This window comes from Catharus ustulatus, chromosome 1 (genome assembly GCF_009819885.2).
Source record: "Catharus ustulatus isolate bCatUst1 chromosome 1, bCatUst1.pri.v2, whole genome shotgun sequence".
NCBI classification, from domain to species: Eukaryota; Metazoa; Chordata; class Aves; order Passeriformes; family Turdidae; genus Catharus; species Catharus ustulatus.
The window spans coordinates 103,150,037-103,438,394 of record NC_046221.1 but is presented as its reverse complement, the minus strand read 5'-3'; the positions used below and the strand labels follow the sequence as shown (position 1 = coordinate 103,438,394).

Below are 288,358 nucleotides of genomic sequence, written 5' to 3'. Positions count from 1 at the left end.
AAAGCATTGCCTTACAAGGCCACATCAAAGGTCCTCACAGCCCAGCATTCTGTCCCCAAGAGAAGCCCATAGGAAATGCCTTGGGAAGGATATAATTACAGGACAGAAAGTAGTTCTTTGCTCACTTGAAGCTATTTCATTCCTTTGATCATTATTACTGCCCTTTTCTGAACACTTTGAAGGTGCAATACTTTTCAGGTGATAAAAAATACAAGAATGACACAGAGTTTAATAGATATTAGTGAGTTGAAATGAAGACATAGGGTTGTTTTTATTATGATTATTTTTCTAATAATTTTTAATATCCTATCTGCTTCTAACTGCTACTGGACAAGGAATTTTTCAAAAACTATTACAATTCTTAGATCAGATTCTCAAATGGTTGGTTAAACTGCATCACTGCACAGGTGAAGTTAGGTTTTGGGATGGGAGTTCTCTTTACATCATTCCACACTCATCTACATTGACTTTCTTCTGCCATTTTGTCCCAAGCTAACTCAGGCAGACCTGGTACTCACAGTCTTACCCTCACTTCGAATACTTTACATTGTTAGGACACCTTTTCACCTTACTTTCCATATTATTTCCCAAATAATAGCTGAATATTCTGAAAAGTATAGGCTCAGTGCCAATCTCTCTTGGAAAATATGAACACTTCACTTTCAATCCAAGAATCTCCCATTTGTAGCTGTTAGTAGCTCCCACCAAGGCAACATTTCATTGCTTTACCTTCTTTCTTAAGATTAATCCATTCTTAAGTTTTATGCATAGAAGCAGAATTTTGGGTATTTAAAATACTTTCAGGACTGGCTGTAGACACAGCTGAAGTAACAAACTGTATTTGTCACCAGACCTAACTCACTTTTACTAAAGGCAAAAAACTGGAAGCACAGCAGGTGGTGGCTGCCATTACAGGCTGCTGAGACAATGCTATAACAGAACAGAAACTATATTTGGCTAGGAGCAAGTAGAATTGTCTCTCAGTGGCAGTATAATTTATACCGGGAATACATTGCTCTGAGATTTCTTCTGATTCATCTCTTAGAGGTCCCACTAGCAGCTGGATTAGATGATCCTTGCAGGTTTCCTGCAACAGAAATTATTCTATTCTATTCTATTCTATTCTATTCTATTCTATTCTATTCTATTCTATTCTATTCTATTCTATTCTATTCTATTCCATTCCATTCCATTCCATTCCATTCTATTCCATTCCATTCTATTCTATTCTACTTTTCCTTAATGGAAAATGTGTGGTGTGACCACACATTTTTGTGTCAATGCAGCAAACACTGAGGCCAAATTCTTTGGCAGAAAAATTTAATTTTACTCAACCTGACTATGTCCAAAGAGAAAAAAAGAAAAAAAGAAAGATTGACTCTGTGTTCAGTTTTGGCATTTGTACAAACTTGTCAGTCTAGACATCTCATGTCAGCCTTTAAAAAGACTAACAGTGTCTCTCAGTTTATCTAGACAGCTCAGTATTAGCACCACAAACTCCATTTCCTACTTGTGCTTCTGAAATTTCATTTCCCTTGACCAGAAATCCTTTTCTACAAGAGTACACATCTGAAAATAAAAGGCACAGGAAAAGTCAGAGTCCTTGGAGAATTCAGTTTGGCTCAAATACCAAATAATCTTTGGATCTTAAGATGGTTTAACTAAAAATTATTTTTCAGTCCTCCATGCAGAAAGGATTTTTTATTTCAGAGAGAAATACAGAGGGGTTTTTTTTGTCGTGTAATCTTCCAGAGCATCCAGACTCACCAGTAGCATAGTTTGTTAATGTCTAGCTTGCCTGTCAGTCTGTATCATACTCATCAGGAGCATCTGCTACCACACTGCACAGAGAGAGCTACAGATTTCATGAACAGGTGTTTATTCAATACTGAATTTATTTAAAAGTGTTCTGTTATCAATTGATATGCTTCCAGCAACACTAAGATGTTTCAGGAATAAAAACATCAGGCACCTAATGAGAATTCTGTCTATAACAGGTGAGAAGACAATGAAATAGGTCAAATCCACTCATTGGCAATACTGGTTAAAAAGTTTTCCTAGCAAATACCCAAACTCAAGGCAACAAAAGTTGGATCTGCTAATAACAATAACTCTTTGTTGCACAGTGTCTCAAGGTATCTCATACACCAAGAATGCCAACGTGAAATCTGAACCCCTTCAAGGGTGCAGGAGAACTACAGGAAGCCAAAACTATTATAATTAGCCTTTATGTAACACTCCTTACGACTGACAGTAATGAATATGCAAGAGGTGAATAATTGGATTAAATTTGCAGGTTAAATGACTCAAAATAAAAAGGAAAAAAAATAAATTATATAAATGAAATTTTGAGGCAGGTATCTTCAGAATCCCACATGCTTATGGCCCCCCTTTTTAAGAGAGTTATACATCCCTTGATCTGATGAAATAGTAATATGCATCTCACATAATACAATTACAAGAAAATGTGTGTTTGTTGCCAGGGTGATAAGAAAACTGCTTCTTTTTAGCACAGCAGGTCATGTTTATATGAATGACATGCAAAATATGTGGAACATTATTCCTTTTTTTACATACACTCTAGAGCTCAAACATAAACTATAAGAAATCTCCACCTTATATGGATCCATGCAAAAATCTGCAATCATGGTGATCCACAAAGATCTTGAATTAAAGGCAAGAATAATAATCTTCATGTATTTAAATTTCCTTTAATGTGTAAAACAACAGCCATTTTTTTCTGGAAAAAAGACTGATACCTGAGGCAATAAAAAAATACAGGGTTGCTACAACTGGTAGAATTTCATGGAATTCTTGAGCAATTTTTGTATGAAAATATGGATGCAAAGTCTGTAGTTACGGTAATTTCACCACTATAAGACACACCCTTTTGACTAAAATTTGGCGGAAGTGTGCCTTATAATCTGGATGCTCCTTATATATGGACAAAGTTTGGAAATTTGCCAACCCAGAAGCGCGAGCTGTGAGCCGAGCCAAGACCTGCGGGAGCTGTGGCCTTGTAGGGGGAGCTGTGAACCGCAGGAGCCGCGGCCACCGGGTGGGGGAAGCCGGGACCCGGCACGGCTGCCAGGAAGGGGGACGTGGCTCAGTTGCCGGCTGGGGGGAAGCCGCAATACGGCACAGCCACTGGCTGGGGGTACACCGGGACCCGCTGCAGTCACTGGGGGGGATGCCGGGACACGGGGCGGCTGCACGGTGGGAGCTGGGAGCAGGAGGGCACAGGAGGGCACCTGGGGCTGCATTTAAAGGCTACACCAATCTGTGTAAAATGTTTGAAAATTGAGCACCAGCCAGTAATTTGTTACTTTGTTGCACGCGGTGCAGCTCCTCGCTGCAAAAAAAAAGTGTGCCTTATAGTCCGGTGCATCTTATATAATGTACAAAGTTGCAAAATTTGCCGACTCACAGAGGTGCACCTTATAATCTGGTGCACTTTATAGTCATGAAATTACTGTAATTATAAGTGTAATGAATATCCATTCCAAAAATTCCAACAATATATTTGTAACAGAGAAAAGAAGAGCAAAGACGGAAATAATTTTAATATGCCCACTTTTTTGCATCTTCCTTTTTTTCTAACACTATTTCTTCTTCACCTTTTCTTTCCTTCATGTTCAATTCCTTATATAAATTTTCTCCCTGCCAGCCCAGAAGATATGCAGTAGCTGGCTTCCTTGAAGTGGGAATACTGTTCATAATTTATAATCCATTGGCACTGAAAGGCAGAGGGAGAAAGAGAAGAGGAAGAGAACAGATAAAGAGGGAGAGAGAGAGAGAACAGAAACACAAAAAAGTGAATGGTAGCCTGCAATAAAACCAGTCATTCTCAAGCTAAGGGAGAAAACACAAGCCATGAAATAATGATGGGTCTTGTAGCCCATTTGTTGACTTTTTGAAATAGGAGGTAGTAAGCACTAGCAGAATAATTTAAAATATAAATTGTAAATTGGGGCTTGAAGCAGAGGAGAGGATGGAGAAGAGAGAAGGGCTCAGGTGTGAACTGGTGGTACTGACAACTGACATGGGGACTGAGAATTACCCGAGCCACATCAGTGCAGCCAACTCCAAAATAAAATTCCTGTCAGCTTAATTTCATCTCCACCAGTGTCAGCACTGCACTCCCTCCAATATTACAGTACCCTTCTATCTCTTTTCTGATTGCTATTGCAGTTTATACCACAGGGAATAATGCCACATTATTTTTCACTTTGTGGATAATCACCTGTCTCTTTAAATCAACATCAGGTGTCAGCTCAGGACCTCCACAACTAAAAAACTTCTTACTAAGTTGGTGGAAAGACTCATACCCTAGTGCTTAATCAGTTTTTTTTTTTAGCAGCTGCTTTATGAAAGGAGCCTCACAGAAGATTCACATTTTCACCTGTTTTTCTTGTCCTGACACCACTGTTTTTTGTGTGGAAGCATGCTCCTCTGGCTCAATTTGCTTTACTAGGACACACTGCACTGGGGCTTTCACAGCTGTTCTTGACTTGCAAAACAAATACTTACAATGACAGCAGTGCCATATTTCTGTGGGGTTTTCTTTCCCACAGATGTATGAACAATTCTGTTTGGGATAATCCCAATATTTGGCTGAACATGTCTAATCAGAAACACAAAAAAACCCAAAAAAAGAAACAAAAACAGGTGAAAATCACATCACTCCATTTAAAAAAAAAAAAGTATTTACATGGTTATTATTTGTTCTAAGAAGAAGGAAAGCCTAGGAAGGTGTCAGCTGACCATTGAGGAAATACAAAATGAAGCTCTGTAGATGCAGCTAGGTAATTAGAGGGCAGACAGGAACCGAGTTCAGCTGGTTGGAGAGCATAATGTTTTGAGCCAAAACCAGCACAGAGAGCGTTGGTCTTCAGGCACTGCCCCTGCCTAAGGCAACTCAGTGAGACCCAGGAAATGGCCACAGCAGCAGTTCATCCAAGAAGACACATACTCATGCAAAGTGACTAACCAAGGTCAAAATGCTCATTTTCTCCAGGAAGGTAGACAGTGGAATCTCTAGATCTGTATTTCGTGTCCTTTTTCTATCCGATGTTACTGGTTGACAGGTGCTTTGCATATTAAATACTTCTAGTCAACCCAGATAGGTAAGAAAGGTGTAAGAGTGTGATTTCTGCCATTATTTCTTTAGAAATCACAGAACTTCATTGGGACAAAGAAAGAGAAGGAGAAAGAAAAGGGAATAAGGAACCAGACAAATTATTAAGAGCAGGTTCAGCAATCACTGTCTCCCTTTTGAATGGTTCATGATGAGCTGCACCTGTCCCATTTTTAGCTAAGAAGTATTTGAGATATCTGAGAAGATGAAAAGACTGATAATGAAGGCATAAAAAAAAAAAAAAAGAGGGGAATAATTTCTGCAGATATGAAACAGAGGAATTGGTGGCCGAGCTGTGAAAGCAGGGAACAGAAAGATTATAGGTTCAGATCAAGGGGTAGGAATCTGCAGATAGATAAGAGAACTGAGGATAAAAGACATATAATGAAGAAATGACAGAGGAAATAAGCTAAGTGGTAAGAAATGAGAAAGGAGTAGCAAAATGAGAAGATGATGTCACAACATGCCTTTGTTGGAGAGAAAAACATCTGTTCAGGTAATCAGAGCAGTTGTTGGCCACAGACATCCTGTTCTGCCAGGTGCTAGGATGGCTCCGAGGGGTCTGTGGTGACACAGAAGAGGCTCGTGAGGTTCAAAGTGTAACACTTAGAGAAAGCACACTAGATCCTGCTTCATCACAGGACAGATAAAACTAAATAGAGAAATCAACTCCGCTTTTTTAATGGGGAAACTATTGGCACCTTTTGTGGCATTTTTTCTTTGGGTCTTTTCTGTTTTCTTTAAGGACAAAAAGGGAAATTCACTTAATTTAATATGTTTACTGTTAGGACAAATTTTTGATGATTGATTTTGGTATTAAGAAAAAAAACAGTGCAACTTAAACAAGTAAACAAATGCTTAGAGAAAAATCCTTTACCTTAACCATGCTAACTTCATTCCAACACCTCCCCTGGTGTACAAAAACCCCCTACTTTTCACAGTCAAATTTGAAATCAAGAAGCTTTTTACATTCCTATGCATAGTTTGCTGTTGATTACAGGACTAAAATTGTTATCGATTAAAAGACTCATTAATTCCAACAATAAAGACTAAATTGAATGTTTTGCTGTATATAAGCAATAAATATCTATTGTTGCAGACCATAACATACCTCTGTCCTATGTTTAACCTGCCAATTAACTACAGTAATTATGATTGATTTCAACACCCACCGTTCCTCTACAATTAGAATTAATCCTTCTACTCTGTCCTCATTAGTGATTAACTTAGTGTGCTTGGAAATAATTCCCTTTTTGCTTACCTGTGTCTGCCTTGACAGTCAAGAAGAGAATTCCTTGTAACATTTTTTAAATGTGAAACTTCTGGCCACATAGGTCGGTTTTGGAGGTGTTGCTTTGGGGGATTTAAACACCATCATTGAATTCCCTTTGGCACAAACAGCCTCAAAAACATTTTAGACCTTTCACCCCTGCACTTATTTCTCAGAGTTTTAGGACTGAGATAATGAGAAAATAGTTTTTTGTAGGATATATATATAAGAAAAAAAATGTCAAACTACCCACTTTAATTTATACACTCACTAAATAATTGAAGAGGAGAAGGTAATACTAAACCTACCTACTCTGAGAAGAAGTGAGATGGTTTTGGATGCTTAACAAGAGCATGAGAACCTTTAAAAGAACAAAATGTTACCTAAGCAGGTGCCTTTATGTCAGTAGAAGTCCAGCTGCTGTGCTTTCCAAATTTCATGTGAAATGTTGAATTTCCTTGAATTAGTTCAGTTTCTCTCCTTTTATTTTTGATTTCCATGGGTGTTAACTTACAGCAAGAGAGGGCAGGGGTGAAAGGGAAGAGTGTGCACTACAATCATGATTTCTGAGGGAACATTTTAAAATGCTGTGTAGTGCATTTCAGTGCAATGTACATGCTTGTTTTATTATCCAGGAAAATAAGTCATCAGAATAGCAAGAGAAAGGTAGAAAAGCAAACAGACAAACAAGTTACAAACCTACTCCCTTCTATTGTGGGGCCCTGCTAGTATTTGGAAGAAATAGATTTATTTGAAAAACATGTTGATGAGCTTCCTTGGAAACAGACACCTGAGCTGAGAGGGAAGGGATTATACATAAAGCAGAGCAAAGGAGGTGAAGAAGAAGGATTAGCAGAACTGAGCGTAACCGAAGCCATTTACCCCTTACTGAATTTACTTTGAGCTGCTTAGGAGAGAAATGCTGTTGTGTTAACATTTGAGCCTCGAAGGGACAAGGTGGGCTTTTAAGCTGAAGTACTGTACAGATGCACTTAAAGGTTGTTTGCCAGTCAATTGCTGTTTAACCAGTTTGCTCCCTACATCACACACTGAATGTGAAAGAACTGACATATTGCCATGGAAAGGGCAAGCAAGCATTCTTTGGATAAAACCAACATAAAACATAACCTTGTCTATAGAAACATAATAGTGTTGTCTTTTGGTACCTAGCTTCTACTATTAGTAGTCCACTTGGTATCAGAATTACTCATTGATGCACTGTTTTGAAAAGGTATATTTACCCATACACAGAACACATAGTTAAAAAAAATTCTTTACAGTTTTATGATCTCCTGCTGACTAACAGTACAAGTCATCCTTATTTGCTAAATGACCAGGTTAGCTGCTAAATGACCAGCTGATGGAATAAGTTATAATTTTGTTTTAAAAGCTGACAAGCCACTGTTGCCCTTTAATTGTCTTAACACAAACAGCAGATGTTTTAATTACAAATTTCATAACAGCTGTCCTTCACCTTAGCTGCCCTACACTTGTTTAACTATCTCCAGCCACCAAGCAGTGAAATTCCTCACAGCCTCCACTGATCCCCTTATTCTTACCATTTCCTCCAATCCTTCAATTCTCCATTAAGAGTCACTTTGATTACCTTAAAATGAGTCCAGGTTCTCCATTTTTTAATGTAACAACTTATTTATAATAATATGCCACCTTTTGCATGAGTTAAAGCCTTTAATTTCTACTTAGAGCATGATTAACAAAACTAAACACATATTTTTCAGTGTTGATAAGAATGACAAAAAAAAAGACAAATAAGGAAGAGGGGAAAGGGATTTAGGTGGTTGTTTGTTTGTTTGTTTGTTTGGTTTTTGGTAGGGAAACACATTCTGTGCTGCATGTTTATAACCAAGACCTGATGAACAACAAAAGTGAAAAAAGATAAAAAAGTCATACACACATACAAAAACAGACTCACACCCAGTTTTAATAACAGCTGCCTCTGCTCCCATACATTGCTCCTGGCTGTTTTTTTAATGCACATTGACTGTCCATCTTAAATCATTCTTCATGAAGAAGAACTAATACAACTTCTTTTTATTTGTCATAGAAAGTATTGCAAAATTAAAATGGAAAGAGCATATGAAAGCTGCAGTGCTATTTTTAGAGAGCATTTGTGTTTTCAGCTACAATCTAGGTTTTGATTCCTCATCCTTTTGGCAGTAGGGAAATTTCTAACTCACTTCTCAGGCTTCATGGGCACCTGCATGCCTGGCTTTCACAAAGCATGGTGTATTTTAGAAATTTCAGCTGTTAAAAAAAAGTAACGCTACACAAAATAATATTGTTCTACATCTTTCCACTGAGGTGGCTTTGGTCCACTATGGCCAATTCTGGAAAATTTTAAAGATACAGTATTACTTTCAAACAGATCCGGAGAACTTTTTTATTATTGGTTTTTCAGCTCAGATTTTCAGCAGAAGCACATTTATTGGTAAGAATTGGTGCAATCAGATTTATGATGAAAACAAGAATCTAGATTTTCAAGGCATTTTCAATGCCTTTAAGATTATCAACTTGACAACCAAGAAACTAATTTTCACAATTCTCCCTTAAAAAAAAAATTCCTTAAAGTTGCTCTAAGGTATATAATCAACTATTTGGAACTCCACATGAGCTTGCAGAAATTCAAAATCCAAAAATTTGTAAGATATTACAAAATATTACATCTCAGCACTATTTTTTCCTTCTATGATATATATTTATACATATATATATACACAAATATACACACAAAATTATCTTTAATCATGGTATGAATATCCTCTAAGAATATGTATTCACAAAAAATAATTGTGATCTGCAAGGAACTCATGGAACATAGACTTTTCACTCTTTATTACAGTAAAAAAAATACGCTTATCATATTGTTTCTTGATTAACTCTTAAAATTAGTCTACATGAAACTATTAATGCATTTGTATTACTTATTTCTCTACGACTATTCTTATTCAGCACAGACAGAATATCTTAATTGCTTCCTAATATTTTTCTTATGATTTGTCCTATAAATCATATAAATAGAATAACAAATATTATTTACTACTGTTCTCCATTTGTATTTTATTTAACACAGTTCTTTAAAGAACAGTTTACATATAACTTTCATAGACACTTACTACAAAGAGACAAAAATTACATAAATCTCTTCTCTAGTGAATTATAATGTACAAATCCTTTTATTTTCTATTCATATTGGTTTGGGTTTTTGGTGGTTTTTTTGGAGGCTTGGACCTACCTACTTTGCATGAGATGGCTTCTGCTTCTTTCTGAAAATATCATAATTGTTAAACCAAGCACAAACATATCCACAAAATTCAGTAACTGCCAAAGTCTTGCCTCATTACAAAGGGCCATCCAGATGCCAAAGCACTGGAACAGAGTCTACTACAGGAAGCATCTGGCACTTTGGCAAAACAGGCTGGCAGATGGTTCTACATTTGCTTTTGTTACTTTTTTGCCTTTTTTTTTTTACTGCCATATCCTCTTTTTTTCTCTTGACAGAACTTCATTTTATAAAACTAACCTCTGTTTCAAAAACCATTCTATTCTATACAAATATTTCATTGCTTTCAAATAAGTACTAAAAATAAAAGAACGAATGAAACAAAAAATACTGTGATTCTGCATCTCTGTTGTAATTACAGTGAACTCACTCGTGTAGTATGCATTTACTTGTGTGCAGACATTGAACTCTGAATTCAGACATCATGTTGATTTTTTAAAACAGGTGATATATGTGTGTCTTCTTACTAACTATCTCACAATAAATTTGCATCTGAGAAGCATGAGTAAGGTTCGAAAATTGGAAAATTTTGCAAACTTCTGTTTTCATAACAATTAGCAAAAATACCCACTTCTATCTTGATTTTTAAAAATAAGCTTATTTATAGCTATGATGAACAACTCCACACCACTGAATTTAAACTTGTCCAGTGCTCTAGAGTGAAAATACTACACACTTCCGTTATTCATGTTCCTGAGCAAAAAGCTCAGGCCTTGCTACTGACTACAAAAAAACCTACAAAATATTGGATCTGGATTTGAAATCCAAAGCATCACAATGAATTTCTACCTTTTCCAAGGAAGAAACACCTAAGACAGACCCCAGGGAGGTAGGGAAGTCTGTTTAAGTGATTCCAGATCTATGTCTATATCTGAGATTTGCAAGAATCTTGAATGCCAACCAGTTACTAACAGTGTTTGGCATCTGCAGTGTGGTGTGACATTTACTTGTGGACACTGGTTCATCAAAAGTGATTTCATGATGCCTAAATACACAGCTTTACTGCTCGAAGTTATGTGTGCTACCAGCTATGTCACTAAATGTGTGTCTCTACTGCCACCTACCTGTGCCAGCACATTTGAGAAAACCTAAACAATGAAGGCAGCAATAAAAGAAATGCAGAGATCATCCAAAACTGCACAAAAAGGCATTGTTTTTCTACTTCCTGCCAGACAAAAAGGATCTGAATCTATCCATGTTATTGCCCAAACATAAAATTTTCTGCACTGGCTCACCCTAACTCTTCAGTGGTTTTCATCTCTTCATCTTATTTTCAGCAAAACCACAGCAGTATACATTGAAAAGATGAGTTACTTATGCATAGAATTCATTTACTTATACATATGATTAAAAGATGCTGTTAAAAAAATATAAAACAAAAATCAAAAACCTAAGTGCAATTAATGATGAATCAAGTGAAAGGAGTAGGCAATTCTTATCCTTTCTTGAAAACAGAAAGCTTGAAAGAACATAGCAAACTGTTATAGTAAGGGCAACACAGAGAAGGAAGCAACATTAGAAGATGAAGTAAAATTCGGGACACGATGCGGCACAAAAGTAGAGAAAAAAGGTGAGGAAGCCCTCAAACTTCAGAGGAGTTACTGCCCTGATAATGATAGGACTTGGATTCACTATAGGACTTATTCACTTTGACTCAAAAAGTCATTGCCAAGACACTAAGCACTGGAGCAGTGCAGTCTGAATCATGTGGTAAGGTCTACAAATACTATGTGGTCATTTACCAAGGTCGGTGTCAGTACATTATGTTTGCTCACTGTTTGCAGAATAGACATTTTGTTGCCTTCAGAATCTTAAATTGCTTTTGTACATTGATGAGCTCTGGGTCCTGAAAATTGAATTTGTTTGAGAGTTTTGCCACCACTGTCCAAACGTGGAGACTAATATACTGAGGCTTCTCTTAGTATTTTTCTTGTAAATAGCTGACCGAAAATATACTATGTCAAAGCACAGCAAGAACAACAGCTATAGTAACCACTATTTTTCCTTTACAAAGCTTTTTTTCCAGTGTCTCCATTTCAGTGGAGAACCAATTCAAACACTGTATACTAAAGAAAGAAGAAAAGATAAGAGAGAGAGCCATAACAGGTCCTGAGAACATTGCAAGTGTCTGCAGACTTTTCCATGTATGAGGCCCTGCAGTTTTGTCATTAGAGAGGCGCCACATTTGAAATAATATTCCTGTATTACTTCACATATTATAATAATGTTGACTGCAATTTACTTCCCAATGTACTTGCAATTGAAGTGTGAACGGCTCCTGGCAAATACATATGTTTGCTTGTGTGAGCTAAAGTTATGAGGCAGATTTTGTCTGAGAAGGTCCATGTGAGGCAGGGGAAGAAAACCCCTTGGTCTCACACCTGGAACATGTTGGCAGAGAATGCAAATGATACAGTCAGAACTGCGAGATTTTATTGTCACAAATTATTGACTGGGACAAAAATGACCTCCAGTAGCCAGGAGAGAGCTACTGCTTGGCAAGGAGCACCAGACAGGCACTGTAAGGGGCGTCGGAAAACAAACCAACCAACATGGACCTGAGACAGAGTTCTGTTGCTCAATGCAGAAACTCACCATCAGAATGAGGGTGGATAACCCCTGTGTGGAACTGAGTGTCTGCCAGACGTTATCCCCATGGACTGGAGACAGCCAGTAGCTCAGCCAAGTTGGATGAAGAGAAATAAAAGCAGCCTTTCCAAGACATCTTCTCAGAGCAAGGCCAGAGCTACCCCGTCTCCGTGGACATGTTGGGTTTGCGCGGCAAAGTTTTAGTAGTGGGAGTGGAGAGGTCTAAACATGTGGTTTCTGTGGGAAACTGGCAGAAACTTTCCCCATTCCCAAATGGACCAATGCCAACTGGCTCCAAGATGGGCCCACCACTTGGCAAGGTCAGTCAACATCCACAGTAGTGTCTCTGGGATAACATGGATAAGAAGGGGCAAAAAGATGCAGTGCAGCAATAATTGAGGCCAGAGAAGAGAAGAATCAGGATATGTGAGAGGAACAGCCCTGCAGGCACCAGGGTCAGTGGAGAAGGGGGGCAGGAGCTGCTCCAGTTGCCAGATCCCCTCCAGCCCATGGAGACCATGGTGAGGTGCCCCTGCAGCACAAGGAGGACAGTGGGGATGCGGAGATCCACTTGTAGCCCATGGATGACCCCCCACCAGAGCAGGTGGATGTCAGGAGGAGGCTGTAACCCCATGGGAAACCCAGACTGGAGAAGACATCTGGTAGGACCTTGGCTCTTGGAGAGAGGAGACCATGCTGGATCAGGTTTGGGGCAGGGCTTGTGACCCCATGGAGAATCCAGCTGTTCCTGAATGACTGCATCCCATGAAAGAGATCCCCACTGAGCAGTTCATGGAGGTAATTGTCTCATGGGAATGACCCCATGATGGAGAAGGAAAGGAAGGAGGGAGGAGGTGTTGAACTAACCAGAACCCCTACTCCCTTTTCCCCTGCACCATTCAGATATTCCAAGATTACAGCTGTAGCATGTCTGAGCCCAGTTTGCACAAGCTTCAAACTCCCTGAAGGGTTTTCAGAGAGATTGCAGAGGCAGGGTCTGCAAAAGAAGGACATTACAGACCATTCAGGGCAATTAGGACCTCCCCTGCCTCCAAAACACTGGCAGTTTGGATATTACCTTATATATTTAAAAGTAAGCATGGGGAGAGAGGTGGAAGACACAGGATGTGAGGAGCACAGTCAAGGTGAAGTAAACTGATTGCTGGGAGATCTTTGGGGTCATGTGGATTTCTGTACAATCAGGTGTCAGAGGACACCCTCTCTAGGCTGGCCATGGTTAGGGTACTTAGGATGTTGCAGTTTGGACAAAAAAAGCATTTTCCAGAATGAGTTTTTACTGACAACATCATTTGGAAAACACATATGGCGTTATAGACAAATGGAAGCAGCTAATTGTGCAGAGGTAAAAGGTAAACTAGCTATCTTATTATCTTCTTCTTAGCGGAAAAAAAACCCAAAAGCATAAAAAGAAAACAATTATGCCTCTGTGTTGTTTAAAAGCTCTCCTTTGAGAAATGAAATACAGCATAAAATTCATAAAGATTTATTTGGGATATGTCTATTGCTTGAGGTATTTCTGTAGTGTTACTTTCTATACTCCCGGATGGCCGAGTGTGGTACCCAGTAAAAGTCAGACATGATATTTGTGATTCTTATTTGTGGGCTACACTGTGTGGAAATCCCAGCCTCCAAAAGCATAATCCAAGACTTCCTGAGGAAAAGGTATATCTCTGTTCTCAGTACCTCACCTCAAGAGGTATGCCCCAGTTTCAGCAGGGACACTGCAAATGTGGCCATCAGTTGTTGCTGAACATGAAAATTAATCTCTAAGGGAAAAAGTCAAGTAACCCACAGTATCCTATGAGTCATATGCAGTATGATATATATCTCTAAAAATTCAGAAATTAAATGGCATACAATGTAAGATTTTTTAGACAAATGTAAACGGCCTCACCTTTAATACCCTACTATTAAAGCAACATACTTTTGAGGGTTGTGTGCCTCTAAAATAAAAAATCATTTGAGCATTTTACAAGGTTTGAAAGCCCTGTTAGCTTTGATTTCCAATTATTCTGTTAGGTGTGCCTTAGTTTCCACATCCCACTGAAGTATCTAGAAAGAACAGAATATTAATGGATCTAATATTACAATTTCTGGATTCTATATCAAATACCATATCAGCTTAAACAATAGTATTATTGAGTACAAATAAAAAGCTCTTGGTTATTGCTACATTATATAGTCAACAATCAGAAATTCCAAGCTGCAGAATTGAGTAAGACTCCCACAAACCACAGTATCATAAAAACACCGTGGTTAAATCACTATCATTGTAAAAAACACCTAGGTTAAATCAGCCATTTCAATTCCATTCTTAGCTACATTCCACCAAGACATTCCTTTCACACCAAATGTGCAGAAATCCCAGAACAGTGAACACTGCGACTGTCGTACTTTGAAAAACTCAACTAAACCTTGAATAACAATCTGAGCAGATGTTCTTGCTAATCCCACAGTATTTTACTGGTTTAAAGCTGCACAAGGCTAGAAATCTGTTGATTAAGGCCACTCTGAGTGCCCCCAGCAAGGCGGGGCAGAATCTTAACAGATGCACAATAACTCATCTGACCTCCTTATTACAAGAGATGCATGGGTAATACTGCAAGTGTATTGGAAAATGGAAGCATGGAATTCATTTCTCTAGCTGATGAATAGTGCCTTGCAGAAACTGTCAGCTGGCAGGAGCTATAGGAATGAGAGCCTGAAATGTCCTAAACAACACTGCAGATCTTCTGTCAGAACTGCACCACCACAAGAGACCCTAAAAAGACCCTCTTGTGGGATTTCTTTTAGTTCTAATTAAATGCTTTTGGAATACAAAACCAAAACTTTCATTACTTCTCTGAATCTTTTTTTTTTTAAATTATTTTCCCCATCTGCAACAATTTGTACATTTGTCCTATATTTGGCCAATCGTGCAATTTTTGGCTGAGGATGGTGTGGCAGCTGTGGCTAAAAACACAAGCTCCACTACTAACCTGCAGCATATAAAGTATACAGATATTTTAGAGTAAAGAGTGATGTATTATCACCTAACCCACTTTAATATAAGCCAATATGCAGCAAAAACTTCCCACCTAGTGTCAAGAGGAATGTACTCCCACTTTGTTGAACAGCTAGATGTAAATATATTCAGCATATATAAAGATGCTACAGATGGTAGGCAAACATCTGTCACAATGCCTTACCTACCCATTGTCCTAGCTCAACCATTCTTTTCCTTTCTGATCACATAGTAGCATTTGTCAGCATGAGAAGATAAAGTGCACAGAAGAAAAGGGCTGCAGAAGCAAATTTAATCTGTTTTTTCATCAGAGGAAAAGGAAATTTTAGGATCAGAATTATAGGAGGGAAGTTTCCACAGTTAAACTTTCCATAATTAAAAGTTTCCATAGTAAAAGCTGGATATTTATATGCTGACATTTGAAGGGTTCTGTCAGTTGCAGAACATAGGAAGCCTTTTTGATCTCGACCAAGAGCCTGCCTTATGTAAAAATCAGATCTACTTTTTCTCATTACTGGGCAAGCTGAAAGACCAAGTCCTGTGTGTTTACTAGGTGGAGATGCTTTTCAAAATTAACAACTCCATCTGGTTTGAATTATGAATTCAAAATTCATAATTTTCAAATTTATTCTTGAAATGAAACCACTTTATGGCACCACAAAATGCACACGTACAGACTGCAAGTGCAACTGTGTGCTGTGTGGTGTGTAGACTCCATTTCTCACAAACTGTAAGAGAGAAGCCAATTCCAGAGCTCCCAGCTGGGTCCCCACTCCCTCAGGCGACCTTGTTAGCAGCCTCCCTGCCGACTCAGTCCCACACTGCACACTCCCCAGTCCCTCTCCCTCTGTTAAACACCAGGTATCCTAATGAAACACGGATTGCCCGTCAGCAGGGAATGTGAAGCATTGCTTGTCTTCATTTTATGCTTTAAACACATCATTTGTTTTGTTGCTTTCCTTCCCCTTCCCAGTCATTACCTGCTGTCATGTCATCCTGTCTCAATTCTTCCCTGATGCTTTATGTTTCATTGCTTTTCTTTCACCTTCTCTCCATGCTCTGCTAAGCACCTTGGCTGCAGCCAGCTAGAGGAGATGCTCTCCCTTGTTTTGTAGCTTAAAAATCATCACGCCAAACCCTGTTCAGTTTCACTGGGTACATTTGGATTAATAAGCATTTGTTGTCTCCATGCCTTTTTTACTCCGTCACTGATTTAATGGAGAAAAAAAAGCTTTTTTGGGAAAAAAAACTACAGCAAATTACATAATTTTGTGGTATATCAAATCTACTTTACTCCATTAATTGTAAAATATATTGTCATATCATTTCACATCTGTACAAACTGTTCAGTGCGACTGTGCTTTAAAATCTACATTGGTCTCAGGTCGAAATGTCTGGAAAATCAGGAATGAACATGATAAATGTGGGAACTGCTTATGTGCTTAGATTTACGTGGAGAGCAAAAAATGAGACAACTTGCTTATCATATTTTTTCTCTCCACCATGCTTCCACCCTCACCTTCTCTTGGTATGACACTATACTCAAAGCAGGACATGCTGTAGGTTCTATTTCTCTGCATTTGTAAGATGATCTCTTGTTTGATGATTCAACTCAGCTGACAGTCTCAGTGGTATTTGCATTCCAAAACAGAAGACTTAATGTATGTCATGTCCATAAAATGGAAATATTTAGGGTGATGCTACACCCTGTAATTCCTGATGCTTATAAACTTGCCTGGGAAAGCTGTATTAACTCCAGCTATGCCTTTCTGGTGAAGCATGAAGGGGATTTTTGACATGGATTGTTTTATGTGTTGACAGGGAGTTCCCAGTGACTTAGATATCCAATCTTGACCTTAATAGTTTTTTGACCTAATTGTATAGGTAAAGTAGTAAAAAAAATGTAAGCGATATGGGTTTTTTCAGGTTTGCAGTAAAATGGTGTATATATGAAATACTTAGGCTATTTCAGATTCTTTCTCTTAAAATTCAGTTAGAGTAAGGAATTAATCTTGACAAAAATCATACAGGTTTGTGTGACTCAGGAATTATGGTGATTGATAGGTCCTTAACTTGACTGAAATTATCTTTTCTCACTGGAGTGTGAGTTCAATGCATGGCATATGCAGTGTTTCCAGTTGGTGAATGAATAAGTTTGTATCATTTTTCCAAGGAGTGCTGAGAGGACGCAGCATGACACAGTCAGCTATATGAGGAATTGATAAGGAAAAAATCATGCCTATTCAAGCAATCACAAACAATTGCTCCTGCAGTTGCAGTCAGGGGAAGAACCTAGAAAGCATTCATGGAAGGATATATTCCATTCACCTCATATTTTACCACAATGTGAAAGGGACAGCGAAACCAAGCACAGGAGTAGGACAGCCCAGCTGACTGGGCAGAGGCCTTCAGGAGTGTGCTGCTCAGGAGTGAACAAAATACTCTGCAGTACCATATCACTATGTGATACGTACACATATGTTTGTAGTGTATATACATTGTTTATAGTGTATATATAGTGCATATAGTGTTTATTTGGACTAGAACTGGGGGGGAAAGTGCGCTCTTAAAATTAACCTCTCAAATTTTCTTTATCTGCTTTGCTTTTATTTCAAAGTCATTTTGGAAAACATGAACAACATTTCTTTTGTGAGACGTGACGTCAAAAACTAGCTCCACTCATTTACATGTACTACTGAAGCACATATTCTTGGGATATTGGAGTCTCAGAATCAACTACTCAATGTCACCATTTCACTTGCATTTCCATGTAGATATACTTTTAAGAGCCAAGGACACAAAAAATAGTCTGCATATACAGTACTCAGTGAAGCTTTTTCAGAAGTAGGGAGGCTAGCCTACCTCTTAGAAGGCAGCTCCGGTTTCCTGTTACTCGAGTACAGGTCTGCCTGGAAAAGGAAGAATGTAAAGCATCAGTCACTTTATTCCTTGTTTTTTTGTTTTTTTTTTAATTCAAAATTGCATAAACATGTTTCAGCAGAATAGTTCATTTTGAGTAATTTTTATCTTACTGCTATATGTATTCTTCATATTTCTTAATTAAATAGCATTTTTCCTTTACTGGATGACTGCAGTTTTTGTTAACAGAGGAAGGACATTGGAAAGATTTGAAGACGGACAACACAGACATCTGGACTAAACTTTTAATGACAGGAACAGTCACAAACAAGTCCTTCTTAAAAACAGTGGGAATTAAAATTTGCTTGCACTGTTGGTTTCTTTTTCCTTCCTTCTGTATTTGTTTAAGGAAAATGACTGCAAATGTTATCCAAGTGACTCAGACTCACTCATTCAAATAAACATTTGCAAATACTTCCTGCTCTCACTTGCTCTATGCATTTAATTAGTGAAAGCATTCAGATTATTCTGACTACTTGCCTGAGCACAGAAAAACCAAGCATTTCTGAGGTACATTCTTTGATGGCTTTGTACATTCTATGCAGTAAAATGAGTATATAAGTTTACATACTCCTATTTGCAATGAACCCTCTTCTTTGTAAATCCTTGAGGGGGAGTACGGCTTTGTATTTCTTATTTTTGTAAAGAAATCTCCTGTACTGCTTGGGTAAAAACAACTAGACTCAGAGGAATGTTCAAATACATGTTATGGTGGTAAACACACCCTGTAGACTCTCCAAAGCACAGAGCAGGCACTACCAATAAAATGATCTTCATGAAGAGGGACTGTAACTAACTCCATAGGTATCCTGCAGGCAAAAAATAAAGCTCTAAGTTTGAATGAGAAGTTGTGTTGAAGTCACAGAAATCAAAAGAGTACAATTATTTGCCCTGCTAAGTTTAATTCTGTAGCATCTCCTCATGTATATATGTGTATTTACTAAAATCCATTTAGAGGTAAGCAATAGTGGGAACATTTTAGTAGCAACTATGTTCATCTAATTGCTTTCCCCTCCTTTTCCCATTTTTACTCATTACTACTGTGTAAATTATAAAACTTACACAGAATTTCTATAAATTATAAAGACCCTGACTATCGTGTTTAACTGGAGTAGCTTTACTCTGCAGTTTCATAACCAGTTTGATATGACATAAGCCAGCTCAATCATCAAAGAGTCATCCCATCACCCCCTCATTCCTGGGTGAATATTTCTCCACCCATGACTGCAGGCACATGAAGTCATATGGCCTTGCAATGAACCTCAGGGAAGTCATCTGAGATAATTAACCTGGGGAAAAAAAGGCTAACAGCAAAAAAATCAAACCAACCCCTATATTTAAATCTCCTTCTTCCAGTTGGGTGTTTTTAAAAGAACCTTCTTCAGCTGCCTGGTGGTATAGGGGTTTTTTTTTATTTTTACAGCACAAGGGACAACGTTTGGGTCAAGAAAATGCTGCCAAGAATTTCAGGTGCCACCTTATGCAGACCTAAACTAACATGAAATGATGTCATCATCAGTAATTCTGTGCACTCCAAAGAGCTATTAGCTAAAATGAATACAATGCTACTTAAAGCCAAATGAAAATAACCTCCTTAAAGAAAACCAATGAAATATGAAGTTTAAAAGTATTTCACATAGACTGCATGTCATGAAGAAATATTAAAATGCAATGCCAGCATATATATCTATGGCTTAAAAAAAAGAAGCAAGAAATCTGTGATTTTTTCATATATTAAAAAAAAATCATTAATTGTGTTATCACACAACCCAGCTTCTGTTTCCTGCATAAGTAAGAAGATAGATATCTTGCATCATCAAAATTCACCCTAGCATTTGCTATTTTTTCATGAAATAAAGCTGAAACTCACAGTGGATTAAAGTTCATAAAGCGAGATACTGACAAATGCAGGCATCTACATGTAGAGTTCTTAGGACTTTTGCTTGGAGGCACTGTAATTCTATATGTGCCCAGTTTGTTTCTTCAAACTGGCCAAACTTTGCATCTTGCATATCCCACTCTCCAAACAGTGTGAGCAGTAGATTTGTATCAAAGCCAGGTCAAGATCCACAAGCTAAACATTCTTTAACACACTTGGCACTGACAGCATTGATATTCCTACAAAGTGCAGCTACTGTTTCCTTTTATGGGGGAGGAGATGACGTTAGCTTTTGTATTCCACAGTTATAGCTCATCCTCACAGGAGAGGGAAATACCCTTAACTAGCAGAATGATACACCACTTCATCCTGGGCTATTTCGTGCAACATATCTAACATATCTTTCACTTCTCAGTTTGAATCTCTGCTGCTGAAGTGAGAAAAATGTGCAGGTTATGAAATTTCTGAGCTGTGGAGAAGCAATGAGAATGAGGAGCCAATTGTTTAAGGTATTAGCCTTATAGAGAGGAAGTGAAAATCCCTGTTTTCCTGTTTTCCTGTCTGCACTCCACAATTATCTTCTGTTGCTGCATTTTTCTGTTGGTTGGTTTTTGGTTTTTTTTTGGTGGGTTTGTTTTGGAGTTTGTTTTTTTTTTTTTTTTTTTTGTATTTTGCTTTTCTTAGACACTGATGTTACTGGGTAAAATATAGATGTGGTGCTTAGAATCAAATGCTCCCTCCACTTTAACATCTATACTGTAAAATTGTACTTTATCTCAGCCTGTCACATACAGCCCTCCATAATTTGTTCTTCTGATCCATACTCCCTGCTAGATAGTTCCAGAGTACTTTGGCATGGTGTGTTGGATGGGATAATTTTGAGACAGGCAATTTCCTTTGTTCACTGTGTTGGAATTTATGATATTTGTTGGTGTGTTTGGTTACATTTGGGGGATCAGCTCACTAAAACTTCAGCAATAAGGCAATCTGTCTATCTGGAATGGATCTGCCCTTTTTCTTTCTGGTTTCTGTATCTTTACATTGGGGGCCTAAAATGCAGGACCATACTAAGTAATAATAATGTTTACTAAACAATTCATAATAATAATCACTATTGATACAGCCATAACAATAGAAGTAGCAAATAATTCACAATTTAGAAGGCAAATTATTATAGAATAAAGCTATGAGAGAAGAGGAAACAAGGTTTATTTGAGAACTTCTACCTTTCAAGCAGATAACTTCTTCAGCAGAAAATGTTTTTTGATGATGTCAAGTATAAAATCAACTTTTTGTTTTTCCTCAAGTTCATTCTTTCAAAAGTTCTATTATATAATTTTTTTGCTTGAGACACATTTGCTCTCTCAATATTTATTATGAGTAAGGCTGTGATATTTATTCTTCACAGGCACACGTTAAGGTTGAAAATTTATTGGAGGCAGGAATGTTAATATCTCAATGCCAAGGCTCTGTGTTATCCCAATCTTCCAGGGATTTTGTCAGTAATTAGTACTCTTCTGTGTCAATAAATCATTTATATTTTCATTCTCAAACATAATTTCAGTCCAGAGAGAAACTGTAATAAATGCTTATTATGCACATGATATATTACTAATGAAGAAGATGATAAATTGCTAATGGAAAAAAAAAGATATTGTGAAAGACTTGCTGAAATATAGGTAATAAATTACTACTAGAATACTTAGAATACAATTTTCAGGTGATCCAACATTCTTATTAGATTTCATATGCCCTTCATACACACAGTGCTCATCCAGTAAAATGCTACAGTTTTCTTCCTCTTCCACTGAATCCAGCAGCACTTCAGACACTGATATCCGTAGGAGTCACATCATGCTGGGAATTAGTCAAGGAAGAAAAACATCTAACGTGATTTTATGCATCAGCAGGTTGTCCCATTGTCCCACACAATGTCAGGTCTGGAATAAAAGAAAATTATCCAAGGAATATTTAGCAAAATCAGTCCTAGAAGAAAATGGGAGGAATGAAAGTTCTGACTGGAGGTCAGCGTGCTTGTCAGGAGGCTTCTCAACAGAGGAAGGAAGCCAAAAGACAAGTGTGACGGCATTGCCAGCAGGACAGGGATCTCACCAGCATGGGATCTGCTCCCATGGCTCCTGAGCTGGAAGGGCAGAGCAGGGCCTGAGCCCTGAGCAGGGTCACAGCTACAGGATGGGCTGGCAGGGACATGGGAACGAGCTGGAGCTAGGCTGGGGTGGTGGCCAGGGTCAGGAATGAAGAGGCAGGAGGCTCAGGGATAGCTGCCACCCAGCTCAGGCAAGAACAAGGGCAAGAGCTGCAGCTTCAGAGCAGGTCAGGGTGAAGACAAAGAGCACCTCACCTCTCAGCAACTTGCACACAGCTCTGCTGCATGGCTGCATGGCTGCACCCCAGCCCACAACCAGCCCTACAAGTGGGTGGGTGGATAAGGGAAGATTTGCACATAGGAAGGCTTTGAAATGTTATGCTGTTCCTTCCTGGGGTTTTAATCACACAGTCATCAGCTATAGGATAACATTTCCAGAGTGAAACACCAGCTGCCAAAGCAATTACAAGTGGTCAGACAAGCAGAATCACCTCTCACATATATAAAATACAAATTCAAATTTCTTTTAATCTCAAAAAAGAGAATTATTCCCAGTGAACATGTCAAAGAAAGAGTTTGACATTCAGTTCAATAACCTTGGATATAAATAACACAAAATGGAGAAAGACTCACATTTAAATGGAAAATCCTTAATCCAGCAAATTTAAAGTCAAGGATTTTAACATTGATAGATGTTAGGTAAGGTTAAAACTTGGAGTACAAGCTCTGCATTCCCAGAAAGCTCAAGCAGATTTCCTCAACAGTAAATCAAGTATATTCAATACAAATCTTTACTCTTTTGAGAGTATGTATATTCTACCAGACATTGTAAAGTAGATGTCAAAAGTTCTTAATGAAAAGAGGATATTTTAGCATCATTATGTACTGATTTTAGACGATAGGAATGTCTACAAGAGGATGCCAATTAATTCCTTCCAAATAACTTACTTCAATGCTTTGATGAGGCTTAATTTTAAGGCTCTTCACATTCAAGCTCTAAATACTTCAATATTTTAGTGTTATCCCCCAAACTGTTTTTTTTAGACAAAAGCACATATTTTACCCCAAGTCACTTGAAGTATTGAATCAACACAGAGGATGTTTTCTATTTAGAGAAAATTAAAAATACTTACATTAGTGTCCTGGGGTGACTAAACCAGGACAATTAGTAAGTACGCTACATTACCTCTTTTTCTGTTCCATATTACTTTATTCATATTTTTTGTCATTAAAAATGTCACTTGTGTAATATTCCATATTGTTTTTAAACAAAACCAAGTAATTATTTTCTTCCAATCCAATATCACAAACCACCTAGTAGTCTTCCTTCTTTTAATATCTGAGACATATGGTTTAGAATTAAAATGCTCATATTTCACTCTCTCCATTATCTTTTGGATATAGCATTCACAGCTTATAACAAGGGACTCATTAAGCCATATGGTGAGTAGTAGTTTCACATCAGGTACGGTTCAATCAAATAATGAAACAGTTGCTCTGTTTTAAATGCACTTTTCAATCCCAATGAGACAGGTGAAGATAATGCTTACTTAAACATTATTCTACTTAAGTACACTTAAAATAGATTCATATCCTGACTTGTAGTAGCAACTCAAATCTAAATAGATGTCATTATCTTTTAATCAAACACAACATTGTGCCAAATAATGAAGTGGGGCTCAGATCTCTCATTAAAGAAGAGCTCCTTTTCTTTTTCAAAATAATAATAGGGGTTTATCAGCTGCAATTTACACTTCAGTAGTTCCTGACAAAACCCTTGTGCTCATATAAAAGCTTAGTAAAAGCATCTTAAAATTTGCAATCCAAATTGAGTTCGCCTCTTCAAGTTTTTTTATTGATGCAAAAAATTCTAGTTGTGTTAAATACAGGTTGTCAAATTTTGTCTCACTCCTACCTGAGCCCTAAGATGATAAACAATTCCCACTATATCCAACATGTATTGCTGAAAATTCCCATGTTCTTAGCTCTGAAGTGCTTTAAAATTAAATTATAACAAAAAAGTATACCCTCCTTTCCATTATCTGATTTTATATTACAAAAAAAAAATGAAATATTTGGTGTTTTTATTCCTATTTTCAGATGTTTTCTGTTTCACACAAAGAAAACCCCAGATAATTTCACAATTTAAAATACTCTCCACAATATTAAGAGGAGTTTTACTGTTTGGGAAATTCTCCACTGGAGATGTCAAAGAATTATTTATATTACAATGGAAACGATAATATTTTCACTTTTAAAGATTTATATATAAGAGATTTTAGATCTAGTATACCAATACATCTTTGTCTATACTTGCAAAAAGATCAGTGCCTTGGTCCTATTATAGCTTATTTTTAAACACAAGACCAAACTGAGTATAACTAAACTTTTTTAATAAAAACACAGTAAATAAATAATGAGTTTTAAAAGTTGCAGAAAAGTATCATCCATGCATTCATAAGTTGTTTTACCTTACTCTTATTAGTACTATTAACATTTATTTACAAGTAGTCTTAGTATTAGAAGTTGTTCTATCAAAATTTAAAAATTAAAAAAAAAAAAGGAAAAGTAAGTTAAAGCTACTTAACTGTTCTATGTAACCAAAATATCACAAATGTAAACTATTTAATACTTCCACCACTTCACCTTGAATAGAGATTTCCAAGTAATTTCAAGTTTGCTTGTTCTCCAGATATGGATCCTGCCTGTTGAGAATAGCTGTGTGTACTAATCCTTTAGTCATGGCAGCAGCAGGCCCCATGGAGCTGGGGGCATCTGTACCTGATTGAAATACTACTGCATTGACTGAAAGACTGCAGACTGCTACTGTGAGGAAATTTCATACACAATTAACATTTTTCTACTTAATTTTACCTACGCAGATGTAAATATATAGATTTTGATAGGCATATTTGTAACTATAAAAATTAGTTCATCTTCGAAGGCAGTACCCGGCACAACTTTTTTGAAAATATTTTTCTCTGCCAGCCTTCTAGAGCTCTATCAGCCAAGAAACAGAAGATAAAGATGGCATTTACAAGCAACTCAAGCAATTTTCATCTTTACAAATTAAATCTTCTTGTAGATAGCTACTTGCTAAAAAGCAGCACACAGGCCAAGTTTTAAAAGAAAGCAACTGAGATGAATGCATTTAGGACAGAAGAAGTTGAACCAGAAACTTCTACTGAGTAAACACTGCCTTTTCTACATAATCTCTGTAAAGACTAGTGTTTAGGAGTCTTCTCCTTCATTAATGCATTCATTCCCCTCTAAAATAAATGAGGAATATGATGCTATCTGGATGGCAAGTGTATTAGCAGTCCAGACAAGGAGCCAGGAAATGTTAGCAGATAGTTTGCCTTCAGCTTTCTGGAGACACCCAAGGAAAAAACATTTAGCAAAGGAGTAGGTGGAAAAATTTTATGTTATGGGGATTATGAACACCACTCAAAGTAATATTTATATCCATCCCTCTGGGAATCAGTTGAACAAAGCTAAACCTTTCTTTTAGTGTACAACCAGCATCAAGTGCCTGGAAAATTTATATCAAGATGTAGTTTCCTATCTGATTCTTTACTTACTGGAACTGAATTATGTCCTTTGTCTCCAGATATGCCCTTCCCAGACAGACAGAGAAAATTACTGCCTCCTCTGTAATGGGGAACAGAAAGACAGCACCCTCCTGTTACAGACAGGAAAAAAAAAGATTATATCATGGGAGAAACATAAGGAAAGCAAATCCTTTGAGATATTGATAATACACTTAACTGTGTCCTAGATTTTGGTCTAGACTGGAACTGTACTCACATTTGGCCTTAAAAATGAACATTAAAGCATAGCTTTAATACAAATGATGAAGGCTATTTATATACTTTGCAGATATATGCATGTTATATTTGTTCTGAGCACATCAAGGATTAGACCATTTAAAGGAATTTGGCCTGGAAATAACCTAGCTTCTGGACCTTGACTTGGCTTAAGGGTAACAAGAAGTATGCTGGAGTCAGTGCAGATCTCACTGGCTCAAAAGTTGATACACATTGGAACACAAATCTTGGCAACTCAAAACTTTAAGAAGAAACAGCAAGGCTCCTGCAGGGTTTGGATATCAACAGAAATAAGCAGCATCCCTCACAAAAACTTCAGAATTGCAGTTTTGGGCATTTAGCGTCTAAATTTTTCCTTCTATGAAATAACCCTTCTATGTCTTATTTCTGCCTGATCCATGGTCCTCAAATAAACTTCATACATAGAACATATAAGAACACACAAAGTTGCACTGCAAAGTTTTTATAAATCAGGTCTCAATGAATCCTGTTTATCATTCCTCCTGCATTGATACTGTCCTTGGCAAATGGCCTGAGTCAGTGATGCAGAGAAGTGCACTTTAGTATTCAGCTAATGTACAGTTGGGACCCCTAATGACTCATGCTATAATAAAATTGACTGAGATCACCTAAAGGAAAGGAACGATCATTACAAAAAACTCAGTATTCTCTGAGTCTTGTAATGCTTGTGCTCTGAAGACAGAATTCCCTGTTAGGTGCTCTGAAATGTCTAATGAAGGCTGTTGCAGCAATTTTGATGATATTTGCAATTGAGGAGTCTCTAGCTATTCTAATTGTTCCACCTGTTTGGAAAAGAGACGAAGGGCAAAAAAAGGTCAGAATGAAATTAACAGATAAGCAAAAATTAGAGATGAAGATGCTACATTTAGCTCAGTCAGAATTACAGAGTATTTCTACGTCAGGGTTAATAGCAAGTGTCTCAGTTCTCTACCAAGAAACTGCTGCAGATGATGGATTAGATTTACTGGTATATTTTAATAGATTGGAACAGCAAGGATTCCTGGTAATATTAATCCCAAAGACCAGCATTTTCTTATTTCTAATTAATCTAAAGCAAACTTGACATTTTGACATAGTTTTAATTTGGATATTCAGAAAGAGGAATCAGAGAAACAAGAAAAACAGAACAGATTTTCTAAAAGGAAATGGTGTATAGTGGTGACATTTGTTTACACCATGAAGATTTTCCCTACTTTACATGTAACTCCTGGTTTTCCAGATATTTAATTTTGCAGTTTTTTCAATCTGAATCACATGCAGAAGCGAATGCTCTTTATCCCAACCCTGCAGCAATGATAGAAGTCCTGCAATATGGAGAAAACATTAATGAAATTCCAATGTATAATGGGTAGTGAACATACAAAAAGGTACAGGTTGCTCAAATGAATAAAGCCATCTACTGAACACCATCAACAGCAACTTCTCTCAAGAGAGAAGAAAAAGCTATGATTACAGTAATTTCACAACCATAAGGCACACCGGACTATAAGGTGCACCACCAGGGTGTCAGCAAATTTTGCAACTTTGTAGACCAGATAAGGCGCACCGGACTATAGGGTGCAATTTTTTTTTGCAGCGAGGCTCCGCCCCCAGCTCCTCCCGCACAGTTGCTGGACAAGGCCCTGCCTCAACCCGGCAGCCATGGGCCCCCGGGCCCGCCTGTACCCAGCGCGGCCAGGGCATGCCCAACGTTGCTCCATGCCGCCTCACCGGGGCCGGGCGGTGGCCGCCGCCCCTCCGTGCCCCCTCTCCGGGGTCGGCCTATGCCTGCTGCCCCTCCGTGCCCCTTCCCCGGGGCCAGGCTATGCCTGCTGGGGCTCCTCCCCGCCTCCACGGAGTTGGGCTATGCCTGCCGCCCCCCTGTGCCCCCTCCCCAGCGTCGGGCTATGCCTGTCACCCCTCCGTGCCCTCTCCACGGCGCCGGGGCGTGCCTGTGGGGGGGCCGCCCCGCCTGCATGGGGCCAGGGCATGCCTGCTGCCACTCCACCCCGCCTCCACTTGGCAGCCGTGCCTCTGCCGGCTCCCCCTGCGGCTCACAGCTCTCACTTCTGGGTAGGCAGATTTCCGAACTTTGTCCATCATGTAAGGCGCACCAGACTATAAGGCGCACTTCCGGGTTTGAGAGAAAATTTTAGTCAAAAGGGTGCACCTTATAGTCGTGAAATTACTGTAGTTGAACAGTTAAACAGGTGTGGTTACTTAGAATATTACAAAATATAATTTAAAATCCAAATTAATATGGTAACAGATTAAATTATTTCTATAAACAAGTTACAGAATAGTAATGAGGGCTCAGCTGCTCGTATATGCTGTATTTGATCCTTAGATTGGGAATAGTTTCTGGTTTCAGCTCTGCACTGGTATCTTGTAGTAAACGTTTATTCTGATGCTACTCAGAATACAAAAGTTACTCAACAAAAATAAGCATAAAAGCACATTACACAACATACCTTGAAGTTAAAAGACAAAGAACAAAGAACATATAAAGGCATGGAAGAAATTCTCCCATCTAAGGCATTGAAGGAAAGAAAGAGCAGGGACACCGCTAAAGTATTTGAATAGGATTTCCTTCTACAAACAAAGAACTTTCCTTATAAAAACTCTACTGCAAATGCAGTATGAAGAAATCAACTTTTGAAAAGTCAGATATAATGGAAGTCTACAATAGATGACATAAAATTGCTGCATAACAAATAAATAAATCCTTGTTATCTTTTGTATTTTGAATATTTACATGTTTTCCTGCCCAGTGCATTTAATTGCTTTATTTTTATACAATTATTCATAGTATATATTCCAAAATATTTGGTTTTATTTTAACACTAAATAAAATTACTACAGCGTTTCCCTAATTTAATCTTCTTGTCTGATACAATATATAAAATTTAATTTACCTCTATAACTAATGCTTGATAGGAAATTTGTTCATTGAGTTGTACCTTTCAACATTTTCCTTGCAGGTAATGGAATATATAAAAATAAATCACATTTCACTCAAGCATTTTACGGTATGCTGTCAGCAAATGTCGAAAGAAACATAAGTCTAAAGCATTTAAAGTAAAACCATTAACTTGCAGCTGAATCATTGAAACTTCTCATTTAAAAAATTATTTGTAAGGTTCTAATGAATTGTTAGGGATAAGAACTGAAAATTACCACAGATTAGAGTCTTCCTCATCTCTAAAATAAATCTAACCTTATTTCAGTTGGATACAAAAACAAATTCCATTACTCCTAGTCCCATTTATACTTCTAAACCACAGAAAGGATAACTATAACAATGCATGAGCAAACACCTTCTTTCACCTTCATTGCCTAAGGAAAAATGTGAATATATTTCCCTCACTTAAAAAAAATCATGCCTGAACTGAGATTAAAATTAGAAATTTATTCCTGAACGCATAAATATGATAGTACTCTATTTAATTTCTGATGACTATAACTGTCATGCTTGAGTTGGCTTTTCATTGTCTAAAATAGACTTCTTTATGTATCACATCACATTACTGAATACTGTTAATCTTCAATATATTTAATACATTAGGCCAAAAAAAAAAATCAATTTCTTATGGGTTTTACTGCAATAAAGTATATTTGAGACAGTCATTTTGGTCTGACTTTGTCAGTTATGGAAGAAAAAAAAAACACAAACCAAGCCACCACAAAACAAACCAGAAATTTTGTGTAAATTTAAACCATGTCTCCTGACAAAGGAGCTACCTTATAAAACATAGGTTAGAACCTTCCATTCCTAAACATTTAAGAATGAGATAATTTAAATTCTGTTGTTTTGTGGACTTTTAGACGTTATTGGTTTGGGGGTTCTTTTTCTTTAGCTGTCCACATGTTGGTCATCTCCTCTGCCCCCCAATGACTGAGAGACTCTGCAATGCAGACTACAAACTACCTTCTGTTAGTGTCATGCTGTATGAGACAACAGCAGCCTCAATATAATTTCTTCAGTATTAGAATAATTTTGAACTTCAAGGATTTCTGTCTTCCCCTGTGGCTCTAGTTGAAATGAACTTACAGTAGTATCACGACAATAAGGCGCACCCTTTTGACTAAAATTTTCCCCCAAACCCAGAAGTGTGCCTTATAGTCCGGTGCACCTTATATGATGTACAAAGTTGTGACATTTGCCACCCCGGAAGTGTGAGCAGCAATGGGGGAGTGGTGCCATGGGAGCACCAAGTCGTGAGTGGGGGTGGGAGCGGGCGGCCACAGCCGGCAGGAGCTGCACGGGGAGGGAGGGAGCGAAGAGCCAGCCCCGGCACAGGGAGAGCGAGGAGCCGCCGGTTGCGGGGGGAGCGAAGAGCCACTGGGCGCCGCCAGCCACGAGGGGAGCAAAGCGCTGCCGGCCGCGGGGGGAGTGAAGAGCCGCTGGGCGCCGCTGGCCGTGAGGCGAGCGAAGAGCCGCCGGGCACCGCCAGCTGCGGGGGCAGCGAACAGTCACTGGGCACAGCTGGCTGTGAGGGGAGCAAAGTGCCGCCGGTTGTGGGAAAGCAGTGAGAAGCAGCACCACCGCCGCCGACCGCGGGGAAGGGGCGAGAAGTGGCAGTGCCGCTGAGCCGAGCGAGAGACAGGTGGTAGGGCAGCAGTGCCGCCGAGCCAAGCGAGGGACGGGCAGCAGGGCGGCGCTGCCGCCAAGCCGAGCAAGGGACGGGTAGCAGGCCCGTTCCGCGGAGCCGCGAGGGGGAACAGCATGGTGGCACAACGGAGCCGCGAGGGGGAATGACACAGTAGGAGTGCCGAGCCGAGTGAGGGACAGGCAGCACGGCAGGAGCGCCTAGCCGAGCAAGGGAACGGCACAGCAGGAGCGCCGAGATGAGCAAGGGAACAGCACGGCGGCTCCGTGGAGCCGCGAGGGGGAATGGCACCACGGCAGCATGGAGCTGCAAGGGGGAGGTGGCCCTGCAGCTGCGCCGAGCCGCGCCTGCCAGCACCGGGGGTGGGCGGGAGTGCCAGGGCCCACTGCATGGGGAGAGCGCCTGGGGTTGCCTTTGAAAGCCTATGCCGATCTGTTAAAAATGTTTCCAAATTGTGCACCTGCCAGTAAACTCCACGATCGCGGGTTTCCGTTACTAATTCGTTACTTTGTTGCGCACGGCATGGATCTTCACGGCAAAAAATAGTGCGCCCTATATTCCGGTGCGCCTTTTATGATCTACAAAGTTGCAAATTTTGCCTACTCCTGGGGGGTGTGCCTTATAGTCCGGTGCGCCTTGTGGTCGTGAAATTACTGTACTCCATTTTTCAAAAGCAATGCATATTTAGCATATATGGCAGGAAGAGTGCAAGTGGAGGTTGCACACACTCTGAACAGCTCTGGTGACCAAATCTTTGAAATTTTTGAAATATGCAGTCAGGCTCTTTCTCAGAAATTAGGAACATCAGAGAAGTCATGCCACTACTAGGAAAATTAATCAGAAATGTTATTTGAGAATTATGAAGCTACCATATACTATTAACACTTAAAAAAAAAATCACCTTTTTTTCTAAAGTAAATGCTGTTAGTATCTTTTCTATCTCTTCCCCTGTCACCCAAAGGTTTTTTCATTTTGGCATTTCTGTGGATTCAGAGTTTTATAGAGCAAAGGAAAAACTCATGCAACAAGTGGAAAAGTTTATTGAGAGCAAAGAGAATGCCTTCATTTTTCCTCTAAGAGCAAACTGAGTATTTCAGGTAAAGTAAGAAATCTATAGATTTCCCCTAACTTCAGATCTTACTCTGAAGCCTTGTTTTCAGACCTCAAGGAAAAGAACAGGAAATTTAAGAGAAATGGAGTGGAGGGAAGATTTCACAAACTAGTTCACTTGCAGAGATTTAGTCCTCACTTTTTAAGAACTATTAAAAAAAAAACAAAACAAAAGAAACAAAACCAATAAAAACAGTAGAATGACAGGTAGTTTTTAAATATCTATTTTTATTGTCATCCAGGCAAAGAAATTCTCAGCACATATCTAACACAGACTATTGAAACTGCATAAAAAAAACCCCAAGTCACTGAGTTATGATCACTCTATTACAATATCCAGGCAAATCTTTCTTCTATTGCACTCAGAATTACTATGCAGTTGATAGTGTTGGCATGTTCATAGGTACCATCTGACACCACACTTCTTCAAAATCCTCAGAAAGTTACTCAATCTCATCACATAAGGGAGCGAACTACAAAGATACTACTGAAATACTATTGCTACATGGCTGAAGATTCTGCAGCACCAGCAAACTTACCTTACTACAAAACCCCACTAACACTACTAAAATTAATGTACTACTAGAGGAAAATAATGGAGGGATGGGAGGTGTTGTCAGCAAATCCAAAATCCTTATGAGCAAATCCAAAATTCAGGGAGAGTTTTGAGATGACAATGTAATTCCAACCCCTAAAACACCTGGAGACAGTTGGCACTGGAATATTACCATCATCTGAAGAAGACACAGTACATTCCATTCACCTTCTTAACCTTTCAGCTGGGAGGGCTGGATGTTGGAAAGAAAGGTTAACATCGTACTTCATTTTCTAAGTTCAGGTCTAGTGATGGACGTTCTCTAGCTATATTCAATCAAAAAGGCATAGTTGTGGAATTAGAGTTTTTCCTAGTAACCTAAATGCATACAAGGTAAGTGAGAGAATTTTTGAAATATGCTATATGAAAAATAGTCAGTTGTGATAGCTAGTCAATATATTGTGTTAATTATTTATTGAATTTTGCAGATTTTCTAACCTGACCTTTGGATTCCTGATACTACGTCTGTTATTTACGAAGAGTAAAACTAAAATTATTATTTAAAAATGAAAAAAATAATAAAAAACCCTGATGCAGTTAAACTCATCAGCTGATTTGTAACGATTTAGTTGCTCTGCAACCTCCAGTTTTCAGTGTTACACAACTTGGGAAACGGAGTGCACACAGACCTGACCTGAGCCACAACAATGCTGGGGTTCAGGGTCCCAAAGTCTGTTAGGTGAGACTTAAGGCACATCTGCTGTCACCTCTGCAGCATCCCAAGGACAGCACATTTCATGCAGTGAGAGAGATTTGCTGCAAGTGCTGTAGCCCAGGGAGATCGAGAAATGTGCATTGCAAAAAATCAAGAGAAGAAGGAGTGAAAGCACATCATTTATAAAACAGCTTGACTGAGCAAGTAAGTCTGATTTACCTGCACCGTGCCACTATTGTCACATCGGCTCCGCAGGGAGCACATTCATTTGTCATTTCCACCGTGCCGCATCTCAAGACATACAAGTATTACATGGAACGCATCCCTCAGCAGTTGGCTCGCAGTCTGCTTTCTGGCACATCTCAAATCCATAGATAAATGCTCAGGAGCAGCACGCTGCTCTTCATCACCCTATTTCTAAACTCTTGTGAAGCATCTGCACATAGGCTTTATTTCATTGGCTTTAGGTTTTCCCATGTCACTCTCCGCTACAGATATTTGCGTTTGAAATAGGTGAGAGTGCTCCGCGTGGGACTCCAAGGCCGGCGGGACCCTGCCAGAGCCAGGGTACTGCCAGAGGGGCACGATCCGGAGCGAGTCAGGGCGGCATAGGCGGAGGGGGAGGGAGAGGCGGAGCGGGGCAGGGTGTTGTAGCCAGAGCGGGACAAGGTGAAGGAGGAGCGGTTCAAGGAGCTGTACGGAGGGCGTGTAAGCGTGCCGTAGGTGGCACGGGTGGAGGAGTAGCCCGAGCGCCCCTCGGGGCTCCACAAGGATCGGGAGGTGAGAGCCCACGTGGAGCCCAAGCGAGTGGTGGTGTCATAGGAAGGGGCCCACTGGGCGCCACACAGGGAGCGGGAGCCGGAGGTGCCCACAAGCTGGGAGACGGGGCGGGGGGTGGGCGTAGAGAGGGAGCGGGCCGTGGCACCTGCCAGGGGCCGCGGCGATGGGGAGCACGGCAGGCAGGCCGCGCCGGGGGACTCCGAGGGCTGGGCGGCGGGCGAGCTGGCAGGGCGGGCCACCAGCGAGGCGGAGCTGGGCGAGCACAGGGAGTGGGCGGCCGGGGGCCCCACCGGGCGGGGGGCCGGGGAGCACAGCGAGTGGGATGCCGGGGGTCCCACGGGACGGGCCGGGGAGCACAGGGAGTGGGATGCAGAGGCAGTGCCCACCTGCAGCACTGTTGGCGTGCCGCTACGGTCAGCGGCACGGGGCACTGGGGAGGCCACTGGCGAGCACATGCCGTGGGCTACGGCGGCACTCAGGGGTTGGGAGGGCAGGGTGGCCACTGGGCCACACGGAGGCTGGGTGGTGGGAGAGGGTGTGGAGCCGCAAACGACGTGTGAGATGGAGGCGCCGGGCACTGAAAGGGGAGTTGGAGGCTGCATGGGATTACCGATGGTGTGGACCACTGGAGAGCACATGGCGTAGGATGGCGGAGCAGACATAGGCACTGCCTGGGTTGCCCCATTGGGACTGGGGCCAGCCATGATGTGGGTCAGCAACGCACTCACCGCATTATTCGTGGGGACAGAGACAGAATAGGACATCGGCCCCCCTCCACCTCCTGAGGGGTGTGCGGGAGCAGGACCTGTCTCAAACACCACATGAGGCATGGGGGTGCAAACAGGGTTGGATGCTGGGGCTGGCATGGAGCTGTACATGGATGGAGGCACTGGAGCACACGTAGCAGGAGGTACAGTCTCGCATATGACACGGAAGCCAGGATCGCATCCCATCTCAAAACCAGGATTGATGCTTGGATTGAAGCCTTGGTTGCAGATGGTGTTGCATAAGGGATGGCCTGCAGGGAGGTACACAAAATCATACACAGGCTGCCCCCCTGCACTGCAGTTTGGGTTGCACACTGGAATACATATGTATTCACACATGGAGTTGAATGCGGGGTCTGCCACAGGGACAGGCGCAGAGCCGTTCATGGGGACAGAGCCATTCTCACAAGCTGGGAGTGACCCGTTCTGGCTGATGGGCAGGACACCGTTCTGGCCTGCGGAGCAGCACACTTCGGCTTTGGCACATCCCTTGCAGTAAGCGAACTTGTGGCACCCAAGGTTGGCCAGGAGCCGGTGGCTGCCAAGCCTGTAAGGTGTGAACTCCACGACGGTCCGTGCCTGTTGGTTGGATGCCAGCGTTCCCAAACTGAAGCAAGACAGAGAAAAGAATTAGGACTTAATCCTTGGCACTCAGAGACCTAAGTGCTACAAGAGGAGCGCACAAAATTAAGTTTGGTTTGTTACAACATATTTTGGAAACAAACTGTTATGACAACTTTGTTATTCTTGTCTTCTTCCAAAAAAAAAAAAACCCCAACATATTCTCTCTTGTGAAAAACATGGTAAATTAAGTACTTTTGTCCCAAGAGAAGATTTGGAAGATTTCCGTAGTCAATTCTGAAATTGGAATTGAAAATCATTTGTGGTAGTGACTTTTATTCTTAAAAAATATAGCACCCTTCTGCCTCAAAGGTGTATTTATTGCTTACCATTTCCAGCAGTTCGACAGGGCAGCTTTGTGAAATCCAGTTCATTACTATTCAGTGAGAACAATTCTTAACTTCTTGCCCTCAAAACTAGTCATACTTTTGTCAGTTCTCCTTGTCATGAAGAGAAGCAATGCATATTAATGAACAGCTACTTTTCCTAGAATGTTACAGCATCCTGGAAGTTTCCAGTTCCCTGTGATTAACGTGTTACGGGTTTAGAATGCTATTTCTCACTGTCATTCTCTAATTGTTCCTATATGTGGTTAGTGCCAGTTCATGAATATTTAGAGGAATTTTATTATAAATTCAATAGGATTGTAGGGGACAGGGGACCCAGTTAGTACTTCTTGTAAAGACAAGTGTGCAGACAGATATTTGATGCACCCACTTAAATTAAATCTTGAGAAAAATGAAGCAGCACCATTCCTTGCCAGCCTTAAATGATCATCAGTTCCAAGAGGAGTGAGGCTTTTAATGGAGTCTCAGAGTAACAAGAGGCAAAACATCCTGTTCATGTGCTAAATGCCAAAAATATCAGAACTACTGTCTCTCTCAAAACCTGTTCTGAACTTGCACACCCTAGTTAACCCCCGAAATTGTCCCCATTTCAAGAACTGATGAACTTACTCAATGGTCATTGGCTCTTTGAATAAACCACAGCCTTCTAATGTCATTACACAATTCTTCATATCTTCCTGGAGAGGATTACAGAAGGAGATCTCTGCAGTACATGGTACTTTCAGTCTGGGTTGACTCAGTAGCTAGTTAAAAAAGAAACAAACACATTTTATGTTTTTTAAGCCTTAAAAAATTGACAATAAGGTAAATGAATGGAAGGGAAAAAATTAAATTATAATTTATTTATTAAAATATTATTTATTTATTAATGCACATTTCTTTCTGACTTGCTTCTATGACCTTTATACATTGCTAAGTCAACTGTTCTACTTTAAAAATCACACCAATCTTACTAAATTAAAAACAAAAAGAAGCAATAAGATAAAATAAAAATGTAAAGTATTTCAAGTTTATTGGCATTGTACTTAGGAAGTGGCCAGTAAGAGTCCCCAGGTATGTTCCTTAGATCCCAAATTCCATAACTAAAGTTCCTTACCTTTACAATAACAGGTGGTCGGTTGACCACAATATCCCTGCTCACCATCAGAACTTCTCCACACTCTGGGTCTGAGACAACAACTACTTTCATAATGTTGTGATCGCAGAGATAAGATCCATATTGATTATATGATATACACACCGGAATTTTTTTCACTGTAAAACAAATTAATTTAATTTTTTTCAAATTTTTAATTAATATTCCCACTTTCCTTCTTCCTAAAGTTTAAACTCACACTTACAATAGGTTAATTAAATATTAAGTTATCATGGCATCTTTCAAAATAGACAGAATTTTTCCTGACTTAGGGTGATACATTGTTATCTTCAGCAGTTTCACAGTTTCAATTAATCTATCAGTGAACTTGCAAAAGTAGTTGATGATGATGATGATAATTATTAAGTAAAATTTTGAATCTTTCAGTGCAAGAATTCAAATATAGTCAAATTAAAGCCTCATAAAATAGGATTTCAATATCTGTATGAAATTTTGTCTCATAATGATGTAGTTTCATTAAAGGGATCTTGTTTCTTGCAGAAAAAAGATATTAACCATGGAAACAGGTGTTTATGTTCTGCTACACTTTTGCAGCTCCCAGCATATGGTATGTCTAGGTGCTCTAAGCAAGTATTTTACACTGGTTGATATCTTCTGGCCAAAGAAAACATTGCTTTTCTGACAGACAATTGCAGCTTTATCTTTATATTGAGTATAGAGTCCAGAATTGAAATTTTATTGAAATAATTTTTTAAACTATCATAAGAATCTCTAAACCTTGAGAAATTAAGGAAAGGCTACAATTTACCAGTCACCATACATGCAGTGTTGACATTGTGTTGTTTGTTGAGTGATCACCCTGAAGGGAATTCAACTGTCAATATTTAACACTGTACATATTTCACTGCCCACCACTATTAGGAAGTCTCCACAAATCCTAAAACACAACTATCTCCCCAAAACAACTCCCCAAGACAATTTCACCCTCTTACCTTCCCTTGGACCCAATGTGACATTCACACTGTCTTTCCAAAATTGATCCATTGGGAAACCACTGTAGGTTATAATTTGTGCACACAAATTAAACTTCAGGGTTTTGTTCTCATTACGCAAATTCTCAAGCAGCCAGTTCAGTTGGACATCTTCACCATACATTGGGCAGTTAGCCATCTTTAACCTCATGTTAATTCCAGAGTCGCTCAGAAATGGATTTTTCAGAGATGATAACTCTCTGTCAATATGACAGTTGGAAGCATTGCAATACCCTGGGTGAATTCTTCTGTAAGCCCGGTAATAGGCTTCTTTGTTTTTCACAGAACCTGTTGAAGAAGATATATGATAATGAATCTGCTGGAGGCGCAAGAACCCTATTATTATTCTACCCAAATAATAAAGATAATTAAAGTTATTGCTTCTTCTTCCTGGAACCCAAAGTAGTAGGTTGTTGCAGAACAAATGCACCAGATAATGAAATATGAGATACAGTAGACTAAATGCACAGAAGATAATAAACAACCGCATGGAAAAAGAAAATTAAAAACCTTATTTTACTTTCTAGTAGTTAAATATAAAAATGGTCATGTAAATCTCAAAATATATAGTTAGTACAAAACTCAAAATGTAACTCTTTAAAAGGATAAGGGTGAATATGAGATGGTACCATTCTCTCAAAAGATAAAATATGGCATTAAAACAAAGAAGTCATCAATTGTTTTCCAACTAACCAACCAAAAATAAACTAAAAAAACCCCACAGAGCTTGCAATTGTACAATGAGCTGTGATGTACTGTTCATTCCTTTATGCAATTTTGCTGGTTGAACTCCTCCTGTCCCATATACTGGAATATGAAAATCAGTAATCCATGGCCCAAAATAAGAACAGCAGAACATACTAATAATACATTAGTTAAATAGGCATATTTTCTGACAGACCTAGTACAAGAAGCAACAAGTAAGGTGTTAATCCTAGGTTTAGAAGAATTTGTGGGCTTTTTTAGATTATCTCGACTCCGCTAATATTTTAATCTACTTCAAAGGTGAGAGCAAAACATATACATACAAACAGTGTTATTTAAAGGGCTGGAACCCATGTCCTGTGGGGAGCAGCTAAGAATTTTGGCTTTGTCTAGTTTGGAGAAAAGCAGGCTGAGTAGTGACCTCACTGTTCTTCCTAGCTTCCTGGGAAGAAAAAGTAGAAAGGGAGGTACTGAGCTCTTTTTCCGGGTGTCCAGTGACAGGAAGCATGGGAGTGGTTCAAAGCTGTGCCAGGGAAGTTTTAGACTAGACATTAGGAATATTTTCTTTATTGTGAGGCCTGTCAAGCACTAGAAAAGGCTTCCTAGAGAGGTGGGTGATGGCCCATGGTTGTCAACCCCTTAAAAAGAGGTATTTAATAGTATATTTCAATTTTCACTCAGTCCTGACATGTGAGGCAGTTGGACAACAGGTAGGTCTTTGTAGGTTCTTCTGAGTGAAATATCCTATCCTATCCTATCCTATCCTATCCTATCCTATCCTATCCTATCCTATCCTATCCTATCCTATCCTATCCTATCCTATCCTATCCTATCCTATCCTATCCATTAGTATGTGCTTTGTTTGAATCATCTAAATATATTTAGAAGTTTTAAAATCAAGATCTTTGAAAAGAAAAGCATCTACCTTGTTCTCAAAAATAAAAAGACAATTTCAGATTGTTATGGACATTTAAACACAGGAGAGATTACTTTGATAGTTTTATATTATTAGCCTGTAAAATTTCCTCTAACCCCTTAAATATGTTTTCATCATACCTAGTTCATACTTGTAAGCTCCAGTGATGTCTTCAAATTGCTCACTGCCAACACTCTTGGTGATTAGACGTTGTCCACATGGCCATGTGTCACAGAAAACTTTTGTTCTTTTGGCATTGTTTTGGGAAAGCCAGCCAACATAGTTTGAATTTACTCGAGAAAACATATGATGACCATCATAATCCAAGTCCAGTTCTCCTTCCCTGATGCTTCGAACCCATGTAGGACCACTGCAAGCTGAACCTAAACCAGAGAACAAAAATGTTATAACGCATTGTAACCTGAGTAGTAGGGAAACTCAGCAACATAATCTGAGGAAAATTATTTCAACTATAGTAAAGTTACCTCTGCCTGTTTCCAGAGGTGTTGGATCCAGACACTGCCAGTCTCCGCAGCACTGGTTTATGTCTCTGCGAGCCATCCAAGATTCATTCCAGCAGTGGTATCGCCTGCAGAATGAAGGAATATACAATATAGGTGTCTCTTGGATTACCAAATTTAATGCTTATGACAGAAGAAAACCATGTTTGTGATAAATTTTTAATCAACTGAAGATTTTGTATGTCTTTTCACTGTTAATGATGTTTCTGACAGGAGTGGCTTTGTTTGCTTTATATCACTCAGACTGGAAATTTGTTTCAGAACCCCATATACCTGATTGCAAAACATGTTTCTTTTAGTTGATAACATATCAAGACAGTTTAAATTTAGCAGGAATTGAAAGATTTATAAGTATGAAGCAATCCATTACAAGGAACATCAGGAGGACAACACAGGTATCAAATAAGTAGTTGTGACTGAAGATAAAGTCCAAATTAGTGATCAATTTTCCCTAGCATTTTATAATCTGCTTTGCTCTTTTACAGCTACTAAGTTTGATGGCCTTATTTTTTTAGCTGAGAAGGATCAGTAGGCAACATGGATTCTCACAAGAGGTTTTGCCTTTTGCTTCTTTGAAAATCTACATTGAGTAGACTGCCTCTTTGTTTCATGGTTTTGAAATGCATTATTAGGAAACTGAAGAGCGTTAGCCCACTAAAGAAAGAGATACACTAAAGAGAGATACTGCTAAATTTATGCCAGTTTTCCTATCATGCAACTTTTTAAAAGGGCAAAAGAGCTTTGTATTTTTCTTATTTACCATAGCTTGTCTTTGCCACACAGGTTTTTACCAGTAGAATCAAAAATCTCATTGATACCAAGGGGATTCTCAATTGAGCAAGGAAAACAGAAACTTGTGACAACACGGCTTGGAATTCCCAAACACCTCATCACTGTAAGAAAAAATATGAATGAATCATTACAAATCACAATTAATCAGGCAAATCCTTCACTTATTTTATAAATAATTATATTCTAATTTGCAGTTATAGAAACACAATACATAGGAAGCAATATTTGGGATGCAGTATCTTCAAAATTATTTTTAATTCTTGAAGAGCAGTTTGGAAAAAAGTGGGAAAAGCCTAGAAGAAAGGAATGGTTTTTTACTCTTACATCTTAAAATAAAAAGAAAAAATCAACCACAAAACCAGATGTTTTAATTTCAGAAATCATTAACCTGATTCTGCATTAATAAAACACTTTTTTTTTTCAGTCAATAGTGTGGTACATTTAGATTCAACTACAGGACTTCAATTTAACTTTCTTCATTCAATGTAGAAGCATGTTCAGTAGATAAATGGTAAAGTTGAAACTCAGATCTTCTGTCTGTGGAGTTTAGTGCATTTATTATCTACTCTTTTGCATTAAGAGGAGAATATAACCTAATGCTTTGGTGTTTTGGAGGAGACATTACTGGAGATCTTCCTGTTCATAACTTAGTGTTTTTTCTCATCCTTCAGACACCACCCAAAGTGTAACTTTTTGCTCCACAATGAGGTTGTACTAGATGACCTTTAAAGGTCCCTTCCAGCCCCAACTATTCTATGATTCAGTGATGCTGCGCTAGCTCTGTGTTTTAATAAAAGTTTCAGTATTGAAAACTGCATAATATAAAGGTCACAGAGAAGATGCAACTACTTTTCTTGCTCTTCAGCCTGTACAGGAAGGCAAAAGGTTCATAATAAACACTGTATCAGAAGCATGAGAAAAATATTCCATTTCTTTTCAGTAAAATGCTTTTAAGCAAAATTCTTCAAGTAGTTTTTGGGGTCAGAGGTTTTTGATCCTTGTTTTCTCTCTTCTCTGTAAACTAGGTAAGGGCAAACTGAAATATCATACCTGTGCACATTACTGAAGCAAGAGATCCACAGTACCCATATCTGACCGGTCTGCATCTGCCACTGTACCATTGCTGTAGAATAGGGACACTTCCATTCCAGGAAAATGGCTTTGTTCCTTTCAGGTAGTCATTGTTTTCTGGAATCTTCATGATACTGTTAGTGGTATGGCTGCTTATCTAGATAGAGAAAAGAAAAACAACCATTACAAACAGCTGACTGTGTCTTCACGTTATAAACATGTCTCAAAATCATCAGAGATTAGTGCTACAAGTTTAATTTTCCTCTGAATCTGAGCACAGGAAGGATTTTCCCTGCTCGCCTGCTGTGTTAGATTACTGTGCAGTTCGTCCTTCTACAATATAATGAAGTGTGACCTGATCTTTTCAGAGGTCTCACATGCCCACAGATCTTACCATGTGATTCACCACCATGCTGACATGTACAGGGTCATTGCGCCAACAGTGGTCACGATCAGAGCCATGATGGTAACTTGCACCCATATCTAAGATCTTCAAGCAGATATCCAGAATCCCATCTTCAAACTGAGGAAAAAGAGAATAATATACGCATCATGGTATGCTGACATTACCTTTCTTGTCAATAATCCAGTCTTTTTCACTTATATGAGCTGCCCTCACTCCTCTCCTGCCTATTTTTTTTTCTCTTTTGTTAAATCAACTATAGTTCCTAGTGTTCTGCATGGTATTTCCTATCTACCTGAAGGAAAACCAAAGGCAAAACCATGTGATTTTTACTTATGTTTGACCAATGGAATAATTTTCCTTCAGAAGCACAATATTTGTTTCACCCGTTCCCAAAGCATTCAGCAATTTCCGTTATTTTACTAGATAAAACTTTGTTCTGGTTATTTGGGCTACAGTGAAATTCTCGGACATTTTGGTTTGTGTATGCACAGTCTGAACTGATCCTAAAAACCTTTGCACTACAAATAGAGCATACATTTCTGAAAAAAATACAGACAACACTTCATTTATCAGTAGATGGATGACATCCATTTCTGAACAGGTGTTAAAAACGTACCTGTCCAAAGTGCCATGGTCGAGAGGTTATGTGCTTGTGAACTCCTTCATACAGTATTCCGTGTTCATTCAGAACATATTCTTCTCTATGGGCCTGATTGTCCAAATATACAGGGTCATCTGGAAAAGATGAAGTGCATTCATTCAGACAAAATGTACCTCGATAGTACTTCTGTGCTTCTGCATCATTGTATCCTTTTTTCCTTTCCTACCAGTTTTTGATTTATTCTTCTAAGTGTGTTGAAAGTTGTGGGTTCTTTAACACTCACAGACAGTTCATTCCTACTTACAGTTAGATAATATCTTTATTAAGTCTCTCCCTGCTGTAGTACACATGAATGGAAGAGCTTGCAATTTATCTTCACACTAAGCTGTTTTACAAGTCAAACACTCAGCACATAGAGTTGTGTGTCTGATTTAGATCCTATCAGCACAGACAGTGTGAATATTTGTCATGTAATGATTTTGGCGAGGTCCTGCAGAGTCCAGAATTGCTTGCTACAAGAGCCAGATCTGCAGAATTTAATTTGTATTTGTACTATATGATTTTATGATGAAACACAATATTCACAAAATTACAAAATGGTTGAGGTTGGAAAGGGGCTCTGGAAGTGATCTGGTCCAACCTCCAGCCAGTTTCCCAGGCCACATCCAGATGGCTTTTGAATATCTCCAAGGAATGGAGACTCCAAAACCTCTCTGGGCAACCTGTGCTAGTGCCCAGTCACTCTCACAGTTAAAATGTGTTTCCTGATGAATGGAGGAAACCTCCCAGTGCTTTCTATCCTGTCAAGGCACTGTAAAAGTTGAGGGAAAAAATTATACCTCACCCCTACTACCACTAAGAAAACAAATCAAAACAATGGCTTGAGACAGTCTTGAACTTGGAGGGAAAAAAGTTAAAACAACAAAATTTAATCTCTCCTTGATTCTCATCGTTTATTCTACTGCATCCTTTACATAATAAATAATAAATGTCTTCAACAGTTTTACTCATCACTAGCTGTTTTTCATAAAACAATCTGATTGCTACTGGAGTTCTTACCTGCACACCAAGGGTTAAAAAGAACATAAAAATCTCCAAGACACCGCTGATACGTGTGACCACAAGATGTGATTTGCATATTGAGTATATAACGGCCAATGCAGACATTGGAGGGAGGAAACACGCTGATACTGATGCATTTTGGCTGATGAACTTTGTAGGAAGCACTCCAGCAGGTTTGATCCAGACATCTGCCCATTGGGAAGGTGCATTTTGTCTCATTTGATTCACAGGGTCTGAGGCCTTTTCAGGAAAATAAAAACCACTTTCATCAGACTACTAAACAAAGCACATGTAAAAGGCTAGTAATTTGCTTAGACATCATTTGCAAGGCGAAGCTCCCAAGGGTGGATTTCTTTTTCACTTGTCACTTCTCTAGCAGAGTGAGAAAACTTTACATATTAGAACAGCCTGATTTAGGGGAAGGTAGTCTTTTCACATGGAACATGACTAGGTTTTGGGAATATGAAGACTATGAAAGAAGTCTTCTGTAGACTATGGGAAGAATTATTAACCAGCAGAAGACTAGGAAAGACTACAGAGTGTTCAGGAATCACTACCTGTTTCCACGGTGAAGGCAGCCTGGTCCACGGAGTCATCCCATTCCCGATTTTGGAAACGAGCATAAAAGCTAAAGGCTTGCCCTCTCCTTATAATCTGTCTGTCAGTTCCAAAGAAATGGGTGTTGTGTATTTGACAGTTGGAAGGACAGTTCAAGTCGACTTCTCCCAGCTCAATAACTGCAGGACAGAGAAAGGAGCACAAAGAAAAAGCCCCATATAATTACGTTCCCAGCTTTGACTGTGGTTGAGATAAGGTGAAAGAAGAGACAATGATAAAAGACGATAACTCTTCCAAAATTCATTCAAGACGTTGTTCAAAATTCAGCAAGACTGAAATTGAGACATACATTCATGAAAGTTCCTTTACAAGTTCACCACTTTCCTAGCTTGCAGATAGGTCTAATTCTTTGATTTTAAAGCTGTTCTGCAAGTTTCACTTCTTTTATATAGTGTCTGATTGTACTAAGAATACCTGATGCTGAAGGACAATATTAATATCTCTAGTAGAAAAGTTAAATTTGCATTGTAATATTCTGTCCACACATGTTGTCCACAAATAGTTACAGTTTTGCACATGCTATCATTTGAGATGTTTGGGTTTGTTTCATAAAATAAATTAAAAATCAAATAGAATAAATAAAAAAACTGATAACATGTATGTGTTTAAATACTTAAGTGGTACTCTAAATGATTTATGAAAAAAAAAAGAGGTATAAATATCTACCCTAAGCTTTAAATAATTTTAAATATACATGCAAATGTCTCAGTCTGCACTCCCAAAGTCATAAAAAAGTTTGCAGATGTCTTTGAAAATTTTAATGGAAAAGGAAATACTCACAAATTGTGTAATTTTAAAATGCTGACAGTCTATTCCAGGTGCTATGATTAGCTTGACAAAAATCTTGGCTGATTCCCCCTTAGGCATCCTGCCTCCATATCAGTCATTTCATAGATGTAATTATGACACTGGTGCCAGAAGGATGGGTAGCAACATTCATCATTACTTATTTGCATACAACTTTTTATTTTCCAGAGTTCTTCACTCTAATTGAAGATGATGGGAGCCACAGATTCTCAGCAGTTTTGGAAATTGGGTTTACTGATGTACAAAGTCTTGTGTATTATAATTTTCAAGTGTTAAGTTTGGTCCTGCTAAGCCTAAAGAAAAATCTAACGATGCAACTTCTCTACGTGGGTACCTCATTGACTACAGAATTAAGATTTAAGGGAAAAGAATGTTTCCCACTCAGAACCAAGGGTGTATCCACACAAGGGAAGACTCATAGCTAAGCCCTTGGGACCAGGACATTTTTAAAACAAACCAGTGGAGTATTCCAGGATCACATCCTGGATAAAATAATAATTTAAATTACTTGGGGGTGGGGGGGGGGGGGGCGGGGAGGAGGGGGCAGGGATTGCAAGGAAGAGGGGTGGAATAGGTAGGGAAGAGGCAAAAAAAAAAAAAATCTGATTTTTTCCCTTGAATAAAAATAATCTTATTTTTCAACTAGCTATTTAAATTTGGTAATGCAGTGGTCATTCAGATCTTCAACAGAGATCACCAAAAAATGCAGAGCTGGGTGCTACCCACGATAAAAATACACACACAATCAACAATAACCAAAAAAATATAGACGTGCATTACATCATTATTGCTCATGAATACAACATACCTGCTGACAAGAAAGAGCAACAGAATTTAACTGAAAATCTCGTATCTTAATGACAGTTGTCAACCATATACAAAGTATTCTGGTCAAACTGAAAGTGCTTGTAACACACATGGCAAATTCCTGTGGTCAAGAACACTGAAAGAACCTGATCGTTGCCTGGTCTCTGGAGGTGTTTATAAACCAACACAACTACACTTCATCCACTCAGTAATCCAGCTGAACTGGAACATCAGGGAGCTGAGATACTATGTTTCCCAGGGAAGTTCTCTAAAGTCAGCCCACAGTTTGCTTATCAGATTAAGTATAGCAACTGGATCACAAAGGAGCTAATGATTGCTTTCTTAAGCACAGACAGCTTGGAAAAATATGAAAGACAATTCAGTTTCGCATTTCTTACTGGTTTTCTGCCGTTGGTAGAAACCTGACCATCAATACCAGTCTAAGGTTTTTCTCTATCAATTAATATTTTTCTTTCCTTCAAATACTTTAGGTATTCATTGGAAAATAATTACTTCTAGCACAAGAATACTGAAACCTAGCACTGTGACTTATGCTGGAAATAAAATTCATTCTTTTCCATGCTATTTCCTATTTTCAGAATTGGGTGTTTTTTCACTAAATCTTTTGCATAGCTCTCTTTTTCCTTCATAGTAGTTTTTTTCAAAAGTTGATTTTCCCCCTTTCTTACTAGTTCCACAAAGAACACCCAAACACGCAAGCAATCCCTACAGAAAATATATGCAATGTTTTAGGTCTGTACACATGATCATTTTATTATTTAATAATAATATCCTTTTTTAAGGGATATTAAAGTTTCAAGACACTCACCTTCCATTTTTCTTCTACATGTACTGGTATCTGAGGCACGGTACTGGAGGAGGTATCAGCTCCTCAGCAAGACGCGCTGCAAGGTCTGGCTGATCTCCTCTGCGAACCAACCTAATTTCCTCTCAGTAACACTTATATTCACAACTAAGAGGCCGTCACACATGTTGCATCAACAAAATACCAGTTTTAAAAGAGGCCCCACCCATGTGTCTACTGATGCTCATAAATGATTCATTTTAACTTCCAGCATTATTAGGGAGAGTCCTGCGGCTGAAGGGAGGGAAGAGATCTTGGTAACCTCACCTATAGCACAGTGCTGTCAGAGTCCCACAGCTTGCCCTGTCTCAAAAATACTTTAAAGCCAGGATGAATCTTAACACATTTCAGGGTAAGTCATTATTTGTAACCATACAAAGTTGCCATAAATACCAGCACCTACTGTTCCCTTCTGGCTAGACATCTTCAGACAGCTATGGAAAACAATAAGGAACACTAGACTAAAGCTGAATTTACACTCTCAGAATATAAGCAGTGGACATTTTTAGCATAATATAAGCAGAAAGTCCAGCTTTCAGAAAGTCTGCAGAGCACACTCTCCAAGGCAAGGTCAGAACAGAATGATCAGTTACAAACTTTTTCAACTAAATTGCGAAATATGCAGAGAGAATGCACTAAATTGAAGTTGACAATAAAATTTAACCTAAAAATTACATAAGTTGTTTATACTTTGTATGTACTTATTTCCTAGCACACAGTTTTGCAGCTTCTTGTCTTACTCCACCTCCTTTCCCCTGAAATTTTGAAAACCATTTCCAACAATATCTGTGAATAAAAACCGTGTTAATGCTTTAACACAAAATTTGTGCTATTTTATTTAAGTTCCAGGTATATTTAATAAAATAAAACAGAACAACCAAAACAGTGTTCTCTTTGCACTCAGTGATGAATACTGTAGCCTGCAAATAGCAGACATGGATTGAAATTTCTACTGGCAAAACCAGAATGAACATGTGGTACTAGTTTCCTCCTGTCCTTCTTATTCCCCTATACCAAGCTTTACTCCATAAGCTGTCTTTTGAATCCCTCAAAGTTACTCTTTGGATTGAAAAAAACCTAACCTTAAAATAAAACAAAAACTCTAGACAAACCAAGAAAAACTAAACACAAAAATAATCCATTGATATAGAAATATTCAGACACAATTACTGCAGTTCAGTGATTTGCATAACTGCCTGAATTCTTGACAGTGCTTTAAGGAATCACGAAATAAGAAAGTTTAACAAACAGTGAAATATCTTAGTAAGCATAACCTAACAGCTCAGGTATTGTGGAATAACTTCAGAGAAATTAAAGCAAAGAAAAAATGAGCATATCAACAGTGTTTTTGGAAGAGAGCAGTTAAAAAATTTGTTATGACTGATGCATATGAAAATGAATATGATTTTCAATGTGTTCATATTTTGAAAATTTTGAATGTTTGGCTAGTCAGTAGACAGACAAAAAAGTCTGAATCCTAAGTATTTCATTCACCTCATATATCTGTAAGATTTCTTTTTCTTAGTATTTGCCATTTAACTATTAAAATTCAACTCACTGAAAAATGAAAAATCAAATCCACCACTCTTTCATAAGAAATAATTTAGCAGGCATACACACATAATCAACGTTCAATCAGTGTGCAAAATGGGAATAGTAATGATCAAGTCAGCCACCAGAGACCTGCCTACAAGCAGGTGCACATACTAGCATCTAGAGAACAGAACAGAGAAGTACCAAAGTTGGTCACAGTTTCCAAGAATATATTCAAATCTCCTCAAGTACATCTAGTTCAATCTTCTGACTGAAATATCTTGGTAAATGAAAGCCTGTGACAAATAAAAGAAAACAAATAAGCATCAGTAAGTGGCTGCACCTGTGGGTTCAAAGAGACTTAATTAAGCGTTTAAAATAATAAAGACCTGAATCAGGAGAAGAACACTTTCTGTATGGATATGAGTCACTGGCTTTAGTAAGTACGCTTGCTTAGATCCTTGAAGCTGCTTTGGTGCCTATCTGTCTCTGCAGGATCATTATATAGATGCCCAGCCCCAAAGGAAAGCCTCCCAGATGCCCAAGTTCCTGCCTATCAGTGTCTGCAGAGCCATCCAATTGCTGCTGCCAGCTCACAGCTATCAAACTGGTTGGTCCTCTCACTCAAGCCCAAGCTTCATGCACCTAAAGTAAGAATCTTTAACAAGGCAGAAAATCATAGCATTCTGGCTCTCTTGGTGCACTCCGTCTGTTCTTACTCCCTTTGCCTACTAAGTCCTGCATCATATTCCTTGCATTTGGATCATTCATGCAACAGGGCCACCACCCAAAAAAAAAAAAAAGAGCCATGGGAAACTGAGCACAAACAGGAAACAGAGATATGGTTCAAAGAAAGGTTTTGCCTCTCAGCTTATGGCTTCTCTGATGTGTCCTGGCTGCTGACTTCCAAGGCAGATTGTTGACATCTGTCCAAAGTGTCTCCTCCTGGACAGAAACAGTTCCCCTCCCTGACTGACAATGAGGTTGCCAAGCTGAGGCTGATGATCCCTTGGTCCCAGCTGAGGCTGCTTTCCCCTCTGCCTCCATCTTTTTGCCTCACACTTTACTCATCATTCACACAAGCTGTCCTTGAAGTTACTTCAGTATCTTACACATCCAAAATTCTCAGACATGTACAAAGCAGATGATATGCCTGATACAAGCCTGAAAAGTCTTCAAGATGGCCTAATTGTGAAGATTTAGGCACTTTCAGAATTTAAGCCATTTAGGTTATTAAGTTTCTTTAATGACCTTGATGTTGGCCTTAGAACAGTAAGACTACACTTACATTTTACAGTAGGTTTGGTGTTCTTTTTTAATATTACTTTTGTTGCAATAGACTGACATGTGATGAGCATTTACAAAGTCAAGTGGTGGGATTGCTAAAGGTCCAAAACCTCCACACATTTCAATTGTCCATTAAGCCACCAGGAAAGGGTGAGGAGTGAACAACAGGGCATTGCAATCACAGAAAGAACACCTGTGAATGGCACTGATGCAGTTCCACTGATACAGCATCACTAATATATTTGGGAACAATAGGGACATCACAGTAATTAAGCCTCCAAGCAAGGAATCCTTTGAAGAAAAAGGTACACAAAATGACAGCTCAACAGGGGAAAAAGGAAGGAATCAGAAATTATGAGAACTGAGATTAAAGTGTTTTGGTGAAAGTGTCATCTACTGGAAAGCTGGGGTAACTGCAGTTGTTAAAAAGCACTTCAATTTATGCATGTTTCAACAAGCAGCCCTAAAGTTCATTTTTTGTACTTAGTCATATAATTGTGTTCCTTTGATCACTGAACCTGGAGTTGATCTTACAGCAATGACTGACAGCATAAAAAGATATCTGTCAAGAGAGTATATTTTAAATCATTAAGTGGCATCACCCTCTGCTCCTGAGAGTTCAGGAATATTCATGTCTAACAAGGGAAGGGGATAGGGAAGAAAAAGTCAGATGCCACAGGTTAACTCTGAAATAAGCACATTTGTTAGGAATCCACATCTGACATTCAGAAGCTTCATATTACAAGGGCTGCAGGCTGGCAAACTAACATGAAGTCTGTCACAGAACACACCCAGAGTTTCTTAAAATTCATAAATTAATTTGCAATGAAGTTACCTTTCATTAAAGAGTCTGAAAGCACTGGAAAGTACTCTGTTAAGTGTAAGCAAGCATTACAACATCATATTTAAAGATGAATTAGGACAAAGAAATGCTTCAAATGAAATCCTAAACCAGAAGTCTGTGTGTTTTGAGAAGTACATGGCAGCTTTGTCTTTCTAGAAGCTGGAGGAAATTAGTAGCATTAAATAATTATGGGTGGTTTCTGACACAACAAAACCACCAGTCTTCATACAAAGAAACCAAAAATCCTTCAAGGAAGCTCCATCCAAGCTGGACCATCACTTGGAGTTCTGATGGAGCTACTTGCTCTCATCTCAGCCTATTTACTGGGTTTCCATTAACTGTGTAAGCCACTATTCTGCTCCATGCAGTAGGATGTTTTTCCAATATCTCTGGATGAGGAACACACACCTATAATGTTGCAGTATGTGCAGAATTCAGAAAGGTCAATTACAGGACATGTACCTCATGACAGCAGGCAACATCATTTGTGCTTAAGGCATATTGTCAACATATTTAGAAAGGAACCTAGGTAAAATGCTAACCCATGTACCTTAATAACAGTAACAACAGTGACCAGGTTAACTGAATAAAATGTAACCATAAACATTACATAAGTTCCAATTAGTAGCTTATAATAAAAAGAAAAAAAAATTTTTTGTTTACCAAAACAAAGAAACAAAAAAGCCACCAAAAAAATCCCAAACAAAACAAACCAAACAACAACAAGAAAACACAAGAAAAAAAAGAGAAAAAAGAAATAAACAAAAAATACCCCAATGAAACAAAGGCCCCAACCTCTTTTCACAAACTGAAGATAGAATTTATAGCTGAGTAATTTGCCAGGTAACCTACTCTAAGTACTGTAAATTCACTTTCAAATGAGCTTGTTCTCAACTGTATTTAACAATGGAACTGGAATAAGCTAGCACTACTGTAAATTCAAACCTCAGCTCACTGAGCAGTAACTTTCCCACACAGAGAAACCTATAAACCACCCAGCCTGTGATTATAACCCACCAGTTTAACTGCCCCAACAATCCAGTAGATACCATGGATCTATTACCTGTACAGGCAACGCTAATTGGTAGAGACTCAGTCCGAGCAGTGGGAGTTGAAACAATAAAATGAGGTGAGACATTTACCAGGTTTGATCATAGAAGACTTGAGGCTTTCTGGAGGAATGCAATTTGGCTCCTATTCTGTTATTTAATTTAAAGCTTTAATTTTTAATGAAACTTGTTTGTTGTTTAAAAATATCCATTTTCTCCTCTTATGTTTTTTTTAGTAGATGCTAGATTTTAATCTTGTTATATGTAGGAATAGAGTTCAACATCTTGGGGCACAGGTCCAAAATACAGATCTCTATCCCAGCAAAAAAGCAAGTCTCAAGTACTGTTATTTGCAATATAAAGAACTCTTGATTTCAGGTGGGAACTATTTAATGCTAAAAACAGAGATGAGATTTTATTCTAACAAACTGTGTTCAACACCTAACTGATGTAACTTTCTCAAGATTTGTAAAATGTTTCTACTCATTGCTTATTTTGAACTCAAAAATATGCAGTTATCATCTGGTTTTATTTTAAGCAGTTGGGAGTGGAAGATACATAAGTTAAAATTAACAGGGAGAGACTTAAAATTCTTGCCCCTTTCATATCTCCATGGTAGATGTCTTACACATGTACACGATATGGTTTATAAAGATGACAGTAATGTGTATGAAGAGTAAGGAAGATACCTTGCACCAGAAATGCAGACCCCAATATTTATTGTTTTTTTAAACATACACCGTCACACTTTCTACAAAGAAAAATAGCATATTAAATCACTTGTAGGCTCTGGTGTCACTTTGGGATTTTCTCTGCTTGTTCAGGAATAATTAGCAGGTTTGGGCAGACAAACTAACACATTTGCTGGAATACCAATCAATGGCATTGCTCTAATGGTATTTACCTCAGCTTTCAGAGTCTTCCCAATAGAAGGAGATTAGCAATTGATTTTAGTGAAACACAGAGCTCTGTTTTCAGCAGTATAAATACAGCACAATACACAGAACAAAAAGTGTCAGAGGGGTAAGGAGCTGGAAGTGGTGGTTTAGATGGAGAAGGGCAGTAGCACAAACCAAGCAATAGCTATTGCTCCCTCTTAATTGAAAAATTTTGATGTATTTTTTTTTAAGCTGTGTTATAGGTTCCACTCCACTTCTGATTACTCATCTGACTCATACTCTGCTCCTGCAACAGATTTTTGCTTCTAGTTCATTACTTTGTCATAAGGGACAGACAGGTCGCCTCAACCACTAATGGCAATGTGTGAAACATAAATCAGGACTGGCATGAACACAGCTGATGTCTCTCAATATAAAGCAGCAAATACTTCCAGCTTCTGTACAAGCATGGCATACAAACATAATCTTGGAATGGTGCAGCAAATACTTCCAACTCTTTTACAAATCCAGTTGTACAGACACAAACACCAACACCTTTCTTTGAAGGCCCCTTTCTCCCTTTACTAGAAGTTTCTGAGTCAGTAGGCTTTCTTATACTGCAATAAGTGTTCTTGGCCTGCTTTGAGGTGTCTGCCTTTTGGCAAGAAGATCCTTGATGTCATATGTGGTGACACATGAGGTGTCATAAAGCACCTTAACATAGAGTGGCTACAATCAGATTTTTTAACATGATCATTTCATAGTATTTTATTTTTCTCTACAATACTTTCTGATACACTCCTAATTTTATATAGTTTTACTAAGCAAAATACCCATTAATATGTTCTATTAGACTATGTAAGTGCTACCATCTTTAAAATTGAAAGAAACAAGCAGTCTTACAAGATTATTTTAAGGAAGGTTTAAGATTAAGAAACTCCCTTAGCTTAATTTAGATTCAATATACATCTGTTATTCACTCAGCTGTTGTAATCATAGTGCCAATGTTTTGGCAAAACTTTGCATAGTTATTCTTGATTCAGCATTAATTTAGACCATCAAAAGACATTACAGAATCCACAGGAAGACAGCTGTTTTGGTTGTTTGGTTAGAGATTTTTAGCAAGATGCAGTATATAATGTTATTATGCTCACTGGACTGAATTTTAAGTAAGTTAATAAACTGTGTTAGACAAGTGTGTTAGTTACATCTTGCCATGCTTTGTTTGGTCCTGAAAATTGGCACAGACAGCTTGTTTCCTCAAGTTTTAATGAAATTTCTTCACGCATTGAAAAACATAGCATAGGACTGAATATGCACTCTTTTATACCAAGATGATCAGTAATTCAGAAATTATTGGCTATGCACTGTTCCCCTCTGTACACAGGCAACTTCTCCTAATGCATCTGGGCAAAATTTCATGATGATGAAAGTAGTGGAATGACAACTTAATTGCATCATAAAATAAGCAAGGACACCTACACACCCAGATATCACATACTTCAAGCAGCACTTTCCAGTTTTTCTAGTCAGCTTTTAAATATGTCTGCATTTTAAGGACGTACTAAAATGCTTTGGGCAAGTTTGCTACCTACAAGCATGGATTCTCTGCTTGCTGAAGTTACAGTAGCCATAACCTTGGTTTGCTGCATTTCAAACTAATACAGCTGCCTTCAGTAATGTCTTGGTCAAATTGTGAGCTCAGTTATGTTTTAAAGCTTTTCTTTAACAACAAGTTTCTCAGTTTCTCTACAAAGAAACTGAGAACTCACAAGTTCTATGGCAAATAATTTTGTTACACTAAGAAATCAATAAGAGTATCAAATCTATTTTTTGCTAGTTTCAAACACCACACATTAGACAGTGCCATCCTAACATCGCATACAATAATCTGAAATGAGTTCTTTTTCATAAGCGCACATCCAGCTGAGGAGTAATTACAGTGAAATGTGCTGTCATCTTTCCAAAGAATTGTAATTAGGGATATGAACCTGAATGTCTTGTGTGCTTATGGAAACATTTTTTCTTCCCGGCTAACGATCAGCCAAATAGTAAATCATTAAAAGGAAAATGACAAAGGGTGTGGGTAGTGACTGTCATCAGCCTTGTTCACCAGCCCCAAACTTTGTCATCTTCCTTTGGAAGAGAAAGCCGGATGATGCCAAAGTTCAAATTCTGTGCTTCTTTGGAGAAGAAAACAAGTATAGCTAATTAATCTTGTTATTTTTTATTGGCAACAAATCTCTTTCTCTTTACTGATCTGGGAAAACATCTTTGTATTATACAGACTTTGTATTATAGGGGGCAAAAGGAGTCAAAAACCATCTCACAGAAAATGTAGCAGTGTATCTATTACTACTACTACGATAATTTAAAACACCTAAGAACTCAGGCATATACCTCTCTGAAGCTATCTTGGAATAACCATCACCTTCCTCTTTCTAGTCAGACCAATTCTTACTGCTCATGTACTGATTGCCAGGAGGAATGGGAAAGACCTCCCAGGCTGCCTCACTGCTCCATTTTTCTGAGAACAAGAATCATTCCTGTTACATGCACCGGGCACAAAGTACCTAATGGACCTGAAATCTGGAGCTGGTTTTAGTTTGATGTCATGGTGTCAAATAAATATATAACAAAGTAACTATTACCAACTCTTGCTATTTTTTTTTAATTTTGCAAATAACACTACCAATTGCAGCTGGTACCTTCATTGCAGTTTTTTCAGTGATACACACCAGTGTGTTATATGAACAATGCACCAGTAACCGTAACATTTTCTTGGGACTTAACAGAACCAGACTCTAGAGATACAGGAAAAGCTGCTTTGAACCTAACAGTGTAGGCTCTTATCTTCCAAATTATCCTAACCCTAAAGTCCTTACAGCAAAGTTTCTCCACAATTTCAGTGAAAAATCATATTGTTAATCAAATAAGTACTTTTTTTTCTCTCTCTTTTAACTCAAGTATGGCAAACTCAGGTGAATTTCCCTCAATGGATGAACACATTCCAATGTAAATAATTTTTTTCACCTACTGTTAATTTTGCACTTGTTCAGAAAAAGAATTTTTGAACATAAGACACATCAGCACAGAAAAAAAACAAAAATTGTGAAGATAATAACAGCAAGCCAGGATTGACAGATTATTGTTTAATTGAAAAACACTTCCATCTTTTCCAATAGCCTGATCAATCTTTTATTGTCTTTTTTTTTTCCAAAAGGGTAAATGCCATCAGATCTATTTGAAACTATTCCCCTTGCAAGTATTTGTTTTTCTTCTGCCAAGCAATAATACATTCCAGGTATTGCATTTCTTAAGCCAATATATTGCATACAAACCACAGGCATGTTAAGACACAAAGAAACACATTGTATTTCATCAACCTCACCATGAAGAAGCCAGTTTGTACGTATTCCTGGAGCATTTTATTGTCCGCATTGAAGAAAGTCCCAAAGTGCAATGGCTGCTATTCATATTCATGATATAAAGTTTAAAACTGATAACTCTCCACAACAATATAATTTAAACACAACCCCAGTAAAGTATGATAAAAGATAGGACACAGGACAAGAACAATAATGGTTTAGGATATTATGCAAGATTTACAAACAATGTAGTTACAATCCGCATTAAGCACTACAAGCAAGCTAATAACACACAGCCTGTGTTTTAATCCCAGCACAATAACCAGAGATATATATTTTTTCAGATGTTTGGTGATGGACACACAAAAGTAATTATAGGGATATTCCCATTTAGCAGTGCGTAAGGAATGGCAAACACATTATAAAAGCCTCGTGCACAGAAGGAACAGGCTGGCAGCACCTCAGGAGCACGTCTATCTCACATTTGTCATTTACCACTGTCAACACATCACTCTTGCAGAACAGGTTACGCATTTGTCCTGAAACTCCACTGCTTTCATTATGACATCAAAGAGCTTCCAATCTAGAAAAACATCAGGGCTCATCTGGATCTCAGTGCTTGTTTGCCACTATGGCAGAATTTTTTGTTAGCTGTTTTTTAAATTGAATGTATATGTATTATAAATTGCATATTATATTCAGACACATGTACATTTTACCTGTCCTTTCTAATGCATGCTGTTTCCCAATTGTCTCCCTTTGTGTTAAAAATTCCAGTATATTTTCCACATTGAGAAACAGATTTATTAGATTATTAAAATAAGTAAATCCAACACATCCTTCAAAGTCTGCCTATACCCCTGACCAAAATATATTCATCTCATGGTTTTTCCCATAGATATTCAATTCGTATTTATGATCTGATGGAAATCATGAAAAAGTTATGAACCATACTCATTTGTTTATAAGTAATTTATACTTTATTTGTAACGCCATTTATAACCTGCTGAAAATTAGATAATTCTTTCCTGCACTTTAGTGTTTATTGATACAAATTTATCTTGTTGATCTGTCAATCCTTATTTATATAATGAATATCCTAATATAATATAATATCCTTATTTATATAATTAAAATTCTGTATTTAAATCTGTATCCTGCTACTGTACTAACCTTTCAAAAATATCTGTTCTAACAATCCATCAGTATTGGCTGACAAGTTTGGCTGTATCTGGCAAGTAAACTTTCTGAAATACTCAGCTTACAGTCTTTCATGTTCATTTGAAAAAATAAACAGAAATTCTTGAAGCAAAAAGTATGTAAAAATGGCATTAAAAATATCATTATTCCTTACTACATATAAAATAAACTTAATGAACTTTAAGACAAATTTAAGTAGATTAAGAATTTTATTTAAAAAAATAAAAGCTTTTCCATAAAACAGAAAAATGTGCATTATTACTTTGAAAAATGAGTACTTGCTATACTCTAAGTTGGAATATAACCTCTTTTTTCATTAAGAAACACTATAAAACACAGCTTAAAAGGTAATCTAGACACAACTGGAATAAAATGCCTTTATTTAAAATGTCATGATAAAATACAAACTATTTGTTGTATCAGTAGTGCAAATATATAAGCAAGTAAGGCATATATGGCACATTTTCGAATCATTTGATAACATATTTGTCCACAATTACAGTAATTTCATGATTATACGGTGCATCATTTTGACTAAAATTTTGGTCTGAAGCCAGAAGTGCGGTTTATAATCAGGTGTGGCTTATATATGGACAAAGAACAAAAATTTGCTGTTTTAGTTTGGAGGGCAGGTGTCTGCTGAAAAAGGCAGGAGCTTCTCTTTGAAATGGAGAATGTTAACCCCCTCCCTCCAAATTATTATAATTTTGAAATCAAGGGGCTTTCAGGCAAAAATATGGGAATTAGGAATAACAGTTCTTTACTAAGGAAATTAAAATAGAAATACAGTACTACAAAGAAACAAACTCCAAACCCTGACAAAGTCAGAGTACAACCTGACACCCTGTCAGGCAGGGTGTTGGTAGCAGTCCCATTAAATGGTGGCTGCATCCTCTTGCAGTGACAGATGTGATTCAGTTGTAGCAGTGCTCCTGCAGAAGGTGCAGTTTCCCTCTAAAGGTCCAGTGGTGATGTGGAGAAATCCGGTTTTCCTCTGGAGTCCAGTGGAGAAAGGGGCTCCCTTAGTGTCCCAAAACCTCTGTTTTTATCTTGGTAAGAAATGTTGGGCTCTTTCCCCTGGCTGGAGCAACTTCCAATGGGATGAAGTAATTTTATCAGTCCCACAGTGGGACTCAATGGCCATTAGCAGAAAATGACTCGCTGGAGGAAGGATGAGTTGTGAAAAGATAAAGAACAATGCCCTGCCTGGTTTCAATGGATGGTCCATTAGCAGAATATCTCCCATGGAAATAAGGATCACTGCCCCCACCCTCAACAGATGGTGATAGAATAGATACCTTTTATCACACTCTGTATTGTAACCCAAGAGAGTTGCCAACACCCAGATGTGCGGCTTATAATCAGGTGCGCTTATAATTGTGAAATTACTGTAATTATTTACTTAACAATTAATTTCAAAAGAAATAGCAAAGTTTAGTCATATCTCAGCTAATGCACTGCTCAGTCCCCTGGGGATTTTTTCTTTTTTTTCCTATTAGTGAAACTGACACAGAAAGTAGGCCTTAAAATAGAAAATATTGGGGGACACACAGAGAGTAGAAGTTTTTACTGTCTTTACAGGAGTTCCTACACAAAAATCATACAGAGTTTATCGTCAGATTTCCAAAGTAGTTAACATTTATGTATCATATGTATGATGAAGACCTAAGACATGTTTATGAAGAGCATTCAGGCACCTAAGTGGATGAGGCTGTTGGCTTCCTTTAAACTGGCATTCCATTATTTTGGTGAAGAACTGACTAAATATCTTACATATTGAGCTATTGAGTACTCAGAAAAAGAACTCACACTCTACTGTTTTGAAGTATATTTGAAAAAAAAGAAGTTGGTAGACAGCTCTAAAAGTCGCATTTTAGAAGAAAATATAGTGTGAGAGTGCCAGAAATTCAGTTCTGTGACAATTCCATAATGCACCACATGGGAAATTTTTCTAGAACAGAACAGAGTATCTTCATACTAGAAATGCCTACATTCATGAACTACGGTTGAGTAGAATTTGTATGAGGAGAAAGATACTAAAATTAACAAACATCTAAATATATTTCACTTTATTTTGCTGCTTCTGTCCCAAATACAGACTATCCCAGCATGGAGAAAAATAGCATATTCATGGATGAATCACAACAGTAGAATCAAATGCATGGAGTTACAGTAGTCACGCTTCAGAAATAAAGAAATAGAGGGTTGAATTATTTTTCTTTTTTTCTTTTCTTTGGGTTTGGAAATAGCATCATCATTGACATTTTGTAAGCCCACTTGGAATAGCAAAGCAAAGTAATTTTCAAGCAAATGTACCGTTTTAGGTGCATAACCTTTCTACAGGCAGGTATTATTTTGAATTACTTGAAAGACAGTTGAAGTGGGTAATCAAAGCATTTCTGAAAACTTGTTTATAAAAATCATGCAAACAGCTTCCAGGAGATAATTCAGCCCTACCACTAATATTACAACTTTGACTCACTCTAACTTAAACACATGGAACTGTTTTAGAGCTTAAAACCTGCGATTCCTTGTAGCAAGGTAGTCCTTCTGTTGGGTAGTAGGATTTTTTAACTCACAATCATCTTGCTCTCAAATATGTATGTTAGAATTTTGAACGGTTGACCAGTTATATAAATTATTTTATCTGTTGACCAGAAACTTTCAAACATAAAGCATTAAAAGCCACTTCTGGGTTTTATTGGTTGACTTTAACTGAAGAGTCACAAAGTGACTCTTCTGAGTAGTGGGGATCATGAATGAATGTTAGAACATTGCAAAGAGAAAACATTAAAGGAAAAGACTTTAAAACATTATTATTTGAATTTTCTTTCTTTTTTTTTTCTTTGCTATGCAAAATTTTATTTATTTTCTTTTTTTTCCCCCAAATTGAATTACTTCTAAATATTCAAGTGTATTTCAGTTGCTTTGAATTAGGAGGACCGGTTTAGACTGTTGGTTATTAAAATCCCACATTAACACACAGATTCAGAGACTTGGTATTTACTAAGATTACCTTGTTAACAAAGAGAAACAATTGGAAGATTAGGACTCAAAATTCCAATTAAATTTCATGGTCTGGTCTCACAAGCAATTGTCCAGTATTGTCCAAATTTTTGTTAAAAAATTCAAAGTGCTAACTACAGAGATGTTCCCATGACATTCTAGAAATATTTTTTCAGGGGAAGAAAAAAAAAAATCTATATTTTCTCTATTAATCTCCCTAGTAACTGAATCATGTGCTGTTAAAAAATTGAATTATACAAATGACTGACAGTTATAATCTTTTTCTCTTTTTATTCACGAGTGTGATTTTTTCCTGAACCTCAGAAGACTTAAAGGATGGATAATTAAAAAATCCTTTAATATTGTCCTCATATGAATATATTAAACTGGAAAGAAATGGCTATTAATTGAAATAGGCATATTATCATTGTTACCTGTGTGACAGTAACACCTGTGATCTAGGTATTAAATTTTATTTTATTAAGGATGAATTTACTTTGAAATTTTATGTTTTGTCTCTCATTGGGATTTTCAGTTTTAAAGGCAGTTCAATTGTTTCTATGCTTCCACTCTTCACGTATAAAGATCTTTCAAAGCAACTGTGTAGCTATATGGAGTCTATAAAATTATAAATTTAGATTACTTACCATTATGCAGCAACTTACTCTAGAAAAGCATTAAGGTGCTGATTGTTAAATGGAATGCAAAAGCAATGAGAGCAAAGTAAATTGGTTTTAAATTTTGTTTCAACCAGTTATGTTTTAGAAAGCTGAAAGGGAGAGGATATTTTGCTTTGAAGAATCTGTAGATAAACTTCTGTTTAAGTTACATATTACCTTAGTCTTTTCTCTCCCAGGATCATGGTTCAAATATTTCAAGGAACCACAGTTTACCAGAACTCAACTGCAGAGATGCAGAACCAAGTCAGTACTTTTTTTTCTGAGAGACTTGGGGTGTGGCATAGCCTAATGAGCACCAATTAAAAAATTGAACATTTCAGCTCATTGCAGCAGACACGGATACTAGAAATTACATTAATTAGCAGTCTCAATCCCAAGATTTAATGAATACAGACAAATTAACTTTTGTGATGTTTGAGGGTTGCATTCTACAAGACGGCGTTTGCTCTATCATCATTTTTCCTGTTGCATTTCTGTAGGTTGCACAGAAATTTAAGGCTTTCACAACTAGAAGTTTGCTAACAGAATACCACTGTCAAACAAGCAATTCACAAATAAAAAAAAATTACCTTGCAAATAAGTAATAAACTACTGTGGTAGAAACATTTGAAAAATACACAGAGATCTTGTAATTCTATTCAAACATAAACTATTTGGATTAACTGGGAAATATTCTTGTAAATACTACATAAGCACTGGTCATATCTCAAACAAGGAAAACAAGATCTTTTCATTCTGAGAACTACCCTTGTGGTTTATCAGTTGCATGGGACACAGTAGTTTGCTTCTAAGGTAGCTTGTTTCTATCTATGTTAACAAAGAAGGGGAAGGAGAAAGAGGTCTCCATTAATGCATCATGGCTATTTGAGAATCAGAGCACCATTACAACAGTCTGGAAAAACAAAGAAATTAGTTATACTCAGTTAAAATAGTTCTGCCAAGAGAACATCAACTCTTTGACAGTAACCATTGTGTTTTTCACAGACACTGTGCCATTGCATTAAAATTATTCCCTTCTAGATCACATTATCTTCTTTCTTTAGATTTCACTCAAAACTGTAAAAAAAGGAGATAAGGAGGGAAGAAAAGCACTCTAAAGAAAAAACCAAAAACCCACATTGCTTTGTAAATCTGAAAAATGTGTGTTCTGCATGCATATTCTGATTAACAGAACATCAATTGCTGATCCTAAGATTAACTATATTAACACCAAGAATAGCAGATAACTGTTTCTACAGTATTCGTGGAAATTAATAAATGCCTAGGGAGAAAGTAGCTTGCAAGACCATGTTTATCATCTGAGTTCAAGATAAAACTAATCAGTAAATGCTTATGTTCATCACTGAAGGGAAGCCTTAAATCCTGCATTAACTGCAGCAAAAATTCAAAAGAAGAAAATATAAACTTCTACAGTTTTCTAAATATAGGAGTGAAATATGGTAATTCCTAAGCAAAAAAGTTCGAAGATAACATGTTTTCTGTACTGCATACAAATCTGTTCAATCTCAAATCTGCAAGTTACCTGGAACAATTTTTATCTTATTTAAATTATAAAACAGCCCATTATTTTCCACTTAGCCAGTCAAAATTAATGAGCAAACCTATGCAAAATACTAAAATATTGAGCGTGTTAGACCACTAAGTAAACAAAATCCTTATGAAACAACATGAGAGGGCACACAGTAGCCTGAATGAAGATTTCTAACTATTTACTGTTACAGTGTCATCTGTTTTTTTAATGTATATTTATCACTGCTGTTATATAGGGAGGGAAATAATGAGGGATTAGAAAAAAAAAGCTTGGGGAAAGGTAGGGGAAACAAGATAGCAAAAGAATAAGAAAACAAAATACAAAAGAAGACAATGAAATTTAAAGCAATGGGGAAAAGAAATGAAAGAAATCAGAATAAATTGCTAGATATAAGAGGCAAGTGATCACCTGGTTGAAGAATAGTCTTGCCAGTCACAAGGAGGGGTCAGTGCTATCCCCAGTGGTCAGCACATATCTCTGGCCACCACTAGTTAAAGATTCCTTTTGCTTTTCTGTCAAGTTACTAGGAATATATATAATATATAACATCTGGTGCTGTCTCCTCTGCTTCTTCGAGGTTACAACCGCATTGTTCTCATCTAACTTGGGAAGTGTTTCCAAAATAAAGCATTTCAGACATTTGAGATTTTCATTGGACCTTTTCTTGCAACAGTCCTTAAATCTATCCAGCTCATAAAGCTCTTAGATTCTCATACAGAAAATTAAACCAAAAATTTTGCAATTGCTACATGCCAGATGGATTGGTCTAAAATTCCTTTAGTTGTTTTCTCTACACATGAAACAAAATTTTCTTTTAAAATTCAAGTCTGAAAATCCTGTTCCTTTCTATAACATTGCTCCTGTTTCTCTTGGTTATTTGCACAAGTAGTCATGCACAAATGAAATGGATTGCTGACTTTGGACTCAGACTTCATGCCTTTTATGGTTTGAAATGCACATGCAGAACTGTAATGCAGAATTTGTCTGCAAATGTATAACCTAGTGAGTCATCCCTGTCACAGTGACTCCCCACAGTTATTCTCTGTACATCCTTCCCACTCTTACCCAGTTTTATCCCTTGCAAGATGCATTTTGTCTAACATGACAAGCTTTCAGATTTTTCTTCTTCCATTTTAACTCTTCTAGAAAGGAAGTGTTAAGAGATATTACACAAAATATTACTTCGCTGTTGAAAGAGGGATCTTAGGATTGCAACCCAGAGTTTCTTCATTGTAAGGACTCGGCAAATCTCCTTTGGTTTCTGAAGGGAGCAAGTAAAGGGCTAAATAAATATCTATGTCAGCATAGCCAGCTTGTCATGAAATATCATTAAAATGTTTCCCACTCTGCTGCTTCCTCCAAACTCTTGCTCTCTCATACACTGTCACAATGTTCTATCCAAGGAGTTGCATTCACCTGGATCAGTTCATTGCTCCACTCACAACGTTGCTTTTCCAATAGCCGGCCTGGCCATAATTTGAAGGACAGCCTACAAAGGTATGAGGATAGAAACTCCTTAAGCCAGTACTGTCATTAAAGTTGCAGTATAATGAAACTATGGGCTAAGTAACTCACTTAAAACTGCACTTCACGTCAAAGGAAGATGGCCAGAAACTGAACTTAATGCACCATGGCATGTCTACACTCTAATTGAAACATGAGAGGTCAAGTTCACAGCCCAAAGACCAGCAGGCACATACCAACCTCTGTTTATGATCATATACTCGCTGTCCCCAAAACAGAGTGGCCTTGTCCCAGCTTCAAACAAGCATGCATGGGCCTGAGCAGAGGAAATACCCCACAGGCTTTTGTGTCTGCTCACCTCTGCACCTCTAGTCTCCTTCCTCACCTTATGATACATCATCACAGCAATGCAACAATTACTTTCTGAAGTGTGTGGAGCGTCCTTTCCCCTGTGCCTTCAGATGGCCATTAAAGCTGTGCACAGTAGCACACATCCTGGGTGTCAAAGCTGGGGCTCCTAAAGTCTCCGCTACCACCACTTTTCTGGCTCCTGCTCACTGTGGTCAGCTTTTAATTCTTTCTGAAAGCCACCATGGGTAACCCACACGTGTGAGACACAGGCTACCAACACTGCTGTTCACCAGAGATACTATTTTGTGCAGTCAAGCTCCTGTTCCTGGAAAATGGTGTGGGAAAAGCAACTGGCTTGGAGATCAGCAGTGCTAGCTCACACCAAGGCATTCCTTCTTCCAAAGGGAAGAAGGAAAAAGAACTGCCAGTGCTGTGGAAGCTTCCTTTTTTCTTACCAACAAGGTGCATCATATCCTGACAGAACCACAGGCTTTATGAATACTCTTTAAAGCTGACTGCCATGTTAGAGTAGCATATCATTTGAAGGTGGAAATTACAAGCTTGATTATTTTACTATGCATTTACTTTACAACTCTTTCCTAGCCTCCATTGCAACTGAACATGAGGAATAGTCTTACTTCAAGACCACCATGCCTTTAGCCCCCATTGCAAACTTCATTCCCTTACGAGCCTTGCTGCACATTTCTAGCCAAGATCACACCTTTTAGGTATCACAGTTAAGGATGTCAGTATGAAAAATTCCTCCCAGCTCATAGCCACCATTTGCCAAACCAAAAGAAGGCTTGCCACTTCTGTTCTCGAGATTATTTAAGTCACAGATAATCATTCTCCATCAGCTAACACATGCCTGATTGTGCGTCTCATTTTCCATAAGTGGCTTGAGCCTTTGCAAAGCTAAGTGAGCAACTAAACACTATTTTTAGTGTATCTTAGCATTTAGATTTTTGACATCTGAAACTGAGTCAGCGACAGCCCACAGAAAGAACTCCATGCTTCTGAATTATGCTTCAATTCCAGGTGCTCTCTGGAAACTAAAACCCAGCATAGATTCAGATCAATGAACTGACAGCTTTTCTTAGATAGACCACTTAAACTATAAAAACACATATACAATGTGTAAAAATAGAAATATACTATGTTCCAGATTCATATCTTCATTTAAATCCTGTTCTAGAAATCAAGTATTACTTACTCTTCCTCTGCTAGAAATACTTCTATTTTAAATCATGACAATGTGATACAAAAAGCTCCCAGCTCCTTAAAGATCCAAAGAGAACTTCTCGTATTCTGGTACTTCTGTCTGTCAAAGGAACTGAGAACATAACTTCTATTTACCTTTTACAAAATACTACCTCTTCTCCTTCAACCCACTCCAAAACATTTTAGATCCTCTTATCTCATAGTAGTATTGGATGAATCTTAAGAAGTTAACACCACAATATATTGAACCATCTCTTGCAACCCACAGCATTTCTGGATGGAATTGAAGCATTTGGGGATTTCATAAATGAGCCATGGAGACTAAAAATATCTACTCCTTCTGCTTTTGTTTTTAAAAGGGTATTTTTACAAGATGGGAAAGCAAAGGGGAAGATATGTACCACGACAGTGCCATCTCAAGGTTTAGCTAAATTTTCAAGTGTTTATTTGCATAAAGCACAGTTTTGCATGAAGACACAGTATAATTTATAATTCTTTTGTCCACTGGGAGCCAGACACAGCTTTTACATGTTAAATTTGCTGAAGGCAATTTCTCTTTTCCTCCATCTTAGAAGCAACTAATGCATTGTTAAGGGTTTGTCTGGGCCAACAAGTATTTCTCCCATCTTCTCCAGGAAATGCCTTTATATTTAATTTCCATAGTGACTGAAAAGAAGGAAACCTTACCTTTCTTCCACTTTATGTAAAGAAGATCTCTTTTTTTCATAGTGGAATTTTATTCCTGGAAACTTTATATTTCTATACAGACCATCTACACCCTTTGAAATGCAGTCTACCATAGGAGCACCCTTTTTGCTGAAATGTCTCATGTTCTACCAAATGTTCTGTTCAGGGACGGGAAAGTTATTCTGATGCTTGAAGATTTAACAATTTTATTACAAAATAATCTACAAAAATATCTCACAAAAACGCTCTGTTATTTTGATAGTGGTATCTGTATGGGGATTTTATTTCAACTTTAGTCTGCTTTCAGAAAATTTTATTGAGTAGATCATAATATAGACCTGAGGACAGCAGGGTACGTTTAGTGAATTGTCTGATCCTTCAAGAAGCACTAAGGAGAAGCGGCTCAACTGGCCCAATATGCAAAGTTAAGATCAAAAAAAGACATATTTTACAAAAGCAAAAAAGAAATGAACAAAATTACCCAGTGGCCATCCAAATCACCAGTCTGCACGAAAACTCTACTTGAAAAATTTCAATTTTTCATGTACAGTATGCTGTCACAATATTCAAACAAATGCTTTTATAAAAGCTTGTTAAGAATAAAAAAGAAGATTAACAGAAAAGTTAGTCAGCTCCAAGTCAAAATGACTCAATGACAAAAGAAAAAAATAATTACTTTGGGAGGGGAATAAAAACTTAGGTACTGAAGTCATAAAATCTTTTTGTTTTCTTTTAGTGTTGTGACGAAGTTTTAACAATTTATGACCAGCATATTGTCTATTTTAGATTGAGTCAACATTGCAGCCACTGTTGCAATATATGTAATTTTTTTTAATTTAGAAAAACCCAAGACACTTCCTTAAGATGAAAATACACATCCTACATTATTGATTAATTCCTGAAAGCGTTAAGACTACAAGTTGCCACCTTAGCACAAATTTAAGCATGCTACTAACTATCATTCCTCTAAAGTAGAGGTATAGCAACCTAAGAGAAAAGAGAGTTGGGGTTTGGGTCTTGTTTCAAACAAATGATGACCATTAAAATATCTTGACTAACTTAGGATGTACATTTCTGTGGAGAAACAGCAAAAACTTCTACAAAAAACTTTGATTTGGTAGTAATGCTACTCACTGTATGGCAGGCAAATTTAACAGCCAAAGGCTCTCTGTACAGTAAGTAGAGACTGGAAGATCTCTTTTGAAAGGACTTACATGCACGCCAGTGGGAGTTTAACATAAACATAGCTCATAACACAAGACACTGATATGAAAACATATGACCCTCCTCCATTCTTCTCTCCCATTTCCATTACTTCTGCCTATGCATTTTCATCCCCTTCATGTGCAAGCCATAGAGCTCAGCACAGCTTCCATCTCTTAACTCAAAACAGCCTAAAATCACCCACCATTTTGGTCAGGACAGTCATAAACTCAGATGAAGACTAGGCCAACCTTGCTACTGAACTACAATGCAGTTCTATTCCTCTTACTAGTAATCACCTTAGAGGCTTCCTTGCTTCTCTTTAAAGGTTTTAAGGTCACAATTCTCCTTTCAAAAATGGTGTATGCAAAATACTTGCAATCTATGTATACTTGCTAACCTTGCATTTTTCTGCTCCTCAGTGTATAAGCAGAAGGAAGTTTGATAGCTACAGGAGAGCTCACATCAGCTGCTAAATGGTGCTTTTTGTCAGTAAACTGTATACAGAATAGTCACAGTAATCCTTTAAAATGGTTAAAATTTCAGAAATCAGAGAATTGTTTCAGGAACATGCACACCACCTAGGCAGCTCAGGAAAACCTCCTAGGAGCCCAACAAAGCATTCAGCACAATACTGTCAAAATTGTCTTTTTTGGTTCCAGCAATGTCAGGTGCCACAGCTCCGTGTGATTCGATCTGTTAGAGATGTGCTCAGTGATGAGAACACTACTGCAGGAAGAGGCTTTGCTCCCTGAGATTTAAGAGCCAATACCAGTCCATCACAGGATAATACAGTCTGAAACTTCTGTAGCCTCAGCAGATTTCAACAGCTTAAGGGAAATACATTCTGGTTTTGCACCATTTTCACCGACTTGAGCTTTTAGCTCAATTCTCCACCCTCCCACTCCTCCAAATACAATTGCTTCTCCAAACATGCTGACAAAAGAGGAACAGGGTAAATTAGTTCTGGACCAAAACAGAGCAACCTGAACTTTTTACTGAAGTATTTCATGACAATTAAGCACTTTGGTACCATCTTCATCACATCAGATGTCAGAGTGCCACCCTCCAGTCCTTTAAGCAGTGAGCACCACAGTGTGGACAAGAGCTGTTAAAGCAGCCCAGGCAAACAATGAAGCAGCATGAGACTCGGCACGTCCAAGTGCCAAGACTACTCAAGCGTTTCCAGAAGGAAATGTAAGCTAGGACAGGCTGACTCAGGTTCCTTTTGCTACAGAAACTCCTGTAGGTCTGGTATTTTAAAATCTGTTTTTCAGAAATTCATTTGTGTTGTAATGCTAGAGTGCTCACTAAATCACAGACAAGCAAATATAAACTCCTACCTCTAGAGACTATTTTCAAAATCCAACAGAATAGCAGCTGCATTTCTGCACTGCATGACTGGAGGCCTAAAGTACACTTGCACTTTGCTATCCCTGGAAACAGCCTCCTAGACAACATGTAACATCTAAGCTTGATAATGTAAATTAATCCAAAGGAAATAAGTTCTTTTAAACCCTTTTATTAGAGAAAAACAGAAGGCTTGCACTTGACTTAAAAAAGCAGCATTATTTTATGAATCCAAAGTTATTATAGTGAAGTTGTTTAACCTCTAGAGACTGAAGAAAATAAACAAAATGTCCCTCCTCAGACAGCATTCTAGATTACTTGAGTGACCACAGCAAATACCTTAAAATCACATCACTACTGGCACCAAGTGTATGACTTGTCCCCCTTTCTTCTCCCCATGGCTTGTTCAATGTAGCTGGGGGAAGAATTTGATGAAAACAGCAGTACATGTCAAGTCTAATTTTCAACAGTTCAGTACACATCTGATGGGTATTAGAGCTCAGAAGTGACACACAGGCTTTCCCCCTAGCTCCAGCTATTAAATGCTACAGTTTGAACAGAGCCCAGTGTCATCCATTTCTTCCACAGTATTTATCATTATTCAGGTCCACATCTCAGAATATTTCCCAGCAAGTCAGCAGGCTAGTACTGATTACAAACACAAACAAAAATAACCACAAAAAAAGAAGGCTCCATGTTGAAACAGTTCTTAGCAGTGCAGCAGAACTCAGGTATTTTTTTTTCTTTTCATTACACTCCAGAGAAAGAACAGCATCGTTCCAGTGACCACTTCAGGATTTTTTATTAAGTCAAAAGCTGCAGGTTTCCCGCCTGAGCCAATATTAAATATACAACTGATCTGTACTGAAATTTTAAGAAAAGAGACAAAGAAAACATACTACTGCCTTAATAGTCCTACATTTTGACTATCAGCACAGAGCTGTGCAAAATCCAAAGAAGTTTACAGGTTTTTCATTAAATGATTTTTAAAATTTTTTCAAGAAGCAGTTCAGGAGTTCAATACCATTAAAAAAATCCATTTTAAACACATTTTTAAGTAGCTATTCCTTGTGTATATGCTAAACCTACACCTCTCAAACGTTTTAGCAAAATAGTAAAACATAAAAAAAGCAAGAAAACTCAAGTAACAATGTACAAATGGCTATAATGACAAAAACGAAAAAAGGCAATTCAGAGAAAACAAAAAAAGGGAAAAAAATACATATCAGATACCTGCTACTCAGTGTTCTATGGTCTCATTTAGAATCTTTCCTCCAAAAAGGAAAAAGTCTGTATTCATAATCAGACAAAAAAAAAATTCCTAATCTCTTTACATGTTGTTAATGCTGTTTGATAATCAAAATCTTTCAAGTCAGAGATCTATGTAATGTACTGTGCATGGCAACCTGAAGCCAGCTGTTATCAAGCTACTTAAACAGAAGAAACAAATTTCTTTCCCACAGGCAAAAAGGATGCAACACATTTTCCTTGCTTATGATTCTACAGTGTCATCAAATTTACTTAAACATAGAACTCGTCAATTTAAGCTTACTCATGGTTACTATTTAAAATTCCTTAATTTAGTGCTATAGCATAGCAACTTCTTACATGACCAAACTGCCTTACAAGGAGGACATAATATTTTGTATCATACAGTAATATCCTCAAAAAAAAAAAAAAGAGAAAGAAAAAAGGAAAAAAAAAAGGAAAACCCCCTGCATGAATAGTTGGAGGAGGAACAATATAAGTTACGTTTTTTGCGGTACATTCCATGACAGTGATGCCAAAGGGTGCTTTATAGCTTATTGTTGGAGAGTTTTAGCTCTATATACAAATTAGTCCTTTTCGCAGTCACAGGTTTGTATTAAAAGTGGTTTTTATGATGAAACAGTCAACAAAAATGCTTTATACTGATCAATCTCTATCAATGTAAATATTAAGCTCCATTAACTCTCTCCTTCAGAGTAGGTAACAGTCTCAAACAAAACTACCTATCTCAAAGATAGTAACAATCTCAAGCAAATACTGTAAAATAAATAGATGCCATTCAAAAAGCTTGTCATTAGAAAGTTATACAAATAGTCAGAAGGTGTTCATATCAATGTCTTTCTTTATCAAGTTGTGCTGCAGATTTAGAAAACTTACAGATCTTTTGCACTCTAAGTGTGCAAGCAATCACAGAAAGTAATTAACAGGCAATCATGTTCTAAAAGGTTTTTAACATAATTTTGCAATATTTTTAGCTGCTAAAGCACTAATAAACACTTAACTTTGCATATAATTCCCAAATCCTGTATCTAATAAACATTCTTGACTGCCAATAATTATATTATTAAATTGTCCTAGTTTGGAGGACCGGTGTCTGCTGAGAAAGGCAGGAACTTCTCTTTGAAATGGAAAATGTAAACCCCTTCCCTCTAAATTATCATAATTTTGAAATTAAGGGGCTCTCAGGGAAAGATATGGGAATTAGGAATAACAGTTCTTTACTAGGGAAATTAAAATAGAAATACAGTACTACACAGAAACAAACTCCAAACCCTGACAAAGTCAGAGTACAACCTGACACCCCGTCAGGCAGGGTGTTGGTAGCAGTCCCATTAAATGGTGGCTGCATCCTCCTGCAGTGACTGATGTGATTCAGTTGGAGCAGTGCTCCTGTAGAAGGTGCAGTTTCCCTCCGAAGGTCTAGTGATGATGTGGAGAAATCCCGTTTTACTCTGGAATCCAGTGGGAAAAGGGCTCCTTTGGTGTCCCAAAATCTCTATTTTTATCTTGGTAGGAAAGGCTTATCTCTTTCCCCTGGCTGGAGCAACTTTCAATGGGATGAAGTAATTTTATCAGTCACACAGTGGGACTCAATGGGCCATTAGCAGAAAATGACTCGCTGGAGGAAGGATGGATTGTGAAAAGATAAAGAACAATGCCCTGCCTGGTTTTCAATGGATGGCCCATTAGCAGAATATCTGCCGCTGAGATAAGGATCACTGCCCCACCTGGTCACAACAGATGGTGATAGAATAGATACTTTTGGTCACATCCTGTATTATAACCCAAGACATACATGGTAGAACAGTCCTTCAATTTCCAAAAATTTACATTTAATTTGAGGAAATAGAAAAGTTTATTGTTTTGGTTTTGGTTTTATTTTCTGATAATAATGTGCAACAGGTAGAACATGTGACTTCTTAGAAAACTTGGAAGTTGACTTCAGCTATCAGGCTCTAAAATACTTTACAGCTCTCTTAACCTTTCCTTGTTCTCAGCTTTAATTTTATATGAATAAATGCATAGATGGGCTATATTAGTAGCAATTCATCACATAGAGTAAGGTTGAGTAACATTATTTCTGTCCTGGAAATTAACAATTCAAAAGTTTTATAAAAATGGTGTAGAGCTGACTGTACCTGAAAATTTCTCCAATTTAAATTGTTCTTTGTTAATCTACTAAGGACAACTAAGAGAAGATCTGTTGTATTGCATTGTTATGACTCTGTATTGATATTGTCTTTCATTGCACTGAGAAAAATGGTTTGTACTGTACTCCCCTGAAGTTCTGTGACGTTGGTTCAGCCCTTCCTTAGCTCCTCCCTGCCGGTACAACCCCATTGGCTGCAGCTCGGTTTCCCCTCCCCTCACCCTGGGTTTGAAATTCGCCGCCACTGTTCTCCCTCCTGCTCCATTTAATTTCCAAACGGGGACGCTTCGCAGTTTCACAGACAGCCGAGCTCCGCAGGAGAGGGGAAAGATATCTTCGTGTTAGGCGGGGACCCCGAAAAACAGCTCCCAGTTACAGCGAGGAGGGTCCCGGGAGCACCACGCGGGACACGTGCGGCAGCCCCGCGGGGCGAGGCACTCGTGGGCCACGCGTGGCTGCAGCGGCGCGGGGTGCGCGCGGCGGGGCGGCTCGACAGCTCGGCGCCTCGGCTCGGCGCCTCGGCTCGGCGCCTCGGCTCGGCGCCTCGGCTCGGCGGCTCGGCGGCTCGGCTCGGCGCCTCGGCTCGGCGGCTCCGCGGCTCGGCTCGGCTCCTCGGCTCCGCGGCAGCACCAGCAGCACCGGGGTCGGCAGAAGCCGCAGCGATGTCGGAACGGAAAGTGTTGAACAAATATTACCCCCCGGACTTTGATCCGGCCAAGATCCCAAAGCTCAAGCTCCCGAAGGACCGGCAGTACGTGGTGAGGCTCATGGCCCCCTTCAACATGAGGTGCAAGACGTGTGGGGAGTACATCTACAAGGGCAAGAAGTTCAATGCCCGCAAGGAGACGGTGCAGAACGAGACTTATCTGGGGCTGCCCATCTTCCGCTTCTACATCAAGTGCTCGCGCTGCCTGGCTGAGATCACCTTCAGGACAGACCCCGAGAACACGGATTACACCGTGGAGCACGGCGCCACCAGGAACTTCCAGGCAGAGAAACTCCTGGAGGAGAAGAGGATGCAGAAGGAGAGGGAAGAGGAAGAGCTCAACAATCCCATGAAGGTCCTGGAGAACCGAACCAAGGAATCCAAGCTGGAGATGGAGGTCCTGGAGAGCCTGCAGGAGCTGAAGGAGCTCAGCCAGCGCCAGGCCAACGTGGATTTCGAGGCCATGCTGAAGCAGTACAAGGAGCTGGAGGAGGAGCAGAGGCGCAAGGAGCAGGAGGAGGATGAGGAGGAGATGAAGGCCATGCTGGAGCAGGCCCAGAAACGCCAGCTCCTGGAGGATTCTGACTCTGAGGAGAAACCAACAAAACCCCGCCCGAATCCCGTGGCCCAGACAAAACCCACAGCCATCCTGCAGGAGGACCCCCAGCCCCAGAACAAGAAGCTGAGGATGGAGAGCTGGGAGTGGAGCATGGGCAAGCTCAGCACCAAGGCCCAGCTGGCCGGGCTGGTGGCCTGCAGGAAGCAGAAGCCAGATACTGCCCTGGATAACAGGATGGAAACCGGAGGCACCACAGCCAGCGCTGGCTCTCTTCCAGCAGCAGCAGCCACCTCCTCACTGGCTTTGTTGGGAGCCTACTCAGACAGCAAGGACAGCGCCAGCAAATGAGGGGCAGGGACAGGGGAGGGATGGGGCTGTCCCCACTCCCTGCTGCTCCTGGAGCCCCACACAGAGCTGGAAGCACAGCCAGGGCCCCACAGGGTCCAGGCCACTGCTGTTCCCATGTCCTGCAGCAGCAGCGGCACAGGGAAGGTGTTCTCCCTGCAGCAGGAGTCCTGGAGGAAGCCCCAGGAGTGTCCAGTGTGTCCCAGCCCTGCTCCCAGTATGTGTTGGGAAGTGCCAGGGGACAGGAGAGGACTCTGCTGTGTCCATTCTGGGGGTGCTACTGCACTCACCTGCCCAGTGGTCATGCCCAGGTTGGGTTTGGGGTGCCCTTAGGGACCTTGGACCCTTCCCATGGAGGTGCAGGGGAAGGTGGATGCTCAGCCCTGCCTCCTTCACTTCACTCCCAGCTGTTCCTGTGCTAGGGTGTCTCAGATCCCACCTTTGCACAGACCCAGGGGGCCCATCCAGCCCCTCACTGCAGGGACAGAGCTGTTCTGCCACCACCAGCCCCCCCAGATGTCCCCAGGAGCTCGGGGACAAACCCCTCCTCACCATTCTGAGCCTGCTGGGCTCCAGCAGCCACAAGTCTGGAATAAATTGGATCTGGCAGAGCCAGTTGGTTCATCTTCAAAAGCACAAAAAAATTCCAAAAAATTAAAACAAAAACAAATTTATTTAGTTTGCCATAGAGAGTGTCTGTTCAATGTGATGCATGTGTGGTCACACACTGGTTTTCCAGGCAAAATTGCAGAAGGGAATCATCAGGCAGACTCCCTTGCTGCCCAAGCTGAAAAAGCACGCCTCCCAGACATCTTCCAGTAGGCAAAGCTGAGCCACCAATATCATCAGGTCTGATCCATCAGTTACAGGTAACATGGAGTCAGGCTCGAGCCATTGTGGCCACCTGTCCCAGCTGTCAGCTCCAGGCCATGCCATCGCTAGGTGCAGGGGTTAACCCCCGAGGCCTTGGCAGCTGTGAGGTGTGGCAGGCAGACATCACACACATTCCCAGTTTTGGTCGCCTCAAATATGTTCATGTAAGCATTGACACATATTCAGGCGCGGTTTATGCCTCTGCCCATGCAGGAGAAAGGGCTGTGCATGCCAAACAACACCTAGTGCAAGCCTTTTCAGTATTGGGGATCCCTAAGGAAATCAAAACTGATAATGGCCCAGCGTATGTGTCCAAGGAGTTCCTGGAATTTGTCCAGCAGTGGGGAGTGGAACATAAGACAGGCATCCCCCACTCCCCCACAGGCCAAGCTGTGATTGAGCGTGCACATCAGACGCTCAAGCATGTTCTGGCTAGACAGAGCAATTCAACTGTGTGGATGTCTCCACAGCAGAAGCTGTGCAAAGCCCTGTTCACTATCAATTTCTTGAACTGTTCATTTGAAAACATGAGTCCACCTCTGGTATGTCACTTTAACAGTGGTAAACAGTTCAAGTTGTCCCAACATCCACCAGTTTTGATTAGGGATCCAGAAACCTGGGAAACCAAAGGTCCCTATGAGCTTGTTACCTGGGGACGTGGTTATATGTGCATATCCACCCCCTCAGGCCCTTGGATTCCCCAAAAGTGGGTGAAACCTTTTGTCTCCACACATTCAGCTCCAGCTGAAGGGGACGAGAAGCAAGTAGCAGTTGCTTCAAAAAGAAGATGCCACCAGAAAGAGGAAAAACATCTTCCTAGAGGTGACTACATTCTGGCAGACACAGAGACTTTTAACATGCTTTAAAAATGTTTATTTTTCCTTTTAGAGAAAATCTACCTCCCTCTCAACCCCGTGATGAACCCTATCCAAGTTGTCTTGTAACAGTCTGGCAGCTGCCTGGATCATCCCTCAGCCACATCAAAATGTCTGGGTGACCCTGGCACAGACACTCCAACAGGAACATATGCCTGTCCACTGCAGCAGCAGAAAACCCTGTGTCCACCTGCCTGGTAGAAGTTCCCTTACAGGCTGGAGAATATCCAGCCAGCTTTGGTACACATATGCCCAATGAACTTCCCGAGTCACACAGCATCCAACCATAAAAAAACTCGTCAGCAGCAAGCTGTAATGGTTAACAGCCCCATAGAGGAGTGGCTGCCAAATTTGCCTAAAGCAGCTCAGGAACCCCAAGAATTAGAGCTATGGGGTTCCTTCCCAGCACAATACTGCATTCATTTTATGGTCCTCCCAAAATCTTCTAGCACCAAAGAGTTCCACAGCATGCTGCAATATTGTGAGGAATTCACTGCCAAAAAGTGGTGTCATATTCTGAGCCATGTTGCAGCACACAACCCATCTCATTCAAGACCCAAGAGCCTTCCTAAAGGATTGTTTTTGATTTGTGGAGATCGGGCATAGGCAGGGATTCCCTCTCAACTATTAGGAGGGCCATGCACCTTCAGGCAGTTGTCCCTGTTGGCACCCAATGAAACCTTGATTAGCAGGTGGACTCTCAAAAACAAATTGGCCAGTAAAGTCCAAAAGAAGAGTGCCGACAATCTGGACCCAAATTATGATTCTGAAATTTTTCATTGGGCCAAGTCAAAAAGAGTGGCTGTATCCCTGTTCCTTCCACGGGACGCAGCAGCCAAAGCTCTAGGTGAATTGCGTCACCTAGAATGCTGGGCAGCCAAACAGGCAAACCTAACATCCACTGCCATCAGCTCCCTCCTAGAAGACAAGGAAATTACCAGGCAAGCCACACTCCAAAATCATGCAGCCATAGACTTCCTCCTCCTGCTGCATGGACACAAGTGCCAGGAATGTGAAGGACTTTGCTGCATGAACCTGACCTCGAAAGCTCCTAACATCCATGCAGCTCTCCAAGATATGAACAGCTTGATCAGACAAGTGAAGCAAGAATCCGAGGATTGGTTCAGTGAACTGTTCAAAGGCTGGGGACTCAAAGGGTGGTGGACTTCCATAGTTAAAACAATTTTGTTACTTTTTGTTGCTCTTTTCCTTGTAATAAATGGCGTTTGGGATCCTATGTTGCTTGATTTTCAAAGCTGTTAATAGTCTCATCCCTTCTACCTTAGTAGTCAACCACATAGAGCCGACAAACCAAAACCAGTCTAACTTTCCTGCAAACTGTAAGTGGTGGGCAAATTCATGTTCTGAATAAAAATGAACCCGATACATTTCTTTTAACTTTGTTTAAAAAAAATGCATTGCATTTTCATGACTCTGCAATATAAAACAGTATCAATACACTGAGAAAAATGGTTTGTACTGTCCTCCCCTGAAGTTCTGTGAAATGGGTTCAGCCCTTCCTTAGCTCCTCCCTGCCAGTGCAACCCCATTGGCAGCAGCTCGGTTTTCCCTCCCCTCACCCTAGGTTTGAAATTCCCCACCCCTCCTTTATTCTCCCTCTTGCTCCCCTGGAATTGTTCAACAATAAACCTCAGAACATATCCATATCCCGAGGGGAAAGGGCTTCTTCTTGATCTTTTGCCTTGTTTATGCAGGAATCTGGGGCTTCCTCCTGGTACTGAGCTAGCCTGGTACCAGGAAGAAGACCAGGATATCGCTGCAAACATCCATTTTTTCTGTCAATTTCTGAGAAAATGTGAATACATGCAAGTCAAAACTACCATTATGCAGATAAAACGGTCCTCTTTCATGAAGATAATCAATAAATGACAACCGCCAATAAATAAGTCTATTTGGAAATTCTAGAGAACTCTCTTGCTAAACAAGTTAGTCTTTTTTCTTTTCCATAATGTCCTTCTGTTTAAGCTCTCCATCTGAAAGTTCTGTGTATCTTCCATTCTTTTCCTCCTCTTGTTCTTCCTCACTGCCTTCGTCTGTGAGCTCCCGATCACCACTTTCCTTTTTAGCTCCCTCATGCTCAAAGACCTCTCCCTCTGTATCAGCTGTGCAGATTCCGTAACACATGATGCTGATGACCCCCAAGGGTAACCCAAAGAGAAAGCATCCCAGCAGTGGTGAACTCTTGAACACAGACTGTTGAAATAAAAAGCAAAAACCACTTTCAGTTACTGCATTACTTCTCTTATCACTCTCTGTATTTATTCAAAAACCTCCAAAATGACAATCAGTGTTTTTTAGAGGGATCACAGAATCAACTAGGTTGAAAAAGACCTTTCAGATCAAGCCCAACTATGACATAACACCACCAACAAGAGCACAGCACTAAGGGCCACATCTAGTCTTTTATTAAACAACTCCAGGGATGGTGAACCCCATCACCTCCCTGGGCATCCCATTCTAATGTTCAATCACCCCTTCTGTCAACAACCTCTTCCTAATGTCCAACCTAAACCTTCCCTGGCACAGCTTAAGGCTGTGTCCTCTTATCCTAATGGATATGTTATTTTGGTTTTTCTGCTTGTTCGGTTTGGGTTTTATTATTGTTGTTGCTCTGTGGGGTTTTTTTTTAATAATGTTAATTTGTTTGCTTTCTTCTTCAAAAATGGCAAGGAGTCCTCAATTTCAAAAATTTCTACTATAAGTTCATAAAAAATGACACAGAGTTCAAATATTACAATATTGCATTGGGATAGCTAATGTTTACAAGCCAACTGCATATCCTATGGATTCTTTGAAGCTTTAGAAACAACTGTTCTAAGAATGTTAAAAAACACTTTGAAGAAAAAAGTTTCATTCCTTATTTGTGTCTGCTTCTCAAAAATTAGTCTGCAGAAAAATTCTAGAGAGCTTCCTGTTGAGGAGTAGCTTAATGGCACAGGAAGAAGGATTTATGATTTCAGTTACTAGTGGCTAAATATTGTACTTTCACATAAGTTTGGAAGACACTCATTTAGATACAAGTGAGTTTCAACTCAAATTCACAGCACAGGTTTATTTGCTTGTGTAGAATAAGTGAAGAAATGCATTTGTTTACATCTTCCCAACAAAATTCTGTTAATCATAATTAACCTATGAGAAAGATGATAAAAATGTGTGCTTTCAAACTATACAAAGAGTAGTATTTAATCCCCTTATGCTCTAAGTAATTAAACTAAAAATATAACATTCCTCAGAACAGTGAAGTGGTACTAGTTACAGGAAAGGATGTCAAAAGGGTCACTCTTCTATCCCTTAAAATACATGTTGGGCATACAGAAGAGCAATGAAAAATGAAGAAACTAAGATATGTTGAATATTTATCACACATATTAGTAAAACTTTTAATCAAGAAGTTAATTTGGCTTAAACCTATATATATAATATATACACAATATAAAACAACTCATATAAAAATATTTTTAAAACCCCCTGAAAGTATTTGTATCCTGATTGACAAGGGCACCACCTAATTCAATGAAAAATAAAACTTACCACTATAGTAGACTTGGCATCATAGACTATTCTCTTGATTCGTTGCAAAAGTCCATCACCACCCTGTGCCTGAAATTTCAAATGGAACTATGTCAAAACTGCTGACACTTTTCAATTATGGTTCCAAAAGTTCATTCTTCAGACCTGGCAAACTTAAGTCCCTTTACAAGGAAATGAAAAGTAATTATTCTTATATCTCATGATGCCCAGACACTCCAACTTGCCAAGCTTGGACAAAGATTATTCAGCAGTCTAATGAAAAAGACTCTCACAATTGTTTCAAACAATCAGTGCTGACTTGGACAATGAGCTGACGCTCTCACTCTTACCATAAAGAAACCCTAACAAAAACTAGCAACTGTACCGATGTAACAATCGTAAAACTTCTGAACTTTTCTGCTGCTGTTGAATATGCACTTATGGATTATAATAGCACAGTTAGGAAAATCTAAGAACTAAGCAAAGAGAAGATATGAAGGTGCAATAAATAAAACCTCTGTCAACATACCTACACTATCCCCTAACAGAGCAGTGTTCAAAATAACTACATGAATGAGAAGGTAGTCTGGCCAGTTTTCACTTTCCTTGAGTAGCCAGGGAAACACATTTGGAACTCAACTCATCAGCACATGATCTGACCAAGACCACTCAAATAGCAAAGAAAGTCCACAAAGATGAGACAGACTCACAAGAAGTTACCTACAGAGTCTTAAAGAATAACAATAAAGTCCAGATGAATAATCCAACACTTCCCAAAAAAGAGAAGGGGGAATGCCAGACTTCTCAGAAATTTCTCTGTGGTTCAGAAAGCCTGCATCCTGTTAGTTGTTTATCAACATACTTTGAAGACTCTCATTTCTCAACAGCTGCACTATTTCTGCAATTTCTTGGGCAGTTGCACAATTTCTGTAATTTCTTGGGCAGAGAATGCAGCCAAAGTAGTGCCATTTTATGTCTACAGACACCTTAAATACAGACAGCTTAAATGAAGTCATATCCTGTATTTTTGTATTGCACAAAGATGTGAATTTAGACTGACCTTTAATCACTCTAGCTGAGATACTGCAAGCAAAAGATATAAAGGCCTAAGTGACACTACAGCAACAAACACAAGGCATCACAAATAATTTTTCTCCAGTAAAAAAAACCAGAAACCAATTACATTTGTTGTTTCAACCAGAAAGATACATACAAATATAGTCTAATAGATGTTGATAACTCAATGCACTTAAAAAACATTAAAAAAACCAAGAACTCAAGAACAAAGAGCCACCAAGTTATAGCAACACCCCTCACACTGCAACTGAAAGCATGACCAGTAAAGTCCTGAACAGCACATAAATCCACCTATATAATTTTCTACATCAACCAGTCAGATTAAATAAACTGAAATACCCCACATGACAAGTATCTTCTGCATTATTTGCCATTACCTGTCAATGACCTAAAACTGCTGGCATAATGTAAAGTGGGATTCAGCTAACACAGGAACACTCAATATACAGTCAACTCAATATACACTCAAACCAAAACCAGGCTTCTCCCACGAGGCAGCCAAATTATTAGCTACCAGCTCCCCTTCATGGCAAAGCCTTCTTTCCCCAGAAGCACAAATGAAAGTTCTGCTCCATGACCTCCTTCCTCATGCATACAACATAGCTTTCTGTCCAACTTACGGTACACTGAGGGAAGAAATACCTAAAAAATATCCAAGTCATCAATTCCAATTGGTTTATTAACTTTGTTGTGTTAACAAACGACAGCTCTTCTTTAGTTTTAGAGCAGAGAGGAGTAAGCTTGTGGCTATTTCTAACATCCAAAGTAAGTATAACACCGTTTTTTGAATCTGAAGTTGTAATTCTTCCAGCTATTTGATTTATTAATTTTACTCCCAAAAGAAAGGGTGCAGTTGAATTATGCACTGTAATTCAAAATTTTAAACCCATGTAATCCAAACCAGGAGATGAATAAATATCTCTCCATTTACAACTGCATCAGTAAAAGGAGTATCAAAAGAAACCGGCTAACATTATGCTATAAACAAAAGAAAGCTTGCTTTGTACAACATGCAACAGCATGACTCCAGAATTTACAATCACATATTCAGTGACAGCACCCAAGACAGTAAGACAGGACAGGAATATTAAACACATGCATAACTATCAGTGTAACCAATTTTTTTCCTACTTTAGCATCTGAAGACATAAAAACAAACCAATATATTCCAAGCCACTACGAAGACTTACTTCAGCGGTACCATCCAGGATATTGTTAATAAACTGAACCATGTCTTCTGTGCTCTCAATGTGCCTATCTGGCAGAAAATACTGCTGATTGGAGGTATTCAATACCACAATAGTAGGGATTGTCAAGTCACTGGAAACATAAAACAGACAGTTTATATATTTAAAGAACTACCATATAAAATATTCCAATTCAAGTAATCCCTAGATAATTTCAAAAGAGAATCCATTAATCCTCACTGCATGTGTGTTCTTCCTAAAAATTCTTTAAAAACAAGAAAGTAAGAGAAAACGGGGAAGATACTCACCCTGGTATAGGCATGGTATGGTATGGGCATGGTCCTCATTAGTATTATTTTCCTTCACATGTGTGTCAGTGACACTATTGAATCTTACAGCATTTTACATACCCAGAGCAACTGCAAATCAGGTACCTTACACCTTTCCAAATAGTAAGAGATCACAAATAGCAGCTTTGTATACGAAATGCATTAGATATTTAAGTTCACAAAGGCAGAAGTGTACTCAAAAATTTAATTCCACAAAACCATTGTATAACTGATCACCTTTATCAATCAACATCTGCTGGTCAAGTCAAAAAGAATAAACCATGACAAGCATAGATTTTCTACAGCACTTTTAGATCTGGCTTACGCGGAACAGAGTTTTTAAAGAATTATTATTCAGCAGATTATGTGCATGTGCAATACATTATAATTGGAAAGAAAAAAAAAGTAAAAATGTTAGAAATTATCTTTGGACACAAACCAGTTTTAATCTTCTGTTCCTTGTGGCACTAAATTCAAAATAAGATCAGGTTTAAGAAATTTTAATACTGTAAAACTACACTCTTTGAAAAGAAAGATTTAAATACATTAAAAACAAGTTTAAAATCTCCTGTGGTCTATATCAATTTTCTACAATTCTGAATTGAATTCAAGCACTTCCTTCACAGCAGAAGCAGTGCAAATCTTGTTTTTCTTTGTTGTCACCTTTGTCTAATAGTGTCCCATCCATGTATATTTGTAATCCATGTGAAATGGATGATGATTTCAGTCTTATCTGCACCTATCAGTTCATGGTAAATTATTTAACAAAAATACCAGTTATTTACTCAAGATACCCATTTTTCTTTGGACTCACTGAAATCATCCTAAATTTTCTCTCACATTTTAAGTGGAGGTTTTGGTTTTGATTTTAATTCAAATGCAAACCTAAGAGTGAAAAGGTTTAATACTTATATGTGACAATTTTCTGAACTTCTAGAAAGCTGACTACTTTAAGATTTAAGGTGCAGTCTCTGTTCCCAGTACTGCAGCTGAAAGCATGTTGGCACCTCAAAAATCATAAGGGCAATTACAGGGTTAACAAAATAATGCCATCCTTTAAATGGTCTTTAGAAAAAACAACCAAATAACACAACTTTGTATACTGAGGTAACCTGCAATGAAAGGGTCACTAAATACAACTTTTCCCTTGAAATTTTTATTCTTTTCTAACTAGGGACAAAGAATTTCTTCTTTGTAGAAATCTAAGTAGAAAGCACTCAAACCAAGTTGGGTGCTCTTGCAAGCGTCTGGTAACAAGTTGCCAATTTCTCCCAAAATATGTCCTCCCAGCCAAAACAGAACAAGTTTTATTAACTAGATACAGTGTTGCTGTTGCATTTAACAGTCTGATAGCTGATGTTCTTGGAGTTGGTTGTAATGTAGCTGAAAGGTAATATCCATATACAGATTCTACACAAAAGTTCACAAAAGCACATTTAGTATGTTACTTTCAAGAGCAAAGTTCTACATGCACCTATAGCTGACAGTGTATATTATCACCTTAGTTTATAAAAAGCTGTATTTTTGCTTTCAGTAAAATAATGAAAAACATTTTGAAGTATAATTTTAGGTAAAATTATGTATTTTAATTAAAATACATAATATTCTGTTTTCTTCTTTTGTGCATAGTTTTAAATGTTCCATTTCTAATCCAAGAAAAGCATGTCTGTGCACTGCTGAAAAGACAGAAGAATTGTAATTTTTACTAATGGAGTTAGAGCCAAATTCACTAATGTACAGTAATTTCACGAATACAAGCCGCACCAATTTGACCAAAATTTTGGTGGAAACCCGGAAGTGCGGCTAATATTCCGGGGCGGCTAATCTATTAACAAAATTCTAAAAGCTGCCAACACGGAAGTGAGAGCCCGCGGCAGCCCCAAGCCAAGCTGGAGCCCGACCGGCCCCGGCAGAGGTGGGAAAGCCTGGCAGAGGCGGGGCCAGCAGTGTGGGGGCGGGCGGCAGAGCCTGAGCCAGCAGGGCGGGGCAGGGGGGACGGCAGAGCCTGAGCCAGCATGGCGGGGGAGCCCGGGAGAACTGGGGCTAGCAGTGCAGGGGAGCATGGCAGAAGCAGGAAGGCCGGCGGGTGGGGCTGCCTGGCAGCGGGGGAAGCCCAGCAGAATCGGGGCCAGCAGCGTGGGGGAGCCCGGCGGTGTGGGGGCCTGCAGTGCCGGCCAGGGCGAGGAAACGCGGCGGCGGTGCAGACGGGAGGGGGCGGCCGGCGAGCCTGGTGGCGGCGGCGGCAGCCCTGCCGGCGGGGCGAGCGAAAGCGCTGCTCGCGAAAGCGCCGCCGCGAGCCGCCGCTCACGAAAGCGCCGCCGCGAGCCGCCGCCGCGAGCCGCCGCCGCTCGCGAAAGCGCCGCCGCGAGCCGCCGCCGCTCGCGAAAGCGCCGCGGGGCGGGCGCGGCGCTCGCGAGGCGCGGCGCAGGGCGAGCGAAAGCGGCAGCGGGGCGAGCGAAAGCGGCAGCGGGGCGGGCGGCGAGCCCGGCGGCGGCAGCCCTGCCAGCCGGGCGAGTGAACGCGGCAGCGGGGCGGTGCTGACGGGAGAGGGGGGCCAGCGAGCCCGGCGGCGGCGGCGGCAGCACCACCCGGCCAGCCCCGCCGAGCCGTGGCGCTGAGCTGGGCCACCCGGCCCCGTCGGCAACCATGAGCGGGCCGAGCCTTCCTGGCCCCGCCCCGAGCCAGTAAAGCCCGCTATGCCGCGATCCTGTTACTAATTGGCCAATTTGTGAAAGCTGCGCACGGATTCTCGCGACGAACGAAAGTGCGGCTAATATTCGGGGTGCGGCTTATCTATTGACAAAGACAGCAACATTGTCGAGGCACCGGGGGTGCGGCTTATAATCTGTGCGGCTTGTATTCGTGAAACTACTGTACTTTTGTCAAGATCTAATTCTATCCCCAGAAATCATACAATATTTTGACCTTTATAAAGAAAACAGAATTTGCTCCTATGTGCACCTAGCACAGTAAAAAAGTGCTTTGTGATACATTTCTCATTATTCGGTTTGTTCTATTTCCACTTGCTGCCATCTGGTGACAAACACAAACAGCTGCAAAACTTTTTGGTTTTAATTCGAATTAGTCATGTAGCCACATGAAGAGCTGCTACTTTGAACATAATTTGCTGCATTCTTTTGCAAATTCCTACTTATGCTTGAAAGGCATACACTGGGTTTAGAAAATAATTAAAAGCTGGTGAGTATTTGAACCATAACTTTCCATATACTACAAAAAATAAAATCAAGCATTTTGCAGGTTCAGTTAATCAACCCAGCTGAACAGACCCTGCCACTAAATGACTACCACTCCAAGTGGCTTCTTTCCCTTCATTTCCTTCCTCCCAGGTGTCTTATTTTCCTCCCCTACTTCTCTGCACATCCGTGCTGGTACTCCGCAAAGTGGAGTTGAATCAGCAAAATAACTTCCCCATTCGCCCAGACAAAAACCCAACAGATAAACAGGATGTAACAGCTCAGCGACAGACCTGAACAGGAAAAGAAATTAAGCAAGTGAGGAAGGTCTAACTTGTGGCAATTATAAAGCACTAGCTCAATCAAATCGTATGATTTCAATGGAGAGACAGTTGTTTTTACATCAGGTGTTAATCTACATACATTCTACAAAAATACAGACCTTGTACTTTTGGGTCCACATGAAGTTCCTAGAATTTCTAGGGGCATGAACACATGCTTAATAAATGTTTTGAACCCTGAGGAATGGATTTGGAAAACTTACAGAATTATAATACTGATTCCTGGTTTTCCTTTCTTTCAGAACTCCAAAGGCCAGAGGAGAAGTAGTTAACTACAAATGCCAAGCAACTCAACTGTCTAATTATGCATTTTTTAGAAAAGATCATAGTAAGGGCAACTGTCAAGCATCTTGTTAAGCCCCCTATATATTTCAAAATATACCATGTACATATCAAGTGCAGACAGAATTTTCCATGCATTCTATGTTTCTTTGCAGAAGCGTGTGTTAAAAATACATCAAGAATGAAAGCCTCACAATTCTAACTGTAATTTAACAAAGTAGACCTAAAAGATAAGCTTTGTCAATCAGCATTATCAGCAAGCCAAACAGCTAACATTAAATTTTTAACATTACATTTATACAGTTTAATTTAACAAATAATTGATACTATGGTACAGGCTGAATTCTGAAGACAGTGATTTTTTTCATAAGTCATGAAAGCCAATAATATTTTGTAAGATTATTTTCAGTTAAATACACTTGGTAACAAACACAAGAGAAGAAAGAATATTCAAAAAAGAATTTACTTACTCCATCAATAAACTATTAATATAATCATTTCCATCCATATGGCCAAACTGGAAATCCCTGAAAGAGAAGCAGTTAAAAATAAAATGATGAAAAAGAAATCACAGTAGTGGGTTTCAGCAAAAGTTCTTCCTTAAATGCTTTTCCTATAACTGAAAATGAAAGGACACACTCAGCAATGTAATTCAAAAAAAGTGATGCTCTAGAACACATCATTACGGAACACAGTCAGTTAATGAAACAGTCCTATTAAATATCAGTATAAAAATAAAAGCAGGCATTGTAACATTTTTCACTTAGGAAAAAAAAGTGACTGCTGTTTTAGAAAGATTAATGCAGAAGTCAAATTAAAACCTCAGAGTACCATGTGTGCCTACCTGTGAAAGTGATCCCGATAATCTCTGGCAACTTCCTGAATAATAGACTTTAATCTGGAAGGAAAAAAAACTGGCACTGATAATCCAGGATAAACTCTTCTACATACAAACAATAAAGATTGAGATTTACCCAGTAAGCAGCAAATCGTACCCCATCAGCAACAAGGACTAACAAAAAACACCATGCTCATCTGGCTTATTTCCTAAAGGAAAATAGCATACACAGTACTTGAACAGCATTATTTTATTTAGTCTGTAATATGCAACCAGAAAGAGACAAGGGAAGGTCTTGTTCCTCTCAGTCTCCTCAGCAAACTCCAACCCCAGCAAAAACATCAGTCTTTAGTTTCACAACTAATATTTAAGCATTGTTACCTCAATTTTCAATGCGAGTGAACTGAAGTACAGTCATTTGTTTAAACTCACTGAGTTCATCACAAAGCCATCCGAACTCAAACACTTTTCTCTATGTTTACAAGGTCACATAATAGCTTTTAAAAGCTATGAAATCACCACTTGCTCCTGTGATCTCATTAACGAACAGCAGAAGAGTGATAAAGAACTCCCACCCTCTCAGTGAACTCATATGTGCTTCAATCAAGCCATAAATTTAAGTAAAGTTAGTACACTCAGTTAGAAATTAAAGAGCATTTACAGGTCAAACCCACTCATTTAACCTGTATTTCTCAATATTTCAGAAAATTCTAAACTCCCCTATGTCATACTAGCACATTTCTCCCATAGTGTCACCAATACTCAATTCTGTACCTGGTATGTTCCACTGAAGAGTTTTTATCATCAATGACTGCAATAGCCACAAGTTTTCCTAAAATAAGGAATAAAATTTCTGAAACCATTTAAAAAGAAACACACATTCTCCAAGGGGAAATACATCAACTTAGAAGTTCAGGTACTCTCCAGGGACTGGAATTAGTTTTTAAGTATAAATCTCACAGCCAAAGAGCCTCTTCAAGCTGACCAAGCTGTGGTCTTAAAGCTACTGAAAACAAATTAAGATGAAGTTTAACATCATACCACTAGCATTGTATAAAAAAACCTATCTATAGAAAGAAGTTAAAAGGGAGAAAATGCAGATAAAAATTAATTTCCTACTCAAGCTGCATATTTGCATATACCTAAATATGAGGCTATGGAGACCTGTATTATACAGCAGCAATTACAAACTGATTCTAAGTGATTAAATCACTATTGTATGGATTTAATAATAACTATTTTTCATGCTGTTGTGAGCATTATGGGAAAAAAAATTGGAAAATTGACTGCCAGAACCCAGAATTCATGACATGAGAAACACAATTTAGTTCAGTCCTCTGTCAGAGGAGCTTAAAGGTCAATACCAGAATATACTGACCTTTTCAAGATTTACTTTGTGAAGTTTTTCTGATTAAAAGAAGAATAACCCTCCAAACCCAAAGAGTGCTATGGTCAATCAGATAAAAGTATGTTTAAAAAGCTGGCCAAAGTTTCTTCAGATCAAGCATGTGCAGTTAAGAAAGCAGATCTGTTAACAGTGTAGTCATCAACCAGATTATTCCAAGGCTCCAGAGGGCTGATTTTTCAGTTCCTTCCAGATGCCACAATTCATTCAAAACCCTTCCCACCAAGCCAACCAATTGCTCAGTTCCTACCCATCACCATGCCACAGGAAGCATTCCCCTCAAAAATAGAAAGTCACTCTTGTTCACGTAATACTGAAGGGTTTTAAGGGCAAGACCCATGATTCATTCCCATACTTCCTTGTGAAATAGCAGTAGCTTCTCCCCATCCCACTTCTTTCATACATAAATTCTCACTCTTCCCCCATTTCTTTCCACCCTAAGATGCTACCTAATGAATACACTAGGAGAAAACTAATGACCTTTTAGACTGCAAAAGACGATATAAATAAATTCCAGGTACTATGTATTACATAAAGCTCTTTAAAATAAATGATGGCTTCTCCAGGGTATTAATAAATTTTATTTTTTTGTAATTTAAGGAACTGTTATTCAAAAAATGTAACAGGAAGAAATATTCTACATTTAAACAACTTCCAACAGCATTTCTGTAAATAACCATTTAAAATGTAGGTGTAACAATATTAGTTTCATAAACATGTAAGAACATAGATGTTCCACATTCTTTAAAACCTCAAAGACCTCAATGTTGATTGAATGTAAGTATTTTGAAAAGGAATATAGATGATAAGATGTCCTGGTCAGGAAAAATCAACATTTACTAGTACTTTTTCTGATACCTCAGAGTATGTATACACCTTAAGAGCAGTACAAATACTTTGCCTTTTCCAGAGGCCACCTGGCTGCAAAATTTTCATTTGGCCTGCGGAACTTTTGCTAAAGAAAAGCTGAAGTTTTCTGAGACAAGTCCACTTCAATACATGCTCCTGTCCCTTTCCTGCCACATCTATTTCAAAGATATCTAAATCCACTAGCTGTAAGACATCTGGACAATCCATATTTGATACTTCTAAATCTAGTTTTAAAATTCCCCGCATCTATTCCAAGAGATAATACGCAACGTATGCAAAATGTAAGGTGTTCCTATTAAGTCCTACTAAGTTTTGTGACTACCACAGGATTAGACACACTAATTTTTATGCGGTGAGGAATGGACTAGTGTAGACTGTGGATGAAACCGCTAGTCACAGGTCCGTCCAAAACCAATAAAATACTGCCACTATCAGCTCTAACCTGATACTGATTAATTCCTGAAGTTTAAAAACATGTTCTTAGTACTCTTTTTATTTTTCTTACTGTTTAGTAGACAACATCAAAGAGTTTAACAGCAGCACCATCTCACCTGTATCTCCAAGTTCATACAGTGTAAAGCCATCTACGTGAAGGTAACCTTGAAATCTTTCTCTGTTTATCCAGGATGACAAATCACCATCTTCATACTCTAACATTAAAAAAAAAATACATTTTTTAAATACATTTTTAAAGACTTACTATTTCAGTACTATTGATGCAACCACTAATTTTCCCCCTATTTTCCTTTTTATTATTGTTAGACCAACTGTCACACTTTCATGGTCATTTCAAGTTTTAAAAATTCTAAAGCTATTTTCAATTGTTGAACAAAATGCGTATTATAGAAAAGCGTGAAAAGTTGATATGATGATTTTATTTTTCTAAATCAAGGATAAACGATACTATATTAGAAGCTGTGACTACTGCAGAAAGGAACAGATTAAAACTCTGTTTTTAAAAGGTTGTGTGTACATAACTTGTCAAGTTTTGAACAAAGCAGAGATATAAAAATACAGAAAACAGTATTTGTGAGAGTCCTTAAATGAAACAGAAAGATGAAGAAAAAGCAGAAGCTTTAAATAGCACTGTGAATGTAAATGAACAAATGATCACGTATGACTGTCAATCAGTTATACTGAAGGCTAGTTTAAGATGCTTGATGTTTTAACCTATTAAGAATTTAATTCTAATATATACTATCAATTAGATCTAAATCACAAGTAAAAAAGAAAAGCACATATACATATATGTTGCATTTTCTGTGAATAAATCCACAATAAATAATTTGTCTTTAATCCTATCATATAGACTGAAGTACCAATAATTTCAGGTTAACAATGATCTGCCATAAGGTAGTAGCAAGAAACTCCAAGCATAATTCATGCCATGGATCTGCATCCATTTCCCCTACTACAGAGAAGGAAAAAACCCAAACCAAAACAGCAGGCAAGGTCAGAGCACTGACGTGCATTTTGCTAGAACTTTTTCCTCATAGTGAGCTCTTCAAATTTCTGCCAATCATAACAGTTACACATAAAACCTTGTTCAGTCTCCTTAACTACATCTTCATTATTTGACTTCCAATAATGTTTCTGGTACATTACAAAAAAGTAAAATTTTCATGAAGTAAATTATAAGTGCAATGTTGCGTAAGTTTCCCATTTGTTTTAGAAGGTGGGGAAAAAGCAAGCAGGCAAAAGAAGTGTTTCCCTGACAAGCCTTCCTTCTACAGAACTGCTAAAAGAGATTAGAAATAAATGCAAATCAAAGATGCTGTAGAGTGAATTTTTATTTGGACACAACAAACTGAAGAGGAAGACAAGTACATCCATTCTATGAGGTCACAAAGAATATCCTTGGTGGCCAACCTGAACTATTTTGCTGTGCTACTTCTTATCCTAAGAAATTAAACATGCAGAATAATCTTCTGAGCGATGTGTTTTCAACTTAAAGTGAAAACTTGCATTTAAAACAATCTGAATCAAAAGTAAATGCTTTCGCAAATAAGTGGTGTGCTTATAAGCCCAGGCTATGCAATGTAACTGTTAGTGTGTGTACGTGCTTCTAACACGCTTGGGCCTAATGGTACAGTCAGACTACAATATAATACTTTTATACAAATATGCATACATATATACAGATATATACTTTTACAGAAGTGGCAGGTGTAATGGCCTTATGTACTGCATATATACACTGTAGAAACAGCAGTGTTAAAAAATACTACTAGTTTCAGGTGGCTGTTCTACAGCCTACCCACTGAACAAGCCAGGTAAAGTAGTCTATGTGTATGATGAATTTGTACAGTGAGGGAAGAAGTTACTTTTCTAAGTACAGTAAATTCACGAATACAAGCCGCACTGAGTATAAGCCGCATCTCTGGGTGTTGGCAAACATTTCGGTTTTTGTCCATAGATAAGCCGCACCCGAATATAAGCCGCTTTGTCGTTCGCAGCGAGGACCTGCGTGCAATTAGTAACAGAACCGCGGGAGGGCGGGGTTTACTGGCTGAGCTAAGGCTGTGCAGGCTCGGCCCGCTAGGGGCTACTGACGGGGCCAGATGGCCCAGCCCGGCGCTGCCGCTCGGGGCCGGCCGCCGCTGCCACTGGGCTCGGTCACCCCGGGTCGGCGCTGCCTCGCGGTGGCAGGCAGGGACGGAGCTTCCCCTGCTCCTACGGCAGCGGTGGCGGGCGGGGACGGAGTTTTCCCGCGCCTGTGGCGCCGGCGGCGGGCAGGGACGGAGTTTCCCCGCTCCTGTCGCGGCGGCGGCGGGCGGGGACAAAGCACCCCGTCGGCTCCCCGAGCCGCGGCAATGGTGGCGCGCGCTTCCCCCCACCTCCCCGGGCCACGGCAATGGCTGCGCGGGGCTCCTGTCGGCTCCCCGGGCCACAGCAATGGCGGCGCGCGCTTCCCCCCCCTCCCCGGGCCGCAGCAATGGCGGCGCGCGCTTCCCCCCCCTCCCCGGGCCACGGCAATGGCTGCGCGGGGCTCCCGTCGGCTCCCCGGGCCACAGCAATGGCTTCCGCGGGGCTCCCGTCGGCTCCCCGAGCCGCAGCAATGGCGGCGCGCGCTTCCCCCCCCCTCCCCGGGCCGCGGTAGGGGCGGCCCGGGTCCCCCCTCTCCTCCCCGGGCTGCGGCAATGGCGGCGCCGGGCCCCCCCCGTCTCTCCCCCGGGCTGTGGTAGAGGAGGGAAGGAAAGAGCTCTCCCGCCTCTCTCCCCGCCCCCCGTGCTGCCTACAGGGAGCCAGGCTCCACCCGCGGTGCAACAGAGTAGCGATTTGTAACAATCGCAAAATGCCGACTTTGCAGCTGCTCGGCTCAGCACTCTGGCAGGCACTTCTGAGGTTGTATTAGCCGCTCCTGATTATTAGCCGCATTTCCGGTTTAGGAGCAAAATCTTAGTCAAATTGGTGCGGCTTGTATTCGTGAAATTACTGTACGCTAATGCAGGCAAAATAATAATATTTTCTTTTATTCCAGTAATATTGGAAACTACATCTAACTGAAAACACAAAGCAAACATCATTGCTTCTACTTCAGTATTGCTAAACCAAATTCCTTATGTTTTGTTGTGGAAGAACTAGTAATTTTTTTTTCTCTTTTCCTTCATGAAGGAGCTGCTATTTATCCTAAAACTGGGGAATTTTTCAGCATCCCAACATACCATTCAAAAATCCCAACTCCTACAGTTTCTCCATATGCTTTAAATATCTTGTCATAAGGTAATGTCCACTTTTACTTACCATCATAAACAAAGTAAGTTCCATCTTTGAAGACCATAACGGCAGGCAATTCAGGCAATGTCACATACTGAAAGAGTCATATTTCAATTAATCCATGGAAGATTAAAAGATTTTGAAACAAAAAAAAAATAAATCTGAAAACATGTAAATGTAGTTCATGGGGGAAATCTCTAAAGACACCTAAATATTTTCTGTCTACTAAGATGGATTTATCAGTTTCTGTATAATAAAAGAAACACAACATAAATATATTTTTGAGAGGTGGAGCTCACAAAGTACAAAAGAAACATGATTTTTACTGGTATCTGCACTGGCATGAAGAACAGTTTATGGATTAGACATGGACTTTAGATAAGAAATTGTAACTTGAGGGTTTTATCAATCATGTTCTCAACATTCCCAATTTCTGCTGTTGTCAGCATACCTGTCATACTGCTACTTCTACTAAACAGACACTCAATTTTGTGGAGTAAAATAGTACCACTGGTAATACATGCCACTAAACCTGGGCTATTTCCTGTACTTCAGACTGATGGGAATATAAAGAAACAGCTTCAGCACACAGAGCTGCAAACAAACCTAATTTAGACAAATAATAAAAAAGCCTGTATTACCATGCTAAAAATGATATTTAAGATGGTCAGCTATCTTAACTTTAGCTAATGTACTAGAAAACAAGCTGTAGAACCTTTCTTCTTGGAACTCAATTTTATTCAGCTCGTTTTTAGTGAACAGCCATAGAAAAAATACTACATCTACTTCTTACTGCTTGTTAACATTCTAAGGTAAAATTTTAACAGCATTTGTGGTTATGAAAGAATTCATCATAAGCTTAGTTTTGGTCATGTCACCTAAATTTTCAGATTTACTGATATGTTTTGGAAAGGCACGGGCAGCATCATTTCCAAATAACATGCCTTCTGTCATTCTCCATTAACCTTTTTGTAAAAGCAGTAATTTATAATGTAATAGCTGATATGAACAAGCAAGGTAGTCTAAGATGACGCTTTGCTCTCTTACTTGCCTGAAACATAATTTAACATCTTTGAAGGACAAATCAATCTGTGTTCAGCTTAAAGCTTGCAGAAGATGCCTAAAGCTTGGAACAATATTACCTAAGGTGACAAAACAAAGCCTAACAATGAACACCATAATGTAAAGGCACTTTTTAAATATTTTTGTTTCTCTCCATAGAATACTGAATACCATCTCTATTTCAGCTTATATGACACTGGTGGGAAAAAAAAGCTTACTGCTCACATCAGTGATCACACAACCTCAAAGACCTCCAGCCTTTTTTACTCTTTCCACAGCACAACTGAACCGTACTTTTCTTGCTCAGCTAGAGCTGAAGTGCAAATAGCAATGTTTAAATTAAGGTAGTTTTTGGTACAAGACTTTTGGAGAACTAACAATACACTATTTAGAGTGTGGCCAGTTCTAGTTATGGGGTTGTAAAATGCAGTTGCCTAAACAAAAACCAAACAAAAATCCCAAAACAACAAACCATATTATGCTAGTTCTCACCCCATTAATCACCAACTAACTTCAAAGTTACATATTAGCAGGGGCAGACTTAGGTCCCAGTTGGAGTTAACAATAAATGAAAAAGTCTTAATTGTGCTACAAGTAAGCAACGATGGTTACACTCACTATAGTAATATCAATTCTTTTCCACCCTTGTGATGAACTGTAAATAATTTCCTTGTCACAGAATTCTCAAAAAAAGCCACAAGAGAATTCTGCAGCCAGTGGACAGGACTGGCTGATCCTTGGGCAGACTAATGTGTTGATCAGCTGTATTTTAGAAGAAGTAAATAACTTACCTTTTCACTTACTTCTGATTACTAGGGTACCAGCTGTAACTCATGCTACAAACTCCCTAATTAGCTTTAAAAGTGTTTGGTGAAAGGACTGTTTGGAGCAACTAGAGTTTTTCATTGGCAAAAATCAAAGTATCGACTTTCTTAAGCAAGTTGTGTGGCTCACATTGAGTTCTGCTCATCCTTTCACTGATTTTATTAATACAACTGAACAAGTAATTTAGCCAAAACAAAGCAATGATAGACTGATACTTGTTTTGTATTCTTTCCCCAGATAGACTCAAACATTACATGTTTCAGTGTAATTACTTACATATCTACCAAAGCCAAACATACTCTAAGAAGCCATCTCTGTGCCATCAAAACAGCAAAACTATATAGATGAGGAGAAAAAAAACCATTTCTGGAGAAGCAGTAGGAATGGAAACAGCTTACCTCAGGCAGCACATCTTCTGAGGCAGAAAAAAAGTATGTATAAACTATTAGTTCTGAAGCAACCTCAATGTATTTTTCCTGAAAAAATACAAACAGTGTTTTTTTAACTCCCGAACTTTTAGTACGCATCAAACAAAAGCAGAGCAATTAGATAACATGCTTATGGCGTAAGATTATAAAAGCACTTTAATAAACATAAAAAACCCAAGAATTTCTTACAAGCATGCACTTCAGCTCTTTCAAAAGATTTTTAAAATTACTCCCTAAATAGCCAAAAGAAGTAACTTTATTTAATCAAGCATCAAACCTTTAAAGGAGATTCACCACCAACATACACAAAAAGTACACGATGTCTCTTTTGCACATGCTCAAACATATGCTGGCTAGGAAGTGGTCTGATGAGAGGTCTGGAAAGGGAGAAAAAAGACAAAGAAAAATCTCAGTTTGTGCAACCTGCAAAACCCAAACAAACAAAAAAAAATCCATACGAAAATGTCATACAGTTTTTTGTGCTGTTTTTCAAAAAATAAATTCCAAAATGCAAATTAATTTATTTTATTAATTTATTTTCAAATTTTATTCTGTTGTATACTAAAAGAAAAAAAGAACATTCCCACCCTCCCCACCAAATAACATGTTATGTACCTCTAATAGAACACTTAAATGTGAAATTCAGATCTTACTACAAAATGCTGCTATGACATAAACATGCATGCCTTTTACTGGTCACAAAATCAGAGGCTGGGCTAGCTGGAAGGGACCTATCACCACAAGCAGGCACATCTTTCACCAGACCAGGTTCCTCAGAGCCCCATCCAAACTGGCCCTGGACACTTCCAGAGATGTGGCATCCGACACCTCTCTGGGCTACAGGTTCCAGTGTCCTACCACCCTCACAGTAGAGAATTTATTCCTCATATTTTTTCTAAACCTATCCACTTTCTGTTTAAAACCATTGCCCCCTACCCTGTCAGTAAAGACCTCGATAAAAACTCTCTTTCTTGGAAGATGTCTTTATATAGTGGAAGGCCACAATAAGGTCTCCATCATTTGAGAGAGAAAATTCTGAATGTATGCACAACAGTCAGGAAATGTGTATGCAGCCACATATACAGTACATATAGGTTTAACTTCAATATCTTGTTCTTTTTAAATAAGTCTTGACCCCCCTCAAGTCCTACATAAGTCTGAAGTCAGCAAAACCAGTCTCTGAGAAGAATATACTTACCCTGCCACTCTATTAGCAAATTCAATTATATCATCTTTGGTTCTAGGTCCTCTGTAGTTGTATGCCAAGTCACCCTTCAAGCTAGATAAACAGAAAGACAAAAAAAGAAGAGAAAAGCAATTATCTAAAATGCCTCCATGCCTGTAAAATTCCTCAACCTTTGCATGTTTACTACAGTCACCTTTCAGCAAGTGATAAGCCGAAGTGGCCAGCAAAACATAAAACTCAGTAATGCAATACAATGGAAATATGGAAAAATTGCTTATTTACACACTATGTGATTTACTGACTTGTTGAAATACTTAACATTTAGCATTATTTTTTCTAGTGAACAGCAGTCATTTACTTTGTAAGCATACAGATAATTTAGCACACTTGTTAATGACCATATGAAAAGGCTCCCCCAAAACAATGAAACACCCCACACTCAAACCAAACCCAACACACTCAACATTTATACTACTCAGGGATTAGTCCTTGCAAAAGGAAAAAAAAATAAACTTCTTTAATGCTTTTTTATAACTGAAATGTTATAAAAATAATCTGCAAAACCTTTCAAATTAACGTATTAAGCTTCAGTGAATTGCTGGTCACCTTATGGTACTCTGCTGAGAGGAGATGTAGCATGCTTGCATTAGCAAAGTATTCAAGTAAGTTCTACTAATTCTAATAGGCTTTCTTTGAATCCATATAGGTTTAGGAAATTCAAAAGAATTTTCAGTGCCTCTATATGCCACAAAAATTTTTCATCCTTAAAGATTATCAAGCTGAACATCTCTGCTTCCTTTTTTGAGAAGACTAACTTGATAAGATTTATTATCACCTATTAGGAATACTGTTGGCTTAAACAATAACCTGCTAAAACCCCTGGTGTGTCCACAGTAAAAAGTACTCTTAACATCGCATTGTACTGGACTGTACACTACATGGGTTTGAGACTTCTAAATGGACAGGGCTATTTTTAGTTTTGTCATGAAATAATTGATAGAAATTCAATAGGAAGGATCAACTTACAGCTTAATTGTTGGATAGCCTCGCACTCCAAATTCAGATGCAATACCTGAAAGAAATGGCAAAGTGAACCAAGACTTTCTTTTCTCTCCTACCTTAATCTTTAAACATGGTTTACTATTCAAGCCACATAAACAATTCAAAAAATACCGCTTAGCTCAATATGAATTACTTTACTTGCTTTCAAGGAAAAGCTTGCTGTTATTAAGCTACATCATTAAATTTTGGACTTATTTCAGAGGTGCTGCAGGGCCCCAGGATACCCTCTCAACTCTTGAGCCACAACTCAAATGTTATGAGAATCCTCTGGACAGGCATGCTTGGTCCGTTTTCACCAAAAATAGCATGCATTGAATATGCACATACAATTGACTGAAAATATAAGAGGCAAAAATTAAGCATTGAGGATGAATAGCTGTAAATACTAATGTTTGAAGGAAACACAGAAGACAACTAACTACTCACGTGCTAGAGTAATGGCTAATGAGAAGTTCATACGGCAGTTGTTACATAAAAGTTTTTAAATCATACTCCACACAAGTAAATGTCTACTGTAATGACCCTTACCAGAAGTAGGCACTTTCTAAGCAGATACTTTTCTGCCACTTACTAAAGTGGTAAAACATAAGACGACTGCAGAATTTTTTCCCCCACCTCAGATTTGTTTAAAACTTTCCATCTTGCTCCCATTGATAGATTGACCGAGTACAATTTGCAACCACCCTTCCACTTGTGAACATAGCAACTACCACCTTAAACTACACCTTCCAGCAAATTCAGATTTTTCCAAAAGTTAAACTACACAGTCTCAGAAACGGATTGAGTAAGTCTAAAACTGTGTAATACTTGTGTAATTTCCTGTTGAATAACAATCCCTGCACTCTAAAAGCACTTAGAGTCAATGCTTGTTACAAAACCATTCTGAAGCTACGAGTGGCATGCCACAGCAAGCACATGTTGGATGTCTTGTGTGCAAAGCTCTCAGTACAAGTTTAGAAATTGACCCTAAGGTTGTTCACCTGCATCAGGTGCAAGGACCTTATTGCTCAGCACAACAAATAAAACTAGCAGCCCGCCTACCGGCATCTGATTAAAGACAACTGCTCTAAGAAATACCAGGATCCATGAGGATCATGAGGATCAGTTTGATTGTGATCCTTTTCTCTTACAGCCCTATTACATAGAACTACAATGCATTAAAATGTGTATTAGAACTTTCAATCACAAGAGCCTTGTATGGCTCTTGTGTGTGCTTAGGAGAACTAGAAGAGACAATTTTTAATACTGTTTTTAAACAGTGCAGCCATGGGAATTACTAAAGTTCTCTCAACTTCATGGAAAGTACTTATTTACATCATTACCTGCACTTCTTGATATGAAGACTACAGTAAAATTCAGGCAAACACCAGCAATTGTGCCAGCCCCAGGTGTGATGTACTTCTATTCTGCTCACACACAGTGGACTCCTGAGGCTAAACCCCCTGAAAATTCACCTGATACCACAGCAGGTGACTGCTCTGTTGATGCAAGAGCTGTATCGTCATTCCACAGAGCCACCAGAGGCAGCATTTACTGGATGATTTATATGTTCACCTGTGGTCTCAGCTGTCTGACAAGAAGCTTCCCAAAGTTCAGCTCTTTCACACTACTTCACATTCCTATTAGAAACACAAACTACGTGGAGCAAACTACAGTAATTTCATAATTATAAGTCGCACCATTTTGACTAAAATTTTGGTGCGAACTGAAAGTGCGGCTTATAATCAGGGGCATCTTATATATGGACAAAGAACAAAAAGTTGCTGGTTTAGTTTGGAGGACAGGTGTCTGCTGAGAAAGGCAGGAACTTCTCTTTGAAATGGAGAATGCAAACCCCCTCCCTCCAAATTATTATAATTTTGAAATCAAGGGGCTTTCAGGCAAAAATAAGGGAATTAGGAATAACAGTTCTTTTCTAGGGAAATTAAAATAGAAATACAGTACTACAAAGAAACAAACTCCAAACCCTGACAAAGTCAGAGTACAACCTGACACCCCGTCAGGTAGGGTGTTGGCAGCAGTCCCATTAAATGGTGGCTGCATCCTCCTGCAGTGACAGATGTGGCTCAGTTGGAGCAGTGCTCCTGTACGAGGTGCAGTTTCCCTCCAGAGGTCCAGTGGTGATGTGGAGAAATCTGGTTTTCCTCTGGAGTCCAGTGGAGAAAGGGGCTCCCTTAGTGTCCCAAAACCTCTGTTTTTATCTTGGTAAGAAATGTTGGGCTCTTGCCCCTGGCTGGAGCAACTTCCAATGGGATGAAGTAATTTTATCAGTCCCACAGTGGGACTCAATGGGCCATTAGCAGAAAATGACTCGCTGGAGGAAGGATGGGTTGTGAAAAGATAAAGAACAATGTCCCGCCTGGTTTCAGTGGATGGCACATTAGCAGAATATCTTCCACGGAGATAAGGATCACTGCCCCCACCCTCAACAGATGGTGATAGAACAGATACCTTTTATCACACTCTGTATTGTAACATGCGGTTTATAATCAGGTGTGGCTTATGTATGGACAAAGAATGAAAAGTTGCTGACACCCGGAAGTACGGGTTATACTCAGTGCAGCTTATAATCGTAAAATTACTGTACTCATGTTCCTTCCTAGTGACAAATACATATTACAGATGCATTTCCTTCTGATATTTTCAAGACTGAACTACTTTGATTTCAGAGAATCTAGATTACCAAATATTAAGCAGAATTGACATGAGTTTTTCATATCCAGATGTAAAATTTCCACTTCCAAAATGAAAGCATAAAACTATTTTGAAAGATTTATCAGATACTATGAAACTGGGAGCAAATCTGAGAAGAAAAACTTTTCCAAGTCACAAAGGAACCCTTGCAGCTTTTAGTAATTTTTATATAAGTAAAAATTAATTATGTAACAAAACCATAGTACCAATTCTGCTCTAGACATAAGGTACAAGATTTCAGCACCAGGATGACAAATACAAATATTTCAGGGTAAGAGTTTATATGATTTAGAATTTTATACACGACTGGAAAGTTAAGACAACCATGAAATCTATTCCCAGTTTTTTGGTTGTATGAACTTGAAACTTCTCATTATCCCGACTTATCTTTCTATAGAAAACAAGTATATTTAAGATGAAACATGAAGTCATATTTATTTGGTTTTATAGAAAAAGACATATACAATAAATTGGTCTTTAAGACAAAATAATTTTAATCTCTAAAGACCAAGCTCTTCTATATCTAAGCTCAGGAAAAACTGGAATACTACTGAGAAAAGTATCCTGCGTAACATTTTAGGCAAATACAACAAACTCAAATAATCAGATTTAATGGCTATTAACTAAAAACACTCTGTGTATTTACAAAATATTTCGTACAGATCCCACTTGGGCCCCACTCCTCCCTATACCTTTCCTTTTAAATAGCCTCCTGGTTCAACACAGATTTAAGTGAATTGACAATAAAGAAGCACACAAACACAAAGGAAGTACTGTTACACATTCAACAATCCTCTCACATCTACCCAAACAGCTTCTGAGTACCAAGGTTTGGGGCTTTCTCTGAAAAGGTCGATACATATGAAAGGCATCAGCAAAAAAAAAAAGCACTGAAAGTACTGAATTTGGTTCTTTGAGAAGACATTTACAGAGAAACATGGGAAGAAATCAGCTGAGCAGTGATCACTGCTGCAATTAATTCAGTTATTTCAGCAGGCTTTGTGTAACAGTTTCAGGACCGATTACCTGAAATGAGTAAGAGCAAGAACACGGGCACTCCTCCAGCAGTAACAGAAGGAACCTAAAACTGGATGATCTCAAGAGACATGCCACATAAAATGCTTGTATAACAGTACAGATCAAAAGCAGATCTTTGAACAGCTTTTACCTTCCCTTTGTCAGGAAGAATTCCCTACTCAAGCAGAAAAAAATGTGATAAGAAGCGCATACTACAGCAAGTTGTCATGTTTAGAAAGAAAAATAATCAGGAAATTTTTCTACAATTACTGTTTGCATGTTTGTGCTATGACACAGAACAACTACAAGAAAAAAAAACAAACAAACGAATAGTTTCAAAACAGAGGCTGTGATGAAATTACCCCTAAACAAACCACACTTACTAGAAAAGGAAGTTGCATCCATCTTCCCAACTTTTACTGGAGAACCCACGTTTCTCATTTCTAGGCCCACTTCATTCCACACAGGTTCTAGTTTCTTACAGTGGCCACACCAAGGTGCATAAAACTGAGAAGCAAATATATTTCATTTAAAAACATAGTATAAATTGATTCTACAATTAACCCTCAATATATGAGCAAGACTTATTTTCCAGTCACAGTACTCCTTCTGTCTTAATAAAATTGCAAGTTATTTATAAGGTTATCATGACAAGCAGAATTTATGAGCTAGTCCTACTTTTAATATGAAAGCACAAGTTTGAAAAGAATACATTAAATTGCTGCACTATTATATTATTTCTTATTTAGGAATAGACTGCATGGTAACATTTTTTTTTGAAAGTTAAAAGATCATGTAAACAATCTATCCGGGCACATGGATTTGTCAAGAGGCAGAAACACAAATCAGCTGATCTAATTAATGAAAGGAACTATAAAAATTCTCAACAGAGGTTATCACCTCTGAGTGTTAGGTAATCTGCTTTTCTTTTTAAGGACTGAAGCCTATTCAGTCGGCTACTTATAAGTCTATTCAGTCTATTCCTGGTTCACCCTGAACAGCAGACAGATTGCTTATCTATCCTTTCAGAATTACTGTCATGAAGTTTTTCTGCATCATGTACAAACAATTTGCCGAGCGATGGAGCAGCCTGACTACAGGGTGTAGTGCTGTGCATTCAGTCTTTTCATTCCACCAGCAGATCTTCCCACTTTTCATATATACTCACATCTACAAGCCAAATATCATCTTTGCGGTTTTCTTTAAACCTAGAAAGAGGAAAAAATCAAATCAATAAATTATGTATATGAAAATAGTGAAGTGTATGTGTGAAAAGGGCAAAGTCTACAATAAGGATAGTATAAAACTACAGACACATGATTTTTGTTTAGTTTCTTTCTTTGAGGGTGGGTAAACAGCGGAAATGCTTATTTTTTAGTATAATATTGCCCTTGTACATGATTCTACACACACATCTGTGTCAATTAGACTTCTCTATTTCCTACGACAAAAAAAAAACAAACAAAAAAGCAACAAAACAGAAAACCAGCAAGAAATAAGAATACACACCAAAACACACAGAAGATGTTAGACTAGCATGTGGAATCTAAGGGGAAGATGTATTTTGCAGTTGTCTTAATTATATTAAATACATTTGTTGCTGTATTTTTATTTATGTACAATACAGACTCTTTAAGCATTGGTTTAAACTGTTAATCTTAGTTTTACTAAATGTAAATGAACTAAATTATCTTTAACATTAACACGCAAAGCAATTTTAGCTTAACCTCCTTCAACATGCTACTACAGGTGTGTCAGTTTATAGTTCTATTAAAGTTGCACACAACCAAGAAACTAACTTAATGGAATAAAAACGATCAAGTTATTGATAAAACCCAGATACACAGGTACTACTGAATTTTCTTAATGCTAGATAAATGGCATTCAAATTAACTGGTTTTTTTTAACTGTAAATCTGTCACTGAATTCTAAAATCTCTTAATACAAAACTAAGCTTGATAAATCAAAGTTCTTTGGAACCTCCCAAAACACTGCTTACACATTCCACTGTTGTCACTACAAGATCATATGAATTACTGCGTTAACTAGTTCTATATAGAGAATTAAATTAGCCAGAACTTTAATCTAAGGTTTATTTTTGTAGAAGATAGGCTTTGTGAAAGTGACTAGGACTAGGGCTAAAGTCACACACTAACATACACAATACAACATTCTTGCTTCACCACTCTCCTTGCAAAATGAGATATTTGCATATAATTATGCAGTAAGTGTGGATCTACACTCTAAGATCCAATTAATACAAGTTATAGCCCAACTTGTCAGCTCCCAATACGCAGCATGCCTATAAATGGCTCATAAGCAGTAGGCAGAATTTATTGTATTTCATTTGAAGTTGAATCTGTAATAGTCCATAATAGTCTTGAAGAAATACTAATGCTGATATTGGCTTACTGTTTGACAGAAATAATTCAGAAATCATGAATACAATCTAATTACAGTGTTGAGTGTTTGAAACTTAGAATTGCAGCATTTTACTGGTAATTCCAGACTATTTTATTGATGGCAGAAGGAAAGGTATTTGCAGAGACTGTGCCATGGAACTGCTAAAGGAAAGCAGCATTTTCAAGTCAGAAAATTGCTTAGTTGACAACCTCACTAAAAATTTACTTCACCACCCTAACCACTATAGAGCTAATGAAAGAACCAGTGAGAGCCCAGCATCTCCTGAGAACTCTAGCAGAGCTACAGCTAACTTCCAATTACAATGCCAAATAATTGGCTATGATGCAAGAGGCAGAAAGCAGTTACTGAATCATAAGATCCTAGACTGTGCTTCAATTTAGAACATCACTTTTTCTTTGTATAAGAAGAATTTACAATTAAATGCTCTCCTTCCTCTGGCACAGTACAACTGTTATGGCAAATTGTAAAGAGCATTAACGTACTGAAAAAGGTAGACTGCAACCTTGCCAGCAGACAGAATGAAGAGAATGAAACATTTGGAGGCTGAGCTTTCCAACAGAGTTTAATAACTTTGACCTAAGATTGTATAAAAAGTACTGTAGTTTTTTTAATAAATTTCAATGTACTTCTCATCTACCATCACCTATTTATTCAGACTCCACAGAAATCAAAATGTGTAGTATAACAAAACCCCACCTATCAAAACTCACTCTAGTCTTGCTAATGTCAATGATTAAATTACTAGACAATATTAGGAAAGTTCAACACACTGCTGAAGAAAGCCAGAAATCTCTCAACAAATGAGCTGTCAAGCACTTTCTGAAGATGTTTCTAGGCTCTATATGTATGCTTTTCCTGCACAAAATTTCAGTGTCTCTCTAAATGTCCTGTGCAATCCTGTCAGCTGACAGAAACACAATCACACTGGTGGAAAGACAGCATAACTGTTGCACATCTTTGAACCAAAATAATTTGTCTCAAAGTCACACATCTTCCCAACAACACGATTGAATGTTTTCTCAGCTCCCAATTAAACCAAGCACCCCACTTAATCATGAACAGTTAAAAGAAACCAGCATGAAGCAAAATTGAACAATTCCAAGGGCCTTAAAACAACCCAGCTGCTGTATCTATTCAGTGCTTCCCCCTTGCACTATTTCTGAGGCTTCTGATCCTGGTTTGAGCCACCCCACAGAAAGAAAAACACTTCCCTTTTAAGTCAGGTTACTTATCTGCTTCATTATCACACTAGAACAAGTGCACACCCATCACAAGATGAGTACTAACTTGAGGCAGCAGATCTGTTATCAGGGCAGCACAAGCCAAGAGGAACCAGAGCTCATTTTGTGCATCCCTCCCACAGCCCAGCTGGGCACCTCTGTCAGCTCTGCTCCTTGTTTTCCCATACCCTGTAACCTTAGGAAAGGGACCTGTGCCTTGTACTAGTGCACACTGTTTACAACTACTAAAATTCAAACAGAACACAAAGCTTAGAGCAACAGCAGAACATTCATAATGTTTAGGGATCTATAAAATGGAAAACTTGAAACTCCACCAGTCACTGCTCCCTGGTTTGGAGTAAAATTAAACTAAAATTTAAATTCTCTAAATTGAATTTTAATTTCAATTATTTTCCTGATGTCTCTCACCATTTGCCAATTAGCTAAAAAAAATTCAGAAAAATCCCCCACAAAACCTGCTCTGAACAATTCTTCAATTCTTACTCTCAATTGCAAACACATGCATCTGTATAGTATTGTAATTGAAAAATTCAAGTGTTCTAAAATAAGATTTCCTCTTATCAGTTACTTAAAAAAGTTATGTGACAACAGAATCATGATTCTTCACTCCAAAACAGCACATACATTTAAATACACACATGTGGAAACATGATATGGGAACATGATGTAGGAGCACAATATGCAAAGTGAATGCATCTTCAGTCCTTGAAAATATGAGTATGTTTTAAAAACAAGGTTTGAAAATCAAGTCCAAGCAGTTCCCATGCTTCAGTTGTTTCTTCACAACACCAGAGATACTGTTGTGTCTCTCCTGAGAACTCCCTCCATATGTTCCAATTCCCTCACCCATAAAACCACTACACATTATCTGATCTTATCATTAACAAGCAACACTGTAAAAATGTGAGTGATTTCCTCACAGTTTAGCTCTCTGATGTAATTTATCATGAAGTGAACCCTCATGAAAACAACACCTTTAAACAGGCTGAATGTATTCCAAAGCAGTCATCTAATGCCAACTTCTCCCCTATCAGCTATTATTCTCCATACCTTCTCTTTCAATTCCAATAATTCTGCTGCTCTGTAGCACTTGATATCATGCTGCTAATCTGACCAAAAAAGAACCAAAAAACATTTGGGTAATTTTCTTGGGGAACAGCAACTATGGAGCTATCAAACTGCTACAGCAAAGCAGTACACCAACGGTGACACTACACAACCAAACTCACAGCAGGACTACCCACTTCAACTCCAGCACAGTCTCTGGACTAATTCTGTTATTAAGGCACATTTTGACTCAAATATTACTGGCACTTGAAGCAGCCATGAACTAGTCCTGCAGGCCTCTTTCTCTCTTCTGTTTCTGGCCACGCCTGAACTCACTTAGACTCGTTCTCCCAACCCCTCGTGGCAGCCATGCCGCAAACTCTAATGAAGAACCCGGTTAAATGCAATCAGCTTTTATTTGGGGCAGGCACCAACACACCAGTGTATTTCCCATATGAAAAAGAAAGAACAAGCAAGGAAGCCCAGGAACATTTCTGGCAACACCACCACAGTAACAAGCTATAAAGAAGCCAAAAAATTAAACAGTTTCATTAACTGAACCCTCTTAACAGGTGAGACTGAGGAGAGACCTCATGGGAGTCTACAAGTTCCTCAAGAGAGGAAGCAGAGATGAGGAAGCAGAGGCACAGACACTGATCTCTTCTCTCTGGCGGCCAATAACACGACCCAAGGGAACAGCATGAAGCTGTGTTGGTGACATTTAGGTTGGGTATTGGGAAAATGTTTTTCACCCAGAGGGTCGTAAGGCTCTGGAATAGGCTCCCCAGAAAAGCGGTCACAGCACCAAGCCCGACAAAGCTCAAGAAGCCTTTGGCTAACACTCTCAGGCACGTGGTGCGACCTTTTGGGAGTCCCATGCAGGGACAGGAACTGTACTTTAATGATCCCCGTGGGTCCCTTCCAGCAGAGGATATGCTGTGATATTTCAGGTCACAATCTTTCTGTCCTTCCTGCTATAAAAACGCCACAATCTCTTCCAGTGTAGCTTTCTTGACAAGCACACTACGCACAAAGTCTGGGGTCATATTCCCCACAAGAAGACAAACAACATCTTGGCAATTAGGCAAGACATCCCAATACTTACGACTCATCTAGATCCTCCACAAAACCCGCACCTGACGCCACCACATGTGCAATCACTGCGAGGTAAAGGAGAAGCGTTCCGTGAGTGATGCCCGAACCAACCCGGGGTGCTCACCCAAGCCTGCCGACAAGTTCCTTGCCCTCCCGGCCCCCACCTCCCCAGCGCTTCCCCACACTCCTGCCTGCCCCAGCGCTGCCCGCCTCCCAACCCCATCGCTATTCCCCGCTGTGCCCTGCAGCCCAGCCCGGCGCTGCCCGCCCATCACCTGCCGCCCAGAGGAGGCAGCGCGGCCGCGCGCCCGGCACCGCTGCCATGTTGACAGAACCGCGGCTCGGCCGGAAAGGGAAGCGCGACCTCTGCGCACGGCGCAGGCGCGGATCGGGCGGCGGGGCGGGCTGCGGCTCCGGCAGGGAGGGCGTGTTCGCCGTGCCGGAGGGCCCGGGGAGGGTGCGGGGCGGGCTGCGGCCCCGGCAGGGAGGGCGTGTTCGCCGTGCCGGAGGGCCCGAGGAGGGTGCGGGGCGGGCTGCGGCCCCGGCAGGGAGGGCGTGTTCGCCGTGCCGGAGGGCCCGGGCAGGCGGCGGGGCGGCAAGTGTGGGTGTGCAGACTATGTCATCTCCCCAGCCGGGAGGCTCTCGTTTAGTTGAATCAATGCTCTGCTTCTTTGGAAGAACAAGCCTCCAGCAGGAGCACGTGTGCCGCGTGTCGTGTTGCCTGCTGTCTGCCGTGGGTAGAGCTCACGCCCTGCCGTGCTGCTGTGTCAGCAGCCTTCCCTCAGCCCGAGCGCGGAACGTGCTCCCTTCAATGTCCATGTTCCTTCAAACCTGTCACAGTCTTTCCTGTCTTCAGCTACGGTATTTTTTCTGTCAACTGCAAGTCCTGTTAGGGCGATTAGTCCTTGTTTAAAAATTTCGATTAAACCAGGTCTGAGATTTTTCAGCCTAGAAAAAGACAAGGCTCAGGGGAACCTTATTAATGTCTGTAAATTCCTAAAAGGGGTTGCAAATAGATCAAAGCTGGGCTCTTGCCAGTTGTGCCCAGTGACAGGACAAAAGGAAACCGGGATAAAGTGAAACACAGGAAATTCACTCAGAATGTGAGAAAACCATTCTTCATTGCAGGGGTGATTTGACTGCTGCCCACCAGTCTCCCACCTCAGAGGGACTCATAAGTCACCTGCACGTGGTCTTGAAAAACCATCTCTAAATGGTGCTGCCTGAGCAGAGGGTTTGGATCAAATGACTTCCAGAGGTCCTTCTCAACCTCATCCACTCTGTGATTCAGTGATCTATCCCATTTCAATTTTGATTCCTGTAGTGTAAACTGTTACCCTTTCTCCCTATACTAGAATTATGTTCTTCATCTGTACATGCAAATGCTTGAGATCTTTGTCTGAAATGAATAGATTCTTTCCAGGGACCATCCAGTTCCTCTGAATTAAGTGTTTAAGCCTTTTTCATCTATAGGGTCTATTATCTCTTTGAATAACGTCTACAAGCAGCAGACACTGAAGTTGCTTAATTTTTTGGGCTGCTCTATTGTGTGTGTGTGTGTGCATGTGCTTGTACTTCCCTGGATGTAGATACATGTTCTCTTGGCTTCTCATTGCCTTCCACACTGGGCTATAGCTGGTCTGGTGAAGATGCACTGTTCACTTAATGCTTTGTGGGTTTAGCCTATTGGATTCATCAAATAATCCCCAGAGTTGTCCAGCCCTTCCATAATATAGGCTGAGAAATAGGTCAAGGCCTGAGAGTATATGCAATAGCTCACATTAGAATTCTCTGATATCAGACTCTGGCCTATGGTAGACGTATTCTTTCCTTCTCACATTTTACTGAAAGATTATGCAATATTAAGGCTATTTCAGGGTTTTTCCCCCCTCACCCCTCAACCTCCAACGATGGGAGAACTAACAAGATCCTGACATTCGTATTGGATAAATGGTGACAATTATTCACTGAGTGCAGAGAATTTCTGTTCCACAGCATTTCACCTTCTGTACAACACAGTTAGCTAAGTGGTGTCTGTATGCCTGACCAAATGAGAGATGGCATCTAACTAGATCCTAATCTAGCTGCTGTCTAGACTGAGACAATGAAAACAATTTACTCCATCAATCCGTTAGTAGAAAATCCATACGGGAGAAAATGGCCATAGCCAAGTAACTGTTAAATTACTATAATCCTGTTCTCTTACTCAGACAGTTCATGACTGGCTTTAAATAACTTTTAAAGGGAAATAAACATTTTCTATAGCTTTGTAGAGATTTGAATGACGCTCTTTGTACACCCTCTAGATCCTATTTGTCAGCTTTGAGTTTTATTCTTTTTGCAGGTAATGGAATATGATTGTTCTAACTTTTGCGTTTAGTGAGCCAAACTTGTCTTCTGAAAAAATCAGCCTGTATGCTTCTTGAGCTATTTTATCTTGAAATTGAAGGAGTTGCTGTATATTTACTTCTTTGTAACTAAGTTTACACTCACAAAGACAATTCTATGCTATATTTATTTGTATAGTTTTTGTTGAAGCTTTACTGCTTAAAATCTGTATAAGAGGTAGTTCTTGCACTGCAGCCAAGTAAAATGTCATGGGAAAAACATGTAACATGCAAACCAAATAAGCTGGATAATGATAGATGGCATCCAGAGAAATGTCAAAGGGTTTTTGTGTTTTTATTATTTCTACTATGGACATTTTGTTTGAAGAAAATGTAGGATTAATATATTACTATTAATAGATTATTAAATTCAGTGGAGAATTTCATGCAGAAAAGGGGTGATTTGGTACATGAACTGAACAGGAGATATGAAAAGAAAACAACACAGTGAAGGGTAAGGAACAAAAAGCACAAAGAATACTGTTGAAATCCTGGGAGATACTGCAGGAAAAAGTGGGAATTATAGGGAAATTAGCAAACGATGAAACATGGAAATTGAACATACAAGGGTTCAAAGACTCCTTCCAATCCATATTGTGTAGAATGATTTAATGGTCCCTCTGTCCCATTTTTTTTGAACCTGATAGATGGGGAATTTCAACAAAGAGCCAGGCTTTGCCTTGTGGCTTTGCCTTGAAGGGGGATTTGCAGAGGAATCTTGCTGTTGCAGGATTTTTCAGTCTGTTTGTGCAGGTTGTGCACTCTTCTTGCTCTGTATGAAGGGCATGGAAAAGGATTTATATGTAACTCGGTCTAAATTATACAATGTGGACTTAGTTTTACTGGAATGGGTGAACTTTTGCTTTAAGAGAAATAATCTCTTTCAAATAATTTCCTGTCTAAGTTCTATTAATATTGTAAACAGAACATCTAGGTTGATTTCAATACACATTTGCATAAATAAAATACTTAGTAAATTAAAATTCTTTGTGCACATCTTTGTTATTATACAGTGGAGAACATGTCTGTGACACCATATTAAAGAAGACTTTTCTGGGGGAAGGTCTCAGGAAAACCAAAGGCAATGCAATAAAAAGGGTAACTTAAAATGAGGCATGAGGGAAGCATATCTATGAATGATGATATCTATAAACAAGCTAAACTTGTGGTCTGTGAGCTTGGTATGACTCACCAGAAGAGTTATAGAATCACAGAATGGTTTGGGTTGGAAGGGACTTTCAACATCATCTAATTCTAACTCCTCTGCTCTGGTCAGGGACAGCTTTCGTTAGACTGGGTTGCTCACAAGCCCCAACCAACCCGGCCTTGAGCACTGCCAGGGATGGAGCATCCACAACTTCTCTGGGCAATCTGTTCCATTCGCTCACCACTGCCACAGTAAACAATTTCTTCCCAATATCTAATATAAACCTGCCCTTTTTCAGTTTAAAGCCACCCCACCTTGTCCTGTCACTCCATGCCTCTGTAAAAAGTCTCTCTTTTAGGTCTCCTTCAGACCTTCAAGATACTGAAGGTATCTGGTACTGGAGGTACTGGAAAGTGCTATAAGGTCCCACTGGAGCCTTCCCCAGCCCCAACTTTCTCAGCCTGTCTCCACAGGTGAAGTTCTTCAGGCATGAAGATTAACCATCTTTGTAGCCCAAAAGTTATTTTGGCTTATAACCTGCTCCTGATGCCTTCCTCCATTCCTGAGAACCACGAAAGCAACCAGTGGCTAAATCTAGTAAATTATTTGTTAGTGTCAGTATGCTCCCAGCCACCGTCTTACTAGGGAGAGTCAGGAGCACTTCAGGACATGTGTGTACTTTCTGCAGTGAATTAAGTCTCTTAGTCCTAGGAGTTCTGATCCAAGCTTGTGTGCATGCACCCGTTTTTTAGTCATCTCGAGCACATTCATCTCCTCCTTTGCCTTGGGAATACATTCTGTTTCTATTTGGCCAGAAAATTTGTACATCCATTTTATATGGCGTCTCGCAGAATTAAAACAGCAAAAGCTGAGGTGCTTGACTGTAGAGAACCTAAAATAAGATAACTCTAACAATTCCACACATGACTGAGGACTGTCTTAGTGTAAGTATTATATGAATTATTAATGTCTTCAGTCCTAACTCTGTCACGCGCAACATTCAGTAGACTGAACTTAGTTACTAGCACTGAAAGAACCGAAGAATCTCAATTCTAGCATTTTTTGATTGTAAATAGCAGCAAGTCATACTGATGATAAAGAAATGAAGACAGCAAAGAGTGTTAAGAGAACTCACAAAAAGTACTAAAATTCACATTACAGATTTCCTTATTTTTGATCTTTCAGTAACTCTAGTTTTTTTCATCAGTTCACTGAGAGTCAGACTCAATGATCCTTGTGCATCCCTTCCAACTGATGATTCTGGACCTGTACCATGCCACCAGCCTCATGTACCCCCCATCAATCCTCTGGTGTATGGACCCCAGCAACCAGAGATGGCAGCTCTCCCTGTGACTCACCAGACTCACACCCTACCTTTCCCATGGGAGCCCTGGAATCCCTAACTAAGCCCTCCCCACTGCACAGCGTGGCCACAGATCCCCCAAGGCCAAGGCACCTCACTGCCCGTTCCAAAGTCCTCATCCTCTGTCCAGGGCCTAAGTGGTTCTGGAAGGGAAGGCATTAGCAAGCCCAAACCTCCCTGCCAGCCCAGTGCTGTTTCCTTTGCATTGCCAGGCAGTGTTCAGGAGTTTTTGCAGTGTTCAGGAGTGAGGGCAAAAACAAGCCCTGTGGCAGAGGTGAGTAATGAAGGTGTGCTCCACCCCGGGCACACCTGTGCTGGCCCTGCCCATCCCATTGTCCCTTGTGGCTGACCTAGCTCAGGCGTCCGGGAGCCTGGGAAGGAACAGCCACAGCTCACCCTTTCAATTCTGCCAGCAAGACAAGGCAAGGCAAGGTGTTTTTTCTCCTGTTCCTGCTGACTGACAGAGTTTTGCTGAAATGATATCCTGTTGTGATACAGGCAGAGCGGAGGGAGGAGCATAAAGCATATATGGGCTGTAAAACATAGAGCTGCTTTATTTTGGGTAACCCCAGGAGTGACCCTAACCTTCAGTGCTGTCTCTGAGTGTAACAGGACTCTGTCAGGACCCCTTTAACCTACCCAAGAGCCCATCAACAGATAGGGGGTCAGAAACAGAAGTTGGGAAGGAAGGCATGGGCAGAACGACAAGATGAAGAGCAAAGTGAATTACTGACAATTTTGCTCTTTCATTCTTTGCCACTAGATTTTTTGTGCAAGCTGAGAGATCTTGAAAGTAAAGGAGAAGAAACACTCTGGCTGTGATCTCCCAGCCTACAGAATTTTAGGGAGGGTGAGAGCTATGTTTAAGCCCAATGCAGGAGAGTGGGATACACAGAGGTTTACCCCAGCTAGTGACATCTGACTGAGGACCAAAAGGGCTGTGGGTGTTCAGATTATTTACAAGTGTGTGTGTATGTGGGAGGGGGAATGTAATGTGAGGAAAAATTATCTGTACATATTTCCTTCTCAAAGATATAGTGACTTGTCCCTTGACTGTATCAGAAATTCTGTTACATCCCTGCTCCTGCATATCCTTTAATTTATGTAGGAACCTTATGCTCTTCTTCTAGCATTGCTGCTTCTTACATCCTGAAACACTGAATTTTGTCTTTCGGTACAACTCAAAACTCAGTCCAATCTGTCACAGATCAGAAAGGGAGACATGTCAGGAACTTACATGAGGATTTTTGAAAATAATTATCTTATAACCCTGGGAAACTTGATGCAATGGAGCCTCTCTCCTCTCTTACGGTGCTTGGTACCTGTCCCATTGTAATCACTCATGGCCCTATGCTTTTGCCAAAAAATTACTTTAAGAAGAAGGGAGAGGAAAGAGCAGTCAGGGTTTTCTCTGGTGAATTCCTGTGACTGTCCTCTGGGTAGGGAGACTGCAAAGTAGACGGTTGTGTTCCTTACCTGCTAACAGCTTGAAGAGCAGAGAGAAGGTTTCAACCTCTGTCATTTTCACTTTGATTTGGGAAGTTGATAATCAATTAGGAAATAGTTCAGTGACACAGCATGTCACAGACATCCCGATTTTTTGCCTGCACAACTGTTTTCTTTTAATGCCTAGGGAATAATTCCAATTTCAGTAGGTTCTGGACCAAGTCCTATCATATCAAGCACTTGATAATAATACACTGTTTATTTTTCTGTTTCAGATGCTGACATACGAATACAATATACTATACAGATTTTGAAATGAGGCACCCTCCTTCAGCTTGTGATAAATCCTGTTTGGAAACAATGCATAGGGAAACTTAAAGAATGGGAAAAGGCAAGCACCCCTCCACAGCCTGTACAGCCTAAGAGAGGAAACTGTGAATATTTGCAGCACCAGAATAAAGAACACCATGCAGACATGCATGAGGCCTGCAAGGGATCAGCTGAAGTATGCACAGGCCTCAGAAAAATATGCTTTTGTACTGTTTCATACGAGCAGCTACGCACTGCCAGCATGCTGCAGAGCACAGTACAAAGACTGGAATGCATCAGCTGTGTCAGATACGAGCTCTGTGGATGTGAGGTGCCCTGCACAGCTCATCAGTGTGTCAGCACATCCTCCTGTGCCTCTGCTGTAGGACTTTTCCACCACCCTGAGAACCTGAGCTCCATATTTCAGCTACAAACTGACAGCATCCCTGTTCTTGTAATTTGCAGCTCTTTCCAGCAAATGAACTGCTTTCCTAAAATGTCTGTACAGCTGCTGCCAAGTCTGTGCTTCAACACCATCAGGGTGGTATTCCATAAAGAGTGAAGGTTCTTCAGATTGCTTATGGCACAGTAGTGATGTTTCCTTACACACACACACACACAAAATGATTGCATATGGATCAGACTGTGTCTGGGTAATAGAAGCTCAAGGAAAAGGGTGCTGAAATGCCACTTTTGCAAGCAACAGAGTGATAGAGGAACTCGTGCTCGTGTCAGAAAGAGTAATTATCAAAACTCAGGATCTCATGCACGAAATGGCAGCTTCCCTGCAATTAAACAGGAACAGTTGGTGATATATTGAATAAAGACTCATAAATGCGTAAATACATTGATACAGTTGGGCATACAACTGTGAGAGAATGGAGGAGTTTGCTGGCTCAAAACATTTTGGATGCATGTGTGTGAAGGGAAGGGGCAGGCTGGACCTTGCTCTGGTGAGGTGATGCCCTGCTGCCCACACCCCATGTTACTGAGCCTTATCCCAGCCTGCAGTGGCCATGAATCCCTGGCACACTGGAGGCAATGCTCCACACCTGCCTCTGGAGCCCCCATCTAGGCCCAGAGTGGCCAAGGCAAGGGAAAAGGAAGAGAGAAAGCAAAATGAGAGTTTGGGCAGGAAAAAGAGGCGTGGAGGAAGACATAAGAGTGTTCTGATATGGACAAAGTTTTGGAGCTAGATTGGTTAGTGGTAGCATAGCCCATCAAGAACTTACGATAGAGAGGGAGGAAGAGAAGTCATGAAAAGCCAAGAAGCTGAGATATTGTCTAATGATGTAGGCAAACCAAGGAAGTTACATTCCTAATATTGCCTCCAGAAGTATCCTTCAATGATGCTAGTACAGTAGTTTCATGAATACAAGCCGCACGGAGTATAAGCCGCACTTCCGGTGCCTCGACAATGTTGCTGTCTTTGTCAATAGATAAGCCGCACCCCAAATATTAGCCGCACTTTCGTTCGTAGCGAGAATCCGTGCGCAGCTTTCACAAATTGGCCAATTAGTAACAGGATCGCGGCATAGCGGGGTTTACTGGTTCGGGGTGGGGCCAGGAAGGCTCGGCCCGCTCATGGTTGCCGACGGGGCCGGCCGGGTGGTGCTGCAGCCACCGCCGGGCTCACTGGCCCCCCTCTCCCGTCAGCAATGCCTCGCTGCCGCGTTTGGTCGCCCTGCCAGCGGGCCAGCCGCTGCCGCCGCTGCGAGGCACGCCGGCTGCCCCGCTGCCGCGTTTGCTCACCCGGCCGGAGGGCTGCCGCCGCCACCGGGCTCGCTGGCCCCCCTCTCCCGTCAGCACCACCCCGCTGCTGCATTTACTCACCCTGCCGGCGGGCCAGCCGCCACCGCCGCCGCTGGCAGGCACGCCGGCCGCCCCGCTGCTGCGTTTACTCGCCCTGCCGGCGGGCCAGCCGCCGCCGCCGCTGCCAGGCACGCCGGCCGCCCCGCGCCATGTTTACTCGCCCGGCCGGCAGGGCTGCCACCGCTGTCAGGCTCTGCCGGCGGGGCGGCCTCCGCCAGGCTCGCCGGCCGCCCCCTCCCGTCTGCACCGCCGCCGCGTTTGCTCGCCCTGGCCGGCACTGCAGGCCCCCGCACCGCCGGGCTCCCCCACGCTGCTGGCCCCGATTCTGCTGGGCTTCCCCCGCTGCCAGGCAGCCCCACCCGCCGGGCTTCCTGCTTCTGCCATGCTCCCCTGCACTGCTAGCCCCAGTTCTCCCAGGCTCCCCCGCCCTGCTGGCCCGGGCTCTGCCGCACCCCCGTGCCCTGCCCTGCTCGCCCATGCTCTGCCGCCCGCCCCCCACACTGCAGGCCCCGCCTCTGCCAGGCTTTCCCACCTCAGCCGGGGCCGGCCGGGCTCCAGCTTGGCTTGGGGCTGCCGCGGGCTCTCACTTCCGTGTTGGCACCTTTTAGAATATTGTTCATGTATTAGCCGCCCTCGAATATTAGCCGCACTTCCGGGTTTCCACCAAACTTTTGGTCAAATTGGTGCGGCTTGTATTCGTGAAATTACTGTATATTTTGGTTATATTTTAATATTTGTTTTATATACATTTTGTTGTATATTTTTACTTCATTGTTTAATATTTACTAAATATATTATATTCTATGAAATAAGTAAACATCAAAATGAAGTTTACAAAATGCTATTTCTGAACATTTACACAAAGGTTTTATACAAAAAGTTTTCCACCTATTAATGGATGTTTTACTGTTATCTGAAATTTGAGAAGTACAGAAAAATATATATTTCAATTTTAGTAATAATCCAAGAAATCATTTAGTCATTTCTAAATTAAAAGATATTCTGAAACTATAGAAAAATACATTTTTTCTTTTTAATTAGATAGAGGTGTACTGTACTTGGAGAATATTCACCTCCTTGGTATTTACGTGGTATCAAATGGTTAAGATTAAAATGCTCACAATTAAGAATTGCTGTGAAAGATGTTAAGCAGAACAATAATCTGAATAAATATTACTCAAAAAACCATTCACATGTATCAGACTGCAGCAATGAAGGGGAAAGGCGGATATATACTTTAATTTGAAAGTGGCAAGTGCACATTTGTGAACAAATACTTCTGTTGTTATATTTTTATGCACTTTTATAACTACATGCCACCTACATAAGTGTTTGTCTTCATGTTTAATACTAGTACTGTCACAAACAAGGTTATCAGTAATTGCATCAATTGGTATTGAATATTTTGATAGAAATATGCAAATTTATGGTGCTGTAAGTATTTATACCAGTACTTTTTTTTCAGTACAAGAATAAACTATACTGATATGTAGTATCTTTCCATAATTGCTTTATCTATGATAATGGATTTGTACCACTATAACTTTATCAGTACCTAAGTCTGTGCCATAAAATGAACTAATGAACTAACCAGTAACACATTTGTTATAAATAATAATTAAATTCAAAGTAGTGATAAACTTATAGTGAGATAAATTCATGTCAAATTAGAAGAACAGACAATTACACATGATCTGGTACACTTTGGGGATTATTTAAGGTGCTTGGTGTAAGAGTTCTTTCAGATTTTGCAAGGTGCATCATAAACTACAATCTCAATTAAAAGCATAATTTTGAAGGCATTAATACTGCTGACACTTGCTGGCAGTAGGGTTTGCCTGGTCTTGCATTAACAATTAATCTTTCCATATAACTCTAGTATTTAAAACAGTTTGAACTAATCACTAGAGGTTTTTTGGTTTAGGTTTTTTTTTAATTTTTGTGGGTTTTTTTTTTTTTTTTTTTTTTTTTTTGCTTAGGTTTGTGGGTGTGTGTTCAAGATTGAATTTTTTTTAAAACTTTTTTTTTAAACTTTTTTTTCATGCATTTTTATATACATTCCTTTTATTACAGAGACACCTGGTGGTCTTTGGGTGTATTTACAAAAATAATGTTTTCCTGTTTTATTTCTGGATTTGTTTTAAAGTTCGCTTTATCATTTATAATATATCACTTATTTAGAATCTCCTAGATTATGGGACTGTTTAATTTGAAAATCAGACTGGGAACACTTCTGTGTTATCCAGCATGCACTAGGTATTGATTCTCAAGTCTGATCATGGGTGTTTTCTTGAATTTTCGTATCAGAACTATAAAGGAGATTTGAGCATATTGTTGACTATGAGGTGTACAAATATATTTATTTGAAAATTTATTTTTAGAATAATGGGTGTTTGGGTTTCATGTTTTTAGCATTCAGTTTGTGTTTTGTTTCTGTTTTGTCTGTTCCAAGAGATTGAAGCGATGACCAAAAGTTTATGTCAGAAAGAGTTTAATGTCCAGATCGGTGTGTTAGTACATGAAGGAAAAGCTTTCTATACTAGAAACACTGGCAAGGACAGGACTGTGCTGCTATAGAAAAGTTTTATTAATAATTCTTGCATACAGCATTTTCTAAGTAATATGCAATTACAGGTAATTATACAATATAATAGGTAATTACATGGGATGCTGATGTAAGATTTCTTCTCACGCCACTCCCAGACTGTCAGGCAGACAGCGTCGGTCAGGTCCTGGACCAATGCCTCTGGTGTTACAGCAGCTTCTCCCAGTTTCCATGACTGTAACTGCCCTGTCACAGCAGTCCTGACCGCTACCCACAGCGAGGCCCTGCTAGCACAGCTCCAGCAGATTCATGACCTCGTTGTAATGCAGCTGGGCACAGCCGCAAGCAGCTGCACTTAGGTGGACATGTGCTGTCATTCAGCCATGGCATTTGTAACCAGCAGCTGAGTTTGGATTTTAGGTAAAAAAAAAACCCTTCCATCCACTCTTTCCTTTTTCCTAGACATGTTCTGCAAAGTTGCAAATGCTAGGTGTCTATATTTTAGTCATCGTGGTGTTGATGAGAGTCAGACTGATTTTTTTTGCTGCTAAAATAAACGCTATTCATGTCAAGAGATACAAATAACATAGGGACATTCGTAGCCTAATGTATAATGTGCATTTATAGCTTTTACCTTAGTAAAACAAAATTGCGGTTGTATTTTTGTTATTAATTATCCTTGTCTGTCTTTCGGTCATTTAACAGTTATCAGTCCTGTGCCCATGATGTCATTTAATTACGGTAATTTCACGAATACAAGCCGCACCAATTTGACCAAAAGTTTGGTGGAAACCCGGAAGTGCGGCTAATATTCGAGGGCGGCTAATACATGAACAAAATTCTAAAATCTGCCAACACGGAAGTGAGAGCCCGCGGCAGCCCCAAGCCAAGCTGGAGCCCGGCCGGCCCCGGCTGAGGTGGGAAAGCTTGGCAGAGACGGGGCCTGCAGTGTGGGGGGCGGGCGGCTGAGCCTGAGCCAGCAGGGCGGGGCAGGGGTGCGGCAGAGCCCGGGCCAGCAGGACGGGGGAGCCTGGGAGAACTGGGGCTAGCAGTGCAGGGGAGCATGGCAGAAGCAGGAAGCCCGGCGGGTGGGGCTGCCTGGCAGCGGGGGAAGCCCAGCAGAATCGGGGCCAGCAGCGTGGGGGAGCCCGGCGGTGCGGGGGCCTGCAGTGCCGGCCAGGGCGAGCAAACGCGGCGGCGGTGCAGACGGGAGGGGGCGGCCGGCGAACCTGGCGGCGGCGGCAGCCCTGCCGGCCGGGCGAGCAAACATGGCACGGGGCGGCCGGCGTGCCTGCCAGTGGCGGCGGCAGCGGCTGGCCCGCCGGCAGGGCGAGTAAACGCAGCAGCGGGGCGGCCGGCGTGCCTCGCAGCGGCGGCGGCGGCTGGCCCGCCGGCAGGGCGAGTAAACGCAGCGGCGGGGCGGCCGGCGTGCCTCGCAGCGGCGGCGGCGGCTGGCCCGCCGGCAGGGCGAGTAAACGCAGCGGCGGGGCAGTGCTGACGGGAGAGGGGGGCCAGTGAGCCCGACGGTGGCTGCAGCACCACCCAGCCGGCCCCGTCGGCAACCATGAGCGGGCCGAGCCTTCCTGGCCCCGCCCCGAGCCAGTAAAGCCCGCTATGCCACGATCCTGTTACTAATTGGCCAATTTGTGAAAGCTGCGCACGGATTCTCGCTATGAACGAAAGTGCGGCTAATATTCGGGGTGCGGCTTATCTATTGACAAAGACAGCAACATTGTCGAGGCACCGGAAGTGCGGCTTATACTCCGTGCGGCTTGTATTCATGAAACTGCTGTGATGCTGTTTTTTGGGTGGTTTTTTTGTTCGTTCGTTTGTTTTTTTTTTTTTTAAAGAAAAGTTTACAGAAACTTTGAAGTCGTTTTTTGCAATGCTTACATTAACACATCAGTTGAGGAGTGGTTTTCACATCTGATTTTCTGTTATACTCAGTGCAGTGATTTTCAGTATGTTGCCACGCTGTTTTGTTATGCTTTGAAACTCCCAAGAGAATAATTAATGCAAAAGAAATGTATGAAACTCTTGGGAGCTGTCCTCTGCAAGATTTTTATTTAGCTTTATTATACTTTAATTTTCACCTTTCTGCTGACTGCCAGAATGCTTGCCCATCACTATAAGAACCAAAACATATTCATAATACTTTTGGGCAATACAGAGGAAATACAAAGATTTATTCAACAGTATTTTGTTCCTTGGCCACATCTTTTTATAGCAAAAATATTCAGCATATAGGTGTCAAGATCAAGAAAATAAAAGAAAATATACTTTAAATTAATGCTAGTTAACGTAGCTGCTGGTTAGTCAGATAAAATTAGAAGTATTCTTGATGTGCAGGAGATGTTACCTGGCAAAGAAAAACCTTGCAGCTTGAGTCAGTACACAGACAAAAACTTTAAATTACATATGAGCAAAGTAATTAGTGAATTCTTGAAGACCTGATTCAGAGTGATTTAAACAAAGATTACAGTAATTTCACGATTACAAGCCGCATGGACTATAAGCCACATCTCCGGATGTTAGCAACATTTAGTTCTTTGTCCATAAATAAGCTGCACCTGATTATAAGCCGCTCTGTCATTCGCAGCGAGCACCCGCGCGCAACAAAGTTACCAAATAGTAATAGAATCGTGGGATCGTGGGGATTACTGGCTCGTCTTGGGCCACGTGGGCTCGGCCTGCTCGGGGCTGCCGACAGGCCGGGTGGCCCAGCTCAGCGGGGCCGCTCGGGGCCGGCCACCACTGCCGCCGGGCTCGCTCGCCCCGGTCCGGCGCTACCCTGTGGTGGCAGGAGGGGACAGAGCCCACCGACACCCACAGTGGCGGCGGCAGGCAGGGGACAGTCTGCCTGCTCCTGTGGCAGCAGGCGGGGGCGGGAGCCTCCCGCTTCCCCCCAGCCTGCGGGGATGGCAGCACGGAGCCCCCCGCCTCTGCCCCGGGCTGCGCTGCCTGAAGGAACGAGCCCCCGCCTCCCTCCCCACCACCTGCGCTGCTGGCACTGAGCCGGCCCCACCCGCCGCACAACACAGTAACCAATTTGTAACAATTGCGAAATCCTGGGTTTTACTGGCAGGTGCTCAGCTCGGCACCCTGGCTCGGACTTCCGGGGTTGGAAATTTCAGAAAATTTCTCACATATTAGCCACTCCTGAGTGTAAGCCGCATTTCTGGGGTGGGAGCAAAATTTTAGTCAAAATGGTGCTGCTTATAATTGTGAAATTACTGTACTTTTGCATCTTGATGATTTTTAGTCATGGCCTAGAAAACTGAATGCATGTATTGGCAAGTAGTACTTTTTTGACAGATAAAGATGATTACGGACAAAGCAATAATCCTTTTGGAATTCACATCAAATTGTTGGGTAAGTTCTTCCTTAACTGATGGAACTGTGCAGAATCCAGGACCTGAGCAAGCTTTTATTAACGACACTTAACAAGGCAAAGTCTCTCCATGCTAAAAAAATGAATGACTTACTCTGAACCCACACTGAATGTAAAGTTAAATTGGAATACATTTTCTCATTAGGTTTTTTCAGTTTTAAAAAATGCTTCATTGTTTCTTAGCACTGGTAGAATCATCCTTCCCCTTTCAAACTTTTCAGTTATATATGTATTTGACAGAAAAGTGTTCCTAGAGCAAAGGTTCCCTGCTGATAACAATGTTACACAGCTTTTCTCTGATATCTTGATGACTGTCTGTTCGGGTGATGTCATGTAGATGATGGCACTTGCCTGTCAGAAAGTTGGAAATCTAAAAGTGGAGCAGGAGCCATCCTCTGAGTGCCAGAAGTAACCAGCTTCCAGCCTCTTCATGGGAGTCTTCGTGGGAGACTCCATTTTCACACTTCCTTCACTACTGTTAAGTTCTTGATGCTGCAGATGGGGATGATCCAGGTGTTGTGTGGTAAGTGACCATCATGTCCATCGCTCCTGGCACTGGGGCTCCTCCTGCCTGGGTACTGAGGAACATCCCGTGTGCCAAGACAGACAAGGCTCTCTGTCCCAGGCTGGTCCTTGGCACTATTGACCCTTTCTGTGATCAGGTTTGTGTCTCTGTGGGCTCTTGTTTTTGGTTTCCCCTTTTTATTGAATAAACAATAGTAAATGTATTGGAAAGGTTCTTGATCAGCTGATGATCTTAGTGAAGAAGACACTTTCCCCTTTCATGTGACCTTACAGCAAACTATTTTTCTTTATCTCTGATGCTGCAAAGTGGTGACCTCCTCCTGCAGACACTTTGCTTGGTCACAAGAGCAGGCAGGCAAGGAGCCCAGCTCACCTTGTCCCAGTCTCAGCCAGAAGCTCCAGACTTTCTGAAGCCAAATCCCTGCAGAGCTGGAGCTCCTTTGGGAGCTCACTCTGGGTCAAGGCCTCTGCTGTGCAGGATTAGTTCCTCCAGTGGAGTTTAGGGACTATGCCCTGTGGGATGTCACCACTACTTCTGACCACACGAAGGATCTTCTCAGCAGAGCATCTGTCCCCTCCTTTCAGTGCACCCTTCTGTGCCAGCTGGTGCCTCCCTGAGCAGTGCCCTGGGTCTGATGCCATCAGTCATATCAGGCAGATCTGTAACAGCTGCTCAGGAGGCCAGGAAGCAAATATACTGGTTATGGTGCACTGCAGGGTCCATAACAATTCCAGTCATAGCCTAGGGACAAATGAGGTTGGTGTAGAGGAACTAGTGCCATTAAAAGGGATTGACATGGACATCAGACTTCTGGGAGACATCGTGTTCTAGTCAGCTGACATATGGTAGTGCAGTCAGAAGGAGGTACTCTTGAGTTACAGCCTTTACAGAAGAGAAATTCTCTCTGCACAAATAGTCTGGACACATTGAAGACCATATTTCTGTGTTTTAGGACTTCCATATAACGTTTTCATTCATCAAAACAGAGCTGCTCTCTGATTATGAAGTTTACGTGTTTACCTGGTTCCATAGTCACAGGGAGTATTTCAGATTTTCAAGTCCCTTGCTTTCCTCCTCCTGTATAAAGGTAGCAGTATGTAGATTCCATAAAGAAAAAATCTTAGAAAATCTTAAAAACATTTTCCTGATTTGGAGATGGGAAGTCTGTGGCACATAAGAAACACAGTCAAGTGTCTATGCACTACAGCTCTAAGAGATAACTCAGAGCCCTGTAAAAAACAAAGGTCAAAAGCCAGAACTTGCACCTGGGCTGCAAAATCACTAATTGTAGGAAGTAGCCATTTGGCTAAATCTTTGGGAAATACACTGCATTGCTACTAGGAGGCCGGGGGTGTCATTCCTGTAAGACATAAATCTACAAAATTTATACCAAAGGCTTTCTCTTCTAATGACTACACTGCCTTGAAAATAGTCACAGCAAATATTTAGAGCTTACCTATATTGTATCTCAAAATTAGTGACAAACACATTTGAAGTATGAAAGCTATATTTTCTAGTTTGAAGTACTCCATTTTCCTGTATGTGGCTTCATTATTATTGCACCTGGGACACGGTCATTTTGCTTGTGCAGAGTCATGCTAATAATAATAATAATAATAATAATAATAATAATAATGTTATTTTATATAACTTTCATTTGAAAAAAATACTTAAGCCTGTTAAATCAAGCAAACAGCTTTATCACCTATGGAGCTAGTAGATTCTGTTTTTTTATTTCTTAAATATTGCATTCAATATAGGGTGAATAATGAGATATCCTAGTAGTTTTCACTGTTAATCAATTTGCTTAAAATGTACTTTTAATAATTTTGAAGTATTCTGTGTGGTCAATTAAATTTCATAATTAATCTTCAGTAAGCAAATCTACATAAATGTCCGAACTATTGACATAAAATGTAATAAACAAATGCGTGGATTGGAACCTGGGTTTTAATTTTATTTGATCCTACCAGCCAAAGCAGTCAGCTACCATTCACTATTAACTGTATGCTCAGAATGTAAAGCAGAAAGTGCATAGATACAATTTTCCAGTTATGTAAAGGATAGATGGACTGAAGGAAACAATGGTAAGTAAAAGCAAAGGAATAAAAAGTCAAACTTTTTTTTTTAATAATTTGCTATTTATTTATTGTTATCTGATCCTGGGAAAAATCTGATTTTGTCACTCACATATGCAGAAAATATTGTCAATGAGACACTATGCAACGCCTGCAGGAAGAACTGTGACAAAATGTAATTACAGTTGTTCCAGAGCTTCCTTGGTCTTTTTTTGGCAACTCCACAGTTAAACTTTTCTGCAGTTAAAATGGAAAATGATTTTGCAATTTCAGGGTAAGGTGCCATATCAGATAAAATGTCAGTAAAAATAACTTCGTAATACTGACCACTGTAATTTTAGTTCCTATCGATCCCATCAACCACACGAGGATAAACCCATGTAGTTCATACAAGTTTGTGTGTCACTTGTGCATATGATGGCTACCACCCTTCTTGAATTGAATAGGTTACTTTGTTACTCTAGGCCAGCACCAAATACCTATGTGCTTGCTTTCTCCTTCTGATGGAGGGGGTTAATATACATACTGCAGCATGGGCTGCAATATGCTTGCATGGTAAAAAAAAAAAATATATAAAGAAAATTTTGTTTTAATAAAAACAATATTGTATTGTTTTAGATGGACATCCAAATACATTTTTTATTTCTTTGCAATGTTTCTGACATTTTTTGCTTCTTCAAGGGGCTTTGACAAAGAGGGTGATTAATTCCCAGGGATCTTTTTGTCTTTGGTGAAATAGTTTCTAAATTGTGGATAATAGCAAACATCTGCAGAGCTCTATTTGTAGAGCCAACAGGATGCAAGTAGATTGTGGGGTGCTAATTTAATAGCCGTGATAAAAACCAGACACTGTATTAAAGAAAACCAGCCTTTTGTGCTGGTAACTATTATGATTTTCTGTATTATATCTCTCAGTGTACTTTCCACTTGAGCAGGGTTGTCCTCTTTTAAAAGAGACTCACTGCATTATGTTATGCAGAGCTTAAACCATATCCCATTCACCATCTTACCTGCAGGACAATCTTTCCCTGGTTGCAGATGGGCTGGAGAGCTGAACAAGGTGCTGCCAGGGCATCCAAGGGTAGCCTGAGCCTCTGAGCCTGTGAAACACCTCTGCTCTGTCCTAGCTTTGTCATCTTCTGTTGGCCTAAGGTTGGAGGCTTAGAATTAGGGTTTATGTTTTCCCATGGTTCAAAAAGTAAGATCTGTTTTTCTTTGATTTAATCTGAAGGTAGTAAAAAAATCTATCCCTTTTGAGTTTTGAGACACAATTAAACATGCAAAAATTAAACTTTTGCTAGACAAGAGTTTTGACAGCAATCTAGAGAGATTTTTGCGTTTTCAACCTCATGTAGTTGACAAAAAATCAATTACAGAAGAATTTTCCAACTGCTGTCTCAAACTACCAACATTTCAAAAGTGACATACTCATCAGAAAAAACACCTGTACAAGATATAGAAATAGGCCTTAGACATGAATTAAACATTAGTGTTTTACAGATCTGATAGTGCACAAAAGTGACACACAGCTGGACACCAGGCTGTGGCCCCTAAGAAAATCTTTCTCAACCTATTTTTTACAGCCCATGTAGAAAACAGTCCTGTTGCCACATGTTTTGTTGAAGTTAGATCTGTGATATCCCCTCACTTGGAATGATGGCCAGCATCTTTGTAATGTAGCTTATGCCTTAGCTTTCCAGCATCCCACTGATTTTCACAGAACTCTGTGTCCTCCCTCCAGGCTTTGAAGCTGCAAAAGAAAGTAATGTTTTGTTGGCTGGAGAACCAGTCTGTCAACATCTTGGGACTGTAAATTACAGCATGCTTTCTCTGGTTTGCTTGGATTGGCAGAAACTAGTTGTACACATGTTGGCATCCTGTGATTATTAGCAGCAGCAGAAACTGGAAGAACTAACATAATATGGGAGTAAATGAGATAGTTGCTAAAAATTTTTGAGGGTTGCTGTTATCCTGTTCTGATTCTTCTGTTCATCTGAGAAATTATTCAGCCTTTATTGACCTGAAAACATTATGTTCTGGCAGGCAATCATACAGTCTTGATTGAATTTCAAGAATAAAAAGACCCTCCCAGCATTTTTAGTTATAGCCTTTCAAATTTATTTGCTTGTTTTGGCACTCTCTTTTTCTCCTATATCTGAGATTTGGGTTTCTGCACATTTTTTAAAGATTCTAATCTGGCAGCGTCTAAGAGTCTGAATTCTATATCATCTGTCATTTACTTCCTGTGTGACATAGATTATATGCATTTGCTTCATCTGCAAAGGCACAGAAAATATTATTATCATAAGGTTGTTATGGGATCTGATATTTATAAAGGCTGCTCTGATCACTTCCACTGAGAAATCTCACGGGAGAAAATTTATGCTCTTCAGAACATTAGCTCTGAAGAATATGAACATATAAACAGAACATCTAATTAAAAATCACACTATGAGCAGATTTACATTGGCTTTGAGTTAAATATATCAGTATTATGTATGATCTATAGATACATCATGCATTAGACCAGTATCAATCTGAAAAACATATTAAGGAGTTTCAAGTATTTACATAGTGAAAGGGGAATGTGGAAAAAGTTGACACACGGTATGAAAAAAAATTGTAATTTCTGTCATTCTTTTATCCCAGATATTACATTTTCCCTGATACCATTGTTTATAGTTTATAAAGTACAGTTTAACTTTTTTTTTTATTGTATTTGCAATAACATTTGTCTTTAAAAGTATAGTTTTATCATTAAACCTCATAGTACAATATGGATGAATTTAAAATATTCATGAACATCAAGAAAAATGTGAGAGATAGATGCCCTGTGGAAAATCTGGAGTAGGATTTAAAGGACAGACCTTAATAACCTGCTATGTCAGAAACTTTCCTTGTGAGAAGTCATGCTCACTGTGTTTTATAGTCTTAGTTTCAAGAAAGGGAAACGGTGTGCTAACATTAATTTGCAAAAATTTAGATACTCTGAGGAACTTATGTTTCCACCTACCTGCTGGAATTTCTTAACAGGATTTCATCAGAATGGTATGAATCAATCCATGCTGATTTGGAGGTACTTTTATTAGCTGCTCATATTGAGAACAAAGGTGCCAGTAACTGAAAATTGGTTTCTGTGTGGATTCTTCCATAGTGTTATTAGGTGGCTTTTAAAAACTTCAATATTCTATGGATAGCATGCCTTAGTCTTCTTTATTTTAATGGAACACCCACACCAAATCCAAATAGTTAGATATATGTTTCAGCAAAATTTTTTTTCACTGAGAATGCATGTCAGCAACAAAAGTGTTGATGGAAAAGTTTTGTCTTCAATTAATATGTCATGGGTGCAGAGAAAAGAGGGCTTAAATCCTAAAAATTATGTTACCTTGAATATTTATAAGATATCTTTACTTTTTCAGTCACTGACTTAGAATTCTGAGATGGCTATCTAAGAACATTGAGTGCTCTCATTTTATCCTTTCTAAATTTCTGCTCTATATGTTTACATTTGATTGTTAGAAATTTCCAGATAATAATTGATTTTTTAGTTTAATTTCTCATAGGACAGGAAAAAGTTTTGCTAGCTATACAATAGCCACACCATTCTTTCTTAGATACTGTAAAATCCTCTTTCATCATTACACTTCTTCAGATTTCACCATGAGACTCCAGAAAGATACAGCTGAGGGGTATGAAGGGATTTTTTGTTGGCAAATACAGTAATTTCACAGTTACAAGTCGCACTGACTATAAGCCGCATCATCGGCAAACATTTCGTTCTTTGTCCATACACAAGCCACACCCAATTATAAGCTGCTCTGTTGTTTGCAGTGAGGACCCGCGTGCAAAAAAGTTGCCAAATAGTAACAGAATCGCAGGATGGCGGGGTTTACTGGCTCGGTTCAGGCCATGAGGGCTTGGGGCTGCTAACAGGGCCAGGTGGCCCAGCTCGGCGCTGCTGCTTGACAGGGCCGCTCGGGGCTGACCGCTGCCGCCGCTGGGCTCACTCTCCCCGGCCCGGTGCTGCGCCGCGGTGGCAGTGAGGCACGGAGCCCGCCGGCACCCGCGGCAGTGGTGGGAGGCGGGGATGGAGCCCCCTGCTCCCGCGGCGGTGGCACGCAGGGACAGGAGCCCCCTGCCTCCTCCCGGGCCGCGGGGATGGCAGCACGGAGCCCCCCACCTTCGCCCGGGCCACGGGGCCAGCAGGAGGGAGCCCCCTCATCTCCCCGGGCCGCGGGGCCAGCAGGAGAGAGCCTCTGCCTCCCCCGAAGCCACGGGGCCAGCAGGAGGGAGCTCCCCCACCTTTCGCCCACCCCATGCTGCCTGCACGGAGCCCAGCTCCACCCACCGCGCAACACAGTAACCAATTTGTAACAACCACGTAAATACTGGGTTTTACTGGCAGGTGTTCGACTTGGCAGTTTGCACTGACTCGGTTTGCACTTCTGGGGTTGGAAATGTCAGAAAATTATTCACATATTAGCCGCTCCTGAGTGTAAGCCGCATTTCCAGGGTGGGAGCAAAATTTTGGTCAAAACGGTGTGGCTTGTAATCGTGAAATTACTGTACATGTGACAGCAAGCTAGAAGTTCTAAGCTCCTAGGTTAGGTGTTTGCAACCCTTCTGCAAACAGCTGAGTCCTCTTGGACCAGATAAGCTGTTTTTTGGGGGAGGGCTAGGCTTCTCCAAATGGACCAACCTGCCCTGCTGCTGCTCCTGTTGCTGCTGCTGGGTTATTATCTTCCAGTTCCCTGGAGCTGGCAGGAGGGAAAGGTCCTACAGTTTTACTTGTACTTTAGAGTCCTGGAGCTGTTAGCTGTCGCTGCTCCAACAGTTGCACTTCCATCTGTTTTTACTTTCCATATCTTGCTTATTTTAGCTCGCCTGCTTTCTCACACCTCAACAAGAATTTTCTCAGTGAACCAGAGCCAAGGTCAGGCAGAGGGGCTATACAAACCAGGGACAGCTGAACCCTGCAGCCAAGCTACTAATGAGAAAAGTTACTGTGAGAAAAGGACTGAAAAAGTATTTGGTATAGAAGCCAAGAAGGCAGTGAAACAAAAAATCAAAGCCAGAGAGAGGTATAAAAAGGGCAAAAGAGTATAGTATAAATTTTTAAGACACTGGATTTGTCATACAAGTATAATCTATTCAAAGTCTAGCTTGGAATTTCATGTCCCTGAATGCATCTATGAAATCATGACAAGTATCAAGCTATGATAAATGAAAGGTAATTGTCAAAGTTAACAAAGACCAAGAATATATTTTTAAATTCCTGTATGCAAGTAAGTTGATTTCTGTAATATGGTTTGGGTTTATATTAATTTGTTTTAAAATATCCAGTAATAACTGAATTGGAAAAAAATACAATATTGTCCCAGTCTCATGGCAGGTTCAGGCTGGGTGTAATTCCACAAACCATCTTGTTCATCTTCACACTTCAATGTCTGCTCACATTGTTTCTGGAAATGACCTAGGCAACATTTCTGGCTTATTAATTATATTATATGATACTTGATTTTTAAGCTTATTTTGACAGCAAAAATGTTTTATATGATCATACAGTAACAGTGAGTTTTGATCATACAGTCAGACCATAGTCTGACTCACAGTGTATAAAGTACAGTGTGTTCCACAGACTAGAAAAACATTGTTGCTAATTTTTAAGTCTGGTAAACATAGTTATGGATAAATAATTTATCAAGTTACTTAACTGTTTATCAAAATTTCCTTGGTATCCTCCATTTAAAACAGGTTATTCTTAAGCCAAAGTGCCTGTACCATTGTCTCAGCTTCACAGTTCTAATAAGGACTCTCTTAAGTTCACCATAAAAATTGTTGGTACATCTGATATAGGAGCTGATGTAATCATTTCCCATGTAGGGGCCACATAGAGTCAATTTAGAACAAAATTTGTTTCTAAATACATAGAAATATCCGTGAACATTCCTCCCAGAATGTAGCCATATAATTGAGCAATAGACATCTGAAAACACCAATATGTTCAAATCCAATCTTCAAAAGGTGACAGATGTTTTTCACATGGCTAGAAATGTTGGCACATGTCCTGATTTGTGCCAGAAATTTTTTTCTGCTGAGTCAGTTTAATTGAGAAATAATTTTTTTTTTCCCATTAACAACATTTTCTCTTTGTATTTCGCCATGGCAACAAAAGCTATCATTTTAGTGTAACTATAGTCAAGATTTATTTGTCAGAATCTGAACCTGTAGTTACATACCTTATTGGATTTATAAAAAAAATATTTCAGCAACACAATTATTGTTTCAGAAGCAAGGATTTCATAGAGAATGTGTGGTCACATCAGAACAAAATAACAAAGATAAATGGATAGGAAAATACTTACAGTAATTTCACGAATACAAGTCGCACCAATTTGACCAAAATTTTGGTGGAAACCCGGAAGTGCGGCTAATATTCCGGGGCGGCTAATCTATTAACAAAATTCTAAAAGCTGCCAACACGGAAGTGAGAGCCCGCGGCAGCCCCAAGCCAAGCTGGAGCCCGGCCGGCCCCGGCAGAGGTGGGAAAGCCTGGCAGAGGCGGGGCCAGCAGTGTGGGGGGCGGGCGGCAGAGCCTGAGCCAGCAGGGAGGGGCAGGGAGGGCGGCAGAGCCCAGGCCAGCATGGCGGGGGAGCCTGGGAGAACTGGGGCTAGCAGTGCAGGGGAGCATGGCAGAAGCAGGAAGGCCGGCGGGTGGGGCTGCCTGGCAGCGGGGGAAGCCCAGCAGAATCGGGGCCAGCAGCGTGGGGGAGCCCGGCGGTGCGGGGGCCTGCAGTGCCGGCCAGGGCGAGGAAACGCGGCGGCGGTGCAGACGGGAGGGGGCGGCCGGCGAGCCTGGTGGCGGCGGCGGCAGCCCTGCCGGCGGGGCGAGCGAAAGCGCCGCTCGGCGAGTGAAAGCGCCGCTCGCGAAAGCGCCGCTCGCGAAAGCGGCGCGGGGCGGGGCGGGCGCGGCGCGGGGCGAGCGAAAGCGGCAGCGGGGCGGGCGGCGAGCCCGGCGGCGGCAGCCCTGCCAGCCGGGCGAGCGAACGCGGCAGCGGGGCGGTGCTGACGGGAGAGGGGGGCCAGCGAGCCCGGCGGCGGCGGCAGCACCACCCGGCCAGCCCCGCCGAGCCGTGGCGCTGAGCTGGGCCACCCGGCCCCGTCGGCAACCATGAGCGGGCCGAGCCTGCCTGGCCCCGCCCCGAGCCAATAAAGCCCGCTATGCCGCGATCCTGTTACTAATTGGCCAATTTGTGAAAGCTGCGCACGGATTCTCGCGACGAACGAAAGTGCGGCTAATATTCGGGGTGCGGCTTATCTATTGACAAAGACAGCAACATTGTCGAGGTACCGGGGGTGCGGCTTATAATCCGTGCGGCTTGTATTCGTGAAACTACTGTATTTTAAATATTCAATAAACAACAATATAAATACAAAATTATTCTCAAAAATTCTAGTAATTTCCATAACTCAATGCAGTTCAGTTTTGCAAGCTTTCAAATTATTTGTGTCATAGTATATATATGTATATGTCTTTGTGTCATAGTATGTATGGAAGATTTTATTGAAGCAAAGATTGTCTTGATTTGAGCAAAATTTTATCTAGGTAACATAAATACCTGTTAAATTGCTTTATTAGCTATGTCTATTAAAATTCTCCATTACTTCTTCTTTTAGAATATTGATATTATTTGCAGAAACAAATTTGATCTCACTGGGATTATGTGCTCACAGGAAAAAAACAAGAAATACTAGAAGATCTTTTAAACTTGGTTGTATTCCACTTCAGGAAACATATAAAGAAAGCCTGCTTGCAATCTTATCCTGCTTAATATTAAGATAATCTATTCTCTTTCTTAGTTGTATTCTGTTGACTTTTATGTCCTCAATTTTTTTGCTATGTTAGTATGGAAACTGACACATCATATATATGGTAAGAGATACAGTAAATCCATAAATGCATAAATTTTGAGTAAGAAACTATTTGCACAGGTAGTTAATATTTTGTGATAGACATTTTTATATTGCTGGAAAAATGGTAATCTTTGTGGGCAAGCTTTTTGAAGATATGTAGCCTCTCCCAAAGTTCTTCTTTCATGTATTTAAAAGATAATGCATTTAACAAGGCTTTGATGAGCACTTGAACAGGATATGTATTAAATCAGAATATGTATTAAAAATGAAAAATTGTTCAGTGTCTTCAAACTTTAAAAAATTATACTTGGGTTAAGTAGGAACAAGCTATCATCCTTTATTTTCTAGCTGCGGTTGCTGGCACTGGTTGACAGTAATTCCTTTGCAGCATAAAACATTAGCATGATCATAATACTTTCTGAGTTTTAGCCTTATTTAGGAGTTAAAAGTTTTCTATCTATGTTCTTTTTGATTCAGTTTAATCTTTTCTTTCTTTGGTACAGAAGATATTTTATTTTAGTCAAACATAACTCTGATGAAATGTAACATGCTACACTAGTAAAAATTAATTGTATGCTCAGCCCTTTATAAAAAAAGCATGGAACTGACTTTAGCAGAGGAAATTTTGTTGTGTATCTCCTTGGTTTCATCTAAACATTGCACAAGTCAGAGAGAACAAAGGGGATGTATTAAGTAACTGGAAGAGGATTGGAACAAAGTAATTTTCCATTATTGTGGAGAAATCTAGAGCTCTAGTGCAAGGCACTGGAGCCAGACACCTCTGGCATTTTTTCCCTGACAGAAAGGATCTTCACTTGGCTGAGTGTCCTCACAGCTGCCCAGAGAGACCCACAGCAGGAAATGGAGTAAAAAGCTAATACTAATACAGGTGTTCTCACTCAACATGACAATCAGACCTCCACAGCATTATAATCTGCTGAAAGCAGTTTTTTCCAGTTTCTCTATCCTATTTGCTCATTAAACCTGTATTTTCACATATTGCTCAGAATTTCAAGCTGTGGAAGATAATCTTTCAGATCAGATAAACTTAGAATTTATAAAGTTGGAAAGTACCTCTAAGATCATCAAATCCAACCAGTAACTTGACACCACTGTGTTCACCACTAAACCATATGTCCAGGTGCAACACAGAATGGAAGAATATCCTGAGTTGGAAGGAACCCCCAAGGATTATTGATGCATTGACATATCCATACACTGTTTGAACGCATCCAGGGGTGGTGACTGCACCGCTTTCTTTGCAGCCAGTTCTGATACCTGACCACCCTTTCAGTGAAGAAATTTTTTCTTAATACCCAATCCAAACCTCCCCCAGTAGAAATTGAAGTACAGTAATTTCACGACTATAAGGCGCACCGGATTATAAGGTGCACTTCAGGGAGTTGGCAAAATTCTGAACTTTGTCCATATATAAGGCGCACCGGACTATAAGGCGCACCTTTTTTTTGCAGCGAGGATCCGTGCCGCACGCAACAAAGTAACGAATTAGTAACAGAATGCCGTGATCATGGAGTTTACTGGCAGGTGCTCAATTTGCAAGCATTTTTCACAGATTGGTGTAACCTAAATGCAGCCCCAAGCGTCCTCCCTGTGCACGGGGCCCCGCACTCCCACCCGCCCCCAGCTGGCGAGGTGGGGCTCGGGGTGGCTGCGGCTCACGGCTGCTGTGGTTCGGGGTGGCTTGGGGCTGCCGTGGCTTGGGGCTGCCACAGCTCACACCTCAGGGTTGCTGCGTTTCAGGGCGGCTCGGGACTGCCCGTGGTTCGGGGCAGATCAGGGCTGCCTGTGGCTCAGGGCTACCCGCAGCTTGGGGTGGCTTGGGACCGCCCACGGCTCAGGGTGGCGCGGGGTTGCCCACTCCCTCCTTCCCCATGCGGTTCCTGCTGGCCGGAGGCTGCCCGTGGCTGCCTGGTCCCTCCCTCCCCATGTGGCTCCTGCTGACCAGGGGCTGCCCGGTCCCACCCACCCCGCCTGCTCCCGATCCCCCTTGTGGCTCGGCTCATAGCTTGCACTTCTGGGTTGGCAAATTTTGCAACTTTGTTCATATATAAGACGCACCGGACTATAAGGCGCACTTCTGGGTTCCGACCAAAATTTTAGTCAAAAGGGTGCGCCTTATAGTCGTGAAATTACTGTAATTTCCTCTGGTCCTGTCACTTGTTTATGGAGAAGCAGCCAACCCCCACCTCCTTAAAGGCAGTTATAGAAAAGGATAAGGTCTCCCCTGAGCCTCCTTTTCTCCAGCAAACAACCTCAGCTCCCTCAGCCACACCTCATAGAACTTACTTACCCTTCAAGAACTTCATTGCCCTTCCTTGTTCTAATTATATTTGATGTTGAAACTGGAAAAAATCAATAAATAAAGACAATAATAATTAATAACAGTTTAATTTAGATGTATAAACCAGAATTTATTATTTATTAGCCAGCTCTCAGTTTGCATAAAGAACTGTTTAAAGCCAAAAGCATTTAGGGGATTTTAAAATGTCCTGAGGTCACATATCTCCTCTTGGAATCTAAAGCAAATTTCTAATGACAGTAAGGAAGAAAAAAACGATGTCAAAGATGAGGTGATTTTGTTGTTATTTCCTGAGCATTTCTTGGGTATGAAAACCTATTAGTTTCAGTTTTATTAATATTTTTTATCCATTCGTATTATCTCTACCTTACAATCTTATATATTCTCCTACTATTTATACGCTCAATTTTCAGGAATGGTAATCAACAGGCAGTAGGTTTCATCTCATTTTTTAGTGAATATCACCTTGCTGTCTAATTTATATTTTCATATCAATCAAAATACTTTGTAGCCCAAATATAACATTAATTTTAACAAAAATATACCCACAGTCATATGCTTGAATGTGGGGTTTTTTTTCCTACAGTAAAGAGATAATTTTGTCTCAAAATACATAGCAGAACACTGCATTTAATTGTGAATAAAGACCAGGTCAAAACCACACATAAGTTAAACTAACAAATTTAGCTTCCTCAGGCTAACCTCAGTGGTTTGAATCAGCCACAGATTAAAAAAAAAAATTAAAAAAAATAAACATAGAAAACGTGCATATAAAAAAATGGAAAAATAAATGTTTTATTTCTTAAATCTGTTCTTTTAGTCATGGGACTGTTGACAACTACATCACTCACATTCAGGGTTGCCAAAAGATATACTTAGCCAAAGGCAAACTTCTACCACTTACATTTCCTATTGCCAGAGGAATAAAACCAATTACTGACAAATTTAACAGGAACCAGCATTTTTTTTTTCTTAAGAAAATTGTTATTATATCCGGTGTTCTGAAAACAGAATTATAATTGCTTTTCTAAACACCATATAAATTAAACAAAATTATCACTAATTGGAAATTTTCTTGTTTTGCTTATTTGAAAAGTCAAAAGACAATTTCCATCTCACTTGGTCCTGTCATTCCTTCACAATACTGACTACATTTCAATTTGTTTGCTTTAGCAACAAGAAGATAAATAAGATAAATTGTCACTAAATCTTTTCATTGTACTAAATTAACTGTACTAAATTGTTACAATACAATAATATATCAAAATACCAGAAAAGTATAATATTGGGGTTTTTTGGTTTAAAAGCTGCTTGTGTTTTCCTTTTTTACCACCATTGTGTCTTTACTAGCTCTCTTGGAGAGTGACCAGAGAGAAGAAAAGCAAAAAAGTGAGCAGGAAAGTGCAATATAGAAACTACATATGGAATACAGGAATTTCACGACCGTAAGGCGCACTGGACTATAAGGCACCGCCCAGCTTCCTGTTCTGCCCAGGCCGGGGCTGGCGGCAGCTCCCTTCCTCCCCACGCGGTTCCTACCGGCCGTGACCGTCCACTCCCGCCTCCCCCTCGTGACTTGACACTCCCGTGGCACCGCCCCCCATTGTGGCTCGCACTTCCGGTTTGGCAAATTTTACAACTTTGTCCATCATATAAGGCGCACTGGACTATAAGGCGCACTTCTGGGTTCGGGGGAAAAATTTAGTCAAAAAGGTGCGCCTTATAGTCGTGAAATTACTGTACTTCTTAGTCTTTAGAGACATACCACAAGCAACCATTTTATACAGATCCTTTGGTCTTTCTAGATAAAAATTTATAGATGTACAGATAGGATTACAAATCTCCTTAAGCATTTCTGTAAGACTTTTTGTAATTAATTTTAATTACTAACATTTGTAACTATATGACCTGGAGAACTTTACCTATAACTCAAGCTTCTAACACAATACAGAGTGATACTTGGTTAAGATGATTACTCACAATGATGTTGCCCTTAGCTTTCAGCTCCTGTTTGTAGAACAGTAGAACTCAGGACTCTTAAGAGATTCAGGGCTTATCGCTGTGATAGGCTTATGGTAGGCACATCCCATATCTACAACTAAATTTATCAGTAATCTAAGTATACTTGAATTAATATTATATTAGTTTATAGACAGTTTCTGTTTCTAATTTGATATCTAAATTGGCCTGCATCTTTCTTCTACTTGCAAATTCATATTGTTAAAACGTTTTTCATCAGCAATACAGTTTTTAGTGATTATTAGAGCTGAGTCCTCATAGCCAAACTAAGAGGGGTGGAGTACAAAACTTTTGTGTTAGGAAATTATGTCTCTCAAATCTAGGCAATGGAGTGGAGGTTTAACAGAACAAGGAATGGAAAAGTCTCACCAAAAAACAATTTCTGACTGGATGCTTACCGTGAAAGACAAAACTATTTTTCTTAGATAACATGTGGAGATGTTGCTGCAAGAATGAAGGGATCCTTTAGATATTTTCATATATAAATATGGTTGGTATCCTTTAGTTTCCCCTCCTGCACACAAAATTTCCTTATATTATTCCCATCTTCATTTAATTGTCACAGATATTTGAGTGAGGAATTAAGTTACTAATATTTTATATTTTTTAAATGAACCTCGTAGCTGCTCATATTATCTTTCTGAAATGCATTAATGAATGGAATTTCCACAGAATGGTTTTTATTCTGTCTCTTTTGCTCTGCCCTTTTCTTCTCATTCAAAAGAAATGCTAACCATCAATTTAGGTCAAGTTAAATAGTACAGAATGTATTTCTTTGGCTTATCTATGACAGGATCTTGGATATTGGGAAAGTTCATCCTTTCATTTCTGTTGGGCATTCCTGTGCTTAAATTTGATGGAAAGTCACTAAGAATAGAAAGAGAGAATTAAATTAAGCAGAATACATTAGAGAGAGAATAAACTGAAGTAGTACAAAATTGTGCTGAGCAGTTTGCTAAATTGTTGAAAAATGTGAAGTCAAACTTTAAAAGAAGGTGCTAAGAGAGAGAGTAAGTATATTTTAATGTATAGATATCAGCCTTAGTATTTCTTTAGAAATGATGGAGATTCTTAAGTCCCCTGACAAAACTGGAGCACAGGTAATAAACAGTGTCCTATTCCAATTCTGTAAAAAAAAAAAAAACAACTGTACAACCAACACAACCATAGTTTTAGTCACAATACGAAAAACAAAGTTTCAAGTGGACTCAGGTTTCTCATTGTTATGTTCCCATTGAACATCAGCATTCAAAATAAAATTCAGTCCATTCAGTAGAACTTTCCTGTGAAATGGATATACTTTTCAGGCTGACGCAGAGCAATCCCTTGCATATGTGTTAACTTTAGGGCACTCAAGGTTATAGTTAGAATAGCTTCTTTTGCCAATGGGCTCCCCATTACCGAGGGATTATGTGGAAGAGTTGGTTTTTTTACATTACATGTACCCCAAAAATTGTGGGTTATCTTAGGGGCACAACATTTTGACAATCTTGACCCTCAGATGTGTCCTTCATCTTCGCGGGCCTTCATTTGTTTAGACCATTGCTGACAGTTAAATTTTGAAATATTAGTAAGTATGGCTTTGAGAATGTATGGAAAGATCCAGAAAAAAACAAATAAAAGTGCATTGTACTTTTAATAAGGGGGTAATTAAAATTATAAAAAAAACTAGAAAAAAAATGGGGTCTTAAGATGAATTTCAGTTCTCTTTTACAACCTCTTTTAGTTCATGCAGCCTATTTGTGACATATGAGTACATCCACAAATGTAGTTCCTGCTGTCATAACTGAAAGTGATGTGCACCACAACTTTTATTCAAGACATCTGCCTGACACTGTGCCCAGACCAATGTTTTTTTTTTTTTTTTTCCCAATGCACTTCAGTAATACTGTTGGAAGTAGATGTGTATCTCTTTTTTGTACTCTCTTATGTTGTATGTAATAGTCTTAGGCGATTAACAATGTTTGTTTTGAAGCTATGGTTAATTTTTCTGACATTACAATAAAATGTGGGATAACAAAAAATAAATTAAAGTTTGCGAGAAGATTCTTGCTGACCAAACCATCCAAAATTACAACACTCCTATCCAAAACAAAAAACCAGGCTTGGTTTCCTACATATAAATGTGTTCTGGGTTCCAATTTCCATTTAATCCTGGGTAAGGACAATTGTCCTAATCACGATAATCACAGGAATGTATAGAAAGATCTTAAATACGTTCTTGATTTTATGGCCTCTTTAACTGCTGTTGACCTATAAGTAGTATTAAGATGCTAATTTTCAGCATCTGTATTCTGCTGATGTTCATCTTCATTTTGGACTACGGGAAAAAACCAGAAACATATCTTTCTTCGGATGTTATTTATAATCTGATGATTCAAACACCCAATTATTTTAGCTTCCTTTCTGAAATAGATACAGATGAAGTCCAGATATTTAAATTTAAATAAAAACATTCTAACATTAATGACATAGAAGCTTCCGTCTTGCCAAATGTTGTCACTTAAAGTACGGAAGATACAAGATGTTTTCATTATTGAGAATGGCAGCCTTGAGGACAGAGAGATAGTGTTTCATGTAAAAGTGAGTAAACCACTACTTTTTAAATCAATAACTGTTTTAGAGTGATTAAGGTTTTTGTGGCAGTCGCTGTTGCTGTTTGAATATTGAGTGCCAGCAGTAATGCTATTCTAGTAAAAGGAATAACTACTTTTAGACCAGAAAGGAAAATTATGAGTTTTCATTTACTGTGAAAATGACTATTTTTTTCCTTTCAGAATGGGGTAAGCAGTGTTTGTAGTACTAATTTGGAAATCTTTCTTGATTCAGGTATGGTGAGATGACATGCTAGTTGCATCATGCTGCTGTTACAATCCCTTCTGTAGAGCAGCGGTGTGTTAATTTTAGGATAAAGGATGGGGGGAAAGAAAAGGTTGTTTCTAATGCTGTACTTATAAATATTACTCATATTCTAAGGATGAAAAGGAACATCTCATCCTGCAGCCTTCCCAACATGATGCTGGAAGATACATAGGCTTCTTGTACACCTTGTTGCAGTGTTTTTCAACTTTTTCTGAAAAAACAAAAACAAAACCAAAACAACAACAACAAAAAACAAACCCAAAAAACCCCAAACAAAATAAAAAACAAACAAACAAACAAACAAACAAAAACCTAAAACCCCAAAGAAACAAAACAACATTTTTTTATTCTTAGTATCTGAGGAGGAAAAATTGCTAAACCTAAGCATATGAAAGATTCAACAAGAAATATATTTCCCCTAAAACTTTGAGGCTTACTTATTTTTATTTGTGTATTGGACCTTTAGCATTTTTCATCAGAAAAATATGTAAAATTATTTGAGTTCCTATATAGGAATGTGTTGATTAGTATGATTTATTCAAAGTCATTTTAGGGTTTGAAGGTGGTGAACTGAAAAATCATGCTGTGAAAATTGCTGTCAATTGTCTGTGCCTTCTTTGTACCCACTTATGCAAGTCTTTATAATCAGTACATTTGTGGACAAATCTAGACACTACAGCAGCATCACACCTGTGTGCAGTTAATAAAAGATTTGGCAGGGTGTGCTGGTTTGACCTCTGTTACACTCAGATTACACTGAAAAGCAGGAATAACCATATCTTCTTGATTTAATTACTTTTAATTTTTCATATTGAAATATCAGACTAGAAGCAAATTTTTTCTGTAATTATAAAAAGGAAAATTCTTAATTTATTGTTAATTTAAATTTATTTTCAAATTTCTTTTAAAAATTCTTCTAAATTATGTTGCTGCTATTTCAACATTCCATTACTTCAACATAAGTAAGTAGTCATAAATATGAACTTTATGAGCTTTTTCCATCAGATGTACCAGAAATTTGTAATGATATTTTGATTGAAACTTTACTTGGAAACTATTTTGCTGAGTTATTTATCAAGTATGGAAATGGTAGATATTATGTAGGCATCCAGTAGAAAATACTATGTGTATCGCACGAGGAGATCAATTTTTCTTGCCTTTATACTTCTATTGCTCATCTTGAAACTGCTGGAGTGTCATAGTCTTTCAAGTTCCATAACTTCTTTTAGAAGTCATAGAATAATTTGGGTTGGAAGGGACATTTAAAGGCCATCTAGTCTAACCTCCCCCTCACAATTAAAAGGGTTATTTTGAACTCCGTCAGTTGACTCAGAAGCCCACCCAATCTGACCTTGAATGTTTCCCATGAGAAGGCATCCACTACCTCTCCAGGCACTCTGTTCCAGTGTTTCATCACTCTCAATATTAATGAAAAAAAACCCCAACCTTTCTTATATCTAATATAAATTGATCCTTCAGTTTCAAACCATTGCCCCTTGCCTTATCCCTACATGCCCTCGTAACAACAACCATCAGTTGGTCAGGAGACACCAGAATAAATAATCAGGAACAGACAAAATAACTGAGGTGGCTAGTCTTGATTCTATTGTTTTTCTTGACCAGAAAACTCTGAAGTTCTGGTATCATGTGGAAATAACTTCCAGTAAAGAGTAATCTTCAAATTTAGAGCCTATTTTTATAACTTTCTCTACTAATATTTCTTATTGAGAATCAGTAATAGTTCTGCCAGACTGAGGCTTTTTGAAGTATACTCATACATAATATGTAATCCATTTTCAGGTGCTATATGTTAATTTTTATTAAAGAGTATCATGAACAACAGGAAGTGAAGCTTATATTTACTGAGAATCTTTAAGCATGTTAGTAATTTTACTACAATTTTGCTTACCATATATTTGCTATCACACAAAATGTGCTGAAAAGTATTAATAGGTCAACAAGATAAATGTATAACATAGTTATTTCCTGTTTCACTTCTAATAAGGAAAGAAGTTCAATCAGCAGTATATATCTGTACAAGATAAATCGTCTACATTTATCTGCTATCACAGTTGGCACTTGTGAATCAAATTAACTTGCACAGGCAAAGTCAGAACTGAAAACTAACAAGCTGAGCCAAGTATTAGCCCTAGATAGCTTCTTCCTGTTATGATTTATCACTGTGCTGGAATAAAACTAAGATTAAAAAAAAAATCTTTGCTGTTTGATGTTTCTTTTAAGTTTTATGATCTGTTTTAAAGTTACTTAGCTAGGAGTGAGGTGTTACATGCATAGATAGTTTTATTAATGAAATCTTGCCTGCATGTAGCCGATTCAGGTGGATTGACTCTGGCAGGACACTAGGTGCCAACCAAAGCAAATGTATCACTTCCTTTTCAACTGTACAGGGGACAGAATATACAATGAAAGGCTCGTGAGCTCAGGGTGGGGAGAGATCACTCAGCAATTGACATCGGTGTAAAAGAGTCTCAGGGAAATTGCAGTAATTTCACGACTATAAGGCGCACCCTTTTGACTAAAATTTTCCCCTGAACCCGGAAGTGTGCCTTATAGTCCGGTGTGCCTTATATGATGTACAAAGTTGCAGCATTTGCCACCCCAGAAGTGTGAGCTGCAAGGGGGGGACGGTACCGCGGGAGCGCCAAGTCGCGAGGCGGGGGGCGGGAGCGGGTGGCCATGGCTGGCAGGAGCTGCGCGGGGAGGGAGGGAGTCAGCTCCAGTGCCAGCACGTGGGGAACAAGGAACCACCAGCCGCGGGGGGAGCGAAGTGCCGCCGGGTGTGGGAAAGCGGAGGCGCAGCCCCTGCAGCCACGGGGAAAGGGCGAGAAGTGGCGGCGCTGCCAAGCCGAGCGAGGGGCGGGTGCCAGGGCAGCCGTGCCGCCTAGTTGAGCAGGGACGGGCACCGGGGCGGCCGCACCGCCGTGCCGAGCAGGGACAGGCGCCGGGGTGGCTGCACCGCCAAGTCGAGCAGGGACGGGCGCTGGGGCGGCTGCGCCAGAGGACAGACGCCATGGTGCCCACGTCACCGTGCCCCGAGACGATGGGCGCCAGGGCGGCTGTGCCGCCGAGCCGAGCGGGGACGGGCGCTTGGGCGGCTGCGCCATCTTGCCGTGCGGGGACGGGCGCCGGGTGGCTCCGCGGAGCCGCAAGGGGTAGCAGCACGGCAGGAGCGCCAAGCCGAGTGAAGGAACGGCACGGCAGGAGCACTGAGCTGAGCGAGGGAACGGCACAGTGGCTCCGCAGAGCCGCGAGGGGAAACAGCATCGCGGCAGCATGGAGCCGTGAGGGGGAGGCGGCCCCGTGGTTGCGCCAAGCCACGCCTACCGGCACCGGGGGCAGGCAGGAGTGCCAGGGCCCACTGCACGAGGAGGGCGCCTGGGGCTGCCTTTGAAAACCTACGCTCTGTGAAAAATGTTTCTAAATTGTGCTCCTTCCAGTAAACTCCACGATCGCAGGTTTCCGTTACTAATTCGTTACTTTGTTGTGCACGGCTCGGATCTTCGCAGCAAAAAAAAAGTGCGCCTTATAGTCCAGTGTGCCTTATGGTCGTGAAATTACTGTATTTTAATTTCTTACCAGTCAAATCAGAATAGGCTCATAAGAAGTGAAACTAAATTTTAAAAACACCTTCTCCCCCACCTTTCCCTTCTTCTCAGGATTAACTTTATCCTTGAATTCTTCTCCCTGGCAGCACAGGGAGATTTGAAATGGGGGCTGTGGTCAGATCATCATGCTTTATCTCTGCTACTCCTTCCTTCTCAGGAGGAGGACTCCTCAAATTCTTCTCTATCCCATGGGAGACCAACCTCCATGAAGTTCTCCAAGATGAGTCCTTCCATGACCTGTGGTTTTTGACAAATTGCTCCAGTGTCAGTCCTTGCTATGGAGTGCTGTCCTTCAGGAACAGGCTGCTCCAGTGTAGGTCCTCTGGTGAGGTCACAAGTCGTGCCAACAAACCTGCTCCAGCGTGGGCTCCTCTCTCCTCAGGGCCACAGGTCCTGCCAGAAACCTGTCCCAGTTCAGGCTTTCCTCAGTGTCCCAGCCTCCCTTGCACATCCACCTAATCCAGCACTGGGTCCTCCACAGCCTAGAGATGGATCTGTGGTCCACCATGGACTTTGGTGAACTGCTGGGGCACAGCTTGCTCACCATGGTCTGCAGCACAGGCTTTGAGGGAGACTGATTTAGTGATTGCAGCATCTCCTCTCCCTCCTTCTACTGACCTTGGTGTCTGCAGGGCTGTTTCTCTCACACATTCTCACTCCTCTCTTCAGGTGCAATTGCTGTTATGCAGGGTGGGGCTTTTCCCTTTAACTGCATTATTCCAAAAACTCTACTACCATCACAGATGGGCTTGGCCTTAGCCAGTGTTGGGTCCATCTTGGCTCTGGGTGAAGCTTCTGGCAGCTTCTAACAGAAGCCATCCTTACATGCACTACCTAAACCTTGTGACAGCAAAGCTAAAATCACTTGTTTAGTATGTGTTAGAACTTAAAAGAAAATGAGAGGAGAATGTCATCCCTTTCTTGGATTTTTAATTTTAGAGACGTATTCCAGGAAATAATTGCCCTATGCCTTTTTCCTAGACTGTTTATCAAACGGAGCCACACTATGTTTTCCCACATTGAGTAGTCTATGCACGAGGTTTGGTGGAGTCTCAATTTTGGTTGTTTTGTTTAATTGATTTGACTTTTATGTAACTATCTCTTCACAGGTTTGCTTTTTTGTTATATAAGTTTGGGTTTTGCTAATGCTGCTGTAGAGATGAGTTGCAAAATTATGCAATTTTTTTTGCCTCTATTTTCTTCTCCTTCATGCTTGTGTGGTAATTGTTAGGAATAGTATGAACTGGTAAGATTAAAAATTATTTCCATCAATAAAAAAAGAACTGGCATATGTATGTGGTTTTTTAGAATACTTGAGGAAGCCCAATTTCAAAAGATTGCAATTTTAGTGCTTCATATTCCTCTCTATTTTCCAATGTCAATAGTAGGAATGTTCTGTTTTATTGCCATTTGTATTTGAAGTGCTTTATTGTTTTTGGCTTGAATGATAATTTCTTATATCTGCTGAGGAAATTGCATCAATACAGTAAATATTGTAAACTTCCATGTTTTGAGAAAGACTTGCTCTGACTTTCCTCTGAGACAAATTATTTAATCTTCTTCATTGGCTCAGTGATCCAGAAAAGGATCAAGTCTCTTCCTCTGTGACCCCCAAAGGGATGAGTCTTGACATTTAAAAATTCAAAATTTGGCTTTCATGTTCTCTCAGTGTTTCTCTATGGATGTTGGAAAAAGCAGGTCAGGCACGCTGCCAAAGTTCAAATATACTCAAAGTGAAGGGAGTCTGTCCCACCCTAATCAGGAGTGCAACAGCACATCTGAAAACTAAGGCCATACATGAAAACATATGTTCTAGATTATTGATGTTGTCTATAGGCTTTATCATATTTTCTCAGTACAATTTTCTTACAAAAATAATGAACAGAGTTGCTCATCATTCTCTTGATGAGCATATATGAATGTTCTTAGTGTGAACTAAGAATTGTTTACATACATGGAGAATTCTAGGGAGACAATTCAGCTCCATATGTGAAGGTCATGCATTAGCAAACTTGCATATTGGCAACATCAGTTGTGTAGTTATTGCAGTGACACAGCATCAGGTTAAATGGTCAAATGAAACTGAAAAACAAGAATTTATTTGCAAATAAAGATGCAAAAATAACATGGTAACTTCCCAAATTTACAGTAACTTTTTAGTTAAATTTGAATACATTTTTAATAATGGTATAAAATCAAGACTCCTCCAAGAATTGCTGATTACAACAGAATGCATCAGAATAGAAGCTGAGGTGTTTTTATAGCTTTGCTATTTACCATAGGTCTATTATGCATAATTCCTTTTTGTTCCTTTTTTTCTTGAAGAGCAGTTTTCCTTCCCAAAAGGTACTTAAATGCCACTTCCAGGAGTACTTGTTCTTTCACATGCTGTAATGTCACTTTTTTCTTTGTGTTTATTTACTTTTGAATTATAAATTCTCTCTTACATACCTTCACTTGGGACGACATTTTGACTTGTGACCAAATTTACTTCCCTTCCTTTCAGACAAAATAGATGTGCATCGATTTCTTTAGAAACCACAATTTTTTCTAAATATGGGCAGTGGAACAACCTTCTTGGATGCACTCAGAGAATGTAGCAAGTGAAGAATGGTGGAAAATGAATGGGAAATCTCATGAATGGCTTGAAATGTGAGTAGTTAGAAGCTTAAGTTATCATGTGCATATAACTTGATTTTAAAATGTGAAGCAATTTCCTTCAGTAGGGGTAATGGAATGTAGCCAGAGAGTTCTAGTGGGAGATGGGATCTATTTCGTTGCTAAGGAAGCCATGCAAGATGTATAAAGTAGCTGTTGCCTTATTTTATTGTTTGGATTTGGGTTTTGTTGAGCTGGGTTTTTTTTGTGTGTGTGTGTTTGTTCTTAATTTGATGCAGACTTGTGGTTTTGTTTTGTTGTGGTGTTAGGTTTGGTTTGGGGTTTTTTGCTTGTTTGAGGTTGTTTTGTGTGGAGTCATATTTTTTGCCTTGGATTTTGGGGTATTTTTGCTTTGGTTTGCAGCTTTTGTTTATTTGGTTTGGGTCTTTAACAGAAATGTATGGAGAAATTTTTTCCACCTATTTTGCTTATGTCTTTTGGAAGACAATGTCTTTTGTCTCCTGGCAGTGTAATAGATTTTGTGAGTCATGGAAGAGTGGGAGGATTTGCTAGTTCATTTCCCTAAAATAATTTTTTAAAAATTAATTGAAAGTCCTAGTGTCAGACAAGAGAAGAATCTTGCAGCTATAGCTACTATTCATAATGGAAAGACTACCTGCTATAGTAAGCTAAAAGCTTTGGGGTATTAGTGGGGAAGTAGACATATGTCCCTTAAAGCTAAAGGAAGTCTGGCTTCTCAGTTTGAGATTATGACACAGAAGTTGTCAGTATTCTGTACATTATGAGGGATTTTTTTTAAAATGAGAAATATTTGGCTTTTCACAGCTGTGGCAAGTCATCCCATCTGTGTCTAACTGTATCAGTTTTATGCCTTGAGGACCTGCCAATTAGGTAGCCTGTGATATCAGGCTTCTGACAGTGGTGTCATGCTTTGTCATGCTGTTACAAAAATTCTGGAGTTTATATTCCAGAAAGAAATATTTCTTACCTTATATTTTAATATGTAACTGTGAATTTTAATGCAAAAATAGCTTTTCAAAGTTTTGGGTGTTTTTTCCTAACTTTCCTTGCCTTGGTCTTTTCACCTCTCTGATAATCTAGAATACTACAGTTTTCATAACAACTTCTGAGAACCCCCGTCTAATTTCAGAGCTAATTATGAAAGTACCTGTATTTTCAAGGTTATATCATCCAGCTGAGTGAAAAACTAGTCTTATTATAAAACAGGAGGGATAGGAGGAGCAAGTAGTATAAGAATCCAACTACTTTGGTTGAGTACTAGGACCTGAGCTTAAGTACTGTGATTCAAATGACTAATTTCATCTTATATATAGTATTTGGGGGGGTTGGAGTCACAGTTTAAGTTCAGAAAGGGAGGGGGAAATAAAACCAAAACAAATAATGCTTAGTGAAGAACAGTATGACAAAAAGTTTTATTTTGTATAAATGACTTGTATTTAAAAGAAAAATGTGGTTTTAGTTTTGATAATGCCTGACCAATGAGAATCTTTTTCAAGTTGCTGTGGAGTGGCCTTAATGCTGTAAATAATCCAATTGGCCAAGTCCCAGTACAGTGCCGATGAGAAAAGGATGTAGGAAATTCTGTTGTTTACACATGTGTCTGTTACACTGAGAAGAAAGAGGAGCCCAGCAAACTCAGAGGGTAAGGGGTCTTAAACTTGTGGGTTTAATGTTTAATTTCTATAAATCTCTTCAGGGACAAAGTATGAGTTACTATCATGCTGATGCTAAGGAAAAAAACAATCTGAAATGCCCAGCAAAAGTACTGAAGATCAGGAAACAGTATCTGAAGTACGTGGCTAAGTTCTATCTAACTGGATTCTTCTCTTCTATATTTTTTTCCTACTACCATATAATATTACTTCTAACATCCCATTGAACATAACTTGTTTTTCAAGGGTAGTAGAATGCTTACTTACCATAACCAGGTAAGTTTTTAAATTTTCTAAGTGACAGTTTGTTAAAAATAATTTATTAGTTTTGATTAGAAATTCGTATAAATGCAGAAATTTCACAGATTATAAAGTTTTACTACTGAAACCTTTTTAAAATTACCTTGTTAAGTGCATATATAGTGGCATAAATTGGTGCCTTTAAATGGGTGTGGTATTATGGACATAAGTGTCATGAAAATATTGTTATGAGTTTGCAGAAGTTCGTATTGCATATTTTTGTTGGAAACCAGTGTTTTCACAGTGTTTCTATTTTCATAAGTTATGCAACTCAATAATGACTTGTATAATCCTAACTTCCTTCAGAAAATAACTGAAGATGGGATAAGAAAAATGCTTTCTTAGTTGTGTGGTATTTTTCTAATGCAATGAAACATAATTTTTTGATACTATGATTTGTTGATGCTGGACAAATATATTCAGTCTGTCATTATTTTAAAGGCAAGTATCAGAGATGGTGTGAGACACTGTGGATGATCCTTCAGCAATGAGAACCAAGGGTCAAATATCAAAAGCAATGTTCATGAGTTTAATAAGCAGATATAGCAAATAGTACTAATGGGCTTCCTCCTGACTATCCAGATAGCTGCATTTTGTTTGCATTAGTTCTCACTGATTCTTACAAACATTTTATGAAGCAGACTGTGCTATAAATAATCATATAGCTAGACTCCTAGTTTTTGGTTTAGATTGACTGTTGTTAGAAAAGTTACTTTTGTGTTTCTGAATGCAGTTCTTTGCAAAATAAAATGAATATAAATTATTTTCCAAAATATATTAGGTATCATTAATAGAAGTAGTCATATTACTTCCAGAGACATCTACAAAAAGTTTAAATTGAAAAATGTAAAATTAGATGTCTGCAGGTGTTTTTTGTGTATTTGCATGTAGCCACCTTTTAACTGAGGCCACTCTTTCACCTTAAGTATAAAATATTAATGGTAACCTCAGGTAAATCTGAAAAACAAATCACTTGAAAATGAATGTGCTAAAGGAACCGTTAATGAACAGGCTTAAATTTACTTCAACATAGGATAGATATTGAAACCATTTGAAGTGTGTGAATTTGATGTTCATGGAATCGTAGATTCATAGAAAAGTTTGGGTTGGAAGGGACCTTAAAGATCATCTAGTTCCCAATCCCACCACCATGGACAGGGAAGCCCCCCGGTACAGCAGACCATCCAACCTGGCCTTGAACACTTGTGGAGGTGTGACATCTACAACTTCTTGGGGAAGCCTCTTCCAATGGCTCACCTAATCTTATTCTCTTTCTACTCAATGCAAAGATCTTTAATTGACTGTTTCATTATGAAAATCATCCTTCCCAAACAGCTTGATTCTCTGCTCATGCTAATTAAATAATCTAGGTCTGATTTACACTAGGTTAAATAAGACTGGGGTTTTTGTCAACTCCATTCTTATTTAATATCAATCACATTACTGGAGGAATACTAGGGAGTAATTTTCATGGAAGCTCCCATTGTTTTAAATATTTTTTTAAAATGTAATTTCAGTTGACCTGGATGTTTCTCCATAACTTTTTTAGGTGTCCATTTTTGCAAAAAGATTGCCAACTTCCCTTTTGCCACACTAAGTAGTCACCAATTATTCAAATAATTTCTGTTTTAGTGGGACTACATATTGGCCTCAGTGGGCACTGAGAGAATAAGTAGACATGCTTCTCTATGTGTTTAAGTAACATCTGGGATACAATAGATGATACTTTGTGATTTATTTTATTTGACCACTCTAGCAAATCTGGAATCCAGATTAAAGTCACAATGTGGATTATTCCTTTGTTCATTTCCCTCAAGGATTAATTAGGGCAGTTAGGGTCATCACGGGATAGTATCTTGCAGCATTAAATCACACAAACATTAAATCACAGTCCTTGAGCTATTGAAAGACATGAGATGGTGTTAAGATACTAGATTGGTTAGGGAAAAGAATAATAATTACATACAAATGTCCAAATACCCATCTTTTTTAAAGATATCTTTTATAAAAGATACAGCTTCTAAAATTGTTCTGATAAAACCAAAAACATCTCTGCACAACAGAATTGTTAATTCTGATGCAATTATATCAGACTAGTTGAACCAGCCAAAGGGATATACTCTGACCCAGAGAAAACAAAATACTCAAGAGTGTTCTTACTTCTCTACTTACATGGGTGGGAAAATCACTTGTTTCTAGACTCTGAGTGGTGTTTTGAAGAAAAATTGTTTTGTGTCCTAATAAGCATTGAAATGTTTTATGTCTTGGTCTGACACAAATCATCAGATATTTGTGATTAATTTTCCCTTCTCCCAGTGTTATGAAATTTCTTTTAAAAGTAGGTCATGTTTTGAATAGGAAAGCATCATAAATGATTTCAGCTCTAACAAGACAATTCTTGATCTCTCATATCATAAAGCATACGGTTTTAAGATACTCTTAAGGGTTTTAAAAATCTGAAGAATTTCTCAGAGTACAAGCAGGGATTAGAAACAACTTTTTCAGGGATATGCCATTACATCTTAACACTTTATTGAAAATAAAATAAAGAAAAAACCAACAAAACCACACCAGAAACCCCCCCTAAACAAAACACAACACCCCCCCAACTCAGTGAGTTTTTTCTAGTAAGGGAAAAAAGCCTATAAATGAAAGAATCAAAGTGAAGCAATCCACTTCAAGCTCACTTTCCAAATGAGTAACTTAGAAGAAGATAGAATTGAGTCACAAACTCTAGAAAATAAACTTGTGATGATTTTGTCTAAATAATGATGTTTCTCTATGCTACTACATCCGAGGCTCACCCTGATAACTCCGTAGCAGGGCAAACCTGGGACGTGCAGCATGAACAAGGGTTAAAGATACCAAGAGGCTCTTTTCTCCCGGGGGGGTTCCGTGGTTTATTTTTTCATTGCGTTCAGGGGGCAAAAAGGAAGTTTCGCAAGGACTGGGATCTTTTCTAGGGTCAGGAGGAGGAGGGGGAATGGCATCCTGCCAATAGGGTAAAGCAGAGGAGATAGGGTCAGTCCACAAGTATTACAGGGATCAAGAGTCAAGGGACATACCATCTCAATACATCTTGGGTAGTGGTTTACAACATCTCTATACGTTTGAGTGACTTCTACTGTTTGGATGAACTTGTTTTAGCATTGCATCTTACCTAATTCTTGTTCAGTGAAGTGTGTTTCAGAATGGTTAGTCTGTCTTCAGTTTCCTTTTTTTAACTTCCTTTTGACGTTGAGAGAAGCCCAGCTGACCTGACCTGTAGCCCAATCTAAAAATGTGATAAAAATCCCACAGATCTGTGAAATTGTCAGTTGTGTTTGGGGAGCCTCCTCAACTATATCCAGTAAGAAGTTATGGTGGCTCTCACAAAGTGGTGAATTTGGCTTTTGAACATAAGTAAATGAAACATGAAATAGTAGAATGCTAGAATTATCAATGGCTGGGAAAGGGATTTAACCCTTGATAATTCAAAATGATACAATAGTCTTTTGTCCTAATTGTGTGCTATAAGCTTATTTATAGCTTATCTGCAAATATTTGTGTTTCATATAGCTTAAATTGCTTAATTAATACCCTATTGTTTAACTAATACCCTGCATGAAAATCACCAGCTGAATGAAATCTTTTTAGTTTTCTTGTCTTCTTTGACTTTTAACTTACAGCCGGCTTTAATGCTTGGAAAGGCTTCTAAGACCAATCATGGCTTACATACTCAAAGCAGGTCTAAGCTTGTGGATGATGCATGCCTTGGGTATTATTTCCCTACTTTTCTATAGTCTTCCCTCTTTCTGAAAAGTTCAGAGGAAATCCATGCGAGATACTTTTCTGTGTCGTGTTAAAGGGCTGCCTGTCAGTATAAGCAAGACAGAGCGTGTGTGCACTGGCTGGGCTCATGTCCTGTAATAGCACACTGACAACTCGGGTCGAGCTGACTCTTTTGGGATTCCCTATTGTGACTGACTACTGGTTCTCTTGGAACTAAGCTGAGTGGTATAAGAAGCTGCCTGTTTCTCCTACTTGTTCCCAGGAAAGGAAATGGCCCTGTTAGCACTGCAGCTCATTTCAGTGTGGGCTAAAAAATGTTTGTCATGCTAAACACTCACTGAAACTAACTTACTCTGCTTTCTGTGTAAACAGAGGAGGAAGACTCATGCACTTGGTTATTTTTAGTCATAGCCATGGAACTGCTGAAAACAAAACCAAAATAATACAAAAAGATACCATTTTAATGTTATTAAGAGCAAATCTCTATGCTATTCAGAAGATACCTATTAGACCAGATGTTTAACTGATATAAATTATTTTGTATGAATTAACTATTGCCTTGTTTAAAATACACTCTGAATCTGTTTTCAATTGAAGTTATTATTAATACTCTGATTCATAACCTATTTTTCCTAATAGTAATTCAGACAATATATTCCATGGAGATTACAGATACCCACATAGAACCACTGAGATTAGATTAGAATTTAGGGGACTTGACTACTTGTTTAACTCAGAAGTTTACACTAGGTTTTGTAAGCCTGTTTGTAAATTGCTTACCCTGAAAGGATCTAAAACTTTGAGAGTTTCTTTCATCATATCCTAGTAAAAAGTGATAATCAAATCTTAAAGGGTAGCTAGCCAAACAAACTGTCTCAAAAGCCACAGCTACCAAATTTAGTTGGGTTATGATTGGTTTAGCACTTAGTTCTTTTTGAGACTGTCTGGGAAAGTTGTTAGTGTCACACACAGTCCCTTCCCTCCCTGCATAATCTGATTTTACAATATGTGTTTATAAGTGTAGTGGCTGAGCGATGAGCATCAGTGCTACAGATTTGAATGTATAAAAAATATGGGTGAAATGTTATGAAAGTTTGTAACCAAAAAAAACATTCTTGGGGAAATGAAGTTACTATAAATTATCTTTAAAGCAGTACTTCAGAGCTTCTTTTGGCTGTATGGATAGTAAATGACAACATCTCTATGTACAAATATTTATCTTACCCCTATTTAACCCTAAGGATTTGAACACCACTTCAAAGATGTGAAGAAACATCAGCTTGTTGCTATAAAAGACTTTGAAAGACATTGCAATGATATGTAATCACTTGTATTACCCGATAGACCTAAATCAGAGTAAGTATATAATTCTGGTTCTCATCTGAAGAAATAGTATCCAAACTGTTTAGGGTTTATTAAAATTGGTAGACAAAAAAAAAAAAAAAAAAGAAAAAAAAAGTGAAAGAGTATAATTTGTTTAGTCTTTATATTTATTGTAATCTGTGACTACTTTCCAAGTTGTCTTTTCTATGAATGAATGTTTATAGTATGTTTATATAGTATGTAAAATATGTATATAGTCTGTATAATATTACACAAGATGTATTGTATTCATGTGTTTTAAAAAACAATTGAAATGCTGAATGGGATTTTACTTTAAAATGGATATTTGGACATGGAGGAAAAATGGTAAAAAGAAAAAAAGGAAAAATCATACATAATACCGCAGCAAAGTGGACCATGTCCTTTTTTTGGTGCATCCTTTTTCAGAGGGAATTACAGCATTTAATTTGAGCAAGCTTTAAGATCATCCCCACCCCACCAGTAACAATAATATAAAATATGCTGAGACAGAAACCTTGTCTTAAATTACTCCTTTTAATTATTGGCATCTTTTATCTTAGTGCAACTTAATAGAAAAATTCACTTTAACCTAGTGGTGTTTTTATTCTGTGAAAAAAAAAAAAATTAATCACTCAGTTTTTAAAACCTTTGAACCATGACAGCTATACCAGTCTTGTGGTTAAGTTCTCCTATGGCATGGAAAGTTTCACTATATTTTACAAAAGCAATTAATACATTGAGAGAAATATATAATACCTCAAGGTTAGATGAACCATAGTATAGGCAATCATTTCAATAAAAGCATCAGTCCAAATGTAAAATTTTGTGAAACTTCATGAAGAAGTTAATGTTTCCTGCAAGAGACTTATTGTTCCTGTTACCAGCGTGTTTTTCTGGATTGTTTCCACCTATGCTTAGAACTGACCTTCAGCCTGGGAAGTATCTGGGAATGCTTGATTATCTTGTTCATCCCTTTCCTTTGTACACAGTGTTCTCATATTCGCAGTTTCTGTTGGCAGAATAGATTTAAGGGATAAAGCCTTTTTTCTTCTTTTTCCATGTTCCTTACAGCTAGTTCCTGACAAGACTGCAGAAGAGTGCAGAATTGCTGCTTTGAAGACAGTTCAGTGTTGTCACAAAAGGGGCTTATTTCTTGTGGTTCTTCCATACTTACATAGTATTTTGTGACCCATTTGACTAAAAGTTGCATATTCTGAGATTCACAATTTGTGATTTTAATTTTGTCTCATTTCCTGGATGTTGTGGCAACATTTTTAAAACTGGGTGGAACAGGCTTCTCAGAAATCACACTGCTTGGAGAATCCCAGTGAGGGGGACCTTTGAGATCATCCCTATTCCTCAGAGCAGCATATTTAGGACTTCTACATGGCATGCATTCACGTCACAAGAATTCTGTCACACTAGTTTTTATTTTCTCTAAAATGAGTGGGGCATCTAGAATGGTAAATCTTATTTCAAAGGATTGAAATAGGTTGTGGAAAAGGATAGCAAATGAGGACAAACTGGAAACATGACTGGAGTGGCCAGCATAAGGGCCACTTAGGGCTTCCTCATGTTTTTGTTTTTGTTTTGTTTTTTTTTAAGATATAAATTAGATATATGCAATTTTGCCCTACATGCCTTCATGTGAATTATTAAAACCTCCAGGAGAAGGAAACTACTATTAATAATAGAAAGGATTCCTCCTCTGAAGTCTGAGAATTTTGGTTATCACAATGGATACTAGAATATCAAGAAGCAGTATACTTAATCCTGTTGTATAGTGTAAAATGCATTATTCAGCAATATTTTTCAGCATTTATTTTTCTTTGGTTTCTGGGTAGTCTACTAAAATAGAAAAAAAAATTAAGCTTTCTTTGTGGTTTATTGTCTTTCAGTCACTATCTTTGCTACTCATCCTTTATCTCTTCTGCTGGGAATTTAGCTATACATGGACAACTAATATAATTATGCACTTTCTGGGGTTACTTTAGAAATGCCTTGTAAGTCACAATGTTTTGTATTGTAGTAAAATGCAATTTTCCCTGCAGAACTACCATTTCCCTGTAGTTATTTTCAGTTTTTAACTTTTTAGGACTCACAGAGTAGATGGCAAACTTTGTTTATGGCTGTTTTAATGGAAGGCCAAGCCAAAACTTGGGTATCTGCTTTTGCCTTTCCTCTCTGTTGTATTATTCCAGCTTATGATCTAGTGTTGATCAACTCAGAAGTGAGATCAGACTCCAGTTTTACATAAATTCTACTATTAAGGGCTTACTTACATTTGGTCATACACCTTTTCTGTCTCTCGAGTTTTTTAGTGTCTCCTGAGATGAACTTTATTATTCTGTTTTCAAGGCAAAGGTGTCAGTACCATAAAGAAATAATGAGAAAAGTAGTAATATTCTGAATTTCCAAGATTATAAATTTGGTCAGACCTATAAGAAATATGGAACACTACTTATCACTTCTCTCTTTACTGTTTCCTCTCAAATCTCTCAAATATTTTGGGTTTGTTTTCTTTAGTTAAAGCATTTGAGTCTTTATCCTGTTCTTTAAGAACTTTGACAATTAAAGAACTTGGAAATGAAGATTTAGGCCTGACATTGTCTCTTGCACTTAAAATATTCAGGTGGATGATATGTTATAGAAGGAAGATGAGGTTGCATAATTTTAGTCTTGTGTATCAGGACATTAATGAATTGCCACTATGATTTCATTTTATCTCAAAGAGACACGTAACACATCATACTATCCAAATTGATGTCTTAAGAAGAAAAGGGTTTTTTTCAGGAATTTTTTAGATTTCCTAATTGGACAAAAAAAGTGCAAAACAACAACTACAATACCTCTCTGAAACAAAACCTAATGACCCCAAACTCACTTCACGAAATTAAAAACGTAATGTTTTACTTTTTCATTTTCATAGCATAACTATTTTTAGTAACTGGACATGAGAAGGAAATAAAACAATTTTTGAAATTAAATTAGATCTTTATTAACATTTTTACGTTAAAAGGAAACCAGAGAAGTATGGCTAGAGGGAAAAAATTATCACATAACTCCTAATAGGGAGTAAATAATTAGCAGTATTTGTCTCTTCAGGCCATTCTTTGGCTGATTTTTAGTTATGACACATGTAAGGAACAAAATGTTTGGAAACAACATCGCTTAAAATATGCCATATGGTTTAATATTGTTAATATTTTTTATAGCTTTCGAGAAAAAATAAACAGAATAATCTTTGGCTGTGCATTAAAAAGTCTTGAAAACACTATCTTTTAATTTTCATGAAGTAGGATAATCTTTATATGATGTCATAGTCTGTTTGGATCTCTTGATCAGCACAGTGTACTTTGTAAATTAAGCTTTATTTTATGAGCTTATGAGCTCATTAAGAAAAAAAGCAAAAAAAAAAAATCCTCTGCCTCAAACAACGCCACCAAAGCATAAAGACATCAAACAATGGTGGAATCATCTTTGTACAGACTAGTCGAACACATGAAAACACTAATTCATTATTTCCCTAATTACAAGTTCTCTAAATCGTATTTTTTCTGTGAACAAGCTAGTTACCAAGCTGTTGATGCCAGCTTCTCATTCTTTCTCCTCTATTGAGGAGTGAATGTCCCCCGTACCACACTGAAAAGCACGAAGGTCTCATCAGTCAGCCTGCTGTTGGATCTGCTACAAAAACCTTGGGGGTAAGCCTAGGCATTTACACTTTCTAGCTCAGAAGTTTGGTCCGTGAGTTAGCGTAACCTGAAGAAACTGCCACGTAGCTGCTTTTTGAAGATGCAGAAGTTGTTGGCTGCAGGTAATATCAGCCCTTACCTCCTCCTGTCCACTGAATTGTAGGTAGAGGCTGCTCTCCCATTGACCACTCACATTGGCACTGCTCTCAGCATACGTCAGACTTTAAGATCAGCTGCTTGTTCATTATTGTGATATTTTTACTTTTCTTTCCTCTAAGAGTTTTCCAAGTCATTCTGGTTATCCTAGCTTCAGTGTATTGTAATACTAAGAATTCTATTTGGTAGGATTTTAGTATCAATTTAATTCAGTTCTTATACCAGTTTCACCCAATAGATTTTGAATAATATCTCTTTAACCTCTGTGTCCTTTTGGCCAATGACTTTGTAGCTTTCATCGTAAAGATGGTCACTGTAATCAGTAAGGCTTTCATTCCATGCAGGAGTGTGTACATTGGTTATGTTCAATGTATGTTCGTTGTAATTAATTTTAGAGCCATAATCATAGGGTCTTATATGTAATGCAACTGCATTAAGTGAAGGACACTTTTAGTAAGAAGTAGCCTGGACTGTTTTTAAGATACACAGCCATGAGTAATGGTAGCTTTATTTTCCCCATTTACATTGATTTACACAGTGATTATTAGCAATGTTTATGAAATAATTGCTGTGTGTTTTCTCAATGTGTATAGGTGATGTAAGTGTTCTGGGCCACTAGTATATGATTAGTTTCCTTACAAGTCTGTGGTACCCCTTTCACTCTGCTGTTGTCACAGCCGTGTACAGCTTTATGTCCAGTGTTAACTACATGTCGGTCATTTCAGGTTAACTTCAGATCTCAGTGCAGCATTATCACCCACTTATATGTGTCCTTGTGATGTTGCAGATGGTATTCCTTCTGTAACTAGTTTAAAGGTGGGTTGTCACGGATCTGACAATACCTGAGTTGTTCCAAAATGCAGGATCTGTTATAGGTAAGTTCTGGGTATATGTTCCAATTATCAGTGTTGCCATGGTGATGCAAGAGGGTCACACTTTCGGTAAGAGAAGACACTTGGGTCTTGGACATAATTCAAACCTCAGTTGTTTTTAACTTGTTCCCTTTTTCATCGTAAAAGGAGAGGCACACAGATAACTCCTGAGTTGTATGTTTAACTGCAACCTGATTATATGGACTTCAGAAGGGTTTTGTTTCTATTTGAACAGGATTTTGGGCAGCCACTGACATGAATTCCTTATCTGTGGTTATTCTTGTGGGAGTTTGTCACTTGTGTAGCAAATTTACAAGTTTTCACAGATATGATTCCCACACAGTATTAATAGATCCATTCTTGTGTATTTGCTGGTTTAGTAGTTTATTCCATCGATTTACTGTCCTGCTGTTTTGATGCTGATGCAGTAGCTGGAAAATCCATTGTACAAGATTTGAACTAAAGCAAACTTGTCCTACTTTATTCTTAAAATATTATCGATCTTAAGATTACATTTCTCTGGATAAAGGAGAAGTAGCAAACCACTAGCTTAAAGCAGTTGTGAGATCACTGATAGCTAAGGCAGGGAATATATTCTGACTGCCACTATTTCTGGTCCTGTAAGGATTTCTTTTCATCCTCCAGGTGTTTGTGGTAATGCACATGAAAAGTTTCCCAGATTAGTTTACCTTCTATGAAGTTGGCAGAATGTTGGAGATGCGCTGTACCATTGTTTTTAAAAAATGTTACAAATATACAATTTGTTTCAACAGAACCTTTGCCACTCCTCTTTTTTGACATCCTCTCTTACTGCCCGTTGAAATAAATCCTACATCCCTTTGTGTTGAGGCCACTCCTGTAACCAGGTACTTGTTCAGTTTTGTGCTATACTTTTTCAAACCAAATGATCAGCATCCTGGCCGCATGTTGCTAGGATTTTTAGGGTTTTGGTAACTAGATACAAATTTTTATGGATATGTTTTTAGTCTGAGCTATATCATTAATCACTTTCCAGTGTGATGTTTTTTCCATCATACATTTCAGTCATTTACTTGGCAATATTTTTCCATCTAGCCCCTAGGTGGGACCCCTAAGGGTTATTAACTAAAACCAACTTTACAACCAGAACAGACACACAAAATTTGATCTCCTCTTCTTGAGTTGATAGCTTGATAGTTAGCAACCCTTAATAAACAACCATGTTTTCAGGGAGTGAGTTAAATCACTTCCTATATTCTTCCTATAATGACCACATCACCCCTGTCCATTTTCTTAAAGCCTTCTCTCTTTGTCAGGGTTTATTGATGGGTGAAATTCAGCAATACCATGGAAAGTTCTGACTTTCCAGTTACACTTAGAAAAGAACCTGTTCAGTTCTATGATTCATTTTGTCCTATTAAATTTATAGATTAGACAAAAGAAAATTAACTGGTTTAATCTAAAGCAGAAATTTTCTTTAAAGACAAACATAGAATATCTTAAAAAAAATTTGGCTGAGGTATTAATAATTAAGAGAAATATAACCAAGGATTAAATTATGCAGTTAGTAAAAGGATGTTGAAACTGTATCCTCAAGCACTTCCCTAGCTACTGAACTGTCTGAAAAAGGTGAGTTCACTGAGCAGGTATTAACATGAGGAAAGTGCAATAATTCTTTTCTCTCCTGGGTTTTTTGATAATGCTGCTACCAACGGTGAATATACTGCTGTTTACCTAAAACAATAGGTTGCAAAAATAAATCAAGAGCTCTTCTCTTTCTTACTGGTGGTCAGGATCATTCTGTAAATAGGAAAGGTTGCAATATAATTGTGTATGGTTGACACCTATGTTCCTTGTAATATTCACCAAATGTCTGTCTTTTTTTCCTCTGAGAACTATCATCACTCTGTTCTCACTCTATTATCACACCTCACTCACATGACACAATGAATGTTGCTTCATATACTTTGTTCATACTTATTTTAAATTATTCCATTAAGAAAAACAGCTTTTAAAGGGGTGTTGTATTCCTTCTTATCACTCAGCTTACAAGTTACAGGTGAACTATCAGAAGGCTTCACTGATCAGAAAACACCCATTTTTATCCAATTTTCTAAGTTTATTTTATCTTTTCATCCAATTATCTTTTTAAAATAATTATGTAAACTGAGCTACCTATGCTGTGCTAGCTAGTTTGTTGCTGAAAACTCAAGTAGTGACTTTGAAAATAGCTCCACACAGTATTTTTTTGTTGATTTTAGACTTGTGATATTTCTGATATTAAGAGGTCTGTCTAATGACATTAACATGGAGCTTTCTTCTTTGACTTACCTTTGACATACAAGTTTAAAATTATTCTTTTTCACTCTGGAACATATATAGATATTTTATAGATGAGAATTTCCAGAGTTCGATGTAGACATATGCTTTTTCTATGAGGTGGTCATATACCAGAGAGGATAATTATTAATTTTTTACATACCACTATAACTATAGAGATGATTAAAGATTCAGTATCAACAGATTCAATACCACAAGAGTCTTCAGTTGGATTGTCAGACTTACTTTTATTATGATTTCATCAGTGCAGTGTTTTTGAGAGCATGAAAGAGTAGATTGATAGGAACTATAAATAAGATAAAATAAGTCCATCCTAATCATCCCTCTGGAGCTGTGAGATTTTTGACAGTTTCAGAACTTTTATAATAAACAACATGTTTTTTCTATTTTTTAAATCTTTGCTTCCTTTCAAACTAATATTTTAGTCCACTTCTTTAAAAATAGATACAAGTACAAATCTTCATAATTCATACTTTTAATAAAATTCCTGTTTCCTGTTTCACTTATCCAGCAAATATTTCTATTTGGCTGACTCAGTCAGCCACTGAAATGGATTGTGTTGAGATCTGTCTCTTTTAATGAAAAAATGATATTTTATTCTACCTCTTGCAATCTCAAAGAGGGTATCTAAAAAACCTCTTTTGATTCAATTTTCTGAAAAGGGCATAGTCAAGTCAATACAAATAGAAACACCTCCTTCTCTTTGCCACCTTGGAATGAGACAGCACTTCTGTTTTCTGGAGGAGGAATGACTTCTTTTAAGTCTTAATTTTTTTAAATTTTAGATACAGAGTTTGGATCATCTATCCATGCTGAAAAGTGCAGGCAACATTCAGCTTATCATAAAATGATTAGAAGCCTAAGAGACCACCAGCTTATTGTACAAGCCCACTTCAATTATTGCAGCTGTAGGTTTGATCTGACTGGCAATGTCCCAGCCTCAAGAACACATGAGCCATCACAGTAGAGGGGAGCAAGGATTCATGGCCAATGTTTACTTTTTAGTATCTTATGATCTGTGACCTTAACATTTCTCCAGCTTTGGAACGGAAAAAAAGTCACCTCAAACCTGTAATGGAACATCAGCAACAGGCTATTCTGATTAATGAATAACTCAGGTCTTTCAAATTCTCAATCAAAGAAAAATATTACCATTCTTATTTCTCTGTCTTTTAAGATTTGCAATCTGTACATCCCCAAGTTCTGCCTTCTTTAAATGAATATGCAAAGGAGCTAGCAAAAGCCACTGAAAAAAACCTACTGATTATGAAAAGTGTAATAAAAATTTCTGTAGATAACTACTAGTTTGGGGAAGACACAGAAAAAATGTAAGAAAAAGTTATTGTACTTTTTAAAAATCCAAAAGTTTCAACTATTTAATTAAGTATTTATTACATTATGCAATACATAATATATATTATTGCGTATCTAAAATTTACTGTGGTTTTGTTTGGTCGGTTTTTTAGTTAGAGCTTTAGGAAACAAAGCAATTATGACAACCCAGAAGTTAAATTAACAACTGACTGCAAGAGTTTAATATTTAGTTACTTTGGCTCTACTGGGCCTCATACAAGTTTGTGGGGTGGCAATATGTTTGTATTTTGGATAAGGTTTATTCAAATTAAGTTACTGGAAGTAGGTCAAAAAACAAGAGAGACTCAACCTTGATGAAGCTTTGGCAGCAGCTCTGCTACATCTGTGTAGTGTTGTTGTGGGCTTGATGGTACTACACCAGTGATAATGAAGGGAACTGGGAGTCCTTCATTGTCCTTTTCCTCCTCTAATATCCGTACTCCACTACAACAGTTCTCCATAAGCTTCTAACAAATGGCAAATAAATGTCCTGAAAATCATGGAAAAGTTGAAAACAGCTGGAAAACTGGAACAAAACCTACAAAATCCTCTATTCAGTTGAAATGAGACATAACTGAATCATACTGCAAAACTATCTACCCTTCAGTGTTTTGTAAGCATCATTGGCCTTCTGCATTTCAAATGCAGGTGTTGGCACTAATTGCCATAGCATATAAACATTTTTCTGCAAATGGATATTGCAATGTAAAAGCCATTTCTTTTTTACTTCTAACAACTTACTCTTCTGTTGAAGTAGCAAGGTTTTTAAGGTTGTTTATTTGCCTGGATTTTGTTTGGTTGCTCTGGTCTGTTTTTAACATAATCAAGAGGAGAAAAAACAAGGAGATATAAGTGGCTAGTCTCTACAGACTGTCCACATCAGCATTTTCTCCACACTGGGGTAGGGAAACAATTTTTCTTCTTGGCCAAATAAGTAATAAATAATCCAAAGATGAATAATGAAAAAGAATGCAGCAAGATTTACTAGCTGAGTCATACCATTACGAGAAAGGCTGTACAGTACAGTAGGATAGTGCCACACTGTCAAGAATAATGTAAGAATATACTACCTGTAAATCTTCTGGAATGCATAGAGCAAAATAAAGCCCCCTATAACAAATGCTTCGTTTTTCTCCTGATAAAATGGAAATCCAAAGGTCACAGGGGTTTTGATATTTTTTTTTCCTTAGGTATGTAAATTATAATGCAAGTTTTGCCTAGTATGAAACTGCACAGTTTGGGAAAGAAGGCAAGTGATTTGTGATTGTAGTTCTAGACAAATAACTTCCTCTTATTAGATATTTAAAATATATATTAATTCAATTCAATCTTTTCTTAAAGGCAGAAAAGTTTTGTCTGTTTTCTTTAGACTCAAACATTTTTGAGAGCACTATGATTATTTAAGGACTCTTCCTTTGCAAACAAATCCTAGCCAAGTGATAGGTATGTCTGTTTATTCTGTACTCAAAAAGTATTAAATAAAAGATGTATGAATAGCTATTTCTTGTTGATCAAGCATCATTAACTTACTATGAAAGCAGTAAAATCTCTAACTGTTGAAGGTTATTAATACAATATAATTAACAAAAAGCTAAATCATTGTCTGTCTTTATATTTTTTAGGAGTGAAGTTAGATGATGAATCAAAACATGAATTTAGACTCCATTCAGAAACAAATGGAAGAGATAGAGGTTTTTTGGACCCAACCAACACAACCTGATAAATTAGACAGATGTTGGAAACCAGGTGATCATCTGTGTCATTCAAATCTTCCATCCCAAAGTTTCTACCCAAATTCACCTCATTATGCACATATGCATACAAGTTATGGCAGTGATTGGGAAATTTTTGAAGCAGTAAAGATCCAGGAACTGGAGGAAGTCAAAGCCAGAGCTGCCCAAATGGAGAAGACCATGCGCTGGTGGTCAGATTGCACTGCTAATTGGAGAGAGAAATGGAGCAAAGTTAGAGGAGAAAGAAATAAAGCACGAGAGGAAGCAAGACAATTGAGAATCAAATTAGACAGTGTCATAAAAGAGCTAAGTGTGCTTAAAAAAATAAATCAGGATTTAGTAAGTGAGAAGGAAAACTTAGAAAATGGAACTGCTTGCAAAACAGGATGCTGTCGCTCAGAAATCTCCTATGTTAAAAAAGACCAAAACTTGTTAATGTTTCTGGAACCAGAACCTCCAAAAGACCTTAACAAAATCATCAAAATTCCTGGGGCAGAAGACACAAAGAAGGTAAAGAATGGGAAATATTTTTTATGGTTCATGAAGAAGTGGCAAAGTATGGACGTGTATGTAGAAATAGGATTTTCAAGAATTTTGACCAAAATGCTGCCTGCTCCATTAATCAGCAAAACCCTTTAGCCCCCTGACCCCCCAACCAAAAATTTCTAATACAGAAAAACACAGAAAACAACTCATACCTTTACACTAGGACTAGACATTTAAGGAACAGAGGCAGAATATTATATCAAATAATTTATAATATTGTTTTGAATCTCTCTCACGTTTTAAGGTAACAGGTTACCTCTCTTATCTGGAATAACCACATTTTGTATACTTACATTCTTTCTCCAAAAAAGCAAATTAGGTTCTTGGCTTCTAAAATAAAGTAATTTAATTCTCCCTGAACTTCAAAAGTATGGAAAGAGGTAAAGCAATTATTTCACAAGTTTACATGACTTTTGTTTGATAAGGAGAGCAATTAAGTCATTATATAGAATTAAAAATTCAATGATCAGCATTGTTTAAGCAGTTTCTAGCTCTATACAAAAGATCCAGTTATAGTCATCAAAAACTGAAGCATTTGTTCATGTTAAATTTAATTCTGTGCCTGGAATGCAGTGTATAGTCTTCATAGACAGCACCAGGTAAAGCTTTATTTGTTTTCTGATAGATGGCAGTCATTGTAGATATAGGCAAACTTTTTCATACATTGTGGGAAAATGTTTTTCCCTGCATTGTTGAATGTAGGAAAATTTTTACTTCAATTCAAGGGAAATTGCCAAGATCTTAGATCTGAATGTATTCTGTTCAGAAACTTTACTCTCTAATGCATATTAATGATATCATATTCCTGTGAAATCTAAAAAAAAAAAGTTATGTTAGCAGCAGAATAAATTTTGCCAAAAAATCACATGCCTTTCTTATTTGCAGGCAGATAAATGTGCCATTGGAAGGAAATACCACAAAATATACTTTAACTCTTTTTCCTCAGTATAAAATATTTTCTACTTGAAAACTGAAACTTTATATGTCAATGGGAAACATTTCTATCTTTTCAGTGGTTTCTAGCATTTTCTAATGTAAATTTTGGGCATTCTTCAAAAACCTCAAAAGAACAGTGTGATGTGAAAGAGGATTGTCAGTAAACTGCTAAAATGAGATTAGCTTTGAAACAAAATTCCTCAGATGTGGTAAAGCAAATACATTTCTAAGGGAAACTTGTTTATAAGTGACATTCCATTTTCCTCAAAAATGTGTATTTTATTTTTTTTTTCCTACTTTGATATTGGTTCATATGTTTAGTATGCTAAACATCTATCTTCAAAATAGATATCTATATATTTTTTCCTTATGAAAATCTTGTATAAACCTGCTTCAACACACTTTACATAAAAAGTTTAAGAGTTCATAATGTAGGGTTTCTCAATACATTATTTGTATGGATAAATTGCAATGCTGGTTTTATTAGTTCCAGGATTCTGTCTTGACCAGAGTTACAGCCAACAAAAGAGAAATGGAATATATTTCCTTGGTAAAGATGCATTAGAAATATTTTGGATATGAAGCTTGTCATAACAGAAGCCGTGAGATATCCCAAAATTACAGTTATTCAAATGTACTGGCATTTTTGCACCTTCTGCCCATGTACAGTCCAGCTTTCTAAGATATTCTCTATTTCCTTTTTTCTCCTATGTTCCTTAAATGTCTAGAAGAAACGCGATAGACCCTGTTGGAACTATGTCAGTCTTTTTCCTTCATCTGTGTTTTACTCAGGTGTCATATTTTTGTTTTCTCAGGGTGTAAACAAAGACCAAAGCAATGACAATAAAAAATTCACTCCAAAGCCTCCTGATTTCTTCCCCAATGGAATTTCCAGCATCTATTTGGAGGAACCTAAAATAAGTTGGGGCACTACAGCTAAGACAACAGAGAATGATTTAATACATGTATCAGTCTTAAATTTGCATTTGGCTGAGATGAGAAAATTCTTACAGAAGGAAAGAGAGTAAGTGCAAAATATGTCCTACTTGTGGAATTCTCATATAGGGCTTGAAGGCAGTTTCTAAGATGGTGATGTTTGCATTTATAGCCCATATGTTCTAAGCTTTATTCCTTGCTATTTGAAAGGCTTTAATAAGCATTTAGAGAAACAATTCAGCATAGAGTGTTTATTGTTTTCTTTGGCTTCTCTGTCATTTAAATAAGAGGTGTTCTGTACAAATATGTACTTATTAGCAATTTGCAATGCAGTGATATTTAATGTTTGTTATATCCAGTTATTGAAGTGCTTTGTGCATAATAACAAATTTTCATGTACAGTAGTTTCACGAATACAAGCCGCACGGATTATAAGCCGCACCCCCGGTGCCTCGACAATGTTGCTGTCTTTGTCAATAGATAAGCCGCACCCTGAATATTAGCCGCACTTTCGTTCGTCGCGAGAATCCGTGCGCAGCTTTCACAAATTGGCCAATTAGTAACAGGATCGCGGCATAGCGGGCTTTACTGGCTCAGGGCGGGGCCAGGCAGGCTCGGCCCGCTCATGGTTGCTGACGGGGCCGGCCGGGTGGTGCTGCAGCCGCCGCCGGGCTCACTGGCCCCCCTCTCCCGTCAGCACCGCCCCGCCGCTGCGTTTACGTACTCGCCCTGCCGGCGGGCCAGCCGCTGCCGCCGCTGCCAGGCTCGCCGGCCGCCCCCTCCCATCTGCACCGCCGCCGCGTTTCCTCGCCCTGGTCGGCACTGCAGGCCCCCGCACCGCCGGGCTCCCCCACGCTGCTGGCCCCGATTCTGCTGGGCTTCCCCCGCTACCAGGCAGCCCCACCCGCCGGCCTTCCTGCTTCTGCCATGCTCCCCTGCACTGCTAGCCCCAGTTCTCCCAGGCTCCCCCGCCCTGCTGGCCCGGGCTCTGCCGCCCCCCCTGCCCCGCCCTGCTGGCTCAGGTTCTGCCGCCCGCCCCCACACTGCTGGCCCCGCCTCTGCCAGGCTTTCCCACCTCAGCCGGGGCCGGCCTGGCTCCAGCTTGGCTTGGGGCTGCCGCGGGCTCTCACTTCCGTGTTGGCAGCTTTTAGAATTTTGTTAATGTATTAGCCGCCCCGGAATATTGGCCGCACTTCCGGGTTTCCACCAAAATTTTGGTCAAATTGGTGCGGCTTGTATTCGTGAAATTACTGTACTCTACCAGCAGACTTTGAAAGAGGCCAACTGCAGAATGACAAAGGCTGTTTTTGAATTCAAAATAAATGAATCAGCTGCAAAATGCTGTTAATCTTAACCTCTTCACTTCTAGCAGTCTGTGATAAAAGCCGGTAACAAAGAGGGAGTAACACATTTATTACACACTTATGTAGCATATCGAATTTGCCTCACATAAATATAGATGTACATTTTGGTGGCCTAAGAGAAGTTGTATGTTGTATAAATGGTCAATATTGTCAAAGATTGAATCTCAAAAGAAAGGCTTTTCAAGGAAACATGCCGCGTGTGAATTATGATGATGTAGTAGCAGACTAAGCTGTAATTAGAGGTGACAGTAATTTCAAAATCGGGTTCAGTTAATTAGAAAATTAAAAGGAAGAAAATTCCATGTCTATTACAAATATATTCAACACTTTCAGTTCAGAAATGTAATGGTAAAGTGTGTTGAAGAATTTCCTTTCTATCAGTTTATTTCACATTGTTTGCCTGTCAGTTTATTTCATATTTGTCGTGCAGAGAGTACAAATCTGAGGTAAAAAATCCTTTCAATTCCTAACTACTATTTGATGTGGTTTTTTATATGAGTTAGATTGTTGTAGAAAGCATACAATAATTCTCTAGGTGAATCATATAGCAGAAGATGGCCATGCTCTCTCTCCTTAAAAAGTATTTAGTTTTTGTGTGGCAGCAAATATGTTTGTGAGTTAGGAGACAGATGTCTCACATACCCATTTTCCCAGGGTTGAAATATTTAGGGGCCTAGGTACTTCATTAGCAATCACAGTATGTGCACATATATATAATAGTTTTCTTTTAGAAAATTGATAATTTTTCAACTCACTTTTAGTCACTTCTTCGGCAAAACTTTAATAGATTTTGGTTTGTCTGTTCACATGCCTCTCTAACCAATTTTTAGCTGTACTTCACAGAAACAGATTTTTCCATTTGTGCCTAGATATATACTGACTGTGGTATAAAGCAATAAATTTACTGGCACACAGTAAGAATTGGGGCACATCTATAACATGCAACATGTGGCAGTGCCAACCTCAGGCAGCAAAAATGCTCACAGAGCAGTGATTTCCACACAACAGCAGGGATTGGTACAGCTCCCTCTCCAGGAGGGCAACATTTCCTGCATGAGGAGATGTTATGCAAGCAGAATATATGCAACTTCTAAGTATGAAGCAACTGTGTTTGGCAATTCAGAGAGCAAACAGGAATAATGCTTCTAGGATAAGTATTATCATAGTCACCAGTCTCTTGAGACAGCTGATGAGTCTTTGTTGTGCAGGCTGTCACCTGCTGTCTCAGAAAGGGTTGGTCTTCTCCACTTAGTAGAATTGGCTGATTTTACTGAATTTCCAACTCCTAATTTCCTGTTTTCTCTCTTAGATTTTATTCTTGCTCGCGTCAGTATTTTTACTCCTGTATTCTGGAGTTGCTAGTAATGACAATCTCAACAATCTCACCCCTGTTTGCATTTTTACTCCCCTTATCTTGTGTGTCTCTAGCTTAAGTACTTTCTCACAGCTTCTTTCTCACAACTCTAGCAATTTCTCAGTGAACTTGAGCCAAGGACATGCAGCTGTGTTGCATCAAAAGCAAACAGATCATAGACAGCTTGAACCCCAAGGCCAAAAGTTACTTTAGCAGTCACTATGATCTTACTCATACAGCAGAGGACTTCTCAGCAGTTTCCTGGTTTACATGCAGCACTCTGAACTGTGAGTGCATTTTTTTCTAGAGCCAAGTTAGCTTATGCAAATCCAGTGTTTGAACTTCCCCCTAAGTTACCTAACAACTACCTAACTAGTAGCCTTCTTGGCTTTCTAACTAATCTCTCCACAAGATGTTTTGCTTCTTCACCTTGAGAGGACTTCTGCTTATTGCATTCTCCTTAGAGCTATCATCAGTAATGTTGGCATTGCCTTATGAACACAGGTCAGGCTTTACAAAGGACAAAAAGAGAGCAAGTCTGAAAAAAAAAAAAATAAAGAGATGAAAATTTATGTTTTGACATTTAAAAAATATCAGGCTTGGGCTTGCAATGTAAAATTGCACACCAATATCCTCTTCCCAGTACTAATAGCTCATATAAATTACACATTTGAGATCCCATTAACATGAATGGAAATTACAAACCTTATGAGTGGCTCAGCATTTTGCATAATCATTTGCTTAAAATCTTTTGTCATATTTTGGGTCAGTGTTCTCATCTAAATGTCTTCTAGTTTTAAATTTGTTGTTTTGAACTTAAAAGTGTTTATTTCCTCTAAAACCAAAAGTCCACAGGCTAGCCCTCTGATGCCTAATAATATCAAAGAGGAACTGCTTAAGACTGGCTGGTTAACGTAGACAGTGGAAACAAAAGGCTCTGCCTGAACAGCAAGAAATATGGTTTTTTTCTGCAAGGATCACTGAACACCGTAACTGGTTTCCCAGAAAGGTTGCTGAATCTGCATCCTTGGAGTCATTCAAAAGCCATCTGGACATGGTCCTGAGCAATCAGTTCTAGTAAACCCTGCTTGAGCATGGGGTTTGCACCAGATGGCCTCCCCGAGGTCCCTCTCAACCTCAACCATTCTGTGTAATTCTGTGATTTAATTAAGATAATGAGTTAAAATGTCTCGTTACAAGATCCATGAAAAATGCTCTGAACTTGATTCTTTTACCTAGTAGTAAGCTGCTTCTGATGTCTGCTATATTCTTTCTTCCACTCTTTGTTTTCTTTATATAAAGAGTAAACATTATGTAATCAGAATAATTTCTTTCAATTGGTGGTATCAGAAGGAGATGATCTCTCTTAAGAAGTACTGTAACACAAAAAACCCTAGAATCTTCTAAATAAGCAAAACACATTGTACATTCCTCTTTTACTTTTCTGATTGGACCATTTCTGAGGACTTTCACTACATTCAGTACAGTCAATAGGTTGTTATTTAAAGTATTGGAATGTCATCTTTCATGCTTTCACTTTCTACTGTATTAAATGTCCCACTAATAATTCTCTTAGTTCCCCAATGACGTGATGATATCAGTCCAACGAAATATCCCATTACTTTGAAAGAAAAACTGTTGACTTGAAATGCGTCTTGCTCCACTCTGCTCTGCAAATAATGGTGTTTAATTTATTACTGTAATATTATGGGAGTTCTAGGTGTTTGCTAAGATAATCTGTGCTGTTTGCTAAATCTAGGTAGAAAATGGAGATCCCTGATCCAAGAGCATCAGTTTTAGGTATAAAAGAAGAGAGAAGAAGATATTTCACTATAGTGGATTGCTTTATTGATGTAGCTGACACAGCTTCCAGGACCTGAGTCAGTCCAGTCAGTGACAATTCTTGCTACCTCTGTGCAAACCTGAAGTCTGCTGCACAGAAATGCCCCAGACAAATACTATCAATACACTTTGCTTTAAACCAAATTTATATAATACTTTTTATTTAAACCAAATATTCTCAAAATATAGTTCTAGTAAACCTGGCAAGAACATCTTTGTTAAAAAAGTTGAAAAATTCCGTTAGCCTGCATTAGAATAGAAAATTACTGTGGCACACAACAGTTTCTTTAATGGCCAGTATTGGAATTTTATTTTCAACTATTTCATATTTTTCTCATTGTATAGGCATAGTATTTCTGTGCTAAGTATATTTTGCTGAAATTCTTCTATAATTTTCTTCCAGGAGCAATTATTTTTTTGAAATCTGAAACATACATATTTTAATAATGTTTTTTGACAATTAACATAAATTGTCTTTGTTTTCTGGTCTTTATAGTGTATATTTCCCCCTCATTATATGTGCTTAATCTTCTGTTTATACTTAATACAAGTGATGTAATACTTTTTCTGTGAGGATCTTCACTAATTGTGAAGAAACTTGTGATAAATTGGGCAATAAATTGGCCTGAACCACTAACTGAATTCAAATTTCCTTCAGTTTATCCCAAAATTTTGTTTCATTTAAAGTTTTAACTCTGTACTATGGGATTTCTGTTTTTTCTTTAGCTATTATTTTTGGTGAATCTTTTGGAATATTTATGCAATGATAATATAGGCTTTTAGAAAGCTTGAGATATACCATTGACAAAGGCAGCAGAATATAACTCAAGCTATAAGAAGGAAATTCAAAGTAATTTTTATTGTGTCAGTTTCAAAACTGTACAATACTAAATTTTAAAATACTTTTTTAGAATGAATATATTTCTGGAGAAAGAAATGGAAAAGATGGAAAATGAATTATTTCTTTGGAAATGGAAATATGAAGAACTGAGACAAACCAAGCTGGAAAGCCTGAAACAGGTATGTTAGCAGTACATTGCTATCACATGGAATAAGAAAGGAAAACGTAGACTTCTGTTTTCCTTTGTTGTAACTAGGAGTAAAATTGTGAAAGTGATAAGTCGACCGTTTATCAGTTATTATTCTGTGCAGTCAGATGGGAGGGACCTGACCAGGGTGTGTGGATGCTGCTATGGCAGCACTAATGCTTAAGGAGCTGTGGGAGTGGCACTGGGATGGCTCCACAGGCTTCCAGGAAGGGACCAGCCACAGGAGGTTCTGGTGTCCCATCCCCATGTGTGGTGAGGTTGGTGGTGCTGATGTACAGCAGTGTGTGATCAGGGTCCAGCAAGGCCTGTGTTCAGAGAGAAATGATCCATGTGGGGTAAGGGGATGTTCAGGAAAGCCCTGCCACCCTTCCTGTTAGGCTGGAGCAATAGAACAGCAGAGTTGTAGAAATTGGCTGAAAAGCTGTGTTGTTCCCATCAACCTGGACAGGAAGTAAGGCAGGATCAGAGAAGTCAAAGGGGAGATTAACAGGATCTTCACAGGAACCCAGAGATGCGACAGTCTGAACCACATGGGAGAGGCAACCAGAGCTTGTGAGTTTCACAGTGAACAGAGGCCCACAGTAGGAGGGCAGGAAATGTATGTTCTCCAGCAACTGTAGGATGGCTCTTTTTCCAGATCAGCAGTTCAAAAGGTTCAAACACCCGGTAGTGAATGAGAAGAAAGCCATGACTTGTGAGGCATCAGGGCCACTATTAACACAAACCATGCATTAACATCAGGAAGAAGCAGTGAGTGGTGATAGTAGGAGGCGTGGTCCTGTGGGGGTAGAAACCTCTGTATTCCACACTCACTTTATTGAGGGTTATGTGGCTTACTGTGGGCTATGATCCAGAACATTGCAGAGAGATTGCCAGGGTTTGTCCAGTCCTTAGACTGGTACGCTACTGCTCACCCTCATGGGCACCAGGCAGGAGCATATTGGGAATGACCGCATAGCTCTGGGGTTGAGGTCAGGGGGACCCAGGTCTTGTCTCCTTGATCCTACCAGCTGGGTAAAGAAATGAGGAGAGCTTTGAACTAGGAAAGGAGAGATTACAGACCACAATAAAATGAAGAAGTGGTGGTTGGCTGGAAAGCTCAGGACACAGGCTGATAGGAGCAAGAAAGACTTCAGGAATGATAAAATAATATGAAGGGACACCCATCTCAAGTGTTGGTACAGAAATACACACATCCTAGGAGAATTAAAGCTATATGTGGTTACAGAAGTACAATATTGTTGGAACAATTCAAATACTGTGCCAAATCCATGCAACTGGAGTACTGTGAAGGACTTCCAGAAACACCAGCAAGGATGGGCTGAGGGAATGGAAGTTGCCCTCCGATCCATACGTGTCTCAGGTCTTTTGAGGTCTCCAGAAGAATGGGCGGTAATCAACTTGTGACTCTAGGATCAGAGGAGAGTCCAGTAAGGGTGTCATAGTGGTAAGAGTTTGTTACAAAATATCTAATGAGGAAACAAAAAAGGTGTTTAAAGAACTCGGTTCTCGGAGATGTAAACCCCAGTTTTCATGGGTGACTACAGCTGCTGGAAAGGTAGAATGGCTGCTGCAGTCATAGAGATTTCAGTTGGGTTTCAGGAATAAATTCTTGCTGAAGACATTCAAAGGGCCAACAAGCGATGATGAATAGCTGTTGAATATCTGCTGTTGAATAATATGAAGGAAACTATCTAGGCATGTGATGAGGAATAATTTCCTCATCTGTGGTAACTTTGAAATAGCAGTGTTAGTTGTCCTGAAAGAAGAAAGGTGAGCAGCAGAGTACAGACCCTGAACCTGAAGAGAGCAGGATATTGGCTTAGTAAGGGAACTACTGGGAAGAGTCTCATGGGAGGCAGCTCTGATAGGTAAACTAAGGAGTCAACCAAAGCTGTCAGGGCTTGGAGTACAACACAGGCTTGTTCTTATGCTCAGGAGAACTGGTAGATGTGTCAGGAGGCTGATTTAGCTCAACAGGACACTCGTGGTGGAATTCTGATGCCAGAAAGCAATGTACTTTTACAAAGATCAGCCTTGAAGGAGTAATTTAAGAACATTGACTGGTTGTGTCAGATTAGTGTTAGGAAATACATGTTCATTTCAATCTAACCAGTTCGTGACTGGAAGAATAAGAAATATTTGTGTTGCAGTTTACAGGTTTTAGTTTTCAGGACAATGGATAGAGGACCTTTTTGATCCAACAAAACTCAAAATGTGTGTCTATATAACTAAACATAGATAGTAAATTTAAAATGCACTATGAATTTAATATCTCAGATTTTGAATAATGGAAGGAATTTAATTAGTTTTTTTTCATGTCCTGAAAAGAATTGCAAGTAGTCTATTAAATCTCAAGTTCTAGTTAATAGGTAATGTATATGCAACATGGCAACAAACTAACACCTATCTTTCATATTTTAATTCCTTCAGATTTTAGTTCTTTATTTTCTGCTTGCTCATTTAGTAGGATTTTAGCTTGTTATATTTGTGCAAAACAGAGGAAGTGTAGAGCTAGTTAATAGTTTTGCTTAAGAAATGGAAGCTTTTGTGAAAGGTTTTATGCCACTGTCATCCGGAATAGAATGACAGGAAGAAAAAAAATTTCTGAGAATTCATTGGCAATAGATAGATAGGCAGATAGATAACAATATTTATGCATGTGCATGCCTACATATGCGTGTTGCTGCTTTTTTTTTGGGAACATGCTCAATCGCTTTAATTGCTAACAGGAGGTGATATTTTGAACATTCTGTTCATCTTCTGATATTTATGACATAAATCTCATTTTTAAATTACAGAAAAACACTGATCTGGATGAATCTGACTAATGTGAATGAAATTTTTTCAATCAGTGTGATTCCTGGGGTTTCTGTAAGTGGAAACTCTCTCTACTGAAAGCAAACCTTGTGTGTTGACAACATGGATGTAAATATTACTCACTATATATTACTGCTGATAAGTGGATGTTGGAACAACAGAAAAGATTTTTGACAGGGAAAAATTTGAAAATGAAATAAAGTGCAGACTTCTACTAGGCTAAGCATGGAATCTGATTCCAATATACATTTTCAATATTAAATCAGAAAGAAATTTCTAGATTAACAGCAGATCAATCATTACATCTAGATTATTTTCATGTCCTTGACTAAATTAATCTTCTATTTCCTTTGGTATGTTGCCTAACAGTCCCACTGTGAATGTGAAAAAAAGTGCTTGATTTGCAAGTGACAGTGGCTCTGCAAATGAAACCATTTTTAGGAATGGACAGCTCTTCTAGCCTTTTGGAAGTTGGAGAGATTTTGGGGAATGTTAGAAGCTTTACAGCTACCAAGACTTGTCTATTAGTGCTCCCAGTAACTAATCACTTTCTTTAATCAGTTTCATTAATGGACAAGTATTTACTCACCTTGGAATAATCTAAATATGGAAAGCCTTGGTGATCTTGCTGATCATAATTTTAAAAAATTATCCACTCACCATCAATTTGGAAGTTGTAAATAAGTTTTCTAAGTATTGAGTTGATAAAAAAAGTAGTTAAGTGACAATATATGATCATATACCATGATCAGATACCATGATATAGTAACCATGAGCATTATAGGCAGCTTTGTGTGATGCTAGCACTGATCTTGTCTTTTTTGAGGTCATAAATTAGACCATTTTAACAGATACAACAGAAAGTTGCATTTGGTGTTGTAATTGATAATTTCCTTTTTTTTGTTCTAAGAATACCATTCACCCATTAAAAGATACAAAACACTTTGTTATTTTAAAAATAAGAAAGCAATTAGTATAAAATTACACATATTATTGTATTTGTATGAGTATTCACAGAAAGGCAAAAATTGTTTGTTAGACTATTGATTGAATTAAGGGTATTGACATTAGATACACATGGGTTTAAAATAAACATTGTTGGAAAGAGTTGGAATCTTTAAGTTTTCTGAAGAACATGAGAATTTTGACATCTGCAACTTTACTTGTTGAATGTCCCCAGAAATGGGGTATCCAATTTTTTCAGATACAGTTTAGTTTACAGATAATTAACCATCAGTCTGAGAAACACAAATAGTATGCCTGAGTTTGATGAGTTAGGTCTTTGGACTCTAAAAAACAAAACAAATCCTTGATGTGTTGCTGTGATGTTTGCAAACTCAGAATTGGAGTGAGCAAGCCTGTTGAAATTATGGTTTTAGAACGATAATTTTATCTTATGAACAATAAAACATTCTTTAGTTTCATTGCAAATTTTCCTCAAAATTTTATATCTTTATAAACCTGAAAGATGTACTTTTCTGGTCATTTAAAAATTAAATAAGATGGAATATTTACAAAACAATTTTATATTATACTGGGAACAGTGGAAAAGTGCATGTACCACTATATTCCACTGGTGTGCACTGCAGACTTACAAATGCTACTATAGGCAGTGACTTCTGTGTTGTTTAAAAGAATTTTTATTTGGCTGAAGAACAGAATGTAATTTTACTCTGCACTATCTAGTGCTTTGGTAGTTAATGAGGGAAATTCCTATCCCAGTTCGTGGGATATGAGGGAAAAATTACACTAATTGGTACATAAATATTTTTGGAGCATCAGTGATAAAAAAGTATACCTAGATAAAATGGAAAACTGGCTAAATGAGCATTTTGTATCTTTGGCATTGACATTTCTGTTCTTCCTATTTTTTAATTTATTTTTTTTTTTTTTACAATTTAAAGTAACTCACCAGCTATTGATTTTGAGATAGAGCCAAAAAAAAATCCCCATCTTTACACATCTTTTAAAACAAGTCTTTTCTGTTCTCTCTCTCAGTATACAGATATTTTACACTGTATTACAATGATCTATGTATTTTTAATTAGGAACATTGCCTTCTTTAAGAGATTGTGAATGGTTCCCTACCTGTTGTTCCCAGGTGGAGGAAGCTTCACTGACGTGAGTGAAGCTTCTGTATACATCAAGTCTTCCATTATCACTGTAAACATTTAAATGCTCTTTAAAATGGAGCAGCCTATTTGGAGGCTCAAGTTGTCAACAGGTAGACCTTGTTAGAGTCTCAGCATGATTTCTACCTTCTCCAGAAATCTTTATTCTGAAATTACCTTATAGTCTGAAGGTGCCATACAGCTATTTACCCGATATTGCTTTTTTCATTCAATTAGTACGTATATGAAATAGAAAAAGTGATACTCTTGTAATCTTGCAGAAAATTTAGATATATATATAGTAAGACCATCTATTCTGTCCCATACTCTTCACCTGATTCAAAAAATGCCTTCTGATTGTCGCCTGCAGAAAGCATAATAATTATCAGACATAAATCAGTAGCCTGAATGGCTATACTGGCTACTGTGAATTTCTCTGTTTAATTTTTTAATTAAGATGCCCAGAAATGTTATGTGCTTGGCATGGCTATCATAGGAACACATTTATTACAAAAAAACAATTTTATAGTGTTTTTATACCCTAGAAAATAGGCAGTAGTCTATTTTAGTGTGCTAAAGGAGTTTCTATAAAGTTTGATACCAGAAACCTCAAGGCTGAGATTTAAAATATCATTAGGCAATTTTCTGTAAACAACATCTGAATTATTTTAGAATGCAAATGACTTCATAGAATGTAATCTTGGTGCACTTAATATTTCTGCAATAAAATCTCATTATTTTTAGACTAGGTCTAGAATTTTGAGTGTTCCTGACTGGTTTCAATGTTTCATTTGTTTGGGAGACTTGTGGAATTTTCAGACTGACTGAAACGGGATGAAAATGGTGCTACACATCTGACTCCTGGTTTGATAAAAGTACAGTAATTTCAGAATAACAAGCTGTACCGTTTTGACTAAAATTTTGCTCCTACCCCGGAAATGCGGCTTACACTCAGGAGCGGCTAGTATGTGAATAATTTTCTGACATTTCCAACCCCGGAATTGCAAACCAAGGTGCCCAGTCGAGCACCTGCCAGTAAAACCCGGCTTTACCCAATTGTTACACACTGGTTACTCTGTTGCACCATGGGTGGACCCGGGCTCCATGCTGGCAGCATAGGCGAGGGGAGGTGGGGGAACTCTCTCCTTCAGGCAACGCAGCCTGGGGGAGAGGCAGGGAAGCTCCCTCCTGCTGGCCCCGTGGCTCGGGGGGAGGTGAGGGGCTCCCTCCTACTGGCCTCACTGCCGCCGTGGGTGCCAGCGGGCTCCATCCCCGCCTCCTACCCCCCTGCCACCACAGTGCAGCGCCAGGCCAGGGCGAGAGAGCCTGGCAGCAGCGGCGGCCAGCCCCGAGCCGCCCCGCCGAGCGGCAGCGCCGAGCTGGGCCATCTGGCCCCATCGGTAGCCCCGAACCTTCACGGCTCGAGCTGAGCCAGTAAACCCCCCCGATCCCGTGATTCTGTTACTATTTGGCAACTTTGTTGCACGCGGGTCCTCGCTGCGAACGACAGAGCGGCTTATAATTGGGTACAGGTTATTTATGGACAAAGAACGAAATGTTTGCCAGCACCCGGAGATGTGGCTTATAGTCAGTGCGGCTTGTAACCGTGAAATTACTGTAATTTAAATATTACTTTTAATATATACATTTTTTTCTTGTGTAAATTACGTGACAGGAACTGACAGGTAGTTAGACAGTAAGGAAAGAATTCTGTATTGCTGCTTTAGCAGCAATTCTTGCAAAGAGTTAACTAATCTTTCCACTGTTTTCATAAATCAGGCCCCTGTTCATATTTAGTTTTATCTCTGGAAATTACGTACTTAATGATCTTAGTGTCCAGCATAAAGTATAATTTGTCATACTGCATAAAATTAAGGTTCCGTTTGATGTTTGTTTTCCCACAAATCTAATTTGGAAAGTGCAGGATAATTCTACAGTTTCATTGACTCTTTTGCTCATACAGGTTTCTGACAAGATATTGAAACTCCATTGAGTCTTACTTGTCAATATTTTCTCTGTCTTCATTGCACATTTTGCATTCAAAACACCAAGCAAGACCAGGATTACTTTTTGTTTCTTTTTTATTTAAAGACAACTAAGAAATGAAAAATTATTTCTGTGAGAAAGCATGTTCAGAAAAAACATGTGTGTGCATACTGGAACGTATTTCTGTGCACAGATTTTCTGTGAAAGGAAAAACCATTAAAAAATGGTCCCATTTGAAGAGGTTTGTTTAGCCACTGGGAGAAAGTATAACTGGTGATGAAATGAAGAAGAGGACAGAGGAATGTGCAAATGCACACATTTATAGATATGTGTGTTTGTATGTGTTTGTGTACATGAAGCGATCATGGTCCTAGGGATTAGTCGAGGTACTCCTTCCCAGAGCAGCAGGGATGGATCTAAATTATCATCTAGGTTCCTTCTAATTCAGATCATTCTATGATTCTATGATTGCATCTTTAATGAAAAGGATTTTTTCTAGTTTAGATTGAAAGGCCCAAAATTATGACAAAGCTGCTTCTTAATAATGTATTAGTGTGGTCAGTTGACCATATGACTCTCTATATCAGAAATTAATTCTTTGCAGTGTATAGTTTAAAAAAAAACCCAAACAAACCAAAAGGTTTTTTAATATATATTTTTTTAATATATGTTTAACAATCCTGAGTTTACCTTTTGGTATTATATTTTAGCATTCATTTAGTTGTTAAATATTTCTTCTAGTGTGCTTACTTGTTATTCATCCACATAAAATCAACTTGTGCTGAAACTACTTGAAAAAAGTAACAAACCACTGCAGAATTAAATGTAACAACAGGTAGAAAGTTGAAAATTGATGACATTAAAGGCACTGAATTAAAGATGCAAGCATTTTGCTCTTAGTGATTCACTTCTTTTTTTCTATCCTTACCTAGATAAGGATAGCAATGTGTCACTTAATAACTAACAATCTAATTTGAGAGGAGGCTTGATTGGAAAAACAGCCTTAAATAATTTTATTCCATTGTTTTTGAAACAAAACTTTCCATGCTGACATTGGTGAAATACTGCACATTTCTTCAAGTAACAGCTTGAGGGATATCTTAAAATCAATGAGAAATCTGCTGATGTCAATGAACTTTGGATCAGTTCCTAAGCTATGTAGTAGCAGGTGGTCAGGAATTGTAACAGAAGATTCTTCAGAGACACTTATTACTTCAGAGTACCAGTGTGATGTTCTATTGTGGGTGAGGCTCAGATAAAACAGAAGACATGCCATGTAAACTGTAAGTAGTAGAACCATTGCTACAAGGACTTGCCACCAGACCACTACTCTACAGAAATTATTTTATGTAATTGCTTATCAAGTGACTAAAGCTGTATGTTTCAGGTTCTTACTCTGTAAGGAGAGCTATGTGAAGAAATTTCCTATGCTATCTTTACCTAAACTCTAAGCAGCACAGCACTTTTAAATTTCTTTGAACAGACTCATCTCCTCTATTTCTTGAATTCTTTGAACTTACAGTTCAGAAAACAAGCTTGAATACTGGTTTAATCTTTCTCTTTTAGCACAGATAGTTAATGCTTAAGGATAAAGCTCACTACATCAGAACATGACAGCTTTTGGAATTTGGTATATTATAGTGCAATTTATCTGCACTGTAAGTAACATTGGTATAATAGTCCAGTACTCATCAAGGAACCTTTATGCCATTTTGATTTTCCTGAATACTTCACATTATGTCAAATCAGACTTTAATTTTAATTAAATATGTTGGTATGGATGCTTTTCCAACAGGAAAGTAATGATTACAAATATCTAGTATGGCTTCACACTATTTATTGTTCTAGTAATATGACATGTATTTATTTGTAAGACTTACAGTTACAGAAAACATCCTATTCCCAGCATCCCTTGACCATTAATCTGAAAAGTCAACAGTCCTCATCTGTGAGATAAGTGAACTTGTGTAGTCCCTAAGTTAAATGGAGAGGCTTTGACTGTTGCTGTCATTTTGATATATTTTGTTATGATTCATTAGCAGTTGCATTAAAAAATTTACTGTAAGCTAAATTTAGTTATTATTTTATTTTCCAATCTATCAATTAGCATTCCTATTATAGCCTTAATATTATTATTTTAATAATTTTGTTTTAAAAATTAAAATTGGGAAAAACAGTGTCATGATCTGCAACGTGTAATACCCAGTTTAGGAAATTTATGAAACAGAGGAAAATTTGAATTTGTTTTGAGTGTTTCCTAATCATGCTGACTATTACTGAATTTTCTGTTTCCTTACAGTTCTTTGTTTATCAATAAGTTTTTCTCAATTCAACAATATTGAGGATGGAAAGTTGGCTAAGAAATTCGTTGTGAGCAAAAGAATTATTGACTTTCTGTACAGCCAATAAGACTTCAAAAACAGACAAACAAATAAATATATTACTATTGCACTATTTACTCTTTTTTTTTCCAGACTATTTTCTGCATGTCTGCATTCATCTTTTTATGAAAAATCCTTGTATTTTTTGAGGAAGAGTTATCGTCTTCCTTTTACAGTACATATTAGAATGGCTTATGACATATTCTAGTTCCTAAATTAATTACTAATAATAACTACCTAAACACACAGCAGTAGATTACTATTTGAAGTGACAGGAGGCAAGCTTTTATAGTCTGGACTGAAATTAAATTCATAGGCTGTTTATTTGTAAAAATACCCAGTTTAAAAATTATCTTCTGTAAATTATATATAATTTTTTTATTGCTCTGAAAGTTAAGAATGAAAATTCAATTGGTCTGGTCATTTATTTCCATAGAATAGAAGCTCATTTTTGCTTCCACTGAAGTCTGTACGTTTATTTCTACTCACAGGCATATAAATCTATTTTTCATCTTGCTATTAAAAAGGAATTTTGAATTAGTCAGTCTTGGGTCTCCTAGGGCTTAGTCTGTATTCCTTATTTCAGGAAGAAGCTTGTATTAGGTTTGAGTAGGAAAAAGAAAACAAAATCCACATACATACATGGTCTCCTCCCTCTGATAAAGACAGTAGTAACAGAAGTAAACTAAGTAAATGGAGATCATAAAATCTCCTAAACTGAGAAACTTCAGTCTTGCAACAATATTTGGATGGAACAGGAATTAAGCAGATTTTAATAAGAAGTTTCAGGTGTCATTAAACAACAACAAGAAAAAGATTCTCAGCAGGGGCCTATTTTCTACATTCTTTGGAAATATAAACCAGAATGTCTTGAATTGAACATTCCAGCACACACTCAGGAGTCCTCCTCCCTCCTTTCCCTCTCATGAAGCTAAGATGTCAGTGTGGAAGATTAAGGGGTAAAGGTTCCTGCTTTGCTTCATATTTTTTTGCTTAAGAATGCCCAAAATCATCTGATCTTTGAAATTTCAAATTAGGAAAAATATTTACTGTAATCCTATGCCTAAAACAATCTTTGCCATTTACTCTAGGATTTTTTACACAGTTTGTTTATTCTATTGCCGCTGTCACCCCTGTGATGTTCTATCATAATCCAATCAACTACAAGAAAAACATGCTACTCTTTGTAAAGTAAACAAATCAAACCCTTCATTGTAAATGTCAAGAGCTCAAATTTAACCTTGTTTGTTAGTGAAACATAGGTATTAAAGTGTGATTTTTTTTTTTTTGTACTTTAATTTTTTTTAATTGACTTGAGCTACAGTTATTAGATCGTTGGTTATTAGTTAATATCGGAATTTTTGCTTTTTTATTCCCTGGATTAAAAATTTGACCTCTCCATGCATAGCAGCAAAAGGAAATAGTAATTTGTTAGTACATTGGAATTCTCATTCTACATGAGTGATGGCTTGTCAGGCTTTGAGAGTTTTGGTTGGCATGTGTCCCTTATAAATTTCAAGCAGTATTCTCCAAGGGATTAGTTGAAATGTGAATTATTTCCTTGAATGAGATCAGAGAACATTTTAAATTCACCTAAACTACTGCATAATATTTGTGGAGATTAATTTTTTTAGAACTCTATACTATGTTCATCATTAGTCAAAAAAGGAAAAGTAGTTTGATAATTTAGTCATGTTAGTCCCACCTCAGATATCATTTTGATTTAGGAATATAGAAAACAGCATCATGTACACGACATTTTTATGTAAGGTCATCTAAGCACCAATATTTTGCTAAACACAACAACAAGAAGATAATTTGAAGAACCAGCAGTAAAAGGTGTGCTCAGAAAGATGCTCAGTGCTTTCAAATGACTTTCTATTCAGTCTCTGTTTCTAATTATGGGAAGTACAGAAACCACTTGAGTCTGACTGGTTTTGTCATTATTTAAAAAAACAGCCTTCAAGTCAAAGGCTAATTAAAGGATGCCTAATATTAAAATTAGGAGTAAATAGTTACTTGAATTAGTTGGAACCAATGCTTCAACTTTTCTCTGCAATCAGGAATTACTCTGAGAACCACTCTCTTCAGATGCACAGGAAAGAATGGAAAGTATTTGACTTACGGGCAATTTCCAGAAACTGGGAAAACTTTTGGAAGTGATTGGCGTGAAGTAGGCTGGAAAGGAACCCAAATAGAGAGCTGATATTGGATAGTCTGAAAGACCATAGTGAAATGGGACATTTAGTAAATTTGTAGTCAAATGACTGAAGTAAGCTAATGAAGCATATTTTCGGTGCAGCTGAGTGAGATACATTTGATGTAGATTTTGGTATATTTCATACCATAAGTGTTACTTTTGAAATGCAGCAAGCCTTAGAAGTAGGAGGGGAACACCAGCTAAAATGAGAAATACAGAGCAGGAGAAGTGAGTGATGCTGACAGACATTATGGAGGTGAGGTTCTTCGCCCTGGAGACAGAAATTTGTCCTCAGATTGAGCAAAAGAGAAAGCTTAGAGGTGCTGTTGGAGTGGGACGAGAATAGGGGTGGTCCAGGGAAGGTTAGGACAGCCAAGTGGTCTGTACTGTGATGGCCTTTGTGGTGTGAGCCAGAGGTGAAGGTCTTAGTTCCAGACAGAGATGAAAAATATAGTCCTTCTACTGTTGCCCATATTATAATATAGGCATAAGGTCTGCATGAAATTATCTATGGCTTGGCTATAGATAAATTAAGAGAATATGAGTATTTGTTTCTAAACCACAGTAATGGTTTTAAAGGAAGAATTACTTGATGGACAATTTATTATTGGTAATTTAATTGTATATTTTTTTCCAGTGAGTAAATAGCTCTCACCTTCTGCATTCATCTTATGAGGGAAGAGAGGAGAATTTCAGGGAAATTCTAGAAAATTCCCAGTATCTTGATAGCTAGGATATTTGTAACTGAGAGATAACCTTAAACTAGCTGTAGGGGGGAAAAAATGGCCGCTAGTTATTATGGTAAATTTTTAATTTTTTCAAAATATAGAAGGGGCAGATTACAGATTTCATATATTTTTTTTCTAATTTAGAAATCTAGGTTTTCATTTTTCCTGTGGGGGCATTTATTCTGTCTAAGATGCTGCAAACAAGATTCTGGTGGTGAAGAGGCAGTTACTTACATGGTTCCTTATGTAGCAGCAGCAGATACCCACAAGTATCTCAGAGGGTTCCCATGAGTTCCTTAATGATCTCTGAGAGGATGCCTGGAAAGTCAGGAAGAGACTTAAACCAGAACACTTTCAATTTCAGCCTGGAGAATGTACTCACAGGGATTTTTTTCTAGGCTATTTGGAAATTCAATCAATATCAATATAATTGAAAAAACTGAGGAATGGTTCTTACCCAAATATTTTATTTTGAGGTATGCAAATGCATGACCTGCTACCTTTTGGACAATATGAGGGCTCTCCAAGTGGCAAAATATTGATATATTTATATTAGCAAATATGAGACAAAGCTGCATCAAGAATAAACGCTCATATGAGGCTGATACTCTGTTTTAATTTGAAAGGTAGGTGAACGTGTTGATGCTTAGTTTTTATTATTTTTACTGTCTGCACTAATTAAATTTGCATATAGAATATACATTATTTCTCATAATTATCAAGTGTACATTTTGCAGTGAAAAATGAAGGAATCTTTATTTTCTGTGTTTCAGCTGAAACACACTATACTCATTAAAAAAACCCAAAAAACAAACAGATATTTGTATGGACTAGGAATGTACGAGGTTTGTATTTTGTGAGCTACAACCTGTTGTATTCAATTCTGGAAGATAATAAAGTACATGGTTCATCTTTCATGTGCATTAGTGATTTGGCCGATCAGGACATGGATATGCCTGGCTATAAAAATGAAAACAGAATTTTTGTATTTGTTTTAAACAATGGGTGAAAGTCCCTTAGTTTCCAAGAGAGCCTACAAATGGTTTAACATTTGGCTTATCTATCAGTAGAACACTGAGAGTGGTAGAACAGAACAACATGTATCAGAAAAAAATAATCACACTCTTATTTGTTTTTAAATATTCATGCCAACATTCATGCTTTTCTGGCAAGACTACAAGAATGTCAATTTGACAAAATTTTCTTTATCCTTGCATCTTATGGCTATTATATACTTTATTTATAACATGTTTTTTTATATCTTCATTATAACAGTCTTTTCTAGTTTTAACTTTTTTTCTATAGAATTTTCAAAATTGTTTATGATGCATTAAAATGTTGACTAAATAAACAACACTGTACAGTTTGGTAGACACTGGTAGTTTGGACATTCCTCTAGTCTCAGTCTTGTTATGAATTGGGATTGCAATGAAGAAGGTTAACATACCCTGCTTGATCAGGGACATCACCCCAGATGGCCCACTGTGGTTTTTCCTACCTTATCCAATCTGTAGTACTGCAGGAATCTTCCAGTATTTGTTTAGTCATCTTCTTCAGTTTTTCCACATGAAAAATGTAAGTATCTCTTGTTTAAAACAAGATCAAACATGAAAACCCTTTGTAATTTTAAAGTAGAAATGAGTGCATGATGTGTTGATATTCTCTTTACTGATCTCAAATCTTTAGATAGGTAAAGGTAGTTCTTCAGAAGTATTCAATTATTTACAAATAATTGGTGAAAGTAGAATTTTGGATAGGCATTATGCATAATTTTCTCTGGTAGACATTGATAGAAAATGTGTTTTCCTTGAATGAAGAGTAGATTCTCCTCAACAGGAGGTGTTAATTTTAATGTAATGTATAGTCCATATGAAATTAAACTCACAAGCAACATCAGAAGCAGTGCCAGATTCAGATGGAAAGATCTGTAAGATCAAAGGTAATTTTCTCCACCTGTGTTCCTATTTTTGAACTTATTTATGCCTCTCTGCATGTATTATTTGAGATTGTTTTAAAGTTTCATGCTTAAAGCTTTTTATATATCTATGGGCAACTTATATTCCTGCATAAATCAATTCTCTTGAATTAACCATACACACAGAAGAGTTTTATCTGTATGCAGACAAGAGGAAAGGAAAAAAAGTGCTGGGAAATCAGCAACTTTCCATGTAATGTCAGCATAGTGCAATGATATCAGCATGCAGCAGACTTAAGCATTTGAGTAGAACCAGGAGGAAGAAATATTTGATTACTAAATATGCTGGTGCTAGGCATTGTTATGAATATAAGCATTCATTAAAAAGTTCAATTTCTTGCAGAGCTTGGTGTCTCAAGATATTGTCAGGCACAATAATATTTATCAAGCTTTCAGTATAGTTGTTGATGGACTAAATGGTGTTCTTGGCAGACACATAAGAAGAAAATAAGAAAAAACAAAGTAAATTTTTTTACTGTATTGAAGCATTTGTCAAATAAAAAGCTAGCCAACATTTGTCTTCCCTTTCCTGTGGAAGAAGTGGTATGGATTCTGGTAGTCTTTGATTACACTTTTTAGTTGAACAAAGAAAAGAATTCTAGAAAGTGTCAGACATATTGGAAATAATAATTACAAAACTGTCCAGTGTCACATGTATTAAGTAATAATTTTGCTTGCCAGCAAGAATCACACGTGCATTCAGCAGTGCAGATCTTGGAAGCAGGAAAGTTGATGAGTTTTTTAAAGACCTTAGGAGCTTTGGCAGTTTTCCTCATGTTCTTACAGACTTTTAGCAATAGAAGTCTCAAAAAAAATTTTTTTAAAACCCAAAAAACAGACTCACTCCCCTATACCCCAACAAAATAGGGGTTACCTTGCAAGTAACAAAGATTCTTGGAATTGTTTTCCATCCAGTTGCACATGATTGTCTTGCTGTGTGAAACCCATCTTCCTCTTACTCCTTTCTCAAAGGGAGGTGAGCAATGGAGTGGAACCATTGTCATTTTCCAAGTTCTGTAGACACAGCGGAACCAAAACTGGATGTGATTTAAGAAAAACAAATTCACCAATGTAACTATTTTCTTCTCTTGTGTATCTCTTTGAAGATTCTTCTGGCACTATGAGTTTTTTCCTGATCCTACAACACAGAATTGTTTTCCCAATTGTGCTGAGACTATCTTTAAGCATTTGATACCATTACTTTTAGACCACTGATAAAATATCCTCAGACCCAGTACAATGTTTCATGATTAATTCAATGAAGGAATGTGATGTTTTTGCTTGATGTTTGTTTGATCTTCAGGCAGAGCTTGGTTTCAGTTCATTTGATCCAATCTACCTAGGTACCACATTTAAAGAAGCTGCATGTTTGCTGTTCCTTCTAGCAACTGTGAAAGGGCAGATTCTCTGTTCTTGCATTTCTTATCAATGTGCAATAATTTGGAAGATGGTTGGTGAAACTGCACAGTTGTTGAGTTCTTGCCTCTGGCTTTGAAAAGACTATTGGATATGACATTTTTTGAGAGACAGTATTCCTGTCTGAATTACAGAAAAGGAAAATTTGCTTCTTGTACTGAGTTTTCTGAGTAACAGTGGGGAAGAAATCTGTACAAATCAAATTCATCTGTGACTCTATGAAGATTTATGGTTATTTCAAAAGGTTTTCTTTATTTAGAAGATTGTCATGGTCCTTAATTCATAATCAACCTGTGGCTTAGTAAATTTTCAGTTTACTATACCTCTTGCTTAAATTCTGTAGAAAAATTTGTAGCATAGATGAATGAAAATTACCTCCATCCACAACACAGTGAGGATATCAAGAACCCTGAAAATATGTGTTCATTTATCTTGCTTTGGAACATGAAAAAAGCCCTGCATTGTCATTTTAAGGACAAAAAAATAATATAGATTTTAAATTTTCATTTTTGATGTGCACAAATGGAAGCAGATATTTTACATTTGTATTTGAGTGAGGCTGTCTGAGGTCACTAGTTTAAACAGGAATTCTTGCATCTCTGGGTTGCAAGTCTGTAGGCCTCATTTGGCTTGCCTGTAGATTCCAAATATAAAGACAGATAGCATCAGAAGATAATGATTTTCTGTGGTTGCATAAGATTCAGATAGGAAATAAAATAAAATAAATAAATAAAACTCTTCTATTCTCATCAAATTAGCTTTTATTTGAGATATGTAGATACTCTTTCACAGAACATGCTTTTGGCAAAGAAAAAGCCAGTTTTGTAGAAGAAAAATTTTACAGGGAGAATTTCTGGTTGGATTGGTGGGATTTTATTCTGACATCATTGTCAAGTCAGATCAGATCAAAACTAACGCTTCTGTTCTGTCCAACCCTATTTTAAATAGTTATTTTAAAAATTTGAAGATCATCATTTTCCACATATGCTTTCCTACCTTTTCCAAGTTTTATAGGAAGCTAACAAATCTTTGCACTAAAAAAAAAAAAAAAAAAAAAAAAAAAAAAAAAAAAAAAAAAAAAAAAGGTGCGTGAAATTTCTTCTGTTTTCTGTCTGAAATCAGGTTGACTGCTACATTTTATCCTCATCATCTTTATTTTTGTGTTCATTGCACCTTAATTGTTGCCCTTCATTCTACTCTATCTATTCTTGACTAAGGGGAAGGAGATAAATCTTGTTTCAATAAAACTTTTGGAACCTCAACCACGGTTATATTGCCTTAAACTGAACAAGAGCAATAAGATTTTTCTGCTAATGAACTGTACGAGGTGGAGTTCCTTTTACTATGTCTGTTTTTTTCAGGGTTCTGCCTTTCATGTTAGTCATAAAATGGTGTAAGTTAGCTCTAAGATGCAATTATCCAGTTTCAAAAGGTCAATACACTGTACTTCATTTCCACCATTCACCTTTGCAATTACCCACTTCATTGACACTACCTTGACCTCATTCTATCCTTCCACCATTATTCTTGTCTTCCTATTAAAAAGTGAAATTCACTGCAAGTCTGCACGTATATTTTATGGAGAAAAAATATTCATATTTTAAGGGAAAATTAAAGATTTCAAGGTTTTTTCATGTGTTGCAAATTTTTTCTTAAGCTTTCACTTTTCTTTATAAATCAGAATGTGGAGTTCTGCACAAGAGCATCAATAGAATGGAATATCCCTGTGGCTGCTTTGGGGTAGCTGTACACTCCCAGATTCTTTTTCAGCCTGAGCCTCCTTACTCCCCGGGCAGTACGAGAAGCTGAAACTGCCCGGACTTATTGTAAGCACTGCTCAGTAATAGTGAAAACTTCCCTCTGTGATCAACATTATTCTCATACTAAATTCAGAACATAGCACTGTGCCAGCTACTAGGAAGAAAATGAACTCCTATCCCAGCTGAAATCAGGACTGTTAAATATGTAAATTGATCATAATTGCATCTTGGGTGCAATTAATTGAAATTTTACAGACAGAGGTAAATAAATTTATCTTTGACATCAGATCTTCATGTGATAGTCACCTTCTGCTTAATTTCTGGACTGAAATTCAACCTTGGATGGTTTTCTGATTTCTCTCTATTTTATGTCTGACAAAAATGAATTTGTATTGATTAGTGTCACCACTGTAGAAAGGTGAACTTTCAGGCTTAGAAATTCAGTGGTGCATTTTACCAGGTGCTTTGCAAGAAGACAGAGTTTCTCATGTTCTGGATCTTTCATGGGTACTTTTAATAATAATCATGCCTGCATATTTAGGAAAAAAATATGGAGCTTGTGATTGTAGTCCAGTAGACAGTATTCAAGCAACTTCCATAACTTTGGTGAGGAAGAAATAATATTTGCTGCAAAATAGCGGAATGTGATTCCTTAATTTCCAACTACTATACAGAAATTCAGTAGATAGATTTTAAAGACCCCATTAGGAACATGTGAGCATCAAACATTCACTTGTGCATTGGAATTAGCAACTTGTAGTCTATCACTCTGAACTCACTCTATTAGTTTGATGACTTGTGCCCAAAACTGCAGACAGTGCTTGAGGTGAGGCCACACCAATATGGAGCAGAGTGGAATAATAACTTTTATAGTCATCTGAAAATCTGAATGACCCTCTTTATTTCATTACTAATTGTTTTTATTTACTCAGAAATAAGGTGGGAACAGAGCAGTTTGCAATTTGATTCAGCTAGAGAATGTCGTTGCTGCTATTCACAGGATCAGACAACTTGTTCTCTTTGCTCTACATTCAGTACCTTTTCATTATTTGCCAGAAATTGATTTTAGAATAAAAATAACTAATAGAACTGGAAAAATACACTTCTATGGTTCTTTCTTAAGCCTTGGCACAGATATCCTGTTTCTTCAATGAAGAAGTGTCTCACAATGTTTTCAGTCTCCATTTGTATCAAACCATAAATTTTAGTTTCACAGAACAGAAAGTTGTAAAAAGTTGTTAAAATGATGACCTTTTTTTTAATATATTAGCAATTATCCTCTTTTTTTCACCTCAAAAAAGAAACTTTTAAAAAATATAAGAACCTGGAACCTTTTAATGTCTTTAATCTCCTGTTAAGAACCAGTTAATAATAACTTGTTAACATTAAGTACTTTCCATTAGTACCTGATAAGTATCTGGTTTATGTTATAAACATAAGTTCACTTTATCATTTTTTCATTTGAAGTTTGAGAAGCATTTAATGCAACCTTGACAAAAACCTCTATGTCATTATCTCTGAAGAATAAATCAGATCTTTGATAATTATATGACTTAGCAATATGTCTCTTTGTTTAATTTAATTCACCCTATATGTGGATTTGATGAACAAATTCATAAAGTTATCCTAAAATAAGGTTACAACGTTGGCCATAAAAGATAATATTTCCCTTTAGACTATTAATTGTGACCACAAGAAAAAGATTAGCATGAAAACTTAATAATCTTTCCACTGGTTATAAAGATAACTATATTTAGTACTGAAGATACACTTTTGAACTTCTTCAGTTTAATGAATATTGATTACAATCCTTCTAAAATGTAAACAGAATAAAAACATTCTGATATTTTTCTTTTAGAGAATAAGAAGTGGGCTTTGACATTGTCAAGCCAAAATCAGTCTCAATGTTCTTTAAAACATTTTGTTATTTTTTTAAATACTATTTTTTCATAAATAGTAGGAAAGGAGTAAGACTTTGTTATCAGTTGCTGTATGAAAAATTATCTATGATTTACTTTTTTGAAGGTACATTTGAGGAAAAATTGACTGTCTTGGTTATGTTAGAATTAAAATATTTAACTTTATGAAACATGGGAAACTTACACCTTGGGCTGATTCCTAAGGTGCCTACCTTAATCTGAGGTGAAACCATTAGCCTCACCCAGTGAAAATCAGGAAGTTTTAATCAGATTATTCCTCTTTCTCTTTGTTCGTTTCTCTTTTTCTTTTTTTATATTCTTCCTCCTGCCCTCAACCTTCCCAGCTGGAAAGAATGTGCTGTGAGAAGGCTTCTGACTGGGGAGAGAGAAAGCAACAGAGAGAAGCAGATAAACAAAGTATGGAAGAAGAGACCAGAAAACTAACAACGCAGGTAAAAGAATTTCAGGAGCCTCTGGTGATGAAAAAAAATTAAACAACACTAAATAAATTGAGTTGTGATCATTAAAATGCACGAAGTAGGCTTTTGGCTAAAAAATAAGCTTCTTTTTACTTAGTTTAGTGGTATTACTTAGTTGGATTATTTGAGGAGCATTCGCACCCAAAATTACTATTTCAAAATGCCAGAAGGTGTCTCTGAAACAAAGATCATACAAGACAAAGTAGCCCTTAATGCATGCCAGACCTGAACAATTGGACCTCAGTGGCTTAGAATTTCTGTAGGGTAAAGAAACAGAAAAAAATATCTGTTCTTTTTTAAAAGGAGCTGGGAGAAATGACGAGTATAACAAGATTAGGAAGCAAAAGCGAAGTCTGAGAGGAACAGAAGGGATTAAGTAAGCTTTGTAAGCTACAGAATCCTGATGAAGGTCAAAGCAAAAAAAATTTGAGACAAATAATTTCCCTGTTTTGTTGAACACTGAATCTCTTCTTAGGAGAGGGAGAACTGAAAGGAGCACCTATTCCTTATTTTTTTGTTCCTCCAAAGATCTGTTCATGTATTGTCCTTCTAAAAATGACTTGATAATTTATTCAGAGACTCTTGGACTTTATTTTATGGTTTTCTATGCTGATAACTAAATAATGATCCAGAAGGCTCCCACTTTCATTGAGACTCTGAGCCACCAACCAATTACTAAATGTACATATCCAATGCTATGAGTTGGGTAGTGAGAAACAGTAACTCTTTTTTTAAATTTGCCTAAATAACCAATAATTTAATCTAATTTATATGCATTTGCTGTTAATAGTGACATTCTAAGTAATTAGGTTTGGAATTTAATAACTAGGTAATTTCTCTTGGGCAAGACTGAGGGAGAAGTTTCATGCTTGACGTCTGCTGTTAAATGTAATCATAAGATTTTTCTGTTTCCATCATGAATGAAGCTCATGCATATAAGCCTACCCTTCTAACATATCTCACATAAAAAAATAATGGGTTTTGACTTTTCTTTACTACTATTTATTTTATGATAACCTATACATATCACATCATACCATATCACATCAGTATTTTCTTGATTTATTTGTAATGCAAGCAACTTGAGGTTGGAGATATGGCCAGAAAGAGGCTCATCTGCTTAGGTATATTCCTATATTTCAAATCTATTTTGCTTATATGTCTGTGCTGGCATGTTTATTTGTTTGGTTTTCTTTTAAAAAACAGTTAGTTTCATAGATTATTAGATATCTGTGATCAACCCTTTCTGTTAGTATCAGCTGTCTCTGTTAGTAAAGCAGCCCTATATTTGATTTATAATAACTGTAAAACATGGAATCAGAGGACAAGTCAGACTGGAATGGATCTCATGAGATCTTCATTCCTATCTCCTGCTCAAAGCAAGATCAGCTCCAAAGTCAGACTGAGTTATTCAATGTTTTGTCCAGTGAAATCTCAAAAACATCCAGGACTTACTCTGGGCAGCTGGTTTGTGATGGCTTGACACAGCTGGCAGATAAGCTCATTCACTTGCAGTGAAGCTTATTCCACAGCAGTGGGGATTGGGGGAAAGAATTGGAGGGGCAAAACTGAGAAAAAAACTTGTGGACTGAGATAAAGACAGATTAATACATACTGGGAAGGGGGAGAAGGAAAAGGAAGGGGAAAAAAAAAGAAGAGATGAAGAAGTGATCCACACCACCAGCAGACTTATTGCCTAGACAGTCCCTAAGCAACAGCTGCTTTGGAAAAAAGTTCATCATGTCATTGCAAGAGACTCTTCCTTCCCAGGTATAGGACTTTGCCATTGCTTAATTTCACAAGGTCCTTGCTGTCCCCTTCTTCCAGTTTAACAATAGAACTCCTTGATCCCACCTACAGGCAAGGATAATGCCTCTGCCAGCCTCAGCCTCAGAGGGAGACAGCAAGATTTTGATGGGAACATTTTCCCTCCAGAGTTGTGAATTGGGCATGTGCTGTTATTCTCCATTTTAGGCTGGGGACTATGCCCTGTGGTGCATCATCCCCAAGGCTGAGCTGTCTTGTAGTCTCCAACAGCGTTTCCAGCCAGACCTCCTTCTCAGAGTCTGCCATAGCATCCTAAGCCTTCTTCTCACTGTGTCCAGGGCTCCTGGCCTCTGGCTGCAGAGCGAGGGGTGTCACCAAAAACTATCTTTTGTGACACCAAACACCCACTGGCAACATGAGTAAAATTAGAGATCAACAGGATTAAAGTGCTGTGGCAAATGCTTAATGAGAAAATTAGCCCTTTACAGCTGGAAAAAAAGTGTGGAAACAGTCTTAGGAGGAAAATTATTCTTTCAATGAGTTCATCTCCAAGTCAGTCATGGCATTGGACACCTGGTCAGCCATATGAGGAGAAGGCAGTGTTTTGTAGAGTTATTTGGCATATTTTCAAGCCTTGCTGCTGCCATTAAATGTAAAACAGGTGTTAAGAAATGAGTTTCTTTTTCAAGGATTCCAGTCTAACTCAATTCAGATGGAACACGTCTACTCCTTTGTAGACACATCCTAATATCTCTGTTGAACCTTGTTAAATTCAGAGACAGCTTCTGATTTTCTCTAATACTATAAAAAACCTGAAAACAATTGCTTTGACTTCTAGTTCAACACCCTTTTATTTCTGGGATGGTACCTTCAAGTTCAACTAAAATAACATTATAAGCAGGGTTAGAGGAGCATGAAAGGATGATTCCTTTAATGTGAGTGATGGTTTGATATCTAAGTCAGCAAAAATTGAAACTACTGCTATTTAAATGTCTTTATGCATCTTGATCGTATGGTTATGGCTTTATTTAGCAAGTAGACACAATGGATGTCTATATAGGTAATTTTTTATAAAATTAATCCCAAAGCAAAACACAGTTGCCTAGTATCTTACTTTTTTCCAAAACATGTATTTGTGAGGTTACTTGGAGCATCCATTGTAGTTGTTTAAAACAATATTCAGTGTTATTAATTGTTATATGGTTGATTCATACTTGTAGATGGCATAAGCAGGCAATGGCAACATTTTTTGTTTAGTAACAGCTATAGTTGTGTTAACAACATATTAATACACAGAAATTAAATCCTTACATCCTTGTCTAAATTATTTCATTTTGACAGTTATCTTGTTCTTTAATATTTATCCATACCTCCATAGGACATAGAATTCATGCACTCTTGCCACAGATAGTAGCAAACCCTCTAGCTTCAAGTTCTGACCATAAAATTTGATATTAATTATGTCTTTCAAAAAGTGTTAGTCCATAGTATTCTTAGCTGGCAGTATGTTGGTTTAAAATACAGTAATTTCACGAATACAAGCCTCAGCAATTTGACAAAAATTTTGGTGGAAACCCGGAAGTGCGGCTAATACTCGGGGGCGGCTAATATGTGAATAATTTTCTGACATTTACAACCCCAGACGTGCCAACCAGGGCGCCGAGCCAAGCACCTGCCAGTAAAAGCCGGCATTTTGCAATTGTTACAGTGTTACTGTGTTGCCCTGGCTCCCTGCAGGCAGCACGGGGGGCGGGGAGAGAGGCAGGAGAGCTCTCTTCTTCTCTGCCACAGCCCGGGGTAGAGACGGGGGGGCCCTGCGCCGCCATTGCCGCGGCTCTGGGAGCCGATGGGGGCCCTGCACCGCCATTGCCGCTGCCCGGGGAGGAGGAGGGGTGCTCTGCCCCCGCCCTCCACCGCCGTGGCGGGAGCAGGAGGTGCTCCATGCCCGGCCAGCGCTGAGGCGGGAGCGGGCCGCTCTCTCCGTGCCCGGCCAGCGCCGCGGCAGGAGCGGGGCCGGGGCGACCGAACCCAGAGGCGGCGACCAGCCCCGAGCGGCAGCACTGGGCTGGGCCACCTGGTCCCGTCAGCAACCCCTAGCGGGCCGAGCCTGCACAGCCTTAGTTGAGCCAGTAAACCCCCCACCATGCCTCAGTTCTGTTAGTATTTGGCAACTTTGTTGCACGCGGATCCTCGCTGCAAACGACAGAGCGGCTTATATTCAGGTGCGGCTTATTTATGGACAAAAACCGAAATATTTGCCAACATCCAGAGATGCGGCTTATACTCAGTGCGGCTTGTATTCGTGAATTTACTGTATTTCCACATGCAGTTTTTAAAATGTTAATTTCTGTTGTACAAAATGAGCAGAATTGATGAAACAATTGGGATCAGATATTGTTACTGTGCAGTTTTATTGATTGTACTTCCTGAAATTAAAATACCATTTAAATTAAGAGATGTATTATTTGACTAATATCATGGTAATAAATAGTAAATAGATCTAACGGCTTCATCTAGGAAGGGATAACATGAAGAAAAAGCCACTTTCTTGATGGTATAAATCAATACGCAAAACATGATGTTTATGGAAAAATATTTTCCCTTTCATCTGTGAATATGACCTTGAAACAAAATTATAAATTAATTTGGAGGAATAGTAACTATTCTTTTGTATTATCTTTAATGATTACGGTAAATGGCTGGCTATGGAATATGTTTTGTAGTGGATCTGAATATTGAACTGTGGAGCTTATGGATGCATAAACTAATTTTTATTTCAAGTTTGAATTTTATCTGTAATATGATAAGGTTATCATGTTGTTAACAAAAAAATCCATACATCCATGGGCTTTGTGAAAAGAGCTTAGGAGCTTCCCCATGCCAGACACAAGCAGCTCCAACTGGCTCCAAGATAAAGCCACTGGCCAAAGCTGAGCCAGTGTGAGAAACAACCCTTCAGACACCAAGGTCAGTGAAGCAGGAAGGGGAGGAGGTGCTCTGGGAGCCAGAGCACGGATTCCTCAGCACTCCATGGTGCAGACCAAGGTGAGGCAGCTGTGCCCCTGGAGCCCATGGAGGTCCACGGTGGAACAAATGTCATCTTCCTGCCTGTGGATGAACCTGTACTGGAGCAAGTAGGCTTGCTCTGAAGGAAAGTGCAGCTTGTGAGAGCACATGCAGGAGCAGACTCCTGGTAGGAATCTCAGACCATGAGGGACCCACCCTGGAATTCTATTCCTAAAAGACTTACTGCATGGAAAGCTCCCATCCTCAGCCAGTTCTTGAAGAGTTGCAGTCTGCAGGAAGAAGCCATGCTTGAGCAGTTCATGAAGGACTGTATCCCATGGGAGTGACACCCCTCACTGATACAGGGGAACAGCCAGAGGAGGAAAGAGAACAGAGAGAATCTATTGTGGATTGATCCATATCCTGACAATCCCTTTCTGTGCATAGAGGGAAGAGGTAGTGGAGAAAATGAGTAAAGAGGTGATATTGAGCCTGAGAGGAAGGGTGAGAAGGAATAAGGTGATTTTAGTTTTGTCTTTGTTTTTAGCCACCCTACTCTATTTTTGACTGGTAATATATTTAATTTTCCCCTAGTCAAGTCTATTCATTCTTGTGAGTAAATTTATCTCAATCCATTAAACCTGCTATCTTCCATTCCACTCCTGTTCTGTAGAAGAGAGGTGTGAGAGAGAGCTGGGTGGCTGTTTGGAATTCAGGAATTTGGTCATCCCATCATACTGTCAGACTTGTGTGTGTTCCTCACGTTTCACAGACAAAAGTTGCTTTTTATGATGCAACTTCAATGAGGTTGGTTTTCTTTGTATTTTTAAAATATAGGAACATTATCCACTGTCTCCTTACCCTTAGACCCTTTCCTCCCTTAGAGGTGAAAGCGATATTTCTTCTTCCTAATTATATGAGGTATTTCATGATGGTTTTCTTATATGCAGAAAATAATTTGTCAGCTGTAGCCATGAAGTCTTCCTAACAGTATCACCATGTACACTCTAATTTTTATGGATACAAAGTTTTAGTGTGGGAACAGGTACAGTTCTTCCTTCCTTTAACTAAAAAATCAAAACAAAACTATTAAAGGCTATAAGACTAAATTTCTACTCCCTAAATCTATCTTTTTAGTTGAATAAGAAATCAAAGTTCAAACATTTCCTTTTCAAAAACTAGAAAAATCAAATTAACAAAAATTATAAAACACAAATCCGCTGTCTGCACATCTCTAAAGAAGATGTATAACACAGCTGTGCTCACTCCCAGATTTATTTTTTAATAAAGGCTAGACCACTACTGTAGCATGCTTTTGATGAAAGACAGCCTTATTACTCTAAGCTCCACAGAAATGTATCACAAGTTATAAATTAGAACAGTTTTTGCGAGTACAGTTGAGAAATCAAATTAAGAAGTGGTCAAGAAAAATAAATGGAGCAAGATAAGATGAAAAGTGCTGCAGCTGCCTAAACATACCTTTATATTTTGGTTAAAAGACATAATAGATACATAAAAGATAATGTGGCTTTAAGGCAAATTCTTTCATCATCCCCATTTGAATTTGTATTGCTTTAATTCAGTGATTTTGTGCACATTAATTGTTTCTAAAGGAAACCATGTGGGAAGTTCTTCAGGTGTTAACAGTCCTTGCTCTAAGCCCTGAGAGAGTGAATATGGCTGGTGCACTGAGAGTTTTTGGGATGGCCTAATGCCACAAGTGGACCAAGGGCCACAGGAGCAGGAAAAGTCTTGACTCTTGTGTTTGTGTGTGGGGCTCAACATTTGGTGCTCGGGTCTGTTCACCAACACCTACTGTGCTGAATTAGGGGAGTGGTAGAGCCAAATGTGAAAGGAGTTGCAAACTGCTTCCTTGTCAACAGTGAGCACATTCAGAGAGTGTGTAGGCAGAGATCTGTCTGCACACTCTGATCGCCTGGGGAGTGCCAGATGTGATGTGAGAAAGCACCACAGAACAGAGGAGGAGTTTTATAATTTGCCTGGATGATAAGAGAGGAATTTGAATACTAAGGGCTTATATTAATTGCCATGTGTTTCATTGCTGGTTCTGTGTCACAGATCCCTAGGACTGAGTTTTTTGTATATTTTTTACTCTTCATCAGAACAAAACTCAAGAGGAGATGTAATTATGGTAATATTGTTAAACCCTTTGATATTCATCTAGCACTGTTCATCACAAACATATTTGTTTCAACAAAAACCACTGGGGCTGGTTGTTGCAATGATAAAACAGTACAGACTGCACAGTTTGCTCCCTTAATGGATTTCTAAAACACGATATATTTTGTCAGAATTGCAACATAGACTACAGTTGTTTTAATATGTTTGCTTTCTAATTACTTTGTGGTGAAATGCTCATTTCAATTCCATAGAAAATTGACTAAATTGTGGAGCTAAAACTAATAAAAATAGAGTTTTACAGATATGTTTCCTCTGGCAAATTATGCTGATGTTTAATAAAAGAAAGAGGAAAAAATACTCTATTACAAATTGTTATGGATTAATACTCAGCACTTTTCTCAGCAATTTGTTTCCAGATTCAAAGATTTAACTCAAAATTCCTGACAAGAAAAACTGAAAGCCCAAGAATCCACTTAAAAATCAATCTTTCATTTGCATCTGACTAGTGGTATAACTTTAACAACATTATTATGCTTCAAATTTTTCATTTAATTTTATTATTTTATCACCTATTTTCTGACTTCTTGAATGGGCCTGTAAATTGTAATGATACATTTTTCAAAGATCTTCTAAGTACTTTTTAGTTACATATTTATTGTGATAATGGAAACCAGAAAAGCCGTAAGTTTTTTCCCGAATGTGTATAATTAGCTATTCAATATTGTATTTTTTCTTTTTGAAACAATATTTTTATTTCACTTAAGGATACATATTTAGTATTATTCTGTAGTTTTACAACTCTATTGCACCACCTCCCTCCCTTTTTTTCCCAGTCATTTGGGAAAGGTTGCTTCAAAAAGCCAGTTGCCGTTTTTATTTTTGCAGAATAGCATGAGAGTGTTTGCATGCCATCAGAATAAAAGTTCATCCAGTCCTATATCCCATTTCTGACATTGACCAAAAATGGGTATGTACAGAATACTGACTAAGAGCAGCACAGGAATACTTTCTCAGAACTGTCATGGCTTTTTAGCAATTAATGTCTTAAAAGTTTCCGGAATGACATCAGTGTTTTTGAACTCTAATGCTTCTTATGAATGTTTTTTTTCATAATTTTTTAAAATTATTTTTGAGCACATTATTTTTTGCATCCACTATACCCTGCCACAAAAAATTATAAATTTAACTGCCCATAAGTAAAATCTTTACACTGTTTGCTTTACATCTACTTTTACATTTTCATGATAAGGAAACAGAAAATTAATTCAGTTCCCTCTTTCTTCACACCATCACTGATATGATCTTCCAACACCATGGAAACTGCTCAATTATTTCTCTCTTCTTTCCCTTCTCATTTATTTTTCCCTATTTAGTAACTAGGTATTCCTGTATGTAAGGACCTTTTTAATGTCAGCTAAATTTCTCTAAGAATCACTGTAGAAGAACTTTGTTAAATGCCATTTGAAGGCCTGCCTAGACCTGTCATCTAGCTGAGTCAATTCATTGACTCATTAAGAAAACTGACATAAGTTAGTAAGACCTAAGATTTTTTGAATAAAAATTGTTTTGATTCTTCTTCAATAAACCATATTTACCCATGCCTCATCTTATCTGTACTTAGGAATGTCAGTATCAGTTCTTCATGGGTTTTTTTAAGCACTTTAAAAATTGTCCTTGTGTTAGCTATTTTCTAGCCTTTTTGAATTCTTTAATGTCTGGTATCTAGTCCCAGAACTTTTTAACTGCCCATTTTTGTCTCCTTATGACAATGATCCATTTGCGAGAGATCCTCTGATATACCCATATACCTGTAAAATATGGGCACATAATTATTTATTTCCATGCTTCTCTCATGTCAATACAGAGGAAATTCAAGTAGCTTTCTTGTTTCCTTAATTTTTGATATTGTTTATGTAATTGTCAATAGACTATGAGGTTTCTTGCTGTTGATTTGTTGGAAAAAGGATTAATGATAGTTTTTATAATTACTGCAAGTTGTTTCTCATGTCCTACTTGGCGTCTCATAGTTATTTTTATAAAAGTACTGCCAGATCTTAGAAACTATTTTTCCCCCCTGTAAAAAGAGAGTTACACTATTCATGTGATATAATATTTTATCTGGTTGCCTTATGAAATAACCACAGTAGACCCTGCCCCAAAATATATATATGAGAAACTGACTTAACTTTCTTCTGCTCTATTGTCAGACTTGAATATGTTTTCAGATTGTTCCCAAAATCTGTAATAAGTTAAAATTCCAATCTTAAATTCAATTTTCCCCCATTTTATTGATTCTTAAAATATTTTCTTAGAATTACTGCCATTGATAGAAGGTTGGAATTTTGCTTTTTTTTCGCTTTTGTCTCATGATTAAGTTGTCATTTGGTAAAGGGGAAAATGTGCATCCAAGTGTGCCAATGTTCTGCTCAAGTTTCATTCATTTGAATTCAGCCTGTCAAATCTGATTTATCAGTGATTAATCTTTTCAGTTACATAGAAATTTTATGTGAAATATCTGAAAGCTTGTCTCAGTTGGAAAGGTACTTACTACAGTTACTGAATATTTTAAAATACTTTCTCTGATTAAATTTCAGCTTCTTTGAAACAGCAGACTTTCAAATTCACTTGTTGCAGGAAAAGGAGTTGGACTTATCTTTGTGGGGAACTTCTAACTCAGGATATTCTGTGATTCAAATTACTTTTTAAAAGTTTTTTTTTTAATTCAAATGTAAGGAGAGGTTAATTGAGCCTTCAATTTGGGACATCTTTCAACAGTCTTGGAAAAAGAACAAGAGCAATTGCTCCTTAGCAGTATCTCTCTTAAAAATGCATGCTAAAATGCCTGCTAATGGATTTGCATTTTTTTGACATTTGGAACTTGCAGTTCTTGAAACACTCAGCAGTAAATGTTTGGGATATCTTGCATTTTGCCTTGCTGTTCTAAACATAATCCATTGCTTACAGAACAACTGTCTTAGGTTACAATGTTCATTGAAGAGATCATGGCTCAGTTGTCCCTGGTCTACCCTCTCGCTTCCTAACCCTTTTAGCCAAGTTTGTGCAAAGATTATGTCTCTATTATGATTATGTAAACCTTCATGAAGTTTCTTATTCCATGTTTCTTTCCTTTTCCTTTTGATCCCTCCCTTTCTCCCTTTCTTTCTTCCTCTCTTGCTTATTTATCCCTTCCTCCGTTCTTCTTTTACTTATTTATCCCACTATATGCAGCTCAAGAAGTGGGACAACACAAATCTCATGAGATTTAACAAGACCAATTACAAGAAGATCAGGGGGATGGAGCTCTTCTTCTACGAGGCATGGCTGAGAGAAATGAGTTTGTTAGAGCTGGAAAACAGTAGGCTCAGGGATGCGTACCTGCAGTCTTCCAGTATCTAAGGTGGGCCTATAAGAAAGAAGGAAAGGGACTATCTGTGTAGTGACTAAAAGAAACAGAATGGCTTCAAACTGGGAGAGACTAGGTTTGGATTAGACATTAGGAAGTAATTCTTCATTATGAGGGTGAAAAGGCACTGGAACAGGTTGCCCAGAGAAGTTGAGTTGCTCAGAAGTGTTCAAGGCCAGATTGGATGGGGTTCTGAGCAATCTGGTACAGTGAGGGATGTCTCTTTCTATGGTAGTGGTTTGGAATCGCATGATGTTTAGGGACTTTTCCAACCCAAACCATTCTATGACTGTGTCAAAAGAGTAACCTAAATCTAAATGGAAATACTCTGGTATTTCTTCATTAGACCTCACCAAAAAAAAAACCCAAACAAACAAAAAATGGAGCACAATAGTTTGAAGCTTAAAAATTTTGTAAAAATTTAGTCCTGTACCAAGGAAGAGAACAGAAATAACAGGTTTTATTTTGTTATTATTTAAGGTTATTTTGTCAAGATTGAGTTTCTTAAAAACAACACTTACTTGTGCACATTGGGGACAGGAAGTCCCCTACAGCATGAATACTTATCTATGGATCTGAACACCTCTCGTCTGACCTCGTGTCTTCTCATATGCTTCACTTTTCTCAGTTTAGGAATATTGACTTCTCTGTCTTTCTCTGTTCCAGAAAATTCGTGATGTAGGAAAATAATAGTTTATGTAAGATAACCAAAGTTATTTGTCTACCTAAAGGCAAAATCCATTTTTTCTGTTTTTTTTCTTTTTCTTTTTTTTTTTTTAAGATACTTTTTTATTTGTATTTAATAATGCTAAAGATGTTCTTTTGTTGTAATCTAAAACTGCGCTGCTTATTGCAAAAACATTGTGACAGAAATTCCATTATTTTTGGTAAGGGAATAACATCTAATATTTCTAGTATCTTTGTCTAATTATAGTTGCGAAGTGAATATTTTAACAAAAAAATTTCAGGACGTTCTCAAGCTGTGTTGGCATATAGCATAATTGCAAAGGAAAATAAATAATCTTCAACATTATTTTACCTATTATCTACAAGCAGAAATATCAATCATGAAGTCATATATCAGGAACTCTTAGATACCATAATCAATCCTTACGTCCAATCCTACATCTTACCAAGGATATTATTTTCACATTACCAAACAAATGTGTAATGGAAATGAGTTGCAACCATGTTGGAAGATGCAATTTCTCTAGTGCCTCTTAGTATGCTATACTTAATACACTGTTGTACACCTTGATTAAGCAGGCTGTAGAAACCCTTACAAATGTTATCTTAGAAAACATTTTTCTGTCCTAAAGTTTGCAAGAGGTCCTTGTAATTTTGCAAGTGATTATTCTGTGGAGGTTGCTTTTTTTTCTAGTGTTGCACTAGACAGATAGATATGTAATGGCAGAAAGTATTTAGAATCCAGAATTCTTCTTGTGTTGCACCACTGTAATTTTAGTGTCAGCATCAAAACCAGTATGATAACCTCTACTCCAATATGTCACAGGGGCACCTGTTCCCCAAGGGAAGCAAATCCAGGAGCTGAGCAGCACTTACTTTTGGTTTCCAGCAGAGCATTTTGTCCAAGCTTTTTTTAAAGTCCTTTCTAAAAGAGGAGCAGGGGCATGCCCTCAGCTATACTATCTCTAAATTGGCCCAAAGCCCAGGCAGCCCAATCTCTGCCCTTAGAGTCCCACTGTCCATCACTTAATATCAAAGGACTCTATCTGAATTAGAACTCAGTTAAGAGGCTATAAAACTGTTGAACTGGCTTCAGCCCAGCCTAATTCACCAAAACATTAAGTTCCTTCTGTTCAGATTGATTAACTGTGAGCTGGCTTTTTTTTTTTTTTTGAAAAACAGGGGTTTTTGTTTTATTTATTTGGGGGTGGGGTTTTTTTTGTTTGGTGTGTTTTGGTGGTTTGTTTGTTGTTGGCTTTTTTTGTGGGTTTTGGCTTTTTTTCTTTTTTGTTATTGTTTTGTGGTTGTTCGTTGTTCTGGTAAACTAATCAATTAATAACTTTTATGTCACGTTGAAGGTCAACACTGGTGATTGCTGACCTTCAAACGGAAATTACTGTAATGGTCTCCTGTATAGTTGAGTGGAAATACCTTTTACCAAGTCTAATGGCCTAGAACTGATAAGTTTAAATCAATTACTCTACATTCACACTCTTGTGGTTTTATGATTACTAGGTGTAAAGGTATCTGCAGTTCTGAATTGTCTTAGACATTTACAACTCATCACATGACACACCATGATTGAAGAAGGTGCTTTTTCGTGAGAAGTAATATTTCCAGCTAACTAAGTGGAAGTGAATGCTTTTGGCAGTTCTGCATCCCTAGTTCCCATGGTAGAAGGGAGATCAATTTACATGAAGAATATTGTTGGTAAAATCTGAAAGGTCATGGTACTCAGACATACATAATAGTCTGCCTTCTGAAAAATCAATCTGTCTGCATTGATTAGATGAAGAAAGCTATTGATGTTTCTGTTTGTTTCAGAAACTGATGGTTGTGCTGAGAGCAAACTTTATTTCCACTGACCTTACTGGGACTTCTTAAGTCTAATAAATACATTATTTTATTTTATGTACATGAATAATCTTTATTATTTAGAAAATATCAACTCCATAAATTCAAAAATTTCAGGAAAATGTGCTGTGAAGAGAAAGAACATAAGGTCCTAGAGTAAAATAATGAGAAATCTTTCATTTTTTAAATTCTCAACAAAACTAGGTTTGACTCTACTCTTTTCTGTTTTCACAACACTCCACAAAAACTTATAGCTTATAAACTGTTCACTTTGTTTCCACCAAGATGCAATAAAATATCTAATAATGTAAAAAAAAAAGTGGTATTCACACTAAAAGATAAAGGATAGTGAAGAAAATAAAAAGAATGCTTATGGGTTTTGTTTTGCTTTTTGTTCTTTATGAATGCATGTATTCCCTGAAATAGGAAGAAAAATAGGTTACAGAAATTATATGCCCTGACACCATTGTGACTACAATTTAGTATGCTGTTAGTAATTGTTTAGGTAACAAAGGATTGGAAAAGATATTTTCTGAATTTCTGGTGATTTTTTTCACTATATTAGTTAGTTAATATCTAAGAACAAATTATTTTCTTCCAAGTGCTTATTTTTCTGAAATGTTTCAGGTCATGAAATTTAGCCTCTAATTTATTTCTAAAGAATTTATTACTAGTGACCCAAGTACATGATGACAAGACACAAGAGATTTCAAGGAGACCTTTCTGAGTGTGTGGTGCCTACTAGCTTCTAAATGCAGATAAGTTAATTTCATTGAACAGTGGATGCAACTCGCACAGAAATGTTAAATCAAATGCTTCAGGATATGCTTATATTAAATTTCATAAGAACCAATCAGGATCATGTGCATGAAGCAGAAGTTTTACACTTTGGAATGCTGAAGGTCATATGCCAATTAAACAGAAGTTGTGAAAACCGGAGTTTATGAGGCAAAATGTCTAGAAATAGTTTCAAAATCTTCTTATTCCCCATATGAAAAACAACCCAGCCAAACCTCTGTTTTTCCTGAAAATGAAAACAAGATTTGTCTCTAAATCCTTGACATGATTCCCTAACTTGCATACAATACTTTGGAATAATAAAATATGTTTTATATAATTTTCTTTAATTTTCTGAATCATATACATAATATAAATATACTATGCATTTTTTTCCCTTTATAAAGATGTGTTCACATACTGAAAAATAAAATGGAATCAATTTATTAAAAAAATCCCAATATTTATAATCTGACCAATGTATCATTTAAAAAGGAGTTTTAAAAATCTTGGTGTTCAATCTTTTAACTAATTACTTCAGTTGTTTTTTGTATTCTCTAAATTATTGAATGTTTAAATACAGGACATTAATGTCTTTTTCTTATCCTGAAAAGGAAATAAAAATTAAACTAGTTTTGTTAGGATCACTTCTCATTATTTCTATAAAGGATCATGCAAAACTAGACACAGTAAAATTTTTTTAATTATTTGGGGCTTCTTACTTTGAGCCAAGAAGAAGAAAAAAGATTGCAAACATGTTTGTATTGAAAGCACATTCCACTTTGGGCTGTTTTATGAAAATGAAAGAGTTGTTAGCTGTGTTAGCTGTTAGGTGTGTTGTAAATGTACGTTGTATTTTAAATAAATTTCTTTGGGGTTAGAATTGTTCTTGCATAGAAGGTAAACACTTTTCTGAAAAGAGGTGAGACATGGAGGGAACAAAATTTAGGATTTTGTTTAACCTATATATTGATGTGAATGACAAAGTAATTTTAAAAATATAGCTATGCTGCATACTCCCAAGCAGCATATATGGAATAATAGGATTGGGGAATCATAAGGGTCCTTAAAGACAATTTAGTTCCAAACCCACTGCCATGTGAGGGATAATTTCCAATTGACCTGTTTGTTTAAAGTTCCATCCGTCCTGACTTTGAACACTTCCAGCCCACAACTTTTCTGGGCAACCTGTTCCAGTGCCTCATCACTGCCACAGTAAAGAATTTCTTCATAATATCTAATGTAAACCTACCCTTTTTCAGTTTGAAGTTTTGTCCTGTCACTATACACCCTTGTAAATAGTCCCTCTCCATTTTCCTTGTAGGCTTCCTTCAGGTACTGGAAGGTTACAATTAGGTTACCCCAAAGCCTTTTCTTTTCCAGATCAAACAAACACAATTCTCTCAGCTTTTTCTCATAGGACAGATCCTCGTTTCCTCTAATCAACTTGCTGGCCTCCTCTGGACTCTAGCTTGTGCATGTCTTTCTTTTCCTGATGACCCCAGAGCTGGATGCACTGTTCCAGGCGGTGTCTCACCAGAGCAGAGGGGCAGAATCTGCTCCCTCCCCTGTTGCCCACGCTGCTTTGGATGCAGCCCAGGACGAGTTTGACTTTCTGAGCTCCAAACACATGTGGCTGGGTCATGTCCAGCCTCTCACCCACCAGCAGCCCAAGCCCTCCTTGGCAGGGCTGCTCTCCATCTGTTTGTTCATCTCCCAGCCTGTGCTGATACTGGGGGTGGGCCTGACCCAGGTGCAGCCCCTTGCATTGGTCTCGTCAAATCTCATGAGATTTGCGTTGTCCCACTTCTTGAGCTTGTCCACGTCCCTCTTGATGGAATTTCATCCTTCAGGTGGGTTAGCTGCACCACTTGGCTTGGTGTCATCTGCAAATTTACTGAGGGTGAACTCAATTCCTTCATCTTTGTCATTAATGAAGGTACTAAATGACTCTGGTCTCAATGCAGACCAGTACAGAAAATATAGTTTGGTTTTGCAAATACTAATAATAGAAATAGAAATAAGAATGTTTTAGAGTGGTGGAGAATCATAAGAAAATTGTGAATCATCCAGTTCATGGAATGTTCCAAAACTCAGGCATATTGATGTGAACTCAACATTCTTATACCTCAAGCAGTAAATCAGCATAATAAGAATCAGAAGTCTTTATAGATGCTATTTATGAACACTAAAATAGATATTATGCAATCACTTGTCTACCTGTTGTGATCTCTTACCTACCTGATGTATTTTTCTTTAAACATGATAATTATTATAAATTAAGATATTGAGTATCTTAAATTGAATGAGTGGTCTGTGTATAAACTACTGAGCTGTGGATTTCAACTAGTAAAAGCAGGCTGAAAGAGTCCAGCCTGCATGTGCATGTAGGCTGCAGTATTTCCTGTCTGTCTCTGAACTGTGGACAAAAGATATGAATTTGTATTTTTTCTTATTTTTAAACAGTCCTGCTGGGCTAAGAAACTTGCACTGGGGTGTTTGTTCAGTTTGGCTCCAGAGAAAGAGGAGCTATTTCATAAGATCAGCTAAATTGATATTTAGAAATGTCACCCATGATATGGTGGCCTTTTCTAATATATCCCAAGGTAAATATAACCTTTCACTCAAAATTTTTGTTGTTGAAATCACGTTGTACAGTCTGTTTCTTATTTAGAGTCTTTAATATTTAAATGATTTTTACTGAAAAAAAAAAATAAGCAAAAAAAAAGCAAAAACAACCCTGTATTTTTTAAGAGATCTACCTTTGGTTTTTGCCTCTCAAAATCACTGATTTTTATTTACATATATAGTAGAAAGCATGTCATTAACAATGTAGGAAATAGTTGAGCAGAATTTTGAGTGTTTGATTGAACAATTCCCATGGAGAAGCGGAAAAACAGATTAGGCAAAAAAGAATTTTTTGTGTGAGAAACATATGGAAAATGTTGGAAAGCATAAATCAAAATTTTTATGATATGATGTTATTTTTCCATGCATTGTCCTCACGAGCCAAGAGAAATGCTGCAATAGTTTCATCTTTAAACTTTTTTACTTTTTCTGTGTATTGTGTCTTCTTACCATTCACCCTAGCCTGTTTCAAAATCAGGCATAACTCCCCTGGATGACACCAACAAATGTTGACAGGAAAATTATGCTGCTTTGGAATAGTCCTCAGGTAAATTGCTCAGGAGACCTGTCAAAAATGCCTTACAGTTCTCATAGCACATATATTAGAGTTACCTTTTGGGTTATCTGAGGGAAGAATAGTGCTACATACTTTCTTTTCAGTATCAGAAATAGAAATATTGCCCTGGCTTTGGATGTGCTCTGAAAATTACTTATGGTGACTTCTTTCCACCACACTGTACTAACTCAATAGCTTCTGGGAACATATCAAAATTATACAGTTTTGAGGTGTTTTATTTAACTTTTGGTGCCAGGTAGCATTTCCATGTGTTTACTGCAGAGATCTATTGTGGATTCAAGGACTGGATATGAAGGACTATTTACAGAAGGACTGTAACTGACAAAACTAATGGTTTTGTCAGTGATAGTACCCATTTCAAGAGTAGTACAAGGCTGCAATAAAAAACAAGCAAGCAAAAAATATACTGATGTTTTATGTTAAGGCATTCGTATCTCTTCTCTCCCCCACTAGCAGAAATTATATTCAAGTGGCAGTCAGAGTTCTTGTTCATAGATGTTTGGTAGTGGTCTTGTAAATCTTGAATTGATTACAAAAGTTCCTAATTGAAAACCTGAGGATCCAGTGCAGGTCCATTATGCAGATCAGCTTCACAAGATTTGTACAGTGGTACCCTGATTTTGAGAACAGCAGAAGTTGTGTTGTAGTGCTCTGAATTGTTGGTTCAACCGCACATTCTAAATCTGAGAAAAATGTATTTCCTATCCTGAATGTGCTCCTATCATCTGTTGACTTGTTGTACTCATATGCTAAGTAGGGAATCTGTACATGTTGCTACACTAGGGCAGTATGTCTACCTGAGAAAAAAATCCCAGATTTTTGGTATGTAGCTTCCCTACTCTGCATGCCCTTCCCTCCCTTCTTCTTCCAGCTTTATATGCTGAGCATGACGTGGTATGGGATATCTCTTTGCTCTGTTGGGTTCAACAGTCTCAGCCGTGTCCCCTCATAGCCTCTTGCCTATCCCCTGTTCCCTCACTGTCAAGGTAACATGAGGAGCAGAAAAGGTTGGGATTTTGTACAGGTACTGCTCAGCAATAGCTGAAACAGCTAATGTTACAACACTGTTTCATTCAATTATTCAAAGTACAGCATCATAGGAGCTTCTATGGAGAAAATCAACTCTGTCCCAGAAAAATAAGTACAACTATGAAAGATGCTTTCAGGTTACATTGATCTCTTTGTTTAAGGATGATTTAATGCAATATTACCGTGCTTAAAATGGGACATCACTTATCTATCTAAAGCATCTCTTTCAATAATTTATTTTACTTCTTTATGTTGATAGAATGTAGGCAATGAACAGAAAGAGTGTATGAAACTAAACTTTGTGAATTATATATACTTATTTAATTATGTTTATAGAAAACTATCATTATGCATTTCTAATTGGACATTTGCTTCTAATAGTTTTGTCAAATATAAATTCATGGCCTTTAGAACAATACCTTTTATCTATAATCTGGAGGTGGACTAAGATTCCTTTACCAATCTTTATTAAAAAATAAATGTTCCATCTGGTCTTTTTTTGTACCTAACATATGGTGACAATAACAACGTAATAATACCTGGGGGAAAAGTACCATCTCTCTGTGTCGCTAGAGATGGCTGCATAATACTGTGAGATTCTGTTACCTCGTTCCATTGCAATGTGTTGCAGAGGCAAAAACTATATTTTATTAGTCTGTATCTATGGCATTTGTAATAATAGAGTAATAGCATGATCATGTTGTAGTAACATGAGAAATTTTATGTTTTAAACAGGATTGCATTAAAAAATGGCAGGTATAATAATTCTACTTGATTCAGTTTTAGTAAGGGCAATCTAAAGGAAACAGAGACCAGTAAATTAATTTGTTACGATTTAAAAAGAAAAATGCATATTTATTTGACATATTTATTCAAATCTGTTTGAAGAATAGTTCTGTCATGGGGTTCCTGATTCACTCGTGAACTGTTTTCTCCTACATCAAAAATTCCGTGCTCCTAATAAATAATTATATGGGGCATCTCCATTGTCACTTCAGTATTTTGTGTTCAGAGTATAGCACAATAAAAGTTGAAAATTCTGACTAAATGAGTCTGATACTGGGGGTGGGAAGAGGGAAGAGGAGTTAAAATTGTACTTTAATATCAGTAAAAATTACAGATTTTTGGTTTCTGTCTACATTTTATGTTTGGAAAGTCTAATAAACTTGTGAGTGATAAAGACAAAATTTGCTATATAAGCTAAAATGAGCTTCTTGGCTTGCTCTTAATTGTCTTCCTTTCCTATTGAGCAATTCCTTTGTGAAAAAATGTACCTTTTTAAAATTATTATTGTTCCTAAATACTTGACCATATTTGAAGATTCCCTTTTTCAACTTGAGTCCTTCTTTTTTTGGTGTAGTTCTGTCTGTTGCAATATCAGCATTTCCTTTAAGGCACTTCTGTCTAAAAGCAAGATTGTTTCTTCTGTTATCAGGATTAAGAAGAGGAAGAGAAAACCACTCCCAATTACAGTAATTTCATGACTATAAGGCACTTCCTTTTGACTAAAATTTTCACCTGAACCCAGAAGTGCGCCTTATAGTCCAGTGCACCTTATATATGGGCAAAAGTTTGTAAATTTGCGAACCTGGAAGCTTGAGCCGCGAGGCATGGGGGAAGCTGGCAGGGCCGCAGCTGCTGGGTGGAGGCAGGGCCGTGGGACCACGGCTACCAGGTGCAGGGGGGCCCAGGGGCCCGCGGCACCCTGGCAGGCATGCCCCGGCCCTGTGAATGCGGCGCCGAGTGGCGGCAGGCATAGCCCGGCCCCGGGGAGGCAGCACGGAGTGGTGGCGGGCATAGCCCAGCCCCAGGGAGGCGGTGCTGAGCGGTGGCAGGCATGCCCTGGCCCCGCCAGGTGGAGACGGGCCCGGGGGCCAATGGCTGCCGGGTTGAGGTGGGGCCTCAGACAGCAACCGCGCGGGGGGAGCTGGGGGCAGAGCCTCGCTGCAGAAAAAAAGTGCACCTTATAGTCCAGTGTGCCTTATATAATGTTCAAAGTTGTGAAATTTGCCGACTCCTGGAGGCGTGCCTTATAGTCTGGTGCGCCTTATGGGCGTGAAATTACTATATTGCCTTTCTGTAGTGTTTTAGATCTTTAAAATATTTTTACTCTTGGTCTGTCTGCCGTCAACATAGACAGATTCTATGAAATACTAGAGTAGTTCTATTAAGTAGTGGAATTTGGCTTTTATTTCAGTTTCTATTTCACTATGTATCAAGAGTGTTTACAAAACTTAATGGGCTTTTTTTTCATTCTTAACAGCTGAGTTCTGGAAAGGCATTAAATCCCATCTCTTCCCGTTTTTTGAGGGGCATGCTGTTATCATGTAATGCACTTTTTCTGTAGGTGTGCAAAATTCTTTTTCACATCCTAAAATCAGAAGACTGGAATAAAGCAGAAAACATGGTTAGATGTGCAGTATCTGTCAGTTTGTCAAATTATTAGCTTAATAATAGAATATCCATCAAAAGTAAAGAAAGAAAAAGTACTGGGGTTTTTTATGTTTGTGCACTTATAAATAGATACTTATGTTAAAACCAGTGAGGACATTAATTTTCAAACTTCATTTACTTCTTGAGCCACAGCAATAAATGCTTCATTTGAACCTGTTTTGGATTCTCTGATTTTCCTTTTCAACTGAGAGGTATTAGAAGCAAAATAAAAAGTAAAAGTAGTCTCTTCGTAGACTTGATCCATTTTGGTTTTTGTTTTACTAGCATAGCAATAGGCAGGAATAGAGCGGAAATCATTAATTAAATGCTATTTAATGATATTCTTCATTGAAAATTAACTGTCACTCTGTTTAAGATTTGGAATTCACTACAGTGAGTAAACCATAGTTTGTTGGCATTATTTTAAGCATAGTAAACTTAGAAGTTGTCCCTGCTTTGTTGCCTTTTCTTTATGAATAATTGATTAATGATGTGGAACAGTAGCAGTATCAGACTGAGACAAAGAAAGAAAACAGAAAATAAATCAAGGAGTTGATCATGAGAATATTTTGAAATTAGGAGGATCATAATGAGGTTGATATGAATTCAGGAAGCACATCCACACTTTGGATTATATTATAATACCAATGGAAATTAATGTTTGTCTAATTAAAGTCTAATTGTGTAGTCCAAATAGGTAGTTACTATCTCAGTTACAAGGACACTGATATTTACAGACTGAAATAACTAATATAAAGAAAAACTTCAGTAGAAATACAGTTAAATTTGTGGTACATAAATGACTCTAGTTTTCCATTTCTCTATTTTTTTTCATCTGTCTGATGTCAGCCCAATATTTTAGGTTGGTATACATTCTTAGCAGGGATGGAGTAAGGGAGAGGATTACAGGAAGCTATCTGTCCTGATTTTTTTAAATGAAGAATTTTATGATTGGTGGTGATCATTCCTTTCTTCTTAGATATGACTCTGTCATGGAATTTTTCTTTTTTTAATATTTTCATACATCCTGCCATTGTTTGACTTCTGTTTGTTGGTTTCTACCTAAACTGTGTTTGTCCTTTTGTGAAAGCAGTTTGCAATTATTAGTTTCAATTCCCCAATAGCCTCCTCCAACCCCAGAGTAACATATAGGGCTAAAGTTTTCTACTTATCAGCTTTATAGATTTGTCAGACCTTTGCAATAAGTCATATTCACATTGCTAAACTCAATTCTGGTCAAGACAAGACATGGGATGTTGCACTGCCAAGTTAATAGATATTCTGTGGCCTTTCATGGGTAAGGTCAAATTGCTACATGGACTGGCATCACCACCCCCACACTCGGTTTAAAATTTGGAATACATTCCATGTAAACAAATATATTCCATGTAGACACCCTTTACTGTGTGGACTTTGAGATTTGATTTCTTGTTTGGATAAGGGTGTTTTAGTGTGGTTTTGTGGGGGTGGGGGGGTAAGGCTAATCAATGAAATTAGTTGGAAAGCTACTTGTTGATCCTCTGACAGGTAGCTAGAGCAAAGATACACTGTAATTTTTATTATATTAGCTGGATTGGATTTGATGATATTAAAGGTCTCTTCCAGCCTAGTGATTCTGTGAAACTGTGAAATGTTCCAAATCAAGTTGCATCAGGCATCAGATTTGCTGTGAATACATTAAAAGTATTTGGGAGAAAAAGACTAATAAAAATTTACTTTTCAAAGAATTGAAAGAGAAATATAACTCAATATACAATACCAGAAGGAACCCTATGAGCTTATCCATGCTCCTGTTCTTTAGAATATGCAAGGTTTGATGTTCTACAGCCTCAGTCAATGACCATTTTTCCCTTAACTTTTCATGCAAGGAGAGTGATGGAAAGCGATGTCTGCAGAGATATATTATGAAACTAAAGAGCTTCAGTGGAACAGCTTACCTTTCACACATTTTGCTTTTCCAGCTCCTACCTAACAAGAAAACAAACAAACAAAAAAAGTCTCCCTTTGGTCTAAAAGGCTTTCTTTCAGAGTGTGATAACATTCAGTTGTTTTTATGTACATTGGCCTACACTCCTGTTTCGCAAAATTCTGATGCCTGAGGATCATGGGGTCTTAAACAAAAAAAAATTTGCTACAGTGCTATAAATCTCTATAATTGAATGGCCTGAGGTCCATGGATTCTTTTGAAGGTAGCTTTTTTAAACCCATACTTACCTATTTATAATACACCCCAGCAGAGTCTGATCACACAGTGACCAAGAAAAGCTGTGAAGTTGTTCAGCTGATGCCCATAAGAGAAAGTAATTGACCTGGGAGTACAAACAAAAGTTCATCTGGCCACAGATAACTCATTTTCTAAGTATATTACAAATATACTGCCTGAAAAGGAATTTTCTGGGACTGAAGTTAGAGAAGAAAAGTCAAAAGGACAAGTTTGTCTTGAAAGTTTAAGACTGCTCATTGAAAAATGTGGAAAATAAAAAATAAAATTTTTAGGAAGAAGCCTTGCCTACTAATTTTGTCTCTATTCCTATGGATTTGAAGGGATTTAAACCTTTTAGCAATATTCACTGTTTTTAAGAGATAAATATGAGAAAAAACAAGAAAAGAAGGATGTAATTTCAGAGTTAATGCACTATTAGGTGTAAAATTTCTCATTGAATTGCTTTTTCACACAATTTCTGTACAGAATGGTTGTAGAAATTGCAACTTCTTTCCCCAGTTTCTCTTTCAAATTCATAAAATTCAAGAATTATTTTTTTAATTCAATAAACTGATAGTTATTTATGTCCTCTGAGCAGAGAGGATAATAAATCTTTTACCTTGAAAATCTTGGTGCTTGGTGCATCAAACTGCTGTGGGTAGAAAAACTAAGGTAATGCTGCAACTTTGGTCATATATGATGGATTCCACCTGTTCAAATTTGCAGGTGTGGATCACTGTATGCCATAAATGTCTGTACTGCAGTCTTAAAAGCTACATTAGCTGTTGAATTTTATTTTCTATTTCTGTGTATGGCAGGATTGTATTTATATTGTTTCTTCCTCTGGCAATTTTGTTGCAGCGGACTTGCAAAAGTTAAATGAAACATAATTATCAGTCTGTAGCATCTAAAATGAAAAGGGACTCATAATTTTACAATACTTGCATCAGTAAATGTGGTAGAAGTGCAACATTATTGTCAGGGTGTACTCTGTGCTTGCAAAGCAGAATTTCTTATTTGGCATTTTAAATCTGTGGAGATCTGCCCTATTTTAGTAAAAGTTACATGTAAAGATGGGAATGTCTTAGCTTGAATTCAATCCCCATGTATTTGCTAAAATAAAAGTAATACAGGCAACTGCCTTTTGACCCAGATTAAAGGTATGTGGATCTGCTGAGAGATTTTATTTTATGCAAAGAAGGGTGATAACATCCATTTCTTACGTTCCTTTGTGGATAGAAAATCATACTGAGAATTTTCCTGCTTACTGATTTTGTTGGTCTTTTTGTCATATCTGTTAAATACCTCTGGGAATTAGAAGAACAGTAATTTCATGATTACAGTAATTTCACGACTATAAGGCGCACCCTTTTGACTAAAATTTTCCCCGAATCCGGAAGTGTGCCTTATAGTCCGGTGCATCGTATATAATGGCCAAAGCTGCAAAATTTGCCAACCCGGAAATGCGAGCCCACAACAGTCCCGAGCCGAGCAGAGCCTGCCTGGCGGCGGCATGGGGCCAGCGCTAGGCCAGGGCAAGCCTGGTGGCATCGGGGAAGCGTTGGCACAGGGGGAAAGCTGGCAGCAACAGAGCAGCCCGAGTGGGAGAGGAAAGCCGGCAGCATCGGGGCAGCGGCGACGTGGTGCGAGCCCACCGGCCTCAGGGCTGCGCCGGCACAGGGGAAAAACCCTAGGGGGTGCAGGGCTCCCGGTGCAGCACAGGGCGCCCAGCGCGGCGGAGCAGCTCGGGGAGGGAGGGAGCAGGGTGCCGCAGAAGCCGCGAGCCGTGGGCACTCTGAGCCGTGGCGAGTCGCAGTGAGCCAAGGATGCTCCAAGCCGCCACGAGCCAAGGACAATCTGAGCCACCGAGAGCCACCATGAGCCACTGGCGCTCCGAGCCTTCGTGAGCCGCCGCAAGCCGCTGTGAACTGAGGGCACTCTGAACCACAGCAGCCCCGGGAGCCCCATGCTGCAAGGGGGAGGCGGCACCACGGCACCGCGGAACCTCGAGGGGGAACAGCATGGTGGTACCACAGAGCCACGAGGGGGAACGGCACGGTGGCAGTGCCGAGCCGTGGGGGACAGGCGGCACGGCGGGAGTGCTGAGCCAAGTGAGGGACAGGCGGCAGTGGGGAGCTGGGAGGGGGAACAGCATGACGGAACACCGGAGCTGCGATGAGGAACAGCACGGCAGGAGCACCGAGCTGAGCGAGTGAACAGCACGGTTGCTCCGCAGAGTTGCAAGGGGGAAGAGCACAGCGGCACCACAGAGCCATGAGGGGGAACAGCGTGGCAGCTGGAACAGCGCTCGCAGAGAGGTGGGGGATTGGAGCAGCGCTAGCTGAGAGGCGGGGGCTGGAGCAGCGCAGGCAGGGAGGCGGGTGGCGGCCCGGGCCACCCCAAGCACCAACAGCAGAGCAGGCAGGGAGGCGGGGGGCGGTCCCAAATGCCGGGAGCAGCGCGGGCAGAGAGGCGTTACTACTTCATTACTTTGTTGCGAGCTGCACGGATCCTCGCTGCAAAAAAAAAGTGCACCTTATAGTCCGGTGCACCTTATATGATCTACAAAGTTGCAAAATTTGCCAGCTCCCGGGAGGTGCGCTTCATAGTCCGGTGCACCTTATGGTCGTGAAATCGCTGTATAAGCCACACCTTTTTGACTAAAATTTTGGTCCAAACCAGGAAGTGCGGCTTATAATCAGGTGTATCTTATAATTCTGAAATTACTGTAATTATTGGAATTGATTAATAACACCTTAAAGAGAAATTTCAGTATCTTAAGGGCAGTAAATTATATGATAATATGAGATTTTTGTTTACTGCATCTACCAAACTGACAGTCAATAAGGATGGAAGGTCTGGATATATGCTGTATTTTATGCTGTATTTTATACCTGCCCTGGAGAATTTTCGATCTTTGTGAGTGGAATGCACATAAATTATGTCAATAGATAGACTATTTGCAGTGCTTTTTAAAATTTTTTTTGTTGCAGTACTCTGAAAATTCAATATTTTTTTTTTTCTCCCAACCAAGCACGAAAAAAATGATAATCCTCAACATGGGATATTAGAAGGAGCTCAGAATAGTGTTTGCCCTAAGTGTCTGCATGGTATAAATGTAACATAATATATTGTGCAAAAATTTTGAAAGACATAACCATATTGCAGAGATGTTTCCAAATTTCTGAAACTACTAGAAGTTATAGAGGAGGACTAGGTGAGCTCTGTAATGGTACATCTCCTTTGCCTCCCTTATGTAATGATCTCATAAAGGGAATTGCTCCTTAAAGTTTTTGCCTTTTGAATATCTTTCCTTGTCAATCACTAATGAGGTGGTAATTTAGGAAAAAAGTGCTGGATTAAGCCTGAACAACATGTAAGTCCTAATTACACATATTTCTGTGTAAGTTCATGAATGGCCTGAAGGATCAACACAGACTGCTTGCTTCATTCGGCACAACTTCGTATTTTGTATTACCTCAAATTCTGGTGATTGGATATTTGTATCTCATAAAATTAACTTCAAAGTCGAAAGTTTCAATCTTCCCAAATTTGTATAGGAATGCAATATGACTAAGAGAAACAAATAGAAGATAAAATATTTGGTTAATTGTTACTCAGTAGTTGATCTTAATCAGTAATTACTTATAGCCAACATTAGTGGATTAGAAAAGGATGAGTAGTGACAAATAATTTAAACAGGCTGTTTCCTGTATCTACTGTAACTTGATAATATAACACGTGAATAAAAATTTAAAACTATCCATACAAATAAAGCTTAGCTTTGAGATTATGCTTAGTTCTCTGTGCTTTAAGGGTGTTAATATTGATTTATATTTACACAATCTGTCAACTGTAGCTGAGAAATCATTCAAAGGTAAAAAATTACAAAGAAGAGATGACTGTGAGTGAAATACGAATAAAAGTGAAAAAAAGATTTTTGGCTTGCTTTGGTGTTGATATACTGCACTGTCAGTAACTGCAGTAATCAGAAGGTCTCTGCAAGGGAGTGGTTTTTTTAAGCACTCAACTTCTATTTGTGCAGATAATTTTAGGTATTGCTACAATTGCTTTAATGATAGGGAAATTTTTTAATCTTTTTATTTTGTGAGTGCTGCTGTAAAAATTCCAAGACAAATAGGATAAAAGAAGAGTGGATTTTTTGTGTAACTATCATATAGATATATATATATATTTATGTTCTACCAAAATTAAAAAGTAAAAATATTCACTTTAAGAACTTCAATCATGCTGGGTTATATTCAATAAAAATTAAATTTATCTGGCTGTATTTCAATAGAGGAAACTTAGATTTAGAGTTTCTAGATTTTCAGTGACTTTTTTTGTTAAGAAATCAGTCTCCCTGAATAATATTATAACAAGAATTAACAGGAAATCCCTTGCTATCTGAATAGAATAGGTTCTGAAATCACTGTTTTTTGGTTTTGACTAGCTAGCTTCCACTGAAGGAAGAGGCAGAGAGTAATTTTTAATATCTTGATTCTTGAAGTAATCTTATTTGTCAAGTTGTCTCCTTATTTTTTATTATTTTGATTTGCAAATAATCTTTACATCAAGTGAGTTGATATAAAAAATAATTGAAATATTGATAAAGCTGCAAATCTGTAGGTTTTAAATTGTAAGAAATGGTTCCTTTGGTTTCTGCATATTGATCATGCTGAGAATATCAAAACCCTGATAAAGTGGCAAAGATTGCAATTTAAACAAAAGGAAATTAAGCTGAAAAATTAAGCAAGTCTTTGAATTAATACCAGCAAATGAATTTTTCTGCACTCTAAATATTTGGGGTTTCTTCATATAAACTGTGAAACACCAAATTTGGAAATTAATCTAATCTAAGAATATACTGTTCGTATTTAAGAATATTCTAGACCAAAGTACAGCTGCTAAAATCAAAGAACATGGGGACTCTATCAACTTTTATGCAACAGTAATTTAAAAAGAAATGGGGAGAGAGTAATGACATCGTCTTCCTGTCATATTTAGTTTGGATACAGTTCAGAGAATGCAGACATTTTCAGGTGCCATTCAAAGCAGTCCTACAACAAACTGTTGATTAGAAAAATGAAAGATAAAATTGTTAGAGTTGTGGAAACTTGAAGTATTGCCCGACTAACAGGTGTCTTAAGGCATTTTGGGCACAGCTACATTTTTGGTTATTGACAAATAGCGGCAGGGCTACTGCTGATTAGCTAACAATGGCTATCCTGAAAGAAAATAAATGGTTCCATACTGCTCTACCACCACCATTTCCATGATTACTGTGGAAACAATCAAACATGAGATATTGCTGACAAAACTGCAAACTGCAGCAGCAATCATTAACTTCAGAAAGGCTGAGCTTTGCACTTGATCAACATCTGACTTAACAGTGGATATTTTCCTTGTATTTGGTGATCTGTCCTTTTCCAATGGGGCAAGCAGGGGCTAAAAAAAAGGCTTGAAGTGTGGATTATTGGATATTCTAGCTCTGGCTATTGGTTTATATCTTACTATTTTCTGCTGGTGCATTTAGGTTTGCACATGGTCAAGTTTACTTGTCAGAAGCTCAAAGGAATATAATTGTGCAATACTTTATATGTGAGAAGAAATGAAAATGAGATTTCACCATGGTTCTCATGATTGATGAGATTTGTAAAATAAGAGGGAGTCCAATTACTAAACGGTGTTTCAGGTAAAAAGATCACTGAGTTTCTCAGTCACTCCTGACTGCTAATCAATTTGTTGAGTGATGATTAAAATGTTTTGCTTTGACCTAAAATGACTTAACAATTTGAGACCTAGCTAAATGGTTCTTTTTGATAAGGAACTGCATTCCTATTTTGTATGTAAGTTGCAGTTCCCAGTTTTTTTGGGTTTTTTTAGAGCAAAAAATTGTGGAGTAGCTCTTTCAGGATTTTATAATTCCCTCTATTTTTTACTTATTCAAACCAATAATTTGTCATCTTCACAATACCTAAATAACTTTTTCTTCATGAAGGTAGGAAAAGAGGATGAAATATTTCAGAGATAAAGAAAATATTAGTGTTTTCAGAATGGTTTTTTCCACCTCCTCAACATTTTGCAGTATTAATTTTCTGTTTCTAAAAGGGCTGTTGAGACAATGGTGCCAAAAATACATTTGTAAATGTAGTTGATATGTTTTATTCCAGATAATAAAGTAATCTTTCTTAGATAAGTTGAAAAAAATTAAAGATCACTAAATTGTGATACAAAATATTTTGGATTTTTTTTTTCTCGAAGAAAGATCTAATGCAAGAGTGACAGCATATTTCTGGTTTTTGCCTATATTTTCAAAGTTTTATTAAAAAATATGTGGTTGTATATTGATTGCATTATTGTGTTTCCAATGAAGAATTTAAAGAAAAAAAAAAAAGAAAATTCTTATAGACTGTATCCCATCTACAGGTAGACCAAATTTGATTGCAAACTCTTCAGATGCACAAAGGTGATGCTTGGGCACAATCCAGATAAAGTTTTGTAGAAGAGCCATCATTCCCAATAGTCTTAGTAATCCTTTTACAAGATTTGTCTAACAGTCAGATAAGAACAAAGAAAAGTTTAATTTGTTGGGTCTGGGAAAAGAAAAATGCTGTTACATCAAAATGTCAAAGTAACTGATAAAAATCAAAGTAAGTAAACCTTTTCCTCATACTAACATATGAAACTCCTGAACCCATCATTTTCCAAGGTAGATATATGATATAAAAGCTTGGTGCAGAAGTCAGGTATGAGTCAAACACACAATTCTGGCAAATATCCCAGATTAGATGCTGCACCATTAATTCTGTTTCTAGCCTAAAATCCAGACTTCTTGTAAATGTTTGTACAGTTTGTGGAGTGATTCAAAACCAAAGAGGTCTTAATACTCTTAAGCAGCTTTATTTAGGCAAAAGCTAAATTTGTTTGAATTTTGTTTTTTCCTAGCTTGAACAAACTAGGAGATATGCTAATTAAAGAATTAATATATGCTATCTTAGAGAGTTGCAATGTCTTTGGAGAGCTCTAAATGAACTTCTGTAATTTTTTACTACTTTGTATTTCACTATTAAAATTGTAGAGAATACAACTGTAAATAAAATTAGTTTTTAGTTGATTTTCTTTTATATTGATCACATTTAAGAGGCTGAGTACTCTAGCTCAGGGCATAAAGAAATCTAGAGAGCAATTTTTTTAAATTGAGAGGAAAATGTCATATTTCATATGTAGGGTGGTTTTGATTTACTCTTTCCGCATTTACAGTAAATTCACGAATACAAGCCGCACTGAGTATAAACCGCATCGCCAGGTGTTGGCAAACATTCTGTTTTTTGTCCATAAATAAGCCACACCTGAGTATAAGCTGCTCTGTCGTTCGCAGCGAGGACCCGCGTGCAACAAAGTTGCCAAATAGTAACAGAACCGTGACAGGACGGGGTTTACTGGCTCAGCTCGGGCCATGAGGGCTCGGAGCTGCCGACAGGGCTGTGGCGGCGATGGGACCCAGGGATATAGCCTGCCTGGTCCTGCGGCCGCGGCACGCGGGGACAGGAGCCCCCGGAGCCGCGGGACCAAGCAGGAGAGACCTGCCCCGCCTTCCCCCGAGCTGCGGGGCCAAGCAGGAGAGAGCCCCTGCCTCCTCCAAGCCTTGGGGCCAGCAGGAGAGAGCTGCCCCTGCCTCCTCTGAGCCGCGGGGCCAGCAGGAGAGAGCTACCCCCGCCTTCCCCACCCCCTGTTCTACCTGCACAGAGCAACTCCATCTGCCGCACAATAGAGTAACCAATTTGTAACAACCGCGTAAATGCAGGGTTTTACTGGCAGGAGCTTGACTTTGACTTGGTTTGCACTCCCGGGGTTGAAAATGTCAGAAAATTATTCACATATTGGCCGCACCTGAATATTAGCCGCATTTCCGGTATGGAAGCAAAATTTTGGTCAAAACAGTGCAGCTTGTATTCGTGAAATTACTATAACTGAGTTCTTTAACCTCCATAAGAAAATACAGAAAGTTAAATGCAGAAAGCAGTGTTGTGTCTTTAATGTATAGGGACATCTATAAGAGCACAACATATAATGCACAGACTTTCTTGAAAAGTGCAGAGGTGGGGGGAATGCTGAATTAGCTTAACCACTGCCTAGCAGCTGAGTCAAGTTGTTCTTTGGAATATTTTGTTTTGCCCCAGGCGTAAGTAGTGCCAGTGTTCCCTCTCCACTTTTACTCTAGGTAGCAGAGCTTTTTGGGAAATCACTCTAAGCAATGCTAAGTAGGAAGTTGGAAATGCAGAGCAAGCAGACTGTTTGCTTGTGGGGAAAAGACAATCTGTCTGTGCTCAGTGGAGTAACATCTCACTTTAGCAAGATTTATTGCAGCTTCAAGCTGAAACCAGTTTCCTGATATATATATATATATAAAAAGAGGATGTGGTTGTCTTGATCTAAGCACTGTCCTAAAGATTAATTGATCTGTGCTGTATGTTCGGTTTTGTACAGACTTGAAGAGGACAGGTAGCAGTTCGCTGCTTCAAATTTCTCATCAATCAAAACAGATGATACTTGCCTACTCTTTTAGCTTGCTATGAGCAAAAATAATTCCTCATAAGAGCTCTAGTGTTGTGGGTCCATAGTTCTGAAGAGAAAATTAAAATACTAATATTCAGAATCTCTACATACTATCATACTAATATCTCTTCGTTGTATTGTGACCTCTGCCAAGTGGTTGTCCCCTAATTTGTTTGGATTTAGAGCAATTCACCTGTGTCACATAATTGGCTGTCAGTATCCCTGCCTTTCATCTCTATGTGCATATATGGAAATGAAATTTTCAGGTTGATTTTAGTTATACATCATTCATACATGTAATTATATGAAAGCTGGTGCCCTTTTGAAACTTCAAGTTATTTTTTAAAAAATCAGGAAAATGTGTCTAAATCTAGCAGACAACAGATAAATACTTAATAAACATTGGGAATATTTCTGTATTATATGATCATATGAGGTGCAAAAAACTTCTTTATATTCGCTACATGATAAGGCATATCTCCATCTGTGTAGTACCAAACATTTATAATGTTCCAATTTTCCACGCTAACCTTTTTGCAGAGAAGTGCTGTTGCTTGAATATCTTAAGAAAAACCCAGGTAATCTACCAGCAGAGAAGAATTTCTTTAATGAATAAGCCCTTTAATTATGTTCTCGTTCTGCTATATGCTCAAGATTGTAAAATTGCTGGAGAGAAGAGTAAGTAATTGAATAGCAATTTAGGTGTGAATTTATTAAATCAATTAGATTTACAAAAGTAATTTGAGACACAGTGCTGCTATGTTGGGTGCACCAAGTATATAAAAATTTTAAATAGATGCTTGTAAGTGCAGCACAGTTTCTAATGGGAATTTGTCTTGGTTATAATAGTAAAAATGATTGATTCTACATGTCTTGTAAAGCTTATTCTGTAAGTTATTCTTATCCTAATAGCACCTCAGAGGTAGGCCATTTCATTTCAGATTGCTGGGGAATCTCTAGACATAATAAGAGATTTAATAAACTGATGAAAATTTATAACTATGAGGGAAATATTTCTGTGCTTTTATTTTCCTCTAAAACAAACATATCTTCTGTATTAAGTAATTTGTTAAAGTTATTAATTTTTCTGCACTCAGAATTTCCATGAACATTATGTTAAACTTTTATGTATAATGTGCTATGTAATATTTTATGCGGTATTTTAGAAAACTAAAGGAAAATTAATTTATGTGATTTGATGGGTGTGTGCACAGTACTAGCCAAACCTAAGGACAAAAAATGGTTACAAAGGCTTTTGTGATCAATTGCTACATTACCCTTCCTAAAGAGCTGACCCCATACCATGGTGTTTTGTGCAGGGTATCAGAGTGTGAGAGGAGTTACCATGTGTCAAAAACTACAAAGAATCTAATAGGATCAGTGTGACTGTTACTTTACCTTTCCTGCTCTCCAAATAGTGGGAAAGGATATGCCTGTTCAAGCTTTCCTCAGTGTGATAAAATAATATTTAATAGATGCAAAATTTGTTGTCTCTAATGGAAGCAAGATCTCATGATGAAATTTCATTATCCCTCCAGTTTAGTGACCATCTTCTTCTTCTTCTGCATCCCATAAAATATCTGTGATCCTTCAGATCATCACATTTCCTGTCCCATGAGACTCTGTTTCCCTGCTTGCTATCCAGAGGTAACAGTACCATGAAATACAGCTTTATCCTTCTCCACTTTCTAACGTCCTTTAACATCTGATATTTAGAACTACAGTCATTCTTTTTATGTTCCTTTTTCTTCTCCTTACTTTTCATCCCCCAAGTTACTTAGATATTCAAGATCTTCTCCTTTTCCTCTTATCAGTAAATATTTTAGTTCACAGATTCTGTAATTTTTCACTACTTTCCTCAGTCTTCTGCATTCAGGAAAGTTTCAGTCTGAATGGGAAAATGTCATGCTTGATGAACATTTATTATTATAAGATTTTTTTCCTGATTAGTCCACTGTGTACAGTGCCAATGTTGAGTATCAATATCAAAAGGGTGTAGGAAAGTGAATTAAAAATATTATTTGCTAAAGAGTATATACATATTCCTGTGATATTCAGTGAATATCATAAAGATCAAAACAGTAAATTAAGCTGTTCAGATTAAATAGATCAATCATTTAACTCAAAATGAGACTTGAAAAACATTTAGTTTAAGAGCACAAAAGTGAGGAGTTGAAATATTATTATCAACAGTTAATTTTGTCCACAGAGAATGGTCTCAGGATACTAATACAGGAAAATCCATTTACTATCAGTTTTTAGGGCAATAAAAGAGAAGTATTTGTAGACTATCACTATATTAGCTTGGGAACTTTCTGTACGGCCTCTTTGGGTATTAGGCAATCATTTATGGAAGTAAAGTAATAAACCCCATATCTTAAAATATTACAGCTCAATGAACATGGAAATATCCTAAAAGTCAGATCCCTATTTTGTAAAATACGAAGTGTTAGAGAAGCTAATGAGAAAAAGTAAGCTTGAACTGCTTGGTTTTATTAAAGTTTCTATATGTACTGAATTTATAAGCATAAGGAACAGTGAAATGTGAAGGATGGAAAATTTATAATTGAAAACTTTCTTATGTCTAATTGGTTGCTGAGACAGCCAATAGGAAAGCTGGTTGGCACTTTCCCTTGAGCAGGTAACAGAATCTCAGAATGGATAAGGTTGGAAGGGAACACAGTTGTGTCATCTGGTCAAGTCCTCCTTCTCAGTCAGGGTCATCCTAGAACACATGGCACAGAATTGGATCCAGCTGTGTTTTGGACATCTCCAGTGGAGGAGACTCCACAACCTCTCTGGGAAATCTTTTCCAGTGCTTGACCAACAGTAAAGTTCTTCCTTATGTTCAGGTGGAACGTCCTGTTCAACAGATTTTCATGTTCAGCCATCAGTGTTTGGCTGGGTAATACTTTCCATACTTGGAGGACGTTAGCAGCAGTGACACTTAGAAAATTCAGCAATACCTGACTCTTTGCCAACTGGGGGGCATCAGTATGCAGAGATATGTCTCCATATTGTGTCATCCACAATCTCTACTCCCTGCTATAGCATGACCTGTGAGAGTAAAATGAGTTATACTCCAAATCCCACAGGAACTCCTAGGCCTGACCTCACTATCTCAAGCTAGTAAGGAGTTGCCCCATCTTGCACTACCAACACTCCATGCACCACCTACCCCAGCCTGCCCCTCACTCATTATTTGATGGAGCCATTGCCCAGCAAACTGGGCAGGGTGTTATGTACTAAAGCATATGAGCACTTCAGACCAGTCACGGGGCGCAGATGGCTTAAGTACACACTGCTGCAGATTCTTTCCCTAAGGAGTCTTGTTTAAAGATTCAGAAGTATATGCTCTACTGTGAAGTAGACAAGTAACATGCTGGTCACCTTAAAGCCATTTTAAAGAATTCACCGGGTAGTGGGTGTAAAGTAAGCGACATCTTTCAGAAAGATTTCTGGAAACCAACTGGTGATATTGGTCATCAGGAAAAACTGAAAAAGTTTTATATTCTCACCAGAGTTTGGAGTGGGGGAAAGACCTTAAAATTTTGTTGTTTCTGAAGGGTCAATGATTTTTTTTCACTTTTTATTTTATCTACAGTCCCAACGCACCAAAATCTGGCAGCATTTTAACTCACAGAGAGAGTAAATTTGATGGAGAATATAGCCATTTCTCTTTTATCTGGATGTAAAATGGTCACAGATGAAAGAAATATTTTCTTCTGGTGTAATCTGACTGACCATGTGATTGATATTTTACTAATTGATGCATTTTAGGTGCATTATTTAAAAGCTGCTACTTTAGGCAGAAGAAATATGAATTTTAAGGCTAGTAGGTACTGAATTTGAAGTAGCATTCTTGTGAGGGCAGACTGTATGCTCTATACACAAGATATTTAACAACAATTTTTAAAATTAACCTCACCTTGATGGCATACTTGAAGCCAGCCAAGGAATGTTGTGGTAATATTGATGCAATAAAAGTCGTGTCACTCTTGAGGCTGGTCTAGTAGGGAATTCTGAAAATAAAGTTGAGATATTGCACATTTCTTAGGGGAATGACAAAAAAGAAGATACTTCCTTTCAATTTACCTCAACAATCACGGCTAAAATCTTGCTGAGAGCAGTGCTGGGCCACAGCAGATCTGGTAAACATCACAGGAATCTTGAGAAAAATGTGTGAAAATCCCACTAATGCACTAGGAAAATGTGCCAGCAGAACCATTTTGAGAAGTGGACTATCTTTTTCTCTTACCAGACTTCTTGGGGTCTTCCAAATAGTTATGGAAGACAGCAAAAAAAAAGAAAAAAGCATTACACTCATGGTCACATGTCACTTAATGAAAATGTGTTCATGAATATTCTGACCACTGAAAAGATCAGGCAGAGACAGACAGCTGGATCTCACCTGTAACAGGGATGGTGGATGTTATATAGGGTTAGGAAGCGTGCCCATGTTCTTCAGCGAAACTCTGTTAGCTCAATATCCCAGTGCCCTTATCTGTAGTACCAGTGGCCTGAGAAAAATTAGCACCTTTGCCTGAATACGTTAAGCTCACTAACTAGTACAAAAACTGAAATTCTCACCAATTTCGTTAAAAATTACATTTTGGAGACAGAAGTCTATCTTCAAATTCTGGGTAGAACACAGAAGATGGGTAGTTCAGGAGTAGTAGAAACCTTTTCAAGTATTACATCTAAATACTCCAGAGCTGAGCTATTGAACCTGATTTTTAACATGTTTTAATGATTGATTTAAATTTCAATAGAATATATCTATGCACAGATTTGCATTTACAAAGAATTGAACAGTTCAAAATGACATAATGCAATTTAAGCAAATGTTTGTTTTCCTCTAAGATTTTGGATTTTTTACATGTTGGCACTGAGCATTTAATGACTTATCTGTAGTCAGATTCCTTTTGATCTGGCTCCTCTAGTAGGTAAAAAGGATAAAATTCTTAGTATTTTTCATGGTTTTAATACTTTACGTAAAAAGACAGCTTGCTTTGACAGAAGGTTTTTAGAAATGTTAGGAGATAACAGATCTAAAGCTATTGTGATGGCGCATTATCACAATCTAGATAAATGTAGTTGAATCCCACACCTGTGAAACAAAAGCATGCAGTAAAAGAGTGTTTCTCCAGTTATTTGGTGCTCCTTGACTGTGCAGTATACTTGGCATTGCATGAAGTGTTGGCAAAACTTGTGGCATTGAACAGATCAGATTGTTCTTGCTGCAATTTCTAGATGGAAAGTTAGATACATGTTGAGAAATAATTTCTTTTTCCTCCTTCAGGTATGACTTTTAAGATTAGCTTGCCATCTGTTTGTAGCACTGAAACACTCTAGTGTGGATAAATGGTGTCACTGAATGCCAATTTTAAACTTTGTCCATTTCTTCACTAATCACCTTGACTTTCAAAGGAGAGGTCACCATCAGAAAAATGTTTTTATTCAGTAGTCCCAAAAGCAAACACAATGCTCCAGATAATAAGGAAATTCTTCTTTTTCTCTGGTGCACATTTTTCTGCTTTTCTGAGAATCAATGATCTTCTGGGAGTGATATTTTGGTGATTCATGGTGACTCTTGAAGTTCTCATGGCATTCAAAACATCTATGTAACATTAACTTCTAGGTCCCTATGTAAACAAAAACTATCCTCATCTAGACAATATTCTTGCATCAATTGCTATGGAATGAAGAACTGATAAAGAGTTTCAGACATATTCATTCATGTGTTTATAACACCTGAAGAAATTTGCAGTAGCTAAAATATAGACATGTAAGGGAATTAAAACAATTTTAAAATCATGTTTCAACATTCAGAATTCACAGACTGAAACTTTGTGTAATAGTTTTTTGTTTAATCAATTTTTAATCTTTGATTTTACTGAATCATACCTTTTTACAGATACTGTTATCTCTAAAGTGCTCTGGTTCTGTCAGAAAATAAGATGTAAGTATTTTCAAGTATTTGGAGGAAATCTTGTCAACTTTGAGATTGATTTAGTAACCTATTTCAAGGTTTTTAGATTATTCCAGGCACTTCTCCTGACAACATTGTCTCTATATATTTGTCTGTGTGAGGGAAGGGAGGGAATTAAGCACTATTAATACTAAATTACAGAAGAATTCTAACTTATGTTTGTAGATAATTAATATTACTGTTGGAGATCTAGTCTTTAAAAGAAGGTGAATATTTTTACACCTTAGCTTAAAGGGAATGGGTTATCTAAACTTGGCCTTCCGGATATGAGCTGGTAACAGCAATTAGCTTAAAAATAGACTATTTTAAAAAGCCATCTACTATGTAATAACTGCTTACTATAATGGTAGTATTTCACAGTTACTTTTAATTGAATAGAAACATCTATTTTGTCTTTCTTCCAGTGTTCCTGCCTGCATGAATGCAGATCAGACTTCAAATGTAACTTTGGATACAAATAATGAAACTCATTTAACTTAATTTACCAGAATGGGCTATTTTAAGATACAGTTCATTTCATCCTAAAGTGGATGTCCCTCTTAAAATTTCTGTTATCTAACAAGTCACACATGCAACATCAATATAGTGGTGAGGTATGAGTGTTCAAGGCCTAGAAATTATTATTTCTCTACACTTAGAAGCTCAAAACAAATTTTATTCAGTTCAGTCATTACAAATGTCATTCTGACGTATTGTTGGTCATTTGTGGGCTACGGGAGCTGAAAATTACAGTAATAGATGGTGGAGATCGGAAATATTTTTTTCACATTCCTAAAAATTACCATTTCTTTCACATAATCACTAATGTGGTTTTTTTCAATACTAAGGGAAATTAACACTATGGTGGTCAATAATAGTTGTTCAACTTTGCAGCTGATGGGGTGGGTTTCGTCAAATTTTAACTTCAATCTAGTTTCATTTTTTTTAATGTTCTATATTGCTTGGGATAATGTTCACTTTTACTGTTTGGTCTCACCAGAATGTAATGGTACTGCATAATTTTAGTCTAATGGTACCAAATACCAAGGTGATTAACAACACAACTTTTATTCTTAAGCCACTTTCACATATTTATGGGCTACATTGTTTGGGGTTTTTTTTCAAATTTCAAAATCTGGTCCATTACCTGCCTTTACAAAATAAAAACATTAAATTAACCATACTATTTTTCCACTTACAGCAAAATAATTATTTCTGGCTAAGTGCCAACAACTATCACAAGGGAGGGATGGTATTGTCTCAATGTACATACACAACACTAACAATCAGGAGGAAACAGCATAATGTGCACAGGATTGGTAGGACACCACAAGATAACAATGACAGTGTTACAGTGGGTTTTTAAAAAAAATCTCTTTTTTTTTTCCAAACAACTTCTGTCATTGCTTACATTTCAAATACAAAAGCATATTTGTAAATATAAATTCATTTTATTATCATAAATAAAGCAGGAATATTTTTAGTAATTCTAAAAAAGTTAGCTTACCCTAGATACAGCAAATGTGGACAGATACAGATTAAAAAGAAAAACAACTACCAATGTACCATTATGCAATGTCTTTGGAAATATATACTGGAAATACATACTGGAAATATTAGAATGCTTTTTTCCCAGCAGTAGTCAGATTCCTTGGTATGACTCTAGATAAGACCTTGGAGTCCCAGTTGTGTTTGTTTTCTCTTATTAATTAAAAGTGGCTCCAAAATCTACAGCATGCGTACTCCAAGCTAAAAATGGAGGATCAAGAAAAGCTAGAAAAACTGATATATGCAAAGAAAGTAATAGAATGGCTTGAAACTGAAACTAAAATATTGATAATTCTCAGGAGATCTTAGGGAGTCAAATATTCAAAAGTTGAGGTCCATCAAAGTAGAAGTCACTGGTAGTAAACTATTTTATCAGAAGTACTTGGTTGGCAAGGTTTGGAAAATTTATGTATTTATTGGAAACTAATCAAGGCTTATATCTGAATTTAGACAAGGATCAGACTAATCTGTTGCGGATACTCTTCTTTCTATATCTTTCCTCTATACACATATTTGCTTTCCTGCACTGTGTGTGCATGTATAAAATTTGAAATGTCTCTATTTGTATAAGTCATTGAGACCATGACAGGATAATCTGTCATTGCATGGTTTTAAGATAAAATCTTAATGCTTTTTAAAATATATTTAAGTAAGTTTCAGCAGTCATGTAAGTATAAATCAAAAGAAGCAGTTTTTTTCCTCAAGTCTCAGGATCATTTACTTTGAGGAGAACTGAAGCAGTTATAAATTAAAATTGTTATCAAGAAGGCAATAAAACTAGTTAGTTATCTAGAAAATTATATTGGACAGAAACAAGGCATTTTTGTTAATTAACTTTAATTCTAAATAATTACATAGCAGGGTTTTTTTTTAATTCAAGTATAAGATCCTCATGAATACTTAATTTTATACTTCTGTCAAAAGTGACATTATGTGAAAGAAATCAACCTTTACCTTTAAATCTGTATATGCAAGGTATTTATTCTTCCTTCTTCCCCATCCATCCTCTTTCTGCAAATAATCTGGTTTAATAGGTGGTCTTGCACCAGCCTCAGATTAAAAGTTTCTTCTTGTTGCTGTTTTTGTGAGTAAAGTGTTTTTGTGAGTAAAGAAAAACCATGAAAGTAGTTGCTTTTCCCTCTCTGCAAAATGCCTGGAGTTTTATTATTGCACTTCATGCCAAGGATCATTCTCCATCTAGAAGTGTAGGCAAGTTCTGTGTTTGCTGTCCTCTGAATTCATGGAAAGGGAGAGGAACAGGTGAATCACAAACTTGAAATCACAATTTTGAAACCTATAATGGTCCTTTTTGTAATCATATTCATGATAGAGTGTAAAGAAGGCCTCTCCCTAACATTAACCTTGAGATTTCCTTCTTATAAAGTACAGTAAATTCACAAATACGAGCCGCACTGAGTATAAGCCGCATCGCCGGGTGTTGGCAAATGTTTCGGTTTTTGTCCATAAATAAGCCTCACCTGAATATAAGCCGCTCTGTCGTTCGCAGCGAGGACCCGCATGCAACAAAGTTGCCAAATACTAACAGAACCGCAGCATGGTGGGGGGGTTTACTGGCTCAACTAAGGCTGTGCAGGCTCAGCCCGCTAGGGGCAGCTGACGGGGCCAGGTGGCCCAGCCCGGTGCTGCCGCTCGGGGCTGGCCACCGCCTCTGGGTTCGCTCGCCCCGACCCCGCTCACGCCGTGGTGCCGACCGGGCACGGAGAGAGCGGCCCGCTCCTGCCGCGGCGCTGACTGGGCACGGAGCACCCCCTGCTCCAGCCACGGCGCCGGAGGGCGGGGGCAGAGCACCCCCGCTCCTCCCTGGGCCGCGGTAATGGCGGTGTAGGGACCCCGTCGGCTCCCCGAGCCGCGGCAATGGCGGCGTAGGCCCCCCCCGTCCTCCCCGAGCCGCGGCAATGGCGGCGCAGGGCCCCCGTCGGCTCCCCGGGCCACGGCAATGGCGGCGCAGGGCCCCCGTTGGCTCCCCGGGCCGCGGTAATGGCGGCGCAGGGCCCCCCCGTCTCTCCCCTGGGCTGCGGCAGAGGAGGGAAGAAGAGAGCTCTCCCGCCTTTCTCCCCGCCCCCCGTGCTGCCTGCAGGGAGCCAGGGCAACAGAGAAACACTGTAACAATCGCAGAATGCCGGCTTTTACTGGCAAGTGCTTGGCTCGGCGCCCTGGCTGGCACGTCTGGGGTTGTAAATGTCAGAAAATTATTCACATATTAGCCGCCCCCGAGTATTAGCCGCACTTCCGGGTTTCCACCAAAATTTTTGTCAAATTGCTGTGGCTTGTATTCGTGAAATTACTGTAATTTTCTTTAGATAGCACTTAACCACAATATATTTACTGTTAGTATACATTGTACAAAAGAAATTGTTGCACTTAATCGTACGGGCAATATGTCTTTTACACAACACAAAAGTAATTTGTTGTTTTCTCTGTTTCATTGTCAGGAAATTATCTTGTGCATTCAGATGAAATGTGCAATGTGATTATTTGTATTCTGAGACTCACAGGAAAATGAAAAGTTCTTAGTTTTTCTGACTCTGCTACTTTCCATTTTACTATATGATACATATTAATTTCCACAACTCCTCTTAGGAGCATTTATATAGTCATACCCTAACCTAGCATGTTTTGAAGGGATATTTGACATGCAATTAATATTTGATCTCATTTATGTAGATTAATGCAAGAATCTCATGTGCTGTCAGATTTTCTCATTATTTTGTGCACTTTTTAGGACATGAATCATTGAAATGATCAAAGCAAGTAAGTGTAATTCCAAGCACCATTGGCAGTGAATTGATAGTAAAGTCTACAATTACAAGAATAAAAAGGTTCATTTTTTTCTTTAGATTTGTTATTCTCAAGTGAAAAAAATTTTACAATGTGTGTTCAAAATATGTAGCACTCGAGTTTTTATGTGAAATTATGTTAACGTACAGCTGTAGGTATTGCTGCAAATAGTAATATTACCTTGCTTCCAATGGGGTAATAGCTCATTATTATAGTATATCCCTGTACAAGGGAGTGTTCTTTCTTTTTTCCTATGACTGTAAATGTTTAAAACCTATCATGTGGTTTTAGACTTAATTATTTATGATGAGTTAGGAAAATGAAATTTTTCTCATGAGAGACAATAAAAAGATACTCCTTTAAAGATTTACATCAATTTTTTTTTGCTATATAAAAACACGTACAACTGGAGTGTGCATGGTGAATAAGCAATACCAGTTATTTATAAATAAAGACAATGTTTTCTCCCCAAAACAACATAATGTTGATCATAATGTGGCTAGAGGCAAAGAAAATTTTGAGGCATATTTTTTTCTCAAAAAAAATTCAGAAACATTTATATATTTTTTAACTCTTTCAGGGCATTGTAGGATACTTCTCTATTTACTTATTTCTTTTGTGAGCAGGGATTTTCATTTAGGTGCTACTCTATGAGGTGTCTTGTAGTCTGTTTTCTGGAAGAGTAAATGATTTTGTTCATGTAGTCACTTTAGAACTATATTTAGTTTTCCAAAACTTCTCATGTTACTAGGTTGTGTTTTCACTTTAACAAAAGCAACCTCCAACCAAACACAAAAAAAATTAAGAATGAAAATGTCAAGAGTGATGTTAAAGCTATCTCCTGTACTTTCTGACAGTAATCTGCATTTATGGATACAGTGAGATTTGTGATTTGCGGAACTAGTTGAACTGATTTAAGTCTTTCAAATACTGGAAATATGCTTAATTATCATCTTTACTGTATTTAATCCCAGTGAAAAATGAGACTCTTTACATTTGGAAACTAGTGGTTGGAATGGTAGAGCATGGAGAAGAAAGGAATATTCTATGAACTAAGAAGCAACAGAACAGGAGCAGTAAATCCATTGATGGAAAAGGAGATCGGCTGAAATCTTGCTCTGGGGATACTAGATGAACAAGTGGATAATGACTTCTACATACATTAGAAGCAGTCTCCCCTTCAGAGATCCTGGTCCTTTTAAGGACTTCAATCACCCCAAAATCTGCTGGTTAATTAATATTCAGTGATTTTCTCTGAGCTCTGGAGTGGTCCACCCCATTGAGCAGGAAATTGGGTAAAAATCCTAGGAGGCCTGCATGGATGAACAAGGATCTCCTGGCAACACTCAAATGCAAAAATGAATTCTACAGAGGGTGAAAGTAAGGACAGGTACTTTGGGAGGAATATAAAGACATTGCCTCAGCATGAGGAGATACAGCTAGGGAAACCAAGACCCAAGTGGAATTTAATCAGGTCAGGGATCACAAAAGCAGCAAGAAGGACTTCTCTAAGTACATAGCAGACAAAACAAAAACTAAGCAGAATTAGTCTTCTACTAAATGGAGTGGGAACCACAATGACAAAGGACATGGAAAAGACCATGGTCCTGAATAGTGTCTTCACCTCAGATTTTACTAGCAAGATAAACTTTTTGGAATACCAGGGCAAAAGTCTGGAGTAACAAAACTGTACTCTTGCTGGGAGTGGATCAGATCAGGGAATTCAAAAGAAAACTGGACATACATAAGAAAACTGGACATACATAATCTTTGGGCTCTGACAGGATGCACCAAAAGTGCTGAGGGAACTGGTTGTTGTCATTGCCAAGGCCACTTGATTACCTTTGCAAAACAGCAGTGGTTTAGAAAGATGCTTGAGGACTGGACTACCTCCTATGTTCAGAAGTAGCACTCCTAGCACTCCTATCTTCAGGAAGGGCAAGAAAAAGGATACACAGAATTACAAGCGAGTCAGCCTCGTCTCGGTCCCTGGACAGGTAATAAAGCAGGTAGTTTCCAAGCAAGGACTAGAAATCAATTGGGTGTAGTCAGCATGGACTCTAAAAGAGGAGCACATGCTTGGCTAGCAGCAGAACCTGCTGAACCTATTGAGTTAATTTTGTGAATACTAGGATCTGAACCAGAGAGATGCACAAGGCATAAGCATATACAAGTGAAGTGATCTTCATATTAAAAAGTATTTGAGAAAAGAGAGTGGATTGCATGAGAAATATTTACTTGTAAGTCTTCTTTCATTCTGGACTTTTTTGGATGATTTTTGCACTACAGATTTTTTCTGGGAAGTCATTCAATGTGAAACCTTGACGCTTCCAATTGCAAATGAGATAATGAAATTGCTATTAGGCAGAGTCAAGACTCTTAATTCTCAGATTTTGGTCTTGATTACAGTTTGGTTACTAGATTTTATGGCTCCAAAAGAGGGAAAGACATAGTAAAGATGAATAATTTTGGCCTGTATACATAAGGAGGAAAAATGGAGATGGCTAACGAACTGATTAACCACTAGGAAAAAATGCAGTTTTTCACAGCTTTTATGTGACAAAGTCTGTGAAAGAAATAAAACTAAATAATTTTTTAAAATTAAATTAAAATGTTATATAATATTAAAATTATTCTAAAATAAATTATTTTCTTTATTCATTTTTACTAGGATCATAGACTGCACTAATATACCATGTAAATGTGTGAAAATTGTCCCAAACTACTACATAGTTTCCATCCATCAGATTTATAAGATATTGAGCTGCTCTGATGAAGAAAAGACATGATAAAAGCTCCATGTCCTTCAAAATGATCTCTAGATATGGTTAGGAAACCTGATGGATTCTGAGAAGTTAAGTATACAGTCTCATGCTAGCATTTATTTGAATAGAAACAAAGTTCTTAACCCAACAGATCTGTTTTTTTTTCTGCAAGGTTACAGGTGACAGTCTGCATAACAAATTCAGCAGGAGCTTGCTGAACATGATTTTAATAGAGTGAAAATAATTTAAATTATTATATCTAAATATAAGAAATTATTGTGTGATCTTAGACATTACTAAGAGGATATAATTTTTATAAATAATTCTGTTAGCTGAATATGTAGCCCGTCACAAAGCTCTTAAGATTGATATCATTCTTGCAAAATAAGAAAAATATAAAGAATGTCTATACCTGGAATAGCACTAACAAATTTTCTGCATTCTAGAGTCACATCTCGTTATAGGTGAAAAGATAAACTGGCACTGTTTCTGTTCTTAAATCCTTTCCCTGAAAATAAGTAAAATTGGTTTTCATACCTCAAGATACAATACTTTTCAAATTTATATCAATATTTTCTGAATATACCTACTAGGATAAAACAGCAAAATTCTTCCAGATTTGTATTTTTATCTTAACATTAGGGGGAAAAAGGCTCAGTGTATCTATTTTCTGTTCAACATTGCCATAGATAGTTGAAGATATGGTCAGTGTGGCATATAGTTTATCAAGTTTCTTTATTTCAATAACAAACAATATTTGGATGTGTGCAATAATAGTCCACTGTTCTACATATACAATTTAGGTTATGTTTTTATGGTAAGGTGGATGAAGATTTAAAACAAAGCAGTAGTATGGGTAAAGGAAGGTGGTCCTCCTTGTGAAATTCCTTCCCATAAAAAGGATCACTTTTTTTGTGTGGAATTGAAATTTGTCCTAGTCTTGAACCATCAGTCCTTCAAAACATATGAATTCACTTGATAGAGTAATAGACAAATAATTTAAGAGGGAAAAGAAACTTTAGAGAGATATTAAAAGTAAGATTAATCAAATATTTTATTAAATTTTGTTTTAGATAAATGTCATAAAAACCTCTAAGATATATTTGAGACCATGGAGGTCACTGTCATGTAACAGATGATAAAGCACTGAATAAAGATTCAGAAACCTTGAATTCTTATTCTAGTTCTGCCATTGAGGCATCATGATGTCAAGAGAGTCACTTTGTACTTCAAACTGACAACCTTGAAAATAGAGATAATTGCATGTTAAATCTGGCAATTTAACCCTACAGAGGTAAGTAAAGCTCAAAGTGAAAGAAGCAATTTGGTCTGTCTTCTAAAAGCTTTGTGCAAGCAAACTATATTAACTTACTAGATATATATATATATTTTACAATGTAGCATTTCAAATGACTACAAACCACGGGACAAAACCAACTTAGAAATAAGAGATTACTTTTCTTTCAAAATTTTAATTCTCCAAATAACTATTATCAGTACAAAATACAGTCCTTTTCAGATGTGATACCAGGTTCTACTCTCTAGTCACTCCAACTTGGCTGGTCATGCTTTATGTAATTTTGGTAGTAGTTCAAGATTCTTACTGTTTAGAAGATTGGGCTCTATGAGAGTCAGTTGTTTAAAGATAGTCTATTGAATGTCTAATCCTCCAAAAGGGGCACAGGGCCAAGGTACTGACCTCTTGCAGTGATTATGTCCCATGGCTCAAAGGGTTGAATCGGTGTTGTGCCAGGCTCTGCCCATTGGTTTTACTGAGATTATATGACTGCAACAGATGGCAGAATTTGTCTTGTGTTTCTCTGGCCTCCTTCCAAATTGGATAATTACAGTCTACATAACTACAGTTATGTACAGTTTCAGTTCAGTTCAGAATTTTTCATCCTCTTCATTGCTAAGCAATTTTCATATTTGAGGAACCTGTTTGGGTTTTTTAATGGATTCATGGATACTTTGCTATAGTTAAACCAGTATTTTTTATTTACAGCAAAGCAGCCTGCTGAGAGTCTCTCTACACAGAAACAAATACAATACAGGTTTTGAAAATCTTAGAGTCCATTTAGATTGTTACAGTTCTAATGTATTAAAGTATGCCTGGTAACTGTGTTTATATAATGTGAAATGTATTGCCAGTGTAAGAGACACCACTTCCAGTCCTGCAAGCAAACAGAATTGAGGATGGTGGGCTTTGTAGTGTAATATAAATAAATCATTTTGCCATCAATCAATAGTTATTTCATCTAAACCCCCCCAAACAAAATCACTCAAAAAACAAACAAATGAAACAAGACAAAAGAAAACAAAACCAGATAAAACACTTTTTATTAACAAAGTACTATTATGTTCCAAAATGCGTAGCTAATGATTTGCTTCACTCTTTTCATAATTGTGTTTAAGAACAATGGATGTGAAACAAGAAAGCTCTGCTGCAAGTTCTAGCCTAAAGATAGGAAAACAATAACCAGAATAAATCATGTACAAAAAATTAATATCTCTGTGTGAGGAAAAATTTATACATGTAAGCATGGGCTAGCAAAGCACTTTCAGAAGTAGTTACAATGATGGCAAATCGTATTAGAACTAATTCTATCTTTAGTGAGAGCCTTGTTCTCAAACCTGTTAATGTTACATTAGAAACATCCTTTTCAGATACCTTGAAGAATTCCCATTCTTCCTCCTCCATTTTTATTCTCTGTCATAAGTATCAAAAAATAACTTTTACTTGAAAGTGCAGATTTGTGCTAACTGTTGGGTTAATTATACTCTTTTGGGGTGTTTGCTATTTAGACTTCACTATTCAACTGCAGACATAACCTTAGTTTTTAGTCAAATTACCAACAGTGAGATTCCTGTGTTCTCATCCTCCTGTGTTCTTATAAAAGTATACTAAAATTTTGGATTTTAAATGCTTATAATTCCAATAAACATTTCAAGTTATTTGAAATCTGTGAAATTGTAATAATTATCAGCTTTTCCAGTTTACTTGTATTTAGATATTTGTTTATTTCTCAGCCTCTTAATATCATCCATCATTGCAAGTTGCTGAGTATGTACCCACCAAAAGTCCTCTAGTTTAACCTTTACATGTAACTGAATCAAACAATATAAATTTGTGGGGCTTGACATATGATCTCATGAAGATATTAAGAATGACTACATTCCTTTCCTTCCAGATGAAGGTTCACTATAGTAAGGAATTAAGTTATATGTTATATTTCCATTTAACCCATTTATCTGAAACCGTTCAAACATTCACAGGATATCTTCAGGGATTCCAGAGGTCATGATTAGAAAAGACAGTTACATGTCTGTAGCTTTTTTAATTACTTCTCTTCTAGAGAGTTTTATTCTCTTGACTCCTTTACTGTGACTAAAGCATCTGGCTGGGACATGTTTTATTATTTCTTAGGGACTATGCTAAAATGGCTCATTTTGTGGCTTTTGTTCACAATAAGCCATATGTAAGGACAGTTAGATCCTCCCAGATAAGTTCATTATATTATCCTAGTGTGAATAGAACTTGCAACAAATGAATCAGGCATACTTTGGATGAAATAAGCCATTTGGTATATTTTGTATAAAATGAAACTCCCTATGTGCATTATGTGTAGGAGGAACTCCCGTGTACACTGCAAACTCAGAAAGAGAAGACAATGGTTGATTTCTCCCTCCACCAGCATGGTAACCACTGTCACTAGAGTCACCAGTTATTGCCAGCAATGGTCATGTATGGTTGGAGAGGCAGGTGAATCATACTACTTGTAGGGAATTAATTTAAGAAATGAAGAACATTTGAACTTTTAAACTGAAAACCTGTTTGTCACATCTAGACAAGGAGTTGGAGGCCACCAAAGTCTTTACACTGAGTTTGTTTCCTGCTTCCTCCGTTTTGAGTCTGGTGAACACCATACTGTGACAACTGATGACTTCCTCAATGCTGCTGTGAATGGTTCTTAAAAAAATCTTTATTTTCTTTAAAGTCTAGGTCTCCCATGCTTATTTAATTTGCTTTCCTTTTAAATAAATAAGTTTCATTCTTCTGAGAAAACTATAAAATTCCACAAGTGTTTCCTTTCTCTCTCCTACCTGTTTACTGGTTTTCATTCTTGTGAACAGGAAATACTATTTTATTATTATGATCGAACATCATCAGTTTTTTTATCTCTTGTGGAAAATTGCTTTCTTCATACAGTTACTGAGACGGGTAACTGTTAATTTTTCCAAACTCTGACAATGAATTGTATTATCAAGATTTAATTCCCTTGTGAAAACAGTGAGTAACACATTAGCTCTAGGATATGTACAAGTGACATGACAAGCAAAAGCTATTAATACTGTGTATAGAAATGACCCATTTAATTATTGTATATTCTTTTTTTTTTTTTTTTCATTTTGTACTTTGTTTCTAGGGTCCTAGTCTGGTCAAAACATAGAAGTGTGGCTGGTTTTTCTTGGAAATGAAGCCTGGCAAAACTGCAACCTCTAGCGGAGAACTTAATGAGTCTTCTGTGTCTTCTATTTGTAGACAGAATCATTTAAAAAGGTCATCCAAATGAATATTTTATCTTTCCTTCATGCTCCAAGTTGGCTAAAGAAGTAGTATTCCTTGTAGTGAAACACATATATATATATATAAAGCAGAGTTGTCAGTCTCTTTCCCCATACACTTTTGAGTGGTCTGGTAAATTCAGGCAAAGTCATTGACCTGTCAAATGTTGGTGGATCATTTTGTCCTTTTTTCCAAGGTAATCAAGCAACAATAGCTGTAGACCAGCAGTTTCTACCATGACTGATAACAGTCAGAAACACAATACAGTCACAGAAACAATGAAAATGTGTCATGTTTGTACACAACCATAAGAATAAAAGAATAGATCTGGAAGTCCTGCTTGTTCAATAGCATTTCTCTTTTTTTCATGTTTTTGTTGTAGTGTAAATTATTTTATACAAATTATTTCTTTTTAGCAACTAGTGAAATTAAAGTTGAATGGAAATATAAGTGTTTTTTCCACTTAAGTTTGTATTTCAAGTCACATTTTCAATATGGGACATTGTGCATATCTGAATCATATTTCCTGTGATGTAAATTTGTTTTATGGAATGCAGAGTAATGCATATAGTCTGATTAATGAGAGTACACTAAATTAGGATTGGGTAACATTCCACAAAATCAATATTTTTTAAAACTAGTTTAGTATATGTGATTTCATGGCAGTTTAAGGAACTAAACTAACTATTTTTTTTATTTTGGTATATGAAACATTTTCGTTTCAAGTTCATTATAACATTTTTTCAAGAATTGTAGTTTATGGCATTATATGTAGTATGATAAATTATGAAAAGCTTTTGAATTATTGTGAAAAAAATGACATATTGTTAACCAACAAGAAATAATTCAGTATGCCAATCACCATCTTGTTCCACTTCTTTTGCCTAGAAAATAGCCAGAGTACTTTACAAGAAGCTCAGTACTAGTTGCAAAGAATTTCCTGAATCAGAATGGTTTCTGAGCAGTATCAACCCTCTCATTAGATCTTCCTCTATTTTACTAAATGTTGACATTATGTGTCTATATACACATGAATACACTCATAATTATTTTCTGAAGTATAAATGCAACATTTTGACCCACCAGGTTATGCCTTTGAGAAACTTGACACATTATAGAGATTTCTCCTTAAAGATTCATGTTTGTTCTTGAGACCAAGAATAGCTACCTCAGTCCATCAACACTGTCTAAAAGTGCGCAAGGCCACAGAACTTGGAAAGCAGCTCAAGTTGAGTTAGAAGTTTTTTGATGACCCCTTTAAAAAAAAAAAAGATGATTGTACATTAATTGTTAATGTATCAAAACAATAACAGCAAAACAAACCAAACAAAAACCCAAATTGAAAAAAAAAAAAAAAAAGAAAATTTCATCCATGACTAGTTTTACTGGAAAGATTTCTTAGGGTTCAAATTGCAGTCCTGTAATGAAAGATACATCTGACCTACTTAGCCATTTCTGCACTACATTGCATTTCTAGTATTGTGAATGTTTTGTTGACAGTGACACAGAAACAGGAGAAATACATTAAGATGAAGAGATGTCCTTGTCTGTCATTAAAAGGAAACATGTGTGTAATGCCCTATTTCAAGGTAGCTAAGATGTATAGTAGCCTAGAACATACTGAACAATGATATGTAATAAAACATGCCATAAGGTCTGACAATTTTTATTTCAAGAATGAGAAGCAGAATACTACTGTTCGAAGTTAAACATTTTTAAAAGTGAAATATACATATATAGAGAACACCTTCAAATATTCTTGGATGTTACTTTGCACTATAATCAATATCAAAGTAAAAATGTGCTTAGGATATTTGAAAATCAGTCTTTTTATTATGAGCTTTGCTCAATTTAGTACTTTGCTAAATTAGACTCAACACCTACAACTGTTCTTGGATTTAACATGAAACAAAAGAAAACCTGCAAATTCAGCCTAGGCATTTGGAAAGTATTTAGATTACATTATTAGTTGGGTCTCAATGGTGGTGTTCAATTGCATAGGTTAAGGGAAGATGCACTATATTTTGATTTTCCTTCCCAAAATTGATTTGCAAGTCACAACAGTTAAGGTGATTTTTTTTTTTTTTAATTTTCTGTTCAAATCTAAAATGTTTGGTTTAAGGTCAGATGGATGTAGCAATGTTAAGACAAAGTACAGGCAAGCAGTGTTGTTCCTGAGAGGAAAAAGTCTCATGCTCCTGCAGAAGGACTTTCATGTGGGGCAGCTGATTGTGCATATCCACATTGTGCCTATATATTCTGTTCTTGTTTGTTTTTGGGGAATGAAGAAGACAACTAACATTGTGCTAAATCCAAAAGATTTAGCATTTACTCAATGTCCTTTCAGTTATTTCACCCACCTGTATGAAAAAGCAGATCAGCTGGCTGTCTAAGGGGTTTTTTCAATGTCAGTTCTGCCAGCTACATTACAAAAAGTGGTTACCACAAGTAAACAGTTAAATTCTTAATAACAATATTCTTCCTGCTTCTGTGGTGCTACCTTCTTAGGATAGATGAAGGCTTGTGTATTTAATAAACCAAGGATGAGTTAAGGATGAGTTAATTAATATATTAAAATTTGCAATTCAGTGGGGTCTAAATGCACTTTTGAAAGAATCTGCAGATATTGGAAAAGCTCCAAACCACATAGGAGACCTCTATATTCATGTCAGCAGATGGGATTTTGTTTGAAAATGCAGAGTTGCAATAAAAATTTGGGTTACTGCTGGAGTTGTTCGGTTCCATGAGCTTTTAATGACCAGCTGTTTTCTGTGTCCATGGTTACCTTGAATGTTAAAACATTCTTTTCAAAAATTTATTTGTATGTTGCTCTTTATTTATTTTATACTCCTATATCTAACTATGGAACAATATTAAATGAAGGTGTGTAATAGTATAATACTTGTTTTGCTGGAGTAAATACACCTGGGCAAAATAGCTTAGATACACTTGATGAAAAAAAGTGCCTTATTTCTTTATATTTCTTTTATTTTTGTAATTAATGCTCATAAAGAAATAAGTTACTGTATAAAGATATTACATAAAATTAAATATGACCATGGAAGAGAAATTCACCATTACAAGGAAAGGAATATGTATAAATACCACAGATTGCACCGTCTCAGCATTTTTGTTAAAATGCTGATGTCAGGTTGCATAAGGTATAAATTATAGAGTTATGAAGTCCCAATAGACAGTGATGAAGTTTATGGGATTGTCACAGAACATTGTGTAACTGAGAGGCTTTTGTCCATGATTATTCTGTCTATGACAATGGCCTTAGTCTTTGTACAGAACTTCAATGTTTACCACTTCATCAGTATTAAGGTCCTTTTTAACCTAAAAAAAAGTGTTTTTGTAGAAAAAATAATACAATAATACTAAATACTTGTAACAAATTTTCTATGCTGCATTGTGCACCTTCACAGAATTATTACAGTTAAGCATTGCTTGACACTTGCCTGCACCTTCCTGTACACTCAATTTTTTTAAAATGTATTCCTACACTCCCAACCAGATATTTTCCACAGTATTCCTACTGCAAATGTTGTCACATCAAAGTTACTTAGCATCTTAAATTAATAGTGAGCAGAAGAAGATAATTTATCAGGAAGTAATCCAGATGTTTAACTAAGTATGGTAGTGTTCTTCATAAACGAGAATATCATGCTTAATCTGCTTCTCTCTGAGTCTTAGGGGCAGCCAGGGGAACTGCCTTCATGCATTTATAGAAGCAGAATCTTCACGCCTTCAGAAGATTATTTTATAGCTACATAAATTTTTTTAAATCTTTCTATAGCAGTTCTACCTAATACCATAAAGGTGCTTTACATATTGCTTTATGTAAGAAATACAGGTATTATTACATTAAATGTCATTATTAATTTTTTATGCAAATAAAAATCCTTTGTGTACATTACATCAGAGATATTTCCAACTTTGGCTGATATTTAATTTTTTTTTAATTTGTGTTTGTTTAAAATAAAAGAATATTTTCAAAAAAGTGTCCTTAAATGCCCACTAGGTTTAGTAGAATAACAGCTTCAGTTAAAGGAACTAGATTGCAAGGGACTAAGTTGACACACAACTACTCTTGCACATTGCCCTTAACTAGACTAAGTTTATAGTTTTAAGTACATGTTCACTGATTCAATTTGAAGGAATTTTCAATTTCAATTTAAGTCAGTTTTTATTGACACAAGGTGTTACCATTTTAGCTTTTCCACAGTCAGAATCTTGGCTGTGCAATCATCTAATTTAGTGTCTGTCAATATTTTTTACGATTGGTTCCCTCTTGAGTGTTACTCAGAAAAACAGATCTTCGTTCCCAGTAAAGATGTAGAACAGCATACCTGTGATAAATTTGAGGTTTGACATTAAAACGATGACACATTTATGCTGGGAATAGTACTGAAGAGTGTCTGAACTCGAACAAATCTGCATAAAAATAAAAAACCTCTCTTAGATCTGCTGCAACATTTAGGTAAAGGCAGGTCCCAGCTATATTTAGTTTTAGCTTAAACTAAAGCTTTGAAAAATTCAGCTAAAATATAGTGATGTCAAAAAGAAAAATAAAAGAGTCTATATGTGAAACAAGTCTATAATATTCTTCCCTTTTCTCATTATGTGTAATTATATACGTCTACTGAAGAAGATATCTTCACTGCGTTATGAAAGAACCATTTACTGTAGGTGACATGAATGCTACTGCTGTGGGTTATCAGTTGTCTGATTAGACAAGGATTTGGGACATGCTGTTCTCTGATGATGACTCTGCAGTAGATCTTGCATCAATCATTTCTCCGGTGATTCTCACTTCTTGGATCAATCACTTCTTCCCTTTTTTGCATCCTCTCTTTGTCTCTTGATTTTAATTTCCTGTCTTTTTAGGCTGTGAAATACTCCCTATTATGCACTTCTCTAACATCTAGAACAGTTGGGATCTAAATTCCACTGTAATTTTAGCACTTCAGCATATAAATATTCCTGAACGACTTTAAAAATCACTGAGGTTGTGATAATTACAATTATATGAAGTGTTTAAGATAAAATAACTTTCCTGAATCAATGCTGTAAAAATTTAGCCTGCTGAGTTCTGAAATATTTAGCACCAAGTTTGTCTCAGAACATCTCTTCATTTTATTGATGGAGGATGCTCCAAGTCTGCTTTTATCATTTGTGATCTTAAAAAAAAACATTGCAGCCAACTACTGTTTCAACCTCTCACTTTGTCTCTTCCCTTCTCTCTCACTGCAAACCCTGTCTTGGTTTTCTTTTTTTTTTTTTTTTCAAATGCAAATTTCTATTTAATTGGAGAAAGAGTATTGTTAACATTTCTCCCTGTTTTGCACAGTAGCTTGTTGATTCCTCTACTTCTTTGCTGATGGTGTTTTGGCAGCAAGTATTAATCCCTTATTCTCTCCTTCAGTCTCATTTTTTTGGTAGTCTTGTGGGGTTTGTTGTTATTTTTTATTTTTATGTCAGGAAACTATCAGATGTCTTTTAATATCAATGCAATAGTTAAAAGGCATTTTGACTTTGCTGGAAGTTAGATAATGTAAAATTGATGTTTCCTTAAGTACAGATTACCACAGCACTCTATACAGACACCAGGTTTTGAATAGCTGTGCCAGTGCGTGTAACAAGTGAAGTGCTGAGATGCATAAAACCAAGCTCCATCAAGTCAAATGTTGTTGCCAGTTTTATGAGTTCCAGATCAATCAACTGGGAACAGAATGAAAACAAAATATCCATATATTTTATTCTGCACTTGTTTAGACATGGTGGAAAGGAGAATCTGTCTCACAGGTAACGATGTGCACTTTGAGAAGGAAGCTGCTTTGTCCTTGATTTGGAGTAGTGTTAAGCATAAAGAAAGGTCCTGATTTTTGAACTTTGATGTTTTATGTAAACTAGAATGTTGATATTTAAAAGCAAACTGCAAAAGTCAGTTAGAAATTCCTCATTTAGGAAAAAAAAGCAACCCACATGCAAAAAACTAGTAATATTTGAAGTATTTTCTGCAGATCTTGCTACGGTTCTATGTGATTACAGTATTAGAGCACGAGAGTTCTTATACATTCAATCTTCTGGGAAGTCAGAAATTATACTTTTAGTAAGATGTCTTATGTTTATTTTATGATTGTATCCTAATTTCCACATCTTGACACAATCTAATCTGGCTGCATATGAGTACATGGAGTACCAAGAACAAAAAATATTTGGCTTATTAATTTCATTGTGAGTTGTATTTATCTATAAATAAGAGTAACTTTGCTGTATCAAAGAGTCCCAAATTTGCACAATAGAATAAATTCTAACAATAATTATAAATTATTAATATACCTGTAAAATAAAATTCAATAATAGTATTATACTTTGTTAACAAATTCAGAATGAGTCTAGGAGGGACAGGTGAGCTAGATGACATTGAAAATTGATCATAGCTCAGTTTCTCTGTACATAAATTTTCTGTTTGCAATTTCTTTGCTATAACTCTGTTCTTTAAATTAAAAATTAGAGAAATAAATATGTTTAAAGTTTATCTTTGCCTTTCCCTGACTTGATGTCTTCTTTGTAATATTGACTCACATATGAATTATATCAATAGTACTCAATACATTATGTTTTTACTAACTTACTAAGTACTTTACTCACAGGGTAGGATGATAACCTAGAAACCATGTTTCTACTAAATGAAGCGAAATAAATAATAAAGATACTATGAGTCTCCTTAGAGAATGGGCTTTGTGGTTCTGCTGTTCATATGACATATCACAGCAAGGTCAGGGAGTAGACTGTGTATCTCTCCAGGCATTTTATCTCATTTCAGAAAGGATGCTGGTAATAAATAATCCAGAAACACTTTATTCCCATTTTCTCATTACAGCACAGTTCTGCCAACTAGTCCTTTTTTTTTTTTAATAGCCAACATTTTATCTATTTTTACATGTATACTGAGATATTTTCCTTCCTTGAGCTCAGGGTCAGAGTCCATGAAAATGTATCTGTGAGCACTGGCTAAACTGTTCCCTCTGTGATAATTTTGAACTTCGGTATAATTTAATGTTGGAATTGGGTGTACTTTGACTCTCTCAGTAGCTTGTTGCCCCCATATATTCATATATTTTGAGTCTGACTTTTGAAATCCTGCCATTACAGCCATTTGAACTGCGTAATATTTTTAGGCAAATCATACACAAATGGTTCAACATGCCGTATTTCACATTCCCTTATGTGTAATAAATGTTGGGACAAAGTTTATTATTCTTTTTCCAAAGGTGGCAGTTGTGGCTTGGAGTCAGACTTTGGAAATAGTATTCATATCTTCACGGAGAAAAATTTTCAAAAGAAAAAGTTAAGATCTTCTTATTTTCAGATGTTTTTTAAAAGTTGCTCAATATGTATAGCAAACTTTTGATGTTTCCAGGCTATAGTAGAGCCAGATAAGATGAATTTGCTTTTATGTTGGCCTTTTATGTACAACATTACTTATAAATAATTCTATAGAAAATCTGTAATAATTTAAACAGAAACTACCAAAATAACCCTTTTGCTAGTGGAAAATTAAAATTAACAATTTTCTCCTTGAAAACATGAAATGTCTCAATGCAAAGTACCATGTTTTACTTCAAATTAATGATTTTTCTTTTTATCTCTGAGTATCATTCTTTCCATTAGGCTAAGCAATGTCTGCTTGCATAACATTTATGTAGCATTTGAAGCCAAGGGAAAAATAGCTGAGATTCAAATACATGGTGTTGTATTTCAACAAACATGATTGTTTATTGGAATACACTGAATTGAATTTTACTGCTATAGATCAGTAAGTAATATGCGTTGTAGTATTTGCAAGGCGCTGTTTTCTTTAGCTTCTGTGCTCAGTCTGGACATTATTCTCAGGTAAAATTTTAGGGAAGAAATTTTTACATGTCATTGGACTTATCCTAAGAGAAGAAAGTTTTAAAATTTTATAAGTTTTATAAAATGTTATCTTTAGAATCTAGAACTGCTGTCCAATTGTAATTAAAGTTCTGGTAAAAGATGGGGACATGCTGCTGTGCATTGGTGATATTATAAAGAAAAATCATAGATATAGTAAGATGTTTCATAAATAAGTCAGATCATGAAGAACTGGAATACAATATTAAAAAACAAAATATTCTGAAAATGTTTCAAATAAATTTCTCTGCACAGTCAGTAGGCTGTCATGAATCTGCGGATGTTTAATTAAAGGGGGGACAAAGTATGGAATGTTTTATCTTTCAAAGCTCTTTGCGATTAATACTTGCAAAAAACAGAACAGGTTTTCACTGAATATGCTTAATCTTCAAAGTGTGTGGCTGGGTGGAGCCGATGAGTAGAGTTTTAGGTGTGTGCATGGGAGTTCTTTTTAGTGTTTGTTACAAATTACCTGCTGACAAAGAGTTGTTACAGAGGCTTTGAAACAAAATGAGCAGAAATCTCAACAAGAAAGAAACTTCTTTCTACAATTTTGCAATTGTGTTAGGTTTTCTTTAGCTTTTCTTTTTTTTTTTTTTTTCTTTCCTTAATGAACTTTTTTTTCCTGACTTTATCGCATGAGTTGGCTGGGAAGAGTGCATAAAGAAAAAACCCATGGTCTACTGGCTAAGTTCTTTGTGACACAAAGGAATTAAAATAAAATCAAACTTAATCAAGCTTCATGAATGAATAATCAGGTTGTACATTAAATCTTAATTGCTTTTTCTAAAATATAACAAAGATATTTGAAATCATTTTTGCAATGAGGCAGCATTTACATTAACACTTCTCAGTCTGATAATGTTTCATGTTCCCTAATATGGGTAATGAGTTGCCTTCTTAGTTTTTTATTATCTCCCATGTATCAAAATGTTTATTTTTTTTTAGAATTACGCAGAGAGAATTTATGACCTTATGGATTTAAGCTCTCTGATAAATTTCCATGAATTATACAACAAAACAATGATTAAGCTGAATTATCTCAGTAGTTTTTAAATTTATATTCGCTGTTCTTCAACATTTGAAATAATTTATTTTGTCTTATCCTGCAAATAATGCATCTTCTTTGCAATCGATCAAAAAGCATTAGAAGTATACTTCTAATGAGGTATTGAGATTTTTGAGGTGATCTGCCTTGAAAAAACTAAGTTTACATATGGTTTTCTAAAAAAACCTTAGATTTAAAATTGATTTTGTGAAATTTAAGGAAAAAACTGAAAGTTCATGTATACCCTGTAAACAGAATGAATAATAAAAGAAAAACATGATAATACAGATAAACATGAATAATAAAAGAAAATAGTTGACATTGCGCTTTAAATGACAGGAAATGCCAGTTTAAAGCAAATAAAAGTAATAATATAAATTTTTGGCAAAAGAAGTTTAAGATTATTTGTGGTAATTAACGTATTTCATATTTCTGATACTGCTTCTTAAAGTGATGCCTTCTTTGGCATAAAATGATAATATTGAGTTGTACAGTATATTCAGAACAATTCAGTGTGATTTTAAATTCCAATGCAAGTCCTTAGGATGAAGAATTCTGTAAACCTCAGTAACCATTGTTATTTCTTCATATTGTGCATTTACAACATTGTCTCATCTAATTAAGGCAATAATGGAGCGGGGGGGAGGAAGGCTGGTTTCATCTTCTCTATGGTGATCTCTGCTTTGGGATTACTAGGTTTGTTTGTTTTCTATCACATCCCTCATAAAGCATTAAATGCTGTGGGTTTAGTTGCCAAGACTCAGCTGTAGTTCACACCATCCGAGATTTCCAACCTCACTTTTTGTAGATCATTAGCTTCATGTAAATCTGCTCCTTGCATATAAAACCAATGTTGCTTTTCAGGTTATGGCATAGCAATTGAAACATAATTTATTCAAACCACTGCAAGTTCACACTTCTCTTGCTTTTGTGTCCAAGATTTCCAATATTTGTTCCAATATTTCCAATATTTTTCAATATTTGTTCTGGATAGTGCAACTTGATTTTTCATGTTCTTGTTTTGGTCATATGACTGTCTCCAAGGAAAGGATTTTAGTCTCACTGCTCTAACACGTCAATTTGTTAGCTCACAGATTTCTTTTGCTGTTCGTATCTATTTTGAAAATAAAGTGGTTCTAAGCACTAAGTGCTTCAAGAGCCTTATCTATTCCAATACACTTCTTCATGACTCTGAAAATTCAAATTTTGGCAGTATGAACCTTTAAATCCAAGTCTTGACTACATTATTACATTTTTATTGTTTCTTTTTGACAAAATATCTGTGTTTTGCTCTTATATAAAATAATATTGGTTGTTGATCCTTCTTTTTTTCCTGAGAACCTACTTCATCACTTCAAAAGACACTGGTTTTATAGTCAAATTAAACTCAGTCCACTTCCAGCAACTCCAGTCTGGAACAAAATCAAAAAGTCCTTTTTAGGGTGCATGTTCAAGGTTTAGCTGGTATATTAAATTACTGATAGGACTAGCCTATTTCTTATCAGTCTTCTCCCTTGGCTTTGTGCTATCTTGCATCCTTTCTGAAGGCCTTTCCCTCCAGAAATTAGCATCATTCTCTGAGCATGTGTTTATTCCCATTATTTCCTAGTGAAAAAATAGAATTCCAATTCCTTTATTAATTTTATTTGAGTATTACTATTTTCCATTAGCAATTTTTTGCCTTATTTTTATTACCAGAAACAAAAGGGACTCTATTGTAGCAAAGATAACACCACAAAATGTTTGCATTGTAATGTAAAATGTATAGAATTGGAACTGGAATTGTTTACTATATGTTACAGTGGTGGCAGCGGTGGTGGTTTTGTTTGTTAAGGAGTCTTTTGGTAATTTCATCAGTGAGCCTGGGGCTAATGCTCTTAGCAGATTTGACATGTAGAGAAATGGCAGCAGAGGAATTTTGAGAAAATGCTCTTACTGCTGCCATTATATTGGATGGCTGAAGGATATTAAATGCAATTCTATTTTGAGAGGGATAATTAAAATGGTACACTGTTGTATACTGTATCTGTTGCTGCTCTGGGAAGAATCCTACTTAATGGATGATATTTTTTTATGTGAGTAGTACCTGAGTCATCCACTGATCAAGATGAGTCATCAGTGTTTCTTAATTTTAATTTTTTTAGTAAACATCAATTATTAATTTGGTTAATTAGTTGTTGGTTTTTCCCCTTGTTCAGATTTCTTCCTTATTGGACTGAAATTGTTTAGGCAAAAGTGGGCATGTTTAGTATTTAATACTGGACTTGTTAGAAGGCTTTACTGCTCTCTGATTCTCCAAAAATTCTGTGGAGTTTTATGTCTGCAGTAGAAGTTGAAGCACATTGAGTTTGATCACCCTTTCTTTGTTGTTATTTCCAGAAATGACCAAAGTTTGCAAGGCTTCTGGGCAAAAATAAAAACTAGTCTGTTTAAAGAAGGCAACTTTTTGAACACATTTCTCTAAAAAGGCCAATTAACTGTTGCATAAAAATAAATTCAGTTCAGAATATTCAGGAGAAGAGACTAAGAATTACATAAAATTTCTAGCCTAAGGTTTGAGGAGGGGGAAAAAAAAGCAACTATTTATTTTTATAGCATGCCTTTATACTTTAAATATCATTTTACGCTTTTTCATTTCTTTTAAAATTCTGTTTATATTGTTATTTTTCCTTAATAGGAAGTAAATATACTACAAAATTTACAGCATATAATTTGATACATAAAATAATTTATTTTCAGTTTGTACAACAGACAATCAACCTATCCTTAGTACATTATATTTCTTAACAAGCAAATCTATATTCCTACTTTGTGTCTTTGGAAATTTAGGTCCTTTCTTTTTCAGAAATTAATAAGGAAGTTTATTGAAGTTCTAGAACTCATGTACATTTTAGAGAATTAAATCGTGTTTTCAGGATTTTTCCAAACAAATCTAAGTTTAAAACTGATGGTGTCTTTAGCAGTAACTGAGCTGATAAATATTAATCATGTACATTTATTCTATTTTATTATCAAGTCAATACATTTCTTTAAATGAGGCTAATTCATGTATACTATTTGCACTTATTATACTTAATAACACACTCGAAAATAGTTAATGCGTCTACATGTTCCTAAGACTCTCTGTTTTAGAATCCAGTATAATCTCTTATTTCTAATTAAAATATATGGTAATGAAAATCAAACAACATGCTGGATTTTCAAAACTTTTCAAAGTCCTTAACAACCACTACATTTTCATCAGAAGGAAACCTGAAAAAATAAATTCTACATTTTAGTCAGACAGAAATATTTCAGTTTCATTAGAATTTTGGAATCAGAGAATAATTTAGATTTGAAAGTACCTAAGAAAACAAGGAGATTCAGCCCAACCCTATGCTCAAAGAGATGACCTCAAGGATAGATGTGGGTGCTCAGAGCCAGTCAATGCTTTGGATGTTTCCAGCAGCAGAGATGCCACAACTTCTCCAGAAAACTTTTTTTTTTTTTGGAACTTTACCTGTGTCCATTCAACAAGAGTCACCATCCTGAACTCCTAAACACTATTATGATATCACTACTGATTAATAAATGATTAGTAAATATTGTCTGAGGAAACAAGCACAGTGTGTTTCTGAGATACCATCTATCTGTATATTTGCAATAGTTCTACGGCAATAAGGCAAAGTTTTTGAGAAGATTCTCAAAGATTGGAAGAGAGTAAATGGAATGGGTCTATCAATTCATATCTACTTTAAGCAAGTATAATGCCCTTGATTTAGTCAAAACAATGCATCTTTATATCAGACCAGGAGCTTCCTTAAACCTTGCCATTTGTAATCTCACACTAAGTTTATTTTTTGTGTTCTGTGTTTTTATCATCTACTTATTTCTTCACTTAATACCACATGTTATTTATTCAAGACCTCTTAAATCTTATGCAAATTATTTTGATTTTTTTTTCACACTGGTTTTGTATTGGTTATGACAACTGTAGTTCATTAAATGTACCAAAAGCATAAATAATTGTAAGGCTTTCAAGCCCTGTGCTATAAAATAAGGAGAAAAATCTTCGATAAATTGAAAGAGGTGGTTTCATTATTTCCACAAGATGCAGGAGTGTAATATAAATTCCCTTTTTTATAAGAAACTCTCAAACTTAGAAACTGATATCTGATACCACATAATGGGATTAGGGCTAATATTGTCTCTGTTACAGTCAGGAAGAAGGATATTTGTCTCCAGCATTGAAGGAAAGAGCAATATGTACTTGTTCCTAACAGGACTAGGGCTGGAACAAGACGCTAGATATACAATGTCTCTGTTTAGACTTTTCTATGGTCTTACATTTACAGTGCCAAAGTGAATTTGTCTTTCAAGAGGACAAAAAAAAAAAAAAGAAAAAAACCAAACCAAAACCAACTGAAGTTTGTGTTCTGAACAAAACAATTACCTTGCAGTCAAAATAAACAACATTTCTGCAGCTGGCTGAATCATGGATGCTTACTGTATCATTTTTCCCTGTGGTCCAAGTATAAATGTTCCATCTGCAAAATGATTAAATGGATTTCATAGGTAAACTAATTTACGATTCCATTTTAATGGAGTTACCCTTCATTAGAGGCTGTCATTCAAAATTAATATGAGGAGCTATTATTGAGATACCAAAAGTGAAGTGCTGAATGTCATAGTACTCATTTTTCATAAGTATGGATGCTCTTGAAATGAGAATTGAACACTGAGAGCTGATTTATCAAATACTTAGTTACATTTTTATGTCAATTGCTCCTGTCGGTCAAAAGCATGGGAAAGTAAAGGAGAAGATACAACAGAGCAAATATTGAAAGCAACAAGTACAAACAAAATAATGTCCTTCCCTTGTCCTTTTTGCTTATAACACTTCCACAATCATGGAGGAAGAGTCTGACTTCATTGTTTGTTGAGGTTTTTTTGTTGCTTTGTTTGTTTTATTTTGTTTTTAATAATAACTCAAATTATTGACTATCCATTGAATTAATATTTCAAAAGAAGCAAATGGGCACTGAGCCTGTACAAGTTTAGTGAACTAGAAGACAATTTGTACATCACCACTGGATTAATATTTTTACTTAGAAATTTACCTGACAATGGAAAGGGAAAAAAAAAAAAAAAAGAGTAAAGGACAAACATCAAGTGAATTTGTACATTTTTGTATAGTGTGCAAAATATCTCTGTTAGCCTTTCTGATTTATTTGCTAATACATGTATCCCCAGAATGATGTGATCTTATATATTACTTCCTAATGTAATTATTTTAATTTTCTACTCTTGTTTCTTAGTACACGCCTATCTATATTTCTGTACTCTTTGATAAAAGTCTGTATTGTCCTTCATATGCAATCATAACGTTTTGAGTATGACAATATGCAGTCATACTTGGTGTGGGTCTTTTTTAAGGTATGCAATTTTTTGTCCTTTTTAACATATAGCGTCTTCTGCTGTCAGCTAGTCAAGGGGAGGAAATATTTCTTTGTAGCTGCTATTCTATCAACTCAGCTTATATTTTGTCGATGGTAATGCTATTAAAATTTACATGTAATAATTAGTATTGTTTAGTTTGATTAGAGCATGCATCTGCTCATGAAAATTATGATGCTTCAATTTTATTTTACTGTTTGCTCTTATTACAATGACAAACCATTGTCAGTAATTAGACTATTGTTTACTTCAAGAAAGTGGAGTAGTCATCTGCCTTCAGCAGCATCTGTGTGCAGCCACCATCTGTTCTTCTCAGGCAGTCATGAAATACTGTCTGTAAATTTTCTTCCTTTCACTCTGTGAATAGTGTGTAATATAAATATATGCTGCTAGGCAAAAAGCAACTTTTTCTCTATAAAATTAATAAGAGACAGTATAATATAATTTTAAAATATAGAAGACGTTATATCTCAGGAAATATCTTCAACGTTCAGAAGACGAAGATCCAGAGAGACCTTAGAGCAGCCATCCAGTACGTAAAGAGAGCTTAATGGAAAGGGACGTTATGAAAAAATGTAGTGGTAGGACAAGGAGGAATGTCTTTAAACTGGAAGAGGATAGCTTTACATTACATATTACCAGGAAATCCTTTACTATAAGAATTGCTAGGCGTTGGAAAAAGGTTGACCAGATAACTTGGGGATGCGTTTTTCCTGGGGATGTTCAAGGTCATGCTGGATGCAGCTCTGACCAATCTGGTCTTACTGGAAGGTGTCTCTGTCCAATGCAGTGGGGTTGGAACTAGATGATTTTAAGGTTCTTTCCAACTCAAACACCCTATGTTTCTATATATATTATTTTCTACTACTCTGCAAAGACTATGACTCTATGATGTGAAATCTTGTTTTCACTATTGCTTTAGCATTTTGTAATAATTTCCACAAGAAAATGTGCTGTAAAAGTGAGATGGCAATAAATTGAAGCCTTCCATAACCTTAGAATTTATTTCCTTGTCAGAAAAATTTAGTGAGTTTTTTCATCATGACAACCTGTTTTTAGGTTTATAACATTGCATTTAGACTACTGATGTAGTCAATGTATTTTTTCTTTTGAGGAAGTAAAGGATTAAAATATAGCCAGATTGTGCATCTCATTTATTTTTTTACAAAAGTCCCACATATATATATATATGCTCAGAGAAACTGAGCATATATATGAATGTATTAATCCTGGGACAAGGTTAATGAACACTGTAGAGAGGAATGAGCCACATTTTAACCTTAAAATTATTTGATTTCATAATATTTTTCAAAATATCTTTAAAATAATTGTAAATTTTGTTTTATTAATGTTGAATTCCTTGCTATCATCACATAATATGCAAGGCAGAATTCTGCATAACTTTTGTGCTTCAGTTTAGGATGTATTCTGTGACTGTGACCTAATTAGTGATGAGGTTAAGAATGGAAGGCTTTATAAACCTACATTTTTGACCAACCTCTTTGGCAAAATAACTTCCTAAATCCATTTGAACAGGCGATAGCTTGCGTTTTATATCTGCTTTCTATAGCAAAATGTTCTTGTGGGTTTTTTGTATCATTTTCAACAAGTGGGTACAGACGTCCTCGTTGAAAATGTAGAACACAAAAAATAATATAAAAGGGGAAATAAAAGGAAAAACAAAAAAGGAATATTACTAAAACAATTGAATTAAAATGTGAAGACTTCTTTCCTGAAGTTAAAGTAAGGATACAAAGGAAGGTACTGATATAATTATTTGTGGTTTATATTTTGCCTTAATCCTTCTCTTCCCTCCACCCTCAGATTCTGAATATTGAAATGGAAATATAAAGAATATAGGATTATAGACAGGGAAAAGTTTGGTTGTGTAGAATGGGACGTGCATTATATTACTTGATAATGATTTCTAACTACAACCAGACACAAAATCAACATCAACTATTCATAGGTAATCTGCAGTTCTTAATTCGAATGCAATGTTAGAGGTAAAACAAATTCTGGGCAAAGGGTGATGGCTATGGTGGACGTTCTGGTTAGTCTTAATGTGTCAATGTTTTCTTTCCACTACTTTATTTTTTTAAAATACATACATAAAAACCTGTGTAAACTTAAGTGATGAGAAACGCACCGCAGTATTTTCATCAACATTTAAATATGCATTATTAACCTGCTAGAAATTCTTAATTCTTGACAATATTCTTCAGCATAAGTGAAGATTGATCTAGTGCCCAATATAAGTTCATTTCAGGAAGCTGGAAAGATGAAAAATGCCCACTTAGTACATGCTCTGAAGTGTTAATTATAATCAAGTTCTGCTGATTTCATAAAGTCGAAGTCACATTTTCACATCAGCATTCAATGAACATACATAACTAATGAGTAAAAATGTTATTTCTATTAAAGATTCTTAATAAACCATAAAAAGTAGATTGGAAAAATAATGGCTGTTCAATTTTAGCATAAATAAAGGAAAAGCATGAAAAAATTAATCTAATAATTTTTATAGTGACAAAATAATTTTTAAAAATAAATTTGTAGGAAGAAAAGCCAGTATTTTGCTGATAAGCTGCAATTTTCTGCTTAATAATTATCTTTTAGGGAACAGTCACATTTTATTAAAATGACTAATTAACTCACTGTACTGCTGTGCTAATAGTGAAGGAAGCACAATAAATGAATATTGATACTATGACTTTTTAATTAGAAAAAAAAAATTAAATAACAATGTGTTCCACGTATTCCATAGCAGCAATTTAAATGCAAATGTATAAAACAAAAATTATCCGCACTCTCCTCCTATACAGAAGGAATATGCATTCTGGAAAAGGACATTTTTATTCAGGAGCAAGCCTGAGAAAAGAGACAAGCTAATAGGGAGATATCAGTTGTTAAAACACAGTGGATCAGTTCAGCAGGGGGAGATTTCAAGCAGGGTTATCCTTGAACAGAGATTTCAAAAGCTGTAATCTCCAGCAATCTAATTTCCTGAGTTTTATGCTTCTCAACAATTCTAAAGCCCACTTGCCATTTGGAACAAAACTGGGAGTACAGATTTTTGGAGAAAAAAAATCTATTCTCTAGGAGTGTAATAGAATATGGTATAGGACTAATCGAGGTCTTGTTCCTACCAGCTGCACTTCTCCCACATAATATTCAGAACTTCTGCTTTACTTAATGGGCAATACATCATGCTCAGGGGGGCTACATAGAACACAAAGTAATGGCAGGAAACTTGGGCTGATGGAAATTTTTGCTGAGAAAGGGAACATGAAATAAATTGTAATGTAAAAGCAAATTGGAGATTTTCATCAGTCAGTATTCTCCCATGTCTAAACAGACTTTGGTTAATCGTGTACATAGACCAATATGAATTTTGTAGTTAAATAAGAGCTCACATTAAAATGGAAGGTTAGAGTTACGTGGAGATTCAAGGCATATGTTAATGACAAATTTGAACTGGTTTATACATTGTTTCAAGCAAGTAATATGCTAATTTGGAACAGCCCTTACCATCTGTAGAGGAAGAACTGGCATCCAAATTTACATCCAGCTAGACATTTGAGCACTACTATCATATTTATAGCCTGATAACCTTACTTTGCTTTGGCATTTCTTATTTATAACTATGCAGTCCTCTAAATAATTCATACTGAATATTTGCACTTGCAAACTGGAGAAAATTGAAAGACTATGAAAGAAAAACTTTCTTCTAGTACCTTCCAACTATGCTTCCAGAATGATGAAGGGAAAAACAGATACCAAACTGACATCTGGACGTGTTAGTAGGTGCAGCACTACATCATGTATTGAGTTTTAATCCCACAGTGTTAGTTGTGTCATTGCAAAGGTTGCTAACAGATATCCTCCTAGTATGGAAATCCAGTATGGAAGCACTTTCATCAGAAGGTGAGCAAAATACAAATAAATATTGTCTATGGAATTTTTCAGATGATGCTATAAGTTTCTACTATTATTATTATTTCTGCTACTCGTCTGATTTTTTAAATGAAAAAATGTCCTGAATTCCCTTTCATTTTCACATCGTATCATCTCTCTAGTTGAGAGGAATCTTTTTTCTTTTCTTTTATGTCTTGTTTTATTTCTCTTGCTCTTGCTCCTCTCTGATTAGAGTAGCCATGAACCTGAAAACTGTGGTTTTTCTATGTGAATTGAAGCAAGAATTGAAGAGACTTTCAGCCTGAATTTATTATGGGAGTTATAACAACCAGTTTCTCCACAATGTTGCATTTTACTATAGCAGTTACAACTGAAAGTACTAAGAAATTATTCATGTGAAAATTAGAATAAAAAATTAAACTTAGAACAGCAGACAGCAAAGAAAACAAGAATTAGGTTTTCAAAAGAAACTGTAACCGAAGGCTAGGTCCTTTAGAAAACTGAGCTGATAAGGGTGAAAATTAATACTAAAAATCAAAAAGTGTTATGAATGGTTCCAAGGTCTGGAGGCAAATATGACATCATGTAACATTTCAGAAAAATAACACTGAAAATCAAATGTAATCTGTTAATAACAGCCTCAGACAGGATCATACTAAACATAATGTGCTAACATATACTGTATTCCTGCCATTCAGCTCCACATCATTTGTTATGTAAGATTTATGTCTTTATAAACATATCTGGAAAGAAGCTTTTAACTGTAATTTTGATTTCAATCGCATCCAGTTCGGAGCTACTCATGTTCTTTGATAATACCTGTTCCTTTAAAATGTTTTGTACTCTGGAATTTCCTGTGTTTTTATCAACTTGTAATCACTCAGTAATGAGAATCACCATCATGAAATGATGGATTGGGTTCCTACTTTGTTCTACTCAGTTTAGTAATTTGTTGTTCCAGCTGTAAAAGTCAAAAATAGTCCCCAAATATTTGAGCTCCAACTTCATTGCACTTTCCCAGTCTCAGTATGACATTTTTTGTCTGTCAAATCACATTCTGCATGAGTATTCAAGTACAGAAAATCCCTTCTTTTGCAATTAGTATTTGTAATAATATATCAGATATAAAAAAATGTTCACTTCTAACCATTGGTCATATTTTTCAATCACAAAACAGTACATGTTTGTTTTGAATTTATTTCTACTGCAATGAAGTTACTTGCCACCAAATTAATTGAATAAAAAACCAAATTTTTTCATAGGCTAGTGCTCCATGACAAGCATTGATCAGAGTTTTGGCTGTTGTTCATAATTTCACTAACAGCTTTAACTGGAGGCATGTTTAAGAGGTGACTAAGAGAAAAATAAGAAACACACTATGCCAGTCTGTAGCCTTTCTTCAGGGAAAGATTAAGTTATTGTGTCCCTTTTGGTTTTACACTTACAGTAGGTCATCTTCAAACCTCCTTCACTTTACCGTTAGAAAATTACTGATGAAGAGACTCATTTGAGAAAAAATAACAGATTATATGTGAAAATACTCGCTATACATTTCAAGAGCTTTCAAACAATGTAGATAGTCAAATCTATCTTCCTTCTTTTCACTCACTTTTCTTTTGATGAACACATTAGCAATAACCAGTTCCTCTGAGGTTTTTGGATTCATTTACAGTGTTTGGAAAAAAAAAAAGTTGGATGATTTCTATCGTATCATCTGTAGGAAATAAAATTATGAAGGAAAACAAACTTGCACAAGACTTTCATACTTACTCCACTCAAAGTACAGCACAGCCTGCATAGCCTGTGTGAGCTGTGCTGCAAAAGGCAGTTTAGAAAATGTGACATTTTCACAACATTGGAAGACTGTGTCAGTACTGACTAGAGACCTTCTTGTCATAACCTGATACCTTCATCAACAAATCTTCAAGTAACACATGTGTTCTGAAATTTCACACAATTTGAGGTCGAAATTATTAATTTGTAATAGAATAATCTACAACATCCATTAAGTTTCTCATAATTCCAAAAGCTAAAGAGCTTTCCTAAACATTCACAGCACTAAAGGACTACTAGCTCTGATTTAGAGGGTTTTGCTCTTTTTTTTACATAAGATGTATGTGAGAATTTAATCAGAATGCAGCAATGTTTTTTCTAGTAGTGTTGAGAAATTCTCATGTGTAATATATAGGCAACTGTTTGGAGATATTAGGAAAAATCCATGGCAATATTTCATAAAGGTATAGCTTCCCATGTGAACAGCCAAAATTTTAGCTCTCTTGGATTGTGATACTTTGTTGGCTTAATACAGACTCTCAGAGAGTGAGCAATAGGCAGCCTTATGTGGATTGCAAAAGCAGTTATGCTTCTTGAGTTTTCAGTTAGCATTGGCCTAAATCCTTGATTTCCCACAATAACAGCTCCAGAGTAATATCCTTCTATATGCTGTAGCTCATCATCAAACCCTGAGCACTGAAAAAAAATTTAAAAATTAAAAATTAAAAATTAAAAAAGCATGGAAAGTTACTTTTTTAATTAAGCATTTGATGACTAGGAATATAGTATACATAGTATACATGAGTTGTTTAAAATTAATATGGGCTGAAATTTCTGCAATAAAAAATGATTAAAATGATTCAAAAATATAGCTGCTGGGTTGGCTTTTTTGTAATTGCCAAATGTCAACTAAACACAGAATGATGTGCTGTATGTAGCAGAGCACTCTATAATTACTGTCAGGAGTGACACCACTCAGCCTGCTGAGTGAGAAGGCTGGGCTTTAGGTTGTTGACTTTTCTTTCTTCTTATAAAGTAGCAGTGCTCATCTATTAAACTGCTGGACTGTCTTACTAAGTTATTCTAAATTATTCTTGTTGAGATTGCCTTATTCAGAGGCAAATGGTTTTGGAATAACTGGGGCATAGATTTTTTTTGTGGTTTGTTTTCTTGTTTTTTGGATTTTGGGGTTTTTTTTGGGTTTTTTGGTCGTTGTTGGGTTTTTTGTTGTTGTTTGTTTGTTTGTGTCAGACTTGTTAGGTTTTTCTGTAACACCAAAAAAAACCCACCAAAAACAAACCTCCAGCTCCCTTCACTTCTGTGGTTATGAAAAATATATTTATATCCCATCATGAGAAAAGTTGTTTTGAATTTGTGGCATTTTTTGATCTTAAAAAAACTTGTGAGAACATGTTGCAGGTTGCTTGACTAACTTCCACTATTTCCATCCTCTAGTTACATCTTAGGGTCCCGCAAAAGTTTCAAATTTCTTACTTAAGTGTTTAATCTGACATGAAGAATAATGGGACTTGTGAAAAATGTTGCTGGAACAAAGATTACATCTAGCTACAAACCTTTTAAAACAGGCCATTGAAGAAACATTCTATTCAAGGTTATGTAGAAATACAAAGGAAATATCTTAAAAAGCTCATCATATTTAAGATTTCAAATATTATGAATAAACTTCATTGTAACACACAGAAAATATAACATAGGAAAACAAAAAGCATGAAAAATAGTTAATACCACTCTAGAAAAGAAAGAAATTTTACAATTAAGTAATCTGTGTGGTTAATTACAGAATCAGTTATTTAAAGGGTTTAGGTGGATATTACTGTGTACACAACATCCACCACTCACCCTACATCAACCAAACACTTTGTTGTAGCGGGACATGGGGTTTGACAAGCACCATTTGCCCTTGGTGAACCTATTCTGGCTTTTCCCAATCCCCTGCTTCATCCGACTTTTGAGAACCTCCAGGGGCATTCATTCCATAACTATCCCTGCGATGAAGTAAGCCTGAGGGTCTGTAATTTCCTGGATCCTCCTTCAAGACATTCTTGTTGATGGGAGTGATATTAGCCTCCTTCTATTCTTCTAGGACCTCCCCTGGCCTCCATGACCTCTCAAAGATTGTGGAGAGTGGCAAGGCAATTGTCAGCCAGCTCCCTTAACACCCTTGGGTAGGTTATGTCAGGGCTCATTAGTTTTTAGGGGTCATGCTTATCTAATCATTCACACACAGCTCTTCCTTCACTGACAGTGGCTCTGGGTTTCCATCCAACTGGATTTTTGTTCCCAAGGCCAGGCAGCCAACATACAGAGGTAAAGAGACTGTTGAGGACATCTACCTTTCTAGATCACCTTTTTAACATCAGGCTAATATTTTCCTTATGATTTTTATTGTTATTTACATATCTGAAGAACCCTTGTATTTTTTGACATCTCTGGCCAATTTCAATTGAGCTGAGCTTTTGCATTTCTAACTCCATCTCTGCATACCCTAGCCATGTCTTTGTAGTTCTCAATGTGTGTTTGTAAACTTTTCCATCTCAGGCATGATTTTTTTTTGCATTTGAGCAGACTCAGATGCTTGCAATTAAGCCAGGGGAGTATCTTGCTTTACCTGCTTTCCCTTACCTTAAAGAGGATGAACCGTATTTGTGCTTCCAGAAGAGTGCTCCTGAAAAGCTTCCAGTACTCAGTAACTCCTTTATCCTCCACTGAAGCTTCCTGCAGAATCCCTCCAAACCAAGCTCTGAGCAAGATGAAGTTTCCTATTTTAAACACAGAAACTTTTGGCTTAGAAACAGCCTTCACTGTGCTCAGTAGAACTCCAAAGTTCACAGTCTTGTGATCACCGCAGGCAAGGCTATCAATGAGAAAGATAATACAAAGCAGGTTTTCTAGGTTTGTGATCAAATTGTGATTGAACTCTTAAGGCATAGTGGTTGTAGTCTATTTCCATAAAAACAGCAAGTGAACAATAATAAAAACAAATTGATTTGTCCATAATGTCTGGTTACTGGGATTTTTTCTGCTTTTTCTTTAAATAAAACATGGTTTTGCACAGAGCAATTAGTGGCACACTATAGTGCCACTATATATACCGCCACTATATAATACACTACAGCGTATTAAATTTATTTTTAAAAAAATATTAGAAAGGCATTCTATCTCAAGTTTATTAGTCAGTCACAGCATAGTTGCTTGAAGTGCATTTCTTAGTTCAAAAATTAAGAGAATGGTCAATTTTCTGAAATATGAGAGCAAACTGGGGTTGAAATTTCACAATTATATAAAAACCTAGGGCATGCTGCCACATTAGATTGTGAAATACCTCTCAAAGTTTTCTAAGACTAGTATTCTCCAAGTTTCCTAAAACTAATATATCTCCTGTGTCCTTATATAAATAATATTCAGTGGTAGACAAGAAGTGATTTGAATATATGAGGAACTGATATATGCATATGACCATGAAGTGGATATTCACAAAAACTAATATGCATCAATGACAGCACCATCCCTAACCTTCTTGAGGTAAACCGAGTGGTCAGGAGAGAACAGAAGGATAACTTTGGTTGTCACCTTGGTATAATACCTTTTTTCTCTCATTTTACTTTTAAGTGATTCCCTTTGACCAAGCTTGTCTGGCTGGAATAAAGGCATAATCTGTCACTAAATCTCAGTTCCCTGCACAACCTGATCTTACTGGGCGGTGTCCCTGCCCAGGGCAGGGAATTTGAAACTTTAAATTGATGTTTAAGATTCCTCTTACCTTCTGTGATTCTATGATATATCTTTTCCTCTCTGATTTGAAGGCAATCCTTTCCTTAGGTAAGGACTACGTTAGTAGACTTTATCAAGTAGAGATTGAAAACCATCTTTCAAGAATGTAGGAAATTTCCAGGTTTTTAGTGAAGCAGTTTCAGATAATAAAACCACTGACAAACTTCTAAAAAAAAAATTGGTCTTTAACCTGACAGCTCTCTGCATTTTCTAGGAACATTTTGGTGACAATATCGTGTACAGAAAGAATTTTTAATTGATCAGTGTGCAATCATGTAGAAACAAGTATTTACCTCCATACCTTTACAAATATTTTTAGTTTTAAAAATTAAGTATAGTAATGATGCAGTAGGTTTCACATCAGCTGTATAAAATCAGAACAGAGCCACCTACCATGGCTGAACACTTAGGGGAAATTTTCAGTGTGTCCTGAAAGCTGAAAATCCAAGTCCAGCCAGATCAAGGCAAGAATGCAAAAATGGAGAGCTGCTAAGAGAGAAGTATTTTTAGCTCATTCCTGTCTCTCAAACTCTCCTCCAAGCAAGCTCTCTTCCCTCCCATCACTATCCTGCCCTCACTCAGTCTTTCTCTTACTCACTCTGTCTTTCTTTCTTTTCATTTTTAATTTTTTTAATACCATGGATTACCAGCTTCAGCACTGGTTGTTTCTCAACCGTGGTGGCAACAGGGAAATCAGATTATTGACCACAGAGCAACTAATTCAGTTGTTTATGTAAAGCTCATGCAGACATCAGAACAGTGACCCATGTTGTCTGGTTGGAATGGTTGGTCATTTAAATTTATTACACCTTGCCTGGGCCTTATAATTGCCACACGTCTTCCCCATAAAAACCAGAGGATGCATATATTTTGTTAAACTGAAATGCAAAAGGAACACATTTCATGGTATTCAATCCCCAAAGCTCCAGTGAGGCTTTCAAATATAAATTTGAGATCCACTAGAAGAAGATGTGGTTCTATGCTGTTAACATGACTAAGACATACCTTCAAGAAAAATACTCTGTGTAAAAACAATGATTTTGACTTTGGTATATGAAGCTAAAGCGGAGAGGGTGATTTTTTAAAAAAATTACTTATTTTAAAGTGTACAAAAATATTTTACATATTATGAACATAAGTTAGAAATTTGAAAGAATTTTAAAGAGTTAAGATGGAAGACTTTGTAGGAACAAGATTTTAGTTTCTGGAGTTTTGTTTCTATTATTTATTCCAGAAATTTTCAAACAGCGTTAACTAAAAATTATTATCTTTACTATGTAATGATATTTGTAAAAAAAAATATGGGTTTTGCAAGTAAGAGCTCTTTAATTCCAACATCTAGAACGTCTTTTGCTTAAAACACTAAGCAAATTCCATCATCTAGATCCTACATATATTTCTTGGATAAATTATTCTAAGCCAAAAATTCTGGATGCTTGTGACTTATAGCAATTATATAAACATGGAAAATAATCCAAATAATAGCATGTAGTAATTATGCCCATCTTATCTATTTAGATCTTGCCCCTTGTAATTCTGCATGAGATCTGGATTTGTCTCAGGAACTAATGAAGGGCAAAATACTTTGGCAGGAATGTGTCTGTATGACAAGGACTGCTTATTTTTTGCTACAAAGAATTGAAGTACCGTTTTTATTTCTTGCCTGCAGTATTTTCCACAGCTCTGTTGACTACTCCTGATTATCCTAGATTGTCTGACTGAAATGAGATATTTATTTGCTCATTGGCTCAGAACCTTCAACACTATTTTGCATCTCTAAAATTGGCATTAATACTGCCCATTGGCTTTGATAATTAAATTGTACACCTGTTCAAAAATAAGCACCAGATTGTTAATGATTCTTGGCCATCACACTGCCGGTTGTTTTCCAACAATATTTCTCTTCAAATTATCAGAACATTTTTGTATTCCTCTAATTGTGACATTAACCATTCCAAGTCTTCTATGGCAATACATGGGTAAAACCATAACACCAGCATTCTAAATCAATAACACTCTAGCCAAAGTGGGGACCCTGATGAGATGAGGGTAATTATTATTAATGGTTTCTTTAATTAATCAGCTCATAATTTCTCTTAATAAGGCATTTAATTTTGTTTTTTTTTACAATGATATAACAACTCCACATATAACTAAATCACTGGAGGCTAAGTAGTTTTCGTAAATTGAAATCCATCATATAAAATTCTCTGAAAATATTTCCTTATTATATTTAGAATTGCATGTTACTGAGGAATTATGAGGAGCATATTGGAGGCAAAGAATAATGAAGAGTAACATCTCACCTAAACATTTTATTGGTTGATATCTTTTTTTAAGTAATAGACATGATGATGCACTATCACTGTTTACACATCAGAGTTTTATAAATAACCCTTTCTCGCAAATTCCTTCCCTAAATATGTTATTACAAGATTTATGAGTTTTGTGTTTCATGTAGAACCTTTCCATCAGGTTGAGGTTTCATTTCACAAAGTGATTGTTGAAAAAGAACAAAATGGACTAATACAGTGTATTGAAGTCTGATTCATACATTTTTAGACACCAGGAAGTCAGAAAGAAGAATCATTGACACTTCCTGAATGCTAATACAAACAAGAGTGTTGTCTTTTTTTGTCATTCACTCTCTGCAAATCTGAATTCCTTCTACAGTTGAAGTTTAGCTTCTCAAGGATTGTTCTATTACTATTTTTTTTTGTAATGGTATATAGCAGAATTAATCTTTGCTTACTTGTAAACACAATTCCAACTTTCCTTCATAGCTGTTTATTTCTTGATTACTTGTGGTCTGTATGATCACTAGGACACAAAGTATTTTACTGTCCATAGCGTCTCATCCTGCTCAGTTGGGTCTCAGCTGCTGGGCTTCCCAGACCTAGAAGCAAGGATAAGCATCATGTAAATGTCTGTTCCAAAGTGCCATCTGTGTGGTGCTCTGACGTTGGTATACTGTGTCTGGCAGCACTTCTGCTTTTCCTGGGATATGCCTTATTCTCACCTTGTGGAGCTGGAATCTCAGTAACTGGCTCTGCAGGGAGATGAGTATTACATTCAATCGGGTCATCTCCATGATATATTCTAACAACTACTGCTCAGAGTGCACATCTGCTGTATAGCCAAAGGCAAATTGATAAAACAGTCCATGCAAAGCATCATAACCAGTAATCCTTCTCCATCTCCTATCCCCTTTTGTTATGCACTGGCTGACTCCGGCTGTTATACAGAGTACCAAGGAGCTGTTCCTGGGGTGGTCTTACTGATTTCTTCATACATTAAAGCACTATTTTTTATCTTTTGTTCTGATTTGGTTTGTGTTACCTTTCTCAAGGTTCTATAAGCTTCAAACTAACATAAGTGAAGAAAAGAAAATGCTGTTCAGACCATATGCATCATTAGACCGTATTCATGTCTGTAGTGAAGAGGTTTACACCATAACTGGGAGATAACTTAGACATCTCTCTGTAATGTTCCCAGATGTCAGTGTTTCAAAGTACAGTTGCATGCTGCATTAATCCAAACCTTGTATTGTCCAAACTTTCTTCTTGGTTTGGAAGTATATCTTTAAAAGCATTCCGAGGTGCCCTCACAGTGTTTCTTATGTGCTTTGTTAATTCTCCTTTTGTCTTTGTTTCGACTTTCCCCAGAGTGCCCACTGACTCCAAGTTTCACGTCCCACTGTGTAATAGCATAAATATTTTTTGTTCATAAAACTAAATGGGCTCCGTTTTTGAGAACAAAGCTAGTTTAATAGACTTGTGAATACAACTAGTATTTCAGAAAAACTTTCTTACATCTCCTCCAGTATTTTCCCTTCTGTCGTATGGAATCCAATTGTCTTCTATTTAAACTATAGGCAGATTGGTGTCATCTGTGACAGCAAAATGATGTCCACATCATCTTTATAGATCTAGCCTGAAGAAAAACTGAGAATAGTCCTTCCTTCCTCCTATTAGAGGCAAAAGAAAAGAAACTATATATGGGAAAATGAGTTTTCCTAATCTTGTAATTGGAAAAGCCAAGCTCAAAGAAATATCCAAATATTATTTCAATGTATTGAGACCATAGAAAAAAATTTCTGAGACACATTATAAAATAGCTTAAACCTGTAATCTCTAAAAGTGCTGTGTTATTTTTAATGACCTTAAGTAGCAGTTTTAGAACGTACCACATTTCTATCCAGGAAAAAAAATAAAATATGAGGTTTGTTACTATATGGAATTTTTTCAACTTATTTGATAGCTGTTGTCATTTACAGCACAGAAACCATGAATGACAGTAGTCCAGAGCTACTGATGTATCTGCATTTTAAGAGCTGCCAGAAGCAGCTGGAGAAATATGATGGACTGGCAGCACATTCCAGCGTGTGTCTGTTTAACAGAGGATAAAATGAATGAGAAGAAAATACTATCACCAAGAACATGTGGAATCTTCTCAAAAATAAAGCAGCAGTATTAGGAATTGGGTTCTCAGCATCTTTATCCCAGCTAACCTCTGTTGTAAATCATTAGGAAGTGCCTTTCCATCCTGTTGCACCACTGATACTAAGGAGTACAATTACAAATGCATTTGGAAGACTAAAAAGGGACAGGAACCTGTCATGGATGAAAACATAGAGTCAGCATACATAAACAAATCGTGGGAAGGATGTATAAAACTCTTAAATCCAGGATTAAGGTAAAAAGTAAAATTAAATATATTTTATTAAACAAGAAGATAATTCAATTATTTCCAACCAGATTTTAGCAGAATTCACACACACACACACACAGACACACACACATATATGTGTGTGTGTATATCTATATATCTATATAACTATATATCTATCTATATCTATATCTATCTATATCTATCTATATCTATCTATATATATCTATATATATATATATATATCTATATATATGTATCTATATCTATCTATCTATATCTCTCTCTATATATCTATATCTATATCTATATCTATATCTGTATCTATTTATATATATATAGATATATATCTATATATCTATATATCTATATATCTATATATCTATATATCTATATCTATATATCTATATCTATATCTATATCTATCTATATCTATATATCTATATATATATACATATATATATATATACACAGTAATTTCATGATTATAAGCTGCACTGAATATAAGCCGCATGTCTGAGTGTCGGCAACATTTCGTTCTTTGTCCATATATAAACCGCACTGGATTATTAGCCGCACTTTCGTTCGCAGTGAGGATCCACGTGCAACTTTCACAAAGTTGCCAATTAGTAAGAGAATCACGGGATCTCGGGGTTTACTGGCTCAAGGCCGGCTTGGGGCCACCCCTCTGGGGCCAGGCTATGCCTACCGCTACTCGGCAGTGCAGGCTCGTATTTCCAGGTTAGCAAATTTCTGAACTTTGTTCGTATATTGGCCACATCTGATTATAAGCTGCACTTCTGGGTTGGGACCAAAATTTTAGTGAAATTGGTGCAGTTTATATTCGTGAAATTACTGTATATATAATATGTCTGGTTCTCTCTGCCGATTTTGAGGAATCTTCACACTAAAATTATACTGGGTTGATCAATATAGACATCTGGTATAGCTATTGTAGTATCTGAAGACAGCTGCATATTCAAACACAAAATCATTTTGGAGGAAAACGAGTGATGGCTGCATCTCCTTTTTAGACAAGATATTGATACTGCAGCTCCTTTTGTTCACAAAATGTTTACACTAACCAATATACTAAGTAACGAAAGATTGAAAAATTTAAGAACATGTCACAAAATCTGTAAATTCGCATTCTGTTTTGGATATTACTGGAATTCAATTAAAGTTAAAAAAAAAAAAAAAGTCTTTATCTAAAGTAAAACCTTTTCAGGTATTTCAGTCATACCTGCATTTGTAGCAAAAAACTGAAATAGCAAGGGAGGCAAAACAAGGGTTTTTAAGTTCATTAACTCTTCAGGGAACTTGAAGCTTTTATTTGAATTCTTGAAAAGGAGAGCTTTTTCAGTCTATTTACTTTTGATTAATTTTTAGCTCAGTGTTATTTCTAATGTTCTAGCTGATGAGTATCCCACTCCTTCCTCCCTCCTTGCCACCCTGAGACCTCCTGAGCTCTGTCACAGGATTCTGCCTGTGCTATCTTGTGCTTCTTCTCTCTGTGTGCAGTGGGACAGAATTAGTACCAGTACATTCAGCTCAAAAAAGAATTAAGTCTGGGAAAGAGTCAGCGGGTTGTAGAGTTAATGGCAGTGGCAAACCCCTGTTACTAAAAGCTCTTATCTGTTAATGGATTATAATTTAACTTTGGATAAATCAAGTGAAACACAGTAAAATCCATTTCATTTGATAATTTCGCATCTGATTTAGACATCAAATTCTTTACTCACTTGTCCTTTGAAATTCCTTTTGTAAAGCTATTCATCTACTCTATTTCCCATTTACTTAAATGCCTAAGACAGTGACAGAAAAGATTGAAAACAAATAAACAAAACAAATTAATTTGAGTGGTAACCAGAGGCACATTTTGATACACTACAAAATGCAGATTTATTATTATTATTATTATTATTATTATTACTATTATATTTCAGAATATAGTATAATATACATTCTCATTTAGAACTTGCTCTGAAAGAAAAGCCTGATTTTTGCCCTTCAAAATCAATTTTTCTATTTTGAAATACATAAACCAACATTTCTATTGTCTTTATTGTCTCTGTTCTTCCCACTGTAATTTTAACAGTGCAACACATAAGTGTGGGTTTTTGCACATTGGAAATAATGTGGTAGCTTCCTGTTCTGTCCTGAGGGTTACAGTGGGAGGACGACAGGATTTTAGCTCCTGTATTCATATTAGACTTTAAACCAGAGGAGGACTTGGTGACTATTAAGAAACCTCCCTGAAATTAATGAAAAATGCAGTTGCACAATGAATACAATTTTACTTCTGTGTTTAGGTTAGAAAGAAACTATGGATATCTGTAAACCAGCACTGATAAATGCTGAAAAGCTCTGCTCCAGCACAGTAGCCTGCATGTAGAGCTTGTCCTGGAGACATCAATCTTGATGTTCAGAATATTGGATGGATCAGAATCTCATAGACTCTTCATTTGCACAGTCTCCTGTAGTTGCTCATATTGAAATAAAGAAAAGCAAAATAAAAAAAGACATATTGTATGGCTTATGTTTATAGCAATCTTTGAACCTGGATATGATGATGATGATGATGATGATGATATGATAACAACTTCATCTTATTATATTTTACCTTTGACAAACTTCCATGGCAGAGGATTGCACTGTCTGTGAAGGCCTGAAGCTGTGTGTGCATGTGTCTCTGTGAGTGTATACAGCTATATAAAGCCCCTACAGGGACTTTGCAGACTCCATGAAAACACACATATTTGCTTTCATTAAAATAATACCGGAGTTTAAACTTTTTGACTCACAGTGCTTTAGAAGATAGACTTTAAATCAGGTAAATTGATTGTTCTCCTGTCAGATACATGCCTTTTGCTTTCCCCGCTAAAATGTGGAATATTCTGATGAAGCCTGCAGAAATCAAATTCATGCACTGAAGACTCATTAAGAGTTTTGATTTTGTAGCAAGAGGCAAAGGGAGAGCCTACGCATAAGTCTTGCCTTTCCATCATACAATTCCTCTACAATTAAAATTTTTTGCTTTTTCCCTGTCCTCAGTGGAGAAGAAATTCTGAAGTTCTGTAGCACTTCTATCCACACAAAATGGCTATCTTTATGCCACTAAAAATATGTTTGCCAAGACTAAGGGAGGAGAGAAGGCAGACTTAATGTTTCAGAATGATGTATCTGACTAAACCAATCAATATCACTATATTTACTGAATAAAATCAACTTTTTCTTTGTAAATAAAGTGTTTTTTCTGTACCAAGGGACTTCCTAACTTCCAGTCTGTGATCTTAGGAGTCAACTATCCAGTGTAACTCAGTTCTTTCTTGAAAGTATCAGAGTTATCTCCATGGAAGAACAGTTTGAAAAGAATACATAAAATTTTAATTTCTTAAAATGAAATTTGACATCTGGGGATGAGGTTCCAGGTTTCAGACTATATGAAAAATGAATTATTCAAATGCTTACAGGGGCAGTATTCTTACTGGATGTAGTTTAACCTTCTTTCACTGAGCACTTGCCTTCCCAAATAGCCATCAAATATTCAGCCAATATTCAGACACTAACTACTTCACATTTGCTTTCTTTTCCATTTTTTGTGTTTAATGCATAGAAGTTTTCAGTGAGGGTTAGATGATATTTAGGCATTTGCACACACAGGAATTTAAAAAAAGTTTAAGTTATATAATTGATTCATTCACCAACAGCATTAAGCAACAAACCTTTAGACTAAGTATTGTAGTAATAATTTCAATAATGCGTTTCTTCTCAAAATAGAAGTATAAGAATATTTAGGGAGTGGCAAAAGGTGAAGGTTTCAATAACATGCACACAGATACTTGGGACTTGGGACAGGCAAATCTGAAAGATGTAAAATATGATTGGTATCCATGCTGCAGTATTATGTCCTTCAGGAGCAGTAAATTATGGCTACAAATGAGTACAGTGTAACATCAACAACGCTGCTGAACTTTTATGCTTGTATTAAATTCAAAGTGGAAGTTTTATTTGAAAGTTATGTCTCAAAAATTATTTTTTCCCCTTAGCAAAAAAGCATGAAGAATTGCATTTGATGCTGTTGCCTCTGAAGTGGAGATATTAAGTACCTTGAAAAGATATAAAGTTGGGGTTTTTTTTGTTTGGCTGGGGTTTTTTTAATGGATATACTCATTTTTCATAGTGGAGTTGACAATTCAAAGAGCTCTGAACCAGTAGGTCTTGGGAAAAGTGCTCAAATAGGAAATGAGTCACTTTGTGGGATTGATTCACTCTAAACTTCTAGCACCATAGCAAACCTTCCTCTAATCTAGAGCTTAAATTATTCACATTTTTGCTGTACCAAAGTGGCAACCAGGAATCACAAGGATACTATTTCAATGAACATGAGCATTATATTGTCTTGACCAAAATGAATGTAGGAAAAGAATATTGAGTGATATATAACAGCTTTCTAAAGACAAGATCTTGCATACTTTTTCTACCAGTCTAAAAATACCAGGCCAAAGACAAATTGCACGGCATCCTGATGCTATTAGCTTCTGCAAAATAAGAAAATACTAATATTGTTTCTTTATAGTTTTAGAATCATGTTCCAGATAATTCAAACTCTTAATTGCATATATTTTCTATGTCCTTCATTCTTAAATTGAATGTTTTTTAAACTGACATGAATGATGAATTTATCTTCTGACGTGTTTATTAAGACCTTGAATGACTTCTTTCCATTCATAAAGTCCATGAGAATTTTTTTTTTCAGATGTAGATAGAAAATCTCGTTTTTTCAGGTCTTTAATTCACTTGAGAAATCAACTAAGGAAACTAAATGGTAACTTTTGATTCTTTTAAAATTATTCTATATTTTTAATTTAATTAGAAAGTTTCTTAGCTAAGTTTTTTTGACTGCTTTCACTTATAGGTTTTTCAAACTGAGAAATATATTTGTGAAAAATGATTTTGGTTTGAGATTTCTAAAATTTACAAATGCAGGCTGATTTTTAGTGGGCATTTAATAAGACACAACTGTGTTATTTGCATGCATACCTCTTTAAAAAGTTCTCCTTATCACTTATTTTTAGTTTTCTGAGGATCAATAGAACTTACACAGAAGCAAATGTAAGGAAATGGTGAAAGGTGAATATTTATGAACATTTAAGGGAACATAACAGAAGGAGAGTTTCCATGTTTTTTGAGTTGTTTACTGCAGTAGAATTGTGTTTGTCCTCTTTCTTAAATAGGAAAGCAACACAAGTCTTTGGTCAATGGCCTGCTGAAACTGCAACCTGCTTCTCTGTATTTAGCCCTCTCATAGGAAGTTTCCACTTAAAGAATTAAAAGTTGCTAAACTCTGTATTAGTGATTTAATGTCAACACAGAAGTAAATTTCAATACTAGAAAAATGATTTAGTAATCCAATAATTCAAGCCCTTTTAAATTTTTTTTCATAGTCACTGACAATGTCCACAGCATCAACCATGCTTCTTACAGACCTGGAAAAGTTCAGTATATGAGGATATTTTTATGCCATGCTGATTACCTTCAATATCATAGTATGATATATTATTATCTACTTTTCTGAAAGGTTCTTTTCTTACATTATATTCTTATGGATTTTGTGTCTGCCCCCTGTGAGCATCAGCATTTTGACATCATCCTATAAATTTTCCAAAAGGAAAAATTGGGCATATGATTTCCTGGACAAGATGCATCCTTTATATTTTAATTTATTATTTAGAAATTATTTGTTCACTAGTAGACTAAGAGTTTGGTTAAATCACTAACAGTTTTTAAGGCAACAAAAAATTAGGTTTCAATATTTGAATACACAATCTTTTTTTCTTTATCTTCTTAATGATGGCAATAACATATTTTCTTTCAATATTATTGAATTCATATGTACAGTAGATATAACCAGTGCATTAGTCTGACACCTAACCTGAAGTATTGGATGATTTTCTTAAATATAGACTACCACCATGAATGTTCTTGAAATGAATAATTGATATTTCCTGAAATTGTTCTGTCAATAAACAGAAATACCATTCATAGAATTATTATTAAGATTATTAACTTGCAATTAAACAGAAAAATGCTTTACTGGAGACAGTAAATATCATTATCTTGAAATGTGATTTTACAAAAGTTTTTTAAAGACTCATACAAGTTGAAAAACATTTACAGAAGAAACACACTTCTTTGTACACATCATTTAAATTTCAGCTTCTCTGAATGCATGACTTTCTACTGAACAGTATAAATTTGTATCAGGGCCGAGATAAGCTAATGGTCTTCAGTAAGAATTCTAAAACATTTTCTGTAGTTAACTGTGCATTTTTTGCTGTTTAAAGATTGCTCAAAAGATAATTTGTCATGACAGTTTCTGTGTCAGCAGCTCTTTTCTTTATTCCTGAGAGCTTTAATTAAATCTTTTAGCTGTGCTTATCACTTCTTAGCACATATTTCAGTTATGTTTTATTCTGGGGACCAGAAGAATCACTTTCTTCAAGATCTCATACAGTAATGTGAAGAATTTTTATTATATATCTTCTTTCAACAACATTTCCAAAAAGTTAGTTACACTACATACACTTTTTTGAGGGTAGCATGTTTGTCACCCATCAGTTCCATACTTGAAAGCCTCCTTTTGTACTTTGCATTTACTGTCACTTGGAAAAAATACTAGTGTATGTTACATACTTCAAAAAAGTTCCTGAGATGCTTTTAAGGAATGGATTTTGTCTGTTTGCTCACACTGCAAGTGTGTTTAAAGACATGGAGGCAAACAAAAAACATGGATGATTTTGAAGCATCATTACAGATCTGCAGTGACCACCATTCAAATTTTATGATAAGTTTCACACAACATAACCCACAATTTTTGAGAAAATTCCCCAGGGTGCAGAATCATTTCATCACAGCAGCATCTGGACTGAAGTTACTTTTCAGTAAAACTTCTTTATTTGCAATCACTAGACTAAACATGAGTAAATCATGCAATCAGTATTTATAATTTGAGGAAGTACAGATTGTCAATATTTAAACAAAACTATTTACTTGACACACACAGATCAACTTTTGATTATACGGTATTTCATTTCAGAAACCACTTCATAAATATATATATTGCACTATAGTTTTAAATAGATGAGTTTAAAGTCTTCAGAAGCACTAAAACTTTTTTGGTTTGTTATCTAAATGAAAATTTAATACTTCTACCCAGAACTGATCTACCAAAAAGCTTGCAATTTGTTGAGAAACTTCAGAATAATTAAAAAATTAACTTGTATATTAAAAAAAAATAGATGTAATAGAAAAAAGAGAATGTAGAAAGTAGTATAAAAGAGGAACATTAATTAGAAAGTGATGCATGACCAAGTGCTGGGATTTATAATCATGAATGCATTTTGCAGAAGGTCCTGGAAACCTATCATTTGAGTGATTAATTATTTTCAAAAGTGTGTCAAAGATTTACTTCCATCTTCTAGAGTCATGTCCTTTTTAAGAAGGCCAGCTAAAGCTAGTTTCATGAGATATGAAAAATGAAATATCTTTGGATGGGATGACAAGAGTGAGAGAAGCAATATTGCAAAATGGGTGCCAAATAGGCTAAGTTGTGTAAAACTGGAGCATACAGCAAAAATTACCAGAGTTGTAATGCTTCCAGTTTTATATATCTAAATAGGACAAAGTTTTTTTGGAGCCCAGTGATACACTAATCAATTTTAATTCTCAAGTAACAATTAGGGAAATGTTATTTCAACATTTTTAAGGCCATTTTGAACTCAAAAAAAGAAATAAAATACACTACAATTATCTGAATTACTTAAACTCATCAATATTAACCAGAAATTTAACATTGGTTGCAATGAAGCATAAGGGTGATAACAGCCCAGAGTTTTCCAAAGGAGAAACTGTAATTTCACCTTATCCTTGAAATCATAACACATGCAAAATTCTGCTGGGTTTCATCGGACAGAGCGAAACTGCAATCTGAAATTAAAAAGACTGAACTTTATGTTTTCTTGTGTTGCATTTTGAGGCACTGGTAGCTCTTTAAAGTAAAAAAGAAACTCCTCCTTATAAATCTGAATGCTTCTCCCTGATCAGTGAGGGTATGCGTCTTAAATTCAGTTGGATGAAAAAAACAGCAGAACCAAAAAGTCCTACAGGTTCTGGCAGACTTCATTTCACATTTACAGTTCTTCTGATGCCACCTCAAGTATGGGTCTGAAAAAACCTGCTTGATTTCAGATGTTTTGAATGCTCAACAGTGCCTAATGAGTGCAACAGAATAACACCACACAAAGTTCCATCTAAACTGGTGTCCCCTTTCTCGGATGGAAGATTGTAGGTCTCTGCAAGATTTTAGGAACAAAGCAGGCGTACCAGGAGTACCATGCAAGATTCCAGGAAAATCAAAATCAAGGACTCCTCAGTCAGAGGTGGTACCTTTTAAGCATTTCCTTCTACTAAATTGTTAGTTGCTTTCTGTTGCCTTGTGAAACTTTTATAACAGCTTAATGCAAGAGGTCTTAAGACTTGGGCTCTGTTAAAATTTATTCGCTATTCATAGAGGTTGTGACCTGTTCCTATTCACTCCATCATATGCATCCTGAAGTTTGCTTAGTCACCTCTGCTGTTCAAGCCAGACCAGATATGTGTTAACATGTCTATATGGTTCTGCAAACCTTTTCTTGGTTTGGCATGATTTCTTGTCAGGTACAGTAAGTATTGTATTCAGTATTCAGTATTCATTGTGTGGTCAGTTTATTGGATTAATGTAGTCGCATAAATATTGTGTGCCCCACTTATTTTCTAGCAGTCCACTGTGGATGATACAATTTCTCCAAAGCCATCTTCCCCTGGCCCTTGGAATTTGCTATAATAGATAAGGTATCCTAGATACCAAGGCTGAACCAGATTCCTTAAGAATTTGGTCACTCTCCTAACACTTTGGAAGATAATTGATTAGAAATTAGGATGTTTAATTGGTTTGTTTCTGTTCTTTGTATAAACTTCTATTGGTTGTAGTTGGATCCTTCCTGAACCTATAAATATAAGTGTCTGCCCTTTGTTTGGAGAGAATCCTGCTTGACTTCCCTTTCGCATGAAATAAACTCTTGTGAGAAATCGTCAAGCGTGGCCTCCGGTCTTTCTCGGCTGATGAAATGTTGGTTTTCTGAGAGTTAGCTACCTGTTAGCACTCTCCGGTCCTGGCAAATCCATCAGGGACCGAAAAAGAAAACCCATAGTCCACTTTTTTTTTTTTTTTTAAACTTTATTGTTCTAGAACATTGTTACAGTACCTTATCACTTTGCAAATTCTGCATAACGATCTTTTTATTTCAAAGAAGAGAGCAACATGTTCTCACTGAAAAAGCAGAGGGATAATTTAAAAAAGCTATTAGGTTTGTAAGTGGAACATTTCAGTAGTTTTCAACTTCAACTCCTGCTAATTAAGATTATTTATAATCTACTTATTTTTAACTAATCAGAAGATCAGAAGTTAGTTATTGTCATTACTTTTTTCTTCTTTTTTTGAATCCCAACAGCCTGATGATTCCTTTCACTGAATAGATCTCACTGCCACTTCACTGATCTCAAACTGTCATGTTTAGAAATCATGAATGAAGATGTGCAAAACTGTTTCTTGAGCCTGTAATTCCAAATACTGAGCTTTTATCATTTTAGGCAGGGAAATAGTAACATATTTTTCTATATACATCATGGTGTGCCTTACCAAAAAAAAAAAAAAAAAGTATTTTCCTACCAAAATTAAGAGAAGCAAGCAAGGATGGTCTGTCAGCATGGGTCTGTCAGCATTTGTGGGGCTTATAGGCTTGTGCTTCTTTACTATTATCAGTAAAATATTTGGCACTTATTTCTTCATTTGAGTTGTCTTGCTTCAACTGTGTTCCAAACTTTAGAAAATCAATAGAGACAAGTAGATCCAACGTTCTAATGTTCTTACAGTTTTAGATTCATAGCTGAAGTCTGTTTTTCTCCCAGATATAAAATTTTTAAAGTAAAACAGCATCTCTCACTTGGAGAATGCAAATGTATTTCTCTTAGAGGCACTTTAAGTGCTTCATTCTGCAGATGACATAGCCATTAAAGAGCTTCTTTCCCTTCCCATACAGTTGCACTTGTCATGAAAATTTCCAAATAATAGTTGTGCCAAACTGAAAGACTGCAAAGTTTACATTAAGATTATTCATATTCCTTGTATGCTTTTTCTAAATTTTTAGGTTATAAGAAGGGGATGTTTAAGAAAAATTAGAAGTTCTTACTAACATTAAAAGAGTTGTTCCACAGAAATTATTTACATATGCTCAGGATTTGTATTGGTTTTGTGAATATAGCTCTTTAAATGTTAGAGATACATCCATGTTGAGCTGTCAGTGGTGTTTCTTTCACAATTTTCAGGGGAAAAATATATTTCTCCCATCAGGTTTAGGAAAAATTAAATGCTGTGCTTATACCTCTTATTGTTCAGAGGCAAGTTAACTCACACACATGCATGTGTTTGAACAAACATGTCTGTATTTTCCTGCATGATTGTATTATGCTCAATTTTATATTTAATGTAACTTGAAAGACATGAGTTGTTTTACTTTACCAAAATTACAAGGCCACTCATTATTGCAATCTACAGTGAATAATTCTAATACTCTTTGTGCATCAGTTTATGAAGTTAATGTAATTATAGTGGCACAAAAGTCATCAAATCCAGCACATAAAAGATATGAGCAGAATTCAGAACCACAAGATGAAATAGCTAGCTTGTTTGGTTTAACTTTTTGTGGTCTTTAAACTTAGCATAGCTCGTGTATGTGCCACTGAATTCTTTATATTCTATGGATCTTCTGAACCTTCTATAAAACGCTGCAAAAAATTCCTAAAATCTAAGAAAATCTACCATGCAGACAATATTCTCAAACTGGTTTTGATATTTCTGATCCCAGTAGAATGATGCTCACTCTAAGTTCCCTGCTGTGATTCATCAATTTCAGGAAATAAAGAGGATACCTTGAATTAGCTATGCCTGGCTTAAAAACATAGCAGAAAGCTGGATTCTGTTTCTGGTCAGAGAAGAGCTTCATAGCATGTCAGTCCAATATTTTGTTCAATTTTAATGACATAAATAGAACTATAACCTTTTTTTATAACATATTTTTGAAAAGTAGCAATTTACAGTCATCTAAAGAATAGTTTGAAAAAATTAATCTTTGGAAGTAGCAAAAAAATTGGAGATCTGAAAAAACGGAATTGTAAGGCAACAGACAGAAAATTGTAACTGGATGAATGTTCAAGATATAAGACCTTTTCTATCATTAGAAGTTAAAAGTAAAATTGCAGAGGATGTGAAATTAAATTTAATTACATACAATTGGAACTACTGATACTCCATGTAAATGTATATATGTCTGGGTTTTCTTTAACTTTTAAGCATAAGTGTGCAGTAAACCAACAGTTGTGCATGCTCCAGCTGCTGAAAGGGTCAAGTGAAAGTATTGGGTGTTTTTCAGTGAGAGTCTTGGACTGTTCCACTCCACTCAAAGACAGAGAGCTGAGAGGGGTGTGAATGGGATTTGCAGAATCATGCAGGCAGGAGGTGAGCTGAGCATGGCACTGTTGTTGGCCAAACATGAGAAATAGGGGTCACTGAAGCCTGGGTGAGAGCAAGGATAACAGAAGTACCAAACAGAGGCAGAAGCTTTCACAGCCTTTTGCTTGGAAAGGATGGATGGGAAGCCACAGGACAGTCAGTCTCACCTCAATCCCAGTAAAGGTAACAGCTAAACCTGTAAACCACTTCCAAGCATGCAGAGGACAATGAGTGCAATTTTTGGATCCAGAACTGGTTATCTGAATTGCTGGGCAACAGGACAATAAGAGAATCCTGAAAGTACTAAGCAGGAACATATCCTCAGGCATTCCTGATGCAATGGTTCTGGATGCTAGAGGAGTACCAGAAAAATAGACAATAGAAACACAGTCATTTCATTATGAATTTTGTCCTGGCACTGTCGTGATCCAGAGACACTAAAATTAGACTTTTCAAAGGAGTGTGTAGACAATAGGTCAACTTATCTTGAAATGCATTGTGAGTTAGGAGCATCAATAATGTAATTTTCAGGCATCTTTTCTTACCAAAAAAACCCAAAATCCCTCAAACTTAGAAAAGCATTAATTATTTTTCACCAGATCTATGAGGAGTATTTGGCGAATACCAATTTGTTTTCTTAACACATTAGTAAATAAATAAAAAAATGTTACAAAAAATGGACAAGGGGGAAAAAAACATCCTCCGTATCTTATCTATTTGTATTTTACCTCATCTTTAATTGCTTTACTCTTTCACTACTTTTGTCTCTGTCAGCTCAAGTGCCATTTTGACATCAGAGCTTTCCCCCTGCAGTTTGCATACATAAGATAATTTTATTGGTCCTGAGAGCCTTTGGACTTTTTTATCAGACATGGTAGGTCCTAAGATAATGAAACCTTCATGTCACCAGATTACAATCACCATTTGTTACTTTTCACTTTAGCTCCCACACGATTTCAGCAGTCAAAACCTTACTAGCCACAGAACAGGTGAATAGTGCTTTGTGATATTTGAAAGCTGAGACTCCAGCTTCCAGTTACATAATTTTCTAGCTGCATGCTATCTTTAACAGCTGGTGAGATAGTAGCTGCTATCATGTCAGAATTTGAAGCTGGGAGGAATGGAAGGGAACAGAATGACTAATTGTAATGCACACATTCACGCTCTATCTCTAGCTTTTCAAGTTTTAAAAGAAAGGCTTTCACTGCTGCAAAGCTTGTAATCACAGCACAGCAGTTGTGCTCAGTATTTGTTCCTACTCCAGCCGGTTCAAGAGATACCAGACTTTAATACTGTCAAAGATGAGCAGTGTTTTGGGCAATGATCCAAGGCAGAACATGGTCTACGGCATAACTCTCTAGTGCTTCCCAAAACTCTTGTATAATTTTCATTCATTGACTATGACTAGGATGCATAATATTGAATGATACCACAATATACTGAGCGATTTTTTCAGGAATTAAATTATTTATTTTCTTGAGTATACATGTGGTTTTTACCTTATTTCGGGAAGAACTTGATTTTCAATCTAAGTTTTAACACACTGTAGTGTTTTCATTGTGAAAAGTACAAAGAACTTCCCCAATATAATTCTGGAAATATTAATTTAGTTTCATGACATATTTGGATGGAAAACAGAAAGTGAATAAGGGTCAAGGGAAGGAAAGTTAATGTCTGCTTCAGAGTTGTATATCTTTCACACCTGGAAGAAGTAAGAGGAAAGCAATGAAGAGGCATGCTGAGCAACTGTTAAAAGTTAAGAATTCCTAAAGGGTAAAAGGAACTAAATTGAAGCTGGCAACCATGTAATTGCTGGGTAGGGAAATGATCATGATTTTTATTGGCCAAGAGATTATGTAGGTGAATATATTACTGTGGCAAGTGAATCTTAATGTATTAAAAAGTGAATGAAGGCTTGCGCCAAGTGAACTTTTTTAGCCTTTTTTCAATTCTTAAAAACATTGTTCACAGAAAACATGCTATGCAAATCACACTTCTTAAAACAGAAAGGAATGTATCTATTAATTATATATTCCTCTTTGTAGGAGCAGAAGAGCTATTCCTGTGTTCAAAATCAGAAGGCATTTTAAAAAAGAAGTAGTAAGAGCATTTAAAAGAAATATTAAAGCGTGTTATACAAGTGAGACTTCTTGTATCTCCTTAGAAGTGTTAAAACAACCACCTATACTATCTTCATCCTTCAATATTCCTGATACCTCCTTTTCAATTTTTACTTTCAAATGTACTTAAATTTTGAGTGCTTGGAATATGAATGTAAAGCTTTGAATAATGAGAAAAATGGCAAAATCAGTTTGCATTTAGACTAAATGTATGCTTAGCAAGAGAAAAATGCTGAAGCATGCTTTCTTTTCAAATATAAGGAAATTTTCTGATAGCTTATTGTAATATGCAAGGAATTAAATATTTACTGGCAAAATTACATGAGTGATAAATGGAGATGGACATAGGAGGAAAAAAGCATCTTCAGACAAATTTTGAAAAATGTACTTTTTTTTAGAGTACTTTCACTGTAAAAGCAGGTGATATCAATATTCCAGTTGATTCCAGGATGTTCAAATTATTCTAGAAACCAAAGGTGGAAAGGCCATTACTCCCCTATTATTATCACTCCCCTAAAGGTGGAATTTTTACTTCTTGTGTTCATTTTGTTGGGGAGAATGGATTGAATTTTTCTTCTATCATATAGTTGAGAGGAACAGTGGTCTTATTTGGTGATCCCATATCGTGTCATAGTCATATTGTAAAATACTATCATTGAAGAAAGAAATTGTTATGCAAAGCTATTATGAGCAAAAATATGTGAATATATGAGAATTATCAATGTAAGAAAAGAAGAACTTTTATTTTAAAGATCATTTTAATTCTTATTATATGTCAGAACTATATGTCAGAAAAGTGAAATAATTATGTCATAAATGGATATGATTCTTCTTTCTGAAAACCACAGTTAACAAGACCTGAGTTTATGAAAGACTATTCAAGAAGTCCTTTCCTATTAAGTAGTCACTGAGTTGTATTTATCCTCTACCATTCTAAAAGTTCATAAAGTGGGTAACTTATTCAGAATTTCAGCACAGCCACTGTGATACTGAAGCAAAAGGTTAGGTTTAGTAGCAAAAGTTTGATCAAAATATTAATTTTTTCCTATTTTATTTTTTAAGTTAGGGAAAATATTGCATGAATTTCAGCAGTACCTATTGAAATACACTGTACCCAGAAATGTACATGAGAAATTTTTTCAGACATAAATTTTGAAGTTAAAAGTGGTTATAATTATACAGGAAAACACAAACATTTTCTTGTAAGGAAAATAAAAGAATATTTTTTCATGAGTTAAATAAATTTTAAAAATTGATGAGAAATATAGAAAAAGATGATTTGTGCTCTTGTGGATGCCAAAGGAAATACAACATTTAAAGAAAAAGTCATGTAGTCATGCTCTTGGAGAGCACATACAGTATTTTTAGAGACTGGAATGGCATGGTGGGTGAATTTACAGAGGGTTTGAGTAATTTCTGGAGTGTAAAAATGTGAAACCTAATTCAATATCCATATGTTCACTCATGATCTTTCACAGTCCCCTAATGCTAAATGGCAAATATATTTTAATTAAAGCAGAAGCTGACATAAATCCATGGTCTATAACTTGGGCATTAGCTGTAATTCTACTCAGAATATTAATTATTTTATTCATAAATAAATGCATAAAATTTTAGTTTAGTTTATACCAGTAGATGTTAGCTGAAACTTATAGGGATTTCCTTTCTTTATTCTGATTTAGTTTCATACCAGAGATCCCTTCTTTCTATATCCACACATGGAAATAGCTTAGCATAGCACTACTGTTAAGACAGTAAATGACAAATTGAAGTGGTTCTGAACTGAAATTTATTATTGATTATTACAAAGGGAATTCTCATCTCTCATATTTAAAAATTACATGTCTGGGATATTAACTACTTGGTCTAAATTATTTGGTTAAAACGTTTCTGATGCAAGCATTTGAGATTTTAGTGCTAAGAGCTCATTTTCATTCTTATTTATTTTCTATATCAAACTCATGCCTCAGTACATGCCTTTTAGAAAGGCACACGGGATAGTCAAGAGTACTCCTTTGAGAAGAGAACTCTTTTTTAGTTTCCATAGGAGTCCTGAATTCAAATAGGAACCTTGGTAGGATTGAGCTACTGTGGCAAAATTCAGCTTGTCTGAGAGGTGTATGGAATCTCTAAATACCAAAAAGAGAGATAATGTGTTTTACAAATAACTTTCATTTTGTTTTTGGAAATCCAGAAATTCTTAAACTTTAATTTTTCAAGAATTAGTGTCCTTAAATGAGAAAAATATTTCATACATCTTCATTTCCCTCTCTTATCCACATGTACATGTGGATATTAATCAGACTATAGTCACCTTATATTTCTCATTGAATTTTCTTTAACTCTGTTATACTAATCCCTTACGATTTTGCCTCTAATCTATACTCCTGAGAAATACACACATCTGTCCTTTGCAAGTCATCATTGATTAAAACAAACAGCAACCTTGTAATGTCTCTCTGTAGAATCATTAGAGCAAATTGTGTGAGGATTAAATAAGATGACAATAATAACTTAAGTATCATGTGTAGCTACCTTACAGTAGTTCTATCTAGCTCTTCCATGTCATTAAGGTTTGGAAAGAATGCTGCCTTTCATTAATACTTACTGTGCACTTGCATTAAAAAGAGATTATTTTAAACAGTAGTGAAATATTAAAAAATATTCTGTTGAGAAATGCATGCACAAACTATATCAATTGAACTGTAAATTAGTGATGGTAAACAACAAAAGCAAGGAAATGCACAGTGAAGCAGGAAATGTACCATATGTTATTGTATACCTGGGCACAATGGGGACACTATCTTAATGGCTTTCTTAATGTTTCTGTTGTACCAGATATTGGTGGACATATGGTATACTGCCTTTTTATATGCTTGTGTCTTTTCACGATTTTGTTAGCTGACTTTGATAGCATTTTGTATTTGTCTGCTGTTAGGATAAGGGTTTTAAACTGTTTTGGTTTTTTATCTGGAGTTTGAAACATACACACTTTATTTTGCTTATTAATTTATACCCTATTTAAAAAAAAATTATTCAAATTTATTTCAAATTTTCTTTCTTATTACTTTTATTTTTAAGCTTTCCATAGTCTTATTCCCTGTCTGACAGTAATTTAAAATACAGTTGAGTATTTCACATGCAGATGGGTTTTGACTCACTATCAGTGCTGGCCAAACAGATGGCTAAAGCAACAGCAACAGCTGCAGAGCTCACCAGGCTTTGCACAATCAGGATGGTACAACCACAGAATCATAGAATTACAGAACCCTTTATGTTGGAAAACACCTTCAAGATCATTAAGTTCACCAGTTAACCCAGCACTACTAAGCCATGTCCCTAAGCATCATATCTACACATCTTCTGAATACCTCCAAGGATGATGACACAACTACTTCCATGGGCAGCTGGTTTCAGTGCTTGAAAACCGTTTTTGTGAAGAAATTTTCTTTGGTTTCTTTGACTGCCCCAAGGAATCTCAACCAGCTCTAGCTGACAGCAAAGTTTCCTGTTTCACTAGGCTCCTAGTACCCTTCTAGCTGAGGAACAAAATACAACTTCTTGCAACATCATTTCCTGGATACCACGTTTTCAAAGTTAGCTGATACAGAATACCAAAGGAAAAGGTTTCCTTAATTTTCTTATGACCCAATCTTCATAAATATTCACATTTAAATAGGTTGTTCATTGCTTCCATCACATGGAATACACACATTGAAGTCACAGAAGTCCGGAAGTGATCAGACGAAATATATCATGTAGCAGAGAAGAGCAATTGGACCAAATCCTTTTGACTTACATGTGACTTACTCCAGCTTTGCCAATATCCAGGCAAAATTTCCCTTCATTAAAGCACTGATTTCAGGGCTTCTTACTGGAGGTGTTTGAAGACCATTTAAACCAGTGCGGAAATTAAAGGACATTGTCGTACATTGGCTGGTCAATAGACATTCTTAAGTCTTATAAGACATTACAGAGCAGGGCTGGTCTTATAAGTAAGATTTAGTAATTTCTGGCATGTGTGAGTACTTTTGTCTGAACATTCAAAGCTTATCATTCTAATATTTATACAGCAGTTTTGGTAGCAGCTCATTATGTGTAGCTGCATTAGTTTAAATATGAAATAGAAGGCTTCATGAAAGTCTTCTAAATTTTTATAGATGTCAATAACCTTACATGATGTCTAGCAATGCCAGACTAATTGTTTCTGAAATTATTAATAAGAAATATTTAAAAATAAATAACTTGATTTGCCTGAAAATTTATCATGTGTATTCCCAGGAAATCAAGAAGTAGTTTAAGTCCATAGCCATCAGTCGCACCTAATATTTTTTCATGTATTTTAGTTTATTTTCCTTAAATTTAATTTAAAACTTTTTCAGTTGCTAGCTTTAAGAATTCCACTTTTAGTTTATATTAGTATATTTTTTTTGATTGGCAAATGAATGGGAAAGGATAGAACTATAAGTAATTTTGCACCAATATTTAAATAAGGAGTCACACATAGAATTTATCTAGAATTTTTTATAAGGCAAAGTCATTATGGAAATCATTCAATGAAAGTAATTAAAAAGGAAACAGCCATCTCTTTCAAAAGGATTCCAGTAATTTCAGTAACAGCAACCAAGTTGCTGCACAGCCTAGTCTTGTGCATCCAACAGGGTGAAGAACTTGCCAGCTTATTGATTCTTACTGATGTAGGGCTTGGCAATCAGTCTGGATCTGGAATAATTAATGGGAATGTTAATCAGTAGACAGGAACATCATGGGGTTCCTGATGCTATAAACAATTACACTGCTATGCCAGTTCAAAGGCTTTTACACATTGGCAGCATAAATGCTTTTGACATGTGACGCTGTTTTTTCTAAGAACATTGTTGTTTTATAAATAGTAGGCAGATTAGATTAGTTGTGTGTGCACAGTGGCATGACTGACCTGTCCACACTGCCAGGGAATGGATTTACAAATGGATTACTATTGCAAAGAAGTAACTGGGTACCATCATAGTGGTAAAAAGTCTCCACATTTTGGTAAAAAATCTCAGGATCCTTGACATTTTATTCAGACTTCGTTCACTAGAACATTGAAGTTCCAGAATCAAGAGTAAATTGATGCATTTTTAAATTCCCTTTTCTGAAAACCTGTTCAAGGCTTTCAAGAGGACAAGAAAGACAGTAAATCCACCATGGCTTTTGCCATATTTGAATGGAAGTGCAAAGATGACATGGAGGGAATTGCAGATGTATGTCCCTAAGCTTAAAGCACAATAAATTAATCATGGATGAGATAAAAGCTAGTAACATACAGAAACAGTTTAGATCTGACATGATTTCCTCACTCTTACATATCATCTTGAGTCAGTTTGTAGTGTAGCTACTTTGGGTATAATTAAGTCCTAAATTTTGATAAATCTCTGTTGTTCTGTCGAAGGTTACTGTCGGTTCACTGTGCTCTAAATTCCCCAGAGTGTAACAGCTAGTTTCTGGCACCCAGTTTTAGTGGATGTTCTTGGTCTGCTGCACATCATTATTAAGAATGCAATTTATCAATTCAAAAAATATAAAAACTAATATACTTTTAGCATAGTTATGGTTCAATGAGAAATTTTATTGTGCTTATAGTATCTCCTTATTGTTATTAATTTAATATGAAGACGTTATGCTAGTGCTATAATTCTGTCAAATTAGGAGTTTGAAACCTCTTTGGTCTTTTACACTATTCCCCACTTTGCCTTCTTGCTACAAAAAGGCTTGTGAGTTGAAAGTAAGTACTTTAAATGTATCTTGAATAGTAATAGGACTGAAGTTAAGAACTGCCAATCAATAAACATTGGCTCCTAGTCAGCAAAAGTGTAGCTTGCTTCTCACTGTGAAAGACAATTCCAAGTAATTGCTCTGAAACCCTATACTTTTTCATTTCTTATTAAGGAATCAGCTGAAAAAGTATCCAATGTTTACAATACAGAAAGATTTTCTCACCTAAATCCTAGCATCTCCTATTGAAATATTTTTCTTCGAAGACATTTGAGTTGCAACTGTTTAAACTTGACCAGACTTTTCTGCTTCGTGTTATGGTCACACCTTTTTAAAAATTCCATTTCAGAGTAAAGAGACGGAAGAAAGTGAACACAGGATTTGGGACCAGACAAAGTTCCTTGCCTGTTGTTGGAGATTCTGCCACAACAGTGAGTGAAGATGTGGGAGATCACCAAAAAGCCCTGCAGCAACAAGGTTAACAGGAGTGGCAAACATTGCTCATAAAGACATACAAGAAAGTTTCATTGAAGAAGTGCATGTCAGATATATATATAGGAATACTGTATGCATCCCTGATTTTTTTAAAGAACCAAGGAAAATATGTTAGTCAGGGTGCACCTATTTAAAAGTTATGTTGGCTGTTGTCATTCCTTTCCAGTTGTTCTAACTGTTCGCTTCTAAAGCAAAAGGTGGACTTTAGTTAAATTGTCCCATATTTTACCTTTGGGAAAAAGGACTTTGGAATGTGCATGGTATGTGAGAGAAGTTCACATTCTGTCTTGGGAAGACATGGAGTCTGGAATGGAAGTCACTGGTTTGTTTCTTGTTTTGTTTGTGTGTTTTACTTTCATAGAGCAGTGGAAAAAAATATCTGTATCATGGGACCACCAGTTTTACCAGGGTGATGTGTGTATTACACTTTTCTTTCATTAAAAAAAAATAAAGAAGAAGATAAAAATATTTTATTTTAAATACCCAAATATTATCACATACAAATTTAGATTAAGAAATATCCATTCCTTATGTGTTTCTTATACTCACCATATAATAAAATAAATGCATCTCAAATTTACCTTATTGCCTACTTATCATATTTTTATTTACATTTTACTTTATTAATTATCTGTGTAAAAATTGTAAATTCCATGTAGAAAGTAACATAAATATATTAAGATAAACAGGAAAAGCAGATTTTTAAAATCTTAGAAAATTCATAATTTATAAAAACGTGCAACTTTCAGCCATCAAGGGAGACATAAATTATAATTTTGTTTGTTGTGTGCAATTGATAATGAATACGTGCAGATTCTGTTTCACAAGGATTGATGTAATTACTCAGTCATATGTTTGTTTAATTCCTTATATCTCTAAATTGAAAACTTATCTGAGGGGTCTGGTTGTATTTAAAGCTATGTCCCTTCTAAGAGGGAATTGTGAGATTTCTTGATTTCTTTTGTAACCTAAGATCATACAAAAAGTGAAAAGTATTAAAGATTATTCATTACACAGGAATCACATTTTCCCAAGAATTCTCTGAGCTGCAGATGCTAGGAAGCTGGGAAGAAAATATTCTTATGACCCTCTCTGAGCTTTTGGCTGCTGCTAGAGATGGGATGCTACAGCAGAAGTATCTGTGTTTTGACTACCTTTATAAATTCTTAACCCTCTTTCATGTTTGTTATGCTGAACTAATCCCACTAATTAACCCTCAGGACACACTGAGGGAAATACAGTGACAGAATTCTGTCTTTGTTGCCAATACCTGATTCACAAGTTCATCAACAAGGTACAGAGATACTGCGAGACAATTTATTTTTAAATTAAGTTTAAACATGCAAAACTTACAAGAATTGACAATAAAATAAGATTCATAATTCTTTTTTTCATAATTCAAATTTCATCCCTTTATTCAACGTTCAAGGTTTTATATTAGACAAAAGATTTCTGGTCTTGTTCCATGCATTGTGAAATGACACACTGACCTTCTCTAAAACTCCATCTATTTTTCTTATGCCAGCATCTTCACGACACCACAGTGTGTGAAATGGCTGCACTGAAAATGTTGATGTGCTCAACAGAA

At 37.5% G+C, this 288,358-nt stretch overlaps 3 protein-coding genes across 4 annotated transcripts; 2 read left to right on the top strand and 1 right to left on the bottom strand.

Moving 5' to 3' along the window:
• The first annotated feature begins 72,500 nt into the window (after positions 1 to 72,500).
• On the top strand, positions 72,501 to 73,591 carry LOC117001803 (splicing factor YJU2-like). Its single transcript, XM_033070378.1, has one exon. It carries the CDS (start codon positions 72,570 to 72,572, stop codon positions 73,518 to 73,520), a length of 951 nt encoding a protein of 316 aa, XP_032926269.1. The 5' UTR covers positions 72,501 to 72,569; the 3' UTR covers positions 73,521 to 73,591.
• A 1,657-nt stretch (positions 73,592 to 75,248) lies between these two features.
• On the bottom strand, positions 75,249 to 106,476 carry TMX3 (thioredoxin related transmembrane protein 3). Of its 2 annotated transcripts, XM_042779584.1 has the most exons (15): positions 106,128 to 106,186; positions 101,479 to 101,518; positions 100,694 to 100,817; positions 96,564 to 96,609; positions 95,550 to 95,630; positions 94,629 to 94,728; positions 94,322 to 94,399; positions 92,064 to 92,130; positions 88,871 to 88,969; positions 86,819 to 86,876; positions 86,051 to 86,104; positions 85,677 to 85,733; positions 81,064 to 81,193; positions 78,818 to 78,886; positions 75,249 to 77,479 (listed from the first exon to the last, which is right to left on the bottom strand). In XM_042779584.1, the coding sequence occupies exons 3-15, from the start codon at positions 100,749 to 100,751 to the stop codon at positions 77,213 to 77,215; spliced, it is 1,164 nt and encodes a 387-aa protein (XP_042635518.1). In that variant the 5' UTR covers positions 100,752 to 100,817; positions 101,479 to 101,518; positions 106,128 to 106,186; the 3' UTR covers positions 75,249 to 77,212. The 2 variants fall into 2 exon arrangements, with proteins under 2 accessions (XP_042635518.1, XP_032922307.1); XM_033066416.1 differs by lacking the exons at positions 75,249 to 77,479; positions 78,818 to 78,886; positions 81,064 to 81,193; ... (2 more) ...; positions 86,819 to 86,876; positions 88,871 to 88,969 and adding an exon at positions 106,393 to 106,476 and having other exon boundaries at positions 92,056 to 92,130; positions 106,128 to 106,182.
• Positions 106,477 to 146,059: 39,583 nt separating this feature from the next.
• CCDC102B (coiled-coil domain containing 102B) lies at positions 146,060 to 287,350 on the top strand. The gene is made up of 6 exons (XM_033069978.1): positions 146,060 to 146,147; positions 161,590 to 162,210; positions 163,998 to 164,206; positions 169,590 to 169,698; positions 189,368 to 189,475; positions 286,625 to 287,350. Exons 2-6 carry the CDS (start codon positions 161,602 to 161,604, stop codon positions 286,712 to 286,714), a joined length of 1,125 nt encoding a protein of 374 aa, XP_032925869.1. The 5' UTR covers positions 146,060 to 146,147; positions 161,590 to 161,601; the 3' UTR covers positions 286,715 to 287,350.
• Positions 287,351 to 288,358: the final 1,008 nt, after the last annotated feature.

Excerpts from the sequence above, each read along its gene's own strand:
- CCDC102B (XM_033069978.1), top strand. The coding sequence starts at position 161,602 with ATGATGAATCAAAACATGAATTTAGACTCCATTCAGAAACAAATGGAA. Across the intron at positions 162,211-163,997 it reads GGGCAGAAGACACAAAGAAG|GGTGTAAACAAAGACCAAAG; the intron begins GTAAAGAATGGG and ends TTGTTTTCTCAG. Across the intron at positions 164,207-169,589 it reads TTCTTACAGAAGGAAAGAGA|AATGAATATATTTCTGGAGA; the intron begins GTAAGTGCAAAA and ends ATACTTTTTTAG.
- TMX3 (XM_042779584.1), bottom strand. The coding sequence starts at position 100,751 with ATGAGAAACGTGGGTTCTCCAGTAAAAGTTGGGAAGATGGATGCAACT. Across the intron at positions 88,970-92,063 it reads AACTTACTTTGTTTATGATG|AGTATGAAGATGGTGATTTG; the intron begins GTAAGTAAAAGT and ends TTTTAATGTTAG. Across the intron at positions 85,734-86,050 it reads TATCGGGATCACTTTCACAG|GGATTTCCAGTTTGGCCATA; the intron begins GTAGGCACACAT and ends CTTCTCTTTCAG.
- LOC117001803 (XM_033070378.1), top strand. The coding sequence starts at position 72,570 with ATGTCGGAACGGAAAGTGTTGAACAAATATTACCCCCCGGACTTTGAT.